The sequence below is a fragment of the Corvus kubaryi genome, unplaced genomic scaffold (genome assembly GCF_017639235.1).
Source record: "Corvus kubaryi isolate FWS band 111438036 unplaced genomic scaffold, C.kubaryi_AGA036_p1.0 split1-131, whole genome shotgun sequence".
Taxonomy (NCBI): Eukaryota; Metazoa; Chordata; class Aves; order Passeriformes; family Corvidae; genus Corvus; species Corvus kubaryi.
In genome coordinates this window covers 26,007,793-26,296,150 of record NW_024582073.1, presented here as the reverse complement: position 1 = coordinate 26,296,150, position 288,358 = coordinate 26,007,793, and the positions used below count along the sequence as shown (strand labels likewise).

The 288,358-nt window shown below is 44.1% G+C and overlaps 1 protein-coding gene across 5 annotated transcripts; it reads left to right on the top strand.

Moving 5' to 3' along the window:
* The first annotated feature begins 64,510 nt into the window (after positions 1-64,510).
* FGFRL1 (fibroblast growth factor receptor like 1) lies at positions 64,511-234,467 on the top strand. 5 transcript variants are annotated; one of them, XM_042053002.1, is made up of 7 exons: positions 64,511-64,579; positions 67,397-67,506; positions 146,889-147,161; positions 217,641-217,721; positions 222,492-222,776; positions 226,509-226,862; positions 229,681-234,467. In XM_042053002.1, exons 2-7 carry the CDS (start codon positions 67,446-67,448, stop codon positions 230,088-230,090), a joined length of 1,464 nt encoding a protein of 487 aa, XP_041908936.1. In that variant the 5' UTR covers positions 64,511-64,579; positions 67,397-67,445; the 3' UTR covers positions 230,091-234,467. The 5 variants fall into 5 exon arrangements, with proteins under 5 accessions (XP_041908936.1, XP_041908933.1, XP_041908935.1 ...); XM_042052999.1 differs by lacking the exon at positions 64,511-64,579 and adding an exon at positions 65,838-66,336; XM_042053001.1 differs by lacking the exon at positions 64,511-64,579 and adding an exon at positions 66,926-67,018.
* The last annotated feature ends 53,891 nt before the right edge of the window (positions 234,468-288,358 follow it).

The following is a 288,358-nucleotide window of genomic DNA, read 5'->3' as shown; positions in this document are numbered from 1 at the left end:
AGCAAACCAATCTCTAAGGCAGACACAGCAGCCTGCTGCATGACTTGTGCTGGTGCCAGGGGTTACAGGAGGACAAGGAGCCTGTACTTGAGATGCAGCCCACAATTTTTGGCATGCAGGTGAGGATGGGACATTGCACCTCCTTATGGGATCCCCATCATCAGCCCTGCTGAAAGCCTCTCTTCCAGGAAAACCATCCTGAGCCAAACTGTCACAAAGAAAGAGGATTTAAAAAGACAGCAAGAGGTTTATGGTCATGCAGGTTACTCTCTAACCCTCCCAACATAGGCTAGTAGTGCTTTGCAAAGCATAGTACAGAGTACAGGGTTCTCTTTATTAAAGTTAGGTGCCAAAATTATTTGCACAGACCCACACAATCATCAAGAAGAAATGATAATAGGCGCAGCACGCAACATCCTTGAATGGTTTGGGTTGGAAGGTATCTTTTAAACTAGACAAAATGCATAGAATTGTGCTGATGGGGAGCAGTCAGAGACGAGGAGCACATGGCCAGGCAGCATCCCATGGGGTACAGTAGGTCTGACTGTCTGCACTAAGGATGGGACACAGAACTCCAGATTTTGCCTCACCAGTGTTGAGTGGGATCACCCCCCTGGACCTGCTGGCAGTACTTTGTGTAATGCAGCCCAGGATACCACTGACCTTGGCTACAAGAGCGTGTTTCTGGCTCATGCTCAATCAGGTGTTCAGCAGCACCCACAGGTCCTTTTCCATCAAGCTTCTTTCCCACTGGCTGATCTACAGCATGTCCTGGTGCCTGTTTTTTTTCCCTCATCAGGTGCAGGATTTGGCACTTCTCACTGTTGAGCTCCATGAGGTTCCCACTGTCCCATTTCTTCAGCCCACTGAGGTCCCTCTGGATGGATACAAAACCCTCTGGCACATCAACCACTCCTTCCAGTTTGGTGTTGCTGCCAAGGTTGCCAAGGGTACACTCTGCCCCATCATCCCAGCTGCTAATGAGGATGTTAAACAGGGCTGGACTCAGTGTGTGACCCCTGGGATACAATCACTAGCTGCTGCCCTCCGACCACACTCCACACCACTGACCACCAACCTCTGGTCCCAGCCACTCAACCAGTTCAGAAGCCAAATCACTGGCTGCTTATCCAATACTTTAAACAACAGCTTGTCCGTGAGGATCTTAAGTGAGATATTGTCAAAGGCCTCCCTGAAGTCCAGGCAGACAATGTTCACTGTTAGTTCAGGCAGACAATGTCTATCACTAATGAGTGAAAGCCTCTTGAAGTGAGGCTTTCTTTTTTAGGGGTAACTTTTCAAAAAATCTGGTTCAGAACTGACCCCCACTAGCTGTGGTTTAGGAGAACTCCAGTGGTATGGGAATATAGGCAACTTCAGGGAAACAAGCATCACCAGAAGTGCCCAGCAGAAAGCAAAATAAAAAAAATTGCTGTCTGAATTTACTCTCTGTCAGGGCAATTGTATCACTGTAATAATGCACATTTACTTGTAATGGAGTGCATGCTTGTTGAAAAAGGTGCCAAGCAAATGCTTTCTCAGCTTGTGAGGTTAAACCTTCCTATAATGTAAAAATTCTCATTGAAGAGCTGGGACTCAGGAATTTTTTTTTGTGCCTGGTTCTTCATGTGGAGAAGGACCATCGCCTTGGGAGAGCAGTCCTCTGCAGACTGTGATTGCTTATTTAATTTAAAGAACAATCTCCCAAATATTTAAAAATGTTTATTTAAAAAAAAAAAAAAAAGCAAAACCCCAAAACCTTCAAATCAAAATAATTAGGTTTTCACTTACTGGAAAAAAATTTCTCGTAAACAGTTTATTTCTGGCTCCGTTTTAGCAATATGCGTCACCAAAAGCTATTTGAAAAACTTGCCAAAAAAACGAAAATCAAATCTGTTTAAAAACATTTTTTTCTTGTCTTGTTCTGCTCTAATTCAATGTCCTCTTTCTGTGTTCTTTTGAAACATTTAAAAACCTACGTTTTTAAAACACGTTTAGAGATGCAGGATGGAGTGGAGGAGGTAGAATATTTTACAGCAACAGACTTTACCTTGAATAGAAAACCTTGAGTCTGAATCTAAACAAGAATGTCTCCAAAGCTGTGGGGTTTGGGTTTTCTTGAAATAGCAGGTGGCTGTTCAGATAAGAAATGCTGGTTCTGCCCATTACACAGACAGGAACCAGGTGCAAGGTGCAGATCTGCACTGGAACTTCCTGAAAATTTGGGAGTCTGCAGCCAAAATGCTTCTTGGATCTGATCACTGCTGCACTCCAGTTATAATTATTGTGTTACAGTGTGTCAAATTGCAACTGAAAGCAGAGTCTGAACACATACATACTTTATTACGGCAATGAGAGCTATGCTAATGAACAATATAATGAGCAATGCTGTACTTTGGATATTCTTTGCCTTCAAAGAAGACGAGTGCTATGGGCTGTTACAGTCACAGAATCGTGGAGTGGTTGAGGTTGGAGGCAGCTCTTGAGATCTAGTCCAACCTTGAGGTCTACTCCAACCTTGAGGTCTAGTCCAGCACAGCTCAAGCAGGGTTACCAAGAGAGGGTTGTTCAGAGCTGTGTTCAGTCTGGTTTGAATTATCTCCAGATCATCACCAGGCAACCTGGCCCAGTGTTTGACCTTCCTCAGAGTAAATATTTAATGTGTTTTATTTGTGTCCAGTCACTCTTGTCCTGTCAGTGAAGTCTAATCCCTTGTCTTCATTCTCTTCTATTTGGTATTTATAGACATTGATAAGATCCCCCTGGGCTTCCCCTCTCCAGGCTGAACAGTCCCAGCTGTCTCAGTATCTCCTGATATGAGAAATGCTCCAATCCAGTAATCACCTTCATGACCCTGTGCTGGACTAGCTCCAATAAATCTGTGTCACTCTTGCACTGGGGAGCCCAGAACTGGGCAGAGTTCTGGGACACATCCTCAGCCATTTTCCTCCTACTTGACTTTGTGTCACTGGTCACAGCCCTCTGGGTCTAGTGGTGCAACCAGTTTTTAATCCATTTTACTGTCCACTTATTCCACCCATACTTTGTCATCTTATCTTAGGTGTTATTATGGGAGACAGTGACAAAAGATATGCTAGTCAAGGTAAGCAACATCCACTGCTCTCCCCTCATGCATCGAGCTGGTCACCTCTCTGTGGGGGAAATCAGGTTGGTCAAGCATGATTTCCCCTTTGTAAATCATTGCTAGCTACTCCTCATCCCTCCTGATCATTATATACTATTCATGTTTTGAAGTCAACGTGTGGGGGAGAGAAAAAAAAGAACGTGAGCTCCAGTGGGAGACCTTTGGAAATGCAAACACTCATTTGGGCCACTGAAGAACCTCAGCAGAATCCCACTACTGCAAGGAGCTAATGCAAGGACAACTTAAGCCTAAGAAAAGACTCACAGAGTGGGGAGGTGAGAGAAATTTATGTCTGAAAAGGTTGGCTGCCAAGTAAGCAGAATTGGGCTGTGGACTTCTCTGTACACATTTATCCTCAGGCATTCCTTGCCATGGCTTCCAATACTGGTATGTACTGGATTCCTCTTCTGTCAGATCCAGACCTGGCCCTACACCCAAACTCTACTGTGGCAGCTCAGTCTTACACTGACCTTGATTTATTTCAGTGTTTGCTTCAGTCCCATCACCCCCAACTAAATGTCAATTTGCATGCAGAGAACATCTTAATTATCATTCTTTCACCATTCACTCAACATATTTAAACTAGACAAACATTCAGAGGTGTAAACTTTCCGGTATCCAGTGCTCCTTCTGTGTACAGGGAAATCAACTCTGTTACCTGTCAGTGAAGAGGAAGAGGTAAGGTCATGAGCAGCTGAAAAATGTACAGGGGGAATTCTCAGCTGGTGTAAGCTTGGCTTTCTCCTGTATATTTACATCTTAATTTTAAATAAATAATGAGATCTCAGTTATGGCCCAAGAAACTCATCTTTATAAACAAATCATCTGTTTTCCACTTGGAATACACACTAGAGAAATCAGATGGTGTCTGGTTAAGCTGGAGCATACATTATTTTTTAGAGTACACAAGACATTAACAGCCTGAGTGGAACTGCACAAATTTGTGTTGTTGAAGATGTAGTACCACCTAAGGATATGCAAAAGCCTCATCTGTGCTAGACATTAGATGGTGTTGTAAACCAGGTGGCTGATCAGAGCCCCACTGAAGTTTCCAAGAGGCCTGTATTTATAGAATATATCACATAAAATCACTGAAGAGTAAAACTAAAGAAATAGTGAATTTTGTGAAAAATCTTGCTGTGACATGGGATAGTCCATTTCCCACCCCATCCTCAGAGCTCTGCACCACTGAACCAGGCAGCCACAACCCATCCTTCAGCCTCTGCCTCCAGATGGCTTTCCATTGCCTCAAGTGTATTTAAAGAGTTCTTCTGAGAAAATGGAAAAGTAGTACATGCCTGACTCATAGCAAGAGCTTTCCAGAAATGGCCAACACCTCTGTTATGGAAAAATGCACATCCCTGGAGGAGATCATATAAAAAACTTTGACAGGACTTTAGCCAGCTGAGATAAACTAACTAGTGCAATTGGGTGAAAGTAGTACAGATTTATACCACTTGTTTAAAATAATATTTTTTTTAGGTTGTTATATATTATTTCACGCTTCATCTCACTTCTGTACATCCTACCTTTAGCACTTTCTCATATTTGTGGGTCTGATTTTACACTTACTGAAAATCAGACATTTAAATTTGCATCTAAAAACAACTGGAGCAACATTTCCTTGAGTTTCTGAGGCAAACATCTAACTACCTAATTTCACACAGCACTTTGCACAAAGATCTGACTCATCTTGAAATTCAGATGAATGAAGGAGTTTTAACACACTTCGGAACTGGGTCACACATAAATTCAGGAGAAATTTACCAGTTATACCAGAATCCCCTGAAGTGACTGAAATGTGTTCCCAGGGCATTTCTTTTTTTAAAGATGGTTGTTCAACATTGAGCTGGGGGTCAAACTTGAAGCTCTGATGAGCTATTGGGCACTTCTGCTGTAGAATCTGAAGAGGGAAGGGATCCTGGGAAATGTGCTGGGCAGAGAGTTATTTTATCAACACCTGTGAAAAGCAACCTCAAAAATCCACTTAGTGACTGTCAGGTTTTCTCTTCTTCTCCATTCTGTTGATGATCACATTGCCTTTATGGGGTTATGTTGGACACCTTGACCTCAAAAGCAGGGCCAAACCCTGCTCAGCTCACGAGGGGAAGCCGTGGACCTTCCACAGGTTTGAAAGGCCTGGAAATAAACTGAGCATGTAGTGCAGGAAAACTTGCTTTCCCATGGTGACCTGCATGGTTATTTCCCCCTTAACTTCCTGCTCTCCTCCCTGCTCTTCAAGGCAGGTCACTGTGCCCCATATTGGTTCACATGAAACTAATGAAATCACAGCATAATATTTTCCATACCTCATATTGTGTCCTTGCTACAGTGACTTACATGTTGCTTGTAAAATATTTGCTCCGTCTGTTTCAAGGGGAGGAGTGGGGGTGGAGAGAGAGAGTCCCTTTCACTGCCTGATTTATATGTCAAATATAAAACTAAAATGAAACATGTGGCTGATTGCCTACAAAGTTTTATGTCAGGTGTAGAAGTCAGTGGCCCCACTCATAAATCACATTGCTCATTTGTAACCGTTGCAACAGATTTATGAGATTTATAACTGGGTTATTGAGCTATGTCATCAGTGCAAGCATTTTCTTATTAATAAAAGTACTGCTAAATTGAGAGGTGGTTTGTAGAGCAATTGGCCGTACCTTATTTGACGGGAGGAGGGAGACACCTTATTGTTTGTAATCTATTAAAACAAAACACTTGTGAAAGTCCTGGGCCCCTCCCTGAGCTCCAAAGGCTTTATTTCTTCTCTGGGGACTTGCAAAACAAGCTCCTTATTCATAACTGTGAGATGAAGCTGTGAGGATGATGTTTCCGCTGGTGATTCATGTGATTTACTCAGAATGTTTGATTCATCCGTGAAGGAAAACAACCTCTGGCTGAGGAACAGATGCTTATGGGGATTTGACATTTGATTTTAGCTGGGTTATAGAGGGTTATGAACAGGGATGGTTTTTCTCTATAAAACAGCTTTCCCTGGAGCAGGAAACCAGACTAATGCCCTAAAATTTGGCCTTCAGTCTGTATTTGCAAAGGAAAGGGGGCATTTCTGTAAGGTTTCAGTTGGTCTCTGTCTCCTGAAGTTCCTCTTCTGAAGGTTTGCATTATGTTGGAGGTTGTTAAACCAATGGCAGCTCCTAAAAGGGAAGGTGGAGAGCCCTGGGTGCCATTGTTTCAGGATGCCTTAGGGTGGAAGGTGCCATATGATGTTTGCCACATCTAGGGGATCCTCAAGCCAAAGTGAGGTTGATGATGTTCAGAGACATGGTGAAATAGAGTTAATTGAAATTCGCAGGAGTGGCTCCAAATGGGATCCAGCAGGTCCTCTGACCCCAAGTTTGAGTCAGACAATACTGCTCCTAAACTGGAACTTCCTAGTTCTTATCCATAACAGGTAATTTCAAAGTCCTGGGTCTGAGCACACAGAGTTCTAACTGCGTTTGAGTCCAAATTTATGTTAAAATTTCTCATTTGGGGGCCCTCTCTAATATTTTTCATTAAAATTTTGAAGTATGTGTAATATCAAGAAATCATTTATCTTTTAATTCAAAAGTTACCTTTTTAAAATAACTTTGTGTCTGAAGCCTCTTATCATTAAAAATTACTAAAAAGACAGATCTACAGTGAATTATAACTATTTTTACAGAAGCTTTCAAGAAAATGTCCCCCCAACACGATATTTGAATCTTATTTAATTATCATTATTTGTAAAAAATGAGAGGCCCTCCCCTATTGGTCTCTGTCAGATCATTAAAACTAAAACTTGAGTCAAATTTCATTGTACCACCAGCTTGACCTGCAGAGCAAAGAAGGAAGCAAGACTCTACCCTTCATGAGATGAATTTCTGTGTTAAGGTTATGAAAAAATCTCAGCATGTTTATTAAAACCAGCCGAAGGTTACAATATTTTTAAAATGGAAATCTTACATTTGTTTTAATTAATTTAATATTTTTTCTTTGGAAATTATTTGTTTATTTCTTTATTTATCTGGGAATATATAAAGGGCTGGTAGGAGGAGTGAAGGATGCACAGATATTGATGTTTCACAGGGCAAAACCCAAGGTTTAGAAATTTGGTGGAAGTTGTATGTGAGGTCTGTGGTCATGTAATGATTTTGGGGGACATATCACTTGTGTTTCTTCTTTGAATGATGCACTCACCATAGAATCACAGAATGGTTTGGGATGGAAAGGACCTTAAAGATTATCTAGTTCCAACCTTCCTCTAGAAGCCCAATCCTGTTCCATCTGCCTTGATCAAATCAGAAGAGGAATGAAAGCCAAAAATCTTCACGACTGAGCCTAGGTCTGAGTATTTGGTGTTCTTCAGGCCACGTAACGTTGCCAGTGATGGTGTTGGATCCAGCCCAGCCATGAGGATGAGCTTGAATTGATCTAAAGCAAGCAGGACCCAAACACACCGCTTAAAGTTAAGCAGCTGCATGGGTGTTTTGTTGCATTTGGGGTGCAGAGAGGAAAAGCAAAAACTGGTTGGGAAGTTACAGGGAGAAATGTGATCCTAATGCTCCTGTTAGTTACATTTGTTGAATGAGCAAGGCCGGGTAGAAAGTTTGGCCTGGTAAAGGGAACGAGTACCCTGATGTCTGTGCTGCTCTGGAGACAGGTGGGGCAAGATATGGATACCCAGAATCTCAAGACAGTGCCCATCATTCATTAATCTCACCTCCACTTGAACTGCACCTGCCTTCCCCTGACATGCACAGGTTTTTTATGTGCTTCATTGTTTGTAAAACATCCTAAGAAACTTGATTTTTTTGTAAAGTAAGAAAAAGAAAGAAAGAAAAAGCATTCCTACCAGATTTTTCCTCTTCCATTTGGTAAACTTTGCTTTTCCGCCCCGCTGTTTCCTATGGAGCTGCAGCCAGCGTGACTTTCCAGCTTGTTGATTTCCTTGTGCCATAATTTTTAGAATTGCCATAAATATCAACTCTGCTCTGGGGAGTAGGGGCAATTCATCCTGCTGTCTCCACTGGCTGCCTTTCCTGCTGCAAGAGCAGAGTGAACTCCTGGCCAGATGAGGATCCACATCCTGCAGTCTCCTTGCTTATTGTACATAAGGACGGTTTTAATGAAATACTGGGCACTGTTCTCTTCCATTTTTACAATTTCTGAGTATCTCTTGTTTGATAATTCTTTATGGCCTTCTTGGAGGCTGGCAGAAATAACTTCTGCTCTGTCATCAATAAAAAGTCCTGAATTTGTGCTTGTGGGAAGGTGTTCAGGAAGGAAGAGATCACAGAGATCTCCAGCACACAGATATCACAGAGTGCAATTCCACAGGAGAAAAGGCAATGGAAGTCCTCTCTCATGCTTCCACAGACTGTTAAGGCCTTTGGTATTGGTTGCTAAGTGTTCATTTGCTCTTCTTGGTGTTATCAGAGAGAGTCCTTGGGAGGAAGGACTTGAGCTTTTTAGGGGAGATGTGATTTCCCTTTGCTTTCCAGGTGAATCCATCTACCAGCTGCCAATGTGATGTGTGAACACCCTCATTTTAAATAATTTGCCACAGGTGGAAGACCTGAGTGGTTTCAACTGATTTTTTTTTTTAGCTGACAAAGTTAATATTCTTGTAACTATTTGGGAAAAGCGAGTATGTCACATGTGGTCATAAACTGGGAAATAAAAAGGTCAATCCAAAATGGAAGCTAAATGCTTGTAACATTTCAGGAGCATTGGAATGTGGGTCTTCACAGCAGAAAGTGTTACCTGAAATATGTGAACAGGCTGCTAGGGATGCAGTTTGCAGACTGCACTGTAACCCGCTCTCCAAACAGGGGGATCATAAATCCAGGCTCCCTCCTGTGCACTGTGCCTCTGGTCTCTGCCTTCTGGCACGTTGCCATTTCTGATGACAAAGCAAGACATAAGTACACACATATTTTTAAACAAACCCTCCAAACTCCCCATTTCCTCTTTTCTAAAAAGGTTTGTGCCAAAGAATTCTGGAAAATTAGGTCAAATGACAAATATTTAGGAGGCAGATTTTCCTTCTTTTTTTTTCCTATAGTAGAAGCAAAACATCCAGATAGAATAGTGTTGCTGTGAGTCTGATGATGGACTGTGTGGGGAAGGACCATGCTCCTGAGTCCAGGAAATCCTAACAAGTTCCAAGTTAATGATAAATACCATGGAGGATCTTAGCAACTCTTCACTCAAATTTTGAATTGCCAAGGAACAACTTTTATTTACTATTTCACATAGGTCCCTCTGAACACCAATGTCATGGCTCCAAAATGCTCCTTCCAGTGGCCTCTATACTGCACCTGACTCTATGTGGCTGCTGTGCAGTGAAAGTCCACTCTAAAGACATGCCTAAAAAGCACAAAATTCTCAATTATATTGTTCCCATCCACAGGACATGCCAAGAAAAAGAAGTGGAGGCCCCATGGAGAGGATGGTGATGTTCAGGTGTGGAACATCTCTCCATCAGGAGGCCGGGGAGGACTGGGGCAGAGGAGGGATGTGCTGGAGGTGGAAGACAGCAAAATGAATAGTGGAAGGATGGCAACCTCCACCCCTGAGGCTATTTAAATAGTACCACAGTGAAGTGACAATTTATGGCCCAGTTAAACCCAGTTACACCTTGTGTGGTCCTCTGCTGCCAGACCCTGCTCAAGCAGAACTTCCCACTCTCGCTGTTAACAGCTTCCCAGGGCAAGAACACAGATTTATTGGGGGGGAAATTGCCTTTTAACCTGGCTGGCATCTGCTCTAGGCCCTCCAAGGGTTGGGGGCTGTGTTGCTCCAGAGAGATGGGTTCAGTATCAATTTCATTTTTATATATTTTATTAGAGCTGTTAAATAAACCAACCTAAAACCAAGAAAACATCACTGAAGTTAAGCTTTTTATTAATAAAATATTGAACTAACCCAACAATAGAATACTTGAACTACCAAATGAACTGGCTGGGTCAAGACAGTTTCAGTGCTGGGCTGGAGCTGAATTATCAATTATGTTGAAAGTGTAGCCAACTCTTTTGTAAGTGTTGAGACGGATTCTAAGAATATGGCTAATTATAAATGATTAGTCTGGAATTTTACCACTGTCATTCAAATAAAAAGATCTGATTAGGTCACTTCAATATCCTTTGTCCGAACCACAACATTTCCATATCCTTATGTTTCAGTTCTCCTGTTCAGTTTCAGCTTTCTCTACTCTCTCTCCTTGAAGAGACATTAATGGAACATTTTAGACAGGTGGCTCAGAGCTTTTATTTGCTGTGACTTCAATGGCAGCTCAAAATTCGTGAACTTCTAAACACACAGAACATGTTTCACCAAGTGCCTTTATTGATTTGGTTTGGAATGTTGGATCTGAAGGACTTTTTTATCTGACCTTTTCCCATGGCAGTTTCTGAGTGATATCCTAAAGCTAAATGGGACCAGAGGACAATTTGGGCAAAAGTTCTGGTGAATTCTTGGCAGATTCTGGTGAAGTTCTGGGATGTATCTAGTACACTGGAGCCCTGTAAGCTCAGTCCAGTCAAACATGAATTAGGTCACTGTTGGTTGTCACTAAGTAGGAAAAGTCCTGCACATGCCAAGAATTTTTAAAACATTTAGCAATTTGCATAGCAGAAATGACTGCTAGGTTTCCCTCCTAGTAAATAAATAAATAAACAATGAAACACAATATCTTGGGACATCAGGTCACTTTGGAGTAATTTTCCATGGCCTTATTTGAGTTACTAGCCCCAAGTTTTCTGAGAAGTTTTCATAACCTTCCCCAGGCAGGATGAATAGGAAAATCCCAGAGTAGGTGGATCAGCTGCCCAAACACCCATCCATCAGCAAAATCAAAATAAATTCACAGAGACAGGAAAGCTCAGCATCATCCTTCTGTCCATTGCCTCTGGGAGCTGACAAAAAGGCTGATTCTTTGTGGTGACAGGGTGATTTTAACAACCTCCCCATTTCTGGGCAGCTTGTGGTCAGTGATGTACATCTCGGTGCAGTGCTACTACAAGAATGATCAGGGCTAGGCTTATTTGAAATATAACCTTTAAAATGATCAAGCATAGGTAAAAATGCATGTCCAAAGAAAAACAAAGTTCTGAAAGCAAGTGCTCAGGTTAGGTGCCTAACCATCAGGAGCTTAATTAGGAGCTGTAATTTATTAAAGCTCCTTGTGCAATTTGTACCCTTCTGTGCAGGGTGAAGCTTGCCGGGGGAAGTTTAAAGGACTCACTGCCATGGGGCAGGCTGTACTCAGATTGCAGAATGGCATTGCTGCTTCTCTTCCCACCCCTTCCCAGCTCTCCACTGGTTGTGTCCAGATGTGTCCATCTTTCCTCAATACCCACAAAATATTCTTAATTTGTGAGCTGCCCCTTATTTAATGCAAGCCACTGTGCTGCTGCTCTGCATTTTGCTTTGGTCATTGTACAAAATCCCTTTAAAAGATGGGCTCATGACAGGATCAAAACCCAGGACATGCATGAGGAAATCCCCCTGACGGGTGAAGAAATCTCTACAGTACAAAGTGCTCAGCTGGCATTCAGTGTGCATCCTCCCTTGGGTTTATTGCTTCACATATTGGCTCTCAGATGTGCTACCCACACTGGATAATGGCTCTGTCCCATCACAGGTGCTGCATGAGTTGTGTGTAGTGGTGGCACTTAGGAGCTACTAATGTGTATTTGGGTCAAAATCCAGCTGCTGCATCATTTTTCTGTTTCTCCCTCACCCAGGCACTATGTATAGGACCTGCAATGATCTGGACATCTAGGGTAGGTCAGACCTCCCAGAACTGGGAAGGTGGCCTGAGGCTGGACAAAACAAATAGAAACAGGGCTATGGAGAACCTGTCACATGGGATGGGATGTCTGGATTTGGCTTGTTCAGTTTAGCAAAACAAAAGCTCAAGGGAGGATGTGACAACTGTCTATAAATATACCAGGAGAGAAAAGAGTTATTTCAGCCTAAGGACAATGTTGGCACAAGAACAAATGGGCATGAAGTGGCTGTGAATAAATCTAGGTTAGGAATTGGGAAGGTTGTTAGCAACTGGGGTAAGGAACTCCCTCCTAAGCAGGAGGGAAGAAAACAGGTGTTGACAGAAGATGGAGTGGGGTTGATTTATAGGATTTTCATGCTGGTTTTGCTTAGGATTGCAAGTGTCAGCAACACAGGAGGTCATCCCAGTCCTGTGTCCTGGTGCTCACTGGCTGGGATGCTGCTAGTGGTGCAGTTGCTGGGCTGAAATGAAGTGCAGGTGTTTATTTTACAGACTTTCAAAGCAAAACCAGAATCTAACACCCAACTGCTATGACCTCTCCCCAGCATAGGAGATGCTAGTATCAAATTCAGTGTTTTGGTCACAAGCATGTCCTTACTTCAGGCAAAGACCCAAAATGATGGGAAATTGAGATGCCTTTGGGATCCTGTTCCTCAGGGTGCACACACAAGTCAGGCTGTGCATCAAGGGACAGCCCTGAGCAAGCACCTCTGTGCTCTGTGATGGTCTTTGCAACAGCTGCTTGTGATGTCTCCTGCAAAATATAAAGACTCTGGGACTAAGGGAGGGTAAACGAGCACTTCTTGGTGCATCTTCTGCACTTCCCGGTGTATATTCTGCTGGCATTCATTCATTAGTTCAGATAGTGCTACCAGGAACCTTGCAGAGCAGTGGGATCAGGACAGCCAGTTTTAGGAACACAGTGACACGCCCTCCCCACCCCTGCCTCCTGCACTGGTGGAGAGGTTAAGGTCTGATATTTCCTCCAGCTTGTTCTGCCGTGGCTCTGCACAGCAGCTAAAGGAGGGGCAGGCTGGGGAGAAACAAACGACGAGGTTATTTTTTCCGGATGATTTATCAGGCCCTGTTTTTTGCAGTAGAGGGCTGTTTCTGGCTGCTCTGGCCATGACTCATGGGGATGGGCTGCAGTCAGCACGGTGATGGCTTTGTCGCTGTGAATGGGGAGGTCAGGAAACCACTCAGACCTTTTTCATTCTTTCAGCCCCGGAGATGAGACAGGGCTGAAGCATGGGAGATGTAGTACAGATTTAGGAAACCATGGAGGTGTCAGGCAGATTTGGGTTATTTTACAGGTCAGAAGTGTCTAAACCCCCTTGACATCTTTTTAACAATGGCTTTTGACCCTCAGTCTCATGCTGCAGCCTCTCAGTCTGCAAACCCAGCCACTCCTGGGTTGCATGAGGAAATCATGGTGTGGACTGTGGCTGTGCCAAGATCTTAGAGCCCAACAGCACATGGAGTTGTTGGCAATTTCCCCTCACGGATGTCTCAGAGAAGCCAGAGAGAAGCTATTGTGTGGGAATGCCCTGCAGCCTGGGAAATGGCCATTTCAGCAGGAACAATGTATCCATCTGTGATGCAAAGTTGACTCAATATTGATGTGATAACAGCCTGAAAAGGGTCATGGATGTAGATCAAGCACCTTCTGGCCAAAGCAACCTAAGGAATGGCTGCTCTTGGCTCATGGACATGGAGACAGCTGTGATTTTTCTAGGCATTCTGGCAGAGGATAAGATTTTCATTGTTCTCTATCCTTACACAGAAAGCTGAGAGGAGGATGCTGGCCCCATGTGTTTCTGTAAGACAGAGAGATAAGAAGCACTGTCCTGTGCTAACCATGGCTGTTTCCCATCTGTTTCCTTTTGAGGTAACAGCTCCACAGAGAAGGCTATGTAATACTGAGGGAGGTGCTGGAATATGGCTTGGAGCAGGCATATTGTGGACAGGTGAAAAAAATGCCCCACATGATGACAGGAAGGTCAGGAGTGCATCGTGTCTCTGCCTTGAAATGTGCTGAAACTAAACAAAAAGAAAGATGTATTTCTGAATACCCAGGGAGGATGTCAAGTTTTAGAAGTATTAGACAGCACTTTGGTGATATTTTCTCCATAGGAGTTGCATAAAATTCATGTATTAGAGTTGATAAAAAAAGAGGAAAATGTGCTGATTAAAAAAAAAAGTTTAAAAAGCATTTAAGTAAGGTTTTTGTGGACCTGATGATGGAACATAGCCATTGCAGCCACATGGTTTAATCATATCATTGAAGCCATGATCAAACTATTTTGACTAAAACTATTGGTCTCGTCAAAGACTGCCCTCTGTATTTTCCAGGAAACTGGGAGAGGAAAAAATAGTCTGCCTAGCAGCAAGACCTTCACTGCTGTGTTTTGTCTTAATTGTACATTTACAAAATTACTTTTTTCGATTCCCTGGACATGTTCCAGGAAATGCTGTTCTGAAAGCCATTTCTTGGAAGGGCTGTGGTTTTCCCATCTCCTGTTCTCCCAGTTTCAGCCAGAGACCCAGGTCACCCTCTTTGCAGGTGATGGCTCTCCTGTTTGTGTTAGCCAAGTTGTGGAAGATGCTGAATAGACTCAGTGCACAACTGCTTCTGTATCCAGCTCTGATCTTAAGGCCAAGTATGATGGAGAGATTGTATTTCTCCAGCTTGTGAATGCTGTTCCCATCTTTTCCTTGTACTCTGAGGGTTTTTTTTTTTTTTTGGATATTAATAAGATTTTTGAATATCTTTCTGCAATGAATACTCTCTATAGAGAAGAAGCAGGGCAAGCAAAGGCAGGGCTCTGAAGGGATGCACATACAAGTGTAGGGGGAAAGGGCAGTTGGAAAGCTTTACACAACCTCAGTGCTAGCTGAGCTTAACATGGTAAAGTTCTCCTTGCCCACAAAAATTTATATGGGGAAGAGAAATCCTGTCAGAATAACCTGGGGCAAAGACAAACACCCAAGTGCAAAAGCCAGTGCCAAGCCAAGCAGTGTGGGGTAGCAGTCAAGCACTTTCCAGCAGTGAGAGCAGTCCAGTAAGAACAAACTCTCCACAAAGTAAAGTGACCTGTGATTCAGGGAGACTTGACTACAGCCAGTTGACCTCGGTGAAAAGCAGGTTGTGTGCACAAGGCATAAACTAGCCAAGGAGGTTGTTGCTATTACTTCCTAGGATCCTTCACAATGAGGTGGTAGTTGAATAATTCAGCAAAAGCTCCAACTTTTCTCACAAAACAGAAATCAACTGTCACTGGACATTAATGGAGCGAGAAAAGTAATTAGGTCTAATTTCAAATGTCTGAGCCAATTAAATAACAGAGTGAGAAAAGTTGTGTCATTTAGTTCTGCTCATCAAAAATAAAACTGTCAAATTGTCCACATTTCCAAATCTCATGCTGGCTTCTTGGATGGCTTAGGGAAATACGCAAATTGTGCACAAGGTGTCAAGACCGAGTGCACATTATGTTTTTCTGGTTCATAGAACTTGGATCTTTCAGGTTTGAATGCTTCAAAGCTCAGTTCTGCCCTTAGACATTCCCAAAAAACCAAGGTGAACCTGGCCAAACCAGGAGCTGTCACCGGGTCTGAGAAGAGGCCTTCAATTCATACATATGCTCCCCAAAAGGCAGGTGTGTGTGCTCAGCCTGCCAGGTGGCAGAGCTCACATAACCGCTTGTCCTTGAGCCAAATTTTACAACAGAGGCATTTGCAACTGCAGAGCCAGATCCTGGTTGTGGTTGTGTCACTTCCATGTGCAGTTGTGGTACTGAATTTGGTAGAGGTATATGGGACTCAAGCTCATGTAACTAAGGCTGGAGTGTGACTCCCAGACTCCAGCCCTCCCTGAGGTCTGTGCTGGAGCTGGGCCAGCCCTGCTGCAGTCTCAGATATCACTGCTTTCTTGTGCTGTGTCTGTCTGAAAACATCTTGGACAACTCAGAAGTAATACTGCAAGAGACAAGGCCCAAGGTGCAAAGCTTCAATGGAGAGCGTGGAAAGCGCAGGAGTGGAGCATGAGGAAGATTTGTGGAGCCTGTACCTTCAAAGAGACACAGCCAGCAGCTCATGGGGGTCTGTCGCCCTGAAGGACTGACAGGCTGGTTGGCTAATGGGGGATTTCAGTGTATAAGCCTGGACCAGGTCTCAGATCCACCACACCTTTTGGTCTAGCACAAGACCCACACTCAGGGCAGATCCACCTGCAACTGGTGAGGCCAGAGAAGATTTTATACTCAGTAATAGCATTTATTTTCCTCTGGCTGCATGAAGGGTGCTCACGTGGGGGATTCACAGTGTAAATTTACATGGCAATATCAGAACACCATTCATTCTGTAGTAATCCAGAGGATGAATATGGAGGAGGAGAGAAGAGAAACTTGGATGTGTTTCTACTCCAGTTGATTAGTCTTGGCTTTAAGCCCCTCTACCAGGAGTGCATGCATGCAGCTGGTTTTACGAAAATAAATAATTTTCCCAACACCTTTCCTGCTGGCCCTGCTGAGACTGTTGGTGGGGTCATCCAGAGGCAGTGGATGCAGGAGCCTGGCATCTGCCTGCTAGGCAGTAAATGAAGGCAACCAAACCAATGTCACATTCACCCCTGAGGGCTCATTGGATGAAGGCACTTATATCCACTGTTTACCTGTTCTGGATTTGAATTGGTGACCCAGGGATGAAAGGCTTTCTGTCCCAGTGCCAGTACTTTGACTTGCTCTGCTGTAACAATAAATATCCCCCAAATCCCTGGGAGCTCCCAGCAATTACAGCCTTAAAATAAACTTATAGCATACGCTAGTGATTACTGAATGTTTCTTATTGTTTCCCCTCTGGGAGACATGTTTCCCTCAGGAAATGAGTTTCTAATTACACAAGAGAAGCAGGGAAGTAACCATAGTGTGGGAAACCTAAATTAATAAAAGCTTTTAGGTGCACTCTGACCACCTCTTTCAGATCTGGGGAATGATTAAATGTGAGTGGACTGAGGGGTTAAATTTTGTCTCTTCTTGGGGAATGCCTAGACCAGCTGTGGCAGAAGAGATGTGAGTATAGGAAGAGAGGAGAGAAATAAAGATGCTGTTGGAAACCCCAGGATGAAGTTGCACTGAGCAGCACACAGCAATTCTACAGCCTGCAAACCACAGACTGTGTGGTACCATCTGGTGCAGGGCCTCAGGTTCTAATACATTGGGAAAGTTAATAAGATAGATGTGCATCCTTTATCCCCTTGAGGTGCTAACCCAGCCCATTTCAGAGCCCAGTACTCCTTTTAAATACATATTTTTAAGGAGTGAATCCTGTTCAAGCCAGTGTACTACCCATGGAAAGCTGAGGCTGAAACACTGTTTGGGCACTGTATGTCTCAAAGAGCTTGAGGTCATTGAGGCTGGAAAGAGCCTTTTGGACATAAACACATGTGATGGTTCATCACGCCAGCTGGAATCCCCAGGGCTGGCTTTGTTTTTGTGAGTGCAAGAGGAAGTCCTCTCCATCCCTTGCTTGTACTTGTTTCATTTCCCACAGTACATACCATTTATAAACCTTGGAAATGCAAGCAGTCCCTTGGAAAATATCTCACATCTCATCTATGCAACAGTGGTATCCAGAGCAGAAAAATGGGTACAAATGCACTCAGTCCTTCTGCAAGTGAATGTCAGGGTCTACACCCACACTCAGATGGCTGCCCTCATGTCTGTTGCTGCTGAAGGACAAAATCTTCAAGCTGCAACTTTCTGGGCAAGATGAAGCTCATCCTTGTTCAGAAACTGTCTCCCTTGGTTTGAAATGCTTTGCTCTGGTGGAAGATACACCAGCATATGAAGAAATGTGCTCTAAGGTGTCACATACCAAAGCCAAACTGTGGATGTCATGTACCAAAACATCCATACTGCAGTTTGCATGTTTGCAGAGTGGATGTCTAATATGAGATTGTTTATGGGGAACCCCTGTGAAGTCTTGTTGTGTAATTTACTCAATACTAAAGAATGGAGAAATCCCATTTGAGTGTGTACATAGCTCAGAAGCAAAGAAGAAGGTAGGATATACAGCGACAATTCAGAATAAAACTTTGAGGAGACAATAGGATTTAATCTCAGGTGAGAATGTTGTCTTTGTCTGGGCAGCGGAGTGCTTCATTTTGAGATGGAAAACATAGTAGTCCCTATATGACTGAGGATGTTTTTATTCTGAAGTCAGGCAAACTATTTTTGCTGGAATTATGCTTAGCCTGAAAATTGAAGCAAATTGTAGGGATCCCAAAACTACTCATACCAAAGTCAAGAAAGACAAAATTAGCTTTGTTCTCTTGGAACCAAAGCCACAGGATCTCAGCCTGTCACAGCTGTCCTTAAGATAACTAAATACTCTGTTCTTAGGATTATGCTCACCATTTTGATCAAATCTGCAGTTAAAACCTGTGGTTGTTGCCCATTTAGTGAATCGGTACTCATCTTAAATTCCCAGTATATACATTTACGTTATTCTTTTACTGCACAATTTGCCAGATGGGCCTTTATCCTTGAGAAACACAGTGAGGAGCATAATCACCTCTTCTGGCAGTGCCAAACCACACCGCTTAGGGATTCTCTTTGGGTATTAATTGAATCTGAAATGGTGGTGCCAGCAAAACATCAGAATTTCAGCAACATATGTTGAAATGGCATCAATATAGGCTGTGTATGTACGGATAACATGTTTGATCTGCCTCTTGGGGAATGAGAATTTAAGCTTCTGCTGATGCATTCTATCTATGGTTAGGATAGGATCAGAGAGCAAATCACCACGTTGGCATATGGCAAGGATTTACTCTCCTGCAGCTGTAATTATGTTCATTCTGCATGGTGAGAGTGTAAAATAAGACAGGACACATTCATAATAGCTCGAAGAAGCCCATTTTACTTTGCTGTTGCTGCACATGAGGAGTTTTCATTAGGTTAGAGAAGGGGTTACCTGGTCAGGTCACACAAACTCGATTGCTCATGATCTTTTGTAGTTACTCCTAAATCATCCTGCTGCTGGGCAAGACTCTTCTCCAGCACATGAGAATAGCTATTGGTTTTCTCTACTCTAGTTGTAAATAACCACCAGCAATAAACATGTGCAGTGTCCCTTGAGACCCTGTTTCACAGTAAGTGGGGTGTTGCTATATCCCAGCACACTGACAGGTTTTTAGTGTGAGTGGAGACTACAGTGCTGGTCTTCAGGAAGGAAAAATTATTTATTTGGAACAAGATTAGACATTAACACCAGCAGAGCACAAATGGGAAAAGCACTGGACAGAAGCACTGAAAATTGCCTGCAGCACTCATTTGTCATTTAGTGTCCTCCTGACTTGTGGTACCAACTTCATCTGTTTAATGTGTACCAACAGTAACTCAAATTTAGCTGCGGCTGGGTTTTCTCCCTCCATGTTTTCTGTTTATTGATTATTAGCACAATGCACAGAGCACAAAGAGGAAAAGATGCAACTGTGGAGAGCAGTGGTGCCTCTCCCTCTGTTCCATGCTGAATTATTACTCATATAGATAAGAACATGTAGCCACCTGCCATTCCTTTCATGCTTAGACTGTCAACTTCCTGGCTCTGTATTTGTAAAGCACAATAAAACAACAAATAACAGGATACCTGACCAGCACGAACAAAACCCACAAATGTCTTGAATTTTCATTTTGCTGAATTGACTCTGGTCTGAGTGTTACATAATCCTAGGCTGTAAAAGGTAGCTGTTCTTAGAAGGATCAACCTTCTTGAGCTATTTTCCCCTCTTGTTAACAATTTCCATCTCATTTCCTATTTCCGGCTCTAACTCCTGCCGATAATGCATCTCAGCTAATATTGAAACCAAGAGGGAAAAATATATGAATAGTAGACATCCGATCCAAGCTTTGTGTGTGGAATTCAGGGATGGAATGTTCTTGAGAACAAGAGGGGTTTTTTAAATAGCAAAAGATGGCTTGTTTAGGAAGAAAATTTGCACTGACACCTATATGTGGTACTGATGATGTTTGTTCCCACAGTGCTCTTAGGTCAAATATAACCATCCTCTTGAGAATGCTTGCTTTTTTTTTTGTTTTGTTTTCTTCAAGAGGTTCTCCATGCAGAGTATGTCTGCTGTCTGCACAGCACTTTGCTGCGTGACTGCAGCTTGTAGAGACACTTTCATGCCAGCTTAAAAGGGTGAACTTGCAAATGCCATAGCAGTCACCAGCTGGGTTTGTGATTGCATACAATCCTGTCTTTCAGCTAGCAATACTGGCTTGCTGTGCCCTTGCCTCCTACTGTGGCTCCTCCATCTCCTGCTGTTCATCAGTTGGGTCAGTAGTGTTTTGTGCAGTCACTCCAAGCCACACCCAGCCCCTTCACTTCCAGAAAAGGCATTTTTTCTGCACACCTGACACAGTTCTTGGTGCACAGATGGTTGTCCAGATGTCCAGCTGCTGGTGGAAAAGACTAGCCAGCTTTATAAGTGCATGGGGAAGACCCATCTTATCCTATGTAATTGCAATTAGAAGTTATCCAAAACGAATCTGGCCATTTCTGGGTGAGTTGCCTTGTGCTCTTTTTGCAGAAGAGATAAAACCAAATACATTATTTATGTAATGATGAGTACCCATGCAGAGGTGGGTATGGGACGTCTTCCCTGAGCAGGGATCATGTGAGGGTCTCTCTGTGCAGCAGTTTTATAACCTAACCTACATTGGAAATACATCAAAGAAGCCTTGGCTATGAAAGGCAGGAAGGGAGTGGTCTGAGGAACTGCAGCTACACCAGCGAGTTGAGCAGAGCCAAGGAATGTCCTCAGGCATCGCAACTCAATTGTGCTGTTAAATTGTCAGTCCCTGGCCAGCGACTGCAGACGGCCTGGGAGTTGGCTGGGGCTCAGGACTGAGCAGCTTGGATGTGTCCCTCCCTCCTGGAGGACAGTGGTATGAACATGGGCAGTTGTGTGCCAGTGGGCTTCCACACCAGGGAGCCATTCTGGGCACGAGCATTGGGATAGACAATTGCTGGTAGGAAGGGAAAACTGGATTTTGTGGATTCATTTTTTGGTATTAATATTCCCAGATTTCCCTGTAAGAAGAGAGAGGGCATACATGGCTCAGAGTCTCGTATGCAGCTGTGGAAGTGGAACTTGGACTTTACAGAGCCACCCAATCGCATGCTGTTTGAAGATCTGTCTCTCCTTTGCATGTAAGTCAGTGCTTGCTTGGGCCTCAGAGTTTCTTCCATTGGATATTCAGCTCTTCCAGGACTGCACTGCTCAGGAGGAGGTTCTGCTTGTGTGTAACACTCTGTCCAGATCTGCCTCTACTCCTGCTGGTGGCCCTGGCTGGCAAAAACAGGTCCCCAAGACATGCTATGGCTCAAATTCAAGTGTGCATCTTCCTCCTTCTGGGTCCTGGCCACCTCTCTGCAACTGGTTTCATGGAGGACACTAAGGGGAAGTGGATAACATTTGTTGGGACCACAATTTCTAGAAGCAAGCCTTCGTTTGGGTGTTACTGCTGGATGTCCTCACAGACTGATACAACCCTGTGGAAAGCTCTTACACCTCAGCTTCACCTGAGCCAGGTGTGACTTGTTTGCCAATGTGGAGGGAGGTGGGCCCAGGGCATCATGCCCAAACCCAGATTATTTAGAGCCAAGGGAGGTTGAGTGTGGCCTCTTTGTTTGTCAGTTGAGGGCCTGAGAAGTGTGGTCTGTGGGAGTAATGGAGGTGGGTGTGGGGGGAGCAAGGCAGATAACGGAGAGCTTTTGAGCTGAGCTAAAGCTTTGCCTTGTGGTGAGCCAGGAAAGATGTTTTAGGGCTGTTTGCAGCATGGGTGACTGAGAGAAGACTCTGCTTAGCTGCCTGGGGCAAAAATGATGCCAGTTGCTGGATACTAGTAAGTCCTTTTGATTTTTGTAAATTCAGACCCTGAGGAGTCCCATTCTGAAACTCAGCAGGGTAGGTCAAAATCCTTCTTGTGTGAAATTACTTGTCCGCTGTTCTTCCTTGGCAAAGCACACAGGTGCCCCTTAGGACTCCAGAAAGCCTCCAAATCACTTCCTTTAACCAGGTTTTGGTTGCTTTGACCTGAATGCTGCAACATGCCCTGGGCCCAGCAGATCTGCCAGAAATGGACAGGGCTGAGTCTTCAGCAAAGCTCATCATTGAGTATTCATTAACCTTTGGCTGTGTTCTGGTAGCTGCAAAAGGCTCTTCTTCCAGGGTAACAAGTGACAGAAGAGGAAGTGACCTCAAGTTGCCTCAGGGGATGTTTAGACTGGATATTAGGAAACATTTCTTCACTGAAAGAGTGGTGAAAGATTGGAACAGGCTGCCCAAGGAAGTGATTGTGTCACTGTCCCTGCAAGTGTTCAAAAACTAGGTAGACTTGGCACTTTAGGAACATAGTTTAGCACTTGGCAGTGTCAGGTTAACAGATAGACTCAGTGATCTTAAAGGTCTTTTCCAAACTGGGTGATTCTGTGAAAGTCTTCCCTGGAGCCCATGACGGGGGGGAAAATCTGGCTGGAGAGCGAGGGGCTAGGCTGGGAAGGCAGTGGAAGAAGTTGCGGAGATGCCTATGAGAAAAAGAAGGAACTGGGGGTCCCCTGCTGGTCCAAGAAGGGCACAGGATACCACATCTAGAGAGTGATTGTTTTCTTGACAGTCTTCCCCAGTAGACAGGCATTTGGGGTGAACTTATAGCCTGAGCTGTGGGACAGGAGCTGTGGGGCTCTCTGCCGGGGAAGCTCACAGGGGCTTGTGGGCAGGCCTGAACTTTCTCAAAGTCTTTTGGAGATGTGTGGAGCTGTGTGGGAGAAGCTCAAGGAAAGAGCTGCCAGCTGGACCAGCTCCTCTGCTTGCTGCTCATGCTGGGCCCTCAACCCTGGCAGTTTCCACCCCTCCATGTAGGATGCCCTTCAGGAGAAGGCATCACCAGCATACTGTGCTCCCCTGAAAGTCCAGAAGCAACACTGCTGGCAGGGCCAAATATAAAATTTTTCCAGTATTCCTTGAATGTGCAAGAATGGACAACTTCTGCCTTTCCAACATATTTTCAGATGTCTCAGGCTGTGAATGTCCCCATGAGCATGAGAGGGGTTGGAAAACAGCAATACTTATTTTCCTGGAGCCTGAACAACAACAGAAAGGACATGGAAGAAAAATCCCCTCCTGAGACAGGATCTGCAAACCTTATATCTGTCCAAATCCAGGAAAGAGGCAAGACTGTGGATGCCTCATGTGGAGCAACCCCAGCACGAAGAATAATGGCCACAAGATTTGCTGCTGACTCATCTTATGGAAAGCTGAAGAGCAGCCAAGATGGGTGAGAAAAGGGGAGCCCAAGAGTGGGCTCCGAAATTTCATTTTGGATACCTGAGAAAGCAAGAGGCTCCTCAAACACCCTGACTCCAGTGGGTGCTGGCAGCACTCAATCCAGAACTGCTTCCAGGCTGAGCACTTTTTTTTTTTTCATCAGAAAATGCCAATTCCTTACAATGGAAACACTCTGCAGGGCTGTATCGCCTCCGTGACTCTGTGAGAGAAGCCAGGCTGTTTTCTTACCCAATTCCTTGGCTCCTCACAGCCCACCCTGGCAGGATCTGCAGAGCCAGAGCCTCCATCCTGCACATTAACCCTTCACCCCATCCTGCACCTTGAGTCCCTCCTTGTTCAATGGCCAAGCTCCTGCTGGCCTGTAAAGGTGAAGCAGTGGTGTAGTTTTCTGCTCCCCAGGTTGGGAGTTTTCTGGCTCAGGAGTTCGTGTGACTTTCTATCTAATTGTGCAACTTTTGGGAAGTCAACCAAGGATTAATTTCATTCCTGTCTTCACAGGATGGTTGGGAGATGCTGGGTCAGGACTGCCTGCTTTCTTACTGGAAGCTGGTCTGTTTCCAGGCAAATGGTATGTAGATGGTGTCTAGAGGGATGCTATTAAAATTACTTAATCTAAGGAAATATTTTGATGAAATTGTCTTTTGAGGGGGAGTGCTAAGATTTTGACTTGAAGCTTTCACAAAATAAATGTCTCCATGCTAAAGTTACTTCTCTTGGGCCAGCAGTGGTGGGAAGCCAGAGTATTTTGATTTCAGCAGGATGTCACAGCAACAGCTTGAGGGTCTAGTTGGGTTGCTTCATACCTTTTCTCCCCTGTCACTGACAAGATTCCTGGGGCTAAAGATTCAGAGGTAAAATCTGATTTGCCCTTTGTCGAGATAGAGAGCAGGTGACTCAAGCCCCAAACTTGCCTCCCACCAGCATTTCTAAATGGAAGCAGTTTTCTGTTTCAAATACCCAAACTTTGGTTTTCCTGCAGATCCGAGCAGCCTGAGCAATTGAAAGCCTATTTTGGCTGAAATTCAGAGCAGTTCTGTTCACAATCACTTCTCTTAATAAACAGCATTAACATCTGGTGAGAAATCCCTGGGCTAAGCACAACTTAGCTGCAGCACCATGCTTGAACTGAGCTCAGCTTGATTCAGAGACAGAGCAGTGTGAGCTGAGCCAAGAGCAAGGAGGGGAGAAAACAGCAAATGGAAAAATTAATTGCATGTCAAAAAACTTCAGCACTCCAACTTCCATCATCTCAGGAGTTCACAACTGGCAGGGAGTCTTTAGTAAACTAATTAGTGGCTATGGCAAATTGTGGAAGAGATTGTAAGTTGTTGTAGTTGAATAGAAGTCAACAGTGTCTGATTTACAGTAGCCAAAACTCTTGCTCCTGATTTTGCACTGCACAGCATTATAAAAAGTGGAAGTTGTTTACCTTTTCTCCATTAAGATATTGCTGGTTTTGAATGAGTCTTTCCCTTAGAGTTCTAATTTAGATAGAATTTTGTTTCCAGTATATAAAATTAAAGCATATTTATTGGAGTTATCTGTGTAATATATATAAAAATAAGGTTACTGAGAGCCCTAAGTTATCTATGAGAGTGCAAACACCTCCATGATTTAGGGATTTAATTTGCTGCTGCTTGGAGGGGTGCAGCAGTAGGTCAGGCTCTCCAGGTTGCGTGGCACAGCACAGAGACACTCGCCAGTGTAAATAAACTTTGCCTGGGTCTCCTTAAGCAACATTTCACTCTGAATAATCCTGGTGATTTAGCTCCCACTAGAACATTAGTTTTAGTTCCACTTTGCTTTATTGCTGCCATGCTTAATTGATTCAACACCAGGATGGAACTGCATAATGAGGCTACTTAAGTGTAATGAAACCCTCACATTGTCAAAAATGAACATTTTGTCTGCAGATTCTGGAAAGATCTCTAATTAAACACTTCAAAACTTATATATATGCAGACTTAAGAATTTATTTAGTTCTGTAGTTCTGTAGCTTTTTGTATTTTCTTTTTCATCCAGGCCTTCTCCAAAAAATTCCTTTGTTAATACAAATTCCAGAGGCCTTGATTTTTTTTTTTTTTAATATCCAGCTGTGAAATTTCTCTACTTGGAGATGACTATCATTGAGAGACACTTGTTTGTACTGTGTAGGTTGGTGTTAGCTGCCTGGTTGCCTCCTGACAAGTCCTTGAAGGCTGCTGCTTATTTTATTTGGAGATAAAATAAAATAAACTACTCGAGAGGAGTACCAGCCCCACACCAAGGGCCTCTTTTCTGGGCACATTTCTTGGTTTGTAGTGGGAGACCTGAGCTAAACTGCTTTGTCCCAGTGTGCTTTTCACCCTCACCGAGCGCCTCGTGAAAAGGGGTGGAAAATTCTGTTTCTATAGAAAAATAAGCCTGAATAGCCCTGTTACATCTTTATCTTCTCTCACTTTGTTTCCTCGCCTCCCTCCGCAGCCCCATTCTGGAGCGGCAGAGCAAATTTGGCTTTCTCCACCAGGTGGTACTATTAGGCTGTCGTAGGGGGAAGATTTGCTCCCTCCATCCCAAACCCACCCAGATATTCCCGTCAAAGCTTTTCACTCTTGGTGTACTGAAGCTAAGGAGGACTCCCGGTTAATTGCAGCTGAATGAGGGCATTCATGCTCTCTTCCCCTTCCCACTGCAGATCAAATAGGATCAGTTTTTTTCCCCCCATCCCTAATGAAAGGAATGGTCTGGGATCTTCTGGTGAGCCCATACTCAGGGTGCACACTTGGGACTGTTGCTTTTATGAAGATATTTTCTGTATGAGCAGTGTAACTCCCCGATAGCTGTGGGAGATGCATCAGCTTTAATGTGCCTGAGGACAGAGCAAGGTCTTAACACAAGTTTGTGTTCCTAACCTGATGTTCAGCTTTCCCTGGGTGAAGTGGATCACACGTCTGGGCCCTGTCTGCAGTGACAGGAGGGGATGCTGAGGTCCTGTGTGGGTTCCTGGGGTTCTCTCATGCAGGGCTAATGTCTGTCCAAATATTCTCAGACAGCTTTTGCTCTTACCTAGAAATCTTGTCCAGGAAGACTCTTGAAGGTGTTTTTCTCTGAATTTAGTCTCTCTGATGCCTGTGATGGCCCAGTGGCTGCATATGGGCTGCCACATGTCCTCAGCTCCCAGGCACAGCCACAGGGCAATGTCCTTGCATGGCTCTGTGCAAAAAGCCAGAGGCACTTGAGAAGCTTCTCTCTTGCACAATAATTCTGTCAGGTTGCAGAGATGTCAGATTTAGTGTTAGTATTGTTCACCTGGGAGGGAAGAGAACATGGGTACATGGAGAGGCAGCTGCTTCACTGCTAGAGGAACAGTGAAGTTAAAATGCTAGAGGAGCAGTGCAGTTGCTGATATCCCTGGAGACTCAGTGCCTTAAAATCAGAGGACATTAGCATTGTCTGGTAGATACTGCAGCTCTCACTTCCACAGGTAGATTGTCAGCAGTGTGCTCCATTCACTGGCATTTTTTATAGGCTTGCCCAGGTAAGCATGGTCCATACTTTTTTTGGCTTTTTCAACCATGAATTTGTGTATGTCTGAGAAAACACAGTCCTTATCTACTGCTGACTGTCCACATGTGCCCTTTGAGCACTTCTCTGGTCCTCTTCTTAAGAAAAGGTCTTTGCATGTGCTGTGATGGGCTGGCTGACACAGGGTTTCTGCTATGAGGCCAGTGCTGTTTATAGAGCTGAAGGTCATGGGCCACTGGGATGATGAAAATACACTTAAATTGGAAGATCAGGTGCTTTCCAGGGCATAACCAGCTGGCTGGCAGAATTGGGATGGTTGGAGTATTGTCAGCACTGCTTTTGGAGAGAGTTGCTGCTCTGAGAAGACCTTGTTTTTTGAGCCACCCACTGTCACATGATGCTTATGTCACTGTGACAGTCACAGAAAACCCCTGTGATCACACAGGCAGCAGGAGGGGCTTTGAAGAACAAGCCCTGCTGTATGCCATAACATAAATCTGTATGTTGCAGGACTGAGAAGGTGATGCTTTTTTCTTTCATTTTATTAGCCAGGCAAGTTAAAAAAACTGCCTGCAAAGCCCAGTGGACCTTGTCATAAGGCATCAGGGATGCTCTTACATCCTTAAAAGGATGAATAAGGTGAAAAGAGTCTCTTTTGTCCCCCCTCCTTCACCAAAAAAAGCACTGTGAGATTTAAGCTGGTGAATCAACAGAGAGGGGAATGAAATACTTTAATGAGAGTCTCCAAATTGGTCATTTCTTCCTGCTGTCTTGGGAAACTGTAGTAATCTGTGAGACATCTGTTGCTACTTGGGTTTGAATGCTCCATTTTTGTCATTGGTGCTGTGTGATTGTAGGACTCTGTGTGATGATGTTGGTCTGTGGGGGAAGGAGAGCAGGATCTGCTGCACAGGGGGATGCAGGGGAAAAGGGGCTTTTGATGAAGGAGCAGCAGCAATTACTGGGAATGTTTTTGCAATGTATAGATGGAGAAATCTTCCTTTCCTTTGTCCTTAGGGGTTTATCAGAACTTGGTGCATCCAGCTTAATTTGGATTACATTGTATTTTAATGGAGCATCCTGCTGGACTCCGAGCCCTTTCTCTGGCTCTGCACAGGGTGTGCACTCTTGAAGTGGAGCAGGGATACCTGCAGAAAGACAACTGCTGGAGGCTGAGAGCCCTCTTGGGGCAGAGAATTCACAGCAGGAGCTGCGATGTCATCTGTAACTGGCCATTCCTGCTTCCTCTCAATTTAATTTCTTCCTGGCTTAATTTGCTGGTGCCCTGTCCATAACCCCACTTTTCCCTGGTGTCGTTTGTCCGTGTTCCATGCTCTGGCTGCATCTCCTCTGCTGTGTTTGTGGACCAGTGGAACGGGTTTCACAAGTTTCCAGCTGCATAATGCTGATGTGCCAAAGGGATTTGGTTCCCACGTATTGATATCTGTGTTGCAAGTGATGGGGTCAAGGGACGTTTTTGTCTTTGGGACTCTTTTGTACCAGTCCTTTCACTCTCCTCTTAAATTTCTATTCCTTGTGATCATTGTTTTAGTGATACCCACCTGCAGCACTCCTCAACATAATCATATTTGTGTGTCTGGCTATAGTTCTTCTTAGGGCTTAAACAGCACCAAAAAAATTCCTTACAGCTGAAATGCTCCTTTTTGATCAAAGGATTTGTCATGCTTCTTTTACTGTGCATTTCCCCCAGATATGGCAGGTGATCTATGTCATCCCTTTTATTCTTTTTTTTTTTTTCTTCCCACTTACTTTCTTAAAAATTGAAAAGAGAGCTGGTATTTCTTCAGGGCAATTGCACAACAGAGGAAGGCGTTACCAGCATCACATTTGGCTTGCAGTGCCCAGAACATTGTGCAAAGCCCCAGTGGACTCTGAGAAATGCACATCTTTAACATCTAATTACTGGGGTTTGGTAACAAATGCACCCACATATCCCTATTGAACAGCACATAAATTAGTGCCACTGATACTCTCTTAATAAATACTTTTGTTTAAAGCCTTTTCCTACCTGTTGGTGAAATGGAGTCTGGTGTTTTAGGGAAGAAATTCTTCACAGTGAGAGTGGTGAGGCCTTGGCACAGGTTGCCCAGAGAAGTTGTTGATGCCCCATCCTTGACAGTGTCCAAGGCCAGGATGGATGGAGCTTGGAGCAACCTGGTCTAGTGGAAGGCGTCCCTGCCCATGGTGGGAGGTTTGGAATTAAGTTGGTCCTTTCCAAACCAAACCATTTGTGGTTCCATGATTCCAGCCTGCTCTGAAGAAACTGTATGGGAATCATTTTTACCTGGTTTAACTGGGCAAATGCAATCACTGCTGCATCACTGCCAGTACTTTGAAATAGAGCTCCTTTGCAGCCATGCTGGCCTTGAACTGGTGCTGCATGGAAAGGGTGAAGGGCTAAAGGGGGTGTGGGCAGGAAAGTTTCACGAACATCTCCAGTGCTTGGCAGACTCATGGGCATGTCAAGCCAGCACAGGGGTGGTAACTGCACAGAAGTAATGAGGTTACCCTGAAATAAATAGCCTACAGCAAATATAGGCACTAGGAGGAAGATTCTGCAAATGCTCCTAAGCTCTGTAATTCCTTATAATTTTTAGGAACTGCTTATCCTCTGTTTGCAAACAGCCTGCAGGACTTGCCACTTCTTTCACTGGAGAACAGTAAGCATTTGGTATAGTAATAACTTATTTTAAATGGAGAGAGGAGGCCCACCATGTGTCTTTTGACAGTGTGGCCAGACTCCACTTTCAGAAGTTGCTTGTCCACCCCTCAAAAATCATGAGCTTGTTTTTCGGTTTTTGGGATCTTTTCACAGATCTCATATTTAAGCCAAATAAGTCAAAAGTTTGAACTTTACAGATTGTGTCCCTCAATCTGAATGTTTCTATCAGTATGAGATTATCAGTCAACCAGCTCTATAATCTGTACGTACTGTGCATGTGTATATAGAATCAGAAAATCATTAAGGTTGGAAAAGACCTCTAAGATCATTGAGTCCAGTTACTCAATTAACCTAACACTGCAAGGTCCACCATGAAACCATGTCTCTACATAACACATCTGCATGTTTTTTGAACAGTTTCAGAGGCTGTGATCTCACCAGTTCCCTGGGTATACTGTCCATCAAAACAACTTCCTGTAGCTAGATGCTTCAAAGCTTGTTTTATTCCATCAGTGAGTTTGTAGTGAAAATATCAGGCTGCTGGAGTCCTAGGGAGAGCACCAAGTTTAATCTTCGAATGCAGCCTGTGCCTTCATGGTGCAGAGACCTCTTACCATTCTGCAATGCTACAGCCTCCCATTCTGTAGCAGACATCACCTTCTGTCCCTCAGCCTTTCTGGCAGCTGCACAACTTAACTGTAATTGTTGCTTTTCCCATATTTTTTTCTTTCTTTGCTGCCCCTCTCCCTTGCAGGCTCCTGCCTCCTCTCCTGTGGTGGGGCATTCAAGCCCAACAGTGAGGGTGCTACCAAGGATTGTGTGTTGGTGATCTTGTTTTGTTTGGGTGCCCTTTGGGGGTCTAAGGTCTGTCTCTCATGCAGTGGGGAATTTGACATTTCCCTAGTGTGGAGGGTGTCAGGAAAAACTAGTTCTTTATGGGCTGTGAGCTAACAGACTCTGCAGCAAATTTGGGGCAGTAGGAGCTTTTCCTCAGTGTCACAAACCCTCTGATCAGCTCTTTCCCCTTGAGAAATGCTTCATGGTTCACAGAGTGCTTCCTAGAAAGTGGCTTAGAAAATCAGTTGTGCAGTTTTGAAAACTGAGTGCTTTTGTGTGAGGCTTTCCGTGCCTCATTTTGGGGGATTGATATCTTTCTCGCATCTAAGGAAAGCTGTACAAAATTACTGCTTCAACCCACACAAACAAAATGTTTTTGGCTTGAAGGCCAAACTGATGGATTAATGATTCTCAGTCCTACTTGTGCACTGAAAAGAGATTTACTTTTCCCCCTGTAAGATAAACCCTGTAACTGAGAGATGTGTGTGTTTTTCAAGAGTCAAACTGACTGATTGCTCATACTCTACTTGCGAGTTGTGGTCACTTGGATGAGACCCATGGTTTTTCTCATGGTCACAGCTGATATCTGTTCTTGCATGTAGCAGTTTCAAAATTGGGTTCCTACAGAAACTTGTGCAACACACTCAGTGCATTACACAGAGCCAGTTTGCAATAATAATAATAATTAAAAAAAAATAGGGGAGTTAAGTGTCATATGCAGATTGCTCACCAGAGGTGACTAAGTGGCCTGATGATCCCTCTCCTTTTGGTCAGAAACTCAGATCTCTGGACTGAGTCATTGCAGGAATAAGCAACACCTGGAGAGGAGGAGGGTACTGGTGGTAGAGTGTGATTCAAATGATAAAAATCTTATTTGTAATGGATAAGCTGAACTGTTTGAAGTTCAACAGAGGCAAATGGAGGGTCCTGCACCTGGGGAAGAATAGCCCCAGCCCAGTACAGGCTAGGGACTGACCTGCTGGAAATCAGCTGTGCAGAGAAGGACCTGAGGGTACTGGTGGACAACATGAGCCATAAGTGCCCTCAGGGGCAAGAAGGCCAATGGTGCATGAGGGGTGCATTAGGAAGAGCATTGCCAGCATGTCAAGAGAGGTGCTGCTACACGCAGTTGTGGAGACAGGATCAGCAGGTCCAAGGAGGAGATGAACAAATTCATTGACAGTAGAAGGTTTCAATGCTCACTGATGTGGCAAGCACTGGCTGGAAACATGGAATGTGTTTCCTCTATTTATACAGCTAAAGATTGAATGTTAGTGGAGCAGGAATCTGAAATGACAGCAAGATTGCCCAAGCTGAATTAATTCACAGCCTCCAAGGAAAATGTGTATGGAAAACATGTTGGAGCTGACCCCACCTCAGCCTCCACTCCAAAATGGGATCTTCATTCTGCCTGCAGCCTGCTGTGCTGTGGCGAAATCTGTTGGGACCTGGCTGCATTGGAGGCAGCCTATGAGGTTGCTGGAGAATTGTGGGTGCTGGGGTCTTGCCTGGCTTCTGTCCTTGCTTGGTGTGGAAAAGATGTCTGTGTGGTGTGGGGAAGAGTTATAAAGTGCCTGGCTGCTGCTTGGGGGCTTGTTCGTGCTCCTGCTATGCTGTGCTGTGGGGTACACACTGTGGAAAACTGTCAAACCCAACACCAGCACCAGGGGAGAAACAACAGCACCTATTTTTCATCTGGCTGAGGTTATTTTGGTGTGTCCAGCTCTCTGTTGTGCTCCTCTGAGTGCTGCCTAGGCATGTGCAAGCTATGGGGTGAAACTGGGGTGAATAGACCTGGGTCTGTTCTTGAATAGCTGCAGAAAATTCCTTTGGAGGTGTTATGTGTACACAGAGGCTGTTGCAGGCTTCCTGATGGCTGCTACACCTTCCCTCCTTGATGAATCCATGGGGTTTCGCGCACTGGATTATTACAGGGTGCCCTTTTAGCCCCTTCTAACACGACACCATTTGCATTTGTTCTCCCTCTGGAGAACAGGAGGGAAAGAACAGTGAGATATTCAGGGACTTAAAACCCCTGCACTTAACAAAACTGAAACGGGATCTCATGCCAACTGTGTGATTCGCACTTTCCTTGCTTTGTGTGCAGCGTTGGGGCTCTCCCCCCGTTCTCTTTTAGGTGATTAATTCCACCTCCTGCTAAATAAATTTACAATTAAAATGGCTTATTTGTAACTGCCACTGAATTTCCACTCTCTCTCTCTCTTTTTTTTTTTAATATATAATTGAAAACACACCCAAACTCTAGTCGCCTGTAAGTATTAATTTTCATTTCCACAGAATGCTCTGTCTCCGGGGCAAGGAAGGAAATTCCAGAGAGTTAGCCAAGACAATCAGGGTTAATGTGCTCTTTGAAAAGTGTGGTGCAAGCAGGACCCTCACTTTCTCATCCAAAGGTCAGGCCTTTGTCCCAGGCTGCTGGGACAGTGGTCTGGGTATCGGATGGAGAGGGCGTGGGTCTGGCCCAATGTGCGTTTTGCCCGGGATACAGTTTGGGAGACCATGTGCAGCAACATGGGAATGGTGATATGAATTTTCAGCAAGGCTGTTGCTTGCTCAGGGGGAACATGTGCTCCTTCACAGAGGAACAAAGGCCGTTTTCAGTTGTGTGGGGGATGCCTGACTTCACAGCACAAGGGGTGTTGTACATCCAAAAGCGTAGGAAGCCCTTATGGGGCTGGTGCTTTTTGGCTGTGCCCTCTTGACAACCAGAAGAATAAGTGTAGGCTGTGGCCTTACCACCTTGCTAGTCTGAGTGATATGGATCACTCCATGAACACTCATTTACAGAATCACAGGATAAGCCAAGTTGAAAGGGACTCGAAAGGATCATCAAATCCAATTCCTTGCACTGCACAGCACCATCCCTGAGAATCACACCATGTGCCTGCAAGCACTGTACAAACACTCCTTGAGCTCTGTCAGCTTTGGTGCTGTGACCACTGCACTTGGGAGCCTGTTCCAGTGCCCAGCCACCCTCTGGGGGAAGAACCTTTTTCTAATATCCAACCTAAACCTCTCCTGACAACTTCAGGCCATTCCCTCGGGTCCTGTCACTGTCACCACAGAGCAGAGATCAGTGTCTGCCCCTCCTCTTCCCCTTGGTGATTGCCCAGCCCTCTCATTTGTGGAGGTCTCTCTGCAGGGTCTCCCTGCCTTCGAGGGAGTCAACAGCTCCTCCCAGTTCTGTATCATCTGCGAACTTGCTCAGTGTCCCTTACAGTCCTCATCCAAGAGTTGACCAAGGGCATCTCAGTGCTCTGGATACAAGCAGGGCTGACTTTATGGCTCTTCACTCTGTGATGCACCTGGGTTCATCTTGCTTTGGCGCTATGGTGTCCAAAAAAGTCATCCATGTGCATTAGAGACCCTTTCCCCTGCAAACGTGTTCTTTCAGTGTTCTATGAACATTCAGTGCCTTCTGTTCCTCCATCCCCATCATGCCAGTAAGATGTGATTTCCTCTCCACCTGGAGACTACACTGTCAAGAGTTGTGTTTTGGAGACCACTAGGGTTTCTTTAAAATAAAGCTTCAATAAATATTTTTAATGAAAAGAGCCCCCTCGTCCTTCCCCCAACTACTTTAGGCCTGGAAACCTAAGTACAAATGTGTTTTTGTGCATTGACATAAAACCCTCAAAGTGAGACTAACTTGCTGTTTTTCCTTCTCTTCAGTTAATCAAATTTGGTTTGCGTGTTTTTTAGGTCTCGCTCTGTTTCCTGGCTGGCTCCCCTCTCCCCCTTTGGAAATGGGTAGGAACACCAAGTTCTGATTGTGCGATAAGTTTCATGGTCGTTCACCCACATTCCTTTTCTTCTCCTGGTCCCAGTAGCCAAATTGCAGAGCAGTGCCAGGGCTTGTAAGGACATTTTCAGCTTTCCTGCAAGTATCCATGTCAGCAGCATAAGGGCTGTAATAGAGTAATGAGGGTCCTTGTTTCCTCCCTGCCCGTTACCTCCTGTTGGCAATGGGCTAAGAAGTGGTTTTGATCAATTACTAAATATTTTTCCCTGATGAAAAGCTGCAGTAATACTTGGGTTGAGATTAAAATCCAAAATTTCACGTACCCCATATCCCTCTGTGGTATGGGGTAGCAACACTTTGGAAATACCCTGCCTTAACAACAACACAAAGCATTTTTGGGGAGTTTTGTAACAGTTTGGGGAAGATGTTCAGCAGTGCTGATGCCTGCCTGAGTGTCCTCCACTGCTCCCACATCCTGTGGACAAAGAGTGGCTTTAGTGAATGGGAACCTTTTCAGAGACATACTGCTGTGAAAGCCTTCCAAAATAGTTTTTTCTCATCCCAATTTTTCTTTTGGACAGGCCCACAGGCCCAAGGCTTAGATAAGCTGTTGCTCATGGGGGCTCTGCTGCTCCCTTGATCTTAAATGCCATCTTCATAGAATCACAGAATGGCTTGACTGTGAAATGGGGATAACACATATGAGGATGAGCAGAAATGAAAGGAACAGCTTTTGTTTGAAAAGAGGAGTTGAATAGGTGAGGAAAAACAGTTGACTGTTGCTGTTCAGCAGGGTCATGTGCAAAATCTGCTTTCCTGGACTCTTCCTGGAAGTGACACTGCTATGGATACAACTGGTAAAGCTGGTTTTATGCAGTTGCTGTGAGGCTGGTCCGGTGGCTTGATAATTAATAATCTAATTTAGAAACAGTTTATCTATTGGAGAGATAGGAAAGAATGGAGCAGCATGGCAAATCACTTCATTTATTGTCATGGTCTTCAAAAAAAAGAAATTCATAATAGATCTAGACATTGATCTCCTGACCCCAAATATTTTTTACATACAAATTAGACTTTATCTCTCTATGAAAATGCAAATGGAAGCCTTCACTAATCTCTGGAAAAAATCTTGTTTCTCAGTGCTTGCTTTTCCTTGAAATGCTTCAGGCTGTTTGCATTGATAGCATGTTGTCTGCATGAGATCTTAAAACTATGTACACCTTTGACCAAAAAATAGTGTATAAATCAAGAGTCTGTGCAATTATGACAATGAGTAGTTTTATTTCTTTTAATATGCAAAAACATGTAAACAGTAGTATGAAAGGGGGTTTGTTTTTTTCCCTGAGTCCAATGATCCCTTCTAGGCAGATTTTTTATTTGTAAGTGAAAGGCTGAAGTCCTACTGGTGGCAAAAGAAAGAACAGACACGCACACAACCTTTGAGAAACAACGGCTGGGAGAGGGGATCTCTGGAGAGAGAATGATAAAATGGTTTGGGTTGGAAGGGACCTTAAAGGTCATCTAGTTCCAGTCCCCCAACTAAATCATCTAGTCAAACCTCCTGCCCAGAGCTCAAAGCATCAGCCTTGAATTTGTCATGATAGAACTGACTGCATCAACAGGTCTGTTACTTGTCACAGCAAGTACAAACCAGATGAAGAGTAACACTGATTTTTCCCCAAATTCAGTGGCCTGAACATGAGATGATTTAAATTTGCTGTGAGGACCATTGGTGTGGATGTGGCTGCATTTTGGGCAGTTTGTGGTTCTCCAATTCAGCATTCCTGCACCTCTAGCCTGTGTACATTGAGACAGTTGTGCTCTTTCTCTAGCAACATTGCGATCTAACCCCCTGTAACCTGAGCAGCTTCTGATGCCCCTTGGGAGAAAATGCTGTGCCATCGAGAAAGCGACTGTGAATTAGGGAAAAATGTATCACACAGCATAGAAAACTTCAGTTTTGTGATGTCCGAGCAGTGGTTCTAGGCAGGGTAATTATAGCAGGGTGATTTTTTTTCCTACCTTTGCAGCAGCAGATTTGATGAGGAGTCTGGGGTATTGCTTTGATAATAGTGAATAGGAGAGCCTTTTTCCTTTTAGGTATTTACACAGAGCCAATCAATCAATCAAAGAAAATGCATGTTTAGATAGCATACCAAAAAGTGATTATATCTAATACTGAACTTTTTGTATCAAAAAAAAAAAAATTCCTCATTAGAAAAAGAGCAGTTCAATTTTATAAAGTTGTCATTTATACCAAGCCAGCCTGGGAAACTATGCTATGGGTAGGGTCAAGTTAAACTGGACAAAAAATAAAGGAGAAATGCAATTAGTGCCCTTGTTCTGGTCCCCTTTGCACTGGGGAGTCCAACCCAGTTTGAGGATGAGTCTTCTTTTAAAGCCTTTGTCCTCATGACTGCAGCCAGGTCTTTTTGGACCAGCATTTACAAATCTGACACAGATCTTTTAAAAAGCTCATTTGTGTTTGGTCAGTCTGTAGTTTTATTCCATTCAGATTCCAACTGTGCAAATCTTGCCATGGAAAAAGCCCTTCCTGTGAGAAGTGACATTCACCACCGTGAGAGACCTCCTGTTACGAAATCCCCTTCAGCTGACTGGCAGAAACGACCCCCTTTCCTCCAGAACACAGAAAACTGAGGCAGATAGCCCAAACCCTTCCCCTCAGGCAGGACTGTAAGCCTTACAGTGGAGATTTAACAAACTGCTCTAAGAACTTCATGACAGCTGAATTATGCTAAAGCTATCATTCCTGTTCACATGCTGCGGGTATAAATCAAGAGCAGCTTGTGCTGGAACCATCTCACAGACCTGGTGTGCTGGCCAAGGAGAAATATATTTATGTGAAATATTTAAAATTAAAAAAATACTTTGGAAATGCTGTGTATTTCTCCCATCACCCTGTGGCTTTGCTAGCTGAAAGCTGTGAAACAGGCAAAGTTTTCAAGGAGTGGCTGCATCTCTTTTTCTCTAAACTGATGTGGTTAAGGCAAGAAAAAAAAAGAGAATTCTCAAATTGTCCTGAAAAGCTTATAAGGACTGGGGTTTGAGGAGAGCTGGTCCCAGAGCCAGATCCAGCAAGCCTTGACAGGGGTGTGTGGCAATCGGAAGGGACAGCTGTGTGTCTCCATGCTCTGCTGTCCCCCACAGCTGCAGCTGTTGGAGGAGGAAATGATCCGGGGGTCGGCAGAGTGGGATAGATTAAATAAACCCCCTTTGCCAGTGTAGGGGCTCGGAGGCTCCTACCCCTGCTTCTGCTTGCTTGGTAAAAAATAGTTGTGGCCATTTGTTATCCCCCTGTTGTGTGCTTCCCCATCGGTTGTTGAAATATGGCCCAGAAAGGCAAATGCACCCTGGGCTGCATCAAAAGGAGTGCAACCAGAAGGTTGGGGGAGGTGATTCTCCCCATCTTTTCCTTGTGAGGCCCCACCTGGACTATAGGGGCCCCCAAAATAAGAACGATGTGGACCTGTTGGAGGAAGTCCAGAGGAGGCCATGAAGATGCGGAGAGGGCTGGAGCACCTCCCCTACAGAGACAGGCTGAGAGAGCTGGGGGTGTTCAGCCTGGAGAAGAGAAGGCTCAAGGAGACCTCATTGAGACCTTTCAGTACTTAAAGGGGGCTCATAAAAAAGAAGGAGAATGACATTTTTACATGGGCAGATAGTAAAAGACAAGGGGCAATGGTATTAAACAGGAAGAGGAGAGATCTAGATTAGATGTTGGGAACGAATTTTTCACTGTGAGGGTGGTGAGGCACTGGAACAGGTTGCTCAGAGATATTGGAGATGCCCTAGCCTTGGAAGTTTTCATAAACAGATTAGATGGGGCTTGGAGCAACCTGGTCCAGTAGAAGGTGTCCCTGTCCATGGCAAGGGGTTGGAGCTGATGATCTTTAAAGTCCCTTCCAACCCAAACTATTCTGTGATTCCATGATAGTTGGGGCTGTCTATGGTCGTTCCAGCTCCTTTCACAAAAGGCATTGCTTGATTACATGTGTGATCCAACTGATGGTGACAGTATGGCCAGGATCTGTCCATCCACATGGGAATGGGAACGTTTTGTCTATTTAACCTCTTTGCACCAACTCTCCAGTTCTCTGGAAGATCTTGGCATTTGCAGACTCAGAAATGTTCAGCGTAGTTTCAAAAGCCTCCTGTACCCAGGGAGTATTTTGCTGGAGTAATCACTAGGCTTCTGTTACGATTTTAAAACTGGTGTGAATGAAATGCCTGGGAAAGATGAAAGAGCAGTCACTCTAAAAGGGGTAAGGGAGACCTTTCACCATCAGCTTTCCCATCCTTCCCTACACTGACTGCAGAGAAATGCAAAGTTGTGAACTGGACTGAAATTAAACCACATTGGTCTGTTCACTCCTTGTTAACAATGCTGACGTTAATAATTAGAAATTTTTTCGGAGCTCTTTTTTTAGCAAGGGAAAATGGGGCCTTGACTAAAAGTAAATGTTCAGTTGAAGGCACAATTACTTCTACCTTTCTCAAAAATACCAAATCGCTGGAAAGAAACTATATGGACTTTGAGGCTTGGTGACTTAATGGAGCAAGGTGATTGGAAAAGGCTCCTTTTCAATTGACAGATTTAATAAAACTCATTTTGTGGTTCTGATGATGAGTCTTCCAGCTGCTGGACTGAAGCTGTCATGCTCTGTTCTTCAAACCCAAATCACAGGCTAGACCTTCACATTCCTGGGGTCTGGTGTCTCCCTGAGTCTAGGTCAAGATAGCAAAAACCTCGTCTCTCCCTTAACAACCCTTCAGCTTTCCTTCAGGAGAACGTTCTTCAGGGAGAACCTCTGGTGGATTCTTTTTTCCTTTTCCTGTCCATTCTGCTGATTCTTCTCTCTGCGTGGGCACGATGCAGCCCATGGTCAGATGGATCTTCCCTACTCTTGTTAGAATGTTCCCCTCCCTGCTGAGCCAAACCATCCTCTCTGCCACTGGAGTTGGTGGGTTTGGTGTGGGTTGCATTGAGAGCATGACCTGGACTCGGGCCATGGCCTTCCCCTTCTCCACCATGGGCTGAGACCTCCTCAGTGACCTGATATGGTACCTCATCATGCCACCTTTGCAATTTCATCTGGATCCTGATTATGCTCCAGACAGTGAGGTACATGTTGGCATAACTCTCTTCTCAGAGAAGATTGTTGTCATCATCCTGCTAAAATCCTCGTTGGACTGGCAAGGGATGGAGTATAGTGCGTGTGTCAGAATTGTGTTTTTGTAAAAACCAGGCTGTGGAAATTGGCTCAGAAATTGTCTTTTCCAGATCGTCACTGGTCCTGTCTTTCATCTCAGTGAAGCCTTCCTTCATTTTTTGCATCATCCTCTCACTTTGCCCTTCTTCTTGCTTCAGATGTTGTTTGTGTGCAGATGAAGGGACCACCTTTAGCTTTGCAGGTCTGAAGCCAGGGAGAGCAATGCTGATCAGCTGGAAATCACTCTGGTGTAGCCAAGTCCAGGATTTGGCCATGTGACATTTATATTGATTTGGCTTCGTTCACCTCTTGGCCACTTTCTGAGCACCTTTGTCACAGTGGATGTTAGATATAATTCCCCCTAAAATGTCACTAGTGTAGGACCCTGTAAAACTGATGTCATGATCACATTGCTTTTATGTTCCTTCAATGTAACCTGTAACCTCTGTTGTTTCTCCCTGTGATATTATAGTAATATTGGATTTGGTCTCTGCTACAGCACAGGACTAGCAGACTTTCTGTGGGATCCAAACCTACACATGGTCTTCACCTTGTTTGCTGCTGGCAGCTCCTCTGAAGATTTGACTGGCTTCAAGCAGTTTGCTGATGGTTTCCTGTAGGAGAAGAATGTGAGGTTTTAGCAAATTAATTCCAAGGCCATGAATACGTAGGAACCCAGAGTCAGACACAGACTTTCTTTTTGAGGTCTGTAGAAAATAGAAATATGCTTTTTTCCCAACTCTTAGCATGCTTCTGGGTTCTCAGGGTGTCAATGTGCCAGCATCACCCCAAGGAAAAGGTGTGCAATTTTGAAATCAATAGACAAGCAGCCTTGGGAAGAGGATGAATTGCTGGGTTAAAGCTTTATGAGTCTCAAAACTTTTCAGGATTTCTTATCCCATTTCTGGGGCATTTTCATGGCAAACCTACAGTTTTAATCACATCATCAGGTTCTTACTGGAATACAGCTGTTTTCCAGTTTATGTTCAGCAGATAAATCCCCTCCAGTAAGGAAAACCCAGAGGTCTGACCAACAATGAGATTTCATCTGAACCACTCCCCAAGCTATAGGTGACTTTTCTGATAGGCATAGTTCCTTTTCACGATGTAATCAAGCAGCCATAGGTTACAAAAATCACATCAAAATCTCCTTTCTCTCTGTAAAAAAAGGTCAGATGATTGTATGGGCTCTATCAGATCTCCAGATCAACAACTAGTGCTTTCTTTTTCTCCTCCTTTCCTGTTGTACTTGCTCAGCCCTTCAGGTCAGCAGGTGAGTGGATGGTTCCCAGGACTCGGGCTCCTCCAGGAGGCTTCATTAGAGCCTTCCTGGCTTCAGGCTTGTCTGAAAGGTGAGCACATCCATGTCCCTGAGTACACAGACCTGTGTGCCTACAGTTTGGGATGGGTTTGGTTTGGTTTTCTTCCTTTATTCAGCCCCTGGTAAAGAGTTCAGTGTTTGGCTGTGGCCGACAAATGGATTGCTGATATGGAAGAGAGCAATTCCAACTGAGCTAATAAAATATACCTGTTACCTGTTATTTGTGAGGAAATATCCCAGGGAAAGATATTGACTTCCAAATATTTATGCCATGTTTTAAATGGATTCTCAGGGTAAAATCAAGAAATGAGAGGGGCATTAAATTAACAGCTGCAGCGTATTTTCCTCTAAAGTGTCATGTGAAACGCATGAAGGGCCCTGGACATGGAGTGAGCAAGAAAGATTTCTCCTCCTCCTCGTGGCTGTGGTTGCTCCATGGCTCTCCTTCTTGCTCTTTGTGCCCACATAGAGATACGGATTGAAGTCGGGGAGGTGAAATGCAGAGGTTGTTGCACTGTTTTTCCCCATCCTGATGTGGGAACTGAACCCAAAATCTTGCACTGCAAAAGCAAACACTCCAGCTGCAGGACCCTTGCTCTAGTGGTGGGTGTCTTCTCTCAACATTTCTTCCTTGGAAGGAGACCTGAGACTCTCATCTTGGGAAGAAACATCTACAGAGATAATTTAGCACCTAAACTGGAGAAAGGACTGGGACTGCAGCCTGGTGTTACCCTGAGCCCAGAACCAGCAAATTCCTACTAGCACCAAATGGTTTGTTTTTCTCCTCTGAATTCAGGGAGGACACCCCACTTCCAGCCTCTGAGTGAGCTGGTTGAGGCAAGTGCTTATGTTATAACTGGAATGTCTAAAGGTTTGAATTTCACCTGATGTCCATCCAAAGTGAAATGTCAATCGCATCATTTTCCAGACCACTGAAATCAAGTCTCCACAGGTTTCTGCCCAGAAGTTCCTCAGCCTGGAAATGCCTTCGCTGGGAGGAGTGAGAGGTGGGACCGGGTCTGTGTAAAACATGCTACGTACAGTGGGGTGAACCCCAGCTCATTTCAATGCTTGGAGCCTGAACTTGGAGCTTAGCAGAGGCTGTAATTCTGAAACTGCTGCTCCACAAGCACAATCCTTACCAGTCTGGGCTTGTGGCCCAAGAATCAGTGACGTTGATTCCTTTAGCAGAGGGCAGTGAGGGAAGGGCATGCAGGTACACGTATCTGCACACATGCATTCACACTCGTGTTCTTTAAAGCCTGAAAATGAATGAAAGACAAATGCCATCCCACCTGAAGGGATTGCTGCCAGCACACTCCGTGCTCTGCAAGTCCCGCTGTAGCACTGCTGGTGACAGCCAACACATTAAAGCAATTGTAGTGCTTCTAAAACCTGCTCTGCATTGCTCTGCTTCCCTTGCTCCGTGCTGCAAGACACTCACGGCTGGCTCGGCATCAGGACGGCTGAAGGATGGCAGAAGAGGTGAAGGTCAGCAGCCCAGAGGAGTAAAACAGGAGGCTGGGGCGGGGTGGGGGAGGGAGTAAACTTCTAAATTAAGTGACATTTGGAAACAATTTCCTTAGCACTTTGCAATGTGGCAGATGGGAGGGGGTTCCCTGTCTCTGTACTTCCCCCACCAAACACCTGCTGAGCTCTTCAGAGGTCCCGAGGACTGGAACTCACTTTATCGCAGAGTCAGACTGAAGGAGCTGCTGGGCTTGGGCAGCTTACAATGAAGGTAGTGTCACCAATGCCAGTAAACTTGCCAGATTCAGCAGAAAAGCTTCCTAGAGCCTTTTCTTAAACAAAGCTGCAGTTTAGTGATCTGAAATCATTAATCAAGCTAATTGCAGCTCATATTTATTGGCCTGTAGCTGCTGTGTAGCCACGAACAGCTGAACACACTGAACTTATCAGCTAAGTAATTGTCTCTGATAAATGAATTGCCTTCAAAAGAAAACAAGTGATGCCAGCAATCCATCATCAAAATGTCTGCAGGAAACCACTGGATGTGTTGGTTTCATACAGGCACAATCCTACTTGGTGTTAAATAAAGAGCAAGGGCACATTCCTACAAGGCCCTAAATCTTGCACTTACACCCTGAGGTCATGGGGCATTTGGTGCTTATGATGGATTCCTTCACAGAAAGAGCAAATATATATATGTATTTGTATATCTGTGTGTATCTGACAGTGCTCTTGCCATCTGCTTTCTTTCTTTAATGCTTTTCTCACCACATCTTCAATCCCATAGACCCAAGGAACTGTAAGTTTCTTGAGTGATAAACCACGGTACTGCAGGCAAACATTAGGGAAAGATAGAAATGGGACATGGAGAAATGGAAGAAAAAAGTGATGCTGTTGCCTCCTAAACCAGGGGAGTCCAAACCTAAGCAAACCTCCATCCCTGTCCCATAAAACTGCAGCAGGGCCTGTAGCAACACTGTTAGTAGGAAAGAGTGCGGGGGCTGGGTGTTTTTTCTTCTCAAATGGCCCCATGAATCACGTGTGTGAGAAAAGAAATAACTGGAAAAAGAAGGCACACATACCTGCTTGCAAAGAAAAGCCTGTTTGTGCTGTGAGCACACTGGAGGAAATTGTTGAAGAACAGTTCATCCATGTAAAAATACGACCGGTACGAGGCTGCCAAGGGTAGTTAGAGCTGAGCGGATTGGTCGTCTAAATGCAGGTCAGACAAATTATTGGTGTCTAGGGGCAGCTTTCAGTTACACACAGCATTTTTTCTCCCATAATTTATAAAACTTATGGACAGCAGGATACAGGCAAATGGCTCATTGGAGTCCCAGTTACTCCTTCCTCTTTCAAATTCTTTGGCCTCCTTGTGGAAATGCCCTTGTTATCGCTGTGTTTATCTTTAGACTTGGAGCAGTTCCGCTGACTGGGCTGGGCTGGAGGAAGAGGAGTCCTTTATTGCAAGAGAATTCACCTTTATGTTCCCTTCTTTGCCTATTAGTAATAGAGAGAACAAACAGTAACTTGTTCTGGTGGATTTTATGCCTTTAGTAAGCAGGAATATGTCATAAATTTGTCAGACTGTTTTGAAGTGATGTTTCAGTGACCTGCTCTCACGTCCCAGAAAACCCCAGCACTCATTTCTGCAACAAGGCCATAACTCCTGCTATCACAATAGCTTCTTCAAATATGACCATGATATGAGAACTTCAAAAGGCAGCAAGTGCCCCAAAATGTCCACACAGTCCATTTCAAACAAATGTTCCAAGTTTCAAGATTAAGAATCCATATTTTTATTGCTGTCTTAATTGTAAGGCAGCTTGAATAAAAGGAAAAGCTGTGCTGCCACCCTTCTGCTTGCCTAATTTCTGTTTTATAGAGAAAAATGGTTTACAGCCATGGGTTAAGAGTCAGGACTCCTGGGTTTTTTTCCCAACTTAGCTACTGACTCATATTACGTTTGGCAAGTCATTTAACATCTTTGCTTGGCTTTCTCCTCCATAAGAGAGATGTAATAATACTTCAGTGGCTTAATTAGCTCAACCTTGTAAAGCACTTTGAGATCTTTGGATGCAATTGTTCTAAATGGTGTTAGAATATTGAAATGGTAGAAACAACAAGATAGCAAAGCACAGAATTTATCAGCTGGTGTGGCAAGAGAGTCTGGTGAAGGTATTGAGGATGCTTGGGAAGAAGGAGCCTGAAAAGTTGCCCTGTGCTGCCAAGCAATTCTTGCCTTGGTGGATAGTGAATTTTGTGTTTTTAGAGGTGGGGAGAAGATGTTTTTTGAATAGAGGGCTGATTAGTAGGGCTGAACCTCAAGCCCTTCAATTCAGGTTCAAAGCAAGAAGAATTAGTTTGGTAGTGCAAGAGTAGGGCAAATCTGTGTGCCTTGGTTGCTCATTTTCCAAAAAAACCTTTTAAAAAGTTGCTGTCCTTTTCCATTTCTGCAACTCACTGAAGTGGATGGAGCAGTTTATGCATTACTCCCTGTTCCCACACGGAGTCCAAAAGGTTCCACTGCATCCTCCAAAGGTGCTGGATGCAACAAGGGTGCTGGAGCTCCTGTGCCATTCAGTGCCAGCCCATAAACCCTTCCCACGGTGTTTTGTTAGTCAGAGGACAGCAAAGTCAAAAAATGGGCTGTATAGCCTCAGCTCCTCGGCCAGGTCTGTGGGTGATGGATTGCAGATGTAGGAGCTCTTCCCAAGACACACCCTGTGTGTGCCATGAGGCACTCCAAAGTTAACACCATTTCAAAGAAGTGTCCCATGCTGTGCTGCTCCCCAGTATCCATGTTGCCTTGGACTTTAAAGAAGAGAAGAGGCCATCGGGTCTTTTAGCAGTGATTACGTGCTGATGAGAGGTCCCACCATCCCCAGGCAGGACCAGGACCAGACTCTACCAGGTGGGCATATGGGAAAGCCAAGTGCGTGCCTCCTATGCTTTAAGTTTTAATTTTGACAAGGAATCTGGCTTGCAGCAAGGAGGGAATGAAGCAGCCAGGAGGGAATAGCAGGGAGAGGGTAGGAACTGTGAGGCATGTGGTTTCACAGGCTTGCTGGGTGCACAGCCATGGGGTGTTGAAATGTTTAAAGGGATTCAAGATAAATAAATCTCGCTCAGCCCCCGTCTCAGCAATGCCTGTTAGCGTAACTCAGTGTTGGAGCAGAAAGTAACCCGCTCTTCGTAAAGAGTGTGACTCAAAACGGGTTAATCCATCACTCACTCTCCCCCCCCTGCCCTCACCCTGCTCCGTCTGGGATAACTTCTAATCAGTGCCTGGGCCCAGACATCGTCTCAGCAGCTGGCCATGACGCCACGGCGCAGCCACCCCTCCAGCCCCTGCCAAAAGCAAACTCCATCCATGCTTTAGTGACTCCAGGAGCCAGCCCCAGCCTCTGCACCCCAGCCCTGCGCCCAGACTGGGCTGTGCTTGGCTGCTGGTCAGCCCTGGAACCTGCCCCTCTAGATTTTCCTGATGCCCACCAGCAATGAGAGAGCTGCAGCCTGACCCAATATTCCGTAGCTGGTGGGGTCTCTCCAGTGTAGCAGTTGGACACACTTGGTGCTGGCAGCAAGCCGAGGGGTGGGGGGTGGTTTATTTTCCCACTCCAATCTCTTTTGGCAGTGTCAGGTGTCCCATAAACACAGCCATGTATTCTGTTAGTTTCAAGGCAAAACTGCCTCTTTGGGAATGATTTCTCTAGAACTTGCCCATTTTTCTGTAAAATTGACATGGCCCTTCCTGGCCCCCAAGGTGTCATTGCCTCCTGTGGGATGCCCAGCCTGGGTTGGAGGAGGATGGTATAAAGCAAAGAGGGACTTTAGTGGACAAAGACATGCAAGAAAGCAGAGGGATGGGGATGTAACAAGGAGCCACTGGTTTTATAACACGTTTTATAAGAGTTTTCCATATTCCCTTGCTTGACTCTCTCCTTTGAACAGTGGATATGAAAGAAGTAACCAATTTTTTTACATGTGATTTCTAAAAGCAGCAAGAAATGCAAAAGATTGGTCACTTGGGCTCTGTAAATGGGGGGGTGGGAGGTGGGTAGTGTTATGGGTAAAGTAATGGATGTAAAGCAAATGTTTCTGGAAGCAAAGGGGATGTATTCCCCCCCTGTGCAGCCTGCTTTCAAGGGCTTATTGAGTGCATCTCCCAGAAATATCATTGGAGCACATCTGGTTCTCTCCAACACAGATATTGCATGGGTCACAGTGGAGCCAACATGACGTGGGTCTATGACTTTTCCACCTCTGACTGAGGAAAGCCCATCTTGGCCCATTTCTTGACTGGTCCCACTGAGGCTTTCCTGTAATTTAGGAATACATTCAGCTGAAATTTCCAGTTCCCACTGCAGGTTGCCATCATTGTATTTTCCAATGATCTGGTTCAGCCTTGAAGCATCCATACCCTCTGGATATCCTGGGTCATGGTGGATCAGATGTGTATCACTTGCCTCTTCGCGGCAATGCTGTCTCTGCCTTTGGAAAAGGATGCATTTTTTCCACCACCCACTGCTCTGCTCTACCACCCAGATGTGCTGCAAGGCATTTTCCTGCATTGTGTGTTGGACTGACCTGTCCTCCCATGGAATTCAACCTCTGTGCTTTTGAATCATTTGTCACCTCTGGATCCTTCCCTACCCTCATTCTGAATGCTACCACATGAGTCATTCCTCAGTTTTCTAGGCAGACAGACCCCTGAGGAGCAACAATTCAGTCCACATTACTGCCAAGTGTGTTGTGTGATTGAAACTGTGCTGAGAGATTCTCTGCCAGGCGAAAAAGGACAAACAGTCTTTCCCAGAGGATGCTCTGCTTCATTTGTGCCCTCCCTTCATGGACGGTTTGATTGTGAAACTGGACTTCTTCCAGCGCGCATACAAGTTGGACATAGGCTTTAGTGGGCCCTCAAGTCCCATTTCACCTCTGGGAAAACAGCGTCCCAGAAGAAGATCTTCTCTCTCTGCAAAATACTTGGCAAAGCAACAGAATTTTCTTGGTCTGAGCTCATTGATGTACTCGGCTCCTGTGGGATTGCACTGAACTCTCATTCCATTGGGCACATCCAAAGCCCTTTGTTTATCATATGGATGTGTCAGTTTGTCAACTGGTAGTGCCACATGGATAATAACATTTTCGTGACATGGCATCTTTAACTTCCTTTTTTTCCCTTTTTCCTGACAGGTTATGTTAACTAAAAGAGAAAGATGTAGCCTGTACACACACTGATGTACAAAGACCTAAATGTGTGTGGGTGCCCCCTTACATTTATATTTTGTGCATAAGGGAAAGAAATCTGCACAACAGGCAAGAGAAGCAGATCTTAAATGACAATTGCTAACAAGGCAGGAGACAGGAAGAGATGTCCCAGCCCAGCGCTGATCCATGTGCTGTAGGTGGGGAGAGGGGTTGGGGCAGACACGTTTGTGTCTGATGCTGGAGGGATTTGCACTGTGCAGGGAAGACAAATCCCTCTGGTTGACATCCATGATGTTGGAGCAGGGGAGTAAGGAGGAATGATTTCAAGGCATGGTGTGGGACATCTTCCCTGCCAGTAAGGTCACTCAGTGACCTTACTGAGCCTAAACTGTTGTTTTCTGTGTTATGCCTCTTTAGACCACCTGAGGGCTTCACTTGGTGTCCAAGAGGGATTTATAATCATTCACAAAGAATATACTCAAGAGTTACGTTTTAAAATTTTAATTCAACTCAAGAAGTTTTTCACAGGGCCATGGCTTGTAATGAAGCCCCTTAACCAGTGCCACATACTGGGAGTCATCCTTCTTGCCTCAGTGGAGTTGGTGAATTCAGTCCAGTATGCAGATTTTAACCAAAGGCCTCTACCCTTACATGCTGGAAGGAGTCCTGTTGTTTTTAAAGGGAAGTTCACAGACAATGAGAGCCACTTGGTGTTTGATGTCCAGCCGAGGTATCTCCCAACAGGGTTGTTGCCTATGTTTGCAAATTAAACGTGCAAGAAGTAGAAGGCTGACGGCTCTGCTCTCCATCTGACCTCTCATGGGCATCGTGTCAGTGCTAATTGCAAATAACTTTTGTTCTGTGAGCAGAGTTTACATTTTGTTGGGTCCTACAGTAATATTATTTTAAGAAATATCTCAGCTTTCTTGCACTTTCTCTTGTTCACACAGATCAGATCCAGGTTGGCTTTAGGAAGCTGAATTTTTTTTAAGATAAGGAGGTTGATTTTGGCTTATTCTCTGTCCCTACTTATCACTTGGTCTGAGTGCAGAGTGTTGTTTCTGAAATGAGACGAACATTTCAGGAACGACATGACCATTGTGTCTTCAGTCACCTTGTCTTTTCACACTTGGGTGTTTTTGTTTCTCCACCAAGGCAAAGTAACCACTTCTCATATAAATCAATAGACGTAATGCACCCAGGGGAGCTAAAAAATGCCAGGGCTGTGTCCTCTAGCCCTGGATCAGCCAAAATTCTCTCTGGTGCCAGTGGGAATTGGACAACATGAAAGGATCACACATCTAGTGAGAAAAAAATTGCCAGAAAAAATTAAGTCAGTGAACCTCCAGGTCAAAGATGTCTGAAGACTGGCAGCAAACAAACATGGCACCTGCCTTTAAGAAGACCATGAAACCAGGTCTTGGCATCTTCTGTGTAATGAGCTTGTTTGTTTTGGGGAAGTGTCCAGCCTCCACAGTCTGTTGAAGGAGTTTGTGCAACAAGGGGCAGGAACGTATCCAATGGCCAGCAGACAACGCGGGCACTTTAAAACCAAATCATGCCAAAAATAATGTACAATTGGCTTCCTGATTTGGTAGAGGCAGTGAATCTTGTGCACCCATGACGTATTTGGGATTCATCAGGCTATTTGATATTGCACTGTGCTAGAAGCTGGGTTAAAGTACCCTTGCTCAGACTATGTATTTTCCAGAGCAGAGAGCTGTTGCTGTTGGTGAACTCCCCTGGGCACAGCAGGGTGCCAAGGAGATCAGTAGTAGAGTTATTTCAGGTCTTCAAGACCAGGCCAGTGCCTGGTCATCTGGGGACTTGCTCCTTCTCTTGGTCCCAGAGAGTGTCGGGGAGATCCATGGGCTGTGGGCACCATCTGCAATGCTTGGGACCAGAGAATGGGGACTCACCAGGGATGTCAGATGACTGGTGGCATGAACTCCGCCATGGTGGAATGCTGGAATGCTGCAGGTGATGAGCAGCAAAAGAGCAAAGAGAGGGATGGGTCAAAAACTCCAGCTGCAATCAGAGCAATGAATGGAGATGAAATGGAATAGTCCTTTAGGAAGGGGGAGTGAGGCCATGGGACCCTGTAAAGTGCACAGTGCTGATGGCCTGGCAGAAAACCTTAATGGTCAGCTTGTAATGCCAAAAGTGTAGGAGGACAGAGCCAAACTGGAGTGGAGAGGAGGAAAACTGTTGCAGTAATGAAAGAACAGAAACCCATAAGTAGATTCAGTGGAAAAAAAACAGTTCAAAGAAAGTTTGAAAGTTGCAGTAAAAAACAAAATAATTACATGGTTAGATTGCTGATTTCAGAAGTCCACAGCCTTAAAAGATTCTCTACAGAATATGTGAGGCAGTCTTAGCCTATAGAATTAAAGAAATGTAGGCATAGAAATGATCAAAAGAAAAATGCTGTAAGGTTTGAAAGCTGATGCATAAGGAGGACTGATATTTGGCACACTTGCAGGAAGAAAAAGCACTTCATATTTTACTACCAATGTGTTCAAGCAATGATGCAATGATAGGGAGGGACTTACTCATTCTTGGGAGGTGACTGGATAACAGCAGTGGTCAGACACTAGCAAAGCTCATGCCTTGTTGGGAGATGGTTATGTGCTTAATTTCTCATTTCTACCCACCAGGCATCCAACTTCAGACCCCAAATCCTTCTTCTGCTGCAGGTGATCTGGATGTAAGTGTGAGCCCAGCCTCAGAAAGCATTTTCCTGCTCCCCGTGCAATGCACAGAGACCTCACGCACGGCTGGGCTGCAGCGCGGTGCAATCCAAGCTCCCCATTGCTCATGTGCCAAATCACTGAGGGCACAGGCCGACCAAATTACTTCAAAATCTGGACAAGTTCCCATATCTCCTCCTGATGACAGACTTGTGCAAGGAGATACTCGGCATGTTAGGAAGTGTAGGCAGATTATAAGTGGGCAGACCAGTCTGAAGTCATGTAAATCTTGTAAAAATCTGTCTGCTCCTCCTGCTTCAGTTAAGCTGAGAGCAAAACAGTACCTTGACACTGGCTGATATCTGTGTGTAACATCATCAGACTGTTTTCATAATGATCCTGATTTATTTCAAATTTCAGAACACTATAAAAAGACATTTTGAGACTGAACACATTTGCAGAGCTCATTACAGCCAAATAATTAAATATTACTAGGATGGCAAATGCTTGCAACCACATGTCTGTCAGGACCCATACTCTGCAGTGTCTGAAATGTAGTGGCTATTTCCCTTTCTTGGAACAGGAGGCGATTTCATCCTTTCATACTGTTTCCTGTAGCAACATCATTATGTGCCAGCTTTTTGGTGGGTACTGCTGTGCACCTAATTCATCCAGCTCACAGTAGTACTGCTGATGACAATCCCTAGCATGGATCTTCCCTGAAGCTGTGTTTGCTTAACCAGTATTTGATGAAGTCTTTGTTTCTAATTTGTCTGTCTACTATGTGCCTAATTAGCTCCTTTTGAACTCATCATCCTGCACACCTACTTCTGCAAAATGATCCTGGTAGGTGGAGAAATGCTGCTGTTGAAATCGAGTGAGCTGTGTTGGTGCAAGTGAGGTCAGAGTTGGGTGTGATGTGGCAGTGCTGGAAATTACTCCTCTTTCAGGAGCCACGTTTTAAAACTTAAATTATAAATTGTGCTGCTGAAAAAACAAGAGGATTTGTCAGTTTAATCTTTTGCATCAACTCTAGGCTTGCACATTCAGACCAGTTATTTCTCCACGAAGAGCTCTCTTTCCAAGATCATATATCCCTCTGCAGTTCTGTATCTCCATTTTTTCTGCAGCAAAGGGTGGGTTGGGAACATCCAGTTCCCTATATTCATGATCCACATGAGTAATTGGCAGCAGCTCTGAACATGTGTCCTCATGCATTTATGGATATTTATGATCTTCCTTACTAGAGAGACGAACATGTTTTGTCTCTGAGGACCCTGCTGACTCTACTTTCTTTTTCACTTTCCTGTGGGTTTGCTCATCACTGGCAGGTGGTTCATAAGTGCACAGCCAGCCAAATGGGTATAAGGGTATCTCAATGTCTCACTGAAAAGATATGCTCAAATGTTATTTCTCCTGGAGGCAAGAACATCAGGCTTGGCAGACCACAACTGTGTTTGGCAGCTCCCACGTCCCTGTGATCCTCACAAACTGCCTTGGGCTTGTGGCTCCTTTCTGCAGGTGATGCTGTTACACCACAGCAGCCAAGTTGCCCTGACATTTCCAGATCTCACTTCTTGAAGGCATAAGAAAAATCTTTCCTTGTGTGCTGGAGGGAAGCAGGACTCCTGGAGAGGGAGTCCTCAGCCTTTAACCAGAAGATGGCACAATGTAACTGCTGTATGAACCTGGACCATCAGCAAGCTCTCCCTAAGTAAGAGCAGAGAGTTGCTAAGAGGAGAGCTAAATGGCCAGACATTTTCCAAGGGGTGTATGGTTGCTCTCAGGTGATGGCTTCTCTGTTGCTGGTCACTCATCTCTCTTCCTGGGGTCTTCTTGTGCTTCTGCAAATGCATCCAAGCCAGTGCTACACTCACCTCTTCCCTCTCCCCATGTGTTTGTGTGCATGCACGGGTGAGGATATTGCACATTCATCCACATGCCTGCATGAGTTCCATGGGGTTACACCCCTCCAGCTAGCCTGAGTCTGGACAGCCAGCAGCCCACCTGCCTAATGGTCCCCACAGCACATCTCAAACCCTCCAGCAGATGCATGTGAGACCCTAAGAGCTGATGTATTGGGGACCCCGGGCTGTCAGCACCGGCTCATGGCCCATGGTTCCCCTGCTGGTGGGGTGCACACCTGGCCTTGCTGGCAGCGTGGGGTCCCAGGTGCTCTGGGGCCACATTCCTCTCCTCTCCTTCCTCTGAGCTTCGGGGACTTTCTGCCTGTGGTTACATGACTCCTGTGGACTCCTGGCCTAGCTGTGGCCTCTATGCCTTGGAATAAAGCTGTTTGCCTTAGTTTTGTACCGAAAGGGCTGGCAATGAGCTCCAGGAGCCAGGGAGTGGCGTGGGAAGGGCAACCTTGCTGAAAGGTGGTGAAGGAGACCCAGGCAATTCCACAGTCGTAGATAACTCCCTTGCTCTTGAGTGGTCCTATGGCTGTGCCAGACTGCCCTTGGAAAGGCTGAAAGACTGAAGTTCCTTTTACAATTGGAAAACTGAGGCTCATAACAAAACATGGGGCTGGGCATGCAGGAAAGGGATGCAGCCAGGAGCTGGAGTTGTCCCTCTGTTCCTCGAGCAGCCTCGGCTGTGACCAAAGGCAAGCATGTAACCGCGTTGTGGCAAACACAAACACACAAACCCTCTTGTGCCTCTGACCAAATTCTTGGGCACATTGTATTGCTTGAGCAGTCGGGACATGTAAAGCCCTCTGAGAGTCTTGAATGAACAGGCCCGTAGGAGTGCGAAGTGTTGTGGTACTGAGGATGGATTATTTTAAAGGCAGGGCCCAATTAGTGTAGTTGATGATGATGGTCTGACAGGCAGTAGCTTAACGACAGATCCTAGAGACAGCTACACCAGGGTGAATGAGTAAGCAAAGGCTATATATGCCCGTAACTTTCTTTAGTTCCTTTTCTTTTTGCTCAGGACTGACACCAAGGTCGCACCTCGGTATCACCATAAGAGACGTGCACCAGAGGTTTTGTGTCTGTCTTCAAGGACAGAACTGATTCCCAGGTTTTCTGATTGCCAGTGATACTTTTAATTTCACTTTTGCACCATACTCAAACACAAACCCTTTGCCTATCTAGTGAGATTCAACTCCAAGAAAACTGCAGTGGCAAGAAAAGCTTAAAAAAAAAATTAAAAATTACTTGCTTGCATTTTTTCTTGTGTCGGTGAAATTTGTGCTTTGGTGTGCTTGATAATATTTGCATTAAATTATCCTCCTCTGAACAGAAATTGTTGGGACTAATTTAGATTTCAGGGCATAAATCCAAACTTAGAAGACTATAATAACGTGGCAGCTCTTTGCCATTGAATTACATGTTAAGTATCTTACAGTGGAACTGTAATTACATGCTCACTCCAAGCATTGACAAGTAAACAGGATTATAACAGTCTCTGGAACCAATGTTTGCATGAATACTTCAAGAGAAAAGAGATACTTGAGGACACATATGGGGTTTATTTTCTGGCTGAAAGCATATCATTGTTATTTATTATTCACACACTACTTCTGTACATGGCAGGACAGAGGCTGTGCAGCACTTACTAGCTAAGAGGGAGAGATGGATAAAAAAAAGAATAAACAAAAGCAAATCTTGGCATTTTCAATGTTTCCTTTAGCTATGAAGGGAAGGGAGGGATAATCAGACATTGACAGGAATTGACGTGGCTCTGGAATGCACTGGAAGCATGATGGAGACGTGCCTGCACAGAGTCTGCACTGAGCCATTCCAGCCTCCCAGTGATCATCAATACCCATCTTAGCAGGCCTTCTTACCTGTTTTTCCTTTTGCTCCCTAGCACTTCTGGGTCTCAGAGGACTTATTCCCATGTGGGATCTTGCCAATAACCTTTGATGTGGCCATGGAAATCACATAACTCAGTTCCCATGGGATCAGATGTGAGGAGCAAAGCAGTGGCATACTGCCTCTGATGGAGCTCAGATGGATGTCCCTGCACCACAAGGAGGGTTCAGCAGCAGAGGAACAAACCACCCCTCTGTTGCTCACCCATAACTGAGACTTGGAGGCATTTATTTCTCCCTTTCTCTTTTGTCCTAATGCCACGGTGAGGAAGGGGAATGTTGAGCCAAAGGTAGTTCCTTATGACCTTGAATAACACATAATTTCCTAGGCCGCCTTCAGGACAAACTGGGATGAGGAAATAAATTCCTGGCAAAAGCTGAGAAATGTTTGCAAAGCTTCTCTAAACATGATACAAACTGAAGTGAGTTGATGAGGACATGTCAGGACAATGGTAGGGGAAGAGGAAGATGCTGGGAGTGCCCTGTGCTCATGTAGGTATTTGGATCAGGCACTAGAAACCAAAGCGTCCCCACAGTGTCTCTGTGAGACTGTCTGTCTCCAACAGGCTGAATGACAGCTCCAGGCCCAAATGCTCCTGAGCTTTGGAAAAGATTTAGACCCAGAGATGAATTCTGTGGCTGCAGCTCGCCTCTGACCAACAGTTTGTCAGTCTCAGCCCATGTGCTCAGTTTGCTCTTTGTGCAAACTGTGCTTGTTAGGGGACGATGGTGTCAGCCGCTTGCCCTACACCTACACCTTTCACACCATGTGTCCTGCACTCTGTGATGGCATTCGGGGCTTCACACAGGCATTCTCACTTCCAGCTCACAAGAATGATGGCATGAATTGCTATAAATCAGGAGCCTGCATGTGATTGACATCTGAAGTGGCAGTGAGAGGAAAAGGGCTTATCCATGCTCTGTGTGCAGCTTGGGTATATCCAGGGCAGCAAACCCTCCTCCAGTGAAAACCTGTGTTGTCCAACTTACCCAAGTACATGGCTCACTGTCCTGGTGCATAGGACTCAATTACTAAATGGCAAAAGAATGAAATACACATTTCCGGGCCTGTGGAGAACCACTCTACCAAAGTTACTTAATATAATTAACTGCAACTCTGCCTTCAAAGGGACTGGTCAGAAAAGACTCAAAGTCTAATACTCTGAGTTTTGTGTCGCTTCTGAGTGGCCCACAAGGCTTTATTCAGACCTAATAAACATGTTTTAGCTATTAAGTCCCAGCACACATCTGAGAGCTGAGCAAAAAGTAGCTACTAATAGTGAAGATATTCTTGCACATGCTGTACTAAACTTCTTGGGTTGTCTCTTTGGAAGAGAATGGACTTCTGTTTAAGAAAAGCAATTCTACAAGGATACAAGTGCTAGCAATAATGTTTCTCTACTCAAATAGCAGGGTTTTCTTATTTTCTTCTTACAGACACCATCCCAAATGCTCTCCTGTCCCACATTCTCTTGACAAGCCATTTTTCACAGACAAAGATTTTTGTTTGTGCTGAAGGACGCTGCTCTTTTCTGCACTCCTGAGTTTCCAGCCATGCAGCCCTACTTCCTGCACCCAAATTTCCTCCAGCCCATCTTGAAGCCCCTGCTGCGTGTGCTTCTCGTGAGGCACAGGCTGTGTGTTGCTTGGAGATGGTGTCAACATGAGTGTGCCCTTCAACTTCACTGGGAAAACACACTTTGGGAGTAAATCTTGGCCAGGTGAAAGCAAAGAGTCACTCTAGGACTGGTTGTAAGGAACTTTTAGGTGGTGAAAGCAGAAGCTCTGGTGGGCCACTCCTTGCACTAATGGCCATCTGCCCTGTGCACAGGGGTTCACAGAGCTGAGTGTCCTCCTGCCAGAGCACACCACTGGCATGGCTCTTCCCACCAGGAGTCATGGTCAGTGATTTGCTGACCTGCAGTTTTAATTACCTCTTTGCTTTTGAATCTTTTCTGAAGTGGTGCCCTGAGGACCCTTTCATGCAGATGACTTTGGTGTTCATAACACAAGTCGCTCACCTTGGTTCTCAATCACACAACAGAGTCACACTTACTCCACTTCTTTGGAAAATATGGCTGAGTTTAGGCACCTTGGATTATTCAGATTGATCATCCTGGTGATTCTGCCTGGCCTTGAAATGTATTCACTTTTTCCCTAATGCCTGGCCTGGATTTTCTTGTCTAAGCCTCAGGATGTCATATTCCTTGAAGAATTCTTTTGCACTGTATAACTTTACAATATGTGGAATTCCTTCTCTCCATTTATTCACTTTAAGTGCTATGCTCAAGTAGGGGTGGTTGTGTCTGTAATCTGGGTATCTCAATTTATGGCCGCATCAGGACTCCGAAATGTTCAAACGTTCTTACCCTTTTCATAATAGCAAATGATTTATGAAGAAAACATTTAGGGTCTGGTTAGAAAAATGCCTGCATAAAACGGTATATTTTTAGTCTTCCTGCACTTGTATGTCTTTCAGCTGAAATGATGATCCCTATTCCCTTGTTAGCAGGGGAGAGGCAATGCATCCATAAAGCTGAGCCAACATATAACAGTGTTGTATACTGTCAAAACTCTCCATTAAAGCTCTGTCACTAAAGTCACTGTAGAAATAAGGAAGAGAACTTCACTTTTGGCTCCCAGATTCACTGTCCCATTTTCCCGTGGGAAGGACCCTCACACCTTTAAAGTGCTGAGAATTTCCTCTGCAGCTGATGGGAAACAAATTTCCCCAAGTCATGCACAACGTGTTTTTTCTGATGCCACTGCATAAAAATGTGGATGTCAGCTCTGAAATGCGGCTCCACATATGCTTTACCCCACTTGGATATTTAATGCTCATATGAGCAAGTATGAGAGTTGATTTTGAGATATTTTCCCCTGCTCTCTGCAGGCCAGCCCAGGGCTGGAGACAGACCAGGATCCACCATGGATTCTACAGGAGTGAAGACAGCCAGAATCAGCCACTGGTTTGCAAAAAAAAGTTTTTTCTTATTTTGGTCCCGGAGATGTGAGTGCCCTGTTTCTCTTGCAGTGCTCCTGGAGTACAAATTCCTGGTGACTGAGGGGGAATGCAGTGAGCTTTGTATCAGCAGCTTCTCAACTTTTTGCTGGAGGTAAAACTGCCTGTGGAGGAAGACAAATCAATTGACTTTACAGCTGAGCTGATTGATGATGCCAGCTCACCCTTCCCAAAGTTGGAATCTTCATGCTCAGGCTGCCCTCTCTTCTGCCTTAGGACATTGTGCTGCTGGCTTGGACAGAAGCTGCTGGCCGCTCTTGTAGGATTCCCTGTGCTAGGAAAATCCCCTTACTGCCTTCAAACATCAAACATGCTTCTGGCTTTACTTGAGAAGCGTGAAAGAAAAAGGGGAGGTGAAGTTGAGAACTCAACCTGCCACTCCAGGTTGAGCTGCAGGGCTGGCAGTGAGGAAAAAAAAATAGTATTTCTGTTGCTATACAAATTTGATCTAGAATCAGTGAGAAACTACCTGGAGCTAACCTGGCTTTCCATACACTCATCTTGGAAACTTGTACAGATCATTCAGAAACTGGGTTTCTTCCCCAGCACAAGCTTGACTGCTACAGGGAGCTTTCCTCTTTTTGTTTTTTTTTTTTCTTTCAGACTTCCTTGGTTTGGGTACTGTTTCTAGTGTGGATTTGTGGATACCCCTAGAGCACCCTAGAGCATCCTCTGCTCCCCTCTGGGTTTTGTTGGCTCTCTTTCTTGCAGGGACAAACACCCGTGAGCAGATTTTAGTAAGGGCATTATTTTCTCTTTGATTTAGCATGACCAGGAGTTATTCCATTATACCCAGACTTGTCTATTTACTCTTTAGAGCATGTTCCTTTTATTTACTCCTCCAGAGCTGCCAGTTTAATCCAATCTCTTTTCCACTGAATTACACTAGCACAATAACACAGGCCAAACAGGTTCAGCCTGGGTCATGGGTGGCAGAGGAAGGGGCTATATTCTTGCCAGATAATAACTCTAGTATTAAAAGAAAATTAGTATTTCCTGGGACTGGTGAGATTTACAGATAAAAAGGGAGTTTCTATTGCCAGTAGTTGTAATGGTTTTGCAGCACCTATCCCTGTGAAAACTAAGCAAATAACCTGAAAAAGAGAGTGGAGGCTGGCTTGTTTTTGCAAGAAGCCTGAGATTTGACAAAAACTCTGGCAAATGGGTAATGCCTGGTCAGTCAGATGTAGGACCTCATGGAGGAGGAAGGCCCCAAAGCCCCACCAAAGCTCCACACCCGAACCCTGGGATGACATTAATCTGTTTGAACTAACAGTTGTGTAGGACATGGATAAAAGCACCCCAATGAGCAGACCTTGGAGTTCAGAGCCAGCACTGTAGTGCGTGCTGTGCCTTGTGTCCCGACATCCCTCTTCCCTCTGGCCTTGGGTACCAAACCGTGTGACAGCTGAGCACACCCTTTAATGTATTTATGTCACCTTTTGCTCTCTCACTATTGCATTACATCTGCCCTGCCATGCAAGATTTTTATGTTCTTCATTATTCTTTTTGAGTAGCAGATTTTTTGTTCTCCATTATTAACACTATATCTTAATAGCTCTCTTAAGTAAACAGACACCTGCACTTTACAGAAACATGAGAACATAAGTCCACTGGCCCATGGAGGTTAAGTTCTTATTTATTTCTATCATATGTGATTTACTATCCAGCCATTTTTCTCATGAGATATGTTGTCACCTTCTCCCTGCCCTGTGTATATCTGCTGCTCACCAGGACACCGGCCAGCCCTACTCTGCTCCTGTTATTTTGGAAACCCAGAGCTGTGAGTTTCATAAAGGCTGGGTTAAGTAAGCAACAGATTTATCTTTGTTGAAAGATAAAAGTGTTTGGCAGTGAATGTTGCCAGCTCCTTACATATTTCCAAGGCTCCTTGGCTCTCTGTTCTTCCCTTCGCTGAGGATGGCTCAGGGGGCTGCTGCCCAGACCAAGGGGCAGCCTTGCATCATCCAGGCCTGAGCAGATTTGGTGTGGTTAATATTTAATCCTCCCAGTGCCTGGGGAGGGTGGGCCAGATGCTCCCCATGTAGTGTCGGGTGCATCATGCCATGGTGGATTTCGTATCCGTCCTCTTTGGGCTATGGGCGAGAGGGCAGCGCTCCTCAGGTCCATCAAGGTTTGTCCTCCTGGTGTGAGAGTGCCCCCCCAGCCTTGCCCTGCACACCCAGCCACCCCAGCGGTGCTGTTGGATGAAGCCGTGGGCACAACAGCAGGACAAGGAGAGTCTGGTGAACGTTTGAGCAGCTGAAGGGCCAAGAAGAGCCCACTGAGTTCAGAGATTCCCTCATGGGAAACTCATCTCCCATCAGGAGTAAAGCTATGGCTGTGCTGTTGGGGTGGTATGGCTGCATGGGCTGAGGGCCATCCACAAGATTCAGAAAAATTGCATCTCCAGGAGAGACTGAAAAGCACTGAAGTGATGGATGTATCTTCCCTGCAAACTCTGTGCTGTGCCAGAGCAGCCCTGGCTGGATCTCTATTTGGGGGAATCAAGGAGAGTTTCTCAGGCAAACCCTGGGCAAAACAAAGGTCCTGCCAGTCCAGGCAGGCTGGAACAAGATGCTCACTGGGGAGAAGGCAGCACAGCTCTCTCACCCCATTTCTCAGGAAGGATCCCATTCCAGTCTCCTATTGTTTCTATTTGCATACAGATAGAAATTTCCTACGAGGATCATTTCCGTATGGTTTTTACACATGAGAGTAAACAAGACATAGCTGTCGACTGTATAGTTAACATATTTTTGGTGGTGTTCCCATCCAGAAAATGCAGCTGCATTATATTCCTGATAGAGTGGAACTAAAGTTCGGCTTCAGCAAGAATGTTAATAAATGAAAGACATTTCAAACAACACTGATTGAGGCGAAGTGTCAGTCCCTCTTCCCCCCACCTACCCCCCTACAAGGCTTTATTTTTTTGCAGAGTTGCAAAAACTCTGATGTCTGACCTGGAAATCAGCAAATTTCTGCTCCTGGTTACACTTGTATGAATCTGAAATGGCTTTATTGGTTTCAGGGGGTTTGTCTGGGCCAGCACCACGGTCACTGAGAGCAGGGACTGTGCTGCTGCTTTACTGCAGGTTTGTCCTTCAGATAATTTGGTTTCTCTTTGTTATCAAGACCCAGCCAAAAAGGGGGGAGGCTGTGCTCGTACCACCTAAACTTAGTCAGTGCCCCTGACATGATGCATGTGGCTCTTGCCTAATCTCCCTTTGCTGACAATTAAAACACAAACATATAGTCATATTTTTGGATGAAACTGTACAAACATTTCAAAACAGTTTATGCATGCAGATTTGTATGTTATCAGAGAGCACCACACATGCACATGGAATTTATGGAAAATGCTGAGAGATTTGAAAGGAAATAGTTTGGGAAGTTGTCTTATTTTTTTGAACATAAATCCCCAAACAGTTTCCCTTAACATTCCTCACGCCTGTTCAGCAATTAATACTTGGCATTTCTGTTTTCATTCTGTCTGTTGATATTGGCCTTTTTTGTTTTGTTATTTTCACAACTCTTCTTTCACGTTTGCTACATTCGTTTGCTAAACCCAATGCTAATCAACGTGTACAAATCTCCTTCTACAGGAGGATGATGTGAGGGAGCAGTTAGAGGAGATTTAGGCCTTCAAAACTGTGGTCTTCCCCCAAGATGAGATATTTAGATTGAAAGGTGCATATTCAGAGTCTTCAGCTCAGCCTACCTGGACTGAATAGTGGCTGCTCATATGAGTCTGTTGGTTTGATCAGGTTTTTTTCTCACTTAGAATGATTCCAGTGGCTCCAGTGGGATTATTCTTGTTCTAGCCAGATGTAGAAGGAAAGCAAAATCAAATCCTTCGTACATCAGTGTCAGACTGACTCCAAGAAACCAGTGTTGAGTGATATAAAGGATACGGGGCCTGAGGAAGGATGTGTTTATGGAGAACATTTGGAAACTTTAACTACTTCTAGTTTGAACAACCGCAGAGTTAGGGAACTGCCTGTGAATATTTAAGAGTGGAAAGAAGTACAGAGTGATGCAAAGGGATATGAAAAAGAGGAATGAGATATAATTAACAAAAGGAGGAGTATAATGCTTTAGAACAAATGGCAACCTTGTCTGCCATAAGCTTTTTGTACCATATTCTTCATCTGAATAGGTGAGCACCTTCCAGGCGTGTGGAAAGGGTGCTCAGATGTGGTTTATTCCTATGATCATGGTGTAGTTGTTGGATAGAAGGGGAGCAGACTTTGTTGGAGATGTAGTATTTTTTCTTAGATCTACTGAGAGAAGTCAGACAAAAAAGCAAACGAGGTGTGGGCCCTGTGTGTCTAAACCTTCTGTGTGTACTTCCATCTAGATTGCTTGATCTAAACCCCTTCCTTGTTCTTACCTTTCCCATGAGGAAAGAGGATTTTGCATGAATTGTAGTGTTCTGTTATACTAGGACCTTCTTATACACGCTTTTGGAGTAGAGAAGGCTGCTTGAGGCTGTCACCCAGGGAATATTGGTCTGTACTTCATGGTGCTGCTTTGGGATGCTGTTTCTCCTGCACAAGTGAGCTTTGCCTTTGGGAGGAAAGTTCAGCTTATCCTGGAGAGAGGAGTTTTCTTCTGCTGTCACCTATCTTGGAGACATGAGCTAAGCAGCTGAGTAGTGTGTCCTAGACACTGAGACCTTGAAATTCATTTGGCAGCCGCTGGGAAGGCAGCGTGAGGGCCTCACACTGCCAACGAGATGCATCCTTCTGGCCTGGGCTGGGCTGGCATTCCCCGAGCACCTCTTGGACTCTGCTCAGGGCTGTCACGTTTCCCTGGTGCCAGGGAGTGCTGACACAGCGTGCCTAACCTGGCCAAGAGAGATAGGGCCTCTGGGCCAACTTGGAATTGTGGAAATGATTTCCTGCAGATGCCATCATGTGCAAATTTAGCACCAATGAGAAATCCAAGCACATTCGTCAGGCACAGTGAGGCTGGGCAGTGTGTGAGACCAGTCCTTGGTGAAAGGGCTGGGAACTCTCTGCTGGTGGTGCTTCAGACCAACACAAAGACCACAAGGTAGCAGAGGGATCATTTGTGCCTGTGAAAAGTCATGAAAGCCCTGGTACAGTGGCCATGGGGAAATGTGACTCCCCAGCACATCCTGAACAAGACCCAAGGCTTGCATGATAGGACATCTAACCCTGTTACTCTCCTTTCTTCTCTGTCAGACATTGGAATTCATGCTTCATGTATAAAAGTGAACCGTATACATATGATGAACCATTTGTTTCTTTGCAACACCACTTAGAGCAAAGCTAATCTAAGGGAGTAAATGTATATTTACATGAGAGAATGTATATTACTAAGGGAGTAAATGGATATTTTCCATGAGAGAAGATGTGACATCTTTTATTAAGAGAAAAATATAGATTTCAGTACTGTATCACCCTGTTTGATCTTTCCATCTGCCCATTCATCCCCTCTGAATATTACCTAGGTCATAGCTAGGTCTCAGTTACCACATATAGGGAAGATAGTGATTCTGCTCTCATAAAACACTGCTTTCTCTGAAAGACACCATTTCAGCCTTAACTATGGACACAAACAGAGCAGTGCAGTGACTCTGGTGTTGCACAAATGGAAAAGTGCATTTTGGGCTCCTTGTCTTCCCAGCTGTGACATCTTCTGTGCCGCCCTGTCACACACCAAATGCTTTATCAGAACCCATCCACCCAGGGAAATCCGCCCTCTGCCCCATCAACCACGTTACTTACCTTTCCCTGCATCCAGAGCAACCCCCTTTTCCAGGCATCCGGGAGGGATGCTCAGGTTGACCCCACGTGGCGGCTGCCGCTGGAGTAACCAGAGGAGGGCTGCATGGACGGGGTGGCAGGTGGAGGGAATGTGCTAATCCTGGTCATGCCCTTCCATCACCTTCACGTGCTCCGTCAGCTGCGCGGAGCCGCCCCGCACACCCTCCGCCCCGGTGGCATGTCGCCGTGGACCCGTGCCACGGGGCCTCGTGCTCCTCGGGCAAGGCACTGCTGCCAGCCCGAGTCGCTTGGATAACCGCAGCCCCATGGAGCGTCACAGGGAATCCGACAGCGTGGCTGCCACCTGCAGTTGGAAAAAAAAAAAAAATCACGGGAACAGGTCGGGAATTACAGTCCGGAGGTGCTGTGTCTCGCAGGTCATCTGCAAGGGAAAAGAAAAGGCAAAGCAATCAAGATTGGAGGGAAGAAATGGGGGGTTTAAAGGGAGTTCTGTGATAGTGGAGGTGAGCAGCTCCTGTGAGAAAAGAGGTAAAAAAGCTGGAAAAAGTCCAGTTTGTGGTTTTGGAGACATAAGGAAAGTCGTCCTGGGGATGGATGTTCACTAGACCATCACAGCTATGCAAAATTTGAAAAGCCACGGTCCGGAAACAGGGCTTTGGGGACAACTGGGATACAAATGGACTGTTAGGCTCCTTCTCAGGCCATGTGGAGACATGAATTTTGTTGCTTAGCATTCGTTTTTGTTTGTCCGCTCCAGAAAGCTGTTTTCCCACAGCCTTGTCTCAGGACCATGGGGTGCAGGAGCAAACTGGGGCTGTTGACTTTCAGACTACTCAATCATCCTGCAAATTACAGCCAGCCCAGAAAAAAAACCACAGCTCTGCATGTTTCCTTTTTTAGGTAGAAGCGTTGGGAAAACAACATGAGATTTTGTTTCTGATAAACTAGGAGCTGTTTCAGGAATATTAATTATTTTTCTTGTATCAATATTTTACATTTATTCCTTTATTATGGTATTGGGATTGAGATGGATGAAGTCTACAGCATGGTTTCAGACTTTCTTTCAGGCATTCACAAGCCCCTGAAAAAAAAAAATAGTGCTGACATTTTGAAGTCAGAAAGGTTTATTTTCTGGTTACTTTCGCCTGGGGTATGGAAGCTGTGGGCTCCATTCCCTGCCCCACGTAATCCCTTTGCAACATCACTTGGAATCAGATTCTTAAAAATCTTTCTGGATGCCTAAGGAAGGGGCTTAAAGGGCATCTGAAGGTGTTGAGGCACCTGAATAATTTTTAACTTCTTGTAATCCTCCATCTCCTAGAACTTCACACTGGTGAAAGGCTGCAGGAGAGATTTTGCTGCTTTGTAGTTGTACTGGGAGCAGAAACGCTCAGTCTGAAAGATGTTGGAGCCTCCAAAGGCACATGTGATTTTCAATAAGGAAGTGAGGATGGAAGGAGTGGATCCATCATGGGATTTTTGTCCTCTGTGTCCAGCCTGAGCTGGGTGCTTGGTGCTGGGCTTGGGCACAGCCTGAGTTGGAAGAATGTCTTTTCTTTCAGAGCTGATTGAGGCCCAGAGAGAGCTCACCCAAGTCTAGACAGTCTGAGACAAGATAGTCGTGGTGTATCTGGGATTTAAACCTCAATCTCAGTGCATGACTCAGAAAACAAGACGAGGAGTAGGAGCTCAGTCAGGTCCCCCTAACCTGGTAGGAAACCTGACTGTGAACCAATGTCTCACATCTGCACCAGAACTGGGGCTGCTTTGGACTTCAGTCTGCATGCAAACAGAGGTTGCGTAGATAGTTTCAGGGCTGGATCACCTTTGGGACAATGTCCTTGGGACAAAGACCTTGACTCCATTGGGGTGAAATGACTGGAAAATATTACAAAGAGGTGTTTTCATCCCGAGATGCAGCATGAAGTTGTGTTCTTATTCCAGTGCAAGTTAGAGTGATTTCATCAGAAGGCATGGCATGAACATGGCCACGTAGGGTAAGTCCTGAAGGTTTCCCTCAGTCAACACTGTCTTTGAAATCAATGAGGCTGAAGTTATTGCCTGATAGGAGGAGGAGTCCATCTGGAATTTCTCAGCTGAATTAACTTTAATAATAAAAATGATTATATAAATATGTAAGATATAAAAACAATATTGTCAGCTGCTTTGTTTGTTTCTGGCTCAAGGGGTTTATATGTTTAGTCTTGGATGTTTTTCACATTGATTTTGTGTATCAAGATTTAATGTTGTCAGGAATCACTGAGTAAAAATATTTAGTAATAACAATAATAATAGAGGGTGTGATTTCATAATCCTAACAAAATAGATAAGATGGATGTTCACATTACTTCTTGGCTTGGGTTTAGGAGTTCTCCTGGTGCCTATCACATTGAACTAGTATTGAGACAACTTTGTTTTCAAGGAGGTCTTCATGCTGGAGCATATCAAGCAAGAGATCTAAGAAACTATAACATCAACAGCAATGATGTTTCTTTTGAGATACAAAAAGTTTAGCTATTGAGGCAGTATTTTTTCTTGTCGTTTGTTTAGTCTATTTGGTGAATTCTGCCAGGTTGGTTTTGATCCTGAGTAAAGAGTGATTTGCTGTAAGAGAGAATGCATCAGCCAAGTCATGTTTGAAAGTAAATAATAAATAATTGTAACAGTTAATATAAGGAACTGACATCTCCACAGTTTATTTTCCACTTGGTTTAGTTTAGTTCAGGCCAGCTTCTTTCTGGCATCATTTGCATCCAAGCCGACAGATCAAAACGGGGCAGCCGCCCCCCATCTCTGCCCCGCTGCCTGCGCGGTGGGTTCCCACGGCCGGGGCTCTTTCCTGGCGTGGGGAGAGCGGTGCTTTGGCCGGGACGGGTTGTGGGGTGCGGGGGGGCTGCGAGGTCGGAGGTCTCCAGCGCCGCTGGGCTTGCGGGGGTGCGGGGAGGAGAACGCTCTCGGGCACGGCGAGGTCGGCAGCGCGGCGCCGGCGGTGCCGGGCTCAGGAGCGGCGGCTGCAGCGGGGCCGGAGCGCGGCGGGAGCTGCGGGACGCGCTCCCGGAGCACCGAGCGCTCCGCGGCCGCCGCTGCGCCCGCAAAGGGTTAAGGGGAGCGGGGCCGGCGGAGGGCGGGGGCTGCCGGGGGCTCCCGGGGATTGGTGCGAAGTTTGGAGCGGGGCGGCCCCGCGCCGCCCTTCGCGGCGGCTCGGCCCCCACCGCCACAAAGCCCTGCAGGGAAAGTTGCTTTATCGCTGGTTTCTCTCTCCCCGGCTCTCCCCCACCTCCCCTCCCCTTCCCCAGCCCCTTTCCCCTCCTCCCCTCGCTCCTTAAACGGGATTCCGGCTGGGCGAGCCGCCGGACGGCATCACCGGGCATCCCGCGGCGCGGAGCCCCGGAGGCTCTGGCAGGTCCCCGCTGTCCCTCCCCGCACACACACGCTCAGCCCGGCCCGGAAAGCAGGAAAAAAATAATTTACAAGGTTTCCCCCTTTCCCTGACTTCCTCGCCCGTGACTCTCGAGTGGAAAAAAATCTCCCGCGGGAGCGAAGAGGGGGGATTGTTAAAAAGCCGGTGAAGGGGCAGAGCCGCTCCGTGGGGAGGGCACTCCCGGGCAGCCCCCGCCACCCCGGGAAGGGGGGGGGGATGAGGTAGAGGCCGGCGGCGGAGCGCCCGCCGGGCGCGGTGGCCGCGGAGGGCATGAGGCGGCGAGCGGCGGGGATGGGCTCCAGCGCGCGGTGTTAGAGCCCGGCAGCAGCCAAGGTAAGTGTCCCCCGCGGCGTCACCCCGGGCCGGGACACCCCGCCGGGGCCGGGGAGCGCACAGCTGGGAGCCGCCAGCGCAGCCCCGAGGCGCGGGGCAGCACCAGGTGGCATCGCGCCGGGTGTCCCTCCCTTCCGCGACCCCGATTCCCGGCGGCGAATATCCCGTTACCGCCGAGCCGCGCCGCGCCCCGGGGGAGCCCCGCCGCCCCCCGCTCCCGCTGCCCGCCGCGAACGGCGGAGCGAACGGCGGAGCGGCCGTGTTTGCTCTGCTGGATGCTGTGCGCGGGTTGTTGTGTGTCCTGGGGGCACGGGGTGTTTAAACCGGGGAGTTTACAAGGGTGAGGAATCCAGACAGTGTTTAGAGAGTGAGAGTTTTAGGAGGAGAACAGGGTGTAATTAATGTAAACCTGATCTTCCCCGGGTGTGCGTATCACAGCGAAGGCATCTTCAAGAATCTGGGTAATTAAGTGCGGTTGTGCTTTGGGACGCACCTCTGAAGCCCACGGAAACAAGTGAGGCTGTTGGTGGGGGGAGCGTGGCGGGGGGGGAAGAAGAGGAAAGGAGGAATCAGCGCTGTGCAGAGAAGTCTCGGAGTGGAGGCAGGCGCGTACCCAGAACGGAGCTTGGCTGAGGGGCACTGGAGCAGCAACACAAAGTTTTCTGGGCTGCTGATGGGAGAGGTAACATTCCTCCTCCCCCTTCCACCAAGTTTCTCCGCAAATTGTTAACCTGAAATCTTGTTTTATGGCCACTTGCTAGCGTTTTGTTTGCCTTCCAGACTGATTCTGTACAGGATACCAAAGAATTATGCATTAACTGTAAACTTAGAGGAGCTTACTGGCCTCAGTGGGTTCTTGATTTATATCAGGCTAAAGCAGAGAGGAGGGCAAAGTTTTACTCACTGAGCACCAAGGAATGAATTACAAGTACGTTGCTCTTTCATTTGCTGTTTCTTCTTGTCAGTCTTTGCAATAGGATTTAAGACTCTGCAAAGTTGAGGGTTGTTCAGGGTTTTTTCACCCCAGTAACTATTTTGCTCTCCTTTTTCCTGCCTCCAGGTCTGAGAGGACAGTAGCCTGTGCTGTACAGTGGGATCTGGTTTTCAAAATGGAATTGCAGCTGGCGCTCCTTTTTGCAGGGATAATTGCATTTTCGGACTCGGCGAGAGGTAAGGGGAGCGTGCTTGGTGCGAACACTCTGTGACTCTCACCCTTCCCTCTGCTCTGTGGGCTCGTGCTCCGCAAACACCCGCGGTGCCCCTGGAGGGACCCCCCCCACAGGAGTTGCTGTTGGCAGGGACTCGTCCCCTGCATGTTTTTTACCTGCACAGAGATGCAGGCTCGTGCCCATGTGTGGTGCCTCCTTACCTGCACAGTTCGGGGCCATCGTTTGGGATGGAGCGTGGTCACTCCAGCTTTGCTGAGGTCTGTTAGGCACAGGTGAACTTCCAGGGGCTTTTCTTGTGCCTGTGTGAAAATACACAGACAATTTTAAAGAAAAGCAACTGCATTCCTCTGTGGATCAGAAATACTTCTCCCCTCCTGTAATCCCTCCAGCCTCTGCCCCGTGTATTCCCACTTACAAACTAAACAAACACATCCATTAACTTCCCCGGTGACAGACAAATGACAGTTCCCAACAGCAAGAGCGTATTTTAGCACTGAGGCTCCGGCAGTTGATCAGATTTCAATAAACAGGTTACCCTTCCAGAGGCAAATTGAAACACATTGACCTGGGAATGATGGGGGTAGGAAAAAAGAAGTTTCTTTATGGGAAGATGCTTTTAGCAAAGCTCTGGGATCAGAGCGCAAGGAGCGGTGGCTCTTCCTGCACTTTTGCCTGGTGTTGTACCTTGGTGGGTGCTGTCCTTGGAAAGCCTGAATGGGAATCCAGGCTTTCAGCTCCTCTTCCTCTGGTCACAACGTAGGGGCTGCATTGTTCCAGGAGAATGGGGGTATGACTTTAGGATGCTGGTTGCTCCAGCTGCATTTCCCAACAGTCTCAGAGTTTCATGAATTGTTGTAAGACCTTTAAATCATCCAGCGCGATGGATGTGCGAATTAAAAGGTTTAAGCTTGCCCTTCACTTGGGCTGTAACTTGCCAAAAATAAATCTTGGTGGGGGGGTGAGGGTGGGAAAGGAGAGGGGGAGCACTACTCTGAAAACCCAAGTTTGGGTTAGCGCACTGCTTTTTTTTTCTTCTTGGCATTGGCTCTCAAGAAAATATTTTATGGAGGCAAAAGCACTATAAAATGATTTGGCTGGAAGCTGAATGAAAAAGAAAACAGTATATAGGCTGTAATTCCTGCAAGTCTGAATTCCAGGCGAGGCTTACAATGGAGACTCAGTTTAAGTTGTGGGCGATGGGCAGCAGTGTATGAATTAAGATGACTTCATGGATGTATATTATTGCAATGGACCTGAGAAGTTGGTGGAGTTCCGGAAAAGATCTGAAGTGGGCAGGAGAAGACAAAAAGATTCTTGTCTCTGATGTGAACTGAATATCGGCTGCTTTACTGGCTGACCCTGTTTAAATTTGGTTTGCGATTGTCTTGCTTGTACACTTATTCCCCCTGGAAAGTGAAGTGCTGTTGGCTGTTGTTGTGTGAAGAAGTGACAGAAAATTAACAGTGGTAATTTCAGGACATCATTATTTTTCCTGTGGAAAGGTCTTCCTAATATAACTTTGATAGGATCATATTGGCAATTGGGTTATTTGAACACTTTTTAGAGCTGGATGGAAAAACCCATCCTGTAAGCGTGTGGAGAGAGGATTCTGGTTATTTAAAATTATCTAGAAAGAGAGGTTAAAAGCCAGGGCCAAACCCATAAAAAATGTCATTCGTTCATGTGCTGATTTAAAAGAGGGAAAGTGAAGAAGAAAAAAGAGTCATTGCTGTGAAAACATAGACAAAATTCTGACTTTTAAATCCTGCTTTGGACCTCCTTAAGGTTGAGAGCATTTTTGATAGTGAAGGAGATAGATGGAGGGTCAAACTTGTGAGCAGAGATGAGACACTCTCCAGAACTTTGAAAATTTATTTTGTGCTGACAAATATCTCCAATTGTTAAGTGTTTACATTGGGATAATTTCAGAATCTTGGAAAAATGTGCCGGGCCTTTAATGTGCCTGCAGAGTTTTTCTGAACGCCTCATATAAGGGCTTTGGCTGCTGGAGATGTGTAAACGTTACCTGTTACAGTTGCTCAGGTTTTATAGGCAGTCCTTCAGCCAAATCTCAGCCTGAGGTCATGAGGCTCTTCTCTGGAGGAAGAAGGGCTCTTTGTTTTGGTCAAACAGCATTTAATATCTGTATCCTGATTGCAGATTAGATGTGTGTGGCCCGAAGTGTGCCAGCACCTCCTGACTGGAGGCATCAGAAGTTAAATAGGTGCTTGCTGGCTGGCAGTCAAGTGAGGAAGGTGTCTGAGGAGGCTCTCTGGGAAAGTGATGGTCCTTTTCTACTCATTTTAGGCAGAACTAGGTTATGCTGGAGTTAGGATGTTAATTTGGAGCTGACTGATGCTGTGCCCGTGCTTGGGGAAAGGCTGTGCCATGGTGCATCTGCACAAGGGGGCAGAGTTAAGTTGCCCACGCGCTCGAGCTTTGATATTTCCTGACAGTTGAATGCTCAGCTGCAATCTTGCATTAAATGTTACGTTGTATTATTTTTACATCTTTATTTAGGTGACACCTTTTAAGGCAAAGGGCCCTGCAGGAGTGACGGATTGGGTTTATGTGGCAGGTTTTTTTTTCCCACCTCCCAGCAAAAAGGGGCGTTTTTCCGGGGTCAGATCTGTGCCTGCTGGCTCTGTCCCACCAATGTATCTCATCACTGAAGTAGAGGACACTGTAAAAAAGGGAATATCTTAGCAAACCAAGATAAACTCTTAAGGAAGAGGCAATACCGTTGAAATATCCAGGCAAAGCAGAGAGCAGGTCTGGTTCTAGAGGTCCGGGTGGTAGAACTGTCTGTGTTTGAAGGGATGAGGGGTGAGATAACTCTGGTTGTGTTTGAACCAATGCTTTTGGGGCTGAAACTGAAAGACTTTGACAAAGGGCTTGTCTACACCTGCAAGTGCACTGGAATAACCCTTCCAAAAAATTTAGTCTGGAATAAATCTCTCAGTGGTCAATCTTATTCCAGGCTAAGGATCTCCTGGAGGGAGCCTGTACCAAAAAAGTCTTCCTCAGGAGCTATTTTGGTAGATATCCAAGCCCCTTCTTTCCCTTGCGGCTGAAGACTAGAACGCCTGTGTGCTCAAAATGCACTCTTGGATAACAAAACCTGTGTGCTGTGGTTTTCTAAGAGGGACTGTGCCTTCCAGCTGACAGCCAAGGCGTGAGGCGGCCGCTTCAGCCCGGTTCCCAGCCGCGACAGATAATGTCTGCTCTGAGCCTGGCGTAACAGCGCAGGTCCAGCAGCTCATCTCTTACGTTATTCCATTCCTGTTCTCTCCAAGCAGCCCCATACTGGGCATAAAAGTTCTCAGTGTCCTGCCCTGGCCCTCCTCTGCGGGGATTAATGCCATCTTGGGTCACTAACCCTTAGTGACTATGTCCTGCAGCAATGTAGCTCCTGCCACGCCACACCTCCGGTTGGACACAGGTAATACAATCTGATATTTTCCTGCCTATGTCATCTCAGTGACAGACAATGAAATATTTGTTCCAAATCTGTCAAGTTGCCATCATATTTGCGTTGGTGACCGTATATGGTAACATTGGGATGTGCCTGGCTTGGCCCTGTGGCTTAAGCAAGATTTTGTATGGTATGTTTAGAAGTTTTTGGTAAGAGCAGTAGCCACCCTCCTGTTAGCAAGTAAACTGATATTCTGCTGGAAACTAATTAGTTTGGATGTTGATTTCATTTTCAGTGCATTGCGTAGGGAGGGGAAGAACGGGACCTTAATTGCTTTCTGCTCTGACACTTCTCTGTGCGACCTTGGCTTGCAAACCTGCTTGGTGTCTGCTTTACATGGAATTTGCTGATTGGGCTGCCTCAAAATTCAATGTTTTTGTGCAGAAATAATGTTACGTGCCATTTTGTTTCCTCTTAATATTGAAGAAAAGGGAATAGGATGCTAGAGGTGTTTTTTATTTCTTGGAAGTTGAGTTCTTCGTTCTGTTGAACAGAATTCCCATTCTGTAACTTTGGAGTTTATAAGAGTGAACTTTGGGGTTTATAAGAGTGCTTCAGTAAGGACAGCAAAGATAAATAATGGTAATGTGAGAGAGATGGTTGTTGGCTTCTGTTTTATGCCTTTATTTTTGTTGAGTGGTTGTTAGCAGATATAATGATTAGGTGATTTCTCGCTTGTGAAAGAGAAGCATGTTCAGATCTAACAGCCCGATTCAGATTTTACGGAACTCACAGCTCATCTTCTGGTAAAGTTTGGGGCATTTTTTGGATCGTGCTCTTGGGGAACTTGCTGATGAATAATCTGTCAGCATGACTTGTACCTAGAGTCAACATGACGATCTAAGAAAATCCTGGTTATTTTTTTAAACGCCGGTTCCTCCCTTCTTCTGAGGCTGTCGGCCGCTCTAAATTGTGGCTGAGTTTAAACATAAAATTCAGTGTGCGTCATACTGGAAAATTAGGGTTGATTTTATTTGTTTTTAATTAGGAATATTACAAAACTCAGCAAATAGCTCAAATACATCTAGATTTTCCTTTAAGTTTTTATAACTCTGTTTCCCAAGTCCATATATTTCTTTGACATTCTTTAAAAGACGCAAGCAGCAAATCAAAATACGTCTTTTCTGGGATGAAATTGCACACAGCAAAGGCTGGACTCCAAAGCCTGAGTCTTAGCCACAGAAGATACTTCCATATGCCATGAGGTGGTGCTTGAGATATTAAAGGAAAGTGGTATTTTTCAGGAAAAGAATATCATTCAAAACTGAAAAAGAAGCAACGCTTGCTAGCAAGTAGGAACCCTCTTTTCAAGATTTGGGACCACTGGTGCTAATTTATCAACTAAAGCTGAAGTTTGTCATTTGACATGAATTGGCTGATAGAGCTGACCTTTTCCAATATCCCCTCTGATAATTCCTTTTTGAGTGTCTGTCTCACCATGAGCATTGCTGATACAGCGTTGGGTGCAGAACACTTGTCATGGAATAGTGTGAGTGCAGTAGAGCCTGGATATGCATTTTTGGATTAATTACTTGAAGAGAGAAAAATTTCTACTGAAATAGGAAAATAATAATGCAGAGGTCTTCTTTTGCCTATGTTGAATTAAAAAAAACCCCAACAACCTTTAGTCATAGCTTTATTTATTCAGTGAGATTAGAATAGGTGCAGCTGATTTTCCCAAGACGTGAAGCTCCTACTTGCGTCTGCAGTGACTTGTAAAACTATGCTGCCTAAAGGATCTGTGCAAATGTATCCCAGCATTACAGGAGTCGGTGGAAATGCTCTTTTCCCACTTTCCTTTCATTAACCTGCTCATTTTGTCTTGTTTCAAGTAATTTGTCTTTCATCTGACCTCTTCTTGTGTTTTCTGGTGGGCTGCTCAAGCTAAAATGCATTTGATCTTGTTTGGAAAACTTAATTTGGATTTCTATTTCATATCTTGTTCTCTAATAATAATGCCTCCATACTTATTTAGCTGTGTTCACCTGTTCTAGTCCTTTGCAACAAGGGGAAACATTTTTCATCATATAAGGGACTTCTTGAGAGTGGAGCTGGTGTGAATATAGAAGTTGCAAAGACCTCTGTCTGATACAAGTCTGTTCAGTCTGCTGCTCTTTCATAGCAACTGTGGTACTATGGTAAAAGACAAATATTTCCAAAAGCAAGCTTGATTAATCTGATCGTGCTGTCCTGATGTCGTATGAGATAGGCAGATGCAGCCCATGCCAGTTGTAACAGGTTAGGACCTGATTCAGAGCCTGTGAGTGTTGGTGCTGTGACTCCTACTCACTCCCATAGGTTTTGGATCCATCCCTGAGGGATGACTTACCCTGATTATCTGTGATATCCACCTCATGTGTGAGAGCAGAGGAGATGTGGGCTAGGTGTGACACTCGCCTGCATGACTGGACAGCTTGGACGCATTTTTTTATTACAGAAAAGCACATTTTGCTGCTACTGACTGCCAGCTCTGGCTGGGGGGTGGAGCGTGCGCTGCCAGGGGTGAAAACAATTTGGAAATTCATTGCTTAAACTTTGGGTTGCCACAGAGAGGTTTGTCCCCAAAGACAGAGAACCGTTCTGCAGGTAGTGTTCTGGGTTTGGAGGGGCCGAAGACTGGCCTGAATGTTATTTAGTAAGTTAATGTATGCTGTTTGTTGCCAAATCCATTCCCATATCCGATTTTTATTTTTTTCCCTTCCCCTTCCCAGTCAAATAAACCTGGGCTGTGTGGAGTTTGGTTGGTTGCTCTGATTTCTCAGTGTCCCTTTTGTATCACAGCAGAAACATAGCATCCTGCAGTGCTGTGAGGAACCTGACGTTGTTATTTCATCCCAACCACTCCAATTTTCATGAAGAAGTTTAGCCGATAACTCCAGGCTACTTCTTCCATTAAGTGTTCAAACTTAACTTTGAGCTTCACTAAGAAGAAAAATGTAAATTGGGAACAGAGGCTCCTTGGAGCAGGTTAATGTTTCTCAGGATGGCTGCACCTCTATGCTCAGCTTTTCTACAAGTGGTTTCCAGCTTGATGGGACACAAAAGAATTTCTCCTCATATGTGGTAAATTTATTTCATGAGAGATTCACACAATCTTAGGTATCCTGTAAAGTGAGTAATGGAAGAGGTGTCATACCCTAGGTGCCACTTGGGTGGGTATTTTAAGAGCCATCAGTATTTGTGCCTCTCAGATAAAAAGACAGGAACAGTAGACAAATAGGGAAATGTGGACTTACTTTGTGCAGTAGGCATTTTTTAAAATTCATATTCTCCTTGCTGGGGTTGCTCCACACACCCCCTGAACTGATGACCTTAAGAGTTAGGTACTAGTGTGCAGTGGCACAACAGCTCTGTGGTAACTTTGGGCTTATCAGTTCTACCCAGGATACTTGGAGAGGGAAAAAGCTGGAGGGGAATGTGGAGGGAAATGCGTTAGCAATCCTTCAAGAGAAAATTCAGTCCAGATTAGTTAGTGTACCCCTGCTCTTGAGGCTTGCCTAGTGCCTGGGAGAGGATCTCCAGCAGGCAGTGTGTGACTCTGAAGAGGATGTTGGGATGCAGTTTTTCCAAGCCCGTGCTGTAGTTCTCACTTCTCCCATGTCCTCCCAGGTGCCCCCATGTACAGGTGTGAGACTTGATTGGCTTATGTGACTCTGAGTAAAAGCCTTGTAATGTAAAAAGGGTGCTTTCATTGTGCTAGCTACTATTTAACTATTGCTTTGTATTTTAATTTGTAATTTAAAGGATTTTAATCTCCTTTTTTTTAGACAGAAGTGAATGGGGCAAGGCCAAATCAACCACAAAGGAGGGAAAAGGGAAAGCTGTTCAGACTCACCAGCCTCTCGAAGCTGCACAAGCCAAAGTACTGGAGTTAGGCTGCTGCAGATGCTGGAGCACTGTGAACAGGTTTCTTTCCCTCCTCCCTCCTCTCTAATAGGTTTGTATGATCTGGAGTAACAGAGGAAGTTATTTTCTCAGTGGTTGTTCTCAGATCTGTTAACACAGATCTGTAACTTCTGGTTAAGCAATGGCAAGTGCCAGATGAGCTACAGGTGTATGAACTATGTGTCAAGGATGGAAGGGTTAATGAGTAACAGGATGAACCTCTGAACACTGTGGAATATCTCCCCAGGGATACTCCAGACTCTGTGGAAGGAAGGATGCTTGTTTGTCATTGACCAAGTCAGTGTTAAACTGGTGGCTGTAACTCCTGCAGGGTGTGGATACTCTTCAGAGGGAGGGTGCTGTGAGCCACCTTGCTCACCTTCTGGGTGAATCTAAATCTTCCCTGTTCTTCTGCAAACTAACACAACACTTTGGTGGCAATAACAGTGTCTCTTTATCCAGATGAGTAATACTGGGAAGCGTTTAATACATTTTTGGGCAGTTTGAAATGGAAAAACTGGGGAGGAGTTGACAGCTCCTCCAGCATATGGAGATCAGGCTCCATGCTCTGAGAAGTCATTTCATATTTTGATGTTCAGGGTTGGATTACAAAAGTGTTAGTCCCTTTAGGTTCAGTGAGTTGTGGCTGAGTAGGTGTGAATAGGATTTAAATATATAATCTTACCAGAGAGCAGAAACTGGAGCCTCGTAAGACCAGGCTGAGTTTCAGTTCTGTGCAGGGTGGCACCACGCCATGGGAGGGTTCATCATGATCTGCAATAGTTAATATAAAACTAGAATAACAGATCAGAGCTGATGAGTATCTTTCCTCCTCCTGCTATTCCCAACCAATCAGAAATGCAGTGTTCCCGGGGTTAATTTCATTAAGGGCTATTGAGAGTGAAACTTTCAACCTAATCATGGCCAGGACGGTAAACGGGTGTTTACTTTGCCTTGTTTGATTGACAAGGAATCATAAACCTGTTAGGGAGATATTTGCATATGCAGGGAACTGGCTTTGGACAGTTGATTGCTAATTGCTGGATTTGTGTTCTGAAGGTGTTTGCCACCACTCTGAGCACACAGCTGTTGTTTCTGGGATGCAAAGAGGTACAAAGTAGTAGAGGCTGGTGAGAGTATTTTGCTCAGGAGCTCCAGAAGCCATAAGGTAGGGATGGGTCAGTATTTTGTCTAGACCAGAGCAAAGTCCTGCTTGTATTCCTGAGGCAGAATGCTTTTCCTGATTTCCTGCTTGCTCAAACGGGAGTAGATCAGAGGATTCCTGTTGGGAGGAGGATTGTAGATTCACAGGGCTGGGAATCTGTCCCTTGCTTTACCATCGGTACCAAAGAAGAAAGGTACTGCGAGGTGCTGCTTGAAAGTAATCATACCAATAGACCTGCATATTAATAATAATTATGACTATTTATTGAGAGTTTCCTGTGCATTAAAAAGAATAAATATAAAAAAGTGCTGCTCAGTGTAGGCAGTGTTCCTCTTCTAGATACCGTCAGGAGAAAAAGCTTGTCTTTCTGAAGGCCACAGACTAAGTGGAGTTCCAGGCTTATTTTTCTTTTATCCTAGAAAATCCAATAAATCCAGTAAATTCTTTCAGTGTGGTCTTCCAAGAGTTTTTCAACTTGGTCTGACTCGCAGATTATTTGAGTGCCATTACAGACTAGGGGTCAAGCAAGTTAATTCCCAGAACAGTATGCTGCCCTGTTTTCAAACTGTGCTAATCAGGGTTTTGAGTCAAAGCATGGCAGTTTGCTTAGTGAAATTATTTTCCTGTTAGAAAATTGCGCATAGGCTCTGACTATTCGTGTTGGCTTTGGTCACCGGAGCACTCACATCACATGCAGTGCAAAGCCCCCAGGGATGCAGTTGCTGTGGATCAGGGCACTGGTGGGAGCTCATTTCCCATTTCACAAGATTGAACTCGTAAAACGGGCTGAAACCTTATGAAAGCAAAGAAAGAAATTGTTGCTGTTCCATTTCCACCTCCAGCAGGACAGAGGGAGGGCTGTGTGGAGCCCATCTGAGCTGTAACATGAATGTCCTTCCCCAGAGGAGACATTTGGTGGAGTTACTTGGTTACCTCTCCCCCTCACCTTTTTGTAATGGACTCGTGTTTACTTTTTCCTCCTCCTTTCCCAAAGCTTATTAGCACTGTTTAGGCAGAGGAAATGAATTAACATAATTTTCTGTTGTTTAGAACGAGACACATTCCCTGCATGTGTGTGTACACACGCTGGCATTCGCCCTCCCAGCACTGTGCAGAGGAGCGTGTTTACAGAGTCTGGCTCCATTTAGGGAGAACAATACCCTGATTACAGAGGGCAGCCTTTTCTTTCCACAAACCAGAAGGAACCCTTTGCTTCAAGCAGCTACTGCCCCTTGAAGGTGCGGGCATTGTGAGCCCCTGGAAAGGGGGGAATAAATCTGTTGTGGACACAAACCGGCAGCATTGTTCTCCGCGGAAGTTGGTTTAGGGGTGGGGGTGAGGAATGGTGTTGGGATAAACCAAATGCCAAGTGTAAGATCTACCAGCGTGCAGGGAGGTGTCGTGAGTTCCAATTTAATTTCCGAATAACAGCTGTGAGACTTCATGGGGAATTGTTTGGTGCTGCTCGAGCTGGCAAGGGAGCTGGGGAGGCTGGGTGGGAAGAAAATGGTAACTGAGTCTCAGAGAGGTTTTGGATGGGCTGAGTTGGGTTGAAAGGTGCTGTTATGTGTGAAATGCTGGTCATTTCTAATTGCAGTCATGCACCTGTGCCTGGTAGATAATGCTGGAGCCATGTTATATGGAGCATTTGCTTCACGTGATGCTGAGAAAGGTCAAGCACTTGGTTTCTTTCCTGCTAAGTTGGGTCATTAGATGCACAAATAGGACCCCCCCTTCCTTTGCCTGACTGCAGCCACTCAGCTCCTGGCAGTAAATCCTTCTCAGGTGTGATTTCATGGCAGCTGAAGATAACTGAACTTGACCCCATCACGGGCCTTTGCTCCCAGCTTGGTAACTCCCTTGTGCCAGGGGGAAAGCTCTTCTGACCTTGCTGGGGGTGTTTTGGGGAGGAAACTTGGGCAGGAAGCCAACCTGGAAAAAAATGTAATGGTTTAAATTCTTAGAGGAGCATGGGCTGAGCTTGTGGAATATTGCAGTGTCTCCACAGGCAGCGAGCCCTTTCTTCCATTCCCACTTATGGCAGGAAGGCTCAGTACTTTGAAGGACTGGATATTTATGGGAACATTTATAAAATGACTCTTGAGGAATCTGAAATGCATCAAGGTCCACAGGGCAAAATGTAACATAGCCTGGGGGCAGCGAATGTGAAGACTGAAAAAAATCATATTTGGCTCTTGGTTCAGCTCAATTAGGGGTAGTGCGTGTCTGACTCTTTTGCACTGGGAGATTGCATCTTTCACACTCTGCATCACAACAATTTTCTGTTTGTCTCAATGATCCCTTGAAATCTGGAGTACTTTATAGGGAAATGGGTGACGTCTTCCTTCCTCTATCTCTGCCTTTGGCTTCTGAGGGAGAAGGATCATTTTGGGGAGATGGAATATGGCAAGTTAATTCTGTCAGCGTTTGCTGGCCCTCCTATGGCATTGCTTGTTGCAAGGAAGGAGCTGCTCCATGAGAAGCACAGCTGGCAGCAAAGGTGGCTGCAACCAGTGCTACTGGTGACCAGGTGTTCCCTCTGGTCCAGGCACAGTGTGTATCCACCCTGGAGCCAAGGTGAATGTGGTATGTCACCCAGAAGTTTCTCCTCAAGCTTGCCTTTGTCTCTGCAGAACTTCTGACCACTGACACCACTTCAGCAGGTTGCAAAAATAAGGCAGAGAAAACAACTCGGGCAAAATACTCCCTGTGGGTGAAAATATTTTTCCAGGGAGAGTAAGAGCCAGCAGGCTAAACAGGTAACGCTGTAGGGCTGCATCAACAGCGCTTTTAGGGGTTTTTGGAAGGGGCTGTTTATGTTGGCCCGTGAGATGTGGTGCAGGAGTTCTGTCCAGGGATGATTGACGCATGTCTAACCTTTTGAAACATGACCCAGCACCCTGGAAACTGTGGCTTTTGTTTCTTGAGCCAGTTTTTTGTAAAGAGGGGAAGATTCTGGTACAAGTACCAGTATCCATATGAAGGCTGCTGGGGTTGCTCTGCCTTGGAACACTAAACTCCAGTACAGGTGTGAAAATCAGAACCTGGTACTCAGTAACTATCCTTACTGAAAGAAAAAGATTTTTTTTTTCTTAAATATGCTTTAAAATCTGCCAAACCTTCTCAAACCTGGGCAGTGCAAGGGGGCCAAGCACAGATTCCCCTGCTGGCTCATGGACTGCAAGAAAGACAACAGGAACGGGGCAGTAAGAACCACTCCAGGGTCCGTCCCTGCATCTGTGATGGCTTTAAGCTGAGAGTGTGAGGGTGTGTGGTGATCTGGGGAAAATGTGAATCTTGGCAACAGTCCCTGATTGAAAGTATCTGGGAAACACTGAGCCGGGAGGTTGAAAATACATCTCTGGGGTTTCTTTCTCCAGAAGGAAAAACAGCATCAAACTTTCACTGAGACAAATGTTTAAAAGAATAAAAGGGAACAGCTTAGTTATCAGATACTAACTGAAATAACAGCAGCGAGGAATAACCCTGAATGAATTTTAATAACATTTTGATTTGGGTCTTTTTGTTTGTGTACTTACAGGCACTTTCCCTTTTACCTCTTCAAGGGCAAGGCAGATACTATAAAGTGCAAAATAACCCCAAACTGCAAACCCAGTAACTCTTGTCTGAGTGAGATGAAAAATGCTTCAAAGTAATTCAACAGGTTTTCTGCTGTAATAAGCCCAGTGTTAAAACTGAGTCAGGGCCTTCTGTCTGTGGCATGTGTTGGAGGGTATTTACAAGATAGACATTAAGGCAGAGCTTGGGGAGGACTGCACATCTGAAATACTTAATATTACTCTTGGAGAGCAGGTCAGCAAATGAGCAGCGGTTTTGGTTGGTATGATGAACACAGCATAAGGCAAAGTTGTTATTATAGCTGGTGTGATTTTATTTATTTATTTGTTTATTTTTTAGATTGGGGTTAGTGCCCGGAAGTCCTCATTGTACCAAAGCCCTGTCGTTGTGGCAAGGGCTGTCAAACCCAGAATGAGCAACAGACAGCTACAGTGTTAAATGCAAGTTACGAACAGCTCTTTGCATAGAGACACTGTTTTACTCTGACAAAGGGCCAGACAAAACCAGACCCATTGGTCAGCTGAGTTTTATTTACTGTGTACCCCTCAGAAAGGTGAGATCCCATATTTGCTGGCTCCACCCTGTACAAAGCAGATGTTGCCCTGGTAAGGATTTCTTCCTGCTGCTACAGTACAGACCCACCAGGGCAGTAGTTCTGTGCCCAAGCCTTGTGTCAGTGCCCAAGGTGAAACAGATGCAAACATTTGTTCATGCACAGGCTGGAACCTTGCACTGAACACTCACCGTGGTTCATGTGCATGAATTGCAAGTCCAGTTGTCCCCTCTATGCTGGGTACAAGGCATCATTGACTTCAGGGAGAGGTAGGCATTACACCATGCTTTTTTTTAATGGAAAAAGCCATCAAAAGTCCTGGAATGAAAGGAAAAAATTACACAGGTTATTCAAGCGTTATTACTATTATTATCATCCTCATCATCATCCAAGTGTCTTCATGTATGCTACCAACAAGGCCTGACTGCTCCCAAGTGTTGCTCTACATCCTGCTGGAGCCCACCATGAGTTTCCTCCTTCTAGAGAGGTGGAAAAAACGACAAGCCTAAAATCTGGGAGAAGGAAAGCGAGTTGAGAGAGGCAGATTTTCACACAGTCACGGAAAAAGAGATCTTCCAAAAGATTCCATTTTCCTTGCAAAGGCTTGTGGTGGTTGTTGAAAGGGCACTTCAATGGAAAAGGGCCAGGCAGCCCTAGGCAGAACCAACACCCTCAATTGAGAAAGATTTTTCAAACAGCAGTACTGTTAAGAAGTAATTAAAGTCAAATAAAACACGAAAAATAGTGTATGACACATCTATTTGAATTCATCCCAGTTTGGATCCACTGAAACCCATGTAGCACAACACTGGAGGCACACAAGGGGAGGTCCAAAACCAAGGATTTCAATGCACTTTTGCAGCTACAGAAGTCTCTGTTCTCAGACACCATTTTTCCAAGTGTTTAGGTGCATACTTACTTCAAGCACCTGGAGATTGCGAGTATTCAAAGAAATACATGCTGAGGACCTTCCACACTTGCAGTTTCCTTTGCTTTGTTGCTCTGCCTTCCCTGCAGTGTTACCTTGGGCAAAACTTGAAAACAAAATAAAGAAAAAGGGTCATTTTGGGGGCCCAGCTGTGTCACTTCAGGTTTTGCTAGCTGTTGAGGAAGATTTGTGAGGACTCTCTGGGGGAGAAAGGGTCAGGTCAGAGGTAGAAAGCCACTCACCCTCTATCAGAGGGGCTTATAATGCCAGGGCAGCTCCCCAGGGAATGTCTGTCTGTCTGCCCTTCCCTCTGGGGTTGACAAGAGGCTGATGGCCTTCCTGCAGCTGTTCCCTCTGTCACATTACAAATGAGACTCTGAAAAGCAGCCCTTGGCCTTGAAACAGCTCTTCTCTTGCTAACTTGTTCTACCCATCAATTAATGCCAGGCAAAGGTGTTTTATAACTATTTTATAACTTTTTCAAGAGCTGGACCTTCACGCCTTTGCAAAGGGAAAGTCCAACTCCTGTGTGAGGTGGCTGCCAAAATGCACAGTGAGGTACGTGTGAGAGCAAACAGAACTTTTGCTTTTTGTGAAAGAGGCACTCCTTAACATCCAAATTCTTCCATGGAGACTTCATCCAAAAAGAGTGTCTTTGTTATAAGTGAAGATGGGGACAGAACATCTTTATCCTTCCCCATCAGGACAGTGGCACTTAAGACCAGCATCAGTCATGGTCAGAAGATCTTTGTCCATTTCTGATGAGCTTGAAAACTTGGTACTAAGAGCTGGTGTCTTTGCCTGGATTCTATCCTAATTCCATTCTATTCTCATTCCTAATGTGAGCAAGCAGCATTTCAAGCCATTGTTCACCCCTGTAGCTCTTGGCCTGTGCAGTGGGTGTGAAATGTGCGGAGTGAATTATGAACAAATAATTAAAAGTCTCACATGGCAGCGTGTTTCCTGAGAGGGAATAGCAAGACGACAGTGGGGCTTTCAGGCCGTCTCTTACCCACTCACCCTCTCCTCTTGTACCAACTTCCAGCAATTCGGCTGTGTGTTTTTTTAGGAACTAACTTCCACCCAAAGACTACTGAATTTTTTCTTAAATGCCAGGTTCTGTCAGGGCTGATAAGGCAGCAGCCAGCCTGCAAAGATAACACAAGGTATCAAGGCTTCTTGGGTTTGTCTTTATTTGGACTTTTTAGCAAGCATTTGACAGATGCTGAGAGCTGTCTGGAGACTTTGGGTTTAGTGGATCCCCCCTGCTTTTCTCTTCATCTTTGGTACCAAAATGCTTTTAGGTTGATTTGGAAGGAAAAAAAAAAAACAAAACAAAACCAAAAAGGTCTGATGGAGCTGGGGAATTATTGGTGTTTACTGAAGGGAGTGGGAAAGGTGGGCAAAGGGAGCTGGATACCGAGGGTGGCTCTGGAATCTGTTGTTTTGATGTTTCCACTTGGAAAATATTCCCCCCAAACAGGGTTTAGAGGGGCTGAGGAGCAATACAGAGTCACTCTAAATGCCTGATCACTGGCAGGAACGTGTTGAGGTGTATGAAAACCTGTGATTAATTGTCTTTTCAACTTCCCCCTGACTCCCACTCCCCTTTTCTTGCAGAGTTGTCCCTGTTTGGGCTGCTGGCTTTTGTTAACCTCTGAGGGAGTGTTTATGCTTGGCTTATGTTAACCAGAAGGGAAAATTTTCCAGTCAGAAATTGATCTATCTGCTGATGCTAATTACTTTGTAATAGGGAGTTTCGTAAGCAAAGCAGATGTGGATAGGAAGCATAGCCCGTGCCCTTACACAGAGATGTCTTCTGTCACCCTTCGAGTCAGAGATTAAGGTCCATTTTTAGGCCAGGTGAGCCCTTAGTGAAGTAAGGTGTTCCCCCCGTGCTCATCTCTTTGTAATGACCCTGTGTGTCCCCAGTTGTGTAGAATTTTAGAATCCTAGACTGGTTTGGGTGGGAAGACTCATTAAAAATCATCTTGTTCAAACCCCGTGCTATGGGCAGGGACACCTTCCACTAGGTTGCCTCCTCAACTTGGCCTTGAACACTTTCAGAGATGGGGCAACGTGTTCCAGTGCTTCACTTCCCTCACGGGAAAGAATTTCTTCCTAATACCTTGCCCTCTGTGTGATGCAACTCTGTGGATGGTTGTACCATGGGCCAGATTAGATAGATCTGACTGGAAATCCAATTAAAAAAAAAAAAAGGAAAGACTAAAAGTCGTGGCATAGCCCTATAGCACTGGATTTGACATATCTGGCTGTTGCTTGTGGCACCCCTCAGGTGGTTTGTACCAAGCAGGCTGTTAATTACTGATATTTAATATTCATTGTTTTGTCAGTGGTGTTTCACCATGGCTGGAATTACAACGCCGAACTAAGTCCCCTTTTCAAATTTCAATGCAATTTGTGGGCTTCACAGCATAATTAAGCTTCACAGCACTGCTTGGAGGAACATATTGTATGCCTACAGTATTGTACAGGCAACCTCACAGAGAGGGTCAGGAGCAGTATGGGAACACTGTTATTGTTTCACGCTTCTGCCCAGCAAATCTTGCTTGCTCTTTAATGTAACCTGTCGCATATGAAATTAATTTCCAACATGCATTTGCTTACAAAATAGTGTTCTTCACACCAGAAATCTATAGCAGTAGAAGAAACCACTGCCAGATGTCTATATTTATAGAAAACTGGTATGTTCTGACTGGCGATGACAGAATATTTCAGTGTATTTATGAAGTGCTCGTGTTTTTAGAAATATTGAAATCCAGTCAATATCAGTAGAATCTTGCTTTTCTTATTTCAACCAGCTGAACATGTTTCTTTAGTAGACACAGTACTAAAAAACTAGGAAAAAAGCTTTCCCTACCCCTCTGTCGTCACTGGTTTGTTTGTTTGGTTTGGTTTTGCTTTGTTTTTTTTCCCAGCTTCACAGACCTCATTTTAAAGGGACATCCCTGGCTTTAAACAAACATTACTGGAATGTCATGCAACTTTGACTATATACTTCTACATCAGGCATTTTTACTTGGGAGATAACTGCTCATGAAGCTGAAAGAACAATTTTTACTCTAACAGTAGGTTGTGCAACATTTTTCAGTTTTCAGAGCAAGGTGTCTCTTTTTGCTTAGATGGCCCTCTTTTGGGTTGTTAGCGTGCAAAGGGTCTCACATTTGAATTGCAACCCTTTGAATGTTAAATTTGGATCAAGCCAGAGGTGTTGGAGGGTGCAGAAACCCTGGCATGGCTGGTGACTAGAGTGAAGCCCATCAGAAACAGTGTCCTCCAGACAGTTCAGTTGTTTTCCAGACCATCTGTAAACAGCTCAGTTGAGCCACTCAGTGCCTCAGGGTCAAGGGTTTTGCTTATATTCCTGACATGGGCACTGGAGAGTTTTCAGAACTAAAATTTGTGGAGATCTCCACAGATTGGAAGGTGCTGTTGGAAGCCAGGGCTGCCTACCTGGCAGTAAATAAATGGAAGGGATTTAGATAGGTGCCTTTACACATTAGGGTAACAAATGAGGAGCTGTACAGAAATGTAAGCAAGAAGGGCTCCTTGTGGGATTTACCACTGGAACACAATTGCTAATCTGTGCAATCTACAAATCAAATTAATTGGGTTTGCTCAGGCTGTTGCTCACACGATTGCTGAGCACAGTAGCTTGAAGGCAATGAGGGTTTGGCCTCCCAATCTCTGCTGCGTATTTGTTTTTTTTGCAGCAAATGCCTTTGATATATGTAAGTTATATTTCCGTACATTACAAATGATAGATTCCTCCCCCATATCCTGTGACAGCCTTCCCTGGAGACAGACAGTCTGTGTTGTTTTAGCGAGATGGAGAAAGATTAACGGGAAAGGTTTTGCTAGTGTTTGCAAAGACTTTCAGCGAAAGGGAAAGGTTTGGATAGAGGATTTAGGGAGAATGAAGAAGCGTTTCTGAAAATTCCTGCCTGCCCGCGGGGCTCCCCTCGCTGCCTCCCCTCTCATGCTGCCTTCTGCCTGTAAGGAGCATTGGGACAGTCCAGAGGAACCCAGGGGCTTGTCTCCCTCCCTGTGTTCCTGCTCAGGTAGAGCTAATCCCGTTGCATCTGCAGGTCTGTAGAATATTTTCTGATCCAGCTGTGCTGGTGCATTGAGTCTGTGGGTGTGCAGGGAGCCTCCGCACCACTGGGGGGTGTGAGAAGGTGGGTACAAGTGGAGAAGGTGCTCCGGGGGACCCCTTGGTCGTCTCCATGGGGCTCACCCCACCAGACATGGGAGTGCTGTCCTGCAGCCTGAAGCCAAGGGAGAAGTGTTCAGCTCAGATGAAATCATTTATGCATGAGTGTCTGAGCTGCCCTCAAAGCTGATGGGGGTGTTGGTAAGTGGGGCATTGAGCTAGTATTGACCATCTCTCTGCAGACTGTAATGGGATTTCAGCACCTCAATTTAGATGAGCCTGAGAGCTGAGTCCTGGCCATATTTCAGTTCCTGGGATAGCTAGTGGTGATGCTGCCATAGTCACTGCTCAAAGGTATCTGCATGCAGTGCTAGCATTTAAAGCCCACAGGTAAAACACAGGCAAGTCCCCACTGAGCTTTTTTCCCCCCACTGAGTTTTTAGAGCTGGACAGACTCTGTTTCACTCCACAGCTACTTAACATCCTCAGCCACTCTTACCCGGAGTCCCCACTCCTCCCTGGCAGGTGTGCCTGAGGACACATCGCAGTTAAACATCCAAGGACGTTCCTATGATATGTTTTGGTCACTGTCAGCAAAGTAGCTGAGTCGGGAAGCTTCACACACAGGCTCCTTGCTCCTATGTGTATAATATTAGATGCATTTAAGGGAAGAGGTGGTTTTTCTTCCTCCTGGTGATCAATTTATACCTCAGAGTGGGAAGGATTAATAGCCCTCGGGGCTTTCTCGTCACCATGCAGGAATTAGCATCTCAGGCAGGAGGGGCTCAGAGGTCTGACCTGCAACCTTGTGTGGTGTTTTCATTGTGAAGCACAGACAGGATGTACAGTAAATTAGGTTCAGGCAGTTCTGCTTGCTGAAAACAACATCATTTCACAGTGACCCTGAAAACAACTTTTTTTTTTTTAGAGTCCTAGCAGAGGGATTGTAGCTGGATCCAGGAGGAGGAGGAGTTGTGGGTGGTGATCAGGAGCTGGAAGCAAAACTTTCCTCTCCGAGTTTGTGCTCAAATCCTGCCCTTGCTGACAAGGCTGGTGACGCACACGGAGGACTTGGTGGCCTTCACCATGGCCTGATACAGGGCTGATAGAGCAGCTCCTGCTTCATGTGAACTGGAAAAGATGGACACAATTGCCTGGAGTCCCACTGTCACAAAAGAGAGCATCCAATCTTGGCAGCAGTTGGAAAAAGCCACCAACAAAACATGCTCCGTGGAGAGTCCCAATGGTCCCTTTGACAGTGGGAGGGAGAGAAGCTCGTCCAGCCCCTGCTATGCTGCAGAGCAGGATTTATTTATCCCACTCTTTACCTGTGTGGGATTGAGATGCATCATGCCCTAGAAGCATGTCTCTTCTGTAAAGAGAGATGAGGGACCCCTCAGGTGCCTCTGCTCTGTGTGTCTGAAGTTAGAGGTGAAGGAGGCCTTATGGGATCTGGTTTTGAGCACATTCTGGTGTAAATCAGGAATGGCTTCTTCGAAGTGGAAAAGGAAAGGCTAATTTAAAGCCAATATATGTGAATTTACCCTCAGGCTTCAGTGAGAGTTAGAAGGATTACTATGTGAGCCAGCCCATTTCCGTACACAGGCAAAACTTTTCCTTATGGCATGAAATTCAGCTCATTGCAGAAGGCCCAGGTACCACCAAAGCCTTCTCTGAAGGGCTTGAAAGGGAGGCATAATATCTGTAGACATTGTGTTGCCTGTCTGTCTGCACAGGGAGAAGAGTCATGGTAAATGAATCCATTACCCAGGATTGTTGATATAACACCTTTCTTCTACCTCTGAAAGAAGCTTCCTTTTAGGTCTTTTAAATCTGTGTTATCTTCACCTCCCTCAGTGCAATTGGGGGATTTGGGGGTTAGAGGATGGAGCCAACGTCACTGCTGCTTTTCTGCATTTTTGGAATGTGAGGGAAGAGGCTGGGGGTGGAATGGTTCTCGAATATGCAGTTTATTGGTGTGTCTTTGTTAGAGTTTTATGGCTTTGTTAAAAGACGTTGAGCTATATGATTTATTAGCACTGCCAGAGAGTGCATTAATGATTATTTCACATTCCGTGAGATCCTAGTGGGTCCTGCCCATGGGAAGGTCAGAACGAAGGGGCATTTGACATAGCACTGCTTTACTTACAATAACAACTGATAACGAGCCTAGAAAATAAGTAAGTTCCTTTGACTTCAGGGTGCGTTATCTTGCAGCAGATATCAACACAGCCTTCCAGAGAGAACTGTTGACCCTTTGCTGCGTGTTGTCAGATCCTTAAGAAGTGCCATGACAAAACCTGCATGCACATAATGCACTTGGAAGTGCTTTCACTTGCTTAGGAACAGGCACTCCAGCATTAGCAATTACTCCTGGCAGATGCAGTACTCTCTGCTAACCATGCGGGATCGTGGGGTTTGGTTGGGAATGAGCAGACCCAGCTGGCATGAAAAAGGGCTTGTTAACATTTGCATTTGTTTTTCAGGGGTATTCTCTAGTAAAAGGTCAACCTGGCCTATTTGGTGCCTTCCAGAGCTAAAGGGCCAGTCCTCAATCTGGATCTGGTTAGTCTTAAATTCATACCTGATCCATTGACTATTTCTGGTGCATGTTCAGAGTTCTCTGAAAAACACGGGTGTTTTTTGGCTGCAACTTCTGCATTGCACAGCAGCTGAAGCTTTAAGAAAATCAGTGATTATTACAACTCTGTTAATTAAAAAAAAAAAATTGGTTAGCAGAGAACTCCATTTGGGTGATGGCCATCCAGCATTGTAGACCAGTTCTGTTGTGGATTTGGTAAGGCTGTCTCAGAGCGACAGCTGTCTGTTGGTCAGCCTTGCCCTTCCAGCATCTGTATTGGTGGAGATAAGACAGCAATCACCCCCTCTGCTCTCCCTGCTTCCAAAGCCGATTTTACAATGTTTTTTTAATTTTTCACAGGCTACTGCTGGCCAAGCAGAGACATTCCTTGTCTGTTATTCATGGGCAGAAATGCTTGATTAGGGCTCCTCTTCCTGGAAACATCAGTGAAGTTGATGCCCTGGATCCTCTTCCACAGATAAGATTAAGAGCATGGAAATCGGCACGCTCCTGGCAGTGGTTTTTACTGGCTCAGAGTGGTAATTGTAGAGGGGGTATTCTGGACAATGAGAAATTTTTCAAAAGTTTCCCTGTATCATTTGTCAAGCACTGTTCGCTGGTGGGTTCTGGGGGCAGAGAAGTCACCTAACTGACATGGATTTTTCTTTTTTCCACGTTGTTTCTTTGGCTGGCAGTGGCTCTCAGGGTTGCTGCTGCAAAGGGAATGAGTCACTCGTTTGTTTGAAGCAGTGAAGAAGGGTTCTGCGTGTTCCCATTGATGTTAAACACGAAGCTGTGATGTCGGTGGTTTCCTTTTCTCTTGCTTTCAGTGTATTTGGTTTTCATATCAGGGAGGTCAGGAATTCTTGTTTGCTGCCTCTGAGGAGGGAGGTTTCGGGTAGTGTTCAGCCCTTTCTGGCTGCCCATCCCAAGCTGCTGTCATCGAAGCACAGTGGAGCCTGTCAGCTGGGGATATTTTCAGTTGCTGTGTTTGTGGGGAACCTGCCTGAGCTTTCAGCCTCATGGATCTATTTTACTTCACTTGTTTTTATTAAAGTCAGTGACCAGTGCAACCCTGGAAGGCAGCCAGGCTTTATTTCATGGCATTACAATTTGAAGGATGCGAGGATCAGTGTGTCCCATTAGAATAGCTGGTCTGTCTTGCCTGGCACAGAGCTGGGAGCTTCATCTGCTGGGTCTCTTATGGGGGCACAAACCTGTGTTTGATTAAATCCCTTCTAGCACCTCTCTCTATGATTATTTCCCTGCAGGCAAGTGAAGGGTAGAGGTGACACTCATATCTGGTAGTCTTCTCTCAATAAGCAGGAAACCTAAATTCCCAATTTTTTTTTTGTAACAAATCCCCACTGACTTTACCCCAGTGAGTTTTTCCTCTTTAGGGTGCCTTGCTCAGCAAAATGCTGAAGTGATTCCCCTGGTGTAGGAGGAGTGGTCCATGTGAAAGCTGCTTTTCCTGCCCCATGGTGATGTAACAGACTGCATCCTCCTCTCACTCCCCACAGGTAAATTTTCTTCAGAGTAGTCACCTGGGGACACGTGTGCATATTTAAAATAAGATACAAACCCCAGCCAGTGTCTTGTAAGTGCTTCTGTTGGCTGCTGGTTCTGCTAAAAGCTGGAACAGCAGATTTCACTCTCCAAGTAAAATCGGTTCCCGGAGGGGCACAGCTCCACCTGACATCAGCAGCACCCCATGGTTCCCCCATTGTTTTTACTTTTGCTGTGTCTGTAATTAAAAAAGCAAAACCATCCCATCCTCACCCCCACAGAGACCATATGTGGAAGTGACTCTCTGTGCTTGATGCAAATGCAGAAAATGCGTCTGAAAATAGATTGCAAGTGATGTAAAAGTCGTGCTCGTCAAAGGAGAACGCCAACCCAGTTTGCCCTCATGGTTCTGGAAGGGATTTTGTCTTGTGCAGAATGTGTTTCCCCCTCATGCCCCTCCTCTCCCCTGGAGCTGTAAGTCCCCTTTTGTTAGGCCACTGTCGTGGAGCTAAATCCTGGAAACGTAATTTATTCAAAGTGTTCCGCACACATGTAAATGGGCAAAACTTATTGACAGCTGAGTTAAAGTATCTCTTTCTTCTGCATAACAAGGCACTTTTGCTGGATCTTTCAGCCGCTGGCTTTGTTCCTCAGGCGGGTGAAAAGAGCTTGCAGGGGGGGAGAAACAGGCACACGGGGAGAATGCCTCGGGTGTGTGTTGTGTGTCTGCACAGTCACAGATTTGTGTGGGGGCAGCGTGGCAGCACCTCTCCCCATGGAAGGTGCAGGGTGGCACACAAAACTTGGCATATTCTTGATATAAGAAGACACTGTCTGTGTCCCTGGTCCTTTGAAAGGCTCCAAGTGGCCGTATGTCCACCTTTAACTGTGGTAAATGACAGTCCCTAAAAGGATCTTGGCATTTGTCTATTAAATTCCAAGCACACAGCAAATTCAGCTGAACTTTCTGCTGCTTAAGCACTACTCTTTCCTCCTCCATACAAGGCCTTGAATTAGCTAATTAAAATCTAGGGGAGAGAGGGAACAGCCTGCAATGGAGTGAACTCACAAGATTTCTGAGGTCATTGCTGGTACAGAGTTCCCTCACTCTGTCCCATGAAAAGATTTTTAAGTATTCATTGGAAATCTCCCATGGATTTAACTTCTTCCTTTGTTTTCCTTTGCAGTAAAAGCTTGATTGAAAGTGGCTGTGGCAGCAGTAATGCCTGGCTGAGTTTGGAGAAAACAAGCTCTAGGCCCATTTAGACATTTCATTTGAAAGCAGCTTCCATTATCTCCTGTTAGGGGCTGTGGTTAGTAAGGAGCAGGGTGAATGCATATGTGTGTTCATCCATTATGACTTCTTTATCAATTTTTTTTTTAATCACTGTTTTTTAGGAAGAGATGAGATTTTTTTTTTTTAATATAGGTAATTAATGTCTGATAAACCTGAATCCAGTGTTCTTGGGATAAATTTGGATGGAGGATCCTAACAGTATTAAGCGAGTTGACCCTAGAGTTAAAATACAATTTATTCTATTCTATCAGTTCATCTTTTAGAGTGTCATCAGTATCCCATGAAAGAAAACTGAAGAAAACTTGGGGATTCCCCCCGTTCCACCCCCCCCCCCCGCCTTAAGTTTTTTTTTTGGGGGAGGCACAGTTTTTAAAACTAGAATTACATGCTGGAATTTAAGGTGTCAATTAGTGTGGCCTTACCAATACTACATCTTTTTTTATCAAATGTCTTGTTTTCTGAGCCTCAGTTAACACAGGTGAGGCTTTGAGGAGAGGAGTGATTCTGCCCGAGTCCCACCAGTGCAGCCCCTCTCACTTCAGTGGGACTGGAGGAAGGTTTTGAGTTTGTCTTAGCAGGAGTGGAGTAGATCAACGCATGACATGGAGAACTTACTTATGTAAGGACAGGTCTGGAAATGTTTTGTCTTAACCCCAGAGCAGGTAGGGCACATGGAGGCAGTACTGGCTTCTGCAACATATCTTGAGCAGGGAATTGCATGGGGGAAATTTTGTCTTAGCAACTTGTACCTGAAGCATGCTCTCTGTACTGAGACAAAGAACTATTTGTCAGCAGAGGCTGTTTCATATAAAAATGGTATTTTCTGTTGAGTTTCATTTTGGAGGCCCTTCTCTCCCTGCATCCTTTCCTGCTGCTGGCTGTCTGCTGCCATCTCTCTCTTCTCTGCCTGCACTGGGCCAATCAGACTCATTGCACTACTGAAAAGTAAGGCAACAAAACATTTTCTGGTGGTTTGATGACCTGAATCTTCCTTCTCACCACATCGGAGTGACCACACAATGAGGAGAGGAAGGAATCAGTTTGATTTTTGCTTTAGTGTTGCTTTGGACTTGGATCTCTCCAAGTTCACGGGGCATCCAAATGCTTTTGTGGTGCTCTTGGGGGTTTCTTGGTTTCATCTTTTCAACGTGAGCCTGAGTGTGGATGAGCCCAGGCCTTTGAGTTCTTCATGGAAGTGAGAGGTCTGACACTGTGGTGCCTTGTGCTTTCTATTTTTGTTGGTCTAATGATATGGAAATGCTACTTGCTCTTCAGACTGATAGGAGGAAACAGCTCCTAAAAATACCCTTTTTATGAGGGTTTTCCCTGTCAGCTGGAGAGATGCTGGGAAGGCTCTCTGCTGGAACAAAATCTGTGCTAGAAGTGAACTGAAGTGTGTGGAGAAATGCAGTCAGTCTGCACTCCCAGGGTCTGTCCAGGGCACTGGAAGGAGTAGGATGAAACCCTTGGCAATTCCAGGCCACCATTGTAGGTTCTCCTCTTGGGTCATCCTTGTTTTGACCAGATATGGCGGAGCTGGGACTGTGTTAGGCCTTGTTCACCAGCCACACAAAGTCTCCTTGAGCTGGAGGTTCCATTTGGATTGTGTAAGGGTTTCAGTGTGCCAGGCAAAGCAGAGAGCATTAAGAAGGGACAGCAGGCAGGAAGGACCTCCAAACAGTCTGGGATAGATTTTAGTCCTACCCCATGATGTGCAAGAAGATGGCTGACTATTGTCTTATGAGTCTATCTTTTGGACTCTTTCAAGAGTGAGACTCCTGGGCTGACCAAGCAACATGCTCTGAGGATTGATTTTAAATTAGCCCAAACCAAATTACTTAGTGAAGGCTCATTCTTGAGAGGGTGTTGGTGCTGTCAAGCTTGGACAGGGCCTCCCTGTGGCTGCTCTGGCTTCTGTCAGCTTTATGACTGTAGCCATGAAATTAACCATTTAACCATGTAATGACTTTTTATTTCATTTAATCTTCCAACGAACGCTCTTTGTGCAAAGCACTAAGATTGCTGTAGTTTCTCATGTAGCCTTTCTCTGGCTCGTTTCCTGCCCAGCTGTTGTCCTCTCCAGCCCCTGTCTCCTGGCTGTGGAGGTTACACCTGCACATTTGCAGTGACCACTCAGCCTGCTCTGCTCCTCGGGGAGCTGGGGCCAGCCATGGCTGTGACCATCCTGCTTCTGGCTTCCTTCAGCCGTCATTCCCAGCGCCACTATCGCAGCCATCAAAGCTTTATCTCTGGACCTGGTGTCTGATGAGGCCGTCATGGGGCAGGAGCACTTACTGGAAAATGATTTATACTAATTAGGCAGCCTGAAGGTTTCTTGTGGAACCGTAGGAGGGAAGACACAGAGGTCAGTTGTCTTTATTCTCCAAAAAGCCATCATCACCTGATAAAGATTCAACTGCCTTAGGTTTTGAAGAGGATGTTTCATGCTGCTTCAGCCAAAGCAGGGAGTGAAGACTTCAATCTAGTGACCTTTGTTCTCTAAAAGAGCGTGTCAAGTTTTGGCTGTGCTGCTGGCCTTGACTTTTAATTGTTGGAGAGGATGTGAGGTCAGCCCCAAGCCTTTGTGCTGCAGCTTACCCGGTGAGAGAGGGGAAGTGCCGTGCTTCTCTGCGCACCGCTGCCACAATTTAATGTGAAAAAAACATAAGCAGCCTCCCCTTCCCCCCAAATAATGAGCTACCTCTTATCAGCAAAAATTAAAGCAAGAGAAAACAAGATGAATGTTAGGGATGGGAAACCTGATAATATCAATAGCTGTGTTTTCATGCAGATTGTTACACCATGATGCATGAGAGGGGTTTGCCCTGACTTTACCTTGTCTTTAGCAGAAATTTCATCCCCATCTGAAGGGCCAAATCCGTGTTCCCTTCCCCAGTGATGGCATGTGCTTGTGGGGTATCTGAATTTGGCCTGACAAGGTGACCTAATCCCCCCTCATGTTTCAGAACCACTTCTCACCCCGTTGTGGTCTAGCTGAACGGGATGGACCAGGTGATGGAAAGGGGGGACACAGTGGGAACGAGTTTTTGAAGGGCCAGCACGATTTGGGGAAAAGGACCTTGTATCAATATTGAGCTCTGAGACTCATTTTTCTGCCTTGCTTGTCTGTCCATTGTGTGTTACTCTGCTGGAGGAAAGATGCCTGTGGTGGCTTGCAGTCACCTTTAGAAGCATGTCTGTAAATGAGGTGCCCTGTGGACCATGTAGGGACACCCACTGTTGCTCCATGCCTCATCAGCATGCCATCCCTTGGTTGCCTGGCATCCTCACCTTGTTCCTTGGGCTGGTGTTTGCAAGGAGGTCCTTGAAAGGTGCCCTGTGCTCTGATGTCTTCTCTAGACAGCTTGAATGATTTATATCCCTTTTATGCCTCTTCGTCTCTTTTCCTTGACAGAAAAGCACTGGAACATCACTAAAAATTTCTGTGTTTCTCTGCAAAAAAGAGCCAGGCCTAGGAGGTGCTTTCTCCTTTATCCCCAGCATGGCAGCCCTCTCACTCGTGATGGTGGGCAGTCATTTCTGGCTGACCTCACCAAGGATAGTCCCCAAAGTGTTGACTAGTTACTATCTTGGTTTCAGGGTTGCTGAAATGTGTCCTGCAGGGAACAGCGCTCAGGAACTATTTTTTTCTGGACAAACATCTCCTTACGACCTTGCTGCTCGTGTGGGTTATATGATTTCCAAGCTGGCCGGGAGCCTGGAAGTGAACTCATAGGCCTCAAGGAGCAATAAGTGCTGTGGTGTTTTAACTAGCCCAGCCAAACTCAGTGTGCACGTGTATGTGTGTGTGTTTATATGCATGTGTGACAGCACTTTCCAGCAGACCGTCTATCTGTAATGATAACCTAGCTCCACTCAGTTGTGGTATCAGCTGCAATTCTATGGTCCCATCAAAAAACCCAAGCCAAACAAGGAAATACCCTCCTGAAAACAGCCTGTTTTAAACTTCACATGCCACCTGTGGGTCTGTGTGAGTAGAACAAGTCTCTCTCAAACATAGCTTCTTATGGCAAACAAAGGGTCTGCTGGGAAATCTGAGGTTCAAGCTGGTACCTCTGCATCAGTGAGGTGTGTCCAGGTAATCAATCCACCTCTGAAATCAGCTCTCATTCCTCTTCCTGGCACTGCCCTCTTTGCAAGGGTTGTGGCAAGGGGATTTGAAGTCAGCTAGTAAGGCTGTGATGGATTTGGAGGTTCTCTAAGCAAAGCCTCTGATGCGTGGGTTTGAAACAGAGTCTGTTCTTTTATATTTGCGTTGTGCTCTCCTATAATTGGCTCTGCAGAGGCTGGACTGGCTCCTTTGAGAAACCAAGGATCTTGCAAAGGTGTTGAATGGTTCTAGTAGGAGCTGAAAGGAGCTGTGAGTGCTTCATAAGCCCTTGAGGAGGGAAAAGTCTGTCTTTAGGTACCAAAGCAGTTTTGTAGTTGGCTTGAGCCCAAGAACAAGACAGAAGAGAAAAGCAAAGTAATGCCTTTTCCAAAGGTCTCATAGAGCTTCAAATCCTAGGATTGATGAAGTCTTTGATTTGAGACCAAATTATTTGACAGTGTGTGCACTTGTTGCTCTCTTGCTGCCTGAAGAGCCTGTCAAACTGAGTATTTGATGAGAATGTGCTGGGCTGTGGGCTGAGACCTGGTGTGGGAATCATCTGACCTGTCCTCAGTGCCTGCATTATGATGAGATGAGCAGAGTCTCTCTGTATGTGTGGTACAGGGAGTTGAAGGGAACTGGCTTGAATATGGACAGCTGCATTGGGGAAATCTGGGCTTTTCCAGCCTGCTTTTCCAAACACAGGTAACTGGTTCATGGGGACTTTTACCCAAGGCTCTTTTACCTCACAGGAATATAGGCATTCCGTGGGTTCAGGGTCCTATGTGCCAGCTCCATATGGATGACCTGGTGTGTCTTGTGCTGCTCTGGATGTCTTATGTTTGGAGTGACTTAAGGCCCTAAAGCCAGGAGAGCTGTTCTCCATTCCTGCCTCTAAGCAGTGCCTCTGCCACTCATTTATCCTGGTATGGTGGCAATTCCCCCTGGAATTATTGTGGGCTTTGGAATATTCCCTTCTTTTATGACCTTGTGAAAAATAAAAGGAGTGGGAGTAGATTGAAATCCTCCATTTTATATTTTTTAAGTATTTTTTTTAGTTCTGAAGCAAGACATTTCTCCAGAAAAGTTTTGTAAGCTTACTAGGTTGCATTCAACCACACCAAAGCCTGGAAGACGAGACAGTATTGGGAAAAATAATTTGGTTAAAACTTAACTGGTGAATTTTGGACTGATGGAAAGTGACAGCACTTCAACTGGGGCTTCAGTGCTCTGCAGCCATAGCCATGACCCTGGTTGCCATAGGCATGCGCTGTGGTAAGGCAGGACACTGTCCACTCCTGGGCTCTTGCAGAGCTCCCAGAAGCAGACGCCACTTCTGAAACACCACCTCTCCGAGCCTCTGATCTCTACCCACCTCCTCAATCTGATACAGTTGAAAAATACAGTGAAAAGGCTGGAAAATGTTGTTAAAGAGACGTCCAGAATTTCCCATTTACCAGGACTGGCCTGCTCTGACAAGCCCTTGAGCTGTCGTAGCTTTTCTCTCTCAGCTTCCTGACAGAGGGTGCGCAGCGTTTCCCAAAGAGACTTCTGCCAGTGCCAGGAAAGGAGACAGTGTTGCTTTGCTCAGAGTTGTCCTTGTGCTTTTCCCTCCCTCTTGTTACTGAGATAAGGAGTCCGTGAAAGACTGTGCAAAGCACCATGTCGGTTTAATCAGTGTACGAGGGAGAAACTCGATATGCCCTGTTAGCGTAGTCACAGCCCAAGCATGAAATTAAGTGGAGGTGGGGGTGGATTCGATGGAGAGAAATGCTGTCCATCTCCCAGGCATGAAGCTGAGAGTCCACAGGAAGGGGGGATTGAGGGAATGCCCTTGCAGAAAGCCTCTTGGAGCCTGGCAGACCGGGACTGTGGTGTCTTATAATTATTGCACGTAATAACCCAAAGTGGGTCATGCAGCAGTTTTGTGTGACGGTATTAAATGGCACTTTGGGAGAGTGTGTGTGCTGATTACAGCTGCTGAGGAATGCCATCGCTTTAAGAGGGGTGAAAAAGAAGTGAGAACGAAAAGATTTTCTTTGTGCCTTGAGGGATGTGAGGATAGTGTTTTCCCCATCACCCCAGGGATCAGTGGAGAGTTACACTCACTCAACCCAGACATCAGAGCCTGAGGCTGCATGTTGACATGGGATTTAATGCAACCTGTCTGCTTAAACTCTGCTTGGCTGTGTCCTGGTGGGTGCTTCCGAGCCTGAATTACTCTGGAGCAGTGCTGTGCACTACCAAATGTTATCTGTCCTTTGGCCTGGAGCTGGCAGTGTGTAAAACGGGTACGTTCAGCCTCCACAAGCTGGTACTGCTACTGAGAGAAGTGGTCCCACCTGCTTGCTGCCCTGCCCTGCCCTGCCCTGCTCTACCCCTCCCTTGGAGAATGTGATTCAGGACCTCCGTTGCAATCAGAAAAGGCTTTCTTGGGACACTAATTTTGCCATCCAGTCTGACCTTTTGCATTTTCTGCGTGGATTTCAATGTGATCTTTAAGCTTAAAAATTGCAAATATTTTACATTTAATTTCTCCTGACAATACACAACTGTTGCTAGATGTTATAGATATGCCAGTTGTTTCTGACATTATATTTATATGGGGAACCTGCAGACAAGACTGTTGAGATAGCAGTCCATGCTGCCCCGATCTATGTTGTTGAATTATCCTTCCTGTGTTTGCATACTGAAGAAAGCACTTTCCACCTGGTTCAGAATGAACAAATTAAGGAGCATACTTTCATTTGCATCTTATTTTTGTCTGAAAACAAAGGATGATTTTAATATCCTCAGCCTACCCTCTGAGCTCTGAGTGCTGCCTTATTCAGGCAACAGTCCTGCTGAAATTAGTGGGTGTTGCACCTTGTAGTGGAGGAGTCTTAAAGTACCTTTACAGAGGTAGTTGGCACCCTTGTTCCTGCTTTACAAATCCAAGGCACAGAGGGAAGAGCTTCCACTAAACCAAGCAGCAAGGGAAAGAGAATATGACCTACCTGATAGTGACAGCATTGTAGGTCAGTATTAGATTACCCCAGCTGTGTTAATTACCCCAGCTGTGTATATTTGCAGATATGGAGCCAATTCTCCAAAACAGGGCCATTGCCAGGTAAAATTTCAGAGATGAGTGAAGACAGGGATGCTGTGGTGAAAGAGACTTCTCCTGAGTGCTAGAGAACTTGCCATTCTCACTGCTGCTGCTCACTTGACATTCTCACTGCCGTTTCAATAGGGAAATCATGCCATGTCTCTTTTGTTTCTAATTCTTAGTTATTCTTGTTATTTCTCTGAGTGCTTCAGTCCAGCCCTGGCTGGACAGTTTAGTCCTGCTGTGGGAAGGAGCTTTCTGTAAGCTGTATGAAACCATGGGGCAACTGTGCTTGTTCTGATCACCCTCACTGGTGATCCCTGCCATTTTCCAGCCTGGTATCCCGAATTCCCCGCGTCGTCCCCTGCCCAGGCCCTTTGCATGCAGTGCAGGGGTGAGCTCCAGGGCTGTGCAGAGTGGTCTCCCTGCCAGGCTCTCGGGAGTCCTGCCAGCTGCCCTGCTCCCTCGGGCTGACAAAGGCTGGGGCTGCTGTGGGAGGAAGCGTGTGCAGATCCCAAGGGGAAAAGGAGAGCAAGCACTTTGTATCACTTGACAGGAAGGCCTCTGCTTGACAAAAGAGCACTGCTGACAGGCTCCAAAAAGCAGCCCGGGGCTTATATTTCCTGAGCCAGCGAGACATCCCCAGCCTTAGTGCAGAGGGGTTAAATAGATGGGAGTGAGGAGCGGGGTCTGTGGGTGTTTGCAGACCATGGCAGGTGTGTTACTGACCTGTGCATGGCTCTTGCTTCCCAAAAGGTGAACTTGCCACCCATCTGTTCCAGCCTCCGGTTTCTGTGCAGCCGCTGGGGCATCAGGGATGCCGGCAGTTTGGGAAGCGCCTGCCAGATTTTTCACTTCCCCCTCTGCTCCCCCCACTCCCAGGCTCGCACAGCAGTGAAGTAATCTGTGACATTCAGACAGCGGGAAGGGGAAGCTGCTGCAAAATAAAATAACAGCATCAGGAAGCAGCACCGTGCTCTTTCCCACTCCCAGCTGGGAAATGACAACACTTCATTCAGCTGCTCAAAGCCCGGCGCCAGTGCAGCCCTTGCCGAGCAGGGCTGGCTAATAACTTCCTGGCTGCCCAGCTCAGCACTGCCTGCCCAGTGGGCTCAGGGGCACTGGGAAGATGAGACAGGTGAGGTGCCAGCAAAGAGTCTCTTTAACAGCAGGTGCTGCACAGTAACACCTGCCAGAACAGTTGCTTGGGTTTATAGCTTCTGTGAAGCCCCCGGAGGGTGTTTCTTTTACATTTCAATTCCTGCTAGTTACATTCTGCAGGATGCCCGGATCTTCCCCCCTTCCTTTTCTGGTGGCTGTTACTTTTACAGATGTATTTCAACCCAAAGTTTCACAGCCCAAATCCAGTGAGGAGTGTGCCAAAGCGAGACTGCCGCAGGCAAGCTGACCATTTGGACAGGTGGCGTGTGTGAGTTCGGAGAGAAGTTTCTCTCTCTTCTTCCCCTTCTTGTTACAAACCAACCCCTGGGTGCAAGGCACTGCCTCTATACACAGGTGTCTGAGTGCAGGAGGTTGTTCCCTGTGCTCCCTCCCTTTCTAAAACATTTAAAACATTTAAGTGGGGGGGGGGGAAAAAAATCAACCTGGCACATCAGTTCCGGTGATGGCACCAGCCAAGTACCTTAACGTGGACAGTGAGATCCACAGACTTTAAATCCTCAAAAGCAGATTATATTCTTTGTTTATGTACGACTGGAATGTAAAAATAAGTAAGGCAAAGCCTCCCTTTTAGGGCTGGAGTTCTAAACCACAGATCTGCTGTGGATTTAATACCTGTTTTCCTCATCTGAATCTGAAGGGACAGAAAAGAGCCAGCACCTGGTGATGGGCTTGAGGGTCACGGTGATTTTCTGGCCACAGTTTCAGCTCTGCTGGGCCTGACAGTGGCTTTTTAGCCTAGGATGTGACTTGTTTTGATTATAGACCAGATTTTTCACTGAGTTCAGCCATGCAGCTCCTAGGGTTAGAATAAAAATCCTGTTCTTTTTCATTCAGGTATCTTCCACAGCAGCCGCTTTTTTCTGGTATGCACCGACAACTTCAGGAGGGAACAAAGTTGGTGCAGCCCTGCAAGTTGTTCCTCCAGCTTCCAGCCCCTCTCTTTGGGTGCTGTGACTTGATGGCATTACCTGAGTCCCGATGTCATCTCATTGCTGTGCTGGCATCGCTGGGCATGTGGAAAGGAGCACACATTCCATGGTGGAGAGTACAGCATGGCTGTGTGAAATACCAAGCTGGGCCTACAAATTGCTGTGAGGCTGCTCCCGCTGTAGTTGTCTCTTCCCATCCAGCAGCTTTGGGGCTGTCACTTCAGCCCTTCAGATGGTTACAGCCTGAGCTGTTCACCATCTGCATGTTGCTGCCTTCTGCTCACACAAGGATGATATAAATGTCTGTCCACGTTCTTGGGGGTTTTTTGAGCTGCTTCTGAGTGTTAAAGTAATTTTGTGGTTTGTTCCTGGTTTTTATCACCCAGGGTCCTGGGTGATTGACCCACTGTCAATCCTCTTGCAATTGTTTAGGTTAATCCTCTCACTGACTATTTCTTCTCCTCTACCCAGCACTGGTCTCCCCAGGCTTCTCATCTTGCAGTACAGCTAAATCCTGAGAGCATTGGACTCTTCACCTGCATCCCAAATCAGCATAAAATGCCTGCTATTCTTCTTGGCCAGGTGCACTAAGAATGAAAAGGTATTAAATGATGTCACCATTTACTGACGATGCTCTTTTGGTCCTGGTTTGCCATGGAAAGCAGGAGTTCAGCTGTGAGCTGTGATGAGGAGGCTCCTGGCACATCTGTCTGGACTCTTTGTGCCCCAAACCCATGTCTCCTCATGCAGTGAGTCCGATTTTAAAGTGTTTGCTCGCTTACAGTTGTGCAAACCTGTACAAAGCTTGGGGTGACCTGCCCTTGGGATGATTCCTGGCCCTAGAATCTAACTCCTGTGGAACCGTGGCCAATTAATTTCGTAGTTCTGTTCATCCTCCTGTTTTGTTTCTGGTCTGTCCATTCGGACATGCCCTCTTGTTGTGTGTTTGCACTGTACCTCATTCAATCTGGGGCTCTGTTCCTGTCGGGGAGCTTGGGGGAACTGCACAGCAGTCATGTAAAACTTTACTCTGTTCATGTGACAGGGCTTTAACCTGTTTTATGTCACTGCAAATGACTGCCCTGGCCATCAAAGAATAACAAATATACACTCTTCTATTTTCTGTGTATGTAATTACATTACCTCTGATTGATAGAGTAAAATAAATATAAAGAAATATAACTATTTTCCTTCAGAAATCACAGTCGTGTCCCATTGATATTAAAGTACCTCCCAGAGTTTTGTGGGCTTTGCTGAAGCTGAGATGTAGACAATCCTCTTGAAAATCACCACAGAATCATAGAATGCTTTGGATTGGCAGGGATCATAGAGATCCTTTCATTCCGTTCAGCCATGGGCAAGGCTGCCACCCACAAGATGAGGCTGCTCAAAGCCCTGTCCAACCTGGTCTTGAATACTTCCAGGGATGGAGCATCCACAGCTTCCATGGGCAGCCTGTTCCAGTCCTTCACCACCTTCACCGTAAAGAATTTCTTCCTAACATTTAATCTAAGTCTCTCCTTTTTTTTTTTAGTTTAAAGCCATTCCCCCTTGTTCTATCTGCCTGTGCAAGATGCTTTTTTATAAGTGTTTTTTACAAATCCCCTTTAGTTCCTGGAAGACTTCTAGAAGGTCTCCATGGAACCTTCTCTTTTCCAGGCTGAACATCCCCAGCTCTCTCAGCCTGTCTCCATAGCAGAGGTGCTTCAGCCCTTTTATCACCTCTGTGGCCTCCTCTGGATTCGCTCCAACAGGTCCATTTGTTTTCTAAAGGAAAATAAGATTTTCATTGTAAGACAGTTTCCACACTTCAGGTGTTGCTGCTGCTCCATTTCAGTCTGGATTTCAAAATCTCTGAAATCGTACATGAAACAAAACACCCACCTTGTGCCAAACTCTGGATGGAGGAGGCTTTCAGTGCCCTGTGCTGTGGGCTGGGTGGCTGTGGGCTCTTGAGAGAGCAGGCTGGGAGGAGGGACACAACTCAGGGAGCCAAGTGGTTTCAGTTCTGCTGTTCACCTCGGTACAGGCTCCACGTTTAGCCCGGGTCAATGAGCCATGTCTGCAGATAAAGAGCTATTCTGGTAAAGTGTGCTGAGAGGGGATGTGTAAATGCAATAAACCCTTAAATTTATGCAGTATATCCGACTGAGCCTCCACTCCCCTGCAGCTGGAGCTTCTGATGTGTTTTAGGGAATGATCCTGCTTAAATTAAACAGTAAGACAGAGCTGCCAGTAAATAAATGGGCTGGTCTGACACAGAGGAGGCAGGAGCTAGTGTGGGGGCACCTGGCACTGCGCAGGGGACAGGGATGCTGCCTGCCCGCCAATGGCTCCAGCTCGTTAATCTGAAACCACCATATGCCAATCTTGGGACGGGTTTTAAATAGCAAGTCAAGAGGGAAGCCACGTTTGTCTGGGGCTGAGGAGGGAGCCAAACTGAGATAGTGCTGCTTGCCGGAGTGTTTGGACAGCATGGACAGAAAAGGCCCCCTCTTCCCAGCATCCAGCCCCCAAATGGGTTTTGGCTTCAAAGGTGACTTTTTTTCAGATGAGTGTCTACTGGTGTGGAGGTTGGGGGAGGAGAAACTGGATGCTGAGGCAGAGAAGGGCTTGTCCTTCGTTCTATCTGCTGAGTGAGTGGTCTGGACTTGCTGCCGTGGGTCCATGAGGGGCTGGGTTGGGTGGTGGGGCGGGCAGGGTGTGACATGGCAGATGGAACACACAAAGTGGGAGGGCTCGTGTGCCCTGTGTGTGTGGGGAGAGCCAGTGCTGGTGTGTGAGGGTGGGGGTCTGTGGCAGGGCATGACAGAAGGGAGAGAGGGGAAGGTCCTGGTGACTGGGAGCCAGCTCTGGAGCTGTGAGCAATGAGGTCACCGAGGGTTTCAAGGGCAAAAAGGGATGAAAGTGTGGTCAAATAGAAGAAAGATTTCTGAACCACTGCAGTTAGAGCCTTTCTTTGTGGTGTTTCTGTCCAGAGTCAGCTCTTGTCCCATCATGTGTCCTACACTTTCATTTAAAGGGTGTTTATGGGATTTGTGCCAGCATAAGTTGCGCTAGTGAATTAGGCCTCAGAGGCAAAGCAGCTCCAAGGCGACCAAAAGAGTGGGATCAGTTCCTGCTCCTGAAAAAAAATGTGGAGTGACTCTCTGACGTGGTCTCTTTGCAAAGTGAGAGGAGACTGTGGTAAACCCAGCATCCCAGCCTCCTGCAGGCCTCAAAATTGCTTTTACTTAACCTACTTAGTGGCCATTTTCACCATGTGAATGTTCTCTTCCTTCTTCCAGGGATTAACTGGGACATGCAAGCAAGGCTAAGGCGGGAGCTGGAGCCTGATGTCTGTCTCAGTCTGAAGGGGTGCAGTGGTGGAGTCCCCATCCCTGGAGATGTTTGGAAAGACTGGATGTGGCACTCAGGGCCATGGTGGTGTTGGGTCTCGGTTTGGACTGGATGATCTCAGAGGTCTTTTCCAGCCCCACTGATTCTGTGGCTCTGTGGTGGGTGTGCTGTGTGGCTGGGGTGCCTGCATGCCCTGCTGCTGGCTGCATCCTCCCAGGTGTGAGCTGTGTCATTTGGAGTTTAGATCCACTTCCCTGGGCCTGTTGGGACCAAGCAGATCAGAGGAACACCTTCAGCCAAGAGTGCTCTCCTCATTTATTAGAGCCTTGACAAGTTAAATAGAGGTAGAGATTAAATATGAATGGGACTTATGTTGGAAAGCTCAGCCTTAGAGACATTAAAGAAAAGGAAGTTGAGTCAACAGGAAAGTCACCTGACTAATAGAAGGAAAATATAAGTATGAGGGGGGTGCTGTTGGTGTCCCACTTCCCTTGTGGAACAGAGGAGCTGGGGTAGGACACCTGAAAGGTGCCTGGCAGATGTGGCATCATCCTGTTCAGGGGGGAGCTGCAGCCACAGATAAGCATCATAATTTTAAACTCTCTTACAAGCTTGTCTTCCTGAAAAACAAAACAGTAAAGGCTGTCTACTTTTGCAACTCATATGCAATGCAGTTAGTGGGTCCTTTCCATGTGCTGACAGATTTCATCTGCCTGTGTCTGTCTTTAGTTATTAATTGCTTAGGATGGAAACACAAGTTTCTCATTCTTTGTCTTTATTTATCATCAATACTTGTCTGATGGTATGAATAGCTGTCAAATTAAGCTAAGTATTACCAAATCATGGCAGATTTGTATATTATTTGCGTGAGAACAGCTTTCTGCTGCCTGTTTAAATTAGAGTGGCTGAGCAGTCGTTTTAAGGACAAGATCAGGATGAGTCCAACTTTGTGTCAGCATAACAGCAAAATTTGGATTACAGGCTATTTTTTTCCATTGCATAGGAAGGTGTTGGGTTTTTTTTCTGGTAATTGATGGTCTTTTCTGTTTCTTTTTCTAAAGCATTTACTGAAAATGTGAATGCCATTTTAAGGGTGTTTCTTTAGCAAGGAAGTGTGTGATAAATAGAAGGCAAAGTTCTTCATTCCAAGAAAGCACTGCAAACCCACACCACATCTGCTGACTTCAGCAGAGTCTCACCAGGTTTACACAACTCACACATTGCAGCTGGGCTCACATTGTGCATACTTAGAGAACGCTGAGTTACCACTGGAGGTGATGGAAATATTTTTAGGGAAATGAAGCTTTCCTGAAATTGTTTTGGTACTTTTATTGAGATAACATACTTGTATTAGAAGAAAATGTAAATAGGAATATTTCCAAAAAGACCAAGACACAGGAAGAGCAGGACAGCGAGGTGCTCCTCATCTTGAGTCCAGATTGCTGGCTCAGGATACAGATCTCCATGATCAAATCTCTGATCTGGAATGAAATGTATTTTCCCTTTTAAAAGAGGGAGCATGAGAGACACTTGACCCTGCATCTTGGACAGGTGGTAGACTGTAACCTCTTTCCTGAGAAAAAGCGGAAATAAGAGTAAAACGAGAAAAGCAAGAGACAAAGGGGGCTACGTATTTGTCCTTAGCTGATGCAGTGTGTGTTTGTGCATTGCTTGTGGTGCTTGTGGAGACACACAGCCTTTCCTCTGGTATCCCTGTCCAAATATTTTTCTCTCTCCAGCATGGAAAACATGAAGTTCCCAAATATGACACCTGTTTGCAACGAACACTTAGTGTCATGTTTATGGGGGACTCAGTCCTGCATTCAGGGGCAAGGATGGCTTGTGTCAGTCCCAGGGCCCACAGGGCTTGGTATGTTGCTCTTCCACTGTGCTGATCAGGTTGTTCATATGTTTGCTTGGCAAACAGGATCATTGAAATGAAATTTTTTTTATTTTTTTAAAAAAACAGTTCAAAAAAAGATGGCAAGAGAGTGATAATTCTTCCTCACCCCTGTTGTTTTTTCTGTGGAGATTTTTCACTTGGCGAGGCAGGGGCTGTCTCTGGGGCACAGAGAGCCGCTGATTCTGCTGACATCCTTGAGAAGATGTGTTATAAACAGGAAGGAAAGAGGGAAGAGCTCAGGTCTTGTTGACAGGGAGCATGTGGCTATTTTTGTGGGTGGGAAACCTTACCAGACCCAAGTTTGGAATCCGGGTGTGCTTCTGAGAGGTAGCCAGCCTTTCCAGCACTGTTGGCTGTTGAAATCCCCATTCTGACATCCTCACCCTGCTGGAGTGCAACCTTTTCATTTCTTGGATGTGCCAGCAAGCCTTATTTTCCCTTCTTTTTTTTAACTCTCCCAGTCAGTCCATTCAGTCCCTCCTGGGACAGGCTGTCCTGCTGGGGTGTTGCAGTGCAATTATATGTTAGGCGTCAGGAGCAGATAATGGGCAAACACATATCAGAGAGGATGGCACTCAGCTAATCACTGGCTTCTTTATCTTACAGGCTATTTTAGGGAAAAACAACAACAATGCAAAAAAGCTGCCACTGTAGTGTCTGTGGTTGAGGTCGGCTGCTATTGCTTTGGGGTTGTGTTGGCATTTCCCCTCTGGCTTCACGTGGTGCTTTCCCAATGGCCTTGTTTTCACAGCTGCCCCATGACCGGGCAGGAGCCCAGTGGCAAATGAATTCAGCCACAACTCTGGCCAGACCTCATTGTCAGCACTTCTGTCTTCTGCTGGATCACTCCTGTGTTGCCTTGTTTGTTTCCCCTGGAAAAGCAAGAGCTTAGGTGTGGGAAAGAGAGATGAGCTTTTGGGATAATTAGCATCATCCATGAAACTTCCACATTTTATATGCCTGTTACATCAGAAGCCTTCAGGGTTGAAGTTGCATCTTTAGGCATTTTAGTATGTTTAACACTTGATTCTCTGAATCTCCAGCATCTTCCTGGTTTAGGCGTCTTACATCATTTTTCTGGGATATCTTTCAGCAGCAGAGCAAAAAGTATGTTGAACAAAACGTAGGATGGCTGACCTTATATACACAGATTATTTTTCAAACATTCTTTGCCTGAAACTAATTAGCTCATACTAATTAGCCCTTTCTAAGTGGTGAATTGCTGGGCAGGCAGCTGTGGATGTTGTCAGTCAGGCTCCAAAGTCTAGCTCCTGGTGAAATGAGAGCCTAGTTGAGACTCTTCAGTGTACATGAGGATTGTTACTCCACGGAGTTGCCCTGGGTACCCCGTCTGGTCGAAACAGTGCAGAAAAACCAGGGGAAGCTGTATATGTGTGACAGTTTTGGGAAAACAGCTTTAAAGAGAAATGGAAACTCCGTCTTCCTGCTTGCTGCTGTCCTGTGCAAAAAAGAAATCTTGCCATGTAACCCCTGAATTGCAGGAATTCCTGGAGTCCCAGCAAACCCTGTCTAATCTCTCCCAGTCCCTCACGTATCGCCTCTGAATGTTTTCAGTGAGTTCCCAGACCTCGTGCTTTCTTGCTCCTGATAACCAGCCATTGTTGGGATGCCAGAACCACTGCACTGCATAGTTCAGCTATCAACAAAAATATAGCGAGATAAAGGGGATGGTTAATACCAGAGTGTCTGTGGTAGTGCAGATGTCAGAGATACTCAACTGGCTTTCCTGGAGAAGTTCTTTAAATGGGTCAAGTTACTTTGGGAAAATAGTATCTAGCCCTTTTGACAGTGTGAACATCCGTAAGAGCATCATGCAAACATTTCTTCCCGTTGAAGAGTCAGGCAGCCATCAAATAGGCACTTAGTGCTTCAGAGTCTTGGCAAGGTAATGCCACCTCCCCTGGGACTTCCCAAAGATGGCTCTTGGGTGCTGAGCACACTTGGGAAGATCACAGTTGCAGCTGAAGATGAAAAGCTGGCCTGAATGATGGGCAGTGAGTTCTTTTGAGAGTTAAGCCCATTAAAAAAAATGAAACCAGATAGAGGAGCTGAAGGATTTATTGAAATGACTGAGCAATTGTAGGACCACAGATGCCAAAGAGGAAGAATAGGGCTATTGGGTTTTCCTGCCAGGTCAGGATTGCTGCCTGTAGTGTCTAGTCTAGCAGCCTGTTCAGTTGTTTCGGGTGATCATTTCCATTGCTTCCCTTTTGAGACTCTTGTATTTCCTGATAGGAAAACTTAGTAACAATGAGACCTAACGGCCAGGCTAAATTTTTCTTCCGTCTGATTGCTGGCTAATATTCTTACCCATTTAATGGGAAATACACACTCAAAACAGAGAGAAGAGATCCCGTGGGGTCCCTTAGAAGACGTGCCATTGTCCATGGTGTTTTCGCCAGTGCGTCACTGCAGAGTCCCCCTTGGCATTTCTGTGTTTGTGTCTGTCTGTGTGACAATTTGGTGGCTGAGACAATTTATACAGCTTGGTGTGAAGAATGATGTTTTGGGTTGAGGTTTGTGGTCTGTGAGGTTAAATAATGCAGGAGTGGTGGTCTTGCTGTCGAAACTGATTTCTCGGAACCAGTCTGTTGATGACCTTGCTACTAACTTGGGCAAGTATCCTTAAGCTATGGTGAACTCATGAGTAAAATAAGGTTTTGTTCCTCCTGATGCTCATCAGAGGGACACTCGGTGTAACAGCGTGTAAGGCACAACTGCATGTGTCTGGGCTTTTGGCATGTGGAAGTGCAGGGCAGTGTGTCCACTTAGTTTCTAGTAAAAGGCATTTGAGCTGAGACATCTGCGTGTGAGATGTTTGCAGAGCAGTGTTCACCACTGAGCGGTGGTGGCTTATCATAGCTGGGAGTTACAGCTGCTCTGGGCAAGGCCCAGGGAATGGCTGGAGCATCTTGTGCTGAGGAAGTTCTGTGGAAGTGCAAAAGACAATGATTACACTACTGCAGGGTTTTATCCATGGATCTCTGGATCATTGTGGGTCTCGTATGCCTTTGTGCCGAGTAGGGGAGGAAGAAGCAGGAAAGACAAGACTGCAGCCACCTCCTGCATTTGTGGGGATGCTGTGCTTCACCATTTATGGAGGGGGATTGGGCTCAGCTGTGAGGGCAGCTGCCAGTCTGCCCCTCCTGACCGATACTTAATGCTTGTTAAATGAACACAACCTTTAGTTTAGGTTCAGCATTTCACTTGATAGCTCTCTGTGCAGCCACTGGGGCTGGGAAAAGGGAGGGAAGAGGAATCCCAAGAGCAGAAGCAAGACAGAGGAGAATAGTAAGGGGAAGGGAAAAAATATAAGGACATTGTTTCTAACAGCACTTAGTGGCCTAGATTTTCCTTTCACAGCTATTTCAAAAGTGTGCCCTATTGCAGATCCATTGAGCTTTTATTGGTATATAGTACACTGTGTAGCAGCAGCCACTGTTGTCTGCTCAGCTCCTAACATGATACTCTGCCAGATGGCAAGGAAATAAACCTGCGTTTGTGCTCTGGGATTGATCAAAGTTTTTTTGCTGTTGTCATCCCTGTAACATTGACACAGATGTAAGGCCACTACACCGTGGCTCTCATCCCTGCAACCTTCCTGTGTATAAATTCAGCACAGTGCCCTTTTTCATAGCAATATAATGCCCACATTCCTTAAATCCCAAGAATAGCCCCATGCAGGGGAGGATGCACAGCAAGGTTTCGCCAGGAGTTTTTTGGACGAGGTTTGTGCAGGGGTGAGCTGAGGGAGTGGAGTTGGCTGGGAGGAGGGTGGATCTCTAGGAGATGTAAATCAGCAGCCCAGTTACAGTAGCTGGGCTGATTTACTCCGGTGGAGATCCCAGCTTGGGATCTCAGCAGGAATCCTCCACAGGAAAGACATTTGGGAATGATTAAAATAATACTCAAGGCAACGATTGTTCAGTGGTTTTGGATGAACAAAACCTTGCAGAGGAGAAAAGCTGTTGTGAAAGGGGATGTGGAGATGCAGGGAGATGACACAGGGGTCCTGCTCTGTGCAGACTGTTTGCTCAGGGCAATTTAATTAATCTTTAATACATCTTTACCTTCCCATCTGCTTATTCCCATTCTTCCATGGCTTTCACTCCCTATTCTGACACCCTTTTTCGTGCTGGAGGCTTGTGTGTGCCAACAAGCTTGTGCAAAGAGCCCTGGTAGTTTTGAGTGGCTGTACCATGGGCTGGACTCAGCTCCTTCCCTTAAGGCAGGAGAGGCTTGCTGGAGGGATACCACTTACATTACAGCATAAAAATCCAGGGGTATGGTCTGTGCTCAGAGGGAAGATGGTCTTTGCTCCAAGAGAAGGAGGGTGTCCTGTGGCCAGGGGTTGCGTGCCCGCACTGGACAGAGGGAAGCAGATAAGAAGGGAGAGCATCATGAGTAGTTTTCCTCCCCCTGCCCTCTAAGGAGACTTGAAATTGTGAATAGCAGGGAGAGGGAAAAACATGTCCAGAGGTCTGGAGGGCTGCAGAGAGAGCAGCAGGCACTAGGTTGAAAATTAAAGGGGTCTGGAGAATTTAATCAGATGCCAGTACCCAGTTTGTGCTGGAAGAGGTTCTGGGAACTGTGCTCCAGCCTGTTACTTTAGATGGTTTTTACAAGACTACGCTGTTTTAATCCCGCCTTATGCTGCTGGACCAGAGCCTTGTTTTATGACAAGGAGAGATGAGCCCCTTCAACTGTTGCTGTTTATGAATTGCCTCTGGGAAGCTCGTGCTGATGCATGTTTAGAAAAGGCAAAAGCTGCCAGTTTTGTCCTTTTGACATTGACAAAACTGGCAACTTTCTTTTTTTTTTTTTTTTTTTAAGTTTGGGTTTTTCTCACTTTGGTGGGGATGAGGGCAGAATAAGCCCAGTTTGGGATGATTTATGGCGCCAGGAGTAGCTAATTTTTTGGCAAACTTTGCAGGAAGAGCCCCCTAAACGTGCCAGCTGTAATCAGCCGAGCTTTCGAGAGACACACGGAGAGAGATAATGTGTTATTTATCCTCACACAAACAGGCTGATGGAAAACGTGCCTGTCCCAGACAAGGAAATTCTCCCTCCTCCCTCTGCCCCCTCGCCCCAGTTCAGGCTCCCCGGGAGCAGCTGGGCTCTCTTACTCCTGCAGTCCCCAACAGCTTCAAATTCACTTCCCTCAGCGCCTTCAAAGGAGGTTTTGATAAATGCATTGCACTTTGTAGCCAGCCAGGCTCTAATTGCCAGGAGGATTACGATAAGCTTTTTTCTTGTTGTTTCAAAACAATCTGGAGGACAGCGTGCCCTCCCAGTGCAGACACCCCCCAGCCCTGCTGCAGCCAGGCAGAGAGGAGGCAGCAGGGTGCCAAATTCACCCTGATTATTGCATTTAAACTAGGGTTTTTTGGTCACAGTTCAGCCCAAGTGTTGTGGGCTGACACTTGCTGCAGACCTGTGGGTGACCTGTGCTCGAGGGGAGGCTTGTGCCAAGGCAGCTCCTCCGTCGGTCGCCAAACGTCCTGGCACCTCTGGGGCCTCGGGAGTCCCAGCACCAGCCCTGCCTCGTGGACCACTGAAGTGGAAACTCAAGAGGTCTGTCAGCCCCTGGGAGTGATTTTCTTTCTCCAGCCGTGTGGTTATGCTGCTTGTGCAGTGGTTTGGGTTTTCTTTTTTTTTTTTTTCTTATTTAAAGGGCGCTCTTGCTTCTTTGCTGCTAAGTTTAATAGCCATGGTCTGGTTAGAAAATAATGCAGGGGAAAAAGCAGAGCTGCCTTAATTTGTGATCTAAAAATAGGGAAACCTACACCATTAAATTGAGAGGATTTAGAAGCATAACCATAAAGCCAGGAAGAGTTTGCCAGGAGCTATCGAGTGACACAGATTTCAGCTCCCTCCTTCTTCCATTTTTCTTCTTTTAAAGGTGAACTGAGCAGGCTTAGATTACTCTTTTGCTGCTTTTGACTACAAATGTAGTTCAGGGAGTTCTCACTGTGACAGTTATCAATAGAGCTTCCTTTGCCATTTTTATTGATTTTATTTGTAATAGATTTTGAATGCTTTGTCATTGGCAGGGAAAATGCTTTGTAATCCCTATTTAACCCTTAAATATCCCAGTGTAGGATTGATGTACCTGAGATCTGTTCCAGTCGAGGAGTTCAAGGATGTAACAACCATGGGGAGAGAAAGACTGATGGTTACTGTTCTCATCTGACACTTAACAAACCATCATTTAAATCTTTGTGAATCAGTCACCTTTTTGACTGCTCTGAGAGAAATCCCTTTTGTCTTTGCCATCACCAGTACGTGGAGAAGTTTCCCAGGTGTGAAACAAGGATAATGATGCTTCATAGAAATACGTCAATGGAAAAGGGCAGGCTGCCTGTAATCAGCTTCCTCTGGAGAGATGCAGCATGCAGCTCTGCTCGTGGAGTGGTGAATGGGTTGGAGACCCTGAGACAGAATCTTCCAGCCTCTAAACACTGCATTATGCCCTGCCAAAACCACTAGTGATTCCCTTTAGCAAGATTTACCCTGTAGATCCTTTTGGAAGAACTCTGCTGGGGGGGGTCCTAGAGGTTGACCTTTTTTCCCTGATGCTGGGTTGTTTCCTGCCCAGGGACTGACCAGCTCACCTTACTGGTCTCCATCTCTTCATGCTCACTGATAATTTCCAGCATGTCTCAGTGAGGTGCTTTCAGACAAGATGAGTTCCACCCAATTTCTTTGTGTGGTTGGCCTGAGCCAATGATGCATTATTCAAACTCAGCACCACCTTCTCATACCTAGAAAATCAGTTTTCTTATCAAAAGCAGATTCATGGTTAGCTGGCATCTTTCATTAAAAAAATGTTGCATTTTACCCAATTTTCTTGGCTACTTAGCCATCTTGGATTGCTCAGGGCTTCAAGATCTGCCATAAAGCCCTGTATAGTACTGAGGTTGTTTTCTTGGGCTTGTACTCACCTCAGATGACACCCTGCTGGTTTCACTAGTGCTGTGTATCAGATACTTTGCTGTCCAGGAGAGCCTCATTTGCCTTCTTTTTCTTTTCAGTGTCTTAGAGTCAGCTGGAATCTGTTTCTCAGATGTTTTGAGTATGATCAGAGCTGTCCAGAAAGCCAAAGGCAGCCTGACAGACGAACACGGAAATATTCAGGGAACTTTGAAGGTGATGAAAAGCAAAGTTATTCCAGATAAGCTCTGGAACATACTTCCATGAGATAATACCAGGACCACATGCTGGTTGGGATTAAAAAATATGTAGATATGTTGATAATGGGAATATCTACTCTCATATTACCCAGTTTTTCTTTTTTAAGGGACGTTAATCCTGATGCTTTAAAGGCATATGTTGAATACTGAGGATACGGTTATTTTAGGAGCACTTTGCTGGTAAATAAGGGTACATGCCATGCAGTCAGTGTGAATATACCTGCCACAGCAAAGCCATGCTCTGGCCCACACAGAGGATCAGTGCCTGGGTGACAGCCTAGCTGGAGACTCCTTCAGATTGGGAAGGCTGTAGATGTGAGACAATACCTACACATCTGATCCGTGCTGAGCGTCTTCAGCAAAGTGCTGAGCATCCTCACACTTGCCAGGAGTGATGAGCATTGTTTAGTGTGCCCTTGCCAAAAACCTAAGGAAGCACAACCACAGGACAGAACCATAGAATTGTTATGGTTGTAAAAGACCTCCAGGATCACTGAGTCCAGCTGTAACCCAGCACTGCTGGGTTTACCACGAAACCATGTCTCCACATCCACACGCCTTTTGGACACCTCCATGGATGGTGATTCCAGCACTTCCCTGGGCAGCTTGTTCCAATGGTGTTGTGCAGGCCGCTGCACAGACCTAAAGTCCTAAGAGTGATGTAGTCAAACACTTCTTGTATCAGGGAGGAACTGTGATGACTTGTGAAATGCCATGATTGGTGGTAGTGAGGGTCTAAACCATGATGTGTTGGAATGAACACATCGTCAGCTTTGAAAACACCTTTCTATCCCCCCTGCTTGCCAGCTGGGTGCTGTTGGGATGATTGAGTTTTGGTGGAAGAGAAAAGAGAGTCTGCTGTCTGAAATAAAAGCCCTTCTTCCCTTACTGTAATGGGTGAAACCACTACTGCCTGCATGGCTGAAGTACATGGGTATTTCCAGTGTGCTGGAAATGGTGATGAAACAGAAGAAAAAGCAGTGTGGCTTGTCTGGGTATTTAGGAGAGTGCTTCAATCTGAACTGGAAACATGAACTTTGGATAGCTTTGTTCTGCATGCTTGAAAACTGGGTCAGAGATGTCAGAAGAAGGTTTTCTATGGATTCAAAGGGATTTGCCTCTGTGTGCTGACCCACAACAATCTCTCTCAAGCTCCTCTCACTACTCTCTCATTTCAGCACAATCCCATTTGTTTTTAACTCCCCCTCCCTGTCCCCATCGCCCCAGCACTCAGCAGTTTATTTAGCAGATGTTGGCCCCAACTTTCGAAGCAAGGGTAAACAGAGCTAAGGTCAATCTGAGAAACACAGCACCCCAGGAGAGCTGCTCCTTCTCACTGCTGCTGGCGAGCCTATATCCAACTGGAACTGGAGGGAATCTGAAAAGATGTGGATAGGATTTGTCCCTGCAAGGATAGCAGAGTTTATGTATTTAAAAAAAAAATCACACAGAACAAAAGTGTGGAACCCTAACATGAACTGGGTGAAACTATATCCTTCTTGTGTTTCCTCCCTTTGAAGACCTTGCATTGTGTATTCCCAGCCATTACCATATGAATCAATGATTAAAAAAACCCAAACCCAGCATCTTGATAAGAATCCAACTTTGCTTTACCAGTCCATCCTCTGAGGTAACCAGAGCGAGCTCCTTTCACTCCAGCCATTGTTGGCAACACAGATTATATTCTTCAAAGACTGTCTGTCTCGTTCAAACACAAGGTCCATATCTTGACTGAACATTAACGTCACCTGATAGGCCCCATGTCCAGCTCCACCTTGCCCTTCCCAGCGAACCAGGCTTTATAGCAGAGTCACAATATGAGCAGAGAGAATAAAGAGCCTTTGTGCTCCTCCTGGGTCCATTCCCTGGAGCTGATCAGGCACCAGGATTGATTACCAGGCAGGTAAAGACCTGATAACCTTCCAAACCTGAATGAAGACCCCTTTCTGACGACTTCTTCCCCTGATTCGCATTTCAGGCCTCCATCTCATTTTAGAAATGATTTTATCTGGCTTTCACTATAGTCCAGACTGCAGGAAGTTCACATGAGAAGAGGCAGCAGGGAAGCTTGAAGACTACTCCTCTACTACCGCACAAATAGAAATGAAGGCCATAATGTTACTTAATGTGCACCAGTGATTGATTCAACTCCTCTGCTCCCCAAGTACTAGGAATTAGCATTCACTTACCATCACATTACCAAATTAAATAAATTTACAAATACATAAAATTAAATTGAACAATTTACTAAGGTTGCAAAACAGACAATTGGAGATGTCCTTTTCCGCCTTAATTCAGCTCATGTGAGAATATGCCAAATCATAGAATTTTTAATTAGATGTTCTCCTACTATTTTTGTCTCATAAGAATAGAGTTATATGTCCCAGGCATTGGAAAGTCTTAGCCCAAATGGTTCTGTGTAGCAAAATTATGAGCAATTAAACTTTTGTCTTCATCAGTTTAGGCAATCTGTTGATTCTCGCCACGACCACAGGGATTTGTGGTAGCCATTATGTGTGGAAGTGCCATATGTAACTCCTCAGTTTCTTTTGTTTGGGATAGCAATAGCCCTTGAAGAAATTTTGTATAGAAAGGGTGGTTTTTTTAAAAAACACCATTTCCTTCTAAAAATGCCGCTTCAGTTTTAAAATGTTGGTTCTTTTTTATGGATTTATGGCAATCCTGGCAAATAGCAATGAATTTTGTTCAGTGCCTCTTGTCCCTCTGCAAAGTTGGTGCATGGTGGCTCCTAGAAATTGGAGTATGGTTTGTGCAAAGGACTGTGAAAGTGGGACTGTCCTCTGTGCTGTTCGTGTCGGTGTCCGCTGCAGGATCCCTGCCAAAACACGTGAAAGAACTCTAGGAAATTTTCTCCTATCTTCTCTCTTTGGGAAGTGACCCAGCAGGCCCCAAAGCTGCATTACAGGAACTGTAAGGAGAGGTGAAGCCTTTCTCCCCTAAATCCAGCAATTATAAACAAGCCACTTAGCCAAAACATAAAAGATGGTGTAAATGGAAGTTATGCCTTCCCTTAGGGTTTTCCATCAGAGAGTCTGTTTCCCTGACATCCAGCCCTGGGATGGGTGGATGACATCCAGCCTGCTCTTTTGTGAGCGATTCCTACGGGAGGTCTGAGGAATTTTGAAGCTGTCAGGCTGTAATACCCTGGGTTTAGCTTTTTTGAGAAAGCACACTGTTTTCCAGAGAGCGAAGCCAGATTGCTGGTTTAAAGCTGCTACATTTCACCAAAAGAATGCTGATTATTTCACAGTCATGCGAGCGCCTGACCGGTAAAACGTGTGGGCAGTCTGTCCCCTTTTTTATTTTTTCCTGTTTTCTCACCGATTTGGCTTTTTAATACAATGCCTGAAGATCTTTTGAGAGGGCCAGAAAAATCTGCTGACGGCTCACGCAGCTGATTTGACCCAGAGCGCCTGCTTGGCTGAGCAGAAAGATGACACTGCAGCAAAAATGTTACTTTAAGGGAAAAGAAAACAGGCACAATGCTCCTGCCATTGTTCCCAGGCTCTGTTCTGGTGCCAAGCTCTGCACTTAGGAAAACACAGAGGTACCAGGTTTTAACCTTTCGCCTGCTTCCCGCAGGTGTTATCTTTAGCTCTGAATAGGCAGGATGAGGTCCACAAATCACATTCAAGCCTCTAGCAGCCCCGCTGGCTATGAAAAGACAACTTTTAGTAGGTTTTGTATGGAGGAGCTTAGCAAGATTTTCAGCAAAAAGAGTCTTTTGCTCAATTTTATTCTTTCTAGGTTTCAGTGTAATATCGGGTGATACTACTGGAGTCTTCTCCCCCAGCACGGGAAGTTAATGGAAGTAGTTCAGTGCTGGGATATCCAGCCTATGATGAATAGCAGGCAGGTATCTCTCTTCCTGTGATTTGACTATATTTTACCATTGACAAAGAAGTTTAAAAAAAAAAAATCTGAAATGGCTTTGGTGAGGCTCCCGTTTAAATAGTTATTGTTTTGAGTGAAAATGGTTTGTGGAAGGAGAGCAAAGTGCTCTGACTTCAAAGCTTGTCATTGTAAAGAAATCTGATGGTGAGTGGTCACGCATACCTGAACGTCACTCCTACTGCAGCAAAGCCAGAAGTGCTGGCAAGGAGCCTGGTCATGTTCCCATTGCAGACAGGGTGAGAGATCCTCAGCTGGTGTAAATCACAATAGCTGGATTTGACTTGGAGATTTCTTTTTCAAAAACTTCTTGACTGCACTGGGAGCTGCATCAAGCCCCTTACAAGTCCATGGGAGCTTCTTAAAACCTTCTGATCCTATTATTTGTTCAAATCCTAGAGAAACCCTTTGAGCCCAAGAAAATTTGGTACAAGTAGGAGTAGGACTTGTGTTTTTATTAGATTTCCAGGCTGCCTTGCCATCCTGTTGCTCTTAACAGGACATTGATAACTGCCCAGGTGGTGTTTGTGCCCCTCATATCTGTTTCAAGAAACTGAAACTGCTCCTTCAGCCCTGCTGAATAGTCATTTTTTGGATCTACCATGCACATTTCTGAAACTCAGCTTGTGCCATGCTGGGCCGTTGGGACAGAGTGATCAGAGTTCAGCAATGTGTTTCCCTGCAATATCTGAGCAGCCCTGGTGTTCAGCTTGATATGTGCAGACCACAAACTGTTTTTTTCCTCCCTGGTGAGATACACATGCTATGTAAGAGGCATGCACACTCCCACCCTGCAGGTCAGGTAGCTCCATCTTGCAAGGATGATGCATTTTGCGGGGATAATGCAGCAGTGATGACAAATGGGTGCCTTTAAATATTTAGAGAGTGCCTGGAAGGCAGATGGATTATCTCAGAAGTACCTCAAGCTAATTCTGTTCAAGAAAACCAGTTTTTCTTAGCCTCTAATCTACCTGCTGAAACTAGGGTGGATTTGGTGTGCCTTGTTTTGGAAAAAGTGGGAAGTAAGATGACATGCAAACTGTCAGTTCAAGTCTGGAGACTGGATTTCTGGGTGTGGAAAATTTGGAAGACATTCAACATTCATTGACCAGCACTCATTTTAGTGTGAGTATCCTCCTGTGCACTTGGAAGAGATAGGTATTGATGAAAATCCACTGCCACAAAGCAGTGCTCAGTGCTTTTGTCAGTGAGGGCACTGTGTATTATTCTGCACTGGTCATGCTTTATGAGAGGTTTGAAATGATTCAGATCTTGCTTCTTGGCCTCTGTTTTGAGCATGGTGCCAACAAAAGTGTCAGAGGTGATGTGCACCCAGCTGGGAAGATGCTACAGAAGGAGCTGTTATTACGACTGCCCGAAGGAAGGCAGATATATCTTCCATTGCTTTTCTGAGACCAAAAAACCCCTACTGTTCTGCACTGGAACAAACCCAGAATGTTTCACTTTATTTTCCCCTGCAAGATGGAATGTCAACAAAATGTCCCTCTTGGACTGAAAATCTTGACCTTTTCTGTTCCTCTTGACCACTGCACGAATTCACTGAAGCACACAGTTACTTATCCCTACTTCTTCAGGAACAACTACCCGAGGCCATCCTGGCAGTAGGAAGTTCAGCTGTGCCTGTTCAGCGTGTCCTGGATTCCAGTGACCTCTCCTCTGGTAAAGTGATGCCTTCCCATGTGAAGCTGTAGCTCAGTTTTTTGCCAGGATCCTCCTTTTTTGTAGATGAACCCGTTAACTGTCACTTAAACACCCCCCTGGCCCCCATCTGCAAATCATAGTTTAAATAAACATCAAGCTATTTCCCATCCACTAAAATAAATCTTCTAGGCACTCTAGCTGGCGCATTCAGGGTTGTGTTTGTCCTTGCTGATTTTGTTGTCAGGTCATGCTAACCTGACCATAAATGTATATTTTAGCGGAAGGAAACATGGGGCTGATTCTTCAGCTGACGTTCAAGGCTGAGTTACAATTGATTAGCTGCACGAATTTACTTTAACAAGCATCTGTGACCTTTTAAAGTGACCCAGTACCTACAGAAACAGTTTCAAGAAACAAGACAGGGTCACACCAACCTGTTGGAGGGGGGAAGTGGAAAAGAGGAGAGAAAAAAGGCATAACCTGTGCTATTACAGGGCTCTTTGGTAATGATGTTGCCCAGGACTGTTCTGGTGCTTTCCCTTTGTGAAAATCTAGCCACTTCATTAAAAAAAAAAAAAAAAAAGAAAAAGATAAATGCCACCATCTCCATTATATATATGGGGAAATGAGGCAGAGAAAGATGAAAGGACTTTGGCCTGTTCATCCCACCAGGAAAACAACAATATCCAGGTCAGCCAAGTCCCTGTCTTTACACTTTGGTCCTTAAGCCATGGCTTTGTAACTACCTTGCACCTGTGTAAATAGGGAGGCAGGTGCAAAGTCCCCTGTGCTGTGGTAGCCGTGCCCTGGGAGGGCAGGAACGTGAAGAGAGGTCCTTAGAGGGTGGCTGAACAATGTCATTGTCCTCCCTTACCTCTGCTGCCTGCCCTAGACAGCATGGCTTGTGTCCTGCCTGGGCAGGAGGCATTGCTCTGGCAGTGTGAAAGCATGTAGTCAGCTCCAGAGATTTCATGCTCTGTCTCTTGAAATCCAATATGAAGCAGTTGCCTTCTCTCCATCCCACAGGCTCATTACACAGCTCCGTGTGTGGCCTCTCCCCATAATTAACCTGAGGGGGTTACTTTCCTTTTCTAATTTGTAGGAAGTGGCTCATGACATCTGTTGCAGCCCCGAGGCTCCTTCCTGCAAACCTTTAGCTGGTTCTCATTGAAAGAAAAGCCAACACAAAGAGGTGTAACAATTAACTGAGTTGAGTCCTGGCTTTGAAAATAGCATCTTTCAATTGCTCAATAGAAATCTACTGAGAGCAGAGGACAGTGAATATTTATTTTTAAAGGGAACCATGGGCTTTAACCTCATGACTAAGTATCTTCATTTCTCTTCTTGTTAACACTTCAGGGAAAAACTAACGAACAACAAACCGACCAACCTCAGAAGAGTTTTGACGTGTTTTGCTTTTTTATTCTGTTTGTCTCATGGTACAAAGTTATAATATCTCTCTTCCTCACAGTCACCCTCTCTCCTTTGCAGATCTGAAGTTACCTGTTGCGTCTTACCTATACTGGGGCTTGATATTGCAGGGAGCTCCCCTATAAAAGCCACTGTAGAGTTTGATCCTAAAACTTAAGCCTTTTGGAAGTGAGAAACATCTTTCCTAGACTCTAAAGGAAAAAGGAGTAATTTGGATTCTTGTCTCACAAGAAAGCTTTCCATTTTTTCCATTATGTTTTGGAGTTAGGTGATGTTTTGGCATGGAAAAAAACTAAAAGAGGCAGAAAGGTGTGCCAGCCTATTCTGTGGGAGGGAAATCACTGGGGTGGCTGGGAAGCTGGTTCTCGCCAGCCAAGCTAGTTTGGGGTGATGCTCTCCCAGTCTCACTTCTTGTAGCTCTTTATTATTCTTACAAAGTCAGTATTCCTCAGGGCATGAAGATAGGAAAGCTGTACAGGTGCATGTGTGTGTATTAGAGCTGTGAGAAAATACGTTAAGTCTTATTCTCACTGATTTATTACAGGGCTTGAAATGAGATTTTTCTGATCTAGGCTGTGGCTGTTCTAAGAAATATAAATTTCCATTCTAGACCTAAACCATTTTTTTACAGTAGACCAATTTTGATGTACTTTCATCCCAAATTTGTACTTCCCTTCAAATTGGCATCTTCTGACTGAGTGCAGGCAGCTGGAAAATGGTTGCACTGTAATCTCACCCGACCTCTTGCGTAATGTGCTGCACAAAATCTCTCATGGTCCTTTCTGCAGCGTTTCTGTTGGGCACAGAGCATTAGTTGTGTGTAGATAAAAACCCTTTTAGAAAGCTGTCTACCCCATGTTTGCAGCAGGCAGTTGTAGCGTGAGTCAGGCAGCTCTGACCTCTGCCAAGGCTGGTGATACCTTAACAGCAGTTGTGTGTGTGTGTGCTGCCGTAACAGCAACTGAATGAAAAAGGCTTTGAAGTTGCTGGCTGGCTGGGGAGCAAAAGTCCCTTCATCTTTCAGCACCAGTTGTGCTTGCCAGGCCATCCAGCACTACTGAAAACCCCCTCCCTGCTCCTGATTGTGAACGTAATGAAGATGACTGATAATCAAAGTGCAGCTTGCCTCCTGCTCTCCATACACAATGGAAGCAGCCTGGTGGGTCCTGCTGAGATTCCTACCTGTGGCTTTTTAGGTTGGTGATTCTTACTGGAGAGTTTTACAGGAAAGGAGTCCCTTTCTGCATGGGCTGAGCTGTGTTGTGTGAGGGCTTGCAGATGAGTGGTGCCTGAAGTTTTGAGTTTTGTGGAGCACTTCATACCAGCTTGGTCAGATTGTGGCCCTTCCTCTGGAGCAGTTTCAGATCCAAGAGCAGGGACTCTGCAGAGCTGAGTGCAATGTCTCCTGCAAAGTCAAGAATCATCCAGTGTGATGAACCCAGGTCTAAATCCCTGTTGTCTCCTGACTGTTGGCTCATAAGGGTGGATTGTGCCCTGCCACATCCAGGTCATCAAGTTGTCCTCTTGGGAATGGACCTGAGCCTCCACCCTGCTCTCTGTGCCCTGGGATAATAGCAGCAATATCCCTATGTAGCCCTTGGCTCCCCATGAGTACAGCTGGAGCTGTACCTGGGGTACAACATGTGTCAGGAAAGAAACATTTCTCCTCACAACACTGCACAACTACAAGGGCCCTTTTAGTTTTAACACTGTATTTGAAAAGTCTGCTTGGCAAAGAGCTGAATGGCCCCATGAGCTGTGTGAAGGGGAAACATATTTGGCAGGAAATACATGGCTCTGTTAATGAATAACAAGGATTATGTGAGTGCTGTGTAGGGGGCTACAGCAGGACCGGGGTGTGTGGATGCAGAATTAAGGGTTCTGTTCCAAGAGAAGGGGGGCTTTTGTGTGGGATGGTGATATGGGGTTGTATCCAAATGTGTAAGGTCCTGGTTAAAAGCTGATGGGCATGAGGGTTGCTGAGCTGACTCTTGCAGAGGACAATAGCACAGAGAACACATCACTTGGGGCCACGGGAGCCTGGGCTCTGCATATCTGTGGGTGAAAGGGCTCAGGGAGGAAGGGGAATCCCTGCCATATCCCTCAGCATGTCATACTTTGCTTTGTGAACATCATAAAATTATTTTGTGAGTTCCTCCAGAAGTGCTGCTTACTTATGTTTTGGCAGGAGAGGAGAGGATGGAGGGTCAGGGGACACTAAAAAGTACAGTTAGCGTGTTATCTTCAAGTGATCTGTGACAGCTTTGGCCGCTAAAGCCCTGACCTGCCCAAGTGCTGATTTGTTGATCTCAGATTCACACTGCAGTGGCCGTGTCAGTATAGTTGGACTCTTGCTAGAGAGGCTCTATTTGGGATTGCCTAAGAATTGCTCAGAATTGCTCTTCTGATATTCCCTTGTTATGTCCCTGGTACAAAACACTTCTTCCATTGCTCATCTCATTCAATCTCAGGTTACTTTACAGGGCCTAGAATAACTTCATGATGCTGTGGTTGAGATAGAGATTTAGATTTAGACCTAACTCATATGGAAGAAGTAACACTAAGAAGTTGGGGTCCAAGCCTTCACACTCAAATGTTTAATAATAGATGCCTAAATCTGCACAAGCATTAAATGTCTTGCCTTGTCCTGATCTGTGAAGACTGTTAAGCGGTTAATTCTATTAATTTAATGTGAATTTAATAGGCAGGCATCCTCTGCTACTTGCTGAGGACCATCCCCTCCACAGAGGGAACAGAGGCTCCAAATTATGCCAGAAAACCTCTGATTTCACCCTAGCCAAGTCTTGCAGCAGACCATAAAGCTGTAATGTTACCCTTCCCAGAACCATGACTCAGTCTCCAATACTCAAGAGGATATTAAGGTATTTAAAAATTCGCATTTAGGCACTGGTTACTTGTTTTTTGGCTAAGCGTTCAGATTCTCAAGCTTTCCACAAGCTTGTCACCACAACAGCTTAAAAATTCCTTAAGGTTCATCCTTTTGTGTTATCCCATGACTCCAGAAACTGGGACTACATGAAAACACTAAATATCATTAACTCAGGGTGAAAAGAGCACAGTTGGCATCTTGGAAGGTTTTACATAAGTCCTAATGTTACAAGCCTGGCTCTGCTCTTGTAAACTAAGGGCTACAAGTGGCACCTTCTTGTTCAGTTGACTTTTTTCAGGAATTTTTTTAAGTCAGCAGAGCTGAGGGAGGGTGAGGTCACTTCTCCTCCGCCTTGTGCCCCCATCAACAATAAAAGCATGTAAGAATTGATTGCAGATTCTTCTTTAATTGGGTGAGGTGATTTGGAGGGAACCAGCTGTTGTTCCTCCTCCCCAGAGAAGGTTTTGGGCTGACATAACCCAGAAGTAGGGAAGGTGGACAGACGTGGGAGGGAGGTGGGAAGGGAGAGCAGGCATTGGGCTCACACCTCCCCCAAACTGAATTACACGTCTGTCAGTGCCAGGTCTCGAAGCAGACGGCTCAGGCAGCGGTTGACATGGGTTAAGCACTCCAAGAGCAGGACAAGTGCTGTGGCACTGTATGTCACAGATGTTTGCATGAGTCCAGTCCAGTGTCACCGTGGAAGCACCCACATCACACGCCTCAAGGCTCCCCAGTGGTAGTGAATGGACCTTTATCACCCCGAATCAAAGCGTGGCTGTGCAGGAACCACAGAGCTTGGCCCTGGCTAAGCCCTTGGTGGTTGGTAATGAAATGCAGGGAATTCCAGGCACAAATGCTTCTTCATCTCCCTCTGCTTTTATCTGGATGATGGAAGCAATCTGTGCAGAGGAATGGAAGATCTTGGAGGCTGTGCGGGGCAGCCTCCCAGGTGCCTGCAGAAGGGAGATCACTTTGCAGTGGTTTCACTTTCCCTGGAAGGGAATTGAGGGATAGGGACTTACCAGAGGGAAGGGGTGCATTGCTGATGTGTTCATCCATCACTGCATGCCATTGAAATGATAAGGTGCATCTGGCACGAGGTCTCAGTGCATTTCTTCCTCACTGGCTGACGTGGGGAGCTGGTGTGCTGCCCTGTGTTACAGCTCATTGGCTCCAAGTGTGAAACAAGTCAATTAATTTCATTTCTCATTGGCATTGCCACGTAGGGGAAGGGGTTACTTTAGCTTTTTAAAGTCTGACATGCATGAAGTCTTCCGTATTCTGTGTTTAAGAAGAGTAGCTAGTGGCTGTTCCAGTGCACAGCTGCAGAAGCACTGTGGAATGACATAACACCCATGAACTGCTGTGAGACATGGAAGTTCAGGATGCTCCTTCATCACCCTTGGGTCTAGCTGAGAATTTTTGGAGGTAACACTTCCAGGGTGCAAGATGCCAGCTCATCATAGCTGAAATTTTGAGGGAATGATTAATTTTGGTCATTCATCAGGTTCATTTAAAAAAAACCAGCACTCTGCTATTATCATATTTCACAACTGTGCCTGGGGGACTTTATCTTGGATCAGAAAAAGGCTAATTGTTGTACAAATAAAGAATGGTAGGAATAAAATTGTCTCCCGGGGAGGTTGTGATTGCCATTTACTTTCTTCAAATGAAAAGTAAGATTGTCTGATCTGGCATTGTTTGGGTTTGATCTAAAATCTAGGTTACTTTTTACCAAAAAGCTTGAAGAGATTAAAAATGAATAGCAGCTGCCAGGATTGAAATGAAACACTCCCAAACTGCTGGTAGAACATCTGACCAGAAAGAAAAATGTTCACAGATTAACGTTTTGAGAAAATGCTGAGGTTCTTACTTTTCATTATTTTTTGTTGCCCCTCTTTGGAATAGAATTTTTCTTTTGAAATTTCAGAAAAATATCTGGGGACTGTAAAACTGTTTGTCCCTCACTTTCCTCATGACTGCTGCAGTTAAACTATGGCAAGGGGCTTTTGGGGTGTGGGAGTTTTTCCCCATGTTTTTTCTTACCCCACTCTGAGCAGAATTAGATGATCCAACACTAAAAACAGCTGAGTCCAGTATTGCATTAGAGCACTGCTCTTGCTGCTTCTGGCTGAACTGCACTTTTTTTTTTAATTATGGGGCCAGTTTTTGCAGTGCAGACAAGGCCATGATTATTCTCTGAACGTGGGGTTGGTGAAGTCATGCTGTTGCAGAAGGTAGGCTCTGCACATGCTAAAATAGCCATGTATTTCAGGATACAGAGAGAGAGCCCTCGTGGCTGTGGAGTAACATCACACATTTCACTAATACAGTGCTATCCCAATTCTACATTCATGAATTATGTGGCAATACAGGCACATGGATTTTTTGTGTGGGGGGTGATGTCATGTCCTGATCTGCAAAGAGATGTGATAAAATGCAGCATTTTTACAGGTAGGTCATGCGTGCTGTTCGTGTGTGCATGCAGATAGATATGCAGAGGAACCAAGTGTAAGCTGCTAAGCTTTGCAATGATCTTTTTTTTATTTATAAAAATAGATTTAAAATAATTTTTAGTATCTTCAGTCACTTGTTGCATTGTTTAAACATCACCTTTTGCCTCTGCCATTTCCACTTTGCCTTCATTTCCAGCAACCGTCACCATATTTTAGCACAGCCTGAATGGCTTGTTGGGCATTTCCAGGTTCAGAGAAGTTTAGTGGGGAGGTTATCAGGAGAACTCAGGCTGTGCAGGCAGCAGCAGTGCTGTTGCTGCATGTGTGTATCAGCAAAGATGTATCAGCAAAGATGCATCAGCACCAGCACCAGCCAGAGCACAGTGTACCTTCCTAAAGGCACTGGGAGGGTGGGAGAGAGAATGTACGCTCTCTGCCTGGCTTGGTTTTGTACCTTGAACACCAGCCAGAGGTTCTCCAAGGCACACATTTTGGCTGCTCATCTGTGCACAAGCCCTTACCACCACCTCTCCACGGGCACTGTGTCTTGTAGGCGCGTGGCTTTGTGCACAGCCCTGCACTGCAGTTCAAAGAGTGGCATTGCAAATGTTCACCATCCACCAGGTTTTGGAGCTGGGTGTGTTCCTAACATCCCAGGCTTGCAGGATGACACAGGCTTACTCACCACGAATGGCATGTTCACACAGGAACAGAGGGACGGAGTCACTTCTGTATGAAATCCTAAATCCTGTGGGTTGTGTGGGCTGCTTTGCCTTAAGGCTGCTGCACAGGTTCTTCCAGGTCAGACTGCTGCCCTTTAGTCCAACCTGGCTCTTGCTCAAGGGTGAAAATAGAGGGTTTCTTGTTCCAAAACAGCAGCAGAGCTGGTGGCCTCAGTCCAATGCACCTCCCAAACCAGAGCTGGCACCTATTTTCCGTACCTGTTTAGCCATGATTTATCCCACAGCCTTCTTCTGCACTGCTGTGTGGGTCTGGAGTTCTGCTGTCATGTGTGTCATGGGACCCTGAGCCAGACAGAGCTGACCTCTCTGTATCCTTCTGTGTCGTACCTGAGGGCAGGTTTTGTGTCATGGCAGGGAAATGCACAATCGCTGTATAAATGTACTTTTCTCTCTGCTGTCAGTGATGTGAGTTCTGTGAGTACTGAAAGCACCCTGAAATACATATAAATAAGAGAATTGACTTAGCTCTTGGCAGTTTGTAGAGCTGCTGGAAATCTCCTTTACACAGCATGCCACATCTTCCTTCTTTGCTCATCTCTTAAGTCAGAGTATTTTCCTTTTGCTCTTTCCCCTTCCCTCCAGGAAAAAGTAGTGCTTGGAGGTTGTACAGCCATGGAGTCATCCCCTTCCTCCTCATAGTACATGATTATCTGCCTTACTTATTTCATTGAAACCACAGAAGATTAGGTTTGTGAACAACTGCTGGCTAGAAAAAGAAAGGTTTGTAGTCCAGTCCAAAAGGAAAAAAGAAAGAAGAGAAAAGAAAAGGAAAAAAGAAAAGAAAGAAAAGAGAAAAAAGAGAACAGAAAAAAAAAAAAGAGAGCAGCTTCACATTATTTTAAAAGTCACTCCAAAGAAATCCCTTTCACTTGTACAATGATTTCTTCTCCTGGGACATCTCTCTGCAATAGCTGTCCTCTTCCTTTAAGTGGTTACATATTGAGAATGTGATATCCTGCCAGAAGAGTCTTGATTGCTCTACTTCAGGCTAAATGAACTGGAGCAAAGAAAGAAGCTTTTTGAGATTGGTACTTTCTGCTAATTGTTCTGCAGAGAGGCTCATGCTGGTGCTAGTCTGTGTGCCAGGTACAAAACTCTTATGGCACAGTTGTATTTCTTTCACACTTTTGTACTGGGGGGATGCTGGCAGTAATATTGTCAGGGTTGCTTCTTTTTACCATACCTGAGTGGACTTAAAGGATGTGCAGATGTGGCATGTAGGGACATGGTTTTAATGATGGACTTGACAGTGCTGGTTTAATGGTTGAACTTGATCTTAAAGGTCTTTTCCAACTAAGTGGTTCTGTGACTCTGTGATTCTTTGCAGATGTGTCATTATAAACACATCCACAGGCTGAATTCCTCACGCTGAGCTGGTTCCAGTCCTTGCTGTAACCCTTAGAGTTGCAGCTGACATTTGGTGTGTGCCCACACGACTTCATGTCATGTCACTGTGTCCCTAACTTCTTAAAGTGGTGGATTTTCCCTGTTTTACCATGACCTGCCATGCTGCTGCTCCATAAATCAGTGGTTTGCTTTTCCGTCTTTCACAAAAGAAAATTTTACTGGGAAAATTTTGGCCACCCATTGACATAGTACACTGAGGCCTGCTGAGCATCTCGTGCAAGACTTTGGTTTCACAGGAGGGAACTTGTCCTGGAGTGGGGAGGCATCACCTGATTGTCACAGTAGAGCACTCAGAGTCAAAACTGGATTCCTGATGCTGCTGCCACAGATTCATAGGGCAGCCTTGGGCAAGTCTCTCTTTCTCTCTCTCTCTCTCTCTTTCTCTCCATGGGCTGCATTACATGTGCAGTGTAGCTAATGTAAAATGGGGCAGAGATGCCAGCAGGGATCCTGGCAGCAGTCAATGTGTGATGTAGATGGACCTGGTATTTTCCTGTCTCTGACGTGTGTGAGACTACCAGACAAAGCTTTTTGAAGCCTTTAATTCATAACGTATCCTGTGTCATCCTTATGTGGACAGGCAGCTATGCAAAGTATTGTTAATCCTGGTTCTTGTAATCATGAAGGGAATAGTGAGCAAGAGCACCTTTTAGAGAATTTCCCATGCACAGCTGAAGTGGAAGGAATTCAGTTGTTCACCTTCAAGATGGTGTTTCCCCTTCTTCCCTAAAATCTGTTTTTTGGATAGTTTAAACCATAACTTTTCTGTTGTTTTGCTTTAACTTCTGTATTTGAAACACCAGATCACCATACCTCCTCTGTGCTGGATGTGCTCCAGTCTAAACAATCTCCATTCTGCTTGCTTAAATTCCTTTCTATAGTTCTAGCTGAATGTGGAATTCTTTTCTGCTCCTCTGTCTAAATTGCCATGTGCCATTCCTCAAGGCTGTGGGACAGCTCATGTGTTCCTCCCTGGAAGTGGCAGCATCTTGGTAGTGTGTGAAGCAGGGTCTGCATAATCCTTTGTGATCTTTCAGGATAAAAAGCTGCTCTATAAATACTATATCATTTTCATTGTCAGTCTGGATTCAGGAGCGAAATGATCCCACTTAGCTAAAGCAGGATGAAGTGTCTATTTTCATATTTGTTTAATTGAACCACTCAGCATGTCTGATAGTAATGGCTTTATTTGAAGCATGTGGTTCTTATGAGCTGTTAAGATACCAATAGCATTTGGATTAGTCTTTTTGCCAAGGAAGCCAGGTCAGTTTTTCAGGAGAATAAAAAAAACCCCCAAACCCTAAAGGAAACTTTATTTTAACAGTGTCTTGAATTTCACTTTAGGTTCCATAAATATTTGTCAGTGTTCCTTTTGTAATACCCATGAGAGCCCTTGGCAAGACATGGGGTCTATCTCCAGAACACGGAATATAAATAAATTCCCCAAACCATGCTGGAGAAGTGGAGGTAACTTTAGCCCATGCAAGAGACCTGAAGCCAAGCAAAGGGTTGATCATGGTTCTTGAATTACTGTTTGTAGAGAGGAGAGGGAATGGGAGGAAAAAGGGAGAAGCACAGAGGAAAACCTAAACATCAGTAGTAGGTATGTGGGAGCCCACACCATCCTGTGCAGGAAGGTGGAGGTCATTTACCAAGGCAATGACAGAAATGTGACTCTGCTTGGATTGCAGCTGCTGTCTGCTCCTAATGCATCCAGAAAAGTTAGCAATATTTTGTCATGCCCTAAAGGATGAGGGAGGAAATTTTACATTTTTGATGAGGACTGGTAATGCCATCTATTTCAGAAGATCAGGCCAAGAAAACACTGGGGAGCCACCCTATGAGCCTCCTTCCCCCAGTCTCCTCTGAGTACCTTTGATATTCCCAAGAACTTGGCTCACTTCTGGGGTTTTCAGCACTATATCTAAGAAAAAGAAAAAAGAAGCCTGTGATGATTTCAAAGGCTTGCCCATAGTTAAGTACTTAACCAGAGGTTTAGGGTGCAAGGCTTTTGATTTAAGAGCAAGACCTGTTCTGTGCAGCTGAGGGGGGAAATAGCTGAAATTTTATCGTATCCCTGACCACAGATTGAGATTACCAAAGCTGTACAAAAGCAGGGAGTCAGAATGAAGGAGGTGTATTGAAGGAAGCGGGACCTTGGCTTCTAGCAGTGTGCTCTGGTTGCTGGATCAACTCCAATAAAAATTTAAATTCAGACAAGCTGAATGCCTTATTTGTCTGGTTAAGGGGGAAGAAGGTGGGGATGGGTGAAGTTTTTCCTTTACCTCTGAACATTAAAATAATGGTAGTAGGATGTGAAAAGTATATATTCCTTAAGAATCAACTATTGTAATATCAGATAGTTGACAACTGGATTTTTTTCTTCTTTATGTGCTTTAGATGGAAAATAGCAAAGCATGGATAAATAGAGGTGTGAGAGGGGTTTTCTGGAGGAGAACCTATTTTATAGTGAGATGGGACCCTATCTGTCCACAGATTTAGAAAACTCTACAAAATGCTGGACAGCTTTGATCTCCCTTAAAATTAATGGGAATTGAGTGTTGCTCACACTTCACAAGATCAGTGTCTCCTTGCTTGGAGAATTTCCAGCAATGATCCGTCCTCAGTTGTCTGCAAGTACTAAAAGAAAAGTGTAAAAGAACCATTAACCCTATGTTTTCTGCTTTCACAGACAGCTGTCTGGGGCCATGTAGAAGTTGATATTCTATGGCTTTCTATTCCTGCCACACTTTTCCTACATACGGTTTTGGAAATGTGTCTGAGGTTTGCCAGCAGTTCCTTAATCTGGTTACTATGGAAGTTAGGAAAAAAATCAGGTAACAACCTCCATCTGCAAAACTACTTCTGGTTTTGTGACTGGGATTCATACACAGTCAGCATAGTCAGATCATTTTTTACTTAAAAATACCCTCTCTCCCTCACCAAAACAGGAAGCATCTTTCCAGGAATGCTTGGGAAAGTGTTTGACTTTTATGTGACTGAGATAACTGGAAAAAGTATTAAAGCTAGAAAAGGTTTAGCCAGACAGAAATACTCATCATATTCGATAAATGTACTACCTGTGCTTAATCTGTCATATTCCTAAGTTACTCACATTTTTCTTCCCAGGCTAGTTATTAAAAAAAAAATATACGGAGTTCAGTTATCCTTTGGAGCTTCATAAAACTTTCTTAAAAAAGCTTTGCAGCCCATTTCTTAATCCTATTCCATCATACAGCTCATGCCAACAGTATTGTTTGGCAAGGGGCTGTTTACCTTTCTGCACCATGTCCAAAAAAAGTACAGGAAGGGCAGAGCCACAGCCAGTGTGTATGCTGGCAGGGTGCACACAGGCATTTCTCTGCATGCTGCAAGAGCTGCATTACTGAGGGAATTGTGCAGCATTTACAGGAGCTGAGCACCAGCTCCTGGCTAACGAAGAAGGAGGGGAGGGATGCTCTCTTTGTTCCTGCACCCAGGGCTTTGGTTTACACAGCTTCATTGTATTGCACAGGGCCTTCCTGCCCTGCAGCTTGACTTGCTCTGTGACAAATTATTCCTTAATTGCTGGATGGCAGAAGAAAAGCTTTACAGCCCTGAGGTTATTCCTAACAAATCAGGTTACAGAAGCCTTGAAAATTATATTGAGCAGAAAAGCACCATGAGGTTTCCTTGGGTGCCTGGGCTGTGTTAAGCTTTACTAAGGCAATGTGCTAATGAAGCTTGTTAAAATGCAATTATACATTAATGCTGTGGATGCAGAAATGAGGATAATCAGCAGAGAGGTGCTAGTGAAGCTGTTGTGATTAGCATGATTTGTGTGTGCCGCTGCTGTGCTCAGGGCCTTCACCCCACTGTGCAAGGTGTTGTGTGAGCACACTAAGGCTGTGCCTGAAGAGCTGCCTGGGGGTATGAGGTGAAGGATGATGGCAGGAAGATGGGTGGAGCAAAGGAGCAGTGAGATTGTAAAATCTTAAAATCACAGAATGATTTGGGTTAGAAGGAACCTCACAGAACATTTAGTTCCAACCTCCCTTCCATGGGCAGGGACACCTTCCACTAGACCAGGTTGCTCCAAGCTCCATCCAGCCTGGCCTTGAACTTCCAGGGATGCAACTGCCCCAGCTTTACTGGGCAGCCTGTTCCAGTGTATTCTGAGTAAAGAATTTCTTCCTCTCATCTGATCTAAATCTCTCCTTCTTTCTGATCTAAATCTCTCCTCCTTTTAGTTTTAAACATGGTGTTGGCCATGATGACCAGCAGGATGCCAGTGATGGTGGGTACCTGGTGCAGGAAAGCTTTAGGGGGCATGTGTAGGGAGAGAGCCAATGCCTCAGCCAATGCCAGTGGGGAGCTGCTCCCACACGAGGCAGGAAAACACCTATGATTTTCTTTGAAAAATGTAAAAAGGCAGGAGAGAGCCTGGACTTTTGGCACAGCTGGAAGAGGGTGGACCTCTGGTAAGGAAGAGGTGATGGACCAGTGATTGGGAAGAGGCCAGGCGGAGTCTTGACAAGTGAAGAAAAGTAGCAGCTGTTTGATGTGGCAGGGAAAGGGAGAGGTAGATGTGAGGAGAAGTAGAAGTGGCCAGACCAGTGCCTAGAAAAAAATTAATATGGATGAGGCAAGAGTGTGCTTCGCCAAGCCTGGAGCAGAGGATGAAATATCATGGGAGTCTGGATGCAAACTACAAGTGAGTGGATGGGCAGCCAGGGCTGGGCTTATCAAGGAGCTGCAGAAAGACTTCAGCTCAGGGTCTGAGCCAGGATGGGGGGAGAGCTAGAGGGAGAGCAGAGTAAAAAATAACACCAGGGCTGTGGGCCTGAGCGACAGGCGGGACAGTAGCAGTGTCCACAGCAATTAAGGAAGGAGGTGGGAAGGGGGAGGAAGATTAAGAGCTCTGAGCTTGAGCTGACAGCTCGACATCCAGGAGATGTCAGGGAGACAGGCAAGGTTTTCGTCCGGACAGAGAGAGACAGGCCCGGATGATCGGATCAGACAACTGGGGGGACTGATTTATGTGAGAAGATTAAAAGAGCTGCTTGTAAATATATGTATAGCTTGGCTAAGTGACACCTGAGGGGACAATAACTGTCTGCAAGTGTATGAAGGGATTGGATACTGGAGCCAGGAGGAGGGGGAGGGAACAGTTTAGAAGTGTAGATGAGGATTTTGACTAGAGGCAGTGGAATAGGGTGGAGCAAAGCTGGCTGTATTGCCTTGTTAGGGAAAACCTCTCCCCTGGAAAACTGCAAAGATTCTTTTGGGAGTCTTAAGACCTGCATATCCATCTAGGTTCCCATCTGCCTGTGATCAGGGTGCCTGGCAATCTAATGTGTGTCCTCACAGCACCCCAAGAGAGGAGCTGTGCAATTATGGCACTTTGGTACCTTGTGTGACCCTTGCTCTGTGACTATCAAGGACCTAAGAAAGCACCTTATCAATTAGGCTCTCTTTCCTTTTATTTGTCTCTGTTTTAAAGGGTCATTCCTGCAGATAGTACAGAGGGATGGATGGGAATGAGACCTGATGGGGCCCCTCCAGCCCACAGTTGGTGAGGTTTTCTCCACATGTTCCTTACAACTTTTTAAGTTTTACTCCTCTGCGAAGCCAAGGGAAGAAGCAGCAGGTATTAATTTGTTTCTACTGGTCTCACCTATGAGCTGTGCATTCCAGTGCCTTGTCTCTGCCCTTTTGGGTATTTCAGAGGGAGATGCTGGGAATCTGCAGGAGGCAGCTCCAGAGCGAGCGGTCTATTGCGAGACTTGGATTCCTAACACTAGTTACAGACTTTTTCAGGTCCCAAGTTTCTATTTGTTTTGAGCAACATTGCTCAGAACACGAGAGGGTTTTCCTAGGAAAATTGAACAGAGCACCAAGAAAAGTAAAAGAAATGAGCACAAAGTGGATCCACCCCAAAGTTTGCAATTTGATTTTCTGGTAAAGGTTCTGCTGTGGTACCAGATGGGGGTTATATCCTCAGATAAATCTTCCAGAGAAAGAGCTCTACTTCCAAAGTTAAATACCAGCTGTCTCCTGTGTGAGCACCCTTGCCATACCTATGCATGTCTGGCTGGTCTTTACATTGGTGTCCTAAGGAGATGAGATTCATGTGGTGACACATTTGAGGGTCAATCCATCTCCATCCCTTCCAGTAGCTTTTAAGCCTATAAGCCAATTTTGCACACATTGTTTGAGAAGGAGTGATGTGAGAGATACTAAGTTAAACTTTGTGAAAATGGGACGTCATGTAGAAGGGATTGTAATAGTGCTGCATCCCACTGCCACCATGCTTGGGGCAAAGGCTGTTGCAAGTCTTCAGCCTTTTATAAATATATGGATGAATTTTCTAAATAGAGAGATGTTAATGCAGCAGTGAAAAACAAGCAGATAAATAAATGGAGATGTCATCAGAGTCTTGCCCCCTAATAGACCTGGGAAATAGCTCCACAGAATGTAGGGTCATTGCAAACTGCCCCATCCCCAGTGTAGGGTTGTACAGGTATCAGTGGGAGATGTGAATTGCTGGTGGCTGTTGCATCTCTTTCTGTGCATGAGGGGCTCAGGGTGTCATCCCTTACCAGTGCCGAACCAAGTCTCGTTGTGCAATGGCAATAAAAAATAATATAGAACCAAATTATACAGAACCAAAATTCTTTTCCAGCTCTTCATGCAGACTTCAGCTGCATTTTTATGGTGTAGCACTTCAGTAGAGACCAGAGGTCTCTGACCTGTGCAGGTTTCCTTTTTCCCTGCAAGGAGTTTGTGTTTGACCTTGGCAGTCACAGTTGCAAGCAGATCTCCCTGCTCTTTCACTTCTGTTTCAGCAGGACCAAAATCTGTGGGGTCTTTCTGAATATTTCCCTCCTCACCCAATATTGCTGAAAATGAGCCTGAAGTGTTGACAGACAGCAGCACTCTCAGTGTGTAGGAATCCAACATAAACAGACTTGCTGGTTGTGTACTTGGACATGTTAAACGAGGTCCCTGCTTTGATCTTCCTTGCACTATCCTAAAGCCCTGCAAGCAAAGGCTAAGTAAACAGACCTTTGATTTCAGGGCTGTTTGGAGCAGAGGTCTTGTAAAACTTTTATCAATGGCAGAGCTGAGCTACTGAAGTCCCTCTTGGACTGTAGGTGCTGCAAGAGTAGAAGTGTGGTTTTATTGACCCTAACATCTCCCTGCTTCCCATAATGACAAACATCTGGGAGTATGAGCCAGCTTCCTGTTGATTGTAATGTACCAGTTTCTCTAGGAGACACACCTGCTTATAATCTCCTGTATGGTGAATGGAGCATAAGCAATTTCAGATCCTACAGCTATTGGATCCCACAGCCAGTGCAGCCTTTTTTTAATGCATGTCATAAAGGTGCTTAAATAAATCACATGGGATTCATCCGTGGGAAGCACTCACGTTACTAATCCTGCGTGTTCAACACTCCTGGGTCAAACCCCACAAAAACCATCACTCTGGCTGAAACAGCTTGAATGTTACAACAAATTGGATTTTATTTATTTGCTTCCTATTTTCAGAGCATTTAGTGGTTCCCTACAATCACAAAAGTCACAAATTTCCTTTCATGTTTAAATAAACAGGAGATTCTCCTTCAGAATTATGCCCTCAGAAAAGAGACAGTAAGAAACAAGCACCTAATATCATGCAATTTACAAAATAAAATTGTGAATTCTGGCAAACTCCCCTCGATGGACGAAACACAGGAGTTGGATTGGCCTCTGCTTTCTTCTAATTCAGTATTTTTCTCTGTCTTCTGGTGAATTATATGAAGGAGGCTTTGTTTCCCTTATACTCACCATAGGAAAGTGACATAGGAGAGTGACATCCTGCCAAGGTATTTAATTTTTTAGAAGCATTATCGAATTTACATTGTTTTCAACAATAAAACCCACTGTACTTACAGTAATGGAGTCCAGACTGTTCCCAGCGGGCCAAAGCTCTGGACCCTACTGGTGGAGCCATTTCAAGCAAAGCTTGACTGAGCTCAGGACCAAAAGTTGAAGCATTTTTCTCAGCCCTACCAGTGTTAATTGCTTCATATCAAGATAAATGCTAAATGACAAATTCACTGACCAGCTGTTCCATGCCAACAGTGCTCCTGCTGTACCTTCTGGAAGTAAAGCTGAGATTGTTGGCTGAGTAAATTGTGAGTCAGAGTGCATCTAGTCCCTCTTGTCTTCTGCCCTCACACTTTTACAGCTTGGCCTTAAATGACGACCTTTCTTACATTGCCTGTTCTGTCTTGGTCATGAACTGATCCTTTACTGTCTGTAAAACAATGCAGCACTGTTCTCCCTTCGGAAGTGAATTTTGTCTTTTGTCAAATAGTCACATCCACTATTAGATAAGAAGTGTTTTTAACAGCCCTCTATTTGTTGCTATTTGATGGCGGTTCTTTGATCCCTGGAGGGGTTTGTGGCGCTGTTTGTGATATACTGAAAATCGATTTTACACATTTCCATATTTTATCAATGAGTCTTCCAATGGGGTTTCACCCTAATCAGATTGGAGAATACCATGGCACAGACATTGGGAAGGGGTTGGAATTTACATGCAATAAAGATTAGGGGATTAGCGACTGATTAGGAATGTGCTGATTTCTCCAGCATCAGGTACAGCAAGAGATCGTGTCTGCTGTTCTCTGACCTTGGGTTTTGACCTCTTGACTCCTTGCTCAGAAATGCCAGTGAGCAGCATGGAGTGATTCCTGACGTGGCTTTCCCCAAGAACAAGTTCAAGTCACTTCAACAGTAAAACCTATTTCCATGAACCGGGAAGCTCAGAAATGTTTATGCGAGTGGACAAGCTGCTCAGATGTGCATTGGCTGGGGCAGGCTGGGCAGACAGGCTGTGGCAGCATTTCAGTGTGCAGCCAGGAATTCCTGCTGACAGCTGATGCGCTGTGCGTGTGCCGGTACCCGCACGTGCGCGATGGGATGTGGGGCAGCACCGCAGTCACACGATGAGACAATATTTCTCCGTGCACAGCTTTTCCTAGATAGCTGCTGTGCTCTCCAGGTTTCTCCCCCTTCCACTTGCAGGAGGGTAGCTGGGACTGCACATTACCAGACACTGAGGTAATAGGATTGCACGTTAATTGATATTCCAGTGGCTCTATCTACCTGCTGGATATGATGTTGCATTCCAGTGTGCAGCCCGCCAGCAGAATGGAGTCACTTGAAATCACGAAGCAATTGATGTCAGCAAAACTCCCGTGTGTCCCTGTAGCTGCTGAAGCTTTGGCAGCTCAAATAAAGCAACAGGCTGTGCTAAGAACAGGGGGTTGGTAGTTTGCTTGTGTATCAAATAATAATTAGCACCATCTTGCTGTTGTTGCAGATGTACAGGCATAAAAGGCAGGCAGTGTGGGATCTTCAGCAAAGGAGAAGTATTTCCAAATCCTTTGGATAGTTTGAGGAATCTAAATGGATTTGTATTTTAAATATTTGGTTTCAGTTGTTCAATATTGGCAGAATATACCCACTGCTGAGTGCTGGTGTGCTAATACCATTCATCCTGACGCACGCCACACTGGTGTGCAATAGAGGTATAAGAGGAATACCTTCCTCCAGGTGATGTGAAGCAGCTTTTGAACAGCAAGGGGTGCAGCAAACCTTTGGACATACCAGATTAAATGCAAACCTGATTTCATCTGATATTAGAGTTGAACAGTCCCAGGACATTACAGCACAGCCTCTAGCAATCCTAGGTGGTGCAGTTGGACATAGCAAGTCGGATAGAACAACAAGTCTTCACTCTCTCCTGATGGAAAAACTAATTAAGCCAGGTAAGAGTGCACTAACCTTGTTGTTGTGAGCAAACCAGAGGAGGAGCAGAAGAAGTGGGTCTGTTTGAAGCTCTCCCAGGTGCAGGCAGGCTGCAGAAAGCTGCACTTGCCTCTGTCCAGGCGAGTGTGTCATGTGTTTTTACATCAGGTAGTGTGTGCTTCAGTGGCTGAAGGGCAGGAACCAGATGGGAATGCTGTAAGAATTCAGTGATAGTTTCCCTGTGCAGGAGACTTGGTTTCTCTTGAGTGATTGGCCAAAATTATTACATAAAATATTTCTTAAGCTGAAAAGGGGAGAAAACCAGGCAAAACTCTTTGAAAGAGAAAACTGGGTAAAGTCTTAGTTCTTGACAAAAATGTGATTTTCTTACAGAAAAACAGTTCTTCCAAAGGCTCCATATCAAGCTTGCTATGCAGCCATTCAGCTGGAAATGCTTTCTGTTCTAGAGAAGCCTCTGAAAATATCTCCAGTTCTTAAATACCACAATGTTTATCTCTTTGTGGTCACCATCAAACAGTTGTTACCACGCTTTTGTGGTGACCAAACATAGAAGCCCCCAGAGACGAGGGCAGAGGAAAGGGAGGGCTGAGAGCAGCCTCGCCATGCAGGGCACTGCCACTGATTGCCCAACAGCAGAAGGCTTAGGGATATTTTGGCAGTGTCTCATGACTGAGAGTGAGTGGTCAAGATGTTTTTTTTCTGAGTCCTTAGTGCACTAATCTCACTTTTTCCATCCTGGGTATTGGGAAAGGCCAGTAGGAACCAGCATAGGATGGAAGAGTTTAAAGTCTTCTCCACTTTCGTCTCTTAGAGCAAATTCTGGTAAAAAAGATTTTTAAGAATATTTTGAGGAAACCCAAATCCTTGAATACAAATTAAAAAGCTCCTGTGTCAGTCTATGGCTGAAAACTTGCTGCTGTGGGCTAGCAGGAAGGCAAACCAGCTATTTAAAGGTTTGTGTTCCCATCGTTCCCGTGTACAGCACGGAGTCAACCATCGTGGTTTCTGTTTTCCTGCAGACATAAACAATGACACTTACAATTTCCTGCTTGCAGAGTGCTCACACAAGAGCCTGTCTATAAGGGAAACGTCTCATTACTTATTAAACCCTGCACAGTGCTCAGACTGGGTTAAATATTGACTACCAAAGTTCAAGGGGAACCTGTGTCTCCAAACGTGAACTTGGGCATCCTATTCTCTAGGAGCTGTTCAGATAAAATGGATAGGTGACAAAATGCTGCATGCAGGGAGGAGGGACAAAGAAGGGGACAAAATTCAGAGCAGGTTGGCTCAGAAGTAAACACCTATTTTTGGAACCTTGGGATTTGGAATGTGATTGCTATTGGTGGCTTGAAGGGGAGCTTTCACGAAAAAAGGGCAGAAGTCACAAAAAAAGTGAATTAAACTGAGGCTTGCAGAGTGTTTGGTTTGTTTTACTGAAAGTCTTGGAGATGTGGGCGATTTGGCTGGAAAATCCACTGGGCTTGTGAAGCAGTATTTTCATGGTTAGGAAACAGCTGGAAGGGCATAGTACAATGATATTTATGTTAAAATTTGGGTAGACCCACCCCAGAAGGCAATTTAGGGCTGCCTGACTGCACTGTTTTCCAGACATTATGGGAAGCAAACAAATGTCTCGCGTTGGCAAGAATGGTGCCTCTGTGACCTGTGGAGGAGATGGTGGAGGTTTGGGTTAGGTTTGGAGAGAGCCGGGTCGGGGCTATGGAATTTCGGTTGGGTTCTGGATCCTCCCTCAAGCCAGAGGATTTCTAGCTTTCTTCCAGAATTAGTCAGTTTGTCCTTCCTGGAAACAGAAGACTAAAATTAAAAAAATTTTAAAAAACAAGCAAAAAACCAACCAAACAAAAAGTCTTCTAATTTTAGAACCTTGAAATAATGCTTTAAGGGCATTTCTTTTGAAAAAGTGCCCAACAAATTATGTATGCCATTATTTAGATGGGCTTGCCTTCTTGAATGGGAATGAAAGAGGTAGATTGTGTGGGTGTGTGTGCCAACACACCTTTGTTGTACTTATCTCTTCTCTAAAAAAGGTTTTGTGGTTATCCATTGAGCTGCATACCTGAACTGAGCTGTCAGTATAATTTTAGCATTTGAGTAGAAATATTAGTCCTCTCCTTTGGCCCACACTAAGGCCACTGGCAGCACTCGAGAAACAATAAATCATATATTTTCTTCCACACTAGAAACTTTCCAGCATATGAAGTCTGTTTCTTCAAAAGTAATTTGAAGTAATCCTAACTCTCCTTTGCGTTTGCTACCTCGAAACCTAAGGGATAAAGTTACTATTTTTTGCTGCTGAAAAAATGTTCAGCAACAATTGAAATTGAATGTCACCCATACACATTTAATTTAATAAGATGGTAATTTCATGTTAAATAAATACCAACTGATTATTGAAAACATATGCTCAAAGGATTTAGAAACCACGTAAGAGATACGTATCTCATCTACTGTTGTTTAACTGCAATAAATCTAAGCAATAATCAAGTGCCAATTGTTTAACATACAATAACTATTTTATTAAATGTTGGTGAAATGTGTATGCAGGACACTTAATTAAATGGAACATGTTCCCAAATATTGTATTTTTCTTAGGTTTGGAACATCTAGAGTAGGGAATTTACTGGCAGCCTTCACCCAAGGGACTAGTTATTACTCATGTAAAAATATGGCAGGCACTTCTTGTGCTATCAATAAGTATCCATTTCATCAGGAAAACAACTCCTACCACAGAGGTAAGGAAGAAAGAGAAAATATGTCACTTCACTTGCTGTAAAATGGATCTGTGAAGCTGTTTTCTCCATCAGGTTGTTGGGCTGAGCCATGCAGCCCAAGCCTGGAGCTTGCTCCTGCAAACAGTTCACGATTTCCAAATCTAAGCCTGAGCAGCCATCGGGGCTGGTCAGCAAATACTTGTGGTGTTTTTGTGTTCCTCGCTCAGAGTCTTTGTTCTACAGAGATGCTGTTGGTTTTTTCTTTAATCTTTTGATTGTTTTTGATAAGCATTGTTTTTGTCTGTGGGCGCCTATGTTTTCAAGCCAAGAAGGACCCATTAGCTCATCTAATCTGATCTTCTCATGTCACATACCAAAGCATTTGGACCAGTTACCCCCACGCTGACCCCTACTTTACTTGGCTAGCACATACCTTTTGGAAGTGCAGACTGTTTTGTTTTGAAAATATGAAAAGATGTTGGATTCACCAGTCCTTTGAACTACTTATTCCATTAGTTAATGGGATACATGGGCAACACATTCATCCTTTTATCTCTCTCAAAAAGCATTTTTATCAGTTCTGCTCTCCACGTAATGGCTTCCAACTGTGCAGAGAGCCAAGAGTTCCTCTCTTTCAGGAGCACCTACACGTGTTGATTGAAACTCTTCCCATCATTGCTTTGTAAAGCCTTCCATGTGGGATTTGCTCCTTGGTAGAGTTTGTCGTAGCAGAGCAAGGTCTCTGTCTATTGATCCATCATTACAGCCTGAATGCCGATACAAATAATGGTAATAATGATATGCAGAGAGTGTGAGGGCATAATCCTCATGTAGGTCTTGCAGAGATTGTTAAACTATTGTAGAAAAGGTTAAACTCCTACTGTAAGCAGGAGTTGTCCAGCCCAGCTTTGTAGCAGCAGATACCCCAAGTTAGACAACTCCAGATGCATGTTTCAAACGTGGCTTTTAGGTGATCCTTTCCAGCTGCGTATGTACATTTTGAAGCATGGGAAAGGTAAAGGAAATCCACTTTGCTGTGAACCACCCTGGAGGTAAAGTCTTTGGAAGCTCAGGTTTTACAGTGATGAGTATGGTGAAGGCCAAGTGTTGCCTCAAGTTTTGCTGTAAGAGATTGTGTTCACACCAAATGAGCAGTTTGGTTGGTGACCTTTGTCCAATTCCCTCATCTCACTGTTGTAATGAAAGATTTCTGTGCTTAGCTGTGTTCCCCTCACAGGACATGCACTATCTGTGGTACTCCAGCCCCTCATGCTAATTCCATGTGTTGATGGGTTGTTTGGGTGCTTCATCATAAATGACTTTGCTAATTTGTTAACACAGCACTTCAAAAGAAATCTTATCTACATGGAAAGTGAATGTGTTTGGTATTAAATAATAAAATATACATAACCCATGGGGCTCTTAAAACTTATTTAACTTCTTTATAAACTTTACAATACAGTATGTGGATATTATAAATTACTTTCCATTCCAAGAAGCTGTCCGGGCTTGTTGACCTTCCTTGGAATTTCCTCTTTGTAATTATGTTTAATGTGTTAATAAAGTTCACTTTGAACTGTATGATGGCAAATGGTCTCATAGGACGTGGGTCAGTGCTGGTGCGTTCACCATATGTGAAGCTTGATGTTAGTGTGCAGTTTAGTTGAAGGAATAGCAAGGATAAGTCCAAACAGTTGTAGAAGCAGTATCTCCTCCCCATGTTAGCCGTAAAAAGGGGTTCATGGAAAGTTAGGAATGTGGAGTGGGAAATCATTTAGCTTTCACTGCTAGGTGTTACTAAATTAAAGTGCTAGGTTTGAATCACTATCAAAACACCATATATCTAGAGGGTTTTCACACGGAGCTGTAAATCATGTTTACTACATGTATGAGTTGAACAAGTGCATGAACTTTGCAATGCGGCGCAGGAAAATATAATTACATGTGTGTGTGTTTTTGACTGTGAGAAATATGGACAGGAAGCTCCAGGCTATCCCACTGTTGTGTCTTAAATACACTTCTAGAAATTGTTTTTTCTTCTTCCCGGAAATAGCTATTTGCTAAAGCAAAGAGGCTTTCTTGGGTTTTACATAACTCCTTTTGCCAAGAAATGGCAACCACTATCCCTTCCCGAGGCACTGGGGAGGAGAACAGGAATGCTAGTAAAGCAGTGTCAGCAGCAGAGCAGCAAGTGGGGCTTTTCTGTGGTGTAGGATAGTGGATATAAATTGAAAATTGCCCAGCTGTTCAGTAAGACAGGTGTAGAGTCTGTCTTTTATATAATGGAACAGAATGGAGATTCCAGTTGCTTGTATTCGTAAATGAGGCAAATAAATCTGCACACTTGTCTGCATTTATATGAGCAGAAATATTTAAAACAAATGAGGTGATCATGGCATTTCCTTGTTAATGTTCAACTGGGTTTATATGATCTTGAACAGAAAACCTGGTATCTGGCTGAGCTTGTTGGTTTCTTTCTGGGTGTGTTTAAATGTGTTTGCAAATGGGGAAACTACAAGCAAGAAAATAACTTGGTGGAAAATCTAGGTTCTGGATTGTTTAAATTATATTTTAAGCCTGATTGCACCCTGGCCCTTGGAACTCCAGGCATGATCCCTGCTAGTAACTAAAATGATTTGAATGTTATGGAGCAAAGTTATATTTAGTTTGTATTTGGAGAAAGAATAACAACGAAGCACGGGGGGAGGCAGCTGCATTCTCATCACTTCTTCCCGAGTCACATCCGTGGATGTCGAATCCCACCCTTCTCTCTCAGCCACAGTATTAAGAAATGATTCTCTCATATTACTGGGTTGAGGACAAGGGGGCCTGAAGAAAACCTGCCCCCACTAGGCTTGTGTCAAGGTGGGGCTTAACTTCCTGAGAGAGCTCCTCTGTTCAGGCTGTGGAACCAGCTGTGCCCTCTCCACCATGATGGGGCTTAAAAGCAGTGCCCTGTGGCCATAGAGAGCTGTCCTTGCCTCGTGGAAAAATGCAAGAGTTCTCCCTCCCTTCCTGACTACAAAAATGCATAAAAATCTGTGTCAGTAATTTGGATGGAGTATCTACCTGGGGCCTTGTTTTCGTCCCTTTCTCCTATATTTGATGAAAAAATGCTGCGGGAAGTAATTGCTGTGTCCAGGAGCATCACAGATTGGAGATTCTCAGCACTTGAAAAAGGCTGATGTTTCCAAGAATCGCTGCCTAATGGCTAAGGAATCAGGGGGAGTGCTCACAGGGTTTACACTCAGGACCAGAGGGCACTTGCTCTCTGCTACTCTGCCTTGAGAGAATCCAGTCTGGAGCTTTGGCCCATGACTGCAGGCACATGGCAGTTCACAGGATTCCCCCCTAGCCAGAGAGATGGTATATATTGGCATTAATTTAGCTTTGGTGAATATATGAAGTCTCTATTTTAACAGTCTGGTTTCACAAAATGTTCTCAGGTTTCAGAACAATTGCTTATGGTGTTGCTCTCCAGTTCTTGGGGTGTTGCCCTCCCCACAAACAAGGCAAGAGCAGCGCTATAGCGAGCAGCTGTAGGGCATTGCACTCAATTAGATCATTCCTCCTCACACACAACTCAAAGCTGGAGTCCAGGATGGCAGAGATCTTGACACTGGCTCCTGGAGGAGTAATTTCATCTGCCTTTTAATGCTGCATTAGAGCACGGGACGGACGCTGGCAGCAGCAAGGGATGGGAAGTCAGTGACTACAGCCAGGGTTCAGCCTGTTTTTACCTCTCTGGCAGCTGTAGGTGAAGCAGCAGGTGCTTTCCTGGGATTTTGCCTCGCTAAGCAGCTGTAGAAATGTATCCAGCCTGCGGGGCCTGTGTCCTGGGCTCTGCTCCCACACTGCTGCACTCAGCTGTGAGCACACACGTGCCCCAGCCCTGCAGGGTCAGACACCAGGGACACTCCCAAATCAGCGCCTTGGGAGGGCTAACTGGGCACTCTGCTCTCCTGGCCACCCTGTGGCATATTATGGGCCATTTCTGGAAGGTGGGGAGCTCCCATCAGTGCTGCGCATGGGAAGTTGGCAGACTCAGCATGCTTTTACTACATCTTTTTGCTCTGTTCATGTAGCAGGAGATGGAATTGCTGTAGAGAAACCCTGGACATTAATCTCCAGCAGAACCTGAGCAGTGCTGAGCAGCTTAATATCTGGATTCAGAGGGGGAAGACACTTTTGCCTGGATAGTTTTTGAGGCTGCTCTGTGTCAGTAGCACCCACTGCCCAGGGGATATTGGAGAAAGGCCTTTTTGCAAAACATACTTACCCCTCTCTGCTGCCTCCCCTGATGCCTCTGATGGTGCAGAGTGGCAAGATGTGCCAAAGTGTGTCTTGACTGGAAAAGCATTCATCCATCAAGCTTGCAGTCCCAAGGCAGGGCTCTACAGATATGTAGTGAAATAAGACCCAGTGAATGCCTGTACATGAGAAAGAGAGACAGACATCCGTGATGATACCAACATTTTATTCTTGCTGTAGCCCAGCTTCAGGAGGTCCAGCTACCAATGGCTTGCCAGGGCTTCTGAAGCCTCTGACATATATGAAGGTGCTGAATTGTATTGTGGTTATTTGTAAACACAGTAGTAAGTTACAATATTGTAATAATTATCATGGTGCTTGATATTTACATCAAAACACTGATTCCAGAGAGTACTGCTTGAGCAGAAAGTAATTACTGCAAAGATGATAGGTAATAAAATGGGAATATTTACAGAACTAAATGAACAGAAACAAGGCCTCATCATCTTTGTCCTAGGGCTGTACACTACTGAGAAGTGCATGCTGTATCTGGCAAAATTCACAGCAGGAAAAAAGAGTGAGGGGAGACTTTTATTCCTGTTCCTGAGAAAGCTGCTGGAGGAGCTAATGAAGAGCTGCACTAATGTTTTTAGGCAGAATGGCTCTAAGAAATGCACCCTTTTCTAAATGTCATAAAGGTCTGCGGATAGATCCTGTGACAGGGACTGATCCAACAATTCCTCAGAACGAAAGGTCAGTCAAAGGAAAATGGCATTTAGGAGGACCAAGCTTACCACTGACCCAAACATGTGACAGATCCAGCGGCAACTCTGGTGCCATCAGGAGCACCGCTTGTGCAGCCTGCCCCAGAGAAGCACATGACGTGACTGGGAAACTATCTGATTCCTCCAGGTCTCAAAATTCATCAGGAGTCAACATGAATGTTGGAAGGAAAGGGATTTTGAAGGAGCCTACAGCAGGCTTCCAAGTTGGGAGGAGGGTGCTCTCTCTCCACTGTCCCTGCTTGCCCTGCACCAAACATTTTTTCCCCAGCACTAATTATAGATCTGTTTTTGTCATTTGAATATGCATGAAGTAGTATCCTGGCTCACAAGCAGGTTGCAGTGAAGCTACTCTTGAAGTTTGACTTGGTTTGATAGGGCTCTGGGTCAGAAAGGACCTCTCCAAGGGCCAACCCAGAATTTCAACAAGTCTATGGACTTGTCTGGGCATTTCAGCTCCTTTGCACTGAGTGAGGGCACCATGTAGGGAAATGTAGCAGAATTTGGGGCTGGATTCCCACCCAGTGTTTGTGAATTCTGCCTTATCAAAGTCAACACACAGAGCCCCTCTTCATGGGTGGATTTTCACTTTAAAAGATTCAGCAATGCAATTTGTGTAAGACCAGCATTCAAAAGGTTTTGGGGTTATCTCTCCATCCACTGAGGTAGTTGGAAGTCTCACAAGGTGAAGAACTAAGGGTGGTTTGGAATTTTTAGAAACACCTGGACAGGCAGGATTTCTCATGGTATTTTGCCAGTTCCCTTGGAGTATGGGAGGATACCATCACCTCTGAGGTGCTGTCCCACAGGTGACTGCGAAAGATGTGAAGGGGTGGGTGTTGTGTTTGCCTCCTTTGTTATCTCTGTTATCTTTGTTATCTCTGATTTTTTCAGAATAAGTGCTCTCAAGGTCCCCACTTTGGGTCATTAGAAGTTCATCAGAATCTGAGTGTTTCTAAGACCCATTGATTTAACCAGGCTCTTATTTAAACTCTTCAATAAGTTTCAGGCTAGTTCACCACTCTGTTCTCAGCTTGAGCAGCATTTCTGCTCATCAGCAATGCTGCAAAATTCATGGGTGTGATTCAACATGAGTAACTGCAGCAGCAGCTCTGGAGTCATTCATGAGTTGGACTGTATGTACTGCCTCAGTCATGCTGGGGAAAAATCAGGCAGACTTTGAAATAATAGGAATTAGTCATGAGGAAGTGCAAATATGAGCTCTGTAGTTTATCCCCTGTGGGTCCAATCCTGTAAAACACTAGGAACAGGAGTAAAATATGAGGAAACAGTTCCAAATCCCACAAACATCTTGCGGGTTTTGGGTGCAACTCAGCATCAGCAATTCTTAGCAAAACATTTTGTCCTTATGCAAGAACAGGGCACTTATTATCACACCCATTAATAGACTATTCTGGGAAGAGCACTGCTATTGCAATCTGTGTGTAGAACTTGTGCAATTAATGAAAAGGCAGAAAAGGCAGATGCAGGAAAAAGACTCTATTCAATTTTTCAGAGCCTTGGGAAGGAATTCCGGTTGGAATTCAGCTATAGGTCCATTCCCACTGTTGGAATCTTTATCACTTCTTTTCTTCAGATAGTTGACCTGTCCAAGTGCATCCTGTTATCATGTGGCAAACAATGTGTTCACTCTGGCATTCCAGGGACACTCTGTTTTGTATGAAATTATCACCTTTTACAAAGAGCAAATATTTGTCAGATGGGTCAAACCAGTGGGGTTGCTAAGGAAACTTATAAAAACATTCTCTTTTGGACTACAGACAATGTTAACATGTCAGGCTAAGCTGTATCTTTTATTGAAGCACTACCCAATGAATGTTCTGTGTTCAACAACTGCAGGCTTATGTGTCTCAGATAAAGCCCATCTGGTGACTATTAAAGGGAATTACTGTACATATAACATGAAAGGATTAAAACATGTTGGGGGGGGGCAGTGTTTTGTTGTAAGTGCCACTCCTGTTACTAATTTTGCCTTCAGAATAGGTGTTAAGTTTAAAACAACTACAGTTTCTTTACCAAATACAGCAGAACAGTTTGTGTATTGGGCTCCTTCTTGTGACAGGAAAATGCTGGAAATTTTGGAAAAGCAATAGACCCTCAGAACCAGGCTTCCCTGGTGGGTTAGCTTGAGCTGCTGCTGATGGCAAGGCTATAGCTTCAGGTCTTGCACAAAGAAAGATCTCATTTGCTGTATCCCTCTGTATCCCTCTGTAATTGCCTACATTTTCATCCTTGATTGTAACTGATTTTTGGTAAGCACCTTTTATTCTGTATAGCAGTCAGTGTAATGTCCAGATTGATGACTCGGCTTTGAATCAGTGCTGTGTCACTGGCAAAAGCCATAACAGCTGTTCCTCTCTCTGCTCTTTCCTAGGCCCCCCAAGGATCGCTGATAAAGTGATTCACCGCCAGTCTGTGAGGCTGGGCAGGACCATCAAGCTCCTGTGCCCGGTGGAAGGTGACCCCCCGCCCCTCACCATGTGGATGAAGGATGGACGGACAATCCACAGCGGCTGGACGAGGTTCCGAATCCTCCAGCAAGGGCTGAAAATCAAGGAGGTGGAGAGCGAAGACGCGGGGACCTACATCTGCAAGGCCACCAATGGCTTCGGCAGCACCAACGTGAACTACACCCTCATCGTCATTGGTGAGTAGAGCTGGAGGAGAGCCAGGCCTCACCTGCTCTGGGGCGACAGAGGGAGCTGATCTCCATGTAGCTGTCAGAGATTGCAGATTTGCTTTGCTAATCATTCACTGACCTCCACTCTTAGCTGGCCCCTTCCAGTGTTTGAGGATTGCCAGAGCTGGCTGTGCTGCTGCACATCTTCTGCTGCAGCCGGCTGCAGGCAGATAAGATTGCGGAGTGCCAAAGGTTACACATAAACAGAAATGATGCAATAGCCACTGGGGTCCAGATCACAATGAATTCCACACAGGAAAGGCTGTGCGATAAGGAGAGGTCACACTGATCTTTATGTTTGCTGTTGGAACAGGATAGCTCTCAAAACAAATGTTGAAGCACCCATATGAAAACGCACAGTGGGGAGATCCGTGTGCTGAGCTGTTGCAAGGCATGGTGTCTTCGGGAACAATAATATTTGGGTTGAAACAAAGCTCCGAGCTGGCATGTAACCCAGGGATGCTCAGCTCCTGAGAAATCCTCTTGATGGAGGCAGGATTAAAAAAGCTTCAGATGCTGTCTCAGTGACCATGGGTTCACTGGCTGTGCTTTTGACCATTTTCAAAGGGCTTGCTTGCCCCAGCAATGAGATTTTGGGGTCACTTGCTGGGCTGAGCATTCCCAAGGACTCCTGAAGACACTTCTCTGGGTAATCAGAGATTCCTCTGCAGCAGCTGCCACAGAAATGTGCTCATTGGTGCTTGGCTGTGAGAAGGGAAAGAGCTGGATGAAAATCAGTGTGCTGAGGGAGCCAAGGGGAGAATTACGATGCAGGGGGTCAGATAAGATACCTTGCTCACCCCTTTGCCTGATCAGCATCCCAAGTGTCTGGTCTACAAAGTTCTGTTTCTCTGAGATGGTGGAAGTGAGGACAGAATTTAGGGCAGTTTCCAGCTGCCTGCTGGTTGTCTCTTGGCCTGGTTTTTGTTCTATTTCTCCTTTTTTACCTTTGCAGTAGGAGGGCTGCTGTGAACTTGAGACATGTAGCAAACACTTGGTGCTGCTTGGTGGAGGATTATCACCCGATAAGAGGGTGATTCTTGGAGAATGCACTTTGCTGCACAGCCAGTATAGAAAAGGACCAGAATGGAAATACCTTATCTGGAAAGAGATGCTTATGTGAGGGAAGCCCTCAGGTGACTCCTGTATCATCAGTGGGATAGAGCTGCAAAAGTCATCTTGTAGTTTACATAGTTTGAGGATTTGGTTTTCTTTGTTCACCTCTTTCTTAACCACGTTCATCCATTTCTCTGTGCTACATTGAAAAGACAGAGTGAAGTGGAAATAGTTTTAGAGTCATGTCTATACAGTTGGATGCACCTTCCAGACTCTTTGCTGTGGAGAAAGGAATGCTATAGGAGCCTGCTTCAGTCCAGTTTGTGCTTTTGCAGCATGTGGAGTCTGCCAAGGTCTTTGATCTTCTCTGTCATCCTGTATCTTCTATAAAGCTCAAGCCAGATCCCATTATTCCAGGGCAGAGAGGCATCAAAGTATCTATAATTCAAAGAATGCTCTGCCTATTCTTGGTAGCATAACAGAAGCAAATGAAGGCAATAAGCCAGTAGGCACAAGGTAAAAGTTGAACTAGAATTCAGGAAAGATTGAGAAAAAACTCCAATTCGGTTGCTCAGGGAAATTGGATTATCAAATATAATTGTGTTAAGAACAATGGTGTTCATTATATTTGGCACTGAAAAACCCTGGGCACAAACACTAGTTATTTAGACCCTCATCAGGCATTTATGGAAGGAAGTGGCAAGCTCACACTGGCCTCTGTGCGTGTGAGATTGAACCCTATGCAAACAAATATTGATCACCAAGTGCCAAGAAAAGGGTAACTGTAACCTAAACCTCTGTCAGACATATGGGCTGAGGTAGCATTCATTTCCATGCATCCTTGTTGTAAATAGTGGCTAAACCCAGTACTTCTTAGTCTATTTTGCACCTTCTTTCCTCGTCTTACAGTGTGCCCTTGTACATTCTTGTTGCTCAGACCATTTTTGATTGATTACTTATGTCCCCTGTCTCCAGTGGTACAGTTGTGTTCATGTAGGGTTTCAAACCAACTGCTTTTCACTAGAGCAGTTTCCCCTGAAAACAAATGTTCCCCTTGTGTCTTTCTTGTCAAGCTCTGCAAGTAAACACAAGGTATCACTGACTTACTCTTTCAAAGGACCCAGACATTTAATGCATTGACCAGATGCTCATGTTCGTCTTGGTGAAAATACTTTTGGTTGAGAGAAAATCAATCCCTTGTTGGTTTTTGAGAAGGAGGCAGTGTTTTAAAACCAACTGCATGTCAGTTTTGACGACGAAGATCAAATTGATGGAGCTGTTTTGTTTGTGCTCTGGAAAGCACAAACTTCATTAGGCAGAGTGGCTTTTTGAACCATATGGCCTCTCTATTTTCCCACTTCTTCAAAGAGAAAAACCCCTCTTATTCCAGCTTTACTGCTAACACCAAACATGTAAAACCACACAGGTGTCAGACATGGGCAAGGTGGTTAAGATATTAGATCTAGAATAGCATTAAATGATTCATGAAACCCTAGGACTTGAAAGAATATAATTCATATTGACATGAGAGTATTCTGGAAATTTAATCAACAATATCTGGAAAATATTCAGTAGCTTATTGAAAGGTTTTGGAGTTACACTGTATAATTCTAACTGAGCTCTGCCACACCACTGGCAAGTGAGGAACTGTCACCCCTGTGTTATTTACATGGAGGCTGCAGCGGAATACGGTGATGGTTTACCCAAATCCTACAGAGAGCTGTGAATAAATTCAGCAGTCTCCAACCTCTCTGCCTGTTTTCAGTGCTGTGTAGCTCTTACTAATCTTAACTTTTATTAGCCACTGTATTCCATAATAGTACAGAGAACCAACAGAAATCTGAGACATTGTACAAAGGAATGAAAAGGTCAGTGGATCCTCCAACACTGGTGGGGGCCAACAGACGTCGCAGAGATGAGCTCCCTGGTTGGACTCTGTAAGATATAATAGTTGAGGTGTAAGTCTACTTAAATGTGCCTTTGTGGCTTCCAGGACAGATCTTGCTTGCAACCAGCCAGCTCAGTGCACAAGCAGAGTAGGCTTAGGTGTGCCTCTGCATGGCTGGTAGACAGGACTACAGCTTGCCTGGCTAGAGAACCTCTCAGTCTGAAAGTGCAGATGAGATGGATTACAGTGATTTTACAGACAATTACTGAGATAAAGAGAGACCAGGTGATTAGGCCAAGACCACATAAAATAGGAGCTGTGGCTCAGAGTTGAGTCTAAACCTCTTAAATCTCTCCCTAAAAGACTATTCTTCCTTTATAACACTTACTAAAGTCTTCTCCTCCTAATCTCGCATCTTCCTAGCTGCTCTTCTGGAAGTGAGTCTTCTCTTATTCTAGGTTTTTGATCTTCATTCTTGAACAAAGGCTTTGCCAACCCAGATGATAGCGATTGGTTTCTGCCTTGCTTATTTCCCCATCTTCTCAGACTGCAGGGCCTGGATCCCAAAGATCCGAGGAATCCTACTCTAATACAGCCCTGCATGAAATGTAAGCCAGTAAAAGCAGATCACCAATATAAGTCAAAACTACAATTTCCTCTCTTAGCTATCCTTAATAGTTTTTGTGGCTCACCACAAGATTTGGGATGCCAATTACACTGCAGACGGATTTACAAATGCTGGAAGAGGAACTTTAATCAGTATTTAATTACATTGCAGTTACTAAGTACAATGGTTCCTTATTTTGGAAAATTATGTGTAGCTCATCAAAACAAATGCACTGTACCTTCCCCCAAAATTATACGTACAACAATGCCCTTGAAATCTTATCTTTTTTTCCTCAGCTGAATTAATTCTAAAGGTGTGAAAAGGAACTTTATTTAATTTATAGATGCTTGGTTGAAACCTGCGGTTTCTTTACTGCATAATTAAAAAATTCCTTGCCAGTGTGCTCTAAAAGGAAACTTAAGGCCAAGGAGGAAGAAAGAAAGTGCTGAATAGCTACTCCTTATTTGAAAACTGTCCACCTTGTGTGCTGAAGGGAGGCATGTTCTGCAGAAAAAAAAAATAGCAGGTGGTGCTGTAACTGAAGCCTCTGTTGAGCTGTGGCCAGCTTGGAGAAACTGAGTTTGCACACATGGAGCTACAAGCCACACTCCAGCCATCAGGCCCTCCCTGGGAAATCTTAGGCCAAATGGGTGAGCTTTTCCTGACTTATAAATAACTTAGAAAACAAAGTATTCTAACATGGAAGTACTGGTGGACCTCCGTTACTGCTCTCTCTGCAATAATAAACAGTGTCCCAAGTTCCAGAAGTCTGGACATTCTCTGAAGGGAAGATTGTTTGTGAACAGCTGTAGGAAGGACTATAGGTAAATATTTATGCTGTAGCATAATGACCTCTTTCACTAATGCACAACACAGAGGACTTTTCACTTGCAGAAGTGGCGAAGTGTGCCAGCATTACAACATGTGGGGCTATTGCTACAGGTGCTGCCAGTAAATACTTCTTGCATCAGTTGCTCAACCAGGTGATGAAAGATCAAACTGTCTCTATTTTCACATCTGCATCCATGTTTCTTACTGCTTTCTGTAGCAAAGAAAAAAAAAAGGCAGCAACAAGAGCAGGGTGTGGGACTGTGACCTTCTTGCTTTGCTTGGTGTTTGTAAATTGCCAAGGACACATCTTGCCTGGATGCATCTCAGCACGAAAAATAATCAACATGTAAGTCCAAGAAACAGCTTCTCCTGAATTTCTTTTTCTTGCCCTGTATCTCTGACTGCTGCAGTTGTTTATTCTCTTCTTCGGGTTTCTTGGAGGAATATTTTGGTGAAGAATCCATCATCTATCCAGTTCATATCCTCCTCTGGTGCCTGGCCCTCTGAGGGACCCAGCCACTTGGCCCCGTTTGGTCTGTAAGGTCTTGATGCGGAGAGCAGGAGGAAGAGTGCAGCGTGTTGTCCTAAGCTGCTTACGGGCTGTTCAGAATTTGAGCTACATCTCACTTTCAGACAAATCAAATTTGCTGTTAAATGTCTGCTGTCTGTCTGTTGCAATTGATTGCTTCAAGAATCTTCCCTGACATCAGATGATTTATCTTTAAAGTAGCTTTTTCCTGCTGAGCCAGCTGCTATTTTATGCTTTTTTACAGCTTGTCCAAAGACAGCTCTCTTTGATAACAGGCATGTGTGAAAAATTTGCATTAAAATAACCATTTTTTTAAACAGTCAGCATAAATATCCTGAAAAAAATCATGGCCATGTCTGAATGGATATTTATTCATATGTTCTTTTTTTCTGCTTGTAGTAGTAGAAAATACTGTGTGAAAAAAAAATTGAGTACAGTAAAACATGGTTTGCATTACACTTCTCCAATGAAGTCATCAATCTGTGTCTCAGAACTCATTTACAGTGCAAAAGCTGAGAAAACATTTCTAGCTCAGAGTCAGGTGCCACCAGCCATCTTGAAAAAGCATGACAAATTCATTTATGTTTGGGTTTTGGCCTCTTAATAAACTCTGGGGACCAGAGAGCGATGTGCTCAGCAAGAAGATGTGAATCAACACTGAGTCAGCAATGTGTGCACCCAGGGTCTGCTAATGCTAAGCAAAAACTCAAATGAGTCAACACTTAAAGAAAAAGGGAAAAAATATGCCGTTTTTGCATTTGAGAACAAGGGGGTATAGCTTGTGCTGGTCATGGTATGGAGTTAGCAAAATGTCTTCAGTGCGTTTACTCCAACATGAAGTGCAAAGGGCAGTCCATCCAGTGTGGGACCATTAACACAATCACAGGGCATATAATCATGGCTAATGTCAGTCGTTATATGGAAATGAAGAGTTCCTTGTGACAATAAACAGTAACAAAGTTCGTGTTCAATTTGTTAAGGCCCCAGTCCGGCAGCTGGATCTACGTTGGTGGCCTCCTGTGCACACGCAGGGTGATTAACACCAGATGAGGATCTGGCCATAGCCACTGATGCTTAGTAATGGTTATGTTGCTAATTAAAGCTCAGATTGGTTTGGGCCTTTGGGAGCTGAGCAGAAAAAGGGAGCCTACCCAAGGCCCAGCCATTGGAATCATTGCTTCTTGTCAACATGTGGTGAGGTGCCACTGTGTCACCCTCCATGGAGATGTAGGTGGGGGTTTGGTTCTTAACAAACCCCTTAGTGGTGGTGTCAGGTGAGGGAGTCCTGCATGCCAGCCTGTGGGAAGAGACTGGAAATGGGCATGAACAGATCCCAGTGAGCAGAGGAGTCAGTGAAATGTGAGTATTTTCATGTTTTGGTGCAAACTCATAGCTAAAAGCTCTTCACTTGGAAGTGAAGCTCCTTTTCCACTGGAAATGACTCATCATTGACTAATGATGCCCTCATCCAAGCAAGGGCTCTTCCTTCTCAGTGTTTATTCACGTTGGCATAAAGACATACACCCTGATCAAGCTTGGTGCTGCTCAGGGATAGCACAAGCATGTGAAAGGAAATCTAAAAGCAATCAGTGTTCCTAGCCCCTGAATTTCGGGAGTTCTTCACTTCTTCCTCATTTGAGAGATCCAACTCAGAGTCCAACAAACTCCCTGTCCAATATATGTTGAGTCCTGTAAAATGTCCACTGTCCTGGGAGAGGAAAGGAGGAGAAAGAAATACGCCAAAATGGAAAGGTGTGACTATTGCTGGATTGCTGCAGGGAAACAATTTCATTAGATTTCATCATTTTGCTGAGTGCTGCACTAGACTTGATGTCACAACAGCTCATAACAATTTGTTCTTGAAAAGCTTGCTCCTTAAAGAGGTGATGATGTGAGTGCCAGTATTAGCTGTAACTATCCTAAAAATGATCAAAAATGTAGCACCGTGTGGTTTGACTGATGGTCTTGATGAATGGGTGTAAAAGGCTGGAAAATACTACAACTGGGCAGCAGTCTTGTTTCTTCCAAGTCCAGATCTATAATGTAGCTCAGTGCTAATGCTGTATAATGTCCACAGTTTTTACAAGATCTTTGTTTGGTTTTATGAGTTTCATTTGATTTTATAACAAACTTTACAGTATGCTTATCAATACATCATGTTCTGGCTAACAAAAGCCTCACTGTTTTGGGTAGATCTCTCTTTTCCCTTCTTGAAGCTGTAACATAGAAGCCAAGTTGAGAAGGTGACAACACCTGTTCACAATTTAAAGGAAATGAAAAGATTTTTTTCCATGGATGTAAGCATGAAATTCATACATATATGTATGGATATATAATTTCCCCCCATACTCCATCCTATGGCAGACTGTGGCAAACCAGAGCTGCAGCCAGTGTAAATCTGAGGCATGCAGGACATATGGATGCATTTAGCCCACAATCCTTTGCAGATGCTTTGGAGTGTGTAGTGGCTGCTACACCCGTGCAAATAGCGGGCTGCAGCTCTGCTTGCTGCATGAATATTGTTTGGGAATGAAAGCAACACACAATACCAGGCAGGCTGACATTAAAACCGTGTTTGATCTGAGCAATTTATGGCTTCCTTCTGTTAAACGATATTAATAGAAAGAGCCTCTGATCCCAGCGAGTTTGTGGTGTTCATGTTGGGTTTTTCTCGTCAGTTTGTCTGAGGCTAAAAACATCTCTTTCCTCTGACTTTATTAATCAGAGCTGTCTTTGTTGCAATCCTCCATACAGGCAGTGGGCAGAATTTCTCTGTTGGCAGTGCAATGCTGATGTGCTCAGCCAGAGATTTGTCCGCATCTGTGTATCCACAATGCTGAGAAATTGCTGCGTTCGTGAGTAAAACCAAGGCAGTCCTGCTCCAAGCAGGTGATGTGTGTGTGTGGAAGGAAGGCTCTCAAAAGGTGGTCTAGATTCCCAGTCAAGGTCTGCTGGGACTGCAGAATAGTAGTTAAGAGTCTTTTAATTACTAGCAGCCCCAGTAATGAGAAGCCATCAAGATAATTGCAGGCCTGGTATCAGCAGCTTTTCGATATTTACCACCTTGCCAAGCATCCAAGATGACTTATCTTCTCCAAGTAGCAGGGTCTTCTGTCAACTGTCCTACAGCTGCTGCTGTCCCCCCCATTCCTGACCATTTTTCCTTGGAAGTTGTGCTCCTCCCTTTGCTTCTTGCTGAAGGCTGGGAGTGAAGGATTTAGCATGGCCTCACTGGACTCAGAGGACTCCTGAAGCTATGTTGAGCTTCATGGGCACAATGTTTCCAGGAGGTCTGTGCCAGAGCACTGTACCCTGTTCCCTTGTGCCACCACACAGCTCTGCTGTCCTCAGTTTGCCCAGTAAATACCACAGAGAGTGGGGGTTTAGCCAAATTCTCCCTTTGGTATCAGCTAACTCAGAAATACCCAAAAGGCACACTTGTAAATTAAAGCACAGTGCAGAATATTTATTATAGAGTGAGCAGCGCCAAGTTGGACCAGTTTATGACGTGTAGCTTGAATGTTGTTTTTGGAGACTGCTTTTTTATGTGTAAGTGCACGTACACAGCACCAATTGCTCGCATGCTGCCTCTTGATCCATGCATGTAGGTATGTTGCCTGTTAAAATGTATGGTTGCTGAGGAGGTATATTTTTATATTCCTGTAGGGTCTGGTTCTCTACCTTTCCTGTGCTGTCTTTGGCATCCACATTAAGAAAAAGATGTAAAAAAGGAAAATAAAAATCAACAGAACTGCTGAAAATTAGTGTACGGACCTATTTTAAAATCCAATTTATTTTTGTTTGATGAGAGGAAGGACATATTCTGTGTTGTCCTTGATGAATAATATCATTGTGCTAGAATGCTTTGATTCATCTTTCTTTATAATAATGTGGGTTTCATAGTCAGAAGACCTGAGTGTTTACATTATACACTTCTTGGCAATAAAACTGGAAAAGAAGAGAAAAAAAAAGTACTAATCCCAGGAGGTCTGAAACCTACACTCCTTCTTAAACGTACCCTGTTAAAGACATTAAGTCTCTTGCAAACATCCATCTATCAGCAGTTGAGAGTTTGTAAAAGGCGTACTTTGTTCTGAACTCCCTGCCCTACTGATTATGCACAGTTCTTTTATTTTGAGAATAGGATGACGACCCCTTAGCCTGGTAATGATGACAGATTTATGTATTTTAACACCCAGACGCTGCTGTATTTGTTAAGGGCTGCCAGACTCCAGCAGTGCTGCAACTGTAGTTTATTTTCATTGTCAGTTTGTGCTGCTTTTTAAGGTGTTCTGCAGCCACTGGAAGCAGCGCCACTGCTGCTTTCAGAGGTTGAGATGTCAGGATGTTAAGAGCATAAGCCACCATCCTTGGACTGTTTCCACTCATAAAATGTCAGTTTTACTCTGGGTGTGCTGGCGGGATGGAACCTGCTCCTCGCACCGAAGCCAAGGAAAAGAGGGGAGAAATAAGCAGTAAAAGGAATCAGATAACACAGAATTTATCTCTTCACTTTCTACTCCCATGATGTATTTTGCAGCTCTTGAGTTAGTGTTTTAAAGAAAACCTTCTTCTACTGTGCAACGAAAAGCCAGGAACATAAACACACTTGCAGGCGTAGCTGTTAAAGTGCTGTGTGGGTCAGTCAGCACATCTGTCCTCTGCGCAATGCATCTGTCTGTGATTTTTCTGGGTTGTTTTAAATTACTGCAAGTGGCAGAACAATAGGGAGACAAACAGTGAGAACAATGCTGTTGTTTAATATCAAGCTAAATTATTAACAGGCCTGTACAGAAAATATTTCATGTAAATTAAAGAGAAGAAAATTATTTCATTTTCCATTGCAATGATCCAGTGCAACAAAGGCAGTTGATGTCTTTCTTCTTTTCTTCTTTTCTTCTTTTCTTCTTTTCTTCTTTTCTTCGATCTTGCTTCAGATATGTTTGTTCCTGTGTGTGTTTATAAATTCCTTACAGACACACTGAAGATTGTTAGGTTATAGAGCAAAAAATGCAGAATATGGACGGTTTTCTGATCTCTTCATGCCAACCAAGCCACTAAGTCTTAGTTTATCACACAATTGAAATTATAGGACTTTAATTGCTTTTTTTTTTCTTCCAGTTCATTGTTTCCCCGAAAAATATTGTCAAGTCATTTGAACTATTGAGTTGAGTCAGTTTCCTGCTTGATCGTCAACAAAAGGCTTTGAAATAGTTGGCATTGAAGCCTCCATTGCAAAACTATTTTGATTTGGAAAAAGCATCACCACCAAATTCTTCGTTTTCTTTAGACCAATACTGAATGTTTCTCTTCTTAAAGAGAAGCCATGTGATCTGGCACGTTGGTTTTGTGTTGGGTTCTCAAACTAGAAAAAATTATGGTGGCCTTTGCACTGAAGTAGACAAGGATCTTCATCTCACTTTTGCTGAATGTGCAGCTGGCAGGAGAGAGGAGAACTGGTGACAGTCCTCCTTGGTCACTGGCCGGGAATTGGGGAGTTGGATCCACTTCAGATGCAGGCTGGGATTCCCTGCTGAACAATCCCAGGAATCTCGTGGAGGAGAAGGACGACGCCTCCCCAATCCCCAGCACAGCCCAGTGTTTGTGCTCTGTGTGCAGTGTCTCCTGACAACTGCAAGCCCACTGCAGCTCCTCCTGGTAGCCCTGGTGTGTGCTTTGGCAGGAGAAACTCCAACCCAGGAGAAAGTTGTGGGAACAAATCAAGAGGGTTGTGTCAGCCAGGGTCTCTTGTGAGCTGCTTTGTTTTGAGTGTGGTTTTGTTAATCTCTTTCTTTCAAGGAGGTTTGGAAGATACAGCAGCCTTCAATTCTGGGAAGTGAAAGTGTTGCTGGTGGATTTTGAGAAGCTGGTCTATGTCTTTGGCTTGAAATGCAAGCAAAGTGCTAAGCATGCTCCTGCCATGGGAACTGTGTCCTGCTCACACTGGCTTCATCTGTAGGGACTCCATCCCTGCCTTTCCTCTGGGATGGTTTTCAGAGCCTCTGGGGAGGCGCCTGAGAAACTCTGATCAAGGCCATTGTAAAAACATGCCTGTGTGACCTTCAAAAAGATGAGGTTGTTTTCTGGGTGCTCTGTCCTTGGATAAATGTGGAGAATTTTGTGGTGGCCCCTTGAGACCTTGCCATGATAAACAGACAAAACAGCAACAGCTTTCAGGGGTAGATGGGTGGAATTGCATGAGAGAGGAATTTGGCTACTGAACATCCTCAGTACTGTCAGAGCTCGTGTGTATCTCAGATCCCTTCACAAGGAATTATTTGGATACATTTTACCCTTGTTCTAGGCAGAAACTGGGTCATGGACACACTCTACTACAAATTAAAGTGTTAAATACAGAAGTTATGCCTTGTATGTGGTTATTGCTATTCATTTGTTTGACCTGTGTTAACTTAGGAATTTTTGGCCCTGCTTGTGTTCAAAGCTCCACACTTAACATGAAGATGGGCTGCACAATGGGCTGCTCACAAGTGACATTTTTGCCACCCTTCAGCATCTTCAGCAAGGGAGGGAGTACTGCAGATCCTGTGACAGCACCTCTATTCCTCCAAAGCCATGTCATATCCTTGGCATATCCTGAAGGGGAAACTCTTTAAAAGTTTCACGAGATCCTTTCCACCTCATATTTGGACAAAGAGCTCTTCTGTGTTTTGGGCCAAATCTATTCATTTTTTCTCATATTCTGTGGACCACAGAGATAGTTACAGACATGAGGAATAAAAGTCAACAAGTTGCCTGCATGTCATTCCTGTTATTTCTGCTGTAATCTTTTTTTAGAGTACTTTACTGCTTTTCTTATTGACAACTATCTCCCTGGTGCTCTGTACCAGCTTTTTTGGCACTTGGTACAGGGAATCTGTTTCCTGTGCAGAAATAACCAGTTTGTTTATTCCCTTATGGAGTTCTGACTTGCTTTTTTATATTGCAGATGTGCTGGTGCCACCCCAGCACTCTGCAGGATGTGCAGTGATAATGATTTAACTTTTGGGGATGGTGTTGCTTTTGGGCCTTGCTTATTTATGGCCCCATGGATTTGGAAGGTATTTTCAAGACTGTTTACTTCACCCTGCCTGTTTTTGGGGATTTGATATTTTAGTACAGTGGGAGTTCTTCTCCAGCCTCAAATGCTAAACCACGGCTAAGGGGAGATGATAGGACCAGCTCTTTGCTGATACTTTGGTCTCTGCTCCAAGGAGTAGGTGGATTTTTAGCCAGTGCTTTTCTCAAGCCTCTCTTCAAACATAGCATGACTCAGGCCATGAGTGAAACACTTTTCAAGTTCTTACTGAGGGGAGAAGTGGACCCCACTTAGAGGCCTGTAGTGTTAAAGGAGGATGGTAAACTGAATTTTCAGCATTTTATCTCTGGGACCATCAAAGATAGAAGATAAAGGGGAGTTTTTCAAAAGCAGTCAGCCGAGGCTGAGTCAACCCATTTTGAAGAATTCCCATGAACTTCCATTGCCATTGCTGAAAGCTTTTGAAACCTTACCTAACCATCCAGTGACACTTCTTGAAAAATGTGTGTGCTAAGCATGCATTCCTGGGAAAATGTAAGTAGGGTTCACATGTGTTGAATACTAAGGTGCTTTCTCAGAAGCAGGTGTTTTGAAAGGAAATTGAGAAAACGGGTTTCTAAAGCAATTTTAATGAGCTATAGTGTCTGCCCTAGTCAGGAGGGACAGAGTACTTAAAAGCTATCTTTTTAGCATAGTTTTCTCTCCTGTAAACAAGTCCTGACTGATAAGTTGGCTGTGGCAATAAGCAATCTCCTAACAATGGTCTAACACATTCAGCTGATGAAGTCACGCTGAGAACAAAACTGTTGCAAGTTTTGCTGGTGTCTGACTCAGAGCTCGTATGATGCTTTGGGATTCAGAATAGGAAAGCCATTTCTGCACCACCTCTGGATATGGGCTATAAGAGTTAAATACAAGCTAGTAAGAATACAGAAGCTGAGAACTGCGACAGTCCCAAGGTTGCAGTAATAATTTTTTTTTTTTTCCCGCTTTATGAAAACTGGAGGCTCAAATATCAGGAACGCTGTTGTGGGATGTAGTCCATGCATGCAGTTGCCATTGGCTGTGGTGGGAAGTCGGTGGAGTTACTCAGAAGGAATGTATGTGCATGATGAGCAGGATGCTCCACCCATGTTGCAGGATTGCATCCTGATACCTGCCCTCCTTAGCTTTAGGACTCATCTGGAAATTCATTGGACTCACTTGAAGGGAATGGCAGGTCTTGCAGTTCTATGGGTTGGAAATGAAGGACAGAAGGAGCAAAAGGAGAAAAACATTAGGGGAGGGATTTTTTTAAAAAAATACCTTTCCTCCTTTTTGCATTGCAGACCCGTTAAGTACTTAACATTTTAAGAGCATCCCCTGACTTAGAAAAGCTGGCAGAGATGGGATTCAGTATGAGTCTGCCAGATTGATTTACAAATCGGCCTTACGAACTCCTGCTGCTTAAACATACCAGAATGCGACAATTAAAGCCAACATCTGGAATTCATTGGTGGAGCTGATCCTAGATAAACATTAAATGAATGTCCATTTCCTTAGCATTGGATTTCCTCTGGCTACCACAGCTTAAGCAGTGTCATCCTATCAGATAGAGCTGATGCTGATAGCAGAGCAAATGTCAAAGTCATGAGCCAGATCAATTTGTTCTGTCTTTTAGCACTGAAACTAGGACTAAAGCTGGGCTGAAGACACCCACTGTTTTTTTCCACTAGACTATGGGAATGGATTCCTCATCTTGCTAACCTGGGCCAAGCTGTTTGTGTGACTCCCTGTCTCTCCTGTGCAGAATACTTCAGATTGTTTAGGTTAACCTCACTTGAGGAACTTTGTCTCAATACTTTCTTCTCACTCTGTTTCCCCCAAACCTGTCAAGGTTACAGAAGTCTCCCTCCACTGTACTTATCCAAGGAGGGATTTTGCTTGTTCATTTTTCAGAAACAGAGAAAATCAGCTGATGAATTGGAGACTAACTCCCAAGTTAGTTGCAAATTATGTAAGTGGAAGCCAGTCACAATAAATACACGTCTTACTTTGCAACAGATCTCTAGTATTCAGCATCTTCCCACTTTCACCAGTCTGACAGTCAATGGGTCCTCCTTCCCACCTCTTGCCCAGTCATTCAGCTTTACAAAAGCATCAGCTCAGATTTTTTTGGTTTCCTCGGGGGAAAAAATTGCATGAATATTTCAATTTTTTTCCCTCCTGTGTTTTCACACTCTGCCTCCTCTCACTTTGTGAAGAAGCTGTATCCATGTGGAGATGAACTTGGCTTGGAAGTGAGTTTTTGGGAAGCATTTGGGTTTCCCATCTCTGGTGTCCGGTTCAGCAAGGAGCAGCACAGCCATGAGGGCTGTGCTTGACATACCTCAGAGCGCTCAGTGTCACTGTAATACCCCAAGGGCTGGTGCATTTCAGGAAGGGATCACAAGCAGGTTCCCTGAATCACCCTACTGAATCAGCAGGACCTTCTGCACGGAGCAGACGCCTTCTCTCCTTTGAGCGGCTGCAGCCCGGCTGAGCTGGAGGGAGCCGTGACCCTCTCAGGACGCAGAGCAGGCTCAGCACAGCGGTGCAGAGCCCTGGCACTTCGCATTCTCATCGTACAGAGTTGCCTGCTCGGGGTAGGCTCGAAGAGGCAGAGGTATTTTCCTTTCTGGTTGGCCCTTTTTCCCTTGTGGCTCTGCAAGCGTTAATCTGCAAGTGGAAACTGAAACGCGAAAGAGCTCCTCAGAGAGGAAAGATTCAGGTGAGTTTACAGTTGTGTTATTTTGCTTTGCTGGTGACTTCTGTCTGGTGGGTTTTCCAAAGCAGCTGATAAATACTTTTCTCTCGTTATGGTGCCTGACAGTAGCCTGGAGTCCCAGTTTCTTCCTACAGAAGATAGACCTTTGAGGTCTATAAAATTTATACAGTACACTTTCTGATTTTATTAGCCTAGTAAAAGAGATCATATTTTGTGTGCTTCTGTATCTCTGGAACGTATGGCTGGGGAATTATTCTGCAGGGCACCAAGCTGCATGTTGTGGTGGAAAATACTGATTTGTCTGAGCTGTGAAAGTGGTAGACCAAGCAGATAATGAAAGTTCTTGAAATGCTTCAGACATACACAGCCATTTTAGAATATCCCACAAGGGGGCTGTGGGTTACATTGTCATTTAGCTTTTAGTTGTTGCTAATTAGTTCCACCTAAATACTTATTTCCCCAGCCCATTCCTTGTCTCTCAGTTATAACAAACAGTGAATTTGCTTTGCTCTGCCTGTGTTTGAAAACAGTTTCATGGCAAGTGGTCTGTTTGTGGACATGCAGTGAATTCAAATACCTTTAAAAATACAATTATTTTTAAAATACATATGCTTTCAGGCCCACCTATGCGTAGGGAGAGTAGGGCACAGCCGAAAGCAAGTCCCAGACTTTAGAGTCTGAAGAGATAAAGTTGATCAAGGACTGATGGAGTGAGAGATAATAAAAGGTAGAGGAAGTTTCTAAACCTTGTGCAGAACACTGGCAGAATAAGTGGCCTCTTTATGCCTCCTGTTAGTTTTTTCTCTGCATTGTTTTTCTTATCTGGGCAGCTAAAAAAGGAAACAAAGTGTTGGCCAGTGAAGCACATGTTGTTTAATAGCCTGTTTCTGTTCAAATAGAAATTTGTACCAAGACTGGGCAAATCATGGTGCTTGGGACAGGGCTGGAGAAGAACATGGACTGGAAGGTACATGTAACTTCTCCCTGCAAGATTGGCCATGACTTTTGCCTTGATGATAAGGAAAATGGCATTCTTCCAGTGAAGGAGAAAAGAAAATGGTAGAAATGCATATGAAGAGGGAATAAGAGTTTTTTTCCAATGCCTGGCCTAGGCTGTTAGGTGTACACATTCTGTCCAATTCCTTTGTTTGCTGGTAGAAGGTTTCCAAAATGACCTTATGCCAATACACTGACAGACGTGGGAGTGGGTGGGATCAGTACAGTGTCACTTGGGTGGGATGGTGGAGGGCCTCCTGCCTTTTCTTCTGGGAAGATGATGGCAGCTGCACAGCCTAGACACCTGGAACTTGCCTCTGTTGGTTTGTGCCTCTTGCAGTGATGAGGAGGATGAGCATAGAGGTGAGGAGGCTTTGGGTCTATGTTACCTCTGCACAGCCCTGGAGGTGTTGTTAGAGGGAGATGCCACATCCTCCCAGCCTCCTCCTTCCATGCAAAACCCCACTAAATAGCTGTGTCTTCACCACAAACGTAGCTGAATCTCCTTACCACCACATGGAAGAAATAACCAAATTCTTTGGCCTCTTGTTCAGTAAAGGCCAGTGGAAGGTAACTCTGAGGTGACTCTGTTTCCTTCTGCATCATTTTTCTGACCTAAAAATAACACTGTGGCCCTTGTGGTTGCCATTAGGGTTATTTAGTGCTGCAGCCTTTTTTTTTTCCCCTTCCCTTTCCAGAACACTAGTGCTGCTGAGCAGAAGAACTGCCCCATTGTGCAAACCCAAAGGAAACACTGCGTAGAAAATGTGAGGAATTTTTAGGCCATGATATGTTTGGACTAGGAAGCAGGGGACTCAGAGGAATGTGGAGCACAGTTCCAAAAATATTCCCTGCAACAGCGCTCTTGGTCAGTAACAGTTATTTTTGTTGGCCCGCCAGCTCCTTGGAGCAGGGCTGATGTCATTCCCCGGCACGGTGGAGGTGGGAATACAGAGAGTGCCCTGTGGTTTTGCAGGGCTGAGAGTGGACAGCTGAACCAAATGCCTGCTCCTGTCTCAAATGCTCTTTCTGCTGTGAAAGGAAAATTTAAGGCAGCATATTGTAGGGGATGGTGCGGATAAAATAATTAAGAGCCCCATAGAAACATTTTCTGTAGTCATAGTCTTTTCCTTCCCTGTGAGTTCCCTTCCTCTTAGATCTTCTGCTTTTCTGCTCTCAGTGATTTATGTGCTTGGAGTGCTTTTTGGGTTGTGTTTATGATGTTATACTGCTTTTGTTATTAAAACTGATCAAATCATAACGTGTAGTGCTCTGGTGTCCTGAGTATCTCTGACTGAGACACAGGCATGTGAACATTTTCACAGTGATTAAAAAATAAGCTGATAATATACCCTAGAACACCTCTGGAGAAGGAAACCGACTTTTTTTTTTTCTGTATTAAACAGGACAGAGAAGTAAAATATTTGGACCTTTTTCCATGCTGGTGACTCTGAAGGTCCATTGTGATCTTGGTGATGCTGATTTGACTTTGATTTACATGTGAGGGAGAGGCCAAGAAATAGGGAAATGGTAATTTTTAGAAAAAGTTTATCTAGGCTGATAAGCTGGTAAAAGCTGTGTGCATCCATGAGTGGTATGAACCCAGCAAGATGTAACTTAACCTCAGTCCTCCATAACCTGAATTATGGTCAACACATTACCCCAGAGGCAGGGGTGCCACAGCGTACTGGACACAAGGCAAGGAGTTAAGAAACCTGGATTTTAGTTCTGGTTCTGGTATTTAAGCAGACCATTTTACCATGTGTGCCACTGGTTATTGCTTTCTACCTGGGTCTTACATATGACACGTGTACCTCTAGAGGGACTGTGTTCATCCTCGAGGGGCTCTATTTTTTGTTTTGGCATCTGGATTTAATTGCAGCCACACTTTGCTTCTTCATCAGCCCTAGTGAAAGTTGTGTCTCATGACTTGACATGAAGAGCAACTTATTTGAGCTATGGGAGTGGTCCAAAAGTCCCCTGTTCAGATCTTTATTGCATCCTGTTTTATGGGGAAAGGAAGAACCTGTAAAAAACCCACAGTGCTGCCTTTCCTCAGCCACGTATCTTGGGGCTGCAGAGGGAAGAAAACTGTACAAAAACAACCCAAAAGCATATGAATGCAAAGGTTTCCTAACCTTGAAACTTAACTTTTGGGTTGATAGAATCCATGCAATGCTGACAGTTATACAGTGGCAGGAAATTGTTAAAGGTGTCAGGTTTTCCATTTTAATTCTGGGAACACACTGGCTGTAGAGTTCCTTGAAAATATTGCTGAAATGGTCCCACTTTCTAAATTGGAAAGATTTACAATTTACCTTTTCTGTTAACCTCTTGTTCCTCAAAAGGTTAAGTAAGGGAAATTCCTCTTTTTAACACTGGTAGGTGTTTGACAGGCTTTCCTTAGCAGTGGGTAACAGTGGATTTCTCAGCAAAAGCACCAGTGTAATCGTAAAAAAAACCATTAACTTGCAAGTCGTCTACAGCAGTCTTAGAAGACGGCTTCTGTCATATAATTCATACACTCTATTTATTTTCACATTGCATAATGTACCAGAATGGAATGGAATAGAATTGAACAGATATTTCAGTTGCATGGGACCTGCAATGATAATCTGAGCAATTCAGGAATGACCAAGTTAATGTGTGGTGCTAAGGGCATTGTCCAAATGTCTCAAGAACTGACAGGCCCAGGGCATCAACCACTGCTCTGGAAGGTCTGTTCCAGTGTTTGATCAACCTCTGGGTAAAGAAATGCCTCCTAATGTTCAATCCAGACATACCCTGATCCATTCCCACACATCCTGGATACCAGGTAGAGGAGCTCAACTCTTCCCTCTCCACTTCCCCTCCTCATGAAGCTGTAGAGAGTGAGGAGTTGCTCTTCAGTCTTCTTTTCTCCAAACTGGAATCATAGAAGTGTCTACATTGGAAAAAGACTTTTAATATTATTGAGTCCAAGTAATAACCCTGTTCCAGTGCTCGACCACCCTCGTGGTGGAGAAATTTTTCCTAATATCCAATCTTAACCTCCCCTAAAACAACTTGAGGCCAGCAAGACAGTCAACTTATGCAGGTGAAAATAAATATAAATAAAATAAATAATTATAAATATATACATATATGTATAAAGGAGAGTGGAGTCTGGTAAATTTTGTGTTAGCATGAGGCATCAGGCTCACCTTTAACCAGGACATCCTTCCTCAAGCTTTGCCAGGGAAAAGATGGAGCATTGCTGTTGTGAGATAGAAGCAATGGAGGCCGCTAGTTCAGGTGCGGGGTGGTTGCTGAGTGTTGAACTTGGAGTGCAGGAGAAGGAAAGGATGGTCCAATGTGCTTGAAATGTGAGTGGAATCTTGGGCAGTGGTGGGATACTCTGAGAGCTAATTTGGATTAAAACTAGAGCATCTGTAGGGAGGACTGAAAAGCTGATGTCTCTCTAGAAAGGAAAAGTTGATGAAGCTCTTGCAGAGTCTGGAAAGGTTTTTCCAGGAATAACCCATGTTTCTAGATTTCTGTCTATAAGAACTAAATAACCAGTTGTATCTTCCCTGCATGGATTTAGTTGGCACAGGTTAAAAAAATTAGTTGTGTCTGGTGTTTCATCAGAACTTCTTGGTTTATCCATGAAACAGCCATGGAAGGCTGTGGGGAGACGATGGACTGGGGAAAATGTCAGGGTTAATAGACCAGTCAGTCCCTTGATTAGCTCTACCCTGGCAGCTGCCTAGTAGTCAGCTTCCAGTGTAAATAATCTTTCAGCTACAGGGTTGATATTTCCAAAGCTTAAAATATGAAGGCCATACTGTGCTCTTTCTCAATATCATGACCTTAATAGGTTTCCAGTAAGAGCTATAAAAGCTGTCACCGCACCCGCTCTGCTTTGTGACTTGAAAACATCTGTGCAACAGTGCATGGCTCGCTGTCCTGGACAGGACTGAATGAAGACCAGCACCTAATTGGAGAAGGAAGGTCTTTGATGTGCCCCAGATGAAAGACATCAGATGGTCTCTCTAATTAGTCAGTGAAGTAGATTTGGAGTTCTGAAGCAAGTTGAATCAGAAGCATTAATGGTCATGGCTAGTTATATTTAGAATAGAATAGACTCTTTTGATTGGAAGGGACCTGCACCAACAATCTAGTCCAAGTGCCTGACCACTTCAGGGCTGACCAAAAGTTAAAATGTTGTTGAGAGCATCTCTTAGAACATTAGCAAGTAGGGGCATTGACCACCTGTCTGGGAAGCCTGTTCCAGTGTGTGACCACTCTCTTGGTAAAGAAATACTTCTTGATGCCCAGTTTGAGCCTTCTCTGGTGCATCTTTGAACCGTTTTTGCTTCTATTTTTCAGTCGGATAAAGTGCTGTGACTTTATCTGGCCTCTTGGGACACATACTGAAGGAGACAAGCAGGACAAAGGAAGCAGCAGCACACTATCCTGTACTGGGAAAAGCAGGTGGAGAAGAGGGTTTGAAGGGGGTGATGGTTAAAAGGTCCCAAGTGCTTCTTTCTAAGGAATTCAGTGGGGCAGGTTATGGACACCTTATGCTGACACCTAAAGCATCAGGCGTTTATTTATAAAAACTTCTGTGGTAGCTACAGAAGTTGCCAAAATACCATGAAAATTGAAACAAGGTTGTTAAGAGGAAGCTTTATAGTGGCTGGAGCACCAGGGGAAGCAAAGGCAGCTTTGGACCTAAGGAGTCCTGGGCCTTATGAAGATGGTGAAATGGGGAATGTGCTAGCAATTTCCTGGAGAGCGAAGTCCTGTGTGTCTCCTAGAGCCTTGCCATGCTATTGATGTGAAAAAAGGTTATCGAAAAAGGCTGTTCCCATAGTCACTTCCTCACACTGGCATTGCAACACCTTCCCCCAGTGAAATTCCTGCCTTTACTTCAGTCATTAGCAGAGTCCCAGTTCGTAGCCAGCTGTTTCCCCAAGGATTGCTCTGCAGGGCAGGTCATTGCTGCCAGGACCCTCTAAAGAAGATTTCTCTGTCTGGATTGTACTGTGAAGCAAAGCCGGCAGTGAACACTGGATTCATTTTCTGTGTTATTGTTAGAGTGAGCTCTTTATAACCATTCAATTTTCTTTTAAATAAATCCCATTTGGAAAAACAAATCCTGCCCATAAAAGCAGCTCTCTGTGCTGGGTTAGCTTTCAGCAGACCATACACAGCTGTATATTTGGGTTTATGTCTGCAGGCTAAATTCTCATTCCTGCGTGCAAGCAGCGTGCTCATGTTAAAGCAATGGCAAAGCTGTTTCTTGGGACACTTGGGCTTTCATTGGCATTAGGGAAGATGGAAGAGAATAAGTTAGGAAAGTGAATAAGCCACAGTTTGTTCCAGGGAGTTTTGTGTGAAAGATTAGAAAGGGACCCAGTTCCTACCCATGGAGTCTAAGGTGATAGAGATCCCTATGCCATCTTTCCCCCTCTCCTCTGTTCAGTGAGTGATTCCTGCTAGTCTGGCTCCCAGGTTTGAGTCTATTTGTTCTCATCCCTTCTTCTTCCTTCATGCTGATCCAAGTCCATTGTACATTGTGGAGATGAAGCATCACCTCTGACCACTTGCAGAGAGAGGAGGGACATCTAACCAGGGTGTCCCTCCAGAGCACAAGTGTGATTTTTCTCTGTCACTTTTCTATGCCCACAGAAGATGCTGAGAGGGCTGAACAGGGATAGATGCAGTTGCTCTTTAAGGTCCCCTCCAATCCAGGCCATCCTATGATTCTGTGATTCATGCTTTCCAAAAATGTGCAGCTTGCAGTTTAAACCTCACCGCTTCACACAGGCTCTCTCTTTAAATTCCTTTTTCTCCTTTTTTTTTTTTTCCCTGCAAGAGGGAGATGAGAAGAAGTAATTGCCCCACAATTGTTGCCAATTCCTCGCTGGCTGGCGTTTAAATATAAGGAAAAGTCAGCAAAATGTAGAATCTGTGAAGGGGGGAAAGAGATCTCAAAAGAAACCATGGGAATGTTTGAAACAAAAGTGCTATTATTCATTGTGGGCTTCGTTTTAGAATTTCCAGTGTGTAAGGCACTGCAGACCTCCACTGCTGGGACTCAGAATGGGACATTTCAGCTGGAGAGAGCCATCTGAAGATATAGTTCTGAAGGAGTGTGAGGCACCCTCTTCCTTTCCATCTGCATTACATCTGGAATTATTTCCCACAGTTATTTATGCTACAACAATGGAGCTATTAATGCTGCAACAATAATAATTTGCAGTTCTTTAATGAGGTTTCTAAAAACGTCATTAGTGCAGGGTCGCACTTAAACGATGGAAGACGACTTTAAAGTATTTTTCTCTTAATTCCTATGTCTAATTCTTGAGACAGAGCAGTTTATTTCTGCTTCTTTCTATCTTGGGTGTTAGATAATTCAAAGACTTTTTTTGTGGATTTTGTCTTTGCAGAGAGGTTGGGGCTTTTTATTTCAGTGAGCTTTGGGTGGTGTAAGGAAGCCTGGTTTAACACTTTAGCCAGAGCACAGGGTGAAATATTTTAAAGCAATTTTTGCTTGCTCTAGGGCCTATGTGCCATTGTTCAGGAGGTGGAGCAGGATTTGGGACACTGAAAAGCATCTGTATACTTTACTTTATTACTCTGTATAATGCAGAGCAAATTGTAGTGGGACTTCCTAGTCCTCAACACACAAAGTTGGCCGAAGGGTCCTGTTCCTGCATTGCTTTTGACCTCCTGTCATCCTTCCTTGTGTAAAACAATGCAACAGTCATGGGAGAAAACTTCTTCAGTTCCTGTGGATCTTCACAGCCTGCAAAAGGTTCAGCATTTGTGTGGCTTCTGCTAAAACAATTTCTCTTGCACAAATAACATGATAGAAATTGAAAAAGTAGTCCCTTTATTTCAAGTGGCAGATCTCAGGCTCAGGTAAAAGTAGCTGAGCTGAGGTTTTCATTAGAATTCTTCTGTTTTAGGAAATTAATGTAATGTGGGTTCTGATGATCTGAAAGGTTAGGGCTGAATCAGAAGATGCAGAGGGAGAGAGGAGGTGGTATTCAGACTCGTGCCTGCAGTATTGCTGGGACCCCACTGTTTGAGCTTGCCATTGGGCCAGACCCTGAGCAGCATTTCCTCAGCAATTCATGTCACACCAGCAACACTTGGCTTTTCCTCAAGTAGATGTTTTACAAGCTGAGTTCATGCCCTTGGGGAGAAGCAACAAGTGCGTGTGATTTGATAGGACTGAAAAGGAAAATAGCTGAAGTTTTTAAAAGGAGGTAAATATTTAGTGCTTGTGTCAGTTGTGCACAGCATTTGATTTCCTTAGTGCATTAGTTCTCCTTCCTCTCTCTCCACTTACATCTCTCTGTCACTTGCAGTTTGGTATGACATGGAAGAACCTGATAGAGTTTTATGAAGAGGAGCCTTTTTAGACCTTTAATTTGAAGTGTGGTGGCCAGAAGTGTGTTGATAAAAAGCTGCCTCGTGCAGTCCCTTGAGCTTCAGTCTAGCCTGAGTTGTCCATTTGCTTGGGAATATGCCAAGGTTGAATTTGATTCTTCAGTTCTGAAATGTGCTTTCTATCTGCAGGAAAAACCTTCCAAGTATTTTTTTCAGGATCCAAGATTTACTGCATGGGAGAACAGGGCTTATGGAATTACCTTCTTTGTGCCCTTTCACACCTCTCCCATGGTGACCAGCAGCAGAGGAAACAGCAGCAGATCATTGTGTCCAATGGGTGAAGAAGAGGCAGGTGATACCACAGACCCTCAGTGAGCGATTGGGGAAAGGGGATCTGCCGGGATAGAAAGATCCCAGGACGCTTCTGCCCATTCCCAGCTATGAACTCTACCTGTCCCACCCCAGAATTGGTCTCTCCTTTTTTTTTTTTTTTTTCTTATTACTGTGTTGTCCCCCTTAGCCAATTTTTTTCTTTTTCTCCCAAGCAGCTTTAAATACATTGGGATTATTCCTTATTTATGTCAGAGTGCTCAGAGGTGCCAACAGAAAACAAAGCTGTGTTGTGCTGGTCTTTTTTCTAACATGTAGCAAGAAATAGACCTCACCCTATGATCTTACAGGGTAAGTCAACTACACAGACAAATGATGAGTGACAGGCCTTGTCCCATTTTACTGAGTGAGGGAACTTGCCTGAAGTCCCAAAGGAAGTTTGTATAGAAATTAGAAACTGAGCCCCTGTGTTAAAAGTCCAGGTGCCATAATCAAAAATCTTTCCTTCATTTCCAAAACTTAGTAAGAGATACTGTTTTTCTCAAGAGAGGGTTTTGGTTTTTTTATTTCCTGACATAGAACCTAAATACTTTCTTTTTTAATTTCATTCTGCTAGTTTGAGGTAGACGCACTGTCAAAAATTCAACATCCCTTTTTGATTTGGCTTTCCACTACTGGCTACACACGTACCTGATAGAGAGCAGTGGCTGTCAGGTTTGCTCCTGCACACAGCTAGAAGATCTAGTGGTGCCTCAGGAAACTTCTCTGAAACACGTGGAAGACACTGTGTGTTGAAATTTGCCAATCAGACAGGCTTATGAAGTATATTAAATCAAGCTATAATGTCTCAGTGTGAAGAGGACAATACATGGGACGAGGGTATGTCCACAGACATACCTGGACCAAAGGTGGAGGATACCATCTTTGGCCATTTAGAAAGTTCTGCTGTCTAACCTAAACCCTGACTATGATGGAAATCCTCCATTTTAATTTGTATTTTGGTTTGGTGGGATTTTTTTTGTCCAAATTTATTTTACATGCAATAATATTTTACATTATTTTACATACATCCATATTTTTGTTGCTAAATTAAGAACCCAGAAGGATCTGTTAGGAGTGTGGCAGTCCAATGAAGGTGACATAAATCTTGTTGACCCTCTGCAGCAGCAGTTTGGTCTTAGGACTTAACAGACTTTATTGCTTTATTACAATGAACGAAATATAATTTCTATTCCCTAGGAATTTCGGTTTTTTGAGGAGTCTTTGAGGTTAGAATCTGTGCTGGACACTGTGCTATGAAATTATCTGTACTATTGCTGATTACCATATTATCACCTTACTATCACTGAGTTAATGTCCTTGGGTAGGGTCTTACATGCTGGCCTCAGGAGTGGGATATCAGGACACAGACATGCCCAGAACAGTCTCCTGTCTCTAGCTGCCAGGACAGTGGCAGGGAAGCATAGTGTGGTATTCCCCTGGCATAAGTGCCCAGACTCCAACAGTGTGATCCTTGGGAATTCCCTGAAACAGTACTGTCTGTACAGAATGCAAAGCACTGGACCCCAACCTGTGCTGGTTCATTATCAACAACACAGAGGAAATATTGTCATAATTAAAAATGGAGTGAATGTCCCAGTTTAGTGTATGGGAGATGTGGCTGGGTTTGTGCTGTGTGATTCACTGGCTCTGGGAGCAGCAGTGGACTTCACTCTGCTGTCAGAGTGGGCTGCAGTGGCTGAATATTCCTTTCCATAGCTGCCAGCAGCATCAGGGCTGCAGCTGAGGGTCACCATCTCTCAGTTCTGGGTGGCTTGTAGCAAAAGTTGCTCCTTCACCTCCCACTACAAGCCCTTGAAGATTAGAGCACTGGTCACTCTGAGAACAAGCCCTAAATTTTCTTTTCTAAATTTTTCTAGAGTTTGAACCAGAATTTTCTGTGAGAATATGGTTTCTGTGCTAAAAAAAATTTCACTTTTCCATAAGAAAAATGGCAAGGGAAGTACAACCATAGATAATGTCATTTTGAACAGTGTGTTTACTGCCTGTGAGACCTATCTGACCAAACCCTGCTCAAAGGAGGTGCAAAAAAGCTGATATCCATGAGGGACCAAGATAGGGTGAGGTCTCCTGGGAAGGCTGTGCCCCATACTCACCATGGAGGTTTTTAGCTTTGCAGCAAGAAGGAGGTTGTATCAAAGCATGCAAGATGTTTTTCTGTCCTTGCTCCTACACTCCCACATGTGGCTTGCCCCACATATAATGCTCATTTTTCTCCTGCACAGTATCTTGTGTGATGGTTCACCCAGTAGGGCTCACACAGAATGTGTGTAAATAGGGTTTTATATCCACTTCGGGTAAATGACCGCACAGCCTTCAAGAAAGTGGAGAATGAAGGTTGTTTCCTCTGATTAGAACATATTCTAGAGTAATGCTTCTGTGATTCAAACCAAGGGGAGTTTTTTAGGTATGCAGTGTACAGTAATTACGCAAATTGGAATTTTGGCTAGAACAAACCCCTTTGCTTTTTTTGAAAAACTGCAATGAGATTTTTAACGATGATGGATGATCAGCACACTGGTTTTATGTTTTGCCCAAGAGGGATGAATCATAGATGTGAGAGCTAGAAAAGACTTACAGAAAGAGGTCATCTAATCATCCCCAAGAAGACAGGATCATACTAATTTGTGATGGTTAAAGACACTTGAAGAACACTTCAGTAGTAGTATCCTAGCTGTTCTGTTCACATACTTCTCTCCTTGTGCTTTCAGGTTTTCTTTCAGTTCCATGGCATTTCTGCAGAAGAGAAAATCTCAGCCTAAGGCTTTCTCATGACAGATGCTAAGCAGTGCTCAAATCACATAAGCCAGATTCTGCCCACAGGTTTTTGGTAACTACCAACCAACCAAGAATTTCATAGTTTGAGCATTTTTCAAAGATAACAACCCCTGGATCAGTCACTTTCACTGTGCCAGGAAAATACTATGTTGGTTTTTAATAGTCACAAAGCTAGCATTTTCTCTGCAGGCTTTTTATGATGGTTTAGTTTAAGTCTAGGAGGTAGCTCTGTCATCTCTCTCCTTTAAAAAATGTGTACATATGGAAATAGCTAAAAGTAAAGCAAATGAGTAAAAAAATGACATCTTTTTGTAGGTAGGACTAAGCAGCCTGATTTAAAGGAAACTTTTTTGACAAGATCTTCTGAATATAGCCTTTCAGCTGGCTCCTCTGGAAGGTGATGGCAGCTCAGGCTTTTAAAGTTTTGCCTGAAAATAAAAGTCTACAGAAAGCACCCCAAAGATTTTATGAAACATTCAGAAAGCCATCAGCCCAACATCATCCTTTATTTTCAGAGTTTCTCTAACTGTTTCCTTTTATACCATTTGGATTAAGGACACTTAAATTGCACGAGGCTAGGGGCTGTGTTGACAATTTGCCAGACTCTTGAGAGCCACATGTAATTTTAAAAATATGGAGAAAATTGCAGCTGGTGCTTATTTGGAACATGGCAGGTCGTTTCACTCCGGGCAGCAGTGTTTCTATGCCCACAGAGGGACACATATTTTGACAGAGCTGTGGTTGTGCCAGGCTGTCCTGGGTGTCCTAAAAAAACACTCTTCCTGTGTCCTGTTTTGTAAGTGGGGATTTGTGAGTAATTTCTGAGCAGGAGACGTTGCATCATGGGATGGTGTTTGGAAAGTTGTCTGAACAGCTGCAGCTGGTGAACTTAGTTCTCAGCAGAGCGGGCAGCAGCGTGTGCTGGGTGCTCATCCAGACCTGTGCTGGATTGTCTCTAACCTGAGGGTCCTGAAAAATACCTGCAGCAGCCTCAGAATACATGGAGTGGAAAGCAGCGGAGCATTCAACAACCAAATCATACAAACTATTTTGGAAAAAGTAAAAGTAGTTATTTAATTTACAGTTAGAGAGATAAGCTCGTCCTTGACTTTCCAGAAGGCCTGAGCCAAGACACAGTTAAAAATGTCAACATGTCACTCACTTGGGTTTCTGTGAAATACCTGAAATCACTTAATGTGTTTTTTAAAGCAATAATCATTGATCAGAAGGACAAATTATGTCATATGTTGTGCTGATAATTATGTTTGCTAACACAAGGTTTTTCTCCAATGCAGATAGGACTGAAGTATTTTATTCCAGGTAGCCAGAGGAGGAAACTGTTCATGTCCCTTACTAAAAGCAAAACTGCGGGCTGTGCTTATCACTCATGTGGCCAGGCAGGTGCCAGGAAGGATGACTGATACCATTGCATCTTATGGTTAATTACCTAACAACAAGATAATAACAACAACTCAAAACCTGCAAACCAGACATCAGACTTGTTTGCGTAACCATGTCACCTTGTGCTTTGTGCTCCTGGTCGGTGTCTCGTCTGGGCAATAGCTACAGAGTAAACAGTAAATAACAAAAACAGCAGTCATTGAAATGACTGTGGTCCTACATTGTTAAAATTGACAGGCTACCCCCAAAAAATCCAGGAAATCATAAGGAGAGTTGTTGCTTCCGTGGAATAATTCATCTTATCCTATTTTCTAGCCTAATCCAGTAGACCCTACCAACAAAATGGAGGTCTCTTCTATTCCTGAGACATTACAATGATTTCAGTGTCTGTCTTCTGCATATCTCTCACACAGCAAGATCTTCTCATTGCCAGAATTGGAGCCAGCAATTTTTTTTCTTAAGGGCTTTTCTCAGGGATCTCTCAAGATACTTTCCATGTGTGTTTGCAGTCAGAGATATTGCAAATACTGGATCTTACCTCAGGCAATTGATCTTGTTCTTCACCAAGGTTTGGAGTGAGTGGTTGGGCCTTCCTGGTTGTGCTTTTTGTGGTTGCCTGGAAATCTGAAACCGTGTTAACTAAGATTTTGCATTTCCAAGGAAGAATATAGGCAATGTGTCTTGCCATGTGGTAGGTGGTGGTCAGTGCAGGTGTGCCTGTGATCTCTTTTGACCTTCAGCTACAACATCTAAGTGTACAGGTTATGTAGGAAAGACCAGTCTCATCCCACAGACTTCTCTGTGGTTGTCTCAGGAGAGGAGCCTTTCAGCTTCTGTGGGCAAGAACTTGTCTGACTGTAGAACAGGAAAGTGAGGCCACCGCTGTCTGCTGCAAAATGCAGTAGCTGCCTTTACAATGTATAAAGAAACTTGATCAGGAACAATGTTTGTGGTTTAAAAAGGCTGAAGACAAGTTAGAGATTTCACTGAAAGCTGCAGGAGTGGGAAGCTGACTGCCCACATGGCTTCTTTGCTGAAACAGGCTTCTAATAACAGTGATATCAGCCAAGGCTATGGCCAGAGAGCCAAGTGAGTGTTGCTGTTACCTGGGCATCATTTTTCATTGTGTGAATCTATGCTGGGACTTTCTTGCAGAGAAAATGAAACCTTAGACCGGCTGCTCAGCTGGAATAAATCAATTTTACTAGCAATAGCAGGATTTGGTCCATATGATAATGTTCTGTGCCTGTTTGAGCAAGGAAGGGTCTGGTGATATAGCTACTCAAGAATAATATGTTTCTAGTGTAGATGAGGCAACAGTAAAGAGGCTGTGCTGAAGACAGACTGGATTATGTTTGCTAAGTGGATGGAGCCCATCAGGGAGATCACACCTTCTTTTAGAAGCCTATCCCTGTGTACATCACTGTCCTGTCTCACAAATGCTTTTCAGATGTCTTTCAAACATGGACAACATGTTTTTGAAAGGAAGAAAGGTCAAGCTTTTCTAATAGTGTGTCTGCCCTTGCTATGTGGATCTCAGCATGAAATTTGATTTTGCTGGGTCAGTGTCCCACACCTGGACTTTGACTCTCTCTATTTACTGTCCCTCCACTCATTTTGTCCTGCACTGTCCCCTTGAGTTTGCTAATTACTGATCAACAAACAGATGGACAAAAGAATTACAAGGCCTTGTTATCATTTCATACTCACTTTAATTTAATGCTCTCATCAGACACTCCTGGAGTCTTAATGAGGCAGAGGAAATCAGTGAGCGTCAGAGTGAAGTGCTAATGCACTGTGCAGTAATTACAGACAGTGGGAACATCGTTGAGATCCTCTGGGCTGCATAGGAAAGCCAGAAATGTTGTAGCTCCAGAAATGGAGCTGGATGTGACATCCTCTGCTGGGGAAAAAGAAGATGCCTTCAGATTAACGATAAATGAAGAAGATTTGTGAAACATTGTCAAACTATGTTCTGTGATTTAGTGCAGAAACAAGCCTTGTCTTGTTTGCTAACTGGTCTTTTTTTTTTTTTTTTTCCTCTCTCCTTTTTGAGAAGAATCCCACTGTATGCCAGGACTAAGTCTGATTTCAGCAACCTTGTGGGAATACACAATGCATAGTTGAGCCTCTTTGATACAGCACATGTGAAAATACAGGACTAATGCACTGGCTCCCTTCCATGCCACCAGGATTTTTGCAGAGCAGCACAGGCAGAGATCTTGTTGATGGCATGAATAAGCTCCTTGCCATTCAGAACAACTTCTCAGAAGGCGGATTAACCAACCAGTGTCTGAACATGTTTTCAGCACAGGCAGAATGCACCAGGGGGACAGTAAACATTCACATTTGTTCCTCTTCAAAGAGATGGTTCTGCTCTCATTACTTCCTCTCTCTCCTCCACCCAGCCCCAGCCCTACCCTATTTAGACTCATGATTTACTGGTCTTCCTTGAACTCTGACCTGTGTCAATAGGACCATGATGTAAACATCTTCCTGTGGCTACAAAGCTGTGACCTGGAGGAGCAGGTAGGGGATGAGGATGGGCTTGGGGGTGAGAGCTGTGTCATCTGTGTGACCCTATTTTTGGCCCTACAGTTCCTTGCTCTCCAGGGCAGCAAGAGCCAAAGCCTATAGAAGTCAAGAGGAGCCTTTCTGTTGACTTGAATGATCTTTGGATCAGGACATATGTTTGCTGTGCAAACTGGAAGATAGCCCTCATAGTGAAAGAGGGAGATTCCCCCCCAGGCACCCGGAGGTCCTGCTCAGTGGGTGATCTTTCATTGGGAATGAAAGCAGATACGCAGCTCCTTGTGTCGGACGTGCTGCACAACAAAGGAGGAGCTGGCATTGTGAAAGCCAGGCAGGAAACACTCTGTCTCCAGACACGTAGGCACAGCTCAGTGCCTGGCCCAGGAGAGGAGAATTCTTTGTTTTGTTGCTCTCATCAGTGTGGCTGCCAGGATCAAACTTGAGTCCACATGGGAGGATGCAACGCTCTTCTCCAGGGAGCGGGAGTGGAAGGAGAGTGGGTGCAGAGAGATGTTGTTTTTGTGCAATTAGTGCAGGTTGTTGGGAAGGAGTCAAGTGTCAGTCAGTGGTTATGGCGTTCCTTCCAACCTGTGTTGTGGACATGCCAGCAGTGTTGGTCACTTTTCCATAGTGTTTAGTTTGAAATCAGATTTCAGCCTGGCTGCAGGGCCACTATGACTGTCAATTAATATTTTATTTTATTTATTTTTGAAGATGAATATTACAATAATTTTGGATGCTCTAGGTGCTTACTCTTCCACCTGGAAAATGGTTTCCTGCAGGACTGCATCTGTTCCTGATATATTTGTGTTTGTAACATGATTTTCTCCAAGAGCCATTCATGGAGCCAGTATTACAAACACTGAAAAACTTGGATAACGTGGTTGCTGTGGGATACTCAGATACTGTTATTTTTCCCTAAGAAGTCTCTCTGGTGAAAGCAAGAAAGTGGAAAATTGAATTTAGTTCTTTCTACTGACCTCAACTTCTGCTGAGCTGCTCTGTAGAAAAAAAAGTCAACTTAAAACGGCATGTGTAAATAGGTTTGCTTAGATTTCACTGGAACTTGAAATAATTGATGTTAATTTCTTGTTCTCACCAACTTCAGCCTGTTGGGAGAGCGCTTCAGACAGTGGGGACCTGGCAGAAGGTTTTTTGAGGCACTATCACAACATAAATGTTAATCAGCATTTTAGTGAGCAGCCTCTGTCTTGAAACTGTGGCATCAGCTTTCTTGGAAAGTGCCATAATAATACAAGACAGTTTTTAGAATAAAGCAAGGACTTCATACCTCTCTGAACACAATTTTAGTTTGTCTCAGATGGTGGGTGAATGTTCAGGTCAGCACTCATGTTCAGTGTCCACAGACTGCTGACAGTATTTGCTGCCCTACCCAGATCATGGCTGAAGCAGAGGGCTGAGTCTCAATGCATTTGTGTTTTTGTATTAGTAAGCTGATAGTGGATCTACAGCTGAATTCAAGTAACCTAAAATGCCAGGTTTGGTTGAACAGTGCTGATGTGATTGCCATTTGATGAGCTACCCCTTATCAACTGAACTGTGGAAGCTGTAAGGACATTCTCATAAACTCTGGGAATCATGGAATGGTTTGGATTGGGAGGGACCTTAAGACTATCTCATTCCAGCCCCCTGCCATGGGCAGGGACACGTTCCACTAGATCAGATTGTTCCAACCCCATCCAACCTGGCCTTGAGCACTTCCAGGGATGGGGTAGCCACAGCTTCTCTGGACAACCTGTTTCTGTGCCTTACCAGCCTCACAATCATTTCCATTTTTAATTTTAGTGGGACAGACTGATTATTTACTATGACAAAGAGGTGCCAGGATAGACGCAGCAGCTCTCATGATAGTCTGATGTGAAAAGCAGAGGCATTTCAGCCAGGTGCATGAGTGAGACCTATTCACCCTTCCTTGGTTAAAACCTTCATCAGTTTTGGCAGCATGGCAGAAAGATGGGGGTTTGCACATGCTCCTGGGGAGGAGCAACTGTTTTGGACAAAGGATGCTGGAATCTCTGCTGACCTAGAGAGGAGACTGCAAATAGCATTATATTGGCATGCTCAGCATGTAATAATGATTCCTGGGAGTCCTACATCTTGTTTGTTGGGTGGGGTTTTCCCCCTCTTCCTGCCTATCTCTACAGTGTATACGAACCACAGCTGTTGACAGGGAAAATATGCAGTTGCTCTGCAGCAGCAGGAAGGAAAAATAAATCATCCTCCTCCTGCCCCTTCTGTTGCTATTGACTTACCAGTGACTATTCTAAGGTTAAAATCACACAGAGCTGTGTGTGTAAATGACAAGGAATTTGCTCTGAACTGGACCATGCTGCCACTCATGACAGATAAATTCTCTATTTCTAGTTGCATTCCCCTTGGCAGACCGCTCAGCTTTATGGTAGAATAGCCATGATGGTTATTTCAGCGAAGTTGCTCACATTTTGTGCCAACACAATGTCAGGAGAGCATGGCTTTAATGGGAGTTTCACTGCAGGAGGGTGAGAGCTGGGCATTGGACTGATCATCTGGAGCAGAGCTCCAGAGGGGTTAATTGTCCTCTGTGCATCTGAGGGAGGAATTTGCTTTTTGAGATGTTTAATTTTGCTTTTTATGCCAGAGCACTCCCCCTGCCCCTCCTGGTTCTCCCAGAAGATGTAGCTGCCCATACTCCCCATACAATCTTGACAGATAGTAAAATTTGCCCCATAAGGCGTGCATATTTTTGTGAATAGATCAGATGTCACCAAGGGCACAATTTCAGTTTGTCATCTTCCTCTGGCTTACACTGTAGATGCTCCTTCTCATTAGTGGAGTTACATTCATTTACACTAGCTGACAGTGTAGCCCTATGTTTTACATGACTTCTGGGATAAATGTATTTTTCTTTTCTGAAGTCTTCTGCCCTCAGGCTCCCATTCTGCCTGGCAAATGAATGTTTCAGAAAGACATCCAAAGCCAATCTCTGTATCCTGTGGTGAAAACAAGACTGACTGTATTAGTTCCTGCTTGTCACTCTCTAAAATATGTCTTCCTGATTAAGTTAGTGGACAAGAACTAGTCACACACTGCAGTGTGATACAAAGAATATAAAGATTCATACTCTGCTCTCCATGACCTTTCCTCCTTCATGATCAAATTTTTTAGGGGTTTTTGTTGTTGTTGTTGAATACCTTCTGTCTTGAGAACTTCTCTTCCTTTGGCTGATCCTGCTGACTTCTGTGTGAACAGATCAGACATGAGCAAGGACGGAATTCCAGTCTATCTTGCACAGACAGCACATATTTCTGGTTTGCTGTAACTGTTTATATCAGAGTAGCACACAGAGGACACGTATAAAATCTGGATCCAGTGTACTACACATAGTACAGCAAATTTGATTTCATTGGCCTACACTGTCTTTTATTTGCCTGCTAAGCCTTTAAAATCAAATAGCTTCACAGATTTCAAACCATCCAGTCTCCACTCTCCAGCTGGAAGATTGAAACTGGATTATAGGATAATCTCAAATGTCATCACAATTGCTACCTACGCTACACTAGTTCCTTTTGTTTGAAAAATGGTGAAATATTAGGGCTTGGGTTTTGGGGTTTCCTCTCTCTCTCTTTCTATCTCTCTCTCTTTTTTTTTTTTTTTTTTTTTTTTTTAAGGAGATAGTGTTAAACATTGCTACCTACAGAGGGTAATGTTAATGAAAAAGACAGGTTTAGGAATCCACAGAAGATTAGCTGGAAAGAACAGTTGACTACTTTGGTCCCATATTGCAGCTCTACATCTGTGTCCAGGAGAAGTTTGGAAAACTCTTTACTCAAGATCATGAAGATGCTGCTGAGCGATGTTGCAAATGCTGCTTTGCCATTTGTTTAACTTCCACCACCAGCCACTGCCTGATATTTTGTCTGGTTCACCAAGACTGCAGAGACACCTGTTTTATGTGTTGCTTTTGCAGTATTATCTTTTAAGGAGGCTTAACTCACTTCTCAGACTTCTTTCTGACTGTTGGGATGTATTGAGTACCTTAACATTTACAAGTGTTTTCTCCTATTCCCTTAATTGTTTCTGGCTTACTCTTACACTTCTTTTTTTTTTTTTTTTTCTCATTTTTCCCATTTAATTTTTGAGCCATGACATGGAGTCTGGACCCAGATGCTGTCTCAGATACTGTCGTGTTTACAGCCAGATCACTTACCCACTTCTATGTAGGATTCTCCTCGTGTGCAGAAACTGCTTTAGCTGGTTTTGCCACATATTTTGCCTGAGAATTCAAGTTGAGCTGGTTGTCATATAGTCTCTACTTTTGAACTTTGAGTCTCTCAGCCTGAAGCTTTGCTCTCATACATGTGGCCTGCATCACCCTGCTGAATGGTTACCTATTGACTAAGTGATGCAGTTTATGCTCTGTCATCTCTCTCCTCAGGCTGTACATTCTCCACTGCTGGTTTTGCTTCTGTCTTTTCTGTGCTACCACTGATGGTTTTTCCTTCCCCACACAGCAATGGGCTTATCCTGAACTGGAAATGGATTTTTAACTGCTGCTTTATTGATTTTGGCTTGATGAGTCTCTGGTGTTTCACTCCTTTAACTTGACTTTTTTGCAAGCTGTGTTTTTTAAAGACTAATGACATTCTTCATCATTAATCTTCTCCCTGTTTTTCAGGGAACCTATATATATATATATCTGTGTGTATATATATGCTTTATCTTAGTGTTTTTGTATTACTTTCACACATCATTTCAGCCAAGACAGTTTTTTGCCTCTAGGAAGGTCAGGCAGTATGGGGTGTCCAAGGAAATCATTCTAGTAATACCTGGAGAGATTTTTTTTTTTTTTTTTTAAACAAACAAAACCCCCCAAAAATTAAACCCACACATGTTATGACTAGAAGTTTAAGGAGCGGTCATTGTCTTTGTTAATGGCAGTGGATAATCTGCCAGTGAAAGTAGGTGCTCTTGAAAAATCCTCAGGGTTGTCCCATCCTTAGCTCATTGGACTGAGCTTGCTGTAGGTAAAAGTTGTAAGTCTCTCTTCCTCCTTCACGTGGTCTGGAAATGTTTATCTCACCCTGCATTACCCAGTGCATGTGGCATGGCCATTACTATCCCTCCACCCTTCCAGGCACAGCTTTCTCTATGGAGGACAGTAGATGTTCCGTTCAGGAAATCCTGTGGAGAGTGAGACTGCTGACATCTTGATCACCCACAAGTTATCCAACACAAGTCTTCTGCATCTTCCTCTTTCTGCTGCCTCATCAGCTATAGAAACTGGAGTCTGAAGTTAAGTGTGAAAGCAACTTTAGGTTCTTCATTTGCAACCTGTGAGACTTTTAGTTTGTCTGTTCTGTACTAGAAACTAGGATGCCATAGACTAGACCAGTCAAGCTGACGAGGTAAATGTGTTTTCTCTTCTATAAGAATACAAATTTCAGTGGTAATTCACCTCACCAAATTTGTGAAATTATTGACTAGTCTGCCTTCTCCTTTCCTTCCTTAGGCAAGAGGGCCCTCACAAGTCTCGAAGACATCATTCATAGTGCACACTGTTCTTATTTTCTCCGAAGTTTAACGTGCATCAAAAATTCATGCTTTTAGCATGTTATAAAACCATGGAGATGGAGTTAACTTCCCCTGAAATTTGTTTCCTCCTCTAAAGCAGAACATAGATACACTTTTAGCTTGAGTGCACCTGTGTATGGCATCCCTGTTTTTGATGCAGTGAAGAAAAAATAAGCGCCTAGTCTTCTCTAATGAGGAAGCTGACCAAGGTGTGCCTGTGGTTTTATTCAGTGTGCTGTGCAAAAAAGGATGAAAGGGAGCATAAAAGAGGAGAGTTTTTCTGGAACCATGGTCCAGTTGTTCGGCCAGTGGGGCATGCTACATTTTCCATTTCTCACATTGCCAGTAGGCACATGAGTAATGGTGTGGTAAGGGAAAGAAAAGAAGGGACCAAAAAGAGCGCAGAGGGTGAGCGTGTCAGGCTTTAATGAATGCCGTGCCCCAGCCCAGGTGCTTGTTTCCAGCAAAGTGTCCGTATGTCACTTATTATTTAGAGTCTCTAACACTTGCTCAAGGTGCCAGAAAATAAAAACAGACGCTGACACGTAGCGGGCACAAAGCGCGGCTGCGGCAGCGCAGATGGAGGTTGGATTTCACGCCCGGCGTTCGCTAACATGGCGCGAGGGGAATCGCTTTCACAGGGGCCGACCGGGCCGCGCTCCAAATGAGGCGTTCCACATGATTTCACATCAAACAATCACTGCAGTGACACATTTGTTGTTTCCACTCGTGCGATAACGCAGCAGTGTGCTGGTGCATTCATTGAGGGTTTATCAATCGGGCTATTTTCCTAATGTGCTTTAAGCTGCGGAATTACAAATCCTGGCTGGCGCGTTACCGTGTTTCGCTGCCTTGGGGAGGCACACGGCAGCCATTCATCCTGATCGGTTACTGTCAAATACTTCCCCCCAGGCCCAGAAAATAACTTGTCTTGCCCAGAGGAGTAGGTTTGTGCCATGAGAATGAAGCCCAGCATAAAACATATCCCTTATTCCCCTTCCAGTGGATTGCTGGCCACCTATTTGATGGTGTGTTGGTAAAGTACAAGAAATCAGTGTGGGTCTTCTCTTCTGTGTATTTTCATAGTAAATTTGGCATTTGAGCCATGTTTAGTAAAGTTCTGCCAGGGTAGTAAGCCTTGCCAGCTTCTTCCGTGATCCAAGGACAAGTTCTTTGTCTAGCAATCCAAGAAACTTCATGAAAGTAAGATTGACTTATGGCTTGGAGATGAAAGAAATATGCCACAAGAAACCAAAAAAGCTGTTACAAAACAAGGCAGTGGGAGTGTATTTTTTCTGGTATTTAATGATATTGGCAAAAAGGGAACATGTAAGAGCCACAGCACAAAGCAGGACCCAGTGTACAATGAACAGAAAGATGATTGCTGCCTCAACCAGCAAAGTTTACGAAACCCATTTGGAAACTTTTCCGAGCAACATTTTCTGATGGAACATTATAAATACAATAATTCCAAAAATCTCTGATCATTCTAAAAATATTGTGAAAATCCCAACAACATTTTATTTGAGTATACATGATTCAAAAAATATGTTGTCTTACTCAATCTGACTCAACTTACTATGTTTTGAGTCATCTCAACAAAGTATTAAGTTGCTTCCCCTTATGCAGCAAGAACCTTCAAATGCTGAAATTTTGTATTTTTCTGTACTCTTCAGTTTGTTCAATTCTCAAATCTCTCTCAAGAGCTCCATGGTAGTTGCTCTTGCGTACTTTTAACTTAAACCTTTGTAAGGTCACTAGGCAATAGCCATACAGTTACTTATTTCAAGACATTTTGTGTGTTTCTTCCCTGAATTTTTCCATTTTCCTTGTTTAGTTCAATGAACTTAAAGGTTTGCATAGTGCTCGCATCAAATGTAACACACGAACTGACAGCAAGTGATTTAGCCTGAAGGAAGGGCTTTGCTAGAGTTTATGCCTAGTTCAGGGGAGGAAGGGGTCCCTAATGTCTCTGCTGCAGTGTATCCCCTTGATGTGTTAAACTGGCCTTAATTCTGTTTGATTCTTGTGTTTTCACAACCTGAGATTTTTTAGATCCTGACTTTTGGCCTGAGCCAATCTTTGAGTAGATCTGTGATGCATGGAAAGGGCGGTATAACATATTTATGTGTTAGGTATATAAGGGCCATTCTCCTTCTCCGAGTTTAAGTTGACTCTCTTTGGTGAAGAGGGAATAAAGTCTTTAAGACATGGAACAGATTTTTTTTAGATAAATACCTGGACATTTGAAAAATTCTGCAGCATTTATAACTGATAACACTGCTATGATCAAACAGTTGTGGTTTTGTGTTTAAACAATCCCCTTTCTTTCTGATCTTGTGCTGTGGGTGTGGCACTGAAAAGAGGGATTTGACAGTAAAATCCATCTCCAAAGAGAGACCTGTCTTCTAAGGCAAGACTTGTAAGCAGAGCAAGTAGGGGCAGTGATTAGAATCTACTCACACTGCTTTGATGGCTGAGAGGGGTAGTGTTACACCAGGGGAGCACTCACAAATTACTGGTGCAACAGATGAGAGAAACCTCACCTCACCCTTTCTACCAGCAAAGAAGACAAATATTTAATTTGTGTCTCCTGAGGAGTGATTCTTTTTCTACTGTTATTGTGGAAGCAACAAAGTTACTACATTTTCTTTTGATGCAGAAAGACCATTGTAATTAGGGTTTTTGTTTAACAAATTCCTTTTGCCTTCATTACAAAGAGCAGCGCCTTTAAAGGGAACTTTGCCAGCTCTGCTGTTTTATAGCCGTGAGATCTCTGCAGTGGATGAAGTGCCCACATTTCATTCCTTCATCTGCTGAATGGAGAGAGGTAGATCCAGCACCCGTGTGCACCACAGCCTTGTCCCTTTTCTGGGGCTGGAGTGTGGACTTGGAGGCCATGGAAAAGGGAGCCCTCGGTCATCCCCGATGGGTCGCATCCTGCCTGCAGGGCAGACCCTCGTCAGGCGTCTGCCTGTCTGCAGCTAGAGATGACTCCCATCCAAAGGGGAGAAGCCAAGCCAAGGCAAAAGTCCTGGAATTGCCAGTGAAGAGCATCTGCCAGGCCTGGCTGTAGCTGTGTGTTGGAAAAGCCTCGTCTGCATGGGGAATGGCACACATTCAGCAGATGACGGCCAGCACTTGGCTGGGCCCCACCAGCCCTGACCTTTCTGGCAGGTGGGAGGGCAGGGCAGTGTTTACCTTGGCTGGTCTAGCCAGGGTTTATTCCTCATGGAAATGGAAATAAACTCTGAGTACCCCCTTCCCACAGCTCCCAGTGTGCATTGGTGGGATACACTGCATGGCAGGATCTGACCTGCTAACTGTGCCCCATGGCTTCAAGTGGTGACAGGTCTTGCTGCTCATGTCACCAATCTTACTGGAAAAGTTTTTAGTGTGGGGTAGCCTGTGTGCATTATTTATTTCCCAACAAAGTCTTACTTGGTTGACAAACAGTGTGAAAATACCAGCTTTTGGAGCATCTGTACTGAGGGAAAATTGTGTCAAGTGAAACCATTATATGTAAATACACACACCATTCTATGTATATATGCCTTTTTTATGTATATATGGCACTCAGTAGTGCTAAACTAGACAGGTATTTCACCTGCTTATTTTTGCTTTACTGGGGTCTGGGCTTCCTTCATGAGTGCAGGGCAGCACTTATGGGAGAAGATTCTCTTTATCACACTTCTTAAAAAATAATTTTATGAAGATACTTTCTCATAAACTAAATACTGTTATGCTGAGGCAAAGGTGCAATTCTGAAGTGTATATATATGTAGATATTGTACAGTAAAGCTCCAAGGCTATTTGGAGCTTTGCATTCTCGAGAGACTGGAAATCCTGCATTGCTCTGGTTGGAAGATGCTGGAATAGAAAGAGGTCAACATGTGGTTGAACTGACAACTGGTACCCCAAATCTGAACTACTGTAAAATACTTACTTTGATTTAACATTTGGCCCATTCATTAGGTTTTTTTTGCTCCAGGTTGAAATCTATATCAGTAAACCTTATATATGTTCAAGTGGCAGATTTTCCCCTTCACTCTTGGAAGACAAAGGTCATAAGGAATGTTTTTCTTGTGATCATAAGCCAGGTCCTGATCCTGTTTCCACAGCTAAATATCTGGAATAACATAACGTGTTTAATAGATTTGCTTCAGATCTTTGGCCATGTGAGTGATACTGTGAAGGACTCTCCTGTCTCATCTAGTGCACATTGCACTGACTCACTGAGTCAAATTACAGGCTCATCAAGGAAAATGTGCTTTCAAAAATGCGTGTGCAAACCACACACTGGTTCAGCACGGTGGGTGCAGCATGTGGCTTGCTGCAGTTTATTGTCAGAGTGTTTCATTAATTAACGCCATCAGCAGAAGTTGATGCTTGGACATCACCCAGTAAAGAAACTGTATCCTCTGCAGAAGGCGCAGGGAGTCCTTGGGAGGACTGTGGTGATAAATATATGCATACATGCACATTTGCCCATCCTGATACAGTAGCTCTCCTCTCCCAAGCTTTCATCTGACTTTTGCTCTGTAAATACCTCTGGTCATACAAGGGAAAGGCTATACCCAGTAAAATGGGAAGCCACTGCCTTTGCCCTCTTCAGTTCACGCTTGTGTGTGTTGTCTGTCACCTTGTAGTTAGAGATACACTGATAAACTAGTAGCTGCTGGTAGTTATCAGGAATTTAATTGAGAACCATTTAACATGAGGGTGACCTTGTGAATGAAATTCTGAATGAAATAGTTTCTTAGACACTTACAACACACTGAACAGTGCTGAAGCGCTCTCTGTTCTCCCTTATGTGCTGCAGTCACTATTTCAAGCACCCAGCAGTATAGATGATCATCCTTCAAATGTTGTACATTGTTTTACGAATACTTGAGGAGAAAAGGGTTGAATCCTTGTGGCCAGAAACCAGAGGGATACATGGAGAGTTCAGCACACACCAGGCTCTATGAAAGGGCAGAAAAGGTCTACAAGACCTGTCAGAGCTGCTTCAGTCCTACTTGGTCAGAGATGTAAGTGGTCTTTAAAAAAAAAAAAACCCACAACAAAGCAAACTGGTTTTAGTTTTTCCTTCTAGAACAGGCACAGACCACGATGGATTTTTCATTTCCATTCTTTTGTAAACCCATTAAAAGACAGTTATTTTCATGAGTTTTTCACTGGTCTCTGAATCCCGACTCTCAGATAGTACATTTTGAGTCAGATCTGCTGGTGCCAGCACAGCTGCACTGATTCACAACAGTAACATGATCTAGTTACTTTTTCTAGTAACACATTCACAAAACCATTCGGTCTGCCTTCGCCAGCACTGGCAGGGCAGAGTGCACACAGGCAGATTAAATCTTCATGAAGCCTGGACCCTTCCCATTTCAAGGATGCCTACATTTTGATGACTCTCACTACAGGTTTTTACTCTACTATCAAGTCCATAATCCCAAGCAAAGCTCTTCAGACAGGCAGTTGTTAGCAATTTCTAATCTGCTGCATCACCATCTGCTGCTTTGCTCTTAGTTCACTGCTGCCTGAGTCTGGGGACCCAGCTACAGTGCCCTTGCTGATACTTAACAAATGCTAAGAGGAATGGTTTACTGTTTTGCATTTTCCACTCTATTTCTTCCCCTTCTTGGCTCTATTCTCTTGCCTTGTTTTCACATTATTGGGTATGGTGTCTGGTTTCTAGTAGCAAATCAGTAATGTAGGAAAAATGAACATAATTGCAAAAATACCACACAAAAGTCTCATATGTGGCTTTCATTGCTTAATCCGCTTGCTGGGAATAATTGAATGGGATTCCTTTTGTTTTGTAGCTGCTTGGTTTTCTGAGTAGAAGTCCCCTCCTCCCATGCTTGACCCTGCAAGTACTAATGGGCAGACAGGCTTGAGAGAAATAAGAACAGAATCCAGCCCTTTGAAACTGAGCCTGGTCCAGAGAGTCAGAAATGCGTGGTTGAAAGTACTACTGCTTGTCATTTCTTATAGCCCGTGTGCTTTGGAGAGATTGGCAAAGATTCACCTGGACTGGGGTGTGAATTCAGCTGCAGGCTGGTGATGATAAGCTCCATGCTACTGAAGCAACACAGATATCAGGGGGGCTCTGCCACTGGAACGGGGAGACCCTCTCCTAAGAGAGCCATAATTCAGTGTTGTTGTAGTGGGAAATACCCTTAGAAGAGACCTCTTTTGTCAAAAACACATTTCCCTGATTCTGTATAGCTGTTACTAGTTCAGTTTAAAGCCTCATTCATCCAAATGTGTGTCATCACCCCTGTGTTAGATAAATGTGGTGGTTCAAGGTGGGCTCAAAGCCACAGAACTCCTTTGCATACCAGTGGGTTTCACCTTCTCTCTTCTCTGCAGTACGTGGTGATGTGGAATCGCCTTGCACTGCTCTGAAAGTGTTACTGGTCCTACTTCTACTGTCCTTGGTTGCTTCTGCATTTTTTGGGTCTGTCCAGAGCACAGGCAGAAGTGTAGTTGTAGGAGAGCAGAGCAGGAGCAAGAGCTGCAGGGAAAAGTTCATCTGTGTGTTCCCAGACAGGCTCTGGGTTTCTGGTGACATTTCCAGAGCTCTGGGTACATACACAAGGGCCTGTCAGGAAACTGCAGTTGCTGTTGCTGGGATGGTTTGTAATAGGAAAGGAAACACTGAACGTGTGCATCTAGTGTGGTCTCGAATGTTAGGACTGGGAGGTTGTTTTGCCACGTGAGCAGCAGTGGTGAGACAGAGGAATGTTAAACACAACCCATGCATTGAAAAGCACATTGTCGTATCATGGGGATTATACAAAAAGTCACTAATATGTTGACAAGATGAAGATAGGGCCTTGAAGGAAGAGATTTAAAGACCTTCAGCTGTAAACCTTATCAACAGGAGGATTGAGAGGTGACTTAATTGCAGTCTGCAAGTACTTCATGGGTGGAAGATACAGGATATTAAACAGTTCTTTAATTTAGGAAAAGAAAGGCATAAACTGATAGCAGAACTAAAAGGTGAGTCTGGACAAAAGCAAGGTAGAATCTAGACAGGCAGTGGAGGTGAAAAGCCTCTGGGACAAACTGCTGAGGGAAAGCATGGATTTTCCATCTTTTGATGGAAAGCTTATTTCTGGAAGCTTTCCTGGAAAATGCTTTTGCCAGATACAGCAGCACTGACTAGATGGGAATTCAGATTAGGTGTTCAAACAGTCCCTACTTGTTTAAAGCCTATATATCTTGTCACACAGGAGTGTGAGACGGGGAACATAGCTCTGGAGAGAGGCTTGGCAGACCTGGCACATACCCAGGTCTAGTACTGGTGTGTGGTGTAAACCTGCAGAAAACAACCTTGAATGGTCATCTAAAAACACATCCAAGACAAAAGATTCGTACTGTATTTGGAAGGTCAGGAACTAAAATAATGGCCTGGTTTCATTGTTGCTTAGCCAAAGTGAGAGCTGCAAACACTTTATTACAATGGAATGGGGATAATTACTTCTGTACCAAAACAAAATTTGAATGCTCAAGGATTCTATATGTAATTAGACAGCATATCTTTCTGTTCCTGTATGGAAGTGACAATATTTGAGCTCACCCCATGCATTGTGAATTAATGAATTGTACAAGTCATGCCTACTGTTCCATGTGGGAAGGAAACGGGTTCCTTGCAGAAAGTTGTTGTCTGTACAAAACTCAACACAGGCTGTGGCAGCTTTATTGTGCAGCCGTGTAACATTCCTTCCAGTAATGTGTGTGTGTAGAGAGAGGGCGGGCAGGCAGTAATTGTTTCACTGACAGAAAAGATATAGACAGATGCACAGAAGCATTCTGGAACAAAAATGGGGCTGCATCCACTGAAACAACAGATGCTGCCTTGTGAAAATATTTTTTCCATTATAGCTCCAATGTCATCTCCCACTTATCTCTCTCAGAAGTGCAGAAGGAGCTCATTTCAAGGGTACCTATTCTTGCCAGTGGCATTCCTCCTGCCTCGCAGCCTCAAAAAAGGGAATGGGTTTTTAACAGGCTTCGTGGTGGGGGGACCATTTGTCTGCGATTAGGCCCGAGAAAGGAAAGAAACTTTTGTCCGAGTGAAAGGGAAGCTTGTAGTTCATTAAGCGGCGGGGGGATTAGCCATGTCGAGAGCTCTGTTCTCAAAAAGCGCTGGAGAGGGCCCGGGGAGGGGAGGGCTCGTTGTAAGAACTTTCTTCCTTTTCTCTTCTATTCTGTGGGTCTTTAATGGCTTCCCCGCGGTGGGGCACGGCGTAAGTAGGGGATCCTGGTCTTATTAGTGGGATTGGGGTCCCCACCTCCCTCCAGCCCAGCATCTCTTTATCATTCTGCCAGTTCATTACAAGCCCCAGCCAAGACTTCACTGGCTTGGGACTAGGCTAAAGAGAGAGAAAGAAAAGGGACAGGGGAGGGAAGAGGACGCAAAGCAATTAATTTGGGAGCATTCAGGCCTGAGAATGTAGGCCACTCCAGAAGAAACAGTCCCCCTAAAGAAAAGAAAAAAACCGAACTTTTAACAATGTTTTCTTTCAAGGTTTTGGCTACTGTTGCATAAAACCCTCTAGTGCTTTGATATTTTTCCACTTCTAATTTGCTTGCACCAAGGAGTTTCTCCACAGAAATGTTTCCTTTCGTTAGGAGATTTCAGATTTCCCCTTGATTCCCAAATGCTCCTATTTCAGAGGTAGAAAGGCTTTTTTTTTTTTTATATCAATAGTCCCTTGAGCCCAAAATGTGAAATTTGTGTGCAGGTAAGTTCTCTCTGTCCTTGCTGGGAACCTCAGATGAGTACTGGCCACTATAACAGGCAAGTCCAGGCTCCATGGCTTGCTTCCTGCTGTTCCTATGGAAAATTCCTTTTGCAGTCAAAACAGTTCTTGTTCTTTCAGGTGGATACAATCAAATGCAGAATTACTGCAGGTCTCACTGGCACAGAGAGCCATCCGGGGAGCCCACTTCACTTCCCTTGCTTGGAAATTCTGGAAAAGATATTCTGGCATAAATTCATTGTTAAACATCAGTTCTGGAGTGGAAATCCCTCTTTCCAGGGGTCTGAGCTCACCAGTTATTCCTCATCTGGACTGAGAGCTTGTGAATAAGGATATTGCCATGGGACTGACGGCAAAACAGTTTTTCCAGAATCAACTCCAAGCACAGATGCTCTCAGAGCTATTTCCTCTGGAGCAGTGGGAGTTTTGGTGGGCCTGGAGGTCCGGTCTCACAGCCTCACCATGCCAGCCAGCATACAGAAAGGCATCTGAATCATTTAGCTTACTGAGAGCCACAAATAAGTAACACAAAAAAAAACCAACTTAGAACTTCCAACTCTTTATTTTCACCTGTGTGTATTCACTTGTGATTTCCTGGCCAGTAAAGGCACACTGGTGTGCACACTTCATGAGTGAGAAGATTTACAGCTGACCATTAGGCAGTTCAGGCAGTTTTCAAAAATATTTGGATAGATGAAAGTGTGTTGAATATGAGGGAGTTTCATTTGAGATGAGACCATTTTCCCTCTCCTGTAAACCCAGCCATGTGTTTCTCTGGGCTTGAATTTCTGCCCTAACTGCATTCACCACATCACTGAAATACTCAGCATATGCTGCATTTCTACTCGAGGTGAGCCACAGATGAACCACTCTCATGACAGCTTGACTAAAGAAATCTGGACAGATTGGTTGCTGTGTTGGCTCCTGGCTTTGGGTGCCAGTGTGTTTGCTCTGGGCTGTTTGGCTTCCTCAAAAGGCACCTTCCCATTTGCTGGTGATCTTACACAGTATAGAAGAACAGTGTTCACAAATCAGTGCAGGAGTTCTCTGCTATTAGGAGAAATCACAATTCAAGTGTTTATTCTAGAAAAGTCCCACGGTAGCACTTTGACATTTGATTGCAGACAAATGTAAAGGTGTGTCTGAGCCAGGAGGGATGCAAACACAGGGTGGGAAAGGGCATCTGCACCGTGTTGGCCTGGCTTAAATCTATGAAGTGGGATGATTCTGGGATGATCATGAGATCAGTAGACTCCTAATGAGGCAGATGGGAGAAAGCCTGGAAAGGTCAGGACACTGGCCACACCACTGGCATCCCATTCTGTCAAACATGTGCAGCTCTCAATCCTACCTGGAAGAATGCAGAAAGACACAGTTGCCTTAAGAGTTTGAGATGAACTGATTTTGCTCCTACTTTATGCTGCCTTTCGTGCTCTGCCACAGGGCTTCTGGGGTGTCTTGGCCCTCTTGGAACAGCCCTGGGGATCTGCATCTTTGGGAAATGACCTTTTCCAGTGCTGCCAAGGGCAGCAAAGATGATTTGCTTTGTTGTGACCTGTGGTTAGAAATGTGGGTGCCAAATTCTTTGCTCAAGTATTTGTTTAGCAGCTGGGTCACCTGTTTCTATCATAGGACAGGATTTAGGCACATAAATTAAATGGATTATCAATCCATTATATATATTATATTATATATATTATATTAATTATAAATGCTATCTTCACTCATTTTCTTTATTGCCCTTTTTGCTTCCTTTTTGGCCAAGGTTAATTCAGAGCTCTCATGTGGGTCCACTGGAATGACTGGAGAATATTGCCCAATATTTTCCAAACTGTTTTCCAGGAAAGGCTGTTGGTACAAGGCACTGTAAAGACCAGCACAAGGTTCATACTGGCAATCAGCAGCTCTGACTTCCAGTATCATACTGCAGGGTGAACCATAAAACAGAGGGTGGTGGGTAAATTGAGAATAAAATTGTGGTGGGTAAGAGCTACAGGCAACATCTGCCTTTCCCATCAGTGCAAAGGCAGAGCAGTTACACTTTTTATTTTTAGCAACTTTATTTGCAAACATGTGATATTCCACTTAATAAGAGGTGGTCAGCTAAATGGATGTTTTGGCAAGTTACTTTCCTCCTGGAGTCTAGCCTTGATGGAGGGAGTCTGAGCCCACATCCCATCCCAGGCTGTGCCTCCCGCACTGTTCTCAGACTCGTGTTTTGATTCACAGCCCATAGGGAGACAAGTTGGGGTTTAAAATTATGGCTGCAGCCAATCAGTCAGATAAAATGACAACCCACTCAGGCTTTTAGCACAGAACTCATACTGCATTTTTTCAGTGATTATAACCCAAGTCCTCCCAATTCTCTCCTCCCCACGCCCATGTGTGTATTCTTCAGTATTTCTAGGGCTTGGTCTGGTTCAAAAGCAAAAATGCTGAGTGGTAATAAAAGTCAAGGTTAATGTACCATAATATCGAGTCAACTGACTTGTAAAAATTCTTGCTTTAGTTTCTCTTAGTTCACAGACACAAGGTTCAGAACTTTTTCCAGCAAGATTTGCTTTTGCAACATGCCCTTATTTTGACAGCTTTTATTTTTAGAAATGCTGAGAATCTCTTTGGAAACTATTTATAGGTTTGCTGCTCAAGTATGCTGGAGTTTTTTATTTTTGTTTAATTGTTGCACTCATAGTTTTGCTTTAATGTTGTTTTTATTTAATGACATGGAATATATATATATATATATATATATATAATTTTTTAGTGAAACTCAAGCATACAAGCCTTTCCTTTGCTGATATATATATTGGAAAAGCTTGGGGCCAGAACTGAGTGCTTCTCAAGTGAATTTAGACTCAGCTAAGGCTTGATTTAACTGTGGTAGTTAATTGGGATAAATTCACATGGGTAGACCCCCAGATTAAATTGTCAGATGCCCTGGGTGAGTACCTAATTGTCAGGGTTTTATGCAAACCTTAAAGAGGCATTTCGTTTAAGTGTTGAAGCTGACTCCCTGCAGAGGAGGATGCTTTGCTCCATCCTTTTTCTGATCATCTGTCCCCATCCTTCTGTTCTTTTGAGTAAATCTTACCCATGCATTCCAGCTGCTGAATAGGAAATCAGGGCAAATCACCTTGTCTATTTTTTTATCACTTATTACCTAGAAAATAGCTTCCATCATCATTTCAAATTAAGCAATTACTCTCTTTTTCCTTCACCGAAATCTCAAATGTTTATAAGGCTCATTGCCACACTTTAGAGGCCACTTTAGGAAAGTATCAGCATGCCTGTGTTTTTCTGAGGACTCTACGGTGGAGAAATTGGATAGATTTGTGTCCAAGTCAGAATGACAGGGGCTAAAACGCATGGAAACATTTTAATCTAGTATGTTAATGGTCCTTTCCTGTCTCAGAAATGTCTATTCTCTACTCAGGCAAAAGAAATTAAATGCAAAAACAAGTTATGAATAACATCTAATCAAAAAGCCATCCCTGTTTTTATATCTTAGAGCAGAAATTAACCATGGCAGCTGCTCCTGGAAGGTTATTTGTCCATGCTATTATGCAGAATTCTGAAAATTGCCATTTTTTCCTCACAGACTGTTATCAGGAGCAGTTACGTATTTTGCCTAAAGACTACTACTTCCATTGTTTTTGAACTTTACACCAGACATAGTCTATCACAAAAATAATCACTTGTCTTGTGACAAAACAAACCATTCCATTTCTTTCTTTTTTCCAAGGCATCTCATTATCAACTTTGGAAGGAAGTTGAATTTATAAAAAGATAAGTCGTGTAAATAAGCTGGAAGAAATCTAATCAAAGTCCTTTGTCTTCTTTGGCAAGTACAGCTCCATTAAACTGTGATTCTCCTTTGAAGCTTCAATTACCTGACTTACCAGAGCTGGAGCAGGGGAGAAAGGGCTGATATTTCTGAACAATATGCATGTGTGTATGTGAGGGGGAGTTATTACCTTTTGGGGGGCAAGGGAAAAAAAAAGTCTGAGCAAGTTTACAGATTGCAGTTTTATGGTTTTGACCAGCTGCTTGGAATCACAGGATGAAATTTATCCCTGATGTGTCCCCACTGTAAGCAAGTGGAGGAGCAGGGCCAGTACAATGCAGTCTCTCCAATAACTCCAGTGCAACAGCACCAGAGGTGCCCATGCCCCGTTCCCTTTCTCACATGGAACTCGCTTGCACCCATTTGTGTTCACGCATGTTTGTGGCCCCAAATGCTGTTTGTACCAAATGCACATCAGAAATGCCTCACACTGCTCCCCCGTGAGCACTCCCCAGGCTGTATTGCACAGGGTTCTATTTACCACTGTGTTTATGTCACTTCTTTCCGTTTATAGGTAAATGTCAAATTGCCCTCGCTGGTTTTTTTGTGTTGTGCATCCACAACTGTCTTCAGTGTTGACAGATGCAATTAGACCAGATCTCATGGGTAGCAGCATCCACCTAGCCCTGGTGGTGTGAAAGTCTGTGTGTCTTATCATACTGTTAGGCGGAGTAAATCAGAATAACTGAGGAATCTTGAGTATTTGAGTAAAATCTTGAGTATTTGAGTAAAATAGCTCTGTGCTGCTGCAACTAAATTTCTGCTGCCTGGAAAGCTTTCTCTCCACTCATCCAGGCTCCAGAAACTGCCACAGAGAGGCATAGGACTTGCAAGGCAGTAACACCTACCTGCCTTCTCCCAAATGACAGAGACTCAATTTTATATTCTTCAGTCAAGCATTCAGCTGATGCACTGGTGAGCCATACACATGCAGTTTGCCACGGATTTCTTACTAATAATTTTAATCCTTCTAACCACCCCCATCATTCTAGGTTGTATAAATAACCTAAAAAATGAGGGCAAAAAGCATGGATTTTCTGTTCTTTGTTGGAATGCTGCTCTGGTGTAACTGAGAGGAGAACTTGACCTGCTGTATCCGTTTTTGCAGAGTTCAAACTGTAATTCCAGGCCAGATTCTAATCTGTGCTTCTTGCTCATATTTCACTGAAGCTCTCAAAAAATACACATGCTGTGGACTGCAGTGCAGCATTGCAGGCAGTGAGTGGCTGTTATCTGGCCTGAAGGATCTTCTGGAAATAAATTTAAAAAAAAAAAAGATAGTGATCAAATTGCTGAAGTGAACAACTGATGGGTGTTTTAAGTATTTAATTTGTTTTCATTTGCTTGGAAAAGCAGACCACCTTTGCCTCCAGAGCAAAAGGCAGTTATTGATAGCGCTACTTAAGTGAGCAAAATAAAATGCTTGCAATGACAGTTATCAAAGGTTAGGTCCCTGGAGATAAAAAGCTTTTGTGTCCATGTGCACTCCAAACCAAATCTTTCTGTGGGCCTACATAAAGTATACAACAATGTGCTTCCCTTCTGAACTTTTTTGGGACATGGCATGGAAAGACTGTAGCAGTCTTCATGAAGTCAAATCCCAGATGGGTATTGGTTTCAAAGGGAACGATGACTAGCCAGTATGTTAAATATTTTAATTCAGTAAAGCCTCCTGTTCTCCTTGATGTTTGCTAAAGTTACGTTCAGCAGCTGTAGAGGAGAATGTGCACAAGAAACCAAAGGAGAATCCTGTGTCCTCTCCTCTTGCCTAACCAATAAATTTTAGCACTGAGTAGGCAGGCACAAGCCCTCCTCACCTTGGCCCGTGGGGTGGGGAGATGAGCAGAGAGGGGTTTAGATGGAAACGGAGCCGCGAGCAGCTGGACCAGGTGCCACTGGTGCTCTGAAATGTCACGTTAAAGGCTATTAACATAGTGAAGGCTTTTGAAGGCTGCTGAACTGTTTGTAGCATAATCCTTCCGCTTTTCTGCCGCAGCACTCTCTGCATGTTGTGCTAATAGACGCTTGTGCAGAGGAAGCCCACCATGTGCAGAGCTCCAGAGAGAAAAACTGCAAGAGGTGCTTTGTGTGCTCACAGTGGCAGATAATTGCTGTTGGTGCTGTAAGTCTGATACAGGCAGGCAGGTCTGATCTGCCCCATCTTTTAGATAGATATGAATTTTCCCAGAATCTGGGGTTATCTGGTTCTGGGCAGAACTTCAAAGACAAGAAATTATTATAATAGAAGTGAGGAGTATTGGGGGTGGAAGGTTTGTCTTGAACTTCTTCACCTTGCCAATGCTTTCTGCAGTAATAGAGGATAATCCTTTCTGCAATATTAGAAAGTTTTGGCTAACAATTTTTGGAGAAAGGGGCTGCTTTTGCAGGCAAGCAATACAACAAACAGCCTTTCCTCTAGAGCAGCTGCAGTGGCTTTTGGTTTCTTTTGCTTTCTTCTGCTATTTTTTGGCTTCTGTAGAATTTGTCTAGTCTTACCTTGCTTGAAATGTGAATCAGAGCCTTTAGACCTGCTAAATTATCCCAGAGGGTTTAAGGCAAGTCTTTGTGTAGCTGATTTCTCACTGATGCCCCACTTCTCTCTGAGCATTCACTTGGCTCTGAGCTTGGCTAGACAGGAGTGAAGGAGGCAGGTACCAGCTTCTCGTGCTGAGTACTATATATGTATTTATATAACAGTTGAGGCATAGGAAGAAACCTGTATTCTGTCCTGCTATTCGTGGGCCTGGCTTTGCTGCTGAAAACGTTCTTAGCTGTGACTTTACACTACAGGTGTCTCTGCTTTTATGTTCTCTAAGTTATGAGGCATTTAGGTCATTTTCTAAAAGCATCTCCTTTGCTTTTCATGGGGCAAAGCTCCTGTGTCACAATGCACTGCACTGCAGATGGTTAAATCAGTTCCTTCTTGATGACAATTTTAGTATTTGATCAGCATGTCCCTTTTCAATTTATTGCCAGTTATGCTTTCCTTGCTCAGAAGCAGTAAGGTATGACATAAAAGCCAGCTCTCCCCACCTTCCCTGGCTACACTTGTCAGCTGTGTTCACTCATGGCTGCTGCCATTTTAATAACCAGTTCCTTCTCTTAGATCTTGAGAATGTATGATTAAAAAATCCAGCACCTGAGACCCACAGTGAAATGCAGTGATTTTGCTGGAAAAGCCGACCCTTCAACTTCCCTTTCACCCTATGGAAATGGCGAAGGTGAGAAGTGTTACACTGAGTGTCCAGTCTCTCTCCTTGCATGCAGTAAGGCTGTCTAAATAATTAAATTCTCACTAGTCAATGCTTGCTCAGTTGCAATCTAACAGCATTTCATCTGTTCCCAGTGGAACCTTGCCTCCTTGTCCATATTGCAGGATCGCCAGCCTTTTATCGAGTGAACTGCCTGTGCTGGATTGGCCTCACACTATCCACCATTCCAACAGGATAATTGTTGCTGAACATAAAGCACTTCTCACTTCTCCAGCTCTAGAAGGCAGGAAGGGTTGGATAGGCTCCTGAAAAATATGCTTTTTGGACATGGCAAGGATGTTTTAAGAAATCATGAGCACAGAGAAGCACTTGAGGCCAGGTGGTGTTTATCTGACGTGGGGTAGTCCCTTTCCCAGTGGCACACAGTGTTAGTGTGCTCTCTGATTTGGTGGATGATGCTGGAAGCTTGTCCTTTGGTTAGATGACAGAAGCACAACCTGGGTCTGCTTATCCACTGTGTGCAGACAAGCCATAACATATTTAGAAAAACTAGATTCCTTTTAAAGCAATGTTCCCTGAATTCCAGCACAAATTGCCTATGGGTCAATCGACTGCATGTATGGATCAGGATTTATCATAAGGCCTACTCCTTGTTAAACTCAAAAAAATACCCCACGGTGTAGATCAAATCAGGTATCAAAGAACTCACACAAATAACCTACACAACATATGTTGTCCTAAGGCAAACATGTTACTAAGCAGATGGGTTTGCATCTTTCGCTGCTGCTGTTTGCACTGCAGCTGCTCACAAGGTGTTTCACCTTCCCATCTAGCAATACCCCTGTGCAGCAAAGGTGTGGTTTGGATTTGGTTTCAGGCAACAGCTTTGAAGGGTGAAGGTGGTAATTTTATCCAGGCTTTTTTCCTAAGTAATTTGCGTTGTTCCTTTTCCTGGGACGTTTTACTGCTTGTGCTTTCCATGGCTTTTTTTTTTTCCCCCCTTTTTTTGTGACATTGCTTCAGTCTTGATATAATCCCTTAATATATGATGGAGAACCATTCAGCCCTTCAGGGAGATGCCATTGGAGACCACTTTCAGGTTACTGGGTCTTTCAGTGTTGTTCACATCCATCCTTAAACATTAATATTCTTCATCCATTCTGCTCTGAAGCCAGTGAAACATTTTAATTGGCTTTGGTGTCCTTTGATCAGGCCTGTGATAGTTGTATAATGTTGCTGTCATGCTGTACAGGTTGTTAAAAGGAGCTTGTATTTAGCCTTTCCTCTAAAGACGTGCTAGTGTTGCTCTTATTTCTAGCTCCTTGTAGAGGGGTGCCATTGCACAAATGGTTGTGAACAGTTGTACAGTCCTTACCCAAAGAATACATAATTTTAGCAACAGCAGAAAAGACAGAATTATTATTACTATGAGTAAAAATTTGAAATGTTAAGAGGAGTAAATATCTTCCTCATTTTCACTCAGAGGCAGAACTGGGAAGAACTGAGAAGCAATCAGTTCTCTGTGCCTTACACCTATGCCTTACCCTCCACCAGCTGTTCCTGGACACACCAGCTACTCCCATTTCAGACCAGTGGAAACACCGAACGTATCTGAAAGCAGAGTCTGGCCTTTCATACAGGAATCAATTTGCCCATCGCTATGGAGCAGCCACAGAGAAACTGTTTAACAGTACAAAACCCACATTGTGTACGAGATTAGGACAGGAAATATGGGATTGCAAGCTGAAACTGCATGGTAAATTTAAGTGAGTTATACACAGTAAAACAACATGCTTCTCTCTCTGCATCCCTGCCTGTACCACAGAGGCTCACAATTTGGCTCTGTTTATCCTCATGTTACTCCCAGTTGGTGGGAACCCCTTGCTGCCAGGTTCACAGATGAAGTCCTGGGCCATCAGCAGGGAAGGTCCTCTTTCGAGTGGAGGAAAGCCTAGAGCCTGGCTGGTGCTGTGCTGTCTGCTCCACATCTCCCCTTTAAGGGCAAGGATAGCTGTGAGATTACAGCTCCTGAAGGCCTCTTCTGAGATGTGCCCTGAACAACAATCTATGGTGTGTTTACTTATGGAGGTGGATATATGTTCCCCAGCTTTACTGTCCCCAAATTAGCTATTTAACCTTTTTTTTTTTCCCCCCAATTAGTAACCAAAAATGCTTTTTCACTTTTTTTCCCTTTTTCAAAAAGGCTACTGGAAAAAAACATCTGCTTTCAAAGGTATTTTTTCCTTTTGATAAGATTAGCTCATTGTTTATAAAGCAGAAAGCAAAATCACAATTGCTGTAATGAGTATTGGGTAATTAACCCTTCTCATCTGGAGGAGATAACACGTAAGACTCACTGCACTACTTTCCCTGTGGAATAAAGTAGCAGTGGTATTAATCCAAGCCAAACATTGAAGTTTTACAATTGGCTGTATTATTATTGCAGTTATAGCATTTTTACAGCCAGAGCAGAAGGCTTCTGAAATTAAGGTGATATTTAATCTTCTTAAGACTGCTGGGCACCAGCTAACTGCTCATGCTATAGAAAGGAGACAGCTGCCTCTGCTCTGCTTTATGCAGAATTAATGCCACACCTCAGTTTCTGGGAATTTTCCAATGCAGTTTTCATTTGGAATGGCTGGTCACTTGAGTAACCTGTAGCTTAGAAATTAAATAGAAGCAATTTTCTGCTTAATTAGAAACATAATCCTAAATTCTGCCAGCTTCAGCCTGGCAGTTCAATGGAAAGGTTTCAATATGGGATTGAATGTCGTGTTTTGAAGCCTGTTCTGCATCCCTGCTGGACTGACAGTGTGGTTGCATTGCCTTTTGCTTGGGAAGGGGCAACGTGGTGCATCACGTCCCAGGCAGGTTCTGTGGAGAGCCATCCCAACTGCAGGGCAGGCATTTGACCTTGGCCAGGGAATCCTTAAGGATCAGTGAACTTTATGTGGGCAACTTCGGATGGAAGCAATGGAAATCTGCCCTCTGAGCTGAACTAACTGGGTTGTGCAGGAGGGCCAGCTCTCTCTGTTACAGGAAGGCCTTCTGGAAGAGACTTCTCACTGTGTGAAATGCTGACAAATTATGGTTCCACCAGCCAGAAGTCAAATGAAGGAAGATTCATGCTGAGGCTGAGGTAGTTTTTCAACAGTGTAATTTCTGAGTGCTCAAAGAGCAAGGCCAATACAGTCAAACATTTTTTCCCTGCTGTGTTACCTCCAAGGGAACTTGCCAAATCACCCTGATTTGCAGTGGGACTCCAATGCAGCCCATGGGAGTCAGCTGGGACTGTGCTAATAGAGGTTTGAGGACATAAAGGCAGTGGGGTCCCTGGCCCTCGAATGGATCAGACAGCAGATCTTACTCCAGGAATTTACTAAAAAAACAGTGACTAATCTCTACCCAGATGGGGTTGGCTTGGGAGTACACAGGGATGTGTAATCAGACTTCCTTGCAATAGGATGGTGATTGTTCAGTGAGATAGTGGGCAGTTCATTACACGTCATGCTGATACGGGGAAGTCCTGATTGCCTTGAACATCCGGAGATCCCGTGGCTTCCACAGGGAGATGCAGTATCTCAAGCCTATTTTTTCTTGTAGAAACCCCATCCACAGATGTGATCCAAAACCCCGTGCTCTTCCTACATTCTGAGTTTACCTCTTTTTATTTTGAACAGAAGTAGATCTGGTTTGTATTTTTTAGATTTTCAGAGTCACTAGACTTCCTACATCATATTATTTAGCATGAGGATTATTTTTTTTTCCAGCTTGTGGACTCCCAGCATTTCCAGACAGACAAAACCGTATCAAATCATTGCAAAAGCATGGCTGTTTGACTTTTCCTCAGTTATCTTCCCTATGCCTTCAGAAGCAATCATGGATACATAGACCTGTACCACATTGCAGGCTTCATCCCATTGCTTCTTCTCACGGAAATTCTGTTTTTATTAAAAATTTTCCTCTCCGTGGTTGCTCCTTTTTCCTTTCAGCGAGTCTTCTTTGGAGCAGCCCCTCTCTGGCGTTCCTCCCATCCCACTGCCATGAGGCTGCCTTTATTCCTGGTCGAATTACCGAAGCCTTCCCTCCTCCCTGTGGCATCCAGGCGTCCCAGCACAGGGTTTACCCCAGGCTTCCCATTGCGTAGGCCTCTGTACTGCTGCCAGGCAATCCTTGCAGTATATGCTGCGGGTGATTCTCTCAGCCTCTGGAATGAATTATTTTATTGCTGCCAGCTTGTCAGAGAAATCAGCTTGAAAGCTGAGCCAGAGAGCGGTCCTGAGAGCGACCGATTCAGAGTGGAAGCAAGTCACCACTGAGCAAAATAAATCAGGGGATGCATCAGCTGGGTAATACAGGCACTGTTTTACCTGGTGAAGAAAATTTACACTGGTGAAGAAAATTTTGAAAGAACCAATTAGGCTTCCACGGGTCTTATATGTAAAGCTCATAAATATACAAATCATAGTATTATAATTAAGCATTGTTGTTTCCCTGGTTTTGGGTTTTAAGGGTATAGTTTTCTGTTTAACTGCCATCCTTTTAAAGATTTGGCATGGTCTGGGACATTTTTCTCTTCCCATTTACCTCCCAAGGAATTTGCATTCCTGCTCTGGGCCTGCACTTGGGTGTGCGTGCTGCCACTGAAAAGGCTGTGAGCCATAAATAAAAGAACAATATGACCACAAGCACCCCCTGCAGAGGAAGAAGAAAGACATAAGTAAAATAATATGCCAAAGAAAATCGTCAGCCAGATAATTTATCCACCCCTAATTATTTCTGTGCCAGAATGAGGTATTTCAGATAGTAAGAAAACACCTCTTTTTTTTTTTTTTTTAGTGATTTCAAACCATTGGCCTATTACAATTTGATTCAAATTTTAGTTGATTCTTTGTCAAGAAAAAAATCACCAAAGGTCACTTGCAAGCACCACAGAATCCACTTCATGTGTTTCTGAACCAGAAAGATGATTTTTTCATGCATTTCAGATACTTTCAGCCATTCAGACTCCTGTGTCTTGAAAGAAAACACATCTCAGGTGTCACGTTAATCTGGTTGGTATGAGATTATGGCTTGCAAATTGCTGATTTTGGATATGGATGCCTGGCCCATTTAAAAGACTTCAGCATAAATAGTAATAATAGACTTACAGTGGCGCAGTCTTTCAGAAGACGAGGCAAAAAGCTGTGCTTGTTAAAACAAAAGATACCCCAGAAGCAGGAAATTTAATATTATTAATGAAAACAGAAGGAATTATTGGGAATGTTTTCACACGATAGAGTTCCTCATTCAGGATGTATTACCGTGGGGACTCCACCAAGGGGTCTTGCTGGATCTTTTTTTTCCCGAGTGTGTCTGCAGCACTGTGAACGTTCCACTGCTATAGCCTGTGATGTATTTGTAACATTTGCATGTAATCTGTCAGGCAGGGCCTCTGCTACAGAGCGTGGGAGTTTCAGGCCCGTGGGATTTGTGATGCTGCAGATGCAGAAGGGGAAGTCAGTCAGATTTGTGGCACGGACAGGGGTTTCCCCGGTGTTGGAAGGAGGGAAGAGTAAGCCCTGAGTGCACTGCAGTCCGGCTGCACACAGGCTATTCTCACAAGGTTTCCATTTTCAGGGTCTGGACGTGTTTTGGCATTGGAGTTCTCCTTTTCAGCCAATCCTCCACAATTTTTCAAAGTTCACCCACAAGTCATAATTACCCAGGGGGACAACAGCACATGGATGCAATGAAGTGCATTCATAAAAGTGCTTGTTTTTGCACTGATGGGACTCTAACTGCTTGTTATCTCTGAGCATGATTTAGAGGGACATAAAGGCAGCATCTCAGCCTCACACATTCATAACCCCTTCCATCAAAAAATCTCGAAGCATTTTACGCACAGATGTAACCAGATAATATGTCCTGTTGTCTGTGTGGCATCTCCAACATCAGTCATCATCATTCTAAACCATATGCCAGAGTCTAGAGTATTCCCTGAAGTGTTTTACATGGGAGGAATCATGTAAATAGAATATCTGGCAATCTATGAATGGCTCACAGGATTTCAATCAACTGCACAGTTTTAAAATTGGCATTTAAATCCCTCTCACATCTGCTGTTTAAAATAGCCAACAGCGTGTGGAATACATTCAGTATGAAATATTCATATGAGTACGCTAATAATAATATGCATTATCACAGTAAAAAATAAGGTGTGTAAACTGCAGTGCTTGTTAGAGTAAATATTTAGAGATTTTAGAGAAAGCAGTGTTTACTAGTCAAAAAATAAATATTTTCCCTCTACAGATAATACTGAGATGTTCTCTGTTCTTTGAATACAGGACTTTAACATTCCCAGTTGCCCCCTTGGTGCAGATTGTGGCTTCCAGTGCTCTCCAAGAGCAGTCCATATGGGATAACTTGCATAGGAAGCTAATAAACTGCACCTGCTTTAGCTTCTAAATATCAGAGGGTGAAATACCTCTTGGAAAAAGTTTTTTTATGGGTCATCTGGGCAAGGTTCTAGGTGACAGCTAACTCTGGTTAGGTGTTAGGTAGTTCTGGTTCATTGACAAGCACTGAATTCCAGTTGCAGCCCTAGTCTGTCTCCTCAACTCAGTTTCCTATCTTCAAATCATTATTGTTTATAAAGACTCCCTGCCCATCCTTCATCTCCGTGAAGCCTTTAAATGAGGTTCAAGATATGAAGTGCCTTAACCTGGGACATGTTGTGTCTCTGACTGTAGAGGATTCTGAGTGTTGGAGAGAGCTGTACCCTCACTCTCAAAAAAATGCAGTAACTTTGCTACTGAGGACTCATAATCTGTTGAACTCTACCTAAAATAATGTTGAGTTTCATCTGTTTTTAGATAGCCTTGAAAGGCCTCTTTCAACCCAGGCTATCCTATGATTTTATGATTCTGTCTTTTCTTAGGTAGCTTCTATCTCTGGTCCTTTCTGATCCTAAGATGGTGGTTGTTCTTTTAGGCTGCTGGTCATGTGCTAGGACAAGCATTAAAAAAAATGCAAAAACACATGAAGGAATTTAATTCCATCCCACAGGAATGACTGTACTACGCCAGTCATTGTTTTGAAGCATGTTTTAGAAATTTCTAATGACAGCACTGGGATTATATAGTTAATTGTGGAGCAACCATTTTTACAATTTGTGTTTTACCCCACATGGAAAGCTATAATTTGCTCCATGTAATTAGGTTAGGTTTAATTTTGGCGAGACACAAGCCAGCATTATCCTGTGTAATATACTGTAATCCTCACGTTAGGTAGGGTGCCAAGTATTCAGTTTGTTTTGGGAGCCAACAAAATTGCCACTTGTCCAGGGTTGTTCTTGGACAGAATTGTGAAAATGGTAACATTTTGCTACTTAAACCATCTTATTATTAGTCTGACAATGACCTGGAGATATAGGTATCATTCATTGAACATTATGAAGAAGATAAATGGCACTTCATTAATAAAATTAAGTATTTAACAGCATATTGGGGCAATGTTGCAAGTCTTGATATCATCAGACACCAAGGCTACTTTCTGTCTCTCATGACCCCAAAATCTCAATTTTTTTAGCTTATTGTCATGCTGTAAGGTATAATGATCAGAGAGATTACACCACTTCCATATTGCTGTTACACAACTGCATATCAGTTTGTTTATAAAAGATAAATCTGAGTTTAAAAAGCTAATAAGTATTTTTTCTCTCTACCCTTTCAAATATCTTGTTTTTTCTGTCTTTCAGGAAGTCCGTTTATCAAAAAATATTTGAGTATAAAGTTAGGGGTTGGTGACTGATGAGGGGCTGACCACTGCCAATGACAGATTAAAATTCATGTTTATTACATATATGGACTGCTTTCTGAAATAGTTCTCTTCTGAAATCTGAGAGGAAGGATTCCCTAACAGCATCTTGTGCCTCACTGAACATCATGAACATCTTAGACACTTAAGGTGTTATATGCTCTGAAATGTTCAATTGAAAGCTATCATCCTCTGTTAATGTCTTAGCACTTTTACCACTTATAGGTGCTTTTATTTCTTGGAATTGAAGTTAAACCATAATAGGCTAATGACCTATCTTGATGAGGTGTGATTTTTCACCTCAAGCAGACACACTTTTCCCATTAAAGATGTTGAGCAGCAGTCCTCTCTGAGAGTTTGCTTCATTTGGTAATTGTCATAGGATGTTTCATTTTCTTCCATAGGAGGTATTTTTACTTTTCTACCAGAGGACTATGAAATATGTAAGCCCATAGAGACTGTTTCAATAGTTTTCATACTGGTGTGCAAGAAACAGCTGGATCCACATTCCTGGCTGTAAAGCCTGGTATTGCAATTCCCAGTTCATCATGATGGATTGGGTAATTCCACATGAAAGAATTATCTCAGTGTTTGGAAGGGACAGGACTGTACAAATGATTATTTTTGTTTGATTATAGATGCCATCCAAAAATAATGCCTGTGCTCAGTCACTGACATGTGTGACCTCTCTTTTCCTTCCAGCCCCTCTGGAAATCTCTTCATGCTGGCCTATTTTGGCCATGTGAATTTTCAGGGAGATAGAACATGTATCCACAATGTTTCTACACATTTTGGTGAAGAAAATAATAAACATTGATCAGTGCTAGCAGAGAGGGGAGTGATAGAGGTATGATTTTATGGGGGACAGCAGCTGTGTAGTGGTTAAAATAGAAGGCTGGGAGCCAGGTCTTACCAGTTTATCCTCAGCTCTGCTGTAATCTTCTTCTTATCACTAGCCTTGCATTAGTCCTTTCAGTGGCATGCCTCCCTCCCCCAACCCTAAGTAATTTAGGATTGTTGAAGATGGAACGTTGGCCTGTATTTTTGGGTAGAGTGTTCATACCACCTCATTTTTGGCACCCACTGTATGTAGCCACCATCTCTTCCAGAGTCAGGGAAGAGAGGTAGGTGTCACCCTGACCTTCTTTTTGTTCTCACTCTGGACTTGGACACTATAGTTAGGTTTCTAAAGTAAGGACTGTTTAAACTTTTCAGATAACACTTAAAATCACAGAATTCTTCCCAGTGTTTATAAACTTTCTGTAAATAACTAGTGATTTATTATTATAAATAACAACTACAGTGAAATGGTTATAATTCAGATGGGCTGATTGGTGTTGTAAATGAAGCTTTTCTTCTCAACTCTGTTAAAGTACAAGACCCCCATCATACCCCCACCAGGCCAAAATGGGTGGGTTCTAAAAATACGTTTTTCAAGAAACTTTAATATCCGTGACATCCACTCTGTGTCTGCACTACCCAGGCAGTAAACTCTTTAAACAAGGTCTGTCTTCTGTGCTATCTGTGAACAACCTCTAATATACTGGGACCCTGTCTCTAAGAAAGCCTTGATGCTATCAGAGTAACATTAAAAAATACTGGAAAACATTACCAATTTGTTCTGCGTCTGGAACAGCTGCCTGGTAATTGCTGTCTTTTGGGGGCTGCTATTTCATGCTCAGAAAGTGCTGGTGACAAGGCAGAAGCCTAACCACTCATCTTGTTCTCTGATTTCTTCTCCCTTTCATCCTCTGCAGTAGCAGATCAAGACTGTGACCGCAGACTGGTGCCTGTGGTACAGAGCTCTCGGGTCTGCTGTCTGTGTGTGCTGGAGCATGCTGATTAAAAAAGCAACCTCAACAACAACAACAAAGGAGGAAGAATTGTTTTCTTGCCCCCTATGGAATGGAGACCTGAAGTCAGGCGGGAGGTCCTGGTGTCTGGAGGAGTCAGCATGGTGGAAGGGCTGTTATTGCCTTTGTAATGTAATTGTTGTAATGGCAGGCCAGGGAATTGCAGTGGTTGAGCGAAAAGCTCCAGCTGTTTCTCCTTGTGGTTCTTTGTGTGGTTAGAGCAGGAGCTGGAGCATCCCCATGTGCAGATGGAGCCACGACTGAGAATGTGTCTCAGATGACTTTGTGAGCTCTGTGGGCAGCTATAGACCACAAGGAGCAAGGAAGAGCTGCACTTTCAGAAAGGCTTCTCCCTCCACAGCATTATGGAAAGTGGTTGGGGAAGGAGGGGAAGAAGGTTGTAAACTAGGTGCAGATCTGAACCAGATACAAGTCATGGGCACAGAGAAGGGGAGGAGAAAGGTGAATGTGGCAGGCACAGGTTGTATCCTGCATGGGCTCAGAAGAACTGCAGAATTCCTCTGTAAAGATACAGCCAGAAGAGAATATTTCATGTCTTCAAGGACTCCTTTTTCACTAACATCCTTTTGTTGTGTGTTTTCTTTCTTATCAATCATACCGTACTATGTTACTAAAGCTCTCTTCAGCAACTACATGAGCCAGCTCTGGCAAATGGAATTGTAAAATCTATAGTTCAGCCATAGCTAGATCATTATAATTTTACATGTTCTAAAGTTTGAGGCTGGAAAGCTGACTGGCAGAAAAGGAGCTGGGGGTGTTGGTTGAGAGCCAGCTGAACATGAGCCAGTATGTGCCCAGGTGGCCAAGAAGACCAGTGGGATCCTGGCCTGGGTCAGCAATAGTGTGGCTAGCAGGACCAGAGCAGTACTTGGCACTGGTAAGGCTGCATCTCAGGTCCTGCATTCACTTTTGGGCCCATCACTGCAAGAAGGACATCGAGGGGCTGGAGCATGTCCAGAGAAGAGCAACAGAGCTGGGAAAGGGTCTGGAGCACAAATGTCATGAGGAGCAGCTGAGGGAGCTGGGGGTGTTCATCCTGGAGAAAAGGAGGCTCAGGAGGGACCTTCCTGGTCTCTACAACTCCCTGACAGGAGAGTGCAGCCAGGTGGGCGTTGGGCACTTCTCCCAGGTAACAAAGACAGGATGAGAGGAAATGGCCTCAGGTTGCACCAGAGGAGGTTTAGATTGAATATTAGGAAAAACTTCTTCATGGAAAGGTTTGTCAGGCATTGGAACAGGCTGCCCAGGGTTGAATCACCATCCCTGGAGATATTTAAAAGACATATAGATGTGGCCCTTAGGGGCATGGTTTAGAGGGACTTGGTAATGTTAGGTTTGTAGTTGGACTCAATCATTTTATGATTCTATGAAATAGAGCTTCTTTCTCTTCTTCTGAGTGACTATTCTGTAGTCAAGCAGATGCCACTCTTGGGAAGCTTTCACATATGTTCGGTTTAAAGGGTTTCATTTTTTATCTCAGGTTTTTATGTATTAATCCCTTTATTCCCTTAAAATATCCCACTTTTCTGAAGGTCCACCTCTCCACCTTACACATTTACCTCTCTAAGGAAATACGTTATCCCTTTCCATACCAAATTTTTTAAATCAAGCTCAAGCAATAAACCACAGCATTCTTTATGCAAGAGTACAGAACAGGGACATGTCCATGTTGGTGTCCCAGCAGAGATTTCAGAATTAGGGAGGAATTGGTGGTAAAAGATTTCGTCTAGGTGCTGGTAGCAGCTTATGCACAGCAGTGAAAGATTCTCTCAGGGCTGCTGAAACTCTCTGTAGAAGTAGGATTGGTTTGTACCAGCTTGACTGGTACCAGCCTGTAAAATAAACTCTTTCTCATATGTCTGTGCTATCCCATAGTCCTCCTTTTTCTCATTCTGTGGAAGAGAGTTAAGTCTTCCTTGGTCTCAAAGCTGTCATCTCTGATTATGTTCACCTGTTGTTGAAATGTGGGATGCAGCAATAACCACCAATTCAGAGCTTTGCCACTGACAAGTAATACAATGGGCCTGTACATCATCACAACTTAAAAATGTGAGTTACTGATGCAGCTCTGGACAGAAGCCTCATTTCTTCACTACCCAGCCAGGGCTTTTGTCTGTTGACTGTGGAGCCTCTCCAGTATTTCAGGAGGCAGGTGGCCTGCAAATGTTCCTTTTGCAAAGCATCCTGCTTACCAAGAGATTCCCAGTGCTGGGCCTGAAGTGAAATCCAAGAAAATTTTTTGCATGGAAATTCTCATGAAAATGGCCAGAGCTGAAAATACCAAATAAGCCACCAACACATACTTCTTAATTTTTATTGTCAGGAAATTCCAGTTTTAATACCTCTGGTTATTTTTGGCCCAACTGCAGTTGAAGGCAGTAGGTAATAAAGTCTTCAGTGGCTGTCACAGAGGGAAATTCTCTGCCGGTAGTGTTTTACTTCCTGTTGGTTTTATTGTGGGTTGTTTGGTTTTAGTTTGAGTGGGGGGAGGTTGAGAAAAGCAGAGTGTTCCTTGGCTGCGCACTCCTCTGGGTGGGTTTCTGCTTTTCCGTCTTGAGGGGTTTTGCGTGACTGGACCCAAGGAGAGGGGTTTCTTTTGTGAGGTCTTTTTTCTTATCTCCAAATATTCATGATACCTTGCTTTCACTGAGCCCTTCCAAATAAACTCTGAAGACATTTCCTGTCTTTTCATAACATTAGCACTGTTAATATGTGCTGTTGTTGTAGGTAACACTGTTAATGCAGGCAGGTTAAGGAATGGTGAGCATGAGGTGGATGGTTAATGGAGGATCTACAAAAAACATTCAAAATAGTATCTAATATTTATGCCAGGTTTGTGTTAGTGGGATGAATTTATTGGAGTTTGGTCCTGTCTACCTCTGGCAGGAAAGAGGGTTCAGAGTGGAGAGTTGCTAAATTAGACCTCAATGATGGTAAAAAATTCAGAGTTAGTCAAAATGAAGACTTTGCATCTGAGTCTTAATGATTTCAAGTCACCCTTGGGATTCACCTGTCTCAAGGGTCCTGAAGTCATAGTTCAGGCCTTGCAAAAAACACAAAACAACCTGAAAAATCACAAGATACCAAAAAAGAGTGTTTTGCTCCTTTTTGCCCAGGATTTTAGAGTGTATTTGTACAGAGTTGTTCTTCAGAATCACAGATGTTAAGAGTTGTTATTCAGTAACAAAAAACTCCTATATTTTAAAGCAGTGACTTCAAGGTCAAGATCATGTTCAAGGTCCTCCAGAAACATCCCAAATATCACAAGATGAGCAATAAAACCCTGTCAGCTGGCAGTGGTAGCTCTCAGATGGCATTTGTGCTAGCCAGTGGGTTGGGCTGTTTTTCCCTGGCCACTGAGGGTTAATACCAGCTGAAACTCTAATGAAACCTGGAGTGTTAATCCACATTTAAGGAGATCTGGGGAAAGCAAGTGCCTTAATCCCTGTAATATCCCAGAGATAAAGTTGTTGCTGCCTTCCTACACATGTACCTCATGTACCATTCATCTGGGCATCAGATAAACCAGTCAGGATAGCAGAAGACTCCCTAAAATAAAGTACAGAGTGATCTTTGCCTTGTGTTTCCCTTTAAATTCCAGCAAGTATTACAGGAAAACCTGAATGCATCTGAGATAAACTGCAGAGACCTACTTTTAAAGATTGCACTTGCTTTTGTGTGTGTTTATCTACCATCTACTGCACCTTCAAGGCTACTGAAAAATAAGTCCAATCTTTTCCTGTTCAAAGTTTATGGTCTAAATTTTCTTGGTTAGGCTCAACAGAACAAATTCTGATTTAACTTCTAGAAAGGCCGGAGATCCACCTCCCACAAGCAACTTGAGTTTGGTCACTCCCTAGACTTCTGCAGCAGTGAAGGACATTGGGGAGCAAATATGATGTGCAAATATGATGCGTCTGGGTAAATGCGAGAGTCAGCTCCTAAAGCCGGAGTTCAGAGAGATTTCTTTCATTCATCCATGGGAGAAGGAGAAGGCCTCATTATAATTGTTCAAGCCTGACTGGATTACATCACTTCCCCCCTCATTTCACTCCCTCCCCACTTGCCTCCCTCCTTTAATTTACACCCCTTGTTCAGCAGCGGTGTGGAGTGGGGGCTGCCTTAATGATGGATGCTGATTGCTTCATTCCCCACTGCCCCCCCAGCGCCTCCCCCAGTGCTTTGAAGTGTGCTCAGGTCTCAGGCTCCAGTTCAGAGGTCACTTTGTTTATTTATGCAAAGCTGGCTCATCTGTGAAATGGGGCTTTCAAGGCCTCTGACATCAAAGACTCCAAAGCTGGTCCCATCAAGTCCGAGCAGGGATGGGCCTTGCATTATAACAAATTGAAGCAACTTTGTGAATCATAGGGAAATATGATGACTAGATTTTTGCTTTAAAAATTGGGCTGTTGTTTTGACTTGTGGTTTGATGCTCAGCACATGGTATTGGCCTGAAAACCAGTTATACCCATTCAGCTAAAACATGAAGCCTTCATAGAGAGCCTGTGGGTAAATAAAATTTGATCCTGACTTGGTAACAGTCTGAATATTTCCCATCGGTTGCTCTCAGAGCTGGGCTGTTATGCAGAATTTTCCATTTGCCTTAACTTTTAAGAGGGAATGGAACAATTCTGCTATGGTAATAAACAGTACCTGTATCCCACTGATGTGGCAGTCTTTGTCCCATAGGCTCCTCAATGGGCTTTGTCAATTGATGGAGTTACATACAGAAATCCCTTTTCTGCGGAAATCCAGCCTGCTTTGGGACACCACACACTTCCCCAACACCGTCAGCATCTCAGTCCTGTGGCATCTCAGCCCTAAAAGCCAGCTTGGAATGAGTTCCTGAAGCAAGGGAGAGTCAATGACTGGAGAGCAGCTGAGGATGATGCCACTGGGGTGACATTCCTGTAGAGTGGGCTGATGCCTCTGTGTTCATCCTGGCCCTGTTTGTATGGCCATGTGTGATATTTGGAAGGGAAGGGCCTACACGAGTTTGTCCCATGTCTCCAAGGCTATCACCTGACACGATATTGGAGCCTTGCCCTTCAGGTTTCTCAACCAGCCAGCATGCTCTGTAACACCATGGAGCCAAATTGTACATTAAGGACACCTAAATCATGTGTATATTTTCTTAGCATCAGATACTCGTGACATAAAATTAGTCAGTGATTGCTTTTCAAGGCAGGTTTTCCACTTCATCTTCCAACTGGCTGCTGTCCTAAGCGTGTGATACTGTCCAAGAAGTCCAGTGCAGGATGACCTTCCAATATAGGTCACAGAAAAGGGAGCTTGTAGGAAACTTCAGCAGTTCATCCTTCTTAGCTCTGCCTCTCATGGTAATCTGCTGGCAGCCAATCTGACAGTGCTGCGTAGCTGGTCCCTGCTGCCCTTGAACTGCAGGCTGATTTTTCTGTATGTACTTATCACCCCGAGCTGCCCACCTCTGTGGGGAGCTGACAAGAGCATGAATAAGCAATCGGCTTATTAAGTCATTTCTTGAATATAGCTAAGACTCGTGATCTCTGCTACTAACTCATCATTTGGTATGCTGGTCATACAGATCTGAATGCGGCTTGTTTCTCCAGGTCCTCTCTCAGTCTAATAAGAATACTGCCAGGCCAGTTGTGTTTGTGAAGGTTGGGGTGAAATGCAAACAGCAGATCTTCAGATCTGACACTATTAACCAGGCTTCAGACTGCAGATTTGGGCTGAAGCAGATACCTCTGAACATTCCGGAAATTTAGCTTTGCTTTCTGCATCACAGACCTCTGTAAAATATTATAAAAGTGTTTCACTACCCTTGGAAACCACTTGGTATTAAAGTTGAAAAACTAAGAAAGTTCTTCAAAACAGGGAGAGACATATTCTTTCCATGCAGCCACAGTACTGACTTCGGTTGAACCAGGTGGAAGTCAAATATTGATGATGTCTGAATTAGACAGGGGCCTTCCATCCTCAGAGTGTTCCTGAGATATCTGTCTCCCAAAGTAATAAGCAGCTCCTTTTTGGTTCTCTGAGACTGCACGTCAGAGCTTAACATTCACCCAAGGTGCAAGAGGGGAGATTCAAATCCTTCTCTGAAAGCAGCAGAAGAGAGCCCTGACCCTATATCATTCACACCCCGAGTTAGCACTTTATCATTATATCACTGGCTACTCTGCTGCCTCACTCATGCTTCAGCTGAAGACTCACTGGCTTCAGGGAGTCTTCCCCAAAGGAGCTTCATCTGGGCGTCTCGAATAAACTCTTTTTCCTGCAGCTGTTGAGTGTGAGTTTGTTCAGATACAAGGAAGGTAGGAGCCCAGTTCAATGCACATTGCAGCTGGAAGGGTCTGCTGGAGCATCCCTCACCCCATGGGCAGCTCTGGGGATGGGAAGCAGCAGTTCTGCTCTACAAGAGTTTCCATGTTTATGGCATTTCCCCGCCTCAAGACTTCAGCTATTGTTGTTAACATTACCACATTCCCAACACAAGTGGAACAAGTTCCAGTGTATCTAAGCCAAGATGCCTCAATGCATGCAGTTATTTATTTCAGTCTTGCTCCTCCAGCAAATCATCTATTCCATCAGCTCAGCATGGTAGCGTAAGTTATCCTGATCTGTTCCCCCCAAAATGTATTTTTCTGGGTTTGGTAGGTTTGCGATTTGTCAGGATAACAACTGATGATGCATCTTCAAAGGATCAAACGGATTCAGAGCGATTTTCCTTACATCAAAAGCTTGGCAGCAAGTCAAAGGGTGTGGAGTCCACAGTCAGTGGTTGTGTGTCAGCAGGAGGAGGGCACAGGGGCTGACTTACTGTAACGTGAGGCAGCAGGCAAGGGAGATACCCTGCTCTTTGTACATCAAACTGAGCAGAATTAAGGTATAATGACAGAACATCACCACTTAAACGTCTTAACCACTTGTATGATATTCAGCAGTTAACAGTGAACAGGAATCCTACATCTCTGACCACAGTTTTTCTTCTGCATTACCCAATACATTTTTCTAGTTATGCTGAGGGATTTACTATGCTCTCTGTCAGACAGCATCCAAGAGTTCATTTGTGACACTATGGATATTTATGAGAAAAAACTGTGCAAGTGCCAGGAGATAGTCCATTTGGCATTTTGACTGAAAGGAGTCTATGTCATATGCAAGTCATCGTGTATAATGTGTATTTTTGTATTCCCTGCATTTGGTTTGCCAAGGTTGTAAAAATAAACTTGCAAAGTGCAGCACATGGGGCACTGGTGTCCTCTGTAACACAGGCTGCAGGCAGAGCCTGGATGGTGCACTGGCACTCAGGCTCTGTGTGAGACTTGGTGTTTCCTGAGTGGGACCTGTTTCACCCTGCTGCCCTGTGGTTTGGGCTGGGAGGTGGCTGGGGCACCCAGGAAAGGCTCAGGGTGTCCAGCCATGGACCGAGGGTGGCGGGAGGTGGGCTGGGGCAGTCAGCTGGAGGAGCTGCTGAGGTATGAGCACAGCGCTGCTGCCTGGAAAATTTTCTTTTCCCCTCAAAGTGACAGCTGTACATAGCTTCAGGAGAAACGGTGTTGAAAGTAGCCAAAAGGAGAAGAGAGAAATCTCTCAGGGTCGAGGGGGGACAAACTCATGTGGCATTGCAGCCTCTCTGCTTAAGGGACAAGGCTAATGAGAGCAGAGCATCTCTTGGTATATAATGCCCTGTGCTGAAGAGATGGGATGATTTTCCAAAATAGCAGAACCTGGGGTGAGGATGGGGTTAAAGACACATTCTTCCCTCTCAAAGACTGCACACAAGTTTACATACTAAATACTGTTTTAAGCACAACCCAATTTGTAAAACAACTGTAAAGAAAAGTTTTACTATTTGTACCTTTTTGGGGGGGGCATACTTATATATAAGCTGAGATCAGTTTTTCCTCTCTGTTGCAGAGATTACAGAAATAATTTTCCTCTCTTTTGCTCACAAGACCTTTTTCTTATGAGTTGTAGGAGTTGGGCATTTGGAGGGATTCCTTCCTTAAATCAGATGTTTCCACTTCTCTTTATTTCTTTGGGTTTTTTACACCATTGTGTTCCTCATTGAGGCAAACTTTTTCCCAGCCTTCACCTGACCTGTCTCTGAAAATCGAATTTCCCCCACTTCAGTGCACTTTAGCTAGGAGCTAAGGAGCTCTTGGTCAAGATTTTCACCTCAAATCTAGCTACCCTGTGGGGCTATGCCACCTTGTAGAGCACAGAAGTAATCTTAGAAGAGAATATATTTTGCTTTACCATCATGTGAGGTTGGCCAGAGTGCCTCAGGTGGACCTCCCTCCTGGTGTGAGCCATTGCTATGTAAGAGGCTGCTCAGAGTTGAGCACTTGTGCAGTAGAGGTCAAGCTGGAGGAGGAAAAACTTCACATCTGGGCGCTGCAGTGGTGCAAGGCCACCAGTATCAGCCAGGTTGTAAAATGAGGTTCAGGGCACTCTCCTGCTCCCTCGGCCCTCTTGGAGACCTTGTGGGTGGCCATATCATCATGGCAATTTGAGATGGGGGCTGCTGGAGAGATGGGGGTTTCACCTTGTGGAGATTTTTATTTCTCCAGGGCAGAGCTGAGATTTTGGTACTGCTGTGTAGTAGTGATATAGACAGCAAGAGTGATGAGGGACAAAGTGATGCCTTGATACAGGTGGATGGGTAGTCTTAATTCAAAAGAAATATCCACAAGCAGCTTTTAAAATCAATATTGTTTTTGCCAGCCATAAATTTGCATTCAGTATCCTTTGAGAGCTCATTTGACCGCAGACCTGCTTGCTTTTCTGATTTTGTATGGAAGCTGAAGAGTGAATTAGTGGCCACACTTGTACTGCTTGTGCTCTGTATGACTGATCATGTCTTCCCCCACCCCCTAGGTTTAATTATCTCTAATTTTGATTTATACCATTATTTGCATAGATGGTACCACAGATGAGCTCCTCCTATGGAACAGCAACCTGTAGACATAAACAAAGAGGCTTTTGTCAGCTGTTAATGGCAACATTGATTAAACTCCCATTGATTTGGTAGCCTGCCGAAACACTCTTAAAGCAGAAAACTAAGTTGTTCATTAAACTGGCCAGGATGTAGGTGCCAGGATGTGGGTGCCTACTGTATATTGAGTTTGTTTCAGCTGCATGGTGTCTCCAGCAGGAAATGCAAACTCCTGTTGTCATCCTGTTGTGCTGCAGGAGACCTTCTTAACATTTTCCCTTTCCTTTCCTTCACAGATGATGCCAGCTCAGGAAAGGACAGCCAGGTGCCTGAAGGCTCCAACGGAGAATATGAAGATCATTCTGGGAAGCAGTGGGGTAAGGAACAGTGTGTGTTTCGTGGTTTTCCTCAGTTCTTGGTTCAGTGCTGTTTCTCAGTTGCTGATGGAGAGGAAAGGCAGAGCGACTGGAGTGAGTTCTCCCTACATATGGTCAAATAATAAACAGTGTCAGCTGAATGTGTTGGTGTGAATGGATTCCATCCAAGGGTCCTGCAAAATGCAGCCTGTGGTTGGCCCTAGGGCCCCCTGCCATTTACCCCAGCATGGCTCTCCCTTGTATTTGTTTTTCTGGGCAGTGACTTTCTTTTGCATGTGCAGCTATTACAGCTTTCATAGACTCCCTATAAAAAGCATATTGACTTTTACAGCAATATTTCCAAAAGTCTTCAGTGCCAACATAACATTCTCCAACTGAGGGCAAATGGGAGGTCTGACTTCACTTCAGGAGAATTAGCACTAAGCCAAGATGAGTATTTTTTAAGATCACCCTCTCTTTTAGACACCTGCCTGAACTTCTCCAAGCCCTGGACTGTTCAGGCAGAAGGTTCTGTTGCTGTTACAGAGCTTTGGGGAACTGCTAAAATCTCACTTGGAACAGGCTCTGAATCACCACAGGACTGGCAGGCCCAGTTTGGTCCAAGCACTCCTTGAAGGACAAAAAGTTGTCAGTGTGATGCCAGACAGCTTTTGGCCATTGCTGACAGGAGTGTGATGTGAGTTTTTGAGCTCAGTGGATGAAGCACAGCATTTCCATTTTGCTTGTGCAGTACATCCCTCTTTAGTTTTAAAATACAGAGATGGCTTTGTACCATATTTGTGGCCAGGGAAAGCCTCACAGCAGTGGTAGGGGTGGAACTTGACAGGTTTTTGCCATATGAGTCCCCACCACTTAAGCTGAGGCCAGTTTTCTTCAGGAGCTGACAAACAAGGGATGTGATGTGCTGTGGTGTAGTCCAGGCTACACTTGAATTACGTAGCTGGGCATGGGGCAGCGATAGGGGATACACATCATAAAGTCACCCCGAGACATTATCTCAGACTGAGCTTGTCTGGGGAGAAAAGGTAACCTCCACTCATTCTGGAAAGGGATGACAACATTTTAGAGCTGGAGGAAGGGTGTCTTAGATAAACTACAGGTCAGGAGTACTTTGGAAGGGGTTCAGCAGCTAGTACAAAGCTGCCATCTCTCCACTCTTCATTACCATGGTGCTCCTGGTAGAGCTGCTGGATGATAGATCAGTACGATGACACAACAATTGTATTACAAAGAAAAGATGTAAGCCCTACTAAAATGGTTAGGCACTGACAATCTTGTATCAGACCGTGTCTTACTCTGTGCTGCCCTGGCCCCGTCCTTTGTGCTGCGAGTGTTCCTGAACCTCTGCTTTTTCCCCTGTCCCTCCTCCTCTCCTCTCCCTAAGCAGAGAAGTGCCTGGGGCTGGCCATGCACCCACCTAAACCCTTTCCATCCAGCACTATTCACCAGTAAATTGCTGGTGTGAGCTGGTGTGGAGGGAGGGTCAGTGTGTGACTGTACGTCACTGGAGGATGATGGGTGAAAATGCAGTTTGTGTTGTCACAGTCCTGGGCCCTGGAGAAGTGTGAGAGGAGAAGCATGGTAAAAAAAAAATCTCTTCTTTGCTTTCTATCTACCTGGGGAAAGCAGGGAACTGATGTGGGGAAAGATAGATACCCCCATCCATGTCTTCCCACAACTGACTGAGCTCTTAACTGGACTTGAAAGTATTTCAATACTTAGTCCTATTGTGACTCTTTTTTTGTAATTATCACGAAAGCCGGAAGTGGTAGTGACTGTCACTATGTGGAGGTAATGGTGGTAGATGACAGAAGACAACATTTTTCATATAATCACCTCACTTTGTATGAGAAACGTCTAACAGAAGCCTTAGGGACTGATCCATGCCTCTCAAGGTGTCCCACAGAGAGAGGAGACCGCTGAATTCCTTCGCAGGTCTTTGTGCTGACAGACTTCCGTTGTATTTAATTTTCATTAGCTTTGAATAAATCATCATGGTAAACAGCATTTCAGCCAGGAGCCCGTACACAACACTGTCTCTTTGTCCCCATCCACTTGTGTTTTCCCTTGTTCTTGAGTGTGACATAATTTATACTGTACAAATGTGTGGTTCATGTTTATGAAGCAAATGCCAAGTGATGTGGAGGAGAACAAGCATGTGAATAACAGAAGCACTTTGTAATGGCATTTGCTGGCACTCCAACAAGCAAAACTGTAAATGGTACAGATTTGGGGACAGACATTTAGCATCAACTCAAAAGAGATCTTTTCTGCCTGTCTCTCACAGTGCTGCTTCTCCTCTTTCTCCTTTGTGCTTGCTGGGTCTCTTTTTCTCTCTAATGTGTGTGTGCCTCTCTCTTTCTCCTGTTTTGTTAACTGGCTTTTCTAAACTTGTCCAATTCAGGCTTTTGTCAAGGAAACATTCAGGACTGTGTAAATGGGATCTGGTTTCAGCATATTGCACACAGCCTGGAGTAGCTTTTGAGACCACATAATCACTTAACCTTTTTTAAACAGAGAAAGAAAGAAAGAAAGCCAGAAGAGCCAGAGAAGTGTAGCTTTACCTGTAGTTTGGTATGTATTTGGGCAACCATGTACGAGGAGTGAATGCAAAACTCCAGACAGACTCATGGGAGTCACAGTGGGAGGAAAACCAGAAATGTTAAAAGACTTGCATTTTTGAGTGGAAAGAGTTTCTGTCTTACAATGCCCTTACTGAGCAGGGATTCCACCGAGTCCTTCCGAGAGCTCAGAGTCACTCATTATCTTTTCAGTCTGCTGGGGAAGTGCGACTGTCCTGGCTCCATCTTGCTCTTCGGTATGTTAGTCCCAGCTCAGGAATCCTATCCATGAGGATCTCCCCTCTACTTGGACCTGGAGTTCCTGGTCTCAGAGTCAATTACTGCCATATTAGAGAGTAACTGTTCAGACCCATTGCATGGCTGATTCCTGACCTCTCCATGAGCCTTGCAGACATTTTCTCAATTTCCACAATGACAGCCCTTATCAGCACGTCTCCCTCGGCTCAGACTGAAATTTGGGATGCCGTTGCCCACAGTGTTCAGCTCTGACAGGGTTCATTGTCAGGGAGGGGGATTGTCTTTGCTGTGAGGGGGCCTCCTGCAGCAGACCCCAAAGGGAACACCCAGCAATTCAGGCACCACGACCTGTGCAGGGGGTTAGTATGTCACACTTGCTGCTCAGCTGTCACGGCAAAGACTTCCAGTGCCGGAGTTACTCCGGTTCATTGGATTACACATGAAAGCCTCTGCATGGAGAGCAAAGCATTTCTGAGCAGGAGTTTGAAATAACACGGAATGGCTGGGACCCAAAATGACAGCCATGGGGGCAAGGGAAGGCTGTGGAGACAGATGGTTTCCCCTATGGAGAAGCACTCTGCAGAGAGGGGTATGCCAAAGGGTGTCCTCTTCCAAGAGGGAGGGATGTTGGCCAAGGCTGCAGGGGAGTGAGGACTAAGGGATACGCAGAGGGCAATGGCTGCCATTCCCCAGTGCTTGGAGACAGGAAGCTGCAGACCAGCCTCTTCCATTCAGGAAAGCTCCACTATAATGCACATCCCAGAGCTTCTGGCCCTCAGCCCTGGGCAGCAGGGCTGGCTGTCAAGCAGAGAGTCCCACCAGGCCATCCTGTAGCTGCCCAAGGAATCCCTAGAAGTGCTTAAAAAGCATGTAGATGTGCTGCTTAGGGACATGGTTTAGTGGTGGAGCTGGCAGTGCTAGATTAATGGTTGAACTCAATGATCTCAGAAGTCTTTTCCAACTTCAACAATTCTATGATGGGCTTGGTTAGAAGTGTCCCTGGACTAGCACTGTGTAGTTAAAGTAACTGTGAGAAATTTGTCATGTCTTTTAAATTCTTCATTAAATTTCAGATTTTACCAGGTGAGAGCCTTGCATTTCTCTAAGTTTCTTGTCTCTGCTCTTAGAAATATTGGTGATTTCTTTGCTAAGACAAGATGACTGCCTTAACCCATGCTTCTGTCCACCAGCAGCTATTGCTTCAGATTCTCCAGTTTTGGGATGGACTGGCATGGGGTATCCTCTAATAACAAACTCATAGAGTTTTACTGGATCTTTCCATTTCTTTGTTTGCTTCTTTGGACCGTTCAGCTTGAAGGCTTTGTAAACTGGAGCTGAATGAATTGTATACATTTAAGTTCAGATCAATGTACAGAAGTCTGTCACACTTCTAAGACTTTCCTACATATTGAAAAGATGCTGACTCTTCTTAAGTCCCAGTAAAGCCACTGAGAACTAAGGGGCAAAACATCTTCAGAAAATGAAGCTTCATGTGACAAGCAAAAAATTGAGAAAATGGTCAGCATGACAGGAATCTGAGTTGTTTTCCTTTGGTCTTGGCTAAGGACTTTGTGGAATATGGTAACAATTACAGTGTGATTATGGGGCTGCATTTTGCCTTCAGCTGCAATAGCGTGATTTTGGTGTTATTTTGTGAGATGGTCTGGTGCAATTGCCTTACAGACACAGAAATTCTGGGGTTGTGCCATGCAGAAGGTTAGTGCAGTGGCCAGAGCAGTCCAGTAGACATTCAGATGCATCAGGCTGGGTGGTGAATCCCTTCTAAGGAAAACAGTTTGAGCTGATATGAGGGAGAGTGATACGCTGGTATGTACAGGGCTGGTATGTACAGGGCTGCCTCTCAGGCAAATTTGGCCATAAGACTTGACAATAGTTTCCTTCTTTGCTCATGTCCTGTGCTCACCACAGTCTGTTCTGATGCCTTTTGCAGCCCGGCCCAGGTTCACTCAGCCTACCAAGATGAGACGGAGAGTGATCGCCCGCCCCGTTGGCAGCTCCATCCGCCTCAAGTGCGTGGCCAGCGGCAACCCCAGGCCTGACATCACATGGCTGAAGGACAACAAGCCCCTCACTCCCCAGGAGATTGGGGAGAACAAGAAGAAGAAGTGGACGTTGAACCTGAAGAACCTGAAGCCGGAGGACAGCGGGAAGTACACCTGCCGGGTGTTTAACAAAGTTGGAGAAATCAATGCAACGTACAAAGTTGAAGTGATCCGTAAGTGCAGCCTCTGGGAGGGAGAGCAGAGAGGGGCCTTGGAGAAGGGGGCTGGCTCTGTCAAAGCAGTGCAATGGCAAGGGTGCAGTGTTGATAGCTGGACACGGAAATGGGGAAGTGCTAAAAACATCAGAGAGGAACATTACTGAAATGAACCTGAAACCTGGGCAAGACAGAGTAGCAACAAGACCATTTAGGAGCTGAAATGAGGACAGGTACTTGGGAAACAATCATCTCCACAGGCACTTGCATGGTGGAAGTTCACCATTGCCCAGTTCAGTCTTCTACAGGAGAGTCAATTCCAGGACAGACTGAGAACTAACAGAGAAAGCCCTTTCAAGTACATGGAGTGAGGGGGGAATATCTAGGATAGCCCAGATTATTATGTCAGAATGGCTGAAACCAGTCAATTCAAAATTTAATCCAGAAGTCCCCCAACAGAATTAGCAGAAATCTTATGTCTAGAGTGACTGGCCAGACAAGGCTTTAGGGCCAGATTCTAAAAAACATTTGGCCATATGAAGGTCCAAGCAGGTACAAATAAGTTACTAAAAAAAAGCCCAAAACACCCGCTAGGGTCTTGTCTGTATCTTTAGATGCCTACATAGCTTTAAAGATTCAGTCCTTAGAAGATGAGCTGTGGGGGATTACCCTCCATTGTGGTGAGGTAAATTGCTCTTCTTACTATCTAGCTATTCTGATTCTTGCTCTCTTATCTCCTGTTTCTCCTATTATTGCTGAGGATAATTATACTCAAATCCTTCCTAAGTTTACCAGAGAAGAGGTCTTATTCTTAAATCACTGTGCTTTGCCTATGACATCATCATAAGTTGTCATGGACATGATTACAGAGTAGCCAACTCAAGAAAGAGGAGAAGATGAGCTGAGTGGAGGGAAGATTGAATAGCCTTCATTAATGAGGAGCAGGGGCATGGAGGGCTATTTCCAGCCACTTGGAAAGCATGTTGTTTGTCTCTGCATACATTTTAGTATGAGAAAGTTTATCCCAGTGTGAAAGATGGTTCTTAAAGGTAAAGATCTGTTCTCTGATAAGTCCTTTCTCTAGAATCACAGGAATTAAAAGCACATGTGGGAAGCTCTGTTGGGCTCTGAAGGCACAAACCTGCTGGACATCTGGGATTGATAAAGATGCAGCTGTGTGGAGACAGTAAAAACATGTGTTTACACTAAAACCAGGAGCAGAGGCAGGGAAATGAATCAAGCCCCATCCTAATGGCAGCTGTGGCATTTTCACTTCATCAAAACCAGACAGCACCAGGAACAAACCCCTTTCTGTGTCCCTGTTTATCTTGGTTTTTATCAACTTAGAGATGTATGTAACCTTTGTTTTCATTAGCTTTTGCTGGCTAGGAGTGAAAACAGTAACCAAAGCTGGAACTAGAGTCAAGGAGATAAGGGCATTAAGCAGTTTTCAGACATCTTTCTGTAGGTTACGGGTTTCGGGGTTCTGTCGGGACCGGGCGGAGAGATCTCTATAGGCAGGTCTTGGGACACAGTCGGTTTATTGTAAAGGCGTGGGTATAGGGGCACTGCTCAGAGCTGCTAGACTCAGCTCTGAGCAGGCCCAAGAGAGTAAGCAGGTGAGAGAGAGAGAGGGTGTAAGAGCAAGAGTGGAAGTAAGAGTAGAAGTGGAAGAGAGGAATAGAGAAGAGAGAATCAGAATCAGAATGTCTGAAGTCCTGGTTACAATACAATAAATCATCTTCTGTACTGAATATTCTAATTGTCACTAACCAATCTAATACAAGATACAAATCCTATAGCATTTACATACAGCCTATAAGAGTTCTTATATTACCATAGAGTGTTACATCTTAACTTCTAAAAACTACTCTTTGGACCCCTTCTGCTGAGCTAGTAGGGTCTGCTCTGACCCTTGGACCTGTTTGCAAGCAGAGGGTATTGTTTCATCAAGAGGGGATTACTTCAGTGGCCATACCATTGTTTTCTAGTTGTTCAGTAACTAAGACCTGGTATTTCAAAAGTGGCTTTCATTTCGATGTTGCCTGTAGTTTTCATATTCCCAAAATCTTTTGTCAGGCAATCATATTTCCAAGGTTTTCCTGTTCCATCTTTCCCAACATCTTTCTATTTTTAACATCATTCTGTGGAGCATTACAGGTTTTATTCAATTTCCTCCTTCCCCCCTCCCTGAGCCTTGCCTCCTAAGTCCTGCTTTTCTGAGTCTCAGTCTCCCCGGCTGCGATTGCTGCTCACAGTTCCAAGGCAAAGCCTACAGGGACTACTGCGGTATTTTTGTTTCCCAAGCACATCTTTAGAGCCCTCCTTATCCCGAGTTTTTGAAAGAGGGTCCATTGTTCCATCCTCTCATTCCAAAGCCAGTGCTGGTGGGAGCTGTTTTGTTATGTGCTCAATCCAACAGTGTTTGCCATCAAAAGGAGTTGATGATTGCCAGCAGTTACCACCCACTGTGATACCATAATTTCTCCTGTGCCTAGGATAGAGGTTTGCAGTACCTCCTTGTCTGGAAACTGTGACTGATTTATCTGATCCTAACACTAAAAAAAAAAAATCCAAACATTCCTCAGAATGAGGCATACATTTTTCCTTTCACTTTATGTGGTTCTGACACAACCTTGGACTTAGGATCATGCTGGAAAGGATGGCCTTGTGAAGTTCTTCAGTTTGATTTCCTTTCCCTCCATCTCGTTCCCTGCCTTACCTGAGGCTTGAGGCAAAAATAATTTGTGAAAAAGGGAAGATTTTGTTACTGGCTAGAAAAGCCAAAGCGTTCTGAGCTCATCCTCCACAAAAAATTTTCTCCATAGTGAGTGTGGTGATGGTTATACCAAAGAAAGGAATGATAAAAGCAGGGAGGTGAGGATGAAGTTAAAGTCTTCCTTGCTGGTAGTGCCTGTGGTCTCAGCTCTTCCAGCAGTTGGTGACATGGCATAGGATTACTTCCAATAGAGTTTGGTCCCCATGAACAACTACCAGGCCCAGGTTGAGAGGTGACAGGTATCTTCTGAAGGACTTTCAGACCAAAGATGAGAATATCCATGGCCTGCCATAGTCTGTGAAAGAAGGGGTCTTTTCCCATCAGATTTTGTCTGTCCATAGGGAACATTTGAGAAGGCCAAAGGAAGAAAGAGTATGTCTCACCCCACCCCTCACTATCCCCAAACTGGGGGTAGCCACAGTAGTTCTGGTGTGGGTTCTTAATAGATAAGTATTTGTAAATAATCTGGTAAAAACCTGAGGTTGTGTCTGAGAGCACATAAAGGCTCTCTCTTGGAGCCTGTAAATGGACATGTAAAGGTCATGGTTGTAAGAGACACACCATCACAGAATCACAGGTAGGAGAGTTGTTCAGTGTGCAGAAGAGAGGGATGAAGAAAATCTTCCAAAATATAAGGGCTCAGAGGGAAACCATACATTACTCCAGTTCTGATGCAGGTAGAAAAGGAACTTCCTTGTAAACAGAAAGATTCAGGCTGAGCATGAGAACACACTTGCTAAACCTCAGACAGTGGAGGAGTTGTCTGGAGAGACTGGAGAGCATATACCATTGGAGGCTTTGGCAGAGGCTGGGCAAATGTTTGCAGAAATCTCAGCCTGCCTTGGGGCAGGGAGTTGGGATAGACTATGATTTTGCATCCCTCCTACACCTTTTTCCTATGTTTCTGCAATTGCAAGTTACTGAGATTGGCAAACACCTTTCCCCATGGAGCTCCCTGTGTTTCTGTGCAGAGAGGACAAGGTCCAAGCCCATCCTGACAGGGACACACCCTGTCAACACGACGGTGGACTATGGTGGGACCACATCCTTCCAGTGCAAAGTGCGCAGCGACGTCAAACCCGTCATCCAGTGGCTGAAGAGGGTGGAGTACGGCACGGAGAGCAAGTACAACTCCACCATCGATGTCGGGGGGCAGAAGTTCGTCGTGCTGCCCACAGGGGAGGTCTGGTCCCGCCCAGATGGTTCCTACCTGAACAAACTGATGATTACTCGAGCCAAGGAGGAGGATGCAGGGATGTACATTTGCCTCGGGGCAAACACCATGGGCTACAGCTTCCGCAGTGCTTTTCTCACAGTCCTGCCAGGTGAGTTGTGAGATTTTCCTGCATCTGTACCACTGTCTGCATCATGGTGTTTAATCATTCAACTACTGATGCCCATCGGCTCCCTGGCCCTCTGTGGTGCTGTGCGATTTAGGCTAGCCCAGTTCCGATAAGAAAGAATGGGGGACAAAATCAGCCCTGATTTAAATCAGTCCCTGCTGAAATCCTGTTGATGATACTTCCTCTTCTCCGTTCCTGGGGAATAATCACAGAATCACGGAATGGGTCAGGTTGGAAGGAACCACAGCAGGTCATCTGGTCCAACCTCCCTGCTCAAGCAGAGTCAGTCCAGAGCACGTGGCACAGGATGGTTCTGGAATATCTCCAGTGAGGGAGACTCCAAACCCTCTCTGGGCAATCTGTTCAGTGCTCAGTTACTGCACAATAAAGAAGTTCTTCCTCATGTTCAGGTGGAACTTCCTGGGCATCATTTTCTGCCCTTTCTTCTTGTCCTTTGCTTGGCATCATGGAGCAGAGCCTGCTCTTGACACCTCCCTGCAGATACTTATAGACATTGATGAGGTCCCCTCTCAGTTATCCAGGTGAAATAAATTGAATTATCTGCTCCTGTATGAAAGAGGATCAAGCTGGGAAAGGATACTGCAGTTGCAGACACTAAATCACTTCAGTGGTAGGCTGCAGGATGGGAGAGGGGAACTGAATAGCAGCATAGTTTGCAACCTCATTCCCTAACATTTCCCCTTTCTCTTGCCCTTATTTATATTGATTTTACTGGTAAAAGGAAACAATGATGCAGGCCCATAAAATGAGAGAAGAATAAAAACTGTCCGGGTCACAAGGAAATGAAATGAATGAGTGTGAAAACCAGAATGATTGATTAGTTAAATTCTTACCCAATGGTCCCCTGGGGCCCCAGTACCAAACTCACAGCTGCTGCCTTCTCTCCCCAGACCTCAGAGCTGGTGGCCACATCCAACTGAGACTGTATCAAATGTGTTTCAGACACACCATCCTTGCCTGGTCATTTTCTCCTTTGTCTTCTGACTACGCAGTTCTACCCCGATAAATATTTTGGATTTAGGACTATACTCTGTCAATACCAAGGGAAAACTGCATGGGTGGGATATAACTTCAAGCCTCTGGGAGTTTCTGACCTATGAGAGTCTCATCCAGCTCCCACTGAAATCAGGGGGAGAGTTTCCATGGATTTAAATGGGACTGTAATGAGGCTTCATGCCAGAGCCAGAGCCTGCAGGCCTGTTGTTATTAGCAGTGATGGAGAAGGAGAACCCAGCTTGCCCTAAGATGCAAAGGTGAGGCTGTAAAGCCATGAGTTAAAAAAGACCATTTGGTTTGTAAATCTACCAGATTTGACATAGACAGTTCTGAGGAACATGGACGAATATCAAAATGCTTTTGCTTCAGCCCAACATAGGATTTCTACCAACCGACATGAAGGCTTCTGTTTTCGTGGTCAGCTGATGGGTCAGTTCTCTGATCCTGTCATGTTTTTAACAGGGGGCTGGACCAGACTCCCCTTACAGCCTAAACTATTCTGTAATTTCCAGTGTTGGTGAATCAAAATTTCGTCTGTTGAGGTCAAAGTATAGGTCCTCCTAACTTCAAAGAGACCACATGGTATGTATTTAACATTTCAAACTACCCATAGGATTATTTGTCAAGGAGAGAAAAAGACATTAGTGTCTTAAAGAAATTTATCTTGAAAGTTAAGTGATACATGTTTGAATATAGCATATTGAATGATTTGGATAGCCTGTGGTTCTTGAAGTTTCCGGGGGGTCTCCCTGCCAGCTGTATTCTGTACCTGGGTGTGTTTCAAGGCATTGGATATTCCAGCTGGTAGCTATCTAGACAAGGATTTTCATAGCTAGAATCCTACCCCAGGACTCCTTTTGGGTCTATAACTCAGGAGATCAGGCTGAGAAACTGGAGTGGCTATCCAGGGATGTACAGACTGCTGACAGCAGAGAGATAAAGGAGGAGGTGGTTGTGAAAGATGATGTCTAAAGCATCTTATCTCCTCCAGTAGCTGAATTTATTGCCCTTGAAAAGCCAACAGCAGCTTCAAAGAGTCTGGTGGTGGTAGAGCCCATTTGGTGTAAGAAGCTGGGGACACACTTCAGTGCTGAGTGAACTTGCAGTTCTCTATGCCTTGGGAACCAAGAGGGGTCACCAGCTCACCTACATTTTTCCCATCCTTCAGCCTTCCTCCCACACAAGAAACCACACAAGAAACTCAAAAGACAACACCTCCAAAACCCCACATTCATTCTCCCTGCCATGGTGGAGCATTGTTGGGTAGCTCCAGGATTGTTGGACAGGATTGCTAGAGAGTGTCTGAAGCCCTTGCAGGCAGAGCTACATGTGGCAGAGGTGGGTGGCCAGAGTGCTGTGGCTCTGTGCAACCTGATTGTGCCTCCTGGGCTGCTGACAGTGAGGTTTTACTGACATGTCCTGTGTTGTGTCCTTCAGTCTGGGCAGCAAAGCCCACTCCGTAACAGAGTGAGTGTTAGGAAACTCTCTCAGGCTGGCTATAGTGTGCATCCATTAAAGTTTGGATAAGAGAGTTATAAAATTCCCCAAAGACTCCCCTCCTGACCCCTAAACCAGAGAAAATGAGTTGCTTGTCCTTCCAGGAGCTCTGAAAGGCAGAGCAGTTACCAAACATCATGTGCTGGCTTGATTTCTCCCTTGTTACTTGGTCTGGCAGGGTTACCAGACAGCCTGTACAACAGCCAGCCCGTGTGACATCTGTTTTGAATCCACTTTGCCTGCATTTAATTAACTCTTTCTGTCTCTCTCCTGCCACCATGTCCAGATCCCAAGCCTCCCAGTGCACCTGTGCCCCCTTCCTCTGCCAGCAGCCTGCCCTGGCCTGTGATCATCGGCATCCCTGCTGGAGCTGTCTTCATCTTTGGGACGATCCTGCTGTGGCTGTGCCAGTCCAAGAAGAAGCCCTGCTCCCCTCCAGCTGCTGCCCCCGTGCACCGGCCGCAGCCCCGGGACAGGATCTGTGTCTCCCAGGTCCCCGACAAGGACTGCATCTCTTCCATAAACTACGAGGAATACGTTGCCCAGCAGCAGCATTTACTGTCCCAGGGGCCTGCCCTGGCCCCTGCCATGGCCTCCAAAATGTACCCAAAGATCTACACGGACATCCACACCCACACCCACTCACATGTGGAGGGCAAAGTGCACCAGCACCAACACATCCAGTACCAGTGCTAAGGGTTGGCCCCGTGTACTGTGGCTCATCTGGGCTTTTCCTTGTGGTACCTCAGCAGAGACTGCTCCGAGTCAGCTCGCACTGCCAGCAACAGGCAAAGCAGACAGAAAAGATTATATATGTAATTTTAAATATATATATACATATATATATGATTGTATATGCGTGTGTGTATGTGTGTATATATATATGTGTATATATCTATATCTATCTATATAAATATATATATAATAGAGAAAGAGAGAGAAAAGAGTTGTTTTTTTTTTTTAATTATTGCAATCAGGATGTAGCCAAGGAATAATGAAGGATCTCCGAGTCACAGCAGAGAGGAAGCTATCTCCAGCAGCAGAGCCTTCCTGGATATTTTAATCAAAGTGGCAACAAGTGAGATGGGACACAGGGATGTGAACCACCACCTCCTTCCTTGTGTTACTGAAAGGAGCAGGTAGAGCAAGAGGTGTGTGTGGTACTTTTCTGGATGGGCACAGCTGTTCCTATGCCTGCTGTGCTTCATTTGCTTTGGTGGGAAGCCCCCAGACCTGTCCTGCTCCAAGTGGCTTGAGCTCTGATGTACTTGAGCATTAGTGCCAAAGCACCGGGAGACGTAACCCATTCATCTCTTCCAGGGAAAAGAAATAACACAAGAGAGTCTGGAAAAATTAATTTCTGTTCACAAGGTGAAATGCCAGGTGCTTCTCAGTCATGTTCATCACAATCAACTAACCAAGCTGGTTGGTTCAATTTCTGCAAGGCGAAGGCATGTTGTTTCGCATGGGATATTCTGCAGATCAGCTCCACTCCCCTGGTCCTAGGACTCAGTGCTGCTGCCAGGAAAAAGGAAAAGAAGGAAAGAGGGACATTGTACAGAACAGCTTTATATTTATATTTAAGAAATAATAATAATTAATAAAAATAATAATTGAACTGCTGATGGTGAAGAAAGCAAAACACACTGTCCTTCTCTGATGGCTTACGGTGACAAGCTACTGGATTTTCTGCATCAATGCAAAATACATGAAAGCATTAGAAAAAAAAGTAAGAAGCAAAGAGAATGAAATAATCTTGTAGGAAAACAATGCATTTGAGAAATATCCACCTAGGTTGTGTGTGGTTGTTCCCTCCCCTCAGATATCCTTTTGGATAAAACATTGCAGTTCAAACAACAGTAAAAGCGGAAAGAAGAGAAAATAAATAAGGACTGTATTAAATACCTGTATGGACTGGGAATGAATCCAATTGCAAAATATAAAACCTTTGTAATTCTATATAGATTTTAAACAGAAGTCATGTATATTTAATTTATTTTGTTAAACAAGAAAAAAAAATGTATGATATTTTCCTCAAAACAGGCATTTCTATACGTATTTTTGATCAAAGAAAATAAAGATTTTTTTTTTCAGGTTCTGTAGATGCCATGCTCAGAACACACTTCTTGTAGCTTGTGACCAACTGTGCTTCTAACCTGGAGGCCACCTGTCTCTATGCCTTTTCACACTAGCCAGGTGTCATCTCCTGTCACCTCAGGTGCTGCTGTACCATCCTGTCCATCAGAAACTGACCTTTTCCACTGTCTGTATTCTGACTGTGAGGGTCTGCAGTGGCCAGGTCACTTCTCATGGACCCCAACCATCTTCAGTAGCAGAGTTCTCTGCTCACAGGGAAAGCTGTTTCACTATGCATTTCAGGGAGGGACGTGGGGAGGATCTTCCATTAGATTTTTAAGCACAAACCTGCAGTGGTTTGTCGGTTTTTTTAAGAAAATTTTGTAAATCAAAGCATAATAATTTGTGAGGCTGTAAAAGGAGCTTTGGCCTCAGGGTGCTTGGAGGGGAAATCATGAAATGCAGGTGAAACACTTAATTTGTAACTGCAGCTGCTTTAGGAGCCAGTGGAGGGTGAGCTGGGCACAGTGAGGAGAGAACACAGGAGCTGCTCCCCTTCAGGGGGGCTTGAACCTTCCTTCTGCTGCACACTATGGAGAGGCACCCAGCTCTTCAGGAGCCAAAATTTTCTTTGGAGAAGGCGGGTTTAGCAGTGTTGCAACTGTTTCTCTTCTTTACATTTAGAGTTTGATGATTTCAAAAAAAAAAAGGAAAATTTGAAACACTAATTTTTAAGTTTGGAGTTACTTCCTTCTGAAGCCTGTTCCATTAAAGAGATCCTCACCAAACCAGCTCTCCATTTAAAAGTGAGATACTTTATTTAATCTGAAACAAAGCTGTGCTTTAGGCTTTGCTTTTCTCTGAACATTTCTGAAGGTATTTGCTGTGTGTTGACCTGCAGTGATTTTTTTCTGGTGGTTTGTTTGAATCACCAGCAAACCAAACAGTTCCCTGTTTGCTCAGCCATGGTGCTGTGAGATGGGGCCCCAATTCAGTGAAACATGTCAGCTCCTGCTTGCTTCACCAATACATTCTGCTCCAAAAAGTCCCTTTCTTGCCTTAGGAGTATATTATCCATGTAATAACCCCTAGAGGAAGACCATCCCTCATGATAGTCCTCCTGTAGAGGTTGTAGTAAAGCAACCCATTGATAAGTAGTATTTTTCAGCAGGACAGTTAAGCTAAACTTTGTTAACAAAACTTTATGAAATCCCTAAAATTCAGATTAAGGATATCTTCATATGCATCCTCTCAGCTTCAGGGAGAGCTGAGAGGAGCTTAAATGTGAGCACTTATACAAGTCATGGATATAAGGCATGATTTAGGCAGGAGTTCTTAATGGCTGTAGTATACTGAGTCATTTCATTTAAAAAATTAAATATGCCTCTATACAGTAAGGGCATCACCTTTATTTCAAGAAGACAGTAAGTGTATGTTTCCATGAGAGATACTAAGGACTACATCTCATATCTTGTGCCTATGAGAAGCTACTTACTACATCATAATGTCCCAAACTCCTGCACATTCCAGCAGCATTAGGGGCATGGCAAAGGGCAGGATTCCCCTGTATGCCCGTGGCCTTTCTCTGCTCTCTGGGCCAGTGTTGCAGCAAGGAGACACTTCTAACCCGTGCTCTGTGAGTGGTACTGACACCAGCTTCAGAGGTGGAGGTGAACTGGGTTTGTGTGGTTCAGCCCTAGGCAAACCCTGAGGGATTTTCTAATGGCACCAGTTCAAGTGGCAGCTCTGTGTCTGAGCCTCAGAGAGAGTTAAGCACTCCTGCATTTCCCATACAGCACAGAATTCCAGGCTGTGCATAACACTCTCCATCAGTGCCTTCTGCCCTTTGTGACCCAGCTGCATAGTGCTGGATCATGCAGTCAAAAACTTTATATTTTGCCAGATGGCTCAAGTGGAAGGAGTGTCTTCTTCCAGCTCTTTAAAGCTCCTGAATTAAAGATAAATCTCTAGTGCTGCTGACAGAGCTCTCCAAAGGCAAATGTTGCATTAAACTACCCATCGTGGATGATGCATCATCCCAGGGCAGCTGCAGCTCTCAGCCATGGCACTGAGAAGGCAACTCTGGTTTTGGGTGCACCATGAAAGATGCTATAAAGGTCTTGATTTGCAGAAAGAATGGGGATTTCATCCTGCCTCGGGTATCTGCTCCATCTTGAGCACCAAAAATGGTGTGAAACTTCCCCCCAGGAAAATATCATCCTATGCCCTGTTCAGGAGGGGCTGTGTTTTTTGTCTGGGCCTTGCACTGGCTGGCTGTGCCTGGGTGGATTTCACATTTTTGGGGAATTCTTTTTCCTTCACAGGGTACCTGCAAGCACTCTTCTGAGTCACTCTGTCCCAAGCCCTACTGCATGCCATCGAATTTTAGGGCTTGATTGTGCTTTGCATATATCGCAAAGTCTCCCGTAGTTTAAATAAGTTCAACCAGGTCATGCTTGTGTATGAATATGGTTTTTATTCAGTGGGAAAAGATTTGGATACATCTTCATTCCTGAATAGAGGGTGTTCAAAGAAAACCATTGTCTTGTTGGTAGTAACTGACCCTATGTTGAACACAGAAGATTTTTTATGTGTTTGTATACATATGCATATAGGCATATAGATGTACATGCCAGACTGTGATACCGAAGGCAGTTGTACTTTTAAAACCTTGGAGCTTCAAAGATCAAAGGAATTTTGGGCTTAATACCCACTATCTTTGTTGATTTTATTTGCATTACAGATCAAACATGGCTTTACCTGCCAGTTTGTGCATGGCATTTTTAAACTTTGTATGGACAATCTTTATGTGGTCGGTCCCTTTCGAACTGAAAACTTATCAGACGTTGAAGATAAAAAGTGTTCTGTGGTTTTCAATTGGTGACAAATACAGTAACTGAACACATCAAAGGAGACAGAATGGCACAGTGTGTCTGTGGCTTTGTAATAAAAGTTGCAGAAAAAAAAGGAATAAAAGCCTGGAATTGTGTTAATATATGTTAGAGTTCTGTGTTTTGGAGGGAAGGATGGCTCTGGGTGGGTGGGTGTGTGTGTTAGCACACATCAGGAGTGAGTGCTGGCAGGACAAAGCAGACATTATTGTAAAGGTACCTGTGTGCCACAGCTTGGTCCGATATTTTGTGTGGGTTCTGTGCATCTGGCAGACGCATTATTTTTTTAATGGTTTGGGAAAGGTTTCTGGTTTTTAGTGAAAAAGGGCAGTTTTTAATCTGTTCATTTCTAGAGCCAAATACTGTAACTGCACTAGGAGCCAAATTTTAATTAGCAAGATGAAATTTTGGAGTATCTGGAGTAGAGGAGGGATTTCAAGGTCAAACTCGGCACCTTTTTTGAGGCAAACCTGTGAGTATCTCACTACTCACTCCAGAGGCAGCAAATGTCCAAGCTGTGACATCTTAAGTTCAGAAAAGCTGGCCCTCATCCAAACTTCATCTTGACCTGACCTGGGCCTCTGACCCAAAGATCCCTGTGCAGAAATTGCACACTTGTGGTGGGAAAGAGGAAATATTTGTCTGTTGACTCCATTTCTGTGGCTGTCTGAAACTCTTGAGAGGTTTGAAATACTGAAATAAAGATCTGGGGAAGATGCAGAGGTGAGCAAACCCTGGGAGGTGGTCAGATATTAATGGAGAATTTATAATGGCTTTCCTACCTGGGCAGCACCTCTGCCTGTATGTGGTACTTTGAGCATGCCCAGGACTCCAAATTGCTCAAAGCTGATGATTAACATGGGATCATTTAGATTGGAAAAGATCCTTACAATCATTGAATTACTCCCCACACAGAGCTTGTTCCAGCCCTTGTAGGTGTCAGTGGGAAAAAAATCCCTGCAATGTCCATTGGGAAACAAGTTGGACACGTGGAGCCATTGCAAGGGTTTGACATCTTTGCCCTGGCTGGCTCATTGGCACAGAAAGATGGGGCAGAAATTAATGGCCCCAGTGTGAAGCCAGACACACAAATAAATGAGAAATGCACACACTTTGGAAAGAGCTACCAAAGGAAGAGGTAGATGCTGCATCTCTCAAAATCTTCAAGGCTGAGTGCTTTGTGGACAGTGAGTTTGGAATGGAAGATTTTGGGAATGTTATTGGGATAAAGGGGTTCATCTAACCCAGATTAAGTCATCTAGTGGTCCCTTCTGGCCCTGAGGAAATGCAGTTGAGCTGCAGAGAACAGGAGATGCCAGAGCATGTCCCTGCACCTGGCTGGGCCATGCCCAGTGAGCGCCGTGGCTGTGTGAGTGACCTCACAGCAATGATAGGCACACGGCTGCACATCCAGGCTGCACACCCAGGCTGCACACCTAGCTCCAGCTGCCTCCAGGCAGGATGATCCCAGCACTTCCCAGCTTAGTGCTGCAGTCAGGGTGTTATTTATGTAAACTGGGGCCCTGCACTGACATTTACAGCTGCTTTGTGCAAACAGCAGTGGGGCCCTGTGTGTACTCACACCCATCCTATACAGCATTGTAGGGTCTGTCATTCGAATGTGCTGGCATGGGTTAGGGGCTGACGTCCAATCTGTTGGGGTGGGTTAGAGTCTGTCATCCTACGGGTCCTTTGCTGACCAGCTGAGGGAATGGGGTGGTTTAGTCTGGAGAAGAGGAGGCTCAGGGGGACCTCATTGCTCTCTACAGCTACTTGAGGCTGTAGTGAGGTGAGGGCTGGTCTCAATGAGGACAAGAAGAAATGGCCTTAAACTGCACAAGTTCAGATTAGATAATTGGAAAACATTTTTTACTGAAAGAGTGCTTAGGCATTGGAGTAAATTTTCCAGGGACGTGGTGGAGTCACTGTTTCTGGAAATGTTCAAGAGGTGACTGGATGTAGCACTTGGGGACATGGTTTAGGGGTGATTATGGTGATGCTGGGTTGACGGATGGACTGGATGATCTTGAAGTTCTCTTCCAACCTTGATGATCCTGTAACTGCAGAGAGCACCAAGACACAGAACCAAACCAGTGAGATAAATTACAAGACCACCAACCAATTATACGCTCTTAGTATCCTCCAGTTACTTATTGCCCTTTAAATCTTTGAATCTCAAACTAGATATATGGAAAAAATTCTTTTATGATGAGGATGGTGAAACACTAGGTTGCCCAGAGAGGTGGTGGATGCCCCGTCCCTGGAAGCATTCAGGGTCAGGTTGGACAGGGCTCTGAGCAACCTGATGTAGTTGAAGATGTCCCTGCTCATTGCAGGGGGTGGGACTAGATGACCTTTAAAGGGTGCCTTCCAACTCGCTCCATTCTGTTAATCTGTGATCCAAATGTGTTGGGATGGGTTAGGGTCTGTCATCCAAATGTGCTGGGATGTACCCAGGCCACCTGCCAGGTCAGTTCTGTGTTCTGGACCTGGCAGAAAATGCAAATGATTAGGGAGCAGTAGGTATAGACTTTCTCTTCACCTTATCTTACCAGCAAAGCCTTTCTTGGCCCAAGATTCTCAGCTTTTAAAAGTTTGCTACAGATGTAAAGAAGCCACAAGCAAATCCCAACACCAAAAATGTGGATTATTGTAGTCGGAAATAGGAAGTAACAGCTGATAAAATCACATTTAGAATACTGGTGCTATATTGACTGTTAGATAGCACATATATATTGTCTATTTATGGAGTGGAGTCTGGAGAAAAGAGAATGCCTTTTTTACATTTTGTTTAGCCAATGCACCTTTGTGTTTACCGCCTTCAGGTCTCTGTGAGCAACACACGGAGCTATGACCTTTATTTGTCCTCATTTGAGCTTGCGTACTTTTTCTTTCTTTCTTTTCTCTTTTGCTTTCTGCCAGTCTGCTGTAATTAGGGTTTAACATATCCTCCAATATGCATGGACATCAGCAAAGCAATGAATATTCTTTTTTTCCCCATTTTCACTAATCAAATCCAGTCCAAAGTGCTACTTCTATCCGAGCTGATCTGTGCTTTAGTGAAAGGAGTAATAAATAACACTTTAGACCAGACTTCAAAATGCCTTTTTTTCCTTTGATCTGAGTGATTAAAGTCAAGCTGCTGTTCCTGAGCATTTTCTGATGGAATTACGTGAGTTACACAGCTCTTCATTTGTATCTTATTAAGCATTATGTGTTATTGATGCTGTTCAAACAATTAGCACCTAAATATGCCCCATATTCTCATAAGGAGGCAGTAGCAGTGTTAATGTTAATGCCCTGGTTAACAGTTTGCTCCCATCCAGAGTCCACCATCGTGCTCGAATGCCATTTAATACCAATGAGGTCTTTACCGATGCCCTTCCTAAGTTGTTCTCTTCTGCAATCGTTTAACTGTGCAGCGAAGTGAGAAGAAGTCGAACAATAATGTTAAGTAAAAATGACATGTCTCTTAACACAGGAATTTTTCTAAGTTCATTGCAAGTTTTGGTTATAAAAAGGCCAGCACTTCACAGTGATCGGTCATTTTGACATTTTTATGGTGGTTTTATTACCCCTGGCTCATTTCCATCCTAAAGAGAACATTTGTAACAATACTTGCTCGCTCTGTTATGATTAGGATTGCGCTTTGTTCGGCTGTTGCTGCGCCCAATAATGCTCTTGGCACACGTCCTCCCAGACCCTGCAGTGTATTTATTCAAAAGGAAGGAAGAAGAAGTGTCTACTAAAACAATAAACTACTACTGCTTGCATTAATGTGGCCATAGCTTCCTTGTGCTGCAGACAATCAGTTAGAAAAGCTGTTGAGTAAACTTGCTCCTTCATTGCTAAAAAAATAAATATTCATGAAGCTTACAGCCACTTTTTCTTGTGCTTTGTTATCAGGTTGAAAATGGTGAAAGATTTTAAAGTTAATGATTTAATCAGAGAGATAAGGATGGAGGTGCAGATCCTGAAACCAATAGGAGCTAGGATCTGAAATACTGATGAGGACCTGGGTAAGGGTTTAAAGCAAATTTTGATGAGTTACTTCAATATTAATGTTATCCTGCATGTAAGGGACAGGTTCAACCCAGTACTAATATTAATGTTATTAATATTGAAAATTGAAAATACTAATGTAATCACTAATTCTGTCTAAGAGACGGGGTGGATGTGAAAAGGGGAGTCAGGAATGGCAAAGAGGAGCAATTGAAAAAAGAGAGGGAGTGGTGTCATGTCCCCAGAGGTTTCCAGGGTAAAGTCAAGTCAAGGCTTTGGCCACTCTGCATGCGTTGGATCCCAGGAGGCATCTGGAGCACCTGTGGGGGCTTCCTCAGACCAAGGGCAAACCAGAGCACTCAGTGCCCACCATGTAACAGGCGATTTCTCTTGAGCACATCACTGCGGAACATCTTTCACTTTACATGCCTTCATGTCTTGCCTGGCTTGCAAAGACAAGTATGGGTGTTTTAAAGTCTAGATTCATCTTTTTTCTTAAGTGAGTTAGCAAAATTAGGAGCAGAGTAATCATAAGATTCCTAAAACAGGGAAGAGAAACTGGCATTTCCCAAAGGTGGTTTGGTTTCTGGGTGTAGAGAAAGACTCAAATGTTGTAACCTCTTCCACTAAAGCCAGCAAGATAAGCTGAATTTGTTGTCCAAGTACTACCAAACAAAAGGATTAACCTGGATTTGACAATGAACTACAGTGCTGGAAAAAATACAGAAATATGCAGCAAATTGGTGAAGTGTCCGTTTATGTTACCTTTGCCCTAACCTGGTAGAGACCTCAGCAAAGAGTGCTGATTTTCCTTATGCTGCTGTGTTCTGCAGCTTGGGAGGCTGGTCATCTCCTGAACTCTCCCTGTCTGTAGGAACAGGAAACAGAATGAGAATGAGGGGGGAGAGGAGTGTAGGGATGGGATCTCCTGCTGGTCCAAGACCCAGCTTTCATCGCTCGGCTCCAGCTGCTGTTTGCTGGCCCCAGCCCTGGGCTGCCGCAGAACCCGAGCTGGCCTCTGCCATGGTTCAGTGAGAGCAAAGAGCTCTCCCACTTGACATCACAAGAGGAGCATTTTGATGTTTATCTGATACTCCCTTCCAAAAGTGCATTCATGGTAGAGGCTGCATGTAAGGACAGGTTCAACCCACTATCACGGAGAAGTGATAAAACACTTTTCTCTCATTTAGGTTCTTAAGACCTAATACTCCGATATGCCAGAAAAGATTTGTAAGGGGCCATAAAGTCAGCACAGCTCTGTTTGCACTTGCGTTTTGGTTCCTTGACAGTGCTGCTGGGGCCTCTGTGCAAACATGACTCTGCAGTTAGCATTTAAAGTGCCAGTCTCTGCAGCATTTTTTCTGATTTGCCACCTTTGCTGGAGCTGGAGCTAGGACCCACATGGGATCCACCGAAGTTGGAAAATCACATGGGCAAATCATTGTCAAAATAGTACTTAAAAATAACCTACTTGTTAAATGATTTTATGACAAAATATGATATACACTGTGTAGGTAAATGATAACTCCCATTTCCAGAGTGTCTGCACTCTAGACATTTTTGACCTATTACTCTTTCTACATCCCTGTGAATCATAGCAATAATCACTCTCACTGTACAGAAGAGACATTGAAATACAGATAAATTAAAAGGTTTTTATAGAGCAGGAAGAGCAGAGATCTGAATTGGGATCCATGCACCAAACTAATGTTTGTCCAAAGCCATCATCTTCCTCGTTATGTCGGCAGTGCTGCTTTGATACTGGGAAATCAATGGATATCTGTGGTCTCTTCTTCAAGGTAACAAGAGACAGGACAAGAGGAAATGGCCTCTAGTTACACAAGAGGAGGTTTAGATTCAATATTACGAAAAAATTCTTCACAGAAAGGATGATCAGGCTTTGGAACAGACTTCCCAGGGCAGCGGTGGATTCATGATCCCTGGAACTGTTCAAAAGACATGTAGATGTGGCACTTGAGGGCATGGGTTAGTGGTGGCCTTGGCAGTGCTGGGTTAATGGTTGGACTCAGTGTTCTCAGAGTTCTTTATCAGCCTTAACAATTCTATGATTCTATGTTTTACTATCTTTCAGGGGTAGCAAAGCAAGACTAAGATCAACTGTATCCCCAAACTAGAGCTGGTGGCACGATGGGAATACTGGAAGCCCCACTGGGGAGGCTGTGTCCCAGTTCCAAGCCCAGTTTCTCAGTCAGTGGAAGGCACAGCCTGTTTGTTCTGTTGGTCATTCCATTCAGGGTCTTGACTTGTCCTTTTTTTCCTCACAAAACATTGTCTAAAAGGTGAAGCTATTTCCCCAGCTGCTGAATAAGGCCATCAGAGTGGTTTGGGTTAAACTTGGCTTCATGGAAGTCACTGGGATTCTTATGCTAGACTTTTTGGGAGAAAAGCTCATTTCCCTTAAAGAAGCTGGCAGCTTTCTGACAACTGCTGTCATCAGCCCTGTGGTATATCCTTTTTTTTTCCTTTTATTTTCTGGACAAGTATGTACAAGAGAAATACGAGGGGAGATTTGTACCATCCTTGAGGAACTGTGCAAGATGTGTCAACATCAAACCTTTGTCCTATAGCTACTTCAGAAATTTAGTTGTGTGTGGTTCCAGCTCATGCACATCGAGCATTCAGAAGCTTCTGTCAAAGACCACGTGTAGTCCTTCAGAAAGCTGGAGGGAGAAATGGTGATAAATAATTCACATTTCAACTAGCATTATATGGAAATTTTACCAAGCAGGTTCAAATTATTTATTAAACACTGATAAGTCCCTCCAGGAGTATCAGGCAACCAATGATAGACAGTATTTTGGCAGTAAAGAGAAGAGGTTGCTTCCAACAATTATGGATGACCAGGCTGTCCAGGAAACATGTTCGGATTGTTAATCTTGATAGATTTTCATTGTTAAGATTGTGGTTGAAGATACCAGTACAGGGAAAAATATACAAGGTGTGGATTTTTTCTAACTGTATGTTAAACTTTGAATGTTTGGCTACTCAGAATTGTAAAAAGTGGTCATGAAAAATACGAATTTCCAAAACCTTCCGAGTGTGCGCCATCAAAATTAATTTAATATAAAGATATGTTCCTGATACTTTTTTAATTTTACAGAAACCAATGAAGAGAGTTTACAGAGACAAAATACATTACTGCTGTATTCAGTGATGAAGTTACAGTTATTTTATTATGGTTAATATAAGTGTCACAAATATTGGTCAATAAGGAAACCCATTTTGTTGTTTCCAAGACTGTCAAATATTTAAGCTGTCCCCTGGTAGTATTTTTAATACTTTCAGTCAATGTCCCTAGGATACTTCATAGTATTTGGAGCTCAGAAGCCAGACTTTTTTTTAATTTAGCAGATTAAATGTTTAGCATTGGAGACGTGTTTTGGTCTTTGCCTCTGGCAATGCCTGTGCAGTATGTAAGGAAGACCAGTCAATAATTCCTGTTTTTCCAAGGCAAAATATCAAAACAGGAAGCACCCAAAGTCCATGAGTCTGCCTGGGGCCTGCAGCCTGGAGTGTTTTGTACAGCCTTTCTTTGAAAATTCAATCAGTGTTTCCTTTTAAAACACACTCAGAGGGTTTGACACCTTTTAATGTGACAATCACGTGCTTGTAACTCACACTCAAGGTGTGAGAGACTGTACATTGCAGTCCTTGCAAATTTTCCAGCCAACGTCCTGTAAATTGCTCCAAATCTTGGCTTTCTGAGCACCCTCAGCCAGGCATCCTGAGGTTTTCTCTTGTGTGGGGATGAAAACAAGGGCTGTGGACAGGCAGGGAAAGGAGGCAAGGGACTTTCAAAGCTGCATGAGAGCTGTCCCGGTGACAGTCCCTTCACCTCCTTGCAGCCACCTTGGTTCCCCCGGGACCCTCACCAGGATTGTGTGGGGGTGACTGTGGAGACAAGAGGGTCACTATTGCCCTGGGGCAGGCTGTCACATCTCTCAGTCAGGCATCCTGGAGCAGGAATGACGGCTGTGCTGAAAGGCTGGAAGAGATGGGCTGGAAATGGCTTCATCTAACATATCTAAGGCAGGCATGCTGGGCAGAGAGCAAGTTGCCAGGACCCATATTTGGAAGTCTTTCATGGCCATCATCTGCCATCATCTCAAGCCAAGAATCATAAGCATTATAACAAGGAGATATACTTGAGCACAGAGGATTACAGTTTTCTCAAGGATTGTTGTCATAAACCCCATAGTGGGTAGAGCTTAACATAGTTTATGATAATAACTGAGTATCACATTGCCCATAGCATCAAAAAATGACAGCAAAATTCAGCAGCAGGTGGGCAGCTTTAATTATATAGGCTCCAAAGGGAATAAACACTGGGATGGTTTTTACTGTCTGTCTGGTATGAGTCAGTCCACAGTGACCCTACTGGTGTGATTTGGTGAGAATGAAGCATCTAGCCCGTATTTAACCATGCAAAGTTTCTTTTTCTGTTTTTTCGCCCCTCTCCCTGTGAGAACAGAGAAAAGAGGATTTGTAGGAGGAACTGGGGGATGCGTTACTGTCAGTGATTTGCACATATCAGGGCTGAAACATCAGACAGAGGAAGTACCCAAACAGCTGGGACTGCAACAGATGTTCTCCAGACAGCTCTGCCTCATGAAGATGTACTACAGCAATAGGTCATGTTACAGAAACAGAAAATTTAAAAGAGTGATTTTGCATGCATGAGCACTGGCTCCCCAGGCCCAGCAGTATGAGTGACACTGAACAGGGGAAGGCAGCTGGGACCCCTCTGAAGAGATCATTGTGTCCCTTGCCACCACAGCCTGCTTTTCCAACACAGAGATATCTCTAGCAGAAATAACCCCACTCCCACTACAGAAACACAGGAGGGGTGAGTGCAAAATCCCCTCACCATTTCTGCAGTTTAAGGGTGGATTCTCAATTTCTTGCTGTCTCTGTTTCATGGCTTTTAGCCTCTTCCACTGCCTCTCTTCCTGCAGGTTCCTGAGCGAGGATTTTCCTCTATACTGACCTAGAAATGAGAATGGTTGCAGGAAATTCACTTGGAATTTCTGGAGATGATTCTCTGTAGTCCTCAGACAGGATCAGAAGGACATGATGTGGTGAAACCAGGTGGTGATGTCCTGCTGGAGCTCTAGTGCAGTCTCAGCCAGCAGCCACACCAACCCAAAGCTTCCCAGAGAAGGTCACAGAGCATGGCCAGGAGTGCCACTGCCCTTGCAGTGTCTGCTGTTTGCATGCTACTGACTTCATCTAGGGAGAAATAGGAGATTTTGGGTGATCTTTGAAACAAGAGGTACTAAACCTTCCTTTCCTTCAGATTAAGAGAATGTCCTAACCACCAGGTCATTGGGTTTCTTGAGAGCTGTCCAGTATTTTCTTGAAACTGATCTGTTTTGCAGCCAGGAATGCAACAGTGATGAGGTCAGATGGCAAACTGGGAGCACAGAGGGCAATATCTTGTACTATTATTACATTTTTTTTCCAAACTGGGCACCTATTCTTTCCACAATGAGCAACATCAGAAAAAAAGAAACTGGTTCTCTTCACTGTTTCCCTTTGGGTACACAGAATGATTTTCTTACCTTCCTGTCTGGTCGCTCTATTTTAGTGTGTCCCCGCAGTTTTGCTCATTTAATTATTTTCATTACAAAACTGAACATTGCCCTCTTACACTTCTCAGTGCTTGCAATATGTTAACATTTCTGATGTCTTTCACAGGTATCTTATTCAGCTTTGCCACTATGATGCTCTAAAAAAGCTCCAACAGTAAATGGAAATGGACTCCATGGGACATTAAATATATTTAAGTAAACACATTAAGCAAGCATTAAGAAAAGTGAGCACTCTTAACTCGATGAAATGAGCCTGCAAACACACAAGGGCCCCATAATGGCAGTTTCATTACAAACAGACTCCTGTACACATACTCACATGTTCCAGCTCTCTCTCCTAATATGAGAAAAGTGTGATCTGTCATGTCTTTGCATGATATCACTTCTCTGCTGGCATTTAAATAATTACAGTGCACCATGAAGTGCTTGGGACCAAAAACATTGTGGCCCCAGGTGGAAGGGCCTTGTTTTGTTGTGTCTCTCCAAGTCCATCAAGTTCCCATAGCAACCCAGAGCCCACCAAATAACTAAATACCCCATTTGCAGGCACAGGGGGCAGCCACCGGAGATTACTTAAAATATTTGAGTCTCTTTAACCACCCATTTCTGAGAATAATTTCATTCATGCTTCAGCACACCTCATGCTGTAGAACAGTCCATTTTACCACTGTAATCCTGGACAGGTACTGCTGGGAGCTTTAGCAGCCATTCTGGCACTGCAAAGGGCAGCATGGTCATGTCTTGCTGGGAATGATGTAGACAAATCTAACAGAGCAATTCACAGGCATCCCACTGCCTGACAGTTACTACTCAAAATCTTTATTGAATGTTGATGAATAGAAACCACTTGTACAAAATTCAGCGAATGATTTGTGAGGAAAGGAGAGAGGAACTGGGATTTCTTCTAAATGAGTTTTCTATATTACATTTTTAATTACTAATTGCTTCCTCACCTCGGATTACAGGCTATTATTTTAAGCTTCAGAACATCAGTGACATGTAGGGACAGATTGATTGCAAATCTCTATTTTTCTTATTTCTGAATAGGGACTGCTTGTAAAACCTGGATATTTTCTTTACCTGGGAGATGAGGTTAAGGTTGCCATTCCAAGTTGTCTTGTATTTCTGGTTCAGACCAGTCCCAAATTGCCATCTCTTTCTGTCCCTGACCTCTTCTTAGCCTTTCACACTTCCCTGCCCTTTCAGTTTGCCCTTGCAATAGTGTCCAGAAAAGTTCCTTCTCTGCAAAGGAAAATATGTAGAGCTGAAAAGGCAAATTGGGTTTTAGAGATACATTTTCAAATATTTTCCTGCCCATGGGACCTTGCTGTCCTGCGACCAGCCAAAATTGCAGCAATGAAGAATGTTCAGTGGCCAGGACAGATCAAGTCACTGGGGTTCCTTATGGACCTGTACTGGTCACAGGACTCCTGTGACCAGTACCTCAGCTTCCCCACTGCCCAGGAATGTCAATCATGGCACTTCTGTGAGCAGCACCTGCTCCCAGAGCACTGGATGGCACCTTACACAGCATTGACTCCTCCTCTACAAATATGGAGCGCAGCCTGGAGCTGTCCAGTCACATCTGCTACCTGGAGAAACTTCCCTTGTTTACTGTCCCATCAGATGTAGGGGCTCCATTTTTTCTGGGCTGCTGAATCTCTTGGCAATGTGTCCTTGGCTCCTGATGAGTCACTGTCTTTCTGACTGAAAATCTGGGACAGGCAATAAAAAGAAAAAGCTGTATTGTAGTAATCAGAGTGCAAATGAGAGTTTAGGAGGGAAAGAAAACACTAAAGTAACCATATGCTTCTGCAGTAACACCTGAAGAGAGACTGACATTGGCTTTCCCGCAGATTATGAGGGTGGCAGACAGCCTTGTCCACACTTCCAGGACCTCACAACGCTTTGGAAACTCATCATGTCCATAAAGAAACTGAAGGCTTGGGTGTCCAGTAGCCCTTGCTAAGCACCTCCCAACACTGGAAGAGAAGAAGACCAGCAAGGCACTCAGGGCTGCTCCTCTGGTGTTTTTTTCTGCTGAAATCACTGTTTTCTCCTGACCACTGCGGTAGAGCATGGCACAGAAACTCAACAACCCACATGCTGAATTCCTGGATAATTTACTGGGCTGCAGAGATGATACAGCCCAGAGTTCAAACCAAAAAAAAAAGGTGTGAAGAGGAGCGGGGGGAGAACAGGGGAAACACTTGAATCTTCTCTCTGGGAGGCTTTTCTAAAACATCAACTTTGGCATGATCTGGCAGGCTTCAACTGGAAAATCTGCAGACAAGGGAGACACAAGAGGCTATTTCAGGAACTGAGAGGCCTTTTTAGGGTGAAATACTATGAATAAATGACCAAAGCCAGTGAGAGTGGGAGAAATACAGAGGAACCATAACAGCATAAAAAGCAAGGGAAGTCTGGGGACAGTTGCTATAATTTAGTATAACTGCACCCTTCTCTTCGACTACCACAGGAGTTTCATGCTTAATTCTAAGCAGGAGATGTACAAAAAACCAAATTAATTTGCAGGAAGAGGAGGAAGCTGATTTGAAAATGAGAGAATGGGTTGATCATTTGGCTTAATCTATGCAACAATTTTCATTATACCCTCCATGACCATTTTCCAGTTGAGAGGGGAGTGTTTTATCTCCATCTGTTGATGGAAAGAAACCTTCACAAGGTCTGGTTTGCTGTGAGAGGAGCTCTGTCTGGAGAACTTGGCCCCACAAGTCAGTAGGAAATTTGTTCCCCATCCTGTGAGAGGTTCAGAGATTTTGCTTTTCCCCTCCTGTAACAAATAAGAACAAGTAAAATTCTCCATGCCAAATTTTCCCCCTCCAATTTCAGGTTGGTTCCACTGAAATTTTTAATATGAAGCATGTGGGGCCAGTTTATTTCAATTCTAGTATCTAGAGAAGATAAAGAGAATATAAAGAGAAGGAAAAACTCTTGAAAAGTTTAAGTGTTCTGCAATTCCAAAGGTACTTTAGAATCAAAAGAAATTCTCCATTTAAGGAAACAAAAAAAGAGACGGTGTTATAGTGAGTTGAAAAGTATATTTTAAAAAGGTTTGATCTTGAGATTCTTCCTTCCCCAAATGTTCCTCCAAGCAAGTTGCCTTCTGACAAAGCAGTTTCCAGGAAATATGGCTTTTCTTGTGCCGGTTTCCTGCACTGTTTGGGAGATCCTCATCTCTGGATCCCAGCGCCTGAGACATTGCCCTTGGAAGCAAGTCACACTGAGCTTTCTTGATCCAAAATCTGTCCATTTACATGGGCTGTACAAGATGAACTGACCAGCAAGAGGGATTTTTTGTTTTGCTAGGTGGTCAGGCAACACATGTGAGCTGATGGGCAACTTTTCGGTGACTTCATGCTCTTCCCCCGCTCCTTTTTTTCTTTTAAAGCATTGTTGGGGAACTGGAATAAACGACCTAACACTGAAAAGTAGAAGTATATGAACCAGACACTCTCTGTCACAACCTGGAGCAGCAGGCAGTCTGGTATATCCAAAATATAAAGCACCAGGTATTCTGGAGACTGGGAGAGGATCCAAAACCAAGTTAACAGGGCATTCAGATTAGAATAAAAGAGACCTTATTTGAAGAGTTATAAATTCACTGAAATATGTTCCATGTACAGAAGGAACAAGAGGTCACAGAAGTGGCCAGTTTGGCTTACATAAGGCAGCAAGGGCAAAGTGCTGGCAGAACACACTCTGGACGATGCCAAAGAAATCAAATGTAGCTTGCTTCAGCTTAGAGGGGCCAAGGGACCAATAACACAAAGAAATGCAATTATAACTTGGTCAGTCCCCTGACGCCAGCCTGTTTCTGGAGCTGGAGCTGAAGATTTTCCAGCCAAAATAGGGTTCATTGTGTATGAGCCCAGGGCTCACCATGTAAAGCTGCCTCCCCCTACTCTGAGCTGGGGTTTGGGTTTTCTTCAGGCCACGGGTGGGAGGAGTGTGTGAGAAATGAAGACCATATTCCATGGGCTATTGCAGAGAGCCCTTCCCCTCTCCCTGATCACCTCACCACATCAAACCCCCTTCCCCTCTGCACAAAAAACCCTTAATAATTATACCAGAAGATACAATGATCCAGCTGTAAGATGGTCTTCAGCACAGGGTGTGGCCATTGAAGGGGGTCTCTCATGTCACAGACATGTAGGCTACTATTTGGGGCAGGAGAGTTTTGCACAAGATACTTCAATTCTAATATTCTTTGAGGGAAGGGAGAGGAATTACTGACCTGATTCAGTGCTTAGATTTACAAAAAACCTCCAGCTATTAATCCCACATGAAATTTATCCTCTTCAGCATTTTTAAATTTTTTTTTTTAATAGAGGCACTAGGCTGAGCTGTGCTCAGGGTGCTGGGGTTTGTGAACTACCTTCTTCAGGAATTGCCTAATTAGGATTTAGGAACAGGGTCTAATACTGATCCTTAAATCCTTCCTGTGAATCTAGTTCCATTCCTAATGGGCATTTAGTCTTTGGCACTAATCAACACAGCCCTAAAGAGTTTGGTTTTCCTATCTCTGCATGTTAAATAACAACACAGGGTAAACCCTGTCAGAGTTTGGCTCTGTGTTGGTTTAATCCCCCTGGATTGCTGTTTCTAAATATTTATGTTACCTGAGATTTTGTTTCAAACTTAATGATCAGCACTGCTATAGCCCAGTAAGCAACAAAAACAGCCTTTGATTGGCACAATGCTTAGAGAAGAGAATAATCTTGAGTGTTTGGAAGGCACTTTGCCCATGGCAATACATAAACATGCTAGTGTGGGGTTTTGTGCATGTAGGAATAAATCACTTTTGTTATCACTTCTGAAAAGTTAATCTGAAACACAGTTTCCTGTGCAAAAATTGAAGGGAGATTTATCACCCACACAACCATAGCCATAACTCTGTAGGCTATCTGACTATATTTTGTGGGTAAATTGGAGTGAATTTTCAGAGAAATGTCTCATTTGATACGGTTTTCCTTCTGTCTGTCTGCTGTTCTTCCCATTGCCCTGATAACAGTCACTATTAATAGATAGGTTATTAAGTCACCACTTGGCAGCTCCAGTTTATGGTGTTAATTGAGAGAGGCATATCTGAGACATGTAGAGTGCTTTGTTCAGCTTCAGGCCCTACAGCCTAAGTAATGTGTTCTCCAGACACACGAGATCCAAATCACAGGAGAGAAAATAGATGGAAAAACCACTGACAGGAGGTCTTTAGAAGACTTGAAATAGGTGAATCAGGCCTTGATCTGAGCTTTCATAGACACAGCTTTTTTTTATTGCCTTTAAGAGCAATTAATAGAGTCATTAAGGTTGGGGAAAACCTCTAAGATCATTGAGTCCAACCATTAACCTAATACTGCCAAGGCCAGCACTAAACCATGTCCCCAAGTGCCACATCCACGTGCTTTTTGAACACTTCCAAGGATGGTGACTTCTCCACTTTCCTGGACAGCCTGTTGCAGCGCTTGACAGTCCTTCCCATGAGTAAATTTTTACTATTATCCAATTTGAACCTCCCCAAGTGCAACTTGAGGTCAATTGTATTCCTGATTTAAACTCAATTCAGATTAGACCTTAATAGGCTATACCTTAATATGGTATTTAAGGAATGAAAGCAAATGAATAATTAAAACCTTTCTGGATGTCGCTTCCAAGTGATTAAAAGTGTGTGGAGATGAGGCTGAGCACCTTGTGCTGTAACCTAATCAGTTCTAGCTTTGTTCAGGGCATTGGAAAGCTGGTGAGTAACAAAATCTTCATCTGAAACCTCTGGCACATGGAGCAGACAGAACTCTCCTAAATTTATGCAACACATTAGTAAATGTCCTTAGTAGACACACACAAACGTGATGAGAAGAATTTCTATTTCTCCCCAAGGTGTTTCTACAATAATTCTTTTAAGTCTATTTTAGCAAATTAGAGTTAATACCCCCTCTTCTCCCTTAACTTCCCAGACCTCACCCAACCAGCACCATCCTTTCCAATCTTTATCTAGAAGGACCTTGTCTTCTGAAGCTATCTATTGATTAATTAACACTGGGCTACTGGCAGTGTTTCCTATGCTGCTGATTGCCATCAGTCCCCATGGATCTGTCCTGAACCCATGGCAAGAAGGAATTTGCACTGCCAGAGCCTTCTTTCTTCTTGTCCATCCCCTTGTCTTGTGGACGAGCTCTGCTGTGAAGTGCTCCAGACCCACCAGCATGTGCTTCTCATCAGCAGCTGAGCTCCTAGGATCGCACTGAATGAGGTAACTGTTTTAATCAACAAATCCCTGAACACAAGAGAGATGCAGCTGCCTGGTCCAGCCAGCTCGTGGGAGAACAGCAATTAGCTAGCTGAAATGCTAAAGAAGAGGCAAAATTGTTGAAGCAATATACAGAGCAGGGCCTAAGAAACTGGTGCTGAGGAGCAAGGGGGATATGGAAGAGGAACCTGCCTCATTCATGGCCACTCAGCTTGGGGTGGTGAGCAGTCCACAAATTCAGATCAGGGCCAGATAGGTAGAAGAGACTGACCAAGGGTCACCAGGACTGACCAAGAGCTTCTACATTTGGATGCAGACTTGGTGCTGGCCCATCCGGTGCTTTGCCATCAGTTATTAACACAGTTCTTACATAGATGAGGGTTTTGGCTTACTAAAGTACCCCAAGAGGATATTTCTTACCACTAATTAATCTCTTCTCTCTCCTCATGTCTCACTTCATTCTCCTTTATGATTCCCCTTTGGCTTCTGACTCTGGAAATCTCATTACCGCAAATATCCTCTCCTGCTCCCTTCAACACTCACATCATTACAGACCCCAACTGTTCCTGTAAGGAAAGGAATGGCTCCACATGAACCTTCTCCTGGGCCTTCCTAGGCATTTTAAGCTGTTCGATTAGTTTCCCATCAATTACATGAATTAGGCGTAGCAGTGAAATCAGCACCCACTGTCTGAGGTGCAAATGAGGCAAATAAACCTCAGTCCTCCCCCCAGCAAACTCACAATCCACCTGCATGTGCAACATGGGCTCTCCAGGGCCTCTTGATGGAAAAATATCCCTAAAATGGTCTAAAAATTAACCACTCATTGAAAGAAAAATGATCCTAAGCAGCACAGAAACACATGGGAGGGTGTTAGCTTGGAAGTCCATGAAGAGTTTCTGTCACTTCAGTCTGTTTGTAGGGTTTTTTCTTATTCCAGCAAGATCTAAGATCTGAGATGATGTGTGTTTGAGAAAATATTACTGAACATCTGGTTGTTGACTGGATATTGAAGGGGTCATCCTGCAGTATCCCCAAAATCCCCTCTGGGAGATGTGTTGCACAGTCTAAGTACAAGGACTGAGTCAGCAAACCTCTTTGTATGTACACATAAAATGTAACTCACTGGGAACCTGCCCAAACTTCTCAAAACTGGAGGCCAAGGGCAAACTGGGTTGTCTCCCCTCTACTCTTGGCAAGCTCCTCAGTGCTGGTGACACCCACCACATGCAGAGGGGATAATTTAGTGGCCACTTTGTCCTCTCATCATCACTAATGGTTTGCCCATAGTCCACCCACCAAAGGTGTGATAATTCACTTCTTGGTTGTGTCACAGGTGCTGCGCTTCAGTCCCTGTTGAGTTGCCGAACTTGTGAGCTTTGATCAGGGCTTTGTGTGCAATAGTGTCAACTTTTCAAATCAATGACCTCACACTGACCACTGAAAAATCCTGTTCCCCTTCTCCCCCAGAATGTGTCCTGAGATGTGCGCCCAAAAGCAGAAACACGCAGGCTGAGAAATCTCGGCTTTATTGAACAGCTCCAAGTTCACCCCTGCTTAAATCAGTGGGGCTCCAGCAGTGATGAATTCTGACCTTTACATGAAATCCACAGCAGAGCAAGCAAGGGTGTCTCTGTATTCTAATTTCAATTCTACACTCAAAGGATGCACATGCATTTTAAACCCACCTTTTTAATCCTTGCAGCTGAACCATTCAGCTGTTGCGTTGCCACTGAGAATTCAGGCGAAATGTTTGACAGAGGGTGAGGGAGCTGCTCTGCATCATTAAGGAAGACAGCGGTATGGGATGAGAGTATGCAACCTCTGAGAGGAACAACCTGCACTGAATGCATCAAACAGTAAAATGTTGCCAGGAACGAAGAGGATTAAACCCCTTAAACTGCTCTTGAAACCACATATGCCTGGAAGTAGAGAAATTCCTTCCTAACTTGTTTTCTCCCCATATAATTAGTCCTCAAATATGCTTTCTGGAGTGAGTGCATTTGTCCCAATCTAAGGAAGCAAATGGAATGATGTAACTGGTTTCTTTCAGTTCCCACGTCAGTGCAACTTCACAATACCCTTGGACTTCAGGGGATTAAGTTCCTGTCTTGGCCGTGGTCCAGTTACTGGTCATTGCTATTTGTCGATTATCCTAGCATTCCAGAAAACATTTTATCCCCTTCATTAACTCACAATTGACCAATCACATAAATCAGGTTAAGGACTAGTGGACATGTCTACAAAGAAAAGAGAGATTCTAAGAAAGGCTGATTAAATAACAGGTTGAATTTGATTTTGTCTTAAGATCTCTGTTCTTGAAATTGCAAATAATGACCCCTGCAAAAAAGAACATTAATACAACCTACCAGTCTTTTGTTCACACTTTGAAAAGATGAAAAAAAAATCATTGTTTCTTGAAAAGAAGCCTCCACCTTCTTAAAGATACACAGCTCGTTTCCATTATTTCAGATTCAGATTATTTGCAGATGTATCATCTGTGAATGTGTGAATATGTGGGTGTATAACTCTGGCTGTGGTGGACTCACCGTGTCACCAGTGCACAGCTGTGCTGCTGTGAGGACAGCTGGACACTGGGGACACACTGCATAAGCCTTTCATTCAGTAAGAGTCAGTCCTGACACTGATTTCACTAAGAACGAGACTGAGTCCTGTACGAAATCAGCTTGCCATCTTTATAGGTGATATGCTGAAGACAGCTCTGGTGCTGTGACCTCTCCTCCTTGAACCCAAGGACCCTCAAGCCTCCTCCAAGGTGACAATAAAGGCTGCATCCTGCCCCTCCCATGCCTCCCCTCTTTGTCAGGCCATGCTGCGATCCTGGAGCCATAGGAGAGTGGCACAATTCCTTGCGTCTCTTGTTGGCATTTGGAACACGTATTTTTCTTGGTTTGACTTGGGGGAGAACATTTCCAAGAATGTAACAGGATGGTTTTTAAATTGCACACTTTGCCATGGGCCATTCTCTGAGCTCTTGCGTACGTGTGACCAACATGTCTGCGGGCAGGACCAGTAAATGCTGCCTGATGATGGGTGGCTGGTGTGGCCACATCCTCTCTGTCCAAGGCCTGGGACGCTGTGGGCTTCTGGAGGAAAGGAAAAATGTGTGGTTCCCTCTTCTGAAGTCTGTGGGGTGTGATTTTCTGTAATAAAGCATATGTGTTATTTTTGTGTACAAAAGCTGCTCTGCCTAAGGGATTTGGACCCTACAAGAGGACAGACATTCTTGTTGCAATATTCTCTTCTTCAGGGAAGAGAAATTTAAGCTAAATAATCAGTGCAGGATCCATTTTCTTTTCTCCTGAAGGGGTTAGGGAGTATCATGACCTAGTATGGAGATAAGCATAGAATCATGGAATTTCTCAGGTTGGAAGGGACATCTCTGCACACCCCTTGGGGGCCATGGCTCCAGCTCATCCACCACCTGACAAAACAGATCCAGTGTTCATATCACCTGTATGTCTGACTGCAGTGCCAGGGGATCTGGCAGGTCTTGTTTGTGCAAAAGATGCTGATCAATGAACCATTTATGAGGCTGGGGCTGCAGTGGAAAATCTATAACCCCAATGCTATGAAGGCTCCAGAAGGGGGCATAGAGGCCATGGCTATGACAAAGATTTTTTTGGGAAGCATTGTTGGTCTTGGAGTAATGTGAAACAATGGTGAGATGTAGGATATGATAGTGTCATCCTCCTCCTCTGTCCAGTGGGGGCCTAGTGAAAGGGAGGGCAGAAAACTCTCCAGTACTGGCAGCCCCAAAGCCTTTAGACATCCCACATTTCCTTTGGCCAAACTACCAGGTAAAATTGGGTCATCTGCCAGAAGTTTTTAGTGGGATCATGACCCTGTTCTTTCTGGACCCCTAACCTAAGGATAAAGAAAGGAAAGAAAACAGATTCTGCATGCTGACTTTCCTGATTTTACTATTTTGGGTTTTCTGAGGGTGGAGGAAAACAGGTTTTGTGATGTTGAAGCACCACTGATTTATACAGTGGAATAAAAGCATCACTCTGACAATATTTATATAGTTAAAAGGTTTTGAGATGTGCCGGGGAAAAATTCAAAGTAATATAATGAAGAAGGTATTCAGGGTCTAAATTTACAGCAGCTGCCCCGACATCAGTTCATCCTTTCAGTATCAATGGACAAAGCCCAGATTTATGCCTTGTAATTCCTCATCATATTGAGACAGGAAAAGATGGAAGTCAGCATGAATTAAGTGTAGAGGTTCTAAGAAATGGAACTGGTCCCTTTCTTGAGATTCATTGAACTTAGTGCATAGACTGTGATTTAAAATCCCAAATGCCATTTGGCATCCATCTGGTGCCTAGATGATGCTCTAAAAAGAGCAGTTTTTTATCCATTACTTTTAAGCAGTCTTCCTGGCAAAAGGACAATGGCAGATTGTGCTGCTATTGCATTTGCACCAGATTTTCTCTAAGTGCAGATTTATGCTTATTTAATCACTGTTACTGGTTTGTAAGTTATGCCTCATTTCTTTAAACAGTATGATTTCCCACCCCCCCAAAAAAATCTGAGTAAAAGATTTATGATGGAAAATCCATAAAAGGTCCCTTTTGTTCCACCTAATTGAATTTCACCTCCCGTTACCATTACCTTATTCCTGTTCACAGCACAGAGAATGAAAAGCTTTGGCAAGTTTTTGGGTGAGTATGTCCAAGAAGTCAGAAATCTTGGCCTTTCTTCTGGAAGGTATTGTGTAAAGCAGACATCCTGGACATATCCCTGTGTTTTCCCCCTTTCTTTCGGTGTCATCCCAATAGTCAGCCTGAAGTTGTAGCGTGGCTGCATTCAAGTGCTCTGTAGGATAGAGTTCCTCAAACCTACATTAACTCAAAAAGCTTTGCTAGGTCTATTTGGCATTTAAATCTTTAAGAAAGGGTTCAGACAGCACTGGCAGTCCTTAGCCTTTGATTCCTTGGATCTTTCGTTCAGGAGAGATTTCAGCCCTAGCAATTACCTGGCAGCATTGCATTGCAGCTTTGTGTTGTGCCTTTCCTCTCTCATGTCACTGTAAGCAGCAGTGTTTCAGTGACTTCACTCAGCTGAATTTCCATGTTTTCCTGCCCGAAAAGGACCAGTTTCCTTTGTGTTTTTTGTTTTTAACCTATTCTTAACAAAAAAGTGATCTTTGTGTGGTAATTAACTAGCCAGTCTAGATATAAACTTTCTTCTGGAAAGAACTTGCTACTCAGAGAGGTCAAAGGCCCTCAGTTGCCAACAGAAATACGATTTAAAAAGCAGGAGGCATTTTGGAAAACAAATATCTGTGCTCTTGACTTTGCTCCACAAAATGAATAGGAAACTCCCTGTAGTCCTAAGTGCAAAAGTGAGATCCTCCAGCCCTGGCTCAGCTGCTGTCTGAGTGTGAGGCTGAAGTCTGGGGACGTGATTTCTGTGGGGACTTGAATGTGTGAATGACCTCGGATTTCACCTCATGGTATGAGTTTCACAGTGGTCAAGATGTAGAGAGGTACCATCATGGGGAAGGAAGGGTCCTTTACATGCATATTTCTTGTGTCTAAGGACACTGAAAGACTGAGAAGCTGGGATAGATCTATTGTGAACTACCTGGCACATTTTTTGTGAGAAGTTAAGGATGGTTTCCAAAGGGTCTGTGTATGCATACATATATCTACAAAGTGCACTTTGAGCACAACCAGCTAAACTTGGAACATGCTAGACACCAAGACATCTCACCTACAGCTAAATCCCTCTGGCATGCACACAAGAGGCATCTCTCTGGCTGTTTCACCAGCAAGGTGTGCACCCACAGGTGTCTGGGCACCTGTTAGGACCAGCATTTTACGAAGCACAGCCAACAGAAACAACTCTGAAGGAAGGTTTTTCTGGGAAGAGGAGTTTATGTCATTGGCTACCTAAGACTTATGAGGTCACTTAGGTGGCTTCCACCTCATATCACTCATCCAAAGACCACAATGATAAAATCATTTTGCTGGATTAAAAGCACAACTTTGTAAGACATAAAAGAGGTTAGGTTCCCTCTTCAGACACTAGACTTGGCAAAAGTCTGACTCATCTCAGAGGTAAGGGCATTCTTATGGATCCAATTAGAGAAAAAACACTATCTGGCAAGAAAGAACAAAACCTATAATACTTCTGATTATACAATGGCAGCTGGAATAAAATTTTCTCATATGGGAACACATGAGCTCAATGTGTAAGAAGAAACTGGGCTTGTCAGACCTAATTAGAGTGAGGGAAATGGCCTACGGTCAGAAACTGCACACGTTGTCCACTCCTGGCTCCTGGGGCTGAGCCAGACTCGGAGGTCTGTGGGACAGCACCCTGCACCACAATCCCAGAGACAGGAGTTCACACCAAGGGCTTCTCACTGCTGATGGTGAGAAAACTGTGGGCTTTCATGAAAGTGTTGTCTCGTGCTGGTGACAGAATGATAGAGGCTCCACCAGAGAGCCTCAAAGCGCACTCTAAATAGCTGTTAGTGATGGGATATGGGCCAGCGTGCTCCAGCAAAGTGTGCACAGGCTGGAGGCTGGTTCGGACTGCGAGAGGGCCATCGCGGGTCACACATCAGATCCGTCCACCTGAAGTACATAAATAGATGTAACTACATCAGCATCCAAGTGCCTCATAGCACTCCTCTAAGCTAGAGATTTCCTGTTATTCCCAATTTATGTGGAAGCCTGGGGGACAAGGAGACTATAGGATTTCAGTGGGATACAGACCTTCAGTTACCCTTCCAAGCCCTACCCTTGGGGACGTGTGTATCATCGTGCAGGAATGGCCTCTGAAGGGCTGCCAGCCGCCTGTCCATGGGGTGGTGGGGCCGGAGTGCACTGACCCTCTGCGGTCATTTGGGCACCGGAGCTCACACAGGGCTTGGAAGCTGCTTTGCAGTGTAGAAATAGGTGCGGATTTACTGGGAGAGTGGAGCGAGGAAGAGGGTTGTAGCACCCTTGCTGGCACCATGTATTGGATCCAACATGCTCCTGCTCTCCTGAGCCAGGATCTTGGATCCTGGGGGATTGTTTCCCTAATGACAACTTCCCAGGTGACCTCAAAACAGTTTTATTTTCCTTAAGCTTTTGCTGAACTAAGCAAATCAGCTTGAAATATAATCATGAGGTGCTGGGAAAGGTTTAGAGAGAAAAGCAGAAAAAGCAGCATTTTTACCAACCTGAAGTGGTGCAAATGTATTCGAGACAAATTCTAACAAAGCAAGACTTATTTCATTGATATCTCACTGGCTTTACCAAAATAAAACTTTCCATTTTGAGCACAGATAAGCCATTTTATCCAATCCTTGGTAGTCAGTGGCAGGATAATATTATTATTTTGCCTTCTTCTATATGATGTGTTTCTGTTTTATGCTTCCTAGGACAGAACTGTCCTGAAGAGTGACCAGGGCTTCAATCTCAGCTGAGGTCTCTGAGTGTTACTGCAAATACAAAGGCAGATCACAGCATGCCCTTTTCAGGATCAAGCCAAAAATTTCTTGTCTTACAGACTCAAGATCTTTGCTTCAGGGGAAAAAATCTTTGGGGCAAGGGGAAAGAGAAGTCCATAAATTCCTGTCTTCAAATTAAGTGGGTTGTCCCATTTTATACAAAGGGAAATGGATATATCTGAAAGGAACATAAGAAAATCCCCACTTTTCACTGGCATAGTTACTCATGTCATGCTCCCATGTGAAAGGGCACCGTGTACCCTACTAAAGATCAGGAAGGGGTTGTGTCCCTTGGCTCTCTTCTTGAGGCAAGTGTTCAAGTGGTATCTTGGGCTCAGATGTGTGCAATCCTTTGAAATTTGATTTGTTTCCTGGTCCTGTTGCCTGTTATGCAGAGTTGCAGTGGGTGGGACCATCATGTTGATGTCCCCATTGGTGACTGCATGTATTTCAAGAATGTTCTGTAATACAACCTGGCTCATTGTTGACAGACAGAACTTCCCAGGCTCCTTTCCTTCTCCTTGCCCCCCTTGCTTATTAGGAGGGCAATAATGAAACAGGTGTACCTGGAGGGCAAGGATGTACCACCACACCAAGCTGCAAGGTTCACACAGAGCAGGAGAAGGCCTTTCCTGGGGAAGAGATTGCGTTCCCCCATGTGCAGGCTGTCCTTTTACATCCATCCTTGCCTGGTATATCACCCAAGGGCAAAGATCTGACCAACTTCTAAGCAGGCAGTGTGCCATCGTGACAGATGGGCACAAAAAGGGCAGCCAAGAAGCCATGTATGTACATCCAGTGTGTTTAGGGGTTGGGTTCCCAGCCAGGAACGTCAGAGCAGCTGTCCACCCTCAGTTTACGTGCCTGCAGTTTAGGGGGATCTTCCACCACTAATCCAGCTTCAGAGATGGGTGGGACAGCCTATTTTTAATTTTTCAAAAATTAAAAATAGCATTCATTGCCCCATATGGAGAGTGAGTCTTGACCCATTTGCATCAAGGGTTGGTGTGGGTGAATGGGGAGGGGGGCAGCTTCAAAGAATGGGAGGGTGAGGAACTGCGTTGACCTCCATTTGTCTTTTTGTTGGATCTGCTGTGGGATTGCTAGGAATGCCTCCACAGACTGGTCAGATCTGGCCAGGGTGCCCAAGGCAGGATTTGGGCTCTGCTGGAAGAGAGTAGAGAGGACTGGATTCTTCTATCCTATTCATCTCAGTCCTAGAGCTCCATACTACCCCACATCAGCAGGGCTAGACCTAGTTGTTCAAAATTGACATTTTAAAGACCTGTAGTTAAAACTGAGTCCTCATCACAAATGTCTAACATCTGGGTGTCAGATTCTGCCACTGACAGATGCCTCACCCAGGCACTTATTCTCTGCAAGAAAGGTGTGCTAGTCTCTTGCACAGGTACAGATGCAGCTCTTCATAGGGATGGAATAAAATTTTCCCTGACCCTAACTATCAAAATTTCATGTGTATTTGGACATTCAGAGCTAGAACTAATAAAGGACTTATATTGAAAGAGATCAGACACTAAAGGACCTGCCTTAGATGCTTAGCTGCTAGAGAGAGATCCAGACCCGTGATTTGGGGGCTGTGGCCCATGGACTTCACAGACCACTTAAGAAAGGGTTAGGACCAGTTAACATACTGGGGGCCATCCTAAGTAACCCCAAGGAAAGGCTAAATATGGGTCTGTGTTTGCAATTTTGCACCTCCTGAAACATGGGGTAGGGATAGTCCAGTGACTGAAGCATCTCAATTCAATGCTCATCCAAAGTGTGGAGATCCTTCCATGTCAATCTATATGACATACAAACGTGCAAAAAGTTACCAGAGCCCAGGACTTAAACTTTTTATTCTCTTGTAAAAGATTATTCTCCAGCCACTGGGATATTGGGGAACCTGGCTGTATCTTTACATCCCCACTGGTCTGAGTAGGAGCTTGGCATGGGATCTGTTCTCATAGAAGTGGTTCACCCCTACCAGGTTTCAGTTTGATTTAGTTGCTTGGTAGAAAGGCTATTGTTGGAAATGTAGTTGACAGTATCAGTCAAAATGTTTAGGGGAAAACTTTAGGGTTACATCTGAAGAATTTGGACAGAATTTTGCACAGAAGCACACCTGAACAACCTGTGTTCTCTTGGAGACTGGATGTTCAAATACACTCTGATCCTAATGGGATTTCAACTTTGAAATCTTACCGGGCATCTTAATTTACCACAGATGTTGCAGGAAAAAGTTATTATAAATTCTCCAAACTCCAATTTTTCAAAGTTACTTGAGATTTGTGATTTGAGATTTAGGGCATGGCAGAGTGAGCCAGGAATGACTTCATTTCACCTCTTACTCTGGGTAAATGTTCTTACCTGTAGTAACATCTGAGGCTAATCAAAGCAGTTGGGGTTATCTGTCACACAGGAACATTCCCAGTCAGTCATCATGACGTGACGTGTAGTCTGTACACCTGGTCATCTGCTTATGGCCCAGTCCATGGAAACGTGCCGATACAGCTGTGGCTTTACCTTCCAAGGTCACTCAGATGCAGCTGGACATTTTTTCCATCATTTGAAACATCTTATCTTTCCTGCCTTTCTCCTCTGTGGTGTTACTTGTTTTCCAGCGTTGCAAATTTAGCCTCATAAAGCATGTGAATTTGAAGCTCATATGAGAGATACACAGAAAAATGTTGAATCCCATTGTGACATCTTCCAGGGGCCCTGTGCACACCTCAGTATTATGTAGCAATTCCAGCTTACAAGAGACCTGTTGGTCATTCCAGTGTGGTTATCACAGACATGAAAAACAGCACACACAGTCCTCATGTGTTTCGACCCATTGTCTGTGAATGTGTTTGTAGGAGTATTTTCCCTGTATACTGAAAGGAGAGGGCATTTTGGAGTTCTTTGCCTCTCTTCAAAATAGCTGTACACAAGATTCAAGGCTTGACTTCTTTGGAGTGCTCTAGGGGTAATACAGAATCATTTGCCCTGTCTCAGAGACTTTCCTCAAATTCCTCTCTCATAATCTCAATACATTTCATTCATAAACTGAAAACACTGTCTGCTGCAATGTAAACCAGGGATAATAATTTCTGGAAATACACACCTGGAAATGGCATTATGAACACTGAAACAACGAGCAGAATAGGAAGAAAGGCGACATAGCGAATGAACAAATTTTGCAGAGTTATTGGAATATGTTAAACCAGACTAACTATTAAAACATATATGTATGATACTTTATGTATTCAGCATTTCTATTCAGATGATGCCAAGGCATCCTGCAGATGGACAAGAGCAAGATTTTGGTAGACAGCTAGTAACCCAGGAAAGCAGAGCTCTGACAACACAGGATTTACCCAGTCTCCAGCTGATGCCTAAATAAAGGAATGGTCTGATTTGTGATCTTCATTATGAATTTCATGTCATGTGAAATTCTTCTTAAAAACAGAACCCACGGAGTTAAAAAACAAAGTAAGAGTGAAAATGAACATGATGTAAAGATGAGGGACATGCACCATAAAAGTTCATAATTACTGAGGGCAACCATCAGTTAACAGTTTAATGGTTGAAATCAATGATCTTAGAGGTTTTTTCTAACCTTAAAGATTCTATGATTCTGTGGTATGAACTTTACTTGAAGCAAGGAAGGATGGTTACTCTCCTCTTCCTCATATTTAGCTTTCACTGTCAGTCTTGCTTCCCCTCTTGCTGGCTGAGTGCATTTCTGCCCCCATTAATGAAAGCAGAGCACCTTCACCAGAAGTGACTGTGAATCTCTCACTTCGGCAGGGTGGTTAGGGCTGCTTTAGGGAGGAATTGTGACTGCTTAATTTGGGAGCAGCATGGGAAAAATCAGAATTATTCTCCACCCAGGCTGGAGCAGGGCTGTCTGCAGCACCAGCCTGTCCTGCATCCTCTGGTGCCTGCTGGCAACGTGGCCATGCCAGTGTCTGCATCCCCTGGCATTCCCCAGCCTTGGCATGTGGAGCACTCAGTGCTGGTGCATAAAGAAAAGGCCTCTGTAAAATAACCGAGCAGAATAAGGCTTTGCTTTCAGGAACTTTCTGGACTTGCCCTATTCCCCAGTCACTATAATGTTCCAGCAAACACTTTGTGAGACAGTTTTCACACTGCTTCTAGGAACACACAGAATATTCAACCAAAATGTCATGTGTTGTCTGTTTGACCTCTTGGCGTTCATTGATGCAAGTTTACCTCATAGCTGCTATTTTCCTAATAAATCCTGTTTAGGGTTTGTTTTTCAAGCTCAAATGGAAAATCCCAAATTGTGTCATGACAAGAGTAAACACTCCTACATGCTGAAAATGTTCTGTTTTCCATTGCTCTGTTGCCAAAGCCTGGGGGTGAAAAAACGCTCACATAGGCTGAGTGTCGAGGGTGTAGTAGAAGTGGGAGGTAGCCAACTTGGAGTCTGAAGCTTGTGTGTTCCTTCAATAACCAAATTGCTATTGCCCTGATCCATCCACAAAGGATCAATTAATCAAAGGCTTCTTCTTAATCAACAGATACAGCTATCCCTGCCCTGATTAGCTAGTGGAAGGAATGTTTTTCAGTGAAAGAAATATAATTAGCTCACACAGTGCTGGGCAGACCACAACCAGCTTGAAGAAGTGTGAATCTTACACATCGGGGTGCTGGACACCTCTAGACCACAGCACTTGGAGACGTGGTGGTGCAGCAGAGTTCCCTGAGGCTTTACCATCTGAATCTGAGCTCTGCCTCTTTACAAGTCTGAACTCAGAGCAGCATTTCAAGGAAATGAAGGAATTAAATTCCAGATAGGCCTTGGGAAATGCTCTGGATGATGAGGTGCCTGAATTCAGCACACAGGCTCCACTGAGATGATCCAAACTTCTTCTCAGCTGCCATCTGACACAGCAGATGCCTAATTTTCTGCTAGAAAGTCTAAGCAAGCCTGCGAAGACCTGGTAGAGCTCAGCTACCTGGAGACATGCATGAACCTCATGGGATTCCCATATCAGCCATTCCTCTCCCACTCCTACCTGTGGACCAAAGTGATGTTCAGATAATTGGGACATGGCCCTTTGAGATCAGCTGCATGACATGTGTCCTTGCAGAGAACCTGTCCTCCAGCACATCTGAGGCTGGACTATCAGTTCATATGTTGTTTGAGAGGTCAGATAACCTTTAGGTTATTAAAGAGATACACCCTATTGAAGTCCTATCACTTTCTGTACACAGTCAAATATCCATCAGATTGGGGGACAAAGGGAGAAGTGAGCTGGAGGAGGAACATTGTTTCAAATCTTGGATTCAATCTCCTACATTTCAGGGGTGTGTTTTAAATCTATGGCTATGTGAGAGGGTTGGAGGAAAAGCAGACCAGCCTTAAAGACAGAGTAGCAGAGGATTCACAGCTGAGTTATGCACCCAACTGCATGGCAAAGTTTGATTCCCTTTTTTTAAAGTTTTATCATACTACCAAGATCTCCCTTCACTATTAAGTGCAACTTTTAAGCTGCAGAGTCTTTGTCTTCAGCACACTCCAGATCCAAGCTATTACCTATAAAATCAGAATACTCTTTAAAGATTAATTTTTAGATAGACTTCCTCTTCAATTATACTAAATGCAGTTTACCCCACGGATTTCAGTGAGGAACTCATTTGACCTATAGGGAAGGGAGAATAGTTTTACTCTGAATGAAGCCAACTTTGAGGTCTGACTGATGAACACATATTCAAGCACGGTGTGCTCAAGTCCGTGGTTTCCTAGGCCTTTCTGAAGAGGCAGGCTGAAATCTTAGCTCTCATATGTGAGAAATCTCAGTGCAACTGAAGTAAGTGACAAAAGTTTCGTTGATTTTCCACTGGGAGTGATTTCACTGAAAGCAATTAGAGCTCAATAGCAGAAACACAAAAACATCTCAAATGCTAAAGTGGCCCAGACATTCATGCTGAAATGAGAATTGTCTTGCTGAGATGTCTTACTGGGGAGAAATACTTCGAGAAGGATTTGCTCATTTCTCTCATTTGTAGGGAGTGGAAGAATGAGTTAACTCTTTCCATCCCTGCAAAGGGACCTCATTTGTCACAAGGTGAACTATCAGATCCCTCTTTCTCAAACTGGACACTGCACAGCTGAGTTTCCCAAAAACCACTCGTCACTTCAGAAATGCTTGGCTCTGGAGTCTGTCCCGAAAGCTTTTCTTGACACATCCAAAGATAATCTCAAGTCTGCCAGAAGGACTTTGGAGCCAAAATATTAACCTTTCATTTTTCATTTCTGTCTCCACCGAGTTTAGTCCTGCTCCCAGGGAAGAAGCAACAGGCTTCTGCTGCAAGCTTCTTTGCTCAATCCATGCGCTGCACATGCCCATGCCCAAGTGTTTTTGCAAGGAGAGAAAAGCCAGCTCCCCACCAGGCTGGCTGCTTAAGGAAAGCAGGAAGGTGGAAGCAGCTAAGGAGCTTTTTAACACTCCGAGAGCTTAGTCTGTTCTTTCTCTTCACCGAGTGGGCTGATTGGCATCTAAGACACATTTAATCCTGCTCTGTGAAAAGGCAATATTTTAACAACTAAATGGCTTGTTCACCTGAGACCTCACATTTTCCAAGAAAACATGCCAAGCTGGGTTTGAAAATCTGCATGCAAATGGATCATGGGATATGTGCAATAATTTAATGACTTTCTATGACACTTATTGAGAGGATAGCAGCATGCTTTTATGTATTAATGCAGTGATTGATTCATTTTCCAGAAATCCTTACCTTATGGTAGATAAGACAAGTATAGATGTAAAATACCGGGCTTACTTCATCCACAGGCAAGTCCAGCTGTTTCCGGGTGGAAACCTGCCATAGTTTAACAGTTCATAACTGCAGTGTGTAAAATTTTAGAGCTGAAATTGTATTTCTCCTACATACTGACTGCTGTAGATGTTGCCATAAGCTGCATATAGCAAGGTGAGCAAGAGAATGCTGACTTAACCTGTTAGTAGAAGGTGACCAGTCAAATACTGCCTTTAAAGCAATCTTTCATCAGTGGCTCGACTCACCTTTTGAGTCAAGAAAGCAGGTCTTTAGCAGCTGAGCTTCCACCAGGATGGATTTTACACAAATGTGTTAAGGAAAAGAGTGTTTAACCAAGATGCTGCCTAGAAAAACAAAGGAAAAGTTCATCCAACCGGGTAGGTGAGGGTAGTGATTGAAGTGGGAAAAAACCTATCATAAATATGGACACAGATCAGACCAGTTAATAACACAAATAATAGAATACCAATACTGGCACAGAGTTGAAGAAAACATGGAGTGTGGGATCAGGTGAGAAGAAAGCAACAAAACTCCTAAATCTCTTGTTTGGCTGGTCAGAAGGATACCAACTGGTGGGAAAGTAACAAGAGAGTAACTGCAAATATTGGGATTAAGGAAGTGTGAGCAGGGAGGAAGAGGAAGCTTTAAAGAGGAAAAATAGGCAGTGTTAAGAAAAATGGGAGCTGAGTCATAGAAAAGTAAAAAACTGTGAGTGTAGCAGGAGAAATAAGGAGGTCTGGGGCAAAACCCCAACATACAGGGAAGTTACACCCCACTTCATGGCACAAGAGTTGGTTTGAATAGGTGGTTTTACAATAATATATTAGAAGAGACCTAAAATAGCAGCAGTGTAGGTTGGCAGTGGGCCGTGTGATCCATCTACTCACTGTCCACCATGGGATGTGTTTTCCCTCCAAATGCTGGGCTGACTCACACTTTTATGTGTTTGCAGTTGCACAACTGCTTTTGGATTTCTGTGAAACAGGGAGATAGTTCTTTTAACCTCCAACCTTTGCCTCTCTCACGAGCTTTTGATGCTGTTGTTTTGTGTGTTCGACTAAGAGAGAATCAGAACTCATGACCCTGTGGGCTGGAGGGGACCCTTCTCCTGGCTCACCCAGGACTCTTCATTCAGTGTAATGGTATAAATGCCAAAGGCCAAATTCAGTGCCACTGGAGGCAGTGGAAAGGATGCCATGAGCTAAAATGGTCCAGGGCTCAGAGCCAAAATTTCTTAGAATGAAGATAAGGAGACACTTGCATTCTGCCCAACTCATGGAGACTTGTATTTTGTGATTCATTGCCTTCTTCAGTACATTGTGGAAGGAGAAAGGACTTTCAATGGGAACACCCACAGGATGTGTGCAGTCAGCATGAGACTTGTGCTCTTTACAAATTATATGCGCTTAAGAACTGAAGTCACTTAAAACCAGACAAGTTCCTCTCAAGATGACAGCTCCTGAGGAATCAGCTTGTGAAGTTCAGGACTGAACTTGCACTTTCTTGGAGAGAAAGAACCAGAAGCAGAAGTCGGCAGGATCTGGAAGAGTTTTTTCACTTCCAAGGAAAAAGGAAGGCAGAAAGTGGAATGACATTCCTGCATAGTGAAGAGGGGGCAGCTCAGAGGTCCTGACTCCCATCCTGAGGCTCAGCCTGCTCAGCCTGGAGCCCACTTGGCCCACAGACACCCTCTCCAAGCAGTCCAGGGTGCAAGACAGTGGGCCAGGGGAGAGCTGGCAAGGCTGTTTCTTTGGTGGGAACATAGGCAATGACAGCCATTTGGGACATGGTGGCAAGTTCACCCTGCCAGGGAAGTTTGTGCCTGCAGCATGTTTGCCTTCCTGGAAGCTATAAATAGTCAAGGAAAAAGGGGGGGAAAAAAAAAGAAGAAACACTCAGACACAAAATGATAAAAAAAGTACCACAAAGTCATTTGTAAGAAGAAATTTTATTTGACTTCCTGTTCTATTTCTTTTTTTTTGCTTTGGCTACTCTTTTCTTTGCACACCCTGAGCTTCATTAAAAGATCATTTATTTCACTAGTTTGTGCATCAAGCTAATTATATCCTGTGCACAGCACACATGGACTTGACAAGCCAAAGGGGACAGCTAGGACTGGATTCGTTAAAAACAGTTTTTCATTTTATAGTACTATAAAATATAATGATACAGTTCAGCCCCAAACTTGCAGCAACAAAATTTGTATGGCACAAAATCCATTCCTCCAAATTTGTACTTCCTAGCTGAAGCTTCAAATACTTTTCTTTGCTGTATTTTCCCTATCTCTACTCACTGCCTCATTGAAAGGTGTCAGGAATGATTTAGCCAGTAAAATTAAATTGTTGTTTTTCTACCAAGAGTAATGACTGGGGTTGGCCAAAATGGCATAAAAGATTCAGGAACACATTGATTTAAAAATAACATTTAATTCCAATATAATGTGGCTCCAAGGCCCCTTTTAGTGAGATACTTTAAAAATATAAATATAGGCAGTACTGGCCTCAAAAGAATTTATGTGCTGGAGGCTCTGATCCTAACAATATAAATCTGTGCCTAGATGGAGGATTCTATCTGGTGGAAAGTTCAGTCTTGCTAATGGTTATTGAGCCAGAAATTACCCCATTTAAATCTCAGCTCCCTGGCTGAGCTTTTGAGGCTGAAACTCCCCAACAATAGGAAGAAGAAAAAAAAAACAGAGAGAAGAAAGCTGCTCCTGGACCAGATACCAACAATGACACTTTTACAGCCATTTATTTCTAATTGCATCTGTGCCATAAATAGTCCAAGATAGCCCTTTTAAAATAATTGTTTAGGATCTGGAAGCCTAACTACCAATTTCCAAGTAACAGGACTTTCACTTCTAACAGGATGGAAGAATGCTAGAATTCGGAGTATGACTGAGAAATGTCATCCCACAACTCTGTAGCCTGGCAGTTTTTTCCGAGAGTGCCCTTCCCTGGCCTACCACTGCTCCATTTATGTGCTGTACCCCCCAGATATGACCAGATAGCAGATTTTTGGGGCAGATTTTGCCTAAGGCAAGGCAGTTTGGTAGATCCTGCCCCTTAATGTATGGTTTGAGCTGATCATGCAAAAAGGTGAGCAGCATCTTCTATGCTGGGTCACCCCTGCCCACAAGATGCCCTGAAGTCATCAGACCCTCAATATATGAAAGATTTATCCCCCAAAAAACCCAGAGTTTTCTATATTTGACTATAACTGCTTGGATCTTCATGACAGGAGGTTTAGGCTGGCAAGACCAGGGGCCCTTGAGTTCACAGCCATGAAACCACCAAATGGCAAGACCATAATGAAAGTGCCCCAGAGGAAATGGAGAAGGAGACGGTGTCTTATGGACACAAAACTGAACCACAAACTTGTTTCAGAAGGACCAAGGAGAAATTTTCTGGAAATAAAAAGTTTTTGTTAACTTGTTCCATAGCTGGATTTAAGAACAAAATTTAAAAACAGAGCTTGGAAGCAGATTTGCACTGGGTATGTATTAGCAGAACACCAAGAGATTTCATTTTAAATTCCAGACATTGGGATTTAAGTCAAAAAGTATTCATGGCACCTTCCCTCTTTGCTTTCCACCAGTTCTCTGACAGAAAGTGTTTCTCCTCCTGGGAGGGCCAAGCAGCACAATTCCCTTCTTTCCCAAATATTTGTTGGACTGACCTCCCAGTTCAGAAACCAAAGGAAAAAAGAAAAATCATTACAATTTCTCATTGATCAGTATTAACTGTGATGTTAGCCTCCCCTATGAGCAGAACCCTTTCTTACAAAGGACGGGCATTCTTAGCCTGTGATAAGAAAACAAGTTATTTAATCAATATATTTTCCAGCACACGTGTTCTTTGGCAGAGGCTTTAAGTTGCCTCTTCTGAGTGTGCATGTGTCTCTGCTCGGATATGTGTGTGTGTGTGTGTGTGTAAGCTTTCCTGCCCCAGAAAACAGAGCTGTTGGACGTGGATAGGAATGTGTCTGGCATCTTTAGAAGAAAAGACTTAGAAGGAAATCAGTATTTGAGTGAGTTTTGCAAGATATCCAGCTCTGACTGCTTTGCGGTCAGCTTTCCATTCCAAAATTGCTAATGGTGAGCTGTCCAGATCGTGTCTCTTACCAAAGAATTTTGGAATCACGAGAAAACAATGAGTTGGCCGTTAGGAAAGATTAAACTCCCAATCTTAATCCTTCCAACTATTGCTTTACATAAAAAGGGCATTCATGTCTAAACCACTGCTAAAGACTCTTGGATAAATTTCTCGCCTAATTCAACTGAAACTGTCATTTCCTCACCAAATATACGGTGATTTAATGTGAGCTGGCTACAGTTATTGTTGAAGTAGTGTTAGAATTGCCATCTAATATGGGACTCCTGGTAATGGTACTACACACTACATTTACACAGAGAAAATTTACAAGCTGAACATACAAGAGACACAAAGGATTGCAGAGAAAGGAAATATTTTTATGTTTTAGGCAATAAAGGCTCATAGTAACAAGGTAATTTCTTCATAAATATATAAAGAACTTGAGAAGGAATGTGAAATAAACCCAACTGTGCTAAATCCTGCACCATCCCTCCCTATTGCTTTATAAAGGAAGTTAGGTTTTAATTTATTGTGGAAAGAGCAGGTTGTCCCTTCTGATTTAACTGATGCATCCACAACCAGAACAAAATGTAACACTTCAGAATAACTAAAGAAATAGTTTCCCAGAACAAGTCTGCTGGAAGTCCCTTGTAACAACCACATTTTAGGTCTAGGAGCAAAAGGATGCTTAGTGCCTGTCACTTACTCAGGCATTTTGATTCCTGCTGTTTTCCTAAGCAGGACCTAGACTGCTCAATGTATTTGTAGTTCTCAGGATCCTGGTTTTAAAAGTCAGAAATAAAGGCTTTTATCAAGCTGCAAATTTGATTTTCTTTTTTTTTTTAACCTACGTGGAACCTGCCTGAAAATATATGTCCAATCTCTATCAGTGCTACAGTGCCTGCCTGGTGACAAAAAGTTCATGGTTGTGACCTTGACATCTATCTATATGGTTGCATAGCAAATCTGTGCACTTTAAGTTGTGAAAACTGTAGAGACAGCAGCTGAATCCTCATGGAATGGCAGCCTCTGTGCTCTGGTAGCTCCAGATGTTGTGGTGAGAGAGCAGCCAGCTCTGCTCCTGTACCACCTACATCCTGGGAAATGTGCATGTTGATCATCTGAATGTAGTTTCCAATTAGCACATTTTGGATAGGAAAAAAAATTGCAAAAAAAAAATCCATCTTGCCCAGGTTCAGATTCTGACCCTGCTGTAAGGGCTTTTAGAGGGGTTTGGTGATGCTGAGCACAATAACACAGAGGGCTGACACTGACTGCATGGAAACCACCACGGAAATGCAGACCTGTGTGATGGTGCGAGTAGGGCAGAACAGAGGGGTGTGCTGTATTCCAGTGCCTCTGCAAACGGAGATTTTTGGTGTTAAGGCTCAACAGCTGTAACTAATCCAGTTGCAGGTTTGCCTCTGGCCCCAAGTGCTGCAGTTCTGTAGCCAGCACAAGTGGTCAGCACTGTCCTTGACAAGAAAAACAAGCTCATAGCAAGGGGACTGACAACTTGCAAGTGTTATGGACAGAGGTGAAAGGAGAAGGTTTTGGCACTCTAGAGCCTTTCTATTATTGCAGTGCACCAAATGAAAGCCTGCATAAAGAAAGGAAAGAAAGGACTGTCTGATTCTTCACCTCTGCTCAGCACTGGTGAGGTCACGCTTGGAAAACTGGGTCTAGTTCTGGGCTCCTCAGTGGAAGGGAGATAAGGACATACTGGAGGTCATCAAGCAAAGGGCCATGAAAAACCTGGAGAGGCTGGAGCATGTCTCCTGAGGGAAGGCTGAGAGAGCTGGGACTGTTCAGCCTGAAGAAGAGAAGGCTTGGGGGTTCTTATCAACACATATATAAATACCTGAAGGGAGGGTGAAAAGAAGACATATGGGATTTTTTTGGTAATAACAGGGTCAGAGGCACCAGGCACAAACTGAAACATGGGAGAGTTCCTCTGAACATCAAGAAACACTATTTTACTGTGAGGGTGACTGGCACATGTTGCCCAGAGATGTTGTGGAGTCTCCATCCTTGGAGATCCTCAAAAGTTGTCTGGACACAATCCTGACCAACCATCTCTAAGTGCTGCTGCTCGAGCAAGGAATTCACACAAGATGATCTACTGAGGTCCTTTCCAACATCAGTCTGTGATTCTGTGACTGGGCAACTAGAAGGCTTATGTGCCTTTACAGCTCCAAAAGGCTGAAAAAAAATAAAAAAACCCGTACATTATACTGGTCCTCATCTTCTGGCTCAGACTGATAGGAGGTGTTTGAGCAGTGCTCTTCTCAGGTGGACAAGAAGTTTCTGTGATATAAGGGCTGCTGTCAATGCACTCTTGCCTTCCCAGGAGGTAAAGGAGAAATAAAAACCTTCTACATTTTCAGGGTGTGCAAGGCCTCCCACTTCCCTCTTGCTGTGGATGTACCTGCTCTGGGCTGTTGTGCTCAGTGCAGAGTGTCTCCAGCTGCAGAAATATCTGTTGTGACAGCAGGACAAGGGACGTGTCAGGAGGCACAGGAGATAAATGGCACAGCAGCCATGCTAACGCTCTTCCTGATAATGCAGCTGGAGTGCTAGGACCCAGTTACCTCATTGCTGGACGAAACAAATCAAAGAAGGCAGCTTCTCTACACAATGTGCACTATTGTGTCAACAAAAATTATCCAGATGGGAGTTTATTTTGCCACATCGCTCAATGTTTTTTTAAAGGAATTGGAAAAATTGATCAATATCTTGACTGCTTTGTTGGACTTCTTATTCTATTTTGGTGCAGTGAGCAGCATTTCTTGGCCAAATAATTTCTAAGGTGGTTATTGTCTGTAAAAAGAATAGGAAGAAAAGCAAAAAAAAAAAGTGTGTTTAATTTTCTGGAGTTATTACCACCATCTATGCTCCAATTACAGCTGCAAGTCCCTTGCAGTGCAATGCTCAGCCATCCAGGAGACTTTACTCATTTCAAAGTGGGCAAAGGGTCCTTAAATTGCTCCATGAGAATGTGACTGGACCAAAACCAGAGGTGATGCCTGTTACAAACCCAAAAATGGATCCAGTCTTAACTCAAAGCCTTAACACCAGTATTACACTTTAGGCTAAGGACCTGTCAAATATTAAAGGCTTCATACATATAGATAGGGAACTACATGCACACACAGACTTTAAATATAGATGATCTCCATCCATGGAGCTCCATCTCATCTGCTGGCAGTGCCTGGGTGGAAGCATTATCATCCAAGAGAGATGACCTCAAGACCTTGAGCCCTGCATGACACATCCCTTCAAAGCCCTGGTGAGGCTGGCCCTCGTGCCTACAGCAAGGCATAAATGGTTTTCCTGAAAGCACTAAGGCTCCTTGTCTGCCAAAAGCCAGCTCCAAAAGCCTGGAGCTTTAGTTAGCAGAGATAACCAAGCATATAAAATTTCCTTATGTAGTTCAGTAGCTGATTTATTTTTATTGCTCTGAACAAACTACCCAGCCAGAGGAGATTTATCAGTTGTCTGGTCAGTCCTCTGGGCAAAGCCAGGACTACTGATTCCCTCCAGCAGTTCCCACATCAAACCCAGCAACAATAGACAAGGAAGTGTCAGTTATTAAATGGGCTGAAAACACTTTCCATTGTTAAGTAAAGGATTTCCTTATGATTTCCCATGCCAAATAATAAATTCTAAGTTATACAGTGTGTGCCATGACAGACCAGTACTACTGTGAAGAAGATTAATATTAAAACCAAATGACATCTTCACCATTTCTTGTCAAAGCTGGTTCAGGACTATCCCCAGTAGGTGCAAGGCTGAGTTTAAGTCCTGTTTTTCCCCTTCCTCTTCCACTCTCAATTGTAAGAGATGAAAGGGGAAAGGGGAATACAACATTTCGTGGGAGAGCTTTGCTCTCAGAGTGAGGAAGGCTTGTCCTCCAACCACTGGAGCTGTGGAACAGCCTCATGGGATCTTGCTGTGATCTTTTCCATTTCCCTGGAAGCAAGAAATGCAAACTTGTTCATTGCTTCATAAATATAGTAAGTGTTAGTACGAGGGAGTATTTTTAACGGGATTTCTTTTCTCCTTTTTTTTCCTCCAGTGACTAAAAATTGCAAATGCTCAGGAAAAGAAGGAGGATTGTAGGGGAGCCCAATTCCCTTGGGCAAGCTGTTGTACACATGTACAGGAAATTGAATGCAGAAATTACTGCATGCAAGGCTGTTAAAGAAGTGTTGGGGTTATAAAACAGATCTTTCAGCTGCCACCCATTGTGGACATTCCAGTTGCAAAGGGTCAAGTTTTAATATAAATCTGCTGTCCCAAATTACATTTGTCTTTTTCCATAAACTAGAAGTCATCAAAGATTTACAGGAAGGTAATTTTATTCCTTGTTGCTTTAATTCATTTATCTTCTCTCTGAATTTCAAAAGAAGAGGAAGGAGAAGGAGAAGGAGAAGGAGAAGGAGAAGGAGAAGGAGAAGGAGAAGGAGAAGGAGAAACCCGTTGGTTTGGTAGAATTTATTGGGTTGCAGTGGTATAAGGTCTTCTGTTCTTGTTCTGCTGAAATGTCCATGAAAACTCTGAGGGTCTTTTCCAACACACCTTAGCTCTCTTGAAATAGGAAGTGTGATGCTGCAGAAATAAAACACAAAATCTTATTATGCTTGATGTGACTAATTTATTACATAAATTCTGTACTACTGATCTGATATTCCACCATTTGCCATGTGAGATCACAGCACACACTGGAAGTGAGGTGGCTTGTTTCTAAATAATTGTGACAATGAAGCAGTTAGATATTCAGATCTTCAGTTTCTACCAGGAATTTTGATTATGCTTCCCTTTCTCTGCCTCTGCTTTTCTTTCTGTTTTCAAGGCAACACGTGAAAAGATGTCTTAAGGCCATCTGCAGAATTAGATTTGAGATTATGGTGCAAGTAGGTAGACACAGCACCAGTTAATTTAATTAGTTTTGAAATAGGTAGAAGGAAAACAAGCTTACAGTCCCATCACTGAAATCATATTCCAGAGGCGTGCTACTTTGTGCTATCATTTTTCCTGAAATTCATCTGAATTTTGTTATCAGCAAATCAAAAGCTAGTCCCCCAAACTTAACAGAAATTCTGGTCTAAATCCTTTTTTTACTTGAAGCCAGACACAAAATATATTTTTAAATACTGCTGCTCAATTTACACCCTGGCTATTAATGTTTCATCTGGCTGTTCTAGTCCTATTCATTATTCCTTCAGACTCTATAAATGTACAGGACAAATCCCCCAAGCTTTTCTTTTCAGGTTGCAAATTCAGTTTTGGTGACTCTACATGAACTTTGAAGCTCTGGTTGGAGCCAGTTTCTAGGAACTGCAGCTCCTACTTTGTAGAGGCTTAGTCTTGATTTTGCAAAGAGCTTTTGTGTAATCAGTCAATTAGAGCTGTGACCAGTGATCCATATCAGCAACTGATAGGGAGTGCAGGATTGGTACGCTTGGAATCCAGGTTTCAGCCTTTCTGGTTAGGTAGCGATTCTCAAACAACACCAATATCAAAGATATTACGTTGATTTCTTCAATTTCTTGACTACAAACACCTGTAGTCAAATCTGTACTAATTTTAGAAGCTCTGCACATTGTTTCTTTCAAAATTTCCATCTATGCTTGCACTATTAAGAAATCCTTCCCTAGTAGTTTTCTGTAACATCATCTGGAAGTGTAAATAAATGCACCGATACAATTACAGCCAGTTAATAACAACCAAATCCTGCTGCTACAGCTCCAAGTGTATTTGTTTAAACTCTGAAATGGTGTACTTATATTGTTTTATCTCTTGTAGAAGCCTAACTTTTAAAACAATATTAAGCCACAGTAAATTTTGTGTAAGTGGGTGCTTATTTAAAAGCCACATATTTAACAAGACACTTTAATAGCTGCCGTTCCATAAGAAAGAATAATTGGGGAAAAAACTTCAGAGCTTAGCATCATTTTATAATTTCCCCTTTCAATGACCCCTTAGACCATGTTTGCTGAGATCTCTGTTGGTATAAAATGCTCACACGATTACTGACAATAAATGTTGAATGCAAATATGTTCTCCAGTACTTAGTATGCCATGAAGAGATTTATTTGCAGTGGATAGTGCCTGTCACTGCCTTTAAATACCCAAATGTGCTGCAAGTCACATGCAGCCAGTTGGAATTAAATATTGCTAATTCATCTCTGAGTGTAGATTTGCACACTTAATAATGGAGGAGCCACCAGAGCCTGAGCAGTTGTGAGCGCGTCATCGGAAGCCACGCACAGGGCTGAAGCAGATTCCACCTTGGATGAATCCCTGAGAGTAGGAACAGGGAGGAGGGCAGCATGGGCACACAGCAGCTGGCCTTATTTGGTCTGAGATTCAGGGATTGCTCCCGAATTTGCCCACAGACAGCAGGTCTCAGGCACAGGGATGCTCCTGAGGATGCCTGACTGCTTCCCACAGAGACCTGAGGGGGAAGGTAGCTGGGGTAGATGAACTGGGATGTTTGCTGTTCAGGCATGGAGGAGGCAAATCCTTCATGGAAGTGGCTGTCCACAAGGAAAATGGCACCAGTAGGAGCAAGGAGGGGAATGGGCCTGAAACTCAGATATTCGGAGAAACCAAATGAGTGGATGCAGCAGAAACTGTTTGATAGTTAGAGAAGGGAAGATCCTGGGGCTCTGCCACTGGCATTATTTCTGCCGTTTGAGCTGACTACATCAACTGTTCTCCAAGAAGGAAATGGGTTCTCACGTTTTCCCCTGAGGACCAGTTCCTGCCCCCTCATCCAGCTCCCCACTCCAATGCCAGACAACAACCATCAGAGCTGGCTTCTCAGCACCGTCCTTACCACGAAGGTGTTTCCGGGATGGATGTACCCCGGCCTGCAGTGCCCTCTTCCTCTTCCCCATGGCCATATGTGACGTTGAACAAGTTCTGCATCACCTTATGAGGCATCTCTGCGACAGGTCTGCTCTAACTTCTGCTAACTAGTGTTACATCAGTGCCTCACTGCCTTTGTACCACAGCTGGCTTCTGCACAGGTGCCCTGAGGCACTTTAAACACTTTGGCATTTTAAGGGAAAACATATTTAAGTGCCTGAACCCCAAATGAAGGTGGGTTAAGCAACTGGACTCTCAGCATGCAAGAATGGAATTCAGGCCACACACAAGCCCATAAGATGCACTTTATCTGGGTATGGAGCTCATCCTCTCTCCAGACCATGGGTACCTAGCGCAAAGTACCTTCCGGAGTCAAATAGGATGGAGTTCATGCATAGGATAGGGTTCACTGTTTCCCCAAAGACTGGAAAGAGAGAGGGAGAAAAGACTCATTCTTTTAAAGCATGGCTGCAGAAGAGAAGGGTCCCGGTTTTCAATTGCTCTCTCTTCTAAAAATGTAACAGAAAACAACCTGTCAGTGAGGACCAGAAGTAACACTTTTACCCATAGGATCTTGTTGTTGCTGTTTACCTGTCTCTAAGGACCTGGCCTGGCTTTAGTGGGAAAGGTGTGGGCATGCAATGACACCCGTCCTGGGCTCACATCTATCATCTCCTGCTCTCCTGGGGCATGATGGATCTAGAGTATTCGAACCCTGTGGCTCAACGGGAGCTTAAACAGAAAAATGGCACCCTCCTGTGGCAATGGTTTAAAAAAATAAAATAAATAGCTGTGACTAAATTCAGAGCAGGGTCTAATCCTATCAGCATGTGTTACCCCTTTGTACACCCACCTAAGGAGGTTTCACGAGGGATGAAGATGCCCCTCTGCTTGTGCAAAAACATTGGCATTTGAGTGCTGGGGCGATGCAGGGAGTGGAACAGAGCAAAGCCACAGGCAAAAAGCCTCCAAGGTCAGGCGGGGAGTCCTGCGTCGAGCTCGGAGGCAACTGTTCAGCTGCACGGAGCCACTCTGGATCCCAAAGTCCACATCCGGACAGCTTCGAGAGCCTACATCCTTTTTTTGGACTTGGCTCTTTGTCAAAACCATAGGGTACAGCGCCTGCATGGACTTCAAAGAGAGGACACCAAATGTGATTTGGCCCAGGCAGTTACGACCATTTATTGCCAGCATCTTTCTCAGATACTGCTGCCAAGGGTTAAAATGTTTACATGCCCCCTGATTTTAAATGGACCGGGTTGCATGTCAAATGCCAACGAGAGGGACAGCTGGAGTATCTAAACCAAGAGCTTTGATCTTGGTATCTGTAAAAAAGAGGTCATTTGGTCTCCCCAGGAAGCACAGACATTTAGAAGGTCCCCGTACAACTCATGCAAGTATTTTATTAACAACAATTTCTATTCACATTTAAGTAGGTTGTATTGCTACTTACTAAATTCCTCTTATATATATATACATATATGTGCATATAAATGTATGAATATCTGCATTTTTTGTGTGTGTGTATGCATATATATATATATACACGTCTCATATACACGAGTTTGTGTACTTGTGTGATTATCTGTGTGCTTTTTAATGTCCAGTATTTGTATGCAGACATACTGATCTATCAACTTAATTGCAAAGATACGACAATGATGTAAGCATTATGTTTTATCTCTAAGAGTCAGTGTTTACAGAAATAACCTGAAAAGTTTGTCTGTATGAGAATCTTTGACTAAACCTGCAATTGTAATAAGAGTGTGGGGTGTTTTCAAGAAGATGCAGGCATGAAACACAGACTTCATTGTGCTGTAATCACGTCTGACATTGATTCAGAGGAGAAGAATTCTAAAATACAATATTGCACAGGGGAAATATTTTTATTCTTTAGTGAAGGATTTTGTGGTTAGTTCACAATGAAATTAAAATAGCCACCAGATGTTTATGACTTCAGGCAGCAGTTAACTTTAGTGTCTCTGATCACTGTCCTTCGCTTCTTTGTCAGAATAAATAAGTATTTTTCTGTGCTGGAGGAAAAAATCCTTAATTTTTAAACATATGGGAGGGCGGGGGGTGGGTATGTATTTCCATTTGGCAGAGCTCATGTTGTTCTGTGACAGACTTCTAAGAAATTATAATCTTGAAGTTAAAATAAAATCTCTCTCCAGGATGAAATAAACATATTTACTTAAATGTGAGATGAAATGTACAGTAACATCATTAAACTGAAGTGATTTGTGAGAAGCAGTATTGCAAAAGGCTGTGGCTTTTCCAGAGCATGTAATAAACATAGAAAGATACTCTTTTTTTCCACTGAATAATAGGATTATTAGTATGCAATTTATTTTTAAAGACACATTTAAAGAGAGCCTGCTGGGCTCCTATTCTGGTAATTTTTTTAGAGTCTGTTATTCTTATTTGTTTCAGGACTATTAATTTTGAGGCCACATTATATTCAAATTATATTTGATTACCAGGCTCAGTAAGTGATCACAGTTTGTGTTCCATCACCCAAAAGGAAGTTAATGAATTTAACACACTACCATTTTGAGAAATAAATTATTGAAGTTCTGCAAAACAAATTTTAAAAAATTGAGATGCAAAAACTTATAGTGACTGGCCTGGCACCTTACCTAAAGGAGGAGGAGAGCTACAGACAGGAAGGGAAAAGCCCTGAAGTGTCCTAAGTTTAAAATGCTGTATTTCAGCTACTCAGTCATGTCTGAGATGGTGTGTTGACAATGTAATCTATAATTTAAGTTTACAAAATTATGAAATACCTCAGGCAACGTGGAAATAGATACGAGAAAATTGTATTAATGGATACATGTCAATCTTAAATAGTTAAATAACAGTATGATCTTCATAAACAAAATTATGGCATTAAAAAAAACCCCACAGAGTGGAAAGAAAAGATAGAAAGAGAGTATCTAATTTTGAGGGTGCTGATGAGGTCTTGAAGATCTATGTCCATGCACAGAAACTGGCAGTTTCTCACCTAAACTGGGCAGTGTCACGGATCTGTGTTAATGGGGAATCCTCCAAACAAACAAGTGAAACGATTTGAATTGGCTTGGCTCTGCTGAGCCCCGATTACTCAAAATTTGATGTTCAGTCCCTTGGGGCATCCAGGTGTGATCCCCACAGCATGGAGACACCAAGATTACTGCTCCTCTTGGAAAAAAACTTGCAAACTTGCAGTGGGCTTGTTCTGGCCGTTATGCACAAACGCATCAGTAACTCTCTGGGGTCAGAAGAGAAGTGAAGTGGTTGGATCCCCCCCAAACTCCCCCCACACTTCCCCAGGCTGCTGTCAAAGTCTGAAAGCTGCTGCAAAGCATTTCAGCTGGGACAAACAGGCATTTTTCCCACTGAAAGGCTGCTGCTCTCCCTATTCCCATTTCACTGTGTTTCTCTGGCAGTTGCTGATGCCAGGAGCTGAGGCTCTGGCTGTGCTCATCAGCTCCAGCCTCACAGGCTCTCAGATGCGGGACTCAGAAACAGCCGGGAACTGACACAGGGTGGATCAAAGGCTCTGACACCATCCAGAGTGATATTCAGCATTAACTCCTCAGTGTCTCTATTATGGCAATCATTCAGATTGAGGGGGAAAGTGTGGGTTTTTAATGTAAACTAAAGTACGCTCTGGTTTTAGGACATGCAAGTCACAGGGTACTGGGTTTGCTGGTGGTGTTGCTCCAGCAAATTTACAATTCATCCCTCCTGCCACACTGGAGTGTGGGACTGAGAGTGAATAGGAAGGACTGCAATGGGACAAATAGTTAATCACCCAACAACCTGAAACTGTGTTTTTGTAGAATGCAAGTGAGTCACATTTACTCAAATCAGGGCATGACGCCAAAATCAAGACCAGCAGGTCAAGAGCAAGTCACCCTTGCATCTCGCTGCGGGGTGCCCAGGATAATGGAAGGGCTTATTTTGCTGTCTCTAATCCTGGAAACTCAGATATAACTCTGAATGAGCAACAGTACTCCTGGGCATGCAGGTCTTCAACAGTATTATTTACAAAAAATTGATTTTATTTTTTAAACCAGCCTTTTATGGCTTAATAATGTTTCTTGGTAATAGGGTTCAGATGTAGAAATATATCACAACACAATTCCTTGCCCCAAACTACTTTCCAGCCTTGTGTGTACAAACTTCTGTGTCTCAGCTGCTGCTGTTCTCTCTTCAAAACCCAAAATTTGTGATATTTTATTTTTAACCTGATGTAGGTGGTAGCGAGTGTCTAAAATCAGTGTCAATCAGTTTAGCAACATCTTCCAGTAAATGCTGCAGAATTGTCCCATTATCATGACTATATTTTTTTCCTTGCTTGGTTCCCTTGTTACATTTTTTATTAATTTCCAGCATGACACTGTCATTGTGATCAGGAGAGAGAGAGCTATGTGACTTGATTCAAAGGTAGTATTTCCTTCTGTCATTTCTCTTACCTGTTCTGCAAAACGTTCCTTATTGTTTTATTATAAGAAGTTAAATGGTAACACCTGATCTCACAGCCTGAACTTGTTTACTACTTACTGTGTTTTATCATGTCCTTCCTTCTTTCTGACCCCTTTCTGCATGTGCTTTTCAGCCTCTCTTCAGCTTTAGGGTCTGGGGCTTGCAGACACTTCACACTCAGACATTTCCCCTGTGTCACTGGCACTGCTCAGATGTGCAAATTCAGGTACTCGAGCTCTTGTAGAGCAGGACATGAAACCAGCAGTTTCACAAAATGCAAGGCAGATGTGCAGTGATTGGGAAATGATGTTGGCCATGAGATAAGACTGCTGTGATAACTTTTGACCCTCCTTTTTATGTTCTCCATGCGATGCCACACCACTAGCAACCTAATGCAAAGCAATAAATAAGCAGGGAGGCAGAATGCAATTGGGCAGCATTCAGCAATGGCTTGAAAAAGCCTGTTTCCAGCTGACTGGAAGCTGTAGTGAGGCTGTTTGTGTAACAGCCTCCCTGTTGCCCAGAAACAGCACAGGAGACTACTGAATGTCTGCAGAAACTCACATCTGGTTTATTTGGCTTGGATGTGCAGGAAAACTGACTTTTAAATATTACTTCAGCTTTGAGTCAGCGATTACCCTGGTACTTTTACAAGCCTTGCCTGGAAATGGGATGTTAATTTTTGTTAATGGGTCTGTCCACCTGAGTAACCTCTGCAGGGCAGAACTCACAGACCATAATTCCTCCATGACGTCTCCAGACTCTGCCCTGCTGACCCTGCTGTCTCTAGCATTTAAGAGCAACGGCACCAAATCTGCTCCTTCAGACCTCAGAGCTTTCTCCTCAGTCCAGGACAGTAGCCAGTTTCTGTTCCTCTTTCAGTCCCATGGGATTTTTGGAATGAAGTAAAGCCAAGGTTCGGCTCTTGCCGACATCTTTGGCACAGGGAGAGGATGCTGGTGGGTACTAGGCTATGGGATACTAAATAGGGAAAGAAGAGTTGGGATATGGAGCTGGAGCTCCATATTTCTATGTAGTCTAATCCATGGTATGGCTGTGAGTAAAGGTATGCTGAGCTGCTTTATCCTGATGGCAATTTTTTTTCTGCATTGACAATTTCTGTTCCATTTGCTCTAGTTAAATTTTCATTGGCTTTTCCTCTGCTACAGTAGCTTAGGACCTATTGTTATGGCATTTCTTTGCAATCCATCAGTAATGTTCACCTGTGGGGGATGTCTCATAGTAGTTCCCTAAGGGACTCACAGGTAAATACATAAGAAGAACTACATTTGTATTTGAGATAAAGAGAAGACAATGTCTGAGCAGTTTGAAGGATGGGGAAGCTTTGTATTTTGCTTTAGTGGGTGATACTCGCCTTATACGTGTTCTGGCATTATTCACATGGAAATAAAACAAGTTTAAGACCACATTTTTCTGTTATAGCTGATAACCCCATTTATCTGCCTCTAGCTCACCAGGCTTCTTGTGCAGTCAAGTCAAATTTGATAGTCAAAATTGATACACATGGCATTATTCCCCAAGTTACTCCAGCCATGTATCCAAAGTCACCACAAGGCTGTGTTATGCCATGTGTTTCTTAATCTCATCCTCCACTAGAAGAGCCAAGTAATGGGTGGGGTTTTTCATGCAGAGCAAATGTCAGTGGGGCTTGGCTGCTTCAGGCCAAGAGGAAGGGCTAACGAGCTCAGAGACAAGAGACCTCTTGGAAAATTCCCTGTGAGCAGCTGCTCAACCATGGGGGCATCAGATCCGGAGATCAAAGCTGGCAGGGCATCCCATGAGGAGGAGGGCAGTGATTCAGCCAACCACCCTTATGGTCAGCAGCCCCTACAGAGGACCCCTGTTCATACTGCCTGTGCTCTGGGAAACAATTCAGCTGGACAACATTGCATTCCCCACCCAGAGATATTCTTTTAGTGTTATTCTAGATGAAATCTTTCACTCTGGGCACTGTCCATAAGTCTATGTGTTTCCAAACTCATATCTGCAAGAAATTAGAAGTTTTTTCTGATGACAGCAAGGTTTGACCACTCTTGGGCTCGTGGAGCTTCATGTTCCCAAGTCCAACACCTTCATCTCACTGGTGGAGCAGTTACTTCAGCTCAGTCATCCTCCAGAGCAGGAGGCTGAGGAGTCTTTTAATTGATCACTGTATCATTTTCAATGTGATGCTCCCTCATTTTGGAGTGGGATTTATCTTCTCTATCTGTTGCCTTCTCTAGGCTGAGTTAGTCCCCAGCTCTGTTGCATAAAAGGACCTCCTTTCAAAGGTGGTTTGCAACCAGTCATGGCATCTGGACTGGGCCAGAGATGTGCTGCTCTTTCTGGCCACATCCAAACAGTCCTCAGATTTAAAAAAAAATAAAGCAGAGGGGAAAAAAATCCATATGAAAAAAATCCTCATGATTTACAGTGAAGAAATCTCATATTGCATGTTATTGGAGCTGTAGTTAAAACCACCTGGGTTATTGCTCCTTACACAGGTAACTCTGCTCAGAATTTGTTTGCTCATTGCCCAGAAATGGTGGCCTCATACACATACTGGCCCATTGTCACTTTGTCCCCTTTTAATTCATTTGACATAGTCTTGGCAAAATAAAAAGACAGTTGAAAGGCACCTCTATCTCCTATCACTATTGCTATTAAGGGACATGTTCTGTACAATGTCCAGCCCATGTTTTAAAGTTTTTAAACTGCTCTTTGTGATTACAGTGCTACTGTTGGGTTCAAAGAAAATTCAGCTGAGGTGGGATTTAAGAATCTAATTAACAAGAGCCCCATTTTGTAAAGAAAACATGATAGAGGTAAAAAATTAATGTCACAAAGCACACTATTCATAGAGAAAGAATGTGTACTTATTTGCAAGTCATAGTTGCAGTACTGGTAACTCATATTATTACTTGCAGTGAAATTAATATTTTCCCCCTGAACAAATGCTACTTAAAATTGCAACTCAAGTGTCTGAACATTTTTTTTAATACTGATCAAGAATTATTTTAAGCTATTAATTTTAAAAAAGTAAAGCTTTCGAATCTTTAGATAAGAGAGTTTTCCAGAAAAAAAAATACTAGAATTGATATCTGTTTATGGCCAGATTTTATTCCTACAGTCATAGTGAATCTATTTCTTCTGTCTTCATTGGGACCAAAATCTAGAAACAACCATAAGAGTTACAATATCTGCCCCTGTGAAATGGAAATCTTTGCTCTACAGAGGTTTTGTAGATCAGACTGGAATAGTTTTCAACTTAAATTTATTTAACTATCTAGCAATTAAGGAATAGCTTCTCAAATGTGCTTTTTATATTTAATTATATTTATATATTTTTAGATATATAAAATATAAAGGCAGACTTTGGAACAAGTGATGTGAAAAATGGTCACAGTAAAGGTTCAAATGTTGAACTGTTGAATGTATTAATTATTTTGTGCCTTACTTTCGTGCAAAGGTTATTCCTGTGGAAGATAAAAATATTTCAGAATTCTCATAGACGTTGAACCTGGTCTAAGTTAGTAAAAGTTAGGTGAAAATTACAAAATTATAATCTGATACAGGATAGTTTTATGTTCACATGACATTTAATAAGCAGGAAAAAAATTAAACTACACCCAAGTTTTACACAATCTTATGATAATCACCAGAAATGTGGCAGTGCCAAATGTAGAATTTATTCCTACATGTAATAGCTACCAATATTATATATAATGCATGCAATATTATACCATGTAAAAATATTATAATTTAAAATTAGCAATATAGAACTACTCACAGAAAATTATTTTTATATATTTGTTCCAATATTTTTGAGAGTATATTATTGATCTATGATTATAATTACTATATTATTATATAAGAGTAAAAATAATTATTATATTATTATATTATAACAGAAGAAAAATGTTATTAAGTATATATTATCATAACAATATGTTAGATATATAAAGTGTAGCCACATAATTGTGTTTAAATTGCTTATTATGTTTCAATATTTTTCTATTTAATAACTATATTTTAAATATTATTTCAACTTATATTTTCATGTTGTTATTATCCTCTTCAATTTTGAGGAATAAGTTATTTTTTGTAGTTGTCTGGGCTTACTATAAGCTTCTCTGTCTAGGTTATATAACATTAATATTTTTTCCCATAAAAGTCTATAATTTTAGGAAGGAACATTTCTTTATTTTGTGACATAATGTTAGCTTTACTGAATATATGTAGTGCCCTACAGGGGCCGGCATAGTCTGATTTTATGCCACGTGGAGGTTTCCAGAATTTGTATATAAGGAAAATATGCTCAACACAGCTCTAGCCTTTTTCAGATTTTTTTTTCTTACACTTTGTTACAAATTATTTCAGTATTATGTAAGAATGCACACGTGCCTTTCTATTCTTTCACGCTGACTCAGACAAAGAAAGATTTAACAGAAGACAAAACAAATCAGGAAAGGTTCATCTAAAAATCTAAAGGATCGAGCTACTTCTGTTTTCTTTTACATTCTTTATATAACTTTAAAAGTAGCCAGAAATTATTTTTAAAATTGTGATAAATGATGTTACTACCTCTGGAAAAATGAAAATGATTATGCACAGAGCTCTTACTTCTCTTTTTTTCCCTGTGTTATTTTCTTTTTAAATTTTGGTGCAGAATTTCATCGCTAAATTCAGTAATTTCACAAATTTTCCCTTCTGAAAAAGAAAATCCATCCCTCATTCTTAATGCATTATTTAAAATCCACTGCCTTCTGTCCCTCTTTTCTAAGGGCATTCATAAATACAGTATGACCAGCTATTAACAAGAATTGAAAATCCCCTGGCTTGTCTTTGGTGAGCCTAAAGGCCAGTGATCACCTTAAAAGAAAAATCCTAAAAACTGGAGCTTTCACTAGAAATAAACATCAAAGCTTTTGATTAAATAATGGATTTGGGTCTACTGAGGAAAAGAAATAGTGGCTTTGTCCTTCTTTTCTGAGGTCAGTTGCAATCATAGCAGCGTTCATATTTTATTCCCATTTCCAGTACTCTGGACCACTCTGCCTGGATTTTATCCAGCGTCCTTTTAAGCTTGACTGGTATAAGGTGAATATCAATGCAAATAAATTCAAGGGCAAAAGCATGGGGCAGTGACATGTTCGCAAAACAAAAAATAAGACTCTACAACAGCTGTGTGGTATCAGTTTTGCTCGATGCTGCAAAGACCTGGGGCATTACGCAAGCTGACAAGAAAAGATTTGATGCATTTGATAGCAGGTGTTTAGGAGGGATCAGTAATGTCAAGTGGCATCACTATGTCAGGAACATCAAGTTTCAGGAGAGAACAAGAAAGGAGAAGATTGTGGGCTTCCTAACAAGGCAGTGACTTCCATGGTCCCATCAGTCCATGAGCATGGAGTGAGGTGGGAGGGTAGGGGAAGGTCTTGCGAGCTGGGTTTGCTCCTCCTGGCTTCCCAGCCCAACCTGAGATTCATCAAAAGGCTGGGGAAGACTGTCGAAATCTCTTCTAGATTTTGACTTAACTTGTCTGCTGAAGATGAAAAAGCCTTGGAGCAAGGAGTATTGTTCTGCTTCTCCAGGGTGTAGGACGTGATCAGTACTTGCTGACCCGATGGGAGAAGGGAGGAGGGAAAGAGGTGAATGGGAAAATGAAAATAAAAGATATCTTTTTGCAGGACTGCTCTCCAGCAGGAATATTCACATGAATCAACGATTTCCAAACCAGGCCTCTAGGGTTTTGTAATGAAAACTTAGACTGTGCAGACAAAATGGGCTTTAACTGACTCTGCAGAGCCAAAATCTACAGCAGTAGGCTCAGTCGACTCCAATGAACTCCCACAGATGTGAGAGCATAAAAGTTCCCAGTTGTTCACATTTTCTCTCAGAGACAGCCTTTCTGCATGTGGCTGAAGAGCATCTCTTGGTAAAACACAGCCCAAAGAAGATAACTTAAAACAGATGGGAGCAAGAAATACTAAAGCCAGGCCATATGGGTAGAGTGGACCTGTTTGAAGCAAGTGCAGCCAAATGGATTATGATGTAGTAATGTGTGAAAGAGGTTGCACTATTGTATGGACTATCTGTAAGTGGAATTTTTTCATGATTGAATCAAGAGAAGGAAATGTACTCTATCCAAATGTTAATAACAACCATACTTCAAAAATATCCATGTTGAGTTCTTGAATCTAATAATGTCAAAAATAACTCACTGTCCAAACTAGGATCTTACCTTTTTGTTATTCATTTTTTAAACTCTTACTGAGGTTTTAAATATTCTCCTTAAATCTGTAGCTGGTGAAGTTTATTCCTTTTTTATTTTTTTTTTAAATTTACAATGTCTTTAGGCTTCAGAAAATGTAGGTAGCAACTGCAACGAGCCATTAAGGTAAAACTATCAAATCCCTGTTAGAAGTATATATCTCTGGGTTTGAGCTAGAATGTTTTGCTTTACTTTTCCATGAACAGTTTAGGATAGCCTTCCAAAAATAGGCACAACTAAAACATAATACTTCTATACTCTATAAACTCTATAAAACCTAATATTTTTTCTGTGCAATATGCTAAGCTGCGTTTTAAAAGCCAGCACAGGAACACTAATCGATGATTCCACAAACAGAATCTATTACAGAATTAATTTAAAACCAACAATACTTACCCGAAGCTATTTTCAGTTGAAAGTTTGGCTCTAGCGTTGACTAAAAGAAAGTGAAAATATTTATTCAGGCAGCTAACTGGCCTATCAAACATCCGGCATTTGGAAGATCTCATGACAGAGCGAACACTCACACGGAGTGCGAGGACAGCACTGCATTTCAGCAGCACCACGGCGTGCCAGGGCTCTGCAGAATGAGACCTGGGTAACACCAATGACATTTAGCAAATTACTGCAGAAAACTGATAAGGGCATGATCCCTTTTTATGCTGAAGATCGTGCATAATGCCTGCTGTGCCTCAGCACCTTTTCATAAATATAGAATGAAAGCTTGTGGCAATATGCTGACAGATGCCACAGAGCAAGCAGTGATTTCTCCCTGCCCCAGGCCTGGAAACCATACCTGGAAGCATCGTGGTGTAACACTGTGGCTGATCCCATGGCTCAGGAGGTCACTTAGCAATTGTGTAGGACAGAAAGTTGGATGAAGTGCTGAGTTTTGAATGATGAGATTAACTCTTAGTGTATTACGTGACAAAAACACAACAGGGCCTTGTTTAGACAGTGTGTGATCCTGTGCTGCATGTAATTGTGTGTGTGAATACAATTATACATAGGGGGCTGAAGAGATAGTGTGCTAAAAAGCTGGTTTAGAGAAATTTATAGAGCAAACTTTGGCATCAGGAGATGGTAATTACTATTAAAATATCTTCCATGTGTGTCCAGTGAGGAACTATGCCTGAAACAAGACAAGTTGAGAGAAGGCCCTTTCTTACACAGTAAGATTGGATCCTGACCTAGGTCATTTGGGGCCTTTCCCACCAAAGACCCTGGAGACAGGACCCCAGCCAATGGCAGCTAGATAATGGCATGTGATTAATGCACGGATGGACAACAGCACGTGGATAATCTTCCAGAGAAAGTACGTGGATCCCCTGCTGAAAGATGGGATGGGAAAGGTACCACCCACCTTTTGCATGTCACCCCCAGAGGATTTGAGAGTTTCAAGATCTAACAGATGATTATCTAAAGGACTGTCAGACTCATGGAGGTGTTTCAGTGACCCCATGCTCTGGTCACATAAATGTTTGACCCTTTGGCTAAGTGTGTGATAGGGGTTGGCCTGCAAGGCTCACCAACGAGAGGCCCATCTGCCGGGGGAACACACAGCACAGCACGGAGGTATCACTTCAGCACCCTCTAAACTCCAGGATTATCAGTGGGAGGAGCACATACACAGAGGCATCAAGGTCAAGTACACTTTTCCTTACCTATTCAATACTGATGGCAGCTGTCTAATATTTAGCCTGAATATCCTGGAAAAAAGGTCATTATTATGGCTAATAGATGATTTCTTAAATATTTTTTCCTTTAGAAAAATTATCTTGATCTTCTCCTCCCTTTTAGTTAGGATAAATCCTTCTCTCTCAATTCGAAAAGGAAAAGGGCCTAATCACTGTGCTAGTAGGAAGTAGTGTTGTGATCTGGGTATATTTCAGATGTATGTTAAGGGGTGAAGTAAAAAAATAAGTGGTGACTGCAGTTTTGCAATTTTAGCATGTTGTTCATGTCATTTACTGTTATCCCGTCTGAAAATTATGGTAAGTGCAGTGCTGAGCGTTTGTATCATGCCATAGCCTCTGTTTTTCTTGACCACTCTTCTCCTCCAAATGTTCTTGTGAGGGCAGGGCCAAGAGTACCGCTGGGATTAAGAAAACAACCCTGACTGTGCTTTTGCT

Coding starts and splice junctions, on each gene's coding strand:
- FGFRL1 (XM_042052998.1), top strand. Junction 67,507..146,888: donor ATTTTCGGACTCGGCGAGAG/GTAAGGGGAGCG, acceptor GCTCTTTCCTAG/GCCCCCCAAGGATCGCTGAT. Junction 217,722..222,491: donor TCATTCTGGGAAGCAGTGGG/GTAAGGAACAGT, acceptor TGCCTTTTGCAG/CCCGGCCCAGGTTCACTCAG.